Source organism: Vulpes lagopus, chromosome 2 (assembly GCF_018345385.1).
Source record: "Vulpes lagopus strain Blue_001 chromosome 2, ASM1834538v1, whole genome shotgun sequence".
Lineage (NCBI taxonomy): Eukaryota > Metazoa > Chordata > Mammalia > Carnivora > Canidae > Vulpes > Vulpes lagopus.
Genome location: NC_054825.1, coordinates 3953125 through 4241482, shown reverse-complemented (window position 1 = coordinate 4241482; position 288358 = coordinate 3953125). Strand labels below are relative to the sequence as shown.

General features: G+C 49.5%; 1 long non-coding RNA gene across 1 annotated transcript; it reads left to right on the top strand.

Annotated features, from left to right (window-relative positions):
- Positions 1-173399: 173399 nt before the first annotated feature.
- LOC121480989 lies at positions 173400-175019 on the top strand. The gene is made up of 3 exons (XR_005985176.1): positions 173400-173533; positions 174333-174395; positions 174611-175019. It is a non-coding gene; the product is annotated as an uncharacterized LOC121480989 (long non-coding RNA).
- Positions 175020-288358: the final 113339 nt, after the last annotated feature.

Here is a 288358-nt window from a genome sequence, read left to right as displayed (position 1 = left end):
AAGCCAGTGTCTGTGATATCTGTGTCCTGGCTGGGCCCCAGGCCTGACCCTCAGGACTGCCCCCACCTCTGCAGGTGTCAGGAGCAGAGAAGAGCTTCCTTCTGCGGCCAGAGATGGAGGACTCACTACATCATACCTGAAGGGCTGATTTATGGAAGCGAAGCAGCCCACATTTGAACACATTTTTGATCAGAGCTGGAGGAATGTGGGCAGAGGAGGCATCAGAGGGACAGAGGACTCAGTGCCTGCTTTTGCCCTGCCTGCGGCATGATTTTCAAAGACCTGTAGAGGGTCATTCACTAGGAAGGGCTCTCTGAAGCCATCTGCACCTGCGCCACCTCCTTCCTCAGAGTCTTGAGGCAGCAGGAACCTGTCCTCCCCAAAGGGGCCTTTGCACGGACCAGTCTGCATGGCCAGTCAGGCCACCAGGGGCCGGTGACTCAGAGGCTGCCTCTAACTGCTCAGGGCTCCATCCATACTTTTGCACCCGTGTGCAAAGACAGGGTATAGCCTGGAGAAATGTTTAGCCACCCTCTAAGACCAAAAAAAAAAAAAAAAAAAAAAAAAAAATCAGGAAAGCAATGAAGTTTGATTTGCAAAATAATCTTATGAGTGGCTGAAATTATTTTATAATTCAGAGAAATGTAATGCTCAAACGCGACATGGAAGTTTGGATTCTTGGTGACTTGGGTCAGGGTTGATCTTCCCAGCAGTTTGTTCTCAGTGACGAAGGTCAAATCATTGTTTTCAAGCCCTGTCACATCATGTGGTCTCGTTTTTATGGAAGTGGGGCTGAGCATATGTTATTGGGTGTGGGTTTTTTTTTTTTCCACATTGTGATTGTTTTGAGCAGGAAAATACCAGGGCGGCTGGGGAAATGGATGCTACCCTGTGGGTTTGCTAATGAGCACGATTGACCAAATGCAGCTGGTAAAAGCAAGATAGAGCTGGCATTGACCTTCACGATTAGGGGACACGTTCCCATGCACCTAGTGGGTGGGTGAAAACACAAGCAGAGAGCGTGAGGTGGCTGGAAACCACGCCTATGATTAAAATGGACTTTGTGGATGGATCCTTTGCTGGTATCCATCTTATTTTATAGAAAATGAAAAACTATAGGAAGGGCAAATTGGGGACTAGGAAGATTGCAGTAATATAGCTTTTCAGCTAATTGATTAGCAATTATGGCTGGTAATATTGTTCATTTTAATTGTGTTTAATCTCTACTTTGGTAATAAAGATTATTGTTTTGGATTATGACTTTATCCTACCATACTAATTACTAACTTGTGAAATTAAAGTGTATATTTTCACATCCTGAAAAAATTCACACCATGCCCTTACATAATAGTTTTCATCTCTGAGCAGCCTCGTTGTTTGGGGTTGTTTCATCCTTAACATCTGAGAAGGACTCAATTTTGGCAAACAAAAGAAATGATAGTTCTTCTATTTACGAAGATGGATAAGCTTTTTTTTTTTTTTTTAAATAATGTTTTTAAAGAGGATGAAAGGAACAGCAGATATTGCCAGAGGTAAATCTGGAATATGAGAGCACACAAGTAGAATTATGTGGAAAACCACTTTTTAATTTTGGAAAGGACTTCACCCTTTGCGATGGTTCCTGTAGTTTCCGGGCTGGTGTGCATAGCATGACCCTCCCCAGGGCTCTTCGACCTCACCCTTTCGCTGTTCTGCTTTCAAACGCTGCCTGGGTTACTGTCTCCCGAGACAAACATCCACCTGGCACATCAAGATTTTCTGATTCAAGTTTTTATTTTCCACCAACTTTCTGTAGCCCGTGGCCCATATCTACGGCTCCCATTTTGCTCCCTGCCTTCCCATCCTGATGGTCGTAGATCAACGGTGCTCACGGAAGTCTCCAATGACCAGCTCCCAGCAGAGACCTCATCCCAGACACTGTGCAGGAGATGTACACGCCCCCTGACATCCTCCGTCTACCTCTCCTTTCCCCAGCCTTTAAGAATTCACGGTCCCTGATACCCCCTTCTACCCCTTCCATGTACCAGCCAACTCCCACACCATGTAAAAAAATGTGTATTATAAGGATACCACACACTCAAACCATTGTCAACCACTGGGAGTGTTTTCCAAGCTTCTTCTTCTTTTTTTCTTTTTCCCTTGTATTTATATAGAGACGGGATCTGCATACATTTTCTTCTGGTCGCCAGGTAGTGTATTCTTTGGGTTTTGCAGGTGTTTGTGATAACTGCTCAGCTGGGCTGTTGCAGCAGACACTCCCGAAGTGAACGCGCCCGGCTGGGTTCCGGGAGAACTTTGCAGCCCCCAGGATGCATTTGCCCCGCAGCCTGTGGTTTGCAGACCCTTCATCTAGAGATTTACATATAGAAGATACTACGTAGGTTTGATTGATCTAACCCTGTAATGGGAAAATTTCCCTTTGTCGATCGAATTTATTTTTGAGTGTGGTGTTGATGGTTGTGTACTATCCTCGTCCAAATGTCTGTTGTCATTTTATTTCCAGAAAAATTATAGCAGTTTTAATTTCATGAGTAGTTTGTGAGAGCGCTGTCCAATCACAGGCCTGCATCGAATCGCTTAAAAAAAAAAATAAAGGTTTTGCCAATTAGCTAGGAAGATGAGAGCCTACAGAATTCTAGCTGGTGTTTGTGCTGGTCTGGCTCCGTTGCATTAATGGTATTGATTACCTCACCTTAGAGTGAATCAATATTCTCCCTCAGAGATATGATCCTTCCTAAATGTCCCCAACGCCACAGATCTCTTCTTGTGACTTGTTACCTCTGAATCCAGCCTCGGGCTCCGGCGCCCCGCCTCTCTCCCTTCCCCTGTGTTTCTTAGAAATGCCTGCAAAACGGGGATCACACAACCCCTGGAACAGAGAAGAGGTGGCTAGGCTGACACCCTTGAAAACAGGCTAAGTGGTTTAAAAAGCTTTCTTTCTTCCTTTTTTTTTTTTAAACAAAAGCAATGGAATATTTGCACAGTTACCTCCACCCTGGAGCGTCTTAGATCACTTCCTCTCTGCGACAAGCCACTTGAATGAAAGGCTTTAAAATGCTGCCCAGAGGTTAAGCTGGCATTGATACCAATTGTCGGAGCTGCAGGCAGGGAAGCAGCCTGTTCTGCCCCGAGCCTCCGTCTGACCGCGGAATTAAAAATGAATCACATTCCTAATAAATGTAATCCCGCAAATTCTCTGAATGAATAGCGCTGAGAGCAGGAGCTGGCAGGAGCCAGTGCTTCCGAGAGAGCTCTGCCCACGGCGTCCGCAGCCAAGCCTCCCCTGCCTCCCCTGGAACAGGCGTCAGTGGCAAGTATTTGTGCAGATGATGCCCTTGGAAAGCCCCGGACCTCCTTTGGGGTGGGGTCATTTGCATTTTTGAGATGGCATCTCGATGCACCGGATGCAGATCCTGCACCCGTTTTGGAGACATCCTTCGAGGGCACGGCGTTACCCCGGGGCTTTCGTGCGAACGGCCCCTGGGCTAAGGGCAGTGGTTACTCGTGGCCTCTCCAAATAGCGTGGTCAGGGACTCACTCCTATTTGAGACAATCCTTTGATTTATTTTTCTCAGCACTTGTGCCAGAACCAACTGTATTACAGGCTGTCTAATTGAGACTTGGCAGCAGACGGCCCGGATCAAAGGCAGCCCAAGCGCAGATCTCGGATCCCAGGCCAGTGGGCACTTAGCACGTCTCGGAAGCAAAGCGCGCCGCGCGGTTCCAGCAGCGCATGCCAACGCCGCTGCCTCAGCATCCCACTGGCTGATCCATGGGCTGCTCTGCCATCGGTTCCAGAAGGAGCCACTTGTGAGCTATTAAAGACAGCAATGAAGTGCCGTGGTGACAGTGGTGATTCAGGGAAAGATGGAGGAAGCACCCGGGAAGGCAGGCCCCTCTCTGCTGCGGGCTGAGTCGGGAGCAGGGGCGCCCAGCCCGCCAGGGCCTTCCCCGCGCGAGCAGCCGTGCTGGGGGCCGGGAGCTCCTTCAGGGAAAAGGCCATGAAAGAACCTTTCAGAAGTTCCCCGACAATAGACTTCAACCCTGTTCTCAGATGTTTACTAATCCAATAATCCTATTTTCCAGGAATGACAAAAAGGAGGCCCAGTGACCAGTTTAGGAATAAGAACGCAGCTTTTGGATATGAGCGCAAATACCCGCAAAAGATCGACGTGTGGATTTAACACAAAATGTGCCAAAATCAGCTGCTTTAAAAAGAAAAGAAATGGACTAAACCGTTCCTCGGATTGACTTGCTTATGTGAAGAGTCGAGAAAGCCAAAACAATCTTGACAAAGAGGAGGTTGAGGACTCACCCTTCGGATTTCCCTGCGAACTACGAGTTACAGTAACTGACACTTACCAATAGTATTTTCCAGCCTGTGAATGTGGACTTTCTCTCAATGTATTTAGATCTTTAAGAAATGCCTTTGAAAAAATATCTTATCTTCTATGTTTTTATTTATTTTTTATTTTTTAAATTTTTATTTATTTATGATAGTCACAGAGAGAGAGAGAGAGAGGCAGAGACACAGGCAGAGGGAGAAGCAGGCTCCATGCACCGGGAGCCTGACGTGGGATTCGATCCCGGGTCTCCAGGATCGCGCCCTGGGCCAAAGGCAGGCGCCAAACCGCTGCGCCACCCAGGGATCCCTTATCTTCTATGTTTTTAAATCAATAGACCTATTTTTCTTTAAGAGCAGTGTTAGGTTCCCAGAGCGATCGTTGTAGAACGTTCAGTCGCCATGTGACACCCCACCCCCACCACACAGTTTCCCCCGTTTTTAACACCTTGCATTTGTGTGATACACGTGTTACAGGTGATGAGCCAAAATCAAGATGTTGTTATTAACCAAAGTCTACAGTTTACATTAGGATTCACAATTTGTGTTGTTCATTCTGTGGGTTTGGACAAACACAGTAGCACCGTGTGTCCACCGGTACAGTACCGTACAGAGTGATCTCACCACCCTAAAATTTGCCTGTGCGCCCCCTGTTCATTCACCCCTCAGCCCCTGGCAGCCACTGATCTTTTCACTGTCTCTATACTTTTGCCTTTTCTAGAATGGCAAGTAGTTGGAATCCTAGAGTCTGCAGCGTTTTCAGATTGGCTTTTTTTTTCACTTAGCATCATGCTGTTAAGCGTCCTTTGCGCCTTTTCATGGCTTGATAGCTCATTCTTTCTTATCACTGAATAAAATCCATTGTCTGGATGGACCACTGTTGACCCATTAACCCCCGGAAGGGCATGTTGGTTGCTTCTAATCTTTGGCAATTACGATTAAAGCTGCATAAACATTCCTGCCCAGGTTTTGGTGCAGACGTAGATTTTCACTTGGGTAAATACCAACAAGCACAATTGCTGGGCTGTACCGTAGGCCTGTGGTTAGCTTTGTAATAACTTGCCAAACCTTCTATCAAAGCAGCTGCAGTGTTTTGTGTTCTCATCAGCCATGAATGAGAGCTCCCGTTGTTTCATCCCTTCGCCAACACTTGGTGGTGTCAGCATTTTGGGTTTTATTTAATAGGTATGCACTGGTACCTCGTCGTTGGCTTGACTTGCAATTCCACAATGACGTATGATGTTGAGCGTATTTTTATATACTTATTTGACACCTGTATATCATCTCTGGTGAGGTGTATGGCCAGATCGCTTGCTTATCTATCTATCTATCTATCTATCTATCTATCTATCTATCTATCATCTATCTATTTATTTATTTATCTATTTATGAGAGACACAGAGAGAGAGGCAGAGACACAGGCAGAGGGAGAAGCAGGCTCCCAACGGGGACTCAATCCCAGGACTCCAGGATCACGCCCTGAGCCAAAGGCCGATGCTCAACCACTGAGCCACCCAGGTGCCCTCTCTTGCTCCTTTTTAAATTAGGTTGTTTGTTTTCTTAATTGTTGACTTTTGAGAATTCTCTGTATGGTATAGATGTGAATCCTTTCTCACATATATGTCCTGCCAATATTTTCTCCAACTCCGTGGCTTGACTTTTCATTCTCTTAATAGTCTTTTTAGTGAAGACTAACTTAACCATTTTTTCTAACAAAGGTTGTGCTTTCTATGTCGTCTCTAAAAGTCATCATGGACCCAAGGTCACCTAGATTTTCTCCGATGTTATCTCTAGAAGTCTGAGAGCTTTGTGTTTTACATTTAGAGCTATGATCCCTTTTGAATTAATTTTTTGTACAAAGTATCAGGTCTAGATCGGTATTTTGTTGTATGTGGTGTCCAACAGTTCTAGCACCATTTGTTGAAAAGACAGTCTTTTCTCCATTGAATTTCTTTTGCTCCTGTGTGAAAGGTCAATTGATCATATTTGTATGGATCTGTTTCTGGGCTCTGTATTCTGTTCCATTGATCTATTTGTCTGTTCTTTCTCCAATACCACATGGGTTTTGTAATTTTAATTTTATTTTTACAGTTTTTATTTTAACTCAAGTTAGTTAACATACAGTGTTATATTGGTTTCTGTGTACAAGATGATAATAATTCAACACTTCCATACATCACTCAGTGCTCATCATGGGAGTGCACTCCTTAATCCCCATCACCTGTTTCACCCATCTCCCCATCTGGTAACCATCAGTTTGTTCTCCAGAGTTAAGAGTCTGTTTCTAGCTTTGACTCTCTCTCTCTCATTTTTTTTTTCATTTTCTTGTTTGTCTCTCAAATTCTACAGATGAGTGAAATCATATGGTATTTGCCTTTCTCTGACTTATTTTGCTTAGCATAATACTCTAGCTCCATCCGTGTCCTTGCAAATGGCAAGATTTCATCCTTTTTTTATGGCTGAATAGTATTTCACTTGCATATATGCCACATTTTCTCTATTCATTCATCAAATTGATGTACACTTGGGCTGTTTCCATATCTTAGCTATTGTAAATAAAATGCTGCTGTAAACATAGGGGTGTATGTATCCCTTTGAATTAGTGCTTTTATAGTCTTCGGGCAAATACTCAGTAGTATAGTTGCTGGGTTGCAAGATAGCTCTATTTTTAACTTTTTGAGGAACCTCCACACTATTTTCCACAGTAACTGTACTAGTTTCCATTCCCACCAACAGAACACGAGGGTTCCTTTTTCTCTACATCCTTGCCGACACCTGTTGTTTCTTGTGTTTTTGATTTTAGCCATTCTGACAGGTGTGAGGTGATATCTCATTGTAGTTTCTTCCCCTTTCTTTTTTTAAATTTAAATTCAATTTGCCGACATATAGTACATCATTAGTTTCAGATGTAGTTTTCAATAATTCATCAGTTGTGTATAACACCCAATGCTCATCTCATTTGTGATTTTGTTTTACATTTCCTTGATAATAAGTGATGATGAGCATCTTTTCAGGGTTGGTCATCTGTATATCTTCTTTGGAATGTACACACATTTTTAAAATTGGGTTATTTGTTTTTTGGGTGTTGAGTTTTGTAAGCTCTTTATATATTTTGCTTACTAGCCGTTTATCAGGCTAGTAATTCTATAGGTGGCTTTTAGTTTTGTTGGTTGTTTCCTTTGCTGTGCAGAAGCTTTTTACTTTGATGTAGTCCCAATAGCTTATTTTTGTTTTTCTTTCCCTTGCTTCGGGAGGCATATCTAGAAAAAAGATATGTCTTTGTTAGGGCTAATATCAAAGACATTACTGCCTGTGTCCTCTTCTAGGATTTTTATGGTTTCAGGTCTCACATTTAGGTCTTTAATCCATTTCGAATTTATTTTTATGTATGGTGTAAGTAAGCGATACAGTTTCATTCTTTTGCATGTTGCTGTTCCAGTTTTCCCAGCAACATTTGTGGAAGAGACTGTGTTTATCCCATTGGATATTCTTTCATTCTTTGTTGGTGATTAATTGACCATATAATTAAATACCACACTATTTTGATTACTGTTGCTTTATACTATGTCTTGAACTGGGTCATATCAGTCCTCTGATTACTCTTTTTTTTACAATTGTGTTGGCTACTCTAGGTCTTCTGTTTTATCATATAAGCTCTAGAATTACTTTGTTGATATCCACAGAATAACTTGCTGGAGTTTTGATAGGAATTGTACTGAATCTATATGTCAAATTGGGAAGAACTGACATTTTAAGAATATCGATGCTTCTTATCTGGGACACAGACTGTTTTTCTGTGTATTAAGATCATCTTTGATTTCTCTCATTACACTATTATGGTTTTCATCTTATAGAGCCTGTGCATTTTTATTAGATTTATATCTAAGTATTTAATTCTGTTTGCTGCTTATGTAAATGGTACTATACTTTTAATTTCTTTTTTCTAAAAATTGATTTAAGAGGGAAAGAATGAAAGGGAGAATGGGGGGATGGGGGGAGGGAGGGAGAGAATCTTGAAGCACTCTCCACTGAGTGCAGAGCCTGACATGGGGCTCGATCTCCAGGACCATGATCTGAACCAAAATCAAGAGTTGGCTGCTTAGCCGCTTGAACCATCCAGGTGCCCCTTTAATTTCAAATTCTAATTACTCATTGCTGGTATATAGGAAAGTGATTTACTTTCATATATTAACCTTATATCCTACAACCATACTAGAATCAGAATTATCTTAATTCTAGGAGGGTTTTTTTTGGGTCAGTTCCTTGGGATTTTCTACACAATCATGTCATCTTTGAACAAACACAGTTCAATTTCTTCCTTCCCAATCTATACATCTTTTATTTATTTTTTTTATCTTACTTCATCAGTTAAAATTTCTAGTACAGTGTTGAAAAAGAATGTTGAGAGAGGAAATCCTTGCCTTGTTCCCTAATCCTGGGGGAAAACATCTAGTTTCTTGCCATTGTATGGCTTGCATTAAATCTACAGATTTATTTGGGGAGTATTGCCATCATAATAATGCTGAGACTTTCAATCAAAGAGCAGTGACATTTCTCTCCATTTATTTAGGTATTCTTTCATTTCTTTCATCAATGTTTTGTAGTTTTTAGCATATAAGTCTTTCACTATTTTGGTTAAATTTATGACTAAGTTTTGTATTCTTTTTGATACTTTTGTGAATAGAGACACTTTCTTAATTTTATTTTTGGGTTTTTTATTGTTGGTATGAAGAAGTACCATTGATATCTCTATTTGCTCACTAGTTTTGTAGTTTTTCCCATGGATTCTTTAGGATTTTCTATTTACAGATTAAGCTATCTATGAAGGAAGACAGTTTTACTTCTTCCTTTTCAGTCTGGACACTTTCTATTTCTTTTTCTTGCTTGATTGCACTGGCTGAGAGTCTAGGACAGTATTGAGTAGAAGAGGTGAGAGGACATCCTTGTCTTTTTTACACATTTAAGGGGAAAGCATCCCGTCTTTCATCATTAAGGGTGATGTTTGCTGTAGGCTTTTCTTAGATGTTCTTTGCTGTTTGAGGAAGTTCCTGTCTATTCTTAGTTGAAGAGCTTCCATCAGGAATGGATGTACTTTCTTTAGCACATGGAGGATCTTTTAGCACATGGAGGTCAGCCACTCTACCACCAAAACATAAGGAGGGTAGAAGCTAGAACTGGAGGGAAGATGTTGGAGGTCCTGGATCAGGTCAACCCGAGGGCCCATCATACCCTTTAGGATACAGTTGTGTGATGTCTTTATCGTTGAGAGTCTGTTGACTGGGTTTTCTGTTATATTTAATAAGGCACCTTCTTACTGACACTCTGCCTCCTCCAAGCAGTGTTCTTGATCCATTAGCCAAGTGTGCTATGTCCTCTCTGACTTTCCATAGCTCTTTGTAGCTCTTTGTTATTGCACATTTTTTGGACACTATGTCTGACCTTTTGTGTCGTCCTTTGACAGCTCCTTTGGGCAGAGGTTTCGCCACCTTCATGCCTGTCTTTCTCATAATGCTTGGCATTGTGTTTGCAAAGAGTAGATACTCAGTTCTTTAATGAATTAACAGAAAGATACTTGAGTGATTACTACTGAAATGTATTGAATACTTCAATTCTTCTTCTAGAAGTCTTATATCTAAGTGTATAATCCCTTTTAATTTTTGTAAAAGGTATAAAATCTGTGTCTATATTAGTAAGAGCAAAGATTGTGAGACATGGCCAGTTTTTTTTTTTCCTCTCCCAAGCCTTGAAAGAATTTGCACAGTGAAGCCATACAGATTCCACTGGTTGGAGTGAGATGGGAGCCCACAAACTTCCTTCCATGGGAAAGACCCTTCCTTCTCTTCCTTCCCATTCTCCAGCTCTGTGCTCTGTGGAACTGCTTTGAGAACTGTGGGCCCTGTTTTACTGACTAGGCTATGACACTGCCAGACTTGTCTTATTTCATGCAGCAAGTTGGAACAGGGCCAGGACTAGAACCCATGTATCCCAAATCCCAGCCTAATGCTCATTTGTGCCCAGAAACGAACCCCTGGTTGTTGTAACTCCATCATAAACCCATGCCACTGCTAGTGTGAATGTCTCTTATTTATAGCACCCAGAGGTAAGAATCGTGGAAGCCTCAGAGATGACCTTGTATGACTCTTTGGTTTAGTAGTTAAGCATGTGGATGCCTTGAAGGATGAAGTGGTTTTGAAGGTTGTGCTCATGGGGTGGGAGAGTCTTAGTCTTGGTCAGGGTAGTTACATTTGCTGGCTTAGGGAAATCAGATTCTCCCTGGAAGTAGAGAACAGCTTGGGAAAGAACCTATCCTTTTTTGCAGACATAAGGGATTCAGTTAGCTGTGTCCTGTAGACACTGAAGGGATTTCTGGAAAACATGAACTTACACTTCGTGCTGCATCCTGCTGGCAAACTCCATCACTGCTTGGCCTCTCGGGTGGGATCATCTTTCTGGACTCCACATCTCAAAAACCTGAAAGAGTTGATGTATCCCTGAATATCCAGCAGAAATGCCTTCCCTCTCTGACCCAGAAACTTGCAGGAGCGCCGTCGCTACCACCAGCAGCAGTAGGTCTACTGCTAACAGAGTCATTTCCCCTAAGCCAGTTGATGTTCCCTAAGCTCCTACCATCATTCCTGAGTTTTCAGCTCTGGGCCTTCTGGGAGAGCTTGGGAGCATTCTTGCTGAGAGGAGCAGCTGACTTCAGCCCCGGAGGTAAAGTGTGAATGGAAAACAACTGGGGAAGATTTCATACATACTAGGTGCTCAAAATAATGTTTGCAGGGAGGACATATGAGCCAGAGTATCCAGCTAAGCTACAGTCTCATCAAAGAAATGACCTATACTGTTTTTTGCTTAATCTTTTTTTTTTTTTAAATCATACAAGGAAGCACAGAATACACATACCAGGATTTCAAGTGTTCCTTGAGTTGTGAACCGACTTGAGTGATAATGGGCTATTTTGGTTATCTGTTGTTACACAACACACCATTTCAGAAGTTAGTGGCTTACAGCTGTTTCATTACCTCTTATGGTCTCTTGCTTTGGATGGTTCTCCTGCTGGTCTCACTTTGGATGTCTCCTGCAGATCCCAAGTGGGACACTGGCATTACTGGACTTTCCTTGCTCTTCCTGGAGGTTTTGAACACCCTCTTTCTTTGTGGTCTCAACAGTAGCTAGCTGAACATCTTTACATGGCAGTTCAGGGCTCCAAGGGGGATGCAGGAAGACCCCGTTGTGCAAGTGCTCATCAAGCCTCTGCTTGGGTTGCTCTTGCTAATGTCCCATTGGCCACAGCTACTTGCATGGCCAAGCCCAGAGTCCATGTGAGAGGAGACTACAAATGGCAGCAATGCAGCAGGCATGGTTCATTGGGGACCACCGATGGAAGAGTCCACCAGAGGCAGGGGAGGTAGGGCTTTCCAGGCAATGAAGGGAGACGGCATCACACAGCTGCCCTGTGCGGCTCTAGTTAAGGGTGAATGGGTATGGGTGGAGGCTATCGATGGGGCTACAAGGTGGTTGCAACCCGACTGAGAATGTCTTTTAATATCCTGCAGAGGAGGGGATCCCTGGGTGGCGCAGCGGTTTGGCGCCTGCCTTTGGCCCAGGGCGCGATCCTGGAGACCCGGGATCGAATCCCACGTCAGGCTCCCGGTGCATGGAGCCTGCTTCTCCCTCTGCCTGTGTCTCTGCCTCTCTCTCTCTCTCACTGTGTGCCTATCATAAATAAATAAAATAAAAAAAAAAAATATCCTGCAGAGGAGTTTGGATGTTATCCTACAGACTGAGGTCCGAGAAGCAGCAGAAGTCTCCAGGTAGAGGCATGTAGCCCAGGCACGTGGTTTAGGTTAGCTCAGGTGGCCATGTGTGGAGGGAGATTTCTGGGGACCAGTGAGATGATTTGGCAAACAAGATCAAGGAGAGAAATGACAAGTGTCCTGTGTGGGGAAGTTGTGGGAATAAGAGGGATCGGTGGGCTCAGGGGAAATTTTGGATAAAGAACCTTTGGGCCACACAACTGACAGGCTGGAGGGATACAGAGAGGAGAGGACCTGCCTGCAGCATGTGTGTCCATGGCACTGGGCTGGGGACACACGGAGTCTGCTCAGTGGGTGGGCCCTGCTCCTTGGTAAGTTTGGGTTTTTATTTTTATTTTTTTAAAGATTTTATTTATTTATTTGAGAGAGAGAAAGAGAGAGAAAGTGAGCAGTAGGGGTAGGAGCAGAAAGAGGGGGACAAGCAGACTCTGCACCGGGCAGGGAGTCTGACACAGGACTCGATCCCAGGGCCCTGAGATGGTGACTTGAGTCGAAATCAAGAGTTGGATGCTTAACTGACTGAGCCACCCAGGCGCCTTGAATTTTTTTTTTCTTTTTCCTTATTAGACACAAATATTTTAGGGAGAAGCCGTGGGTGTGATGTAACAGAGATCCTGAAAGTGAGAAAACTATTTGTAAATAATAAAAATTTGAGAGCTTCGTGAGAAGATTTACCAAGAACTCTGAAACTGGTCTGGAAGTAGAAAGAGACCACATGGAAAATTTTAAAAACCGCACGCCCAGCGTAATAAACGGCAGGTCCCTGGGGACCGTCAGGCATCACTGGGGTGATGGAGACCAGCGTCGCCCCTGCTTCTCCCCGGTCGAGGAGCCCCAAGGACAAGCAATGCAGTTCTTAAAGTTGCTGTGCACACGGTGTGCCCGGGATGGGTGCCTGGGGCCAGGGGGTGGCGGGGGATGTGGGGCACAGCTTCCACAGCTGCTGGGAGGACAGGGCTGGAGACGGGGCTGGAGACGTAGGGCTAAAGGAAGATTTGGAGCTTTCCTTGTGGCTGATCATCACGCTCATTGATGAGGCTGTAGGGAGCCTCTGATTTCAGCCCCGTGCCCTAGGGAGCCTCTGGTTTCACCCTTTGTTCTCCTGCCTGCCAAGACGGCAGGGCTGCCTGGATCAGCAGAGGTCAGGGGGCTGGGGCTCGAATTACTTTCATTCCTGGAGCTCCTTGGGTGGGTGGGGGGCTTGGGAAAGTGACAGGAGGCCTGCCTGTCGCCCCTGGCGGCCAAGTGAGCTCTCAAGTCAGCTGTAAAGTCGGTTATCATTCATGGAGCCATTGCTTATTTTCAGCAGCAGCGCAGAGGCCCGGGAGAGGTTTATGGGTGCGATGTGACCCAGGCCTTCTTGTACCCGATGAAGGTTGGTTTACAGGCTTGGAAAATGAACATCGGGTAAAGACATTTCTGGCACCCTTAGATAGATGTGAGGTTAAACTGGACAAAAGAAAGACTGTCAGGAAGAGGAGAGCCCCCCAGGGAGGGCAGTGATGTGATGGGCCTGCCCCCGAGGGTCGCGCTGGGGCTGGCTGGAATGAGTGGCCCCTTCTTGCCCAGAAACCAAGGCCTGGGCCCCATCCTGATGCATCGATTTGCTAGAAACACCAACTTGTCATTGATCACCTGTGTTTCTAGAACTAAGTTGCTATAATTTGACCGACACTTTCTATGCTTTGGAAACTCTCATTTATCATTCTAAAACTTACAGTTAAGCCTGTTAACCCCAACATGGAGCAACATGAAATAATTAGAGCTTGGGTGGCTGACAGCTATCGAGTGTTTCCAGGCCAGGGATTGTTCTGAGGGCCTCACCTGCATCAGCTCATTGATCTGTCACATACCCTGACCACGTAGGTGACATAAGTGACCCGGGTTTGCAGGTGAGGAAATGAGGCACAGAGCATTTAGGTAAATTGCCCACATTGACGTAGTGAGGAGGAAGCTCGTAGGGAACCAGGAAATCAGAATAAAGCTCCAGGTTCTCTTCAAAAAGATTCTCTTCCCCATCCCTCTGCTTTCCTCTCATCCCACCTAGAATCCTTGATGGTTTGGTGTGGTTTGTGGCATCTGGTAGACAAAGGGGTTCCCACATGCTTAGCTCTGCTCCAGGACCCAAACTTGACTGCAAGCAAATACCCATGATAGAAGACATTCTGGAATCATAGCCTCCGGTCCCTTCCAGGCATTTCTAGACGTAACCGGGTCTCTTTCCTTGCTGATTTGGGTTCACCGGGATTTCCAGCTTCAGGAATGGGCTTCGTGGCCTCTGTCTGTACCGTGGCCTGCTGTCCCTCTCTGCTGTGTGCAGCCAGTCCCTCTCATGCTCACTATACCCCTCCGCAGCTGGTACCTTCCCAACAGCTGCCCCTGATCCCAGACTGGTCCCTGGGCATCCCCAGACCTGGCTTCTGAAGCTGAGGGAAGCACTTTCTGGCTCCAGGGAGGCTGGGCAGGCTCAGGACCCCCTGGGAGGCTTCTTCTTGGACGGAGGGGAGGGTCCTGGTCTTGTCCTACAATCTGCTCTATGCACCAGAGTCTTCTTGACTGGAAGGGAGGGTGGAGTGTACAGAGCACTGTGCACCTTTGCAGCTGGTCTCTGGGTGAGGAGCCACCTTTCCAGGTCTGTGCAGAAGGAAGAGGGGCTTGGAGCAAGTTCTGTCCCTGTGGACCCTCCATTTCCCATCTGAGGATTCCAACACAGGGCTCAGGCCCTTCCAGCTGCAATGTCCTTGGATTCTAGGAAATACACCTGGCTATATAAATTCTCCATACTTTTTTTTTTTTAATGATAGAAGAAATATATGTTCTTTGTAGAAATTGAAAAATACAGATTATGCAAAAAATGACAACTATTTAAAACCAACTCTAATCCTGCTGTAACCCTTATGATTGTTTTGTCATATGTTATACTAGACGTGTGTGTGTGTGTGTGTGTGTGTGTGTGTGTGTGTGTGTACACAGAATATATGGGATTATGTTACCATATAGTATCTTGTAACCTGGTTTTTGTTTTTGTTTTTTTGTTTTTTTTTGCTTAACAGTATAACTCAAATCTCTTTCAGTGTTGTTTTGTTTTGTCTTTTTTCTTAAATGAACACAGGTCCTTCAGGAAGACTAGAGATTAAGGGGGGAAATTGTCAGATACACACTCAATCAGTTGAACACAATTTGACTTAGATCCTGAGGTATCAGGAGTGACCAGATGTATTTCCCACCCTAGGGAGTTAGGGGAGATGAGAGAGAGACACACACAAAATTACATGGTCCAGCACCACGCCATCAGCTACAAACCTATTGTTTGGAAATACATGGAGGCCTTCATGGAAGAGGCGTCATTTTTGCCTCACTTGGTAAACATTTGCATTTTCTATTGTGGGAGCCAGCCAGGCAGAGAAGCAAAGAGCCCTGACCTTGAAGCAGGTATAGCTGGATGCCAGGTGATACTTTGTCACATTCCGGCTGTGTGACGTTGGGAAAATTAACAAGCTCTCTGAGCCCTAAGTTCTTCTCTGCCGAATGTGGATAACTGTACCTACTTCACCAGGTTGTTGTGAGATGTAGGTAAAATAACCAATACCACAATACATCACGTTTTGTGGTACCCCAACAGCACCCATCATGTCCTTAATGCTCAATAAATGACATTATTATTTGCATTTGTTAAAGTAATTATGTAGAAATCTGTTGTAAAATGGGCAGAAATTCTGTGAGCTTTTAAGAAATTAGGAATGAGAAAAGTTTAAGTGATTTCTCTGGCTTCCAGAATATGTTTCCAGTAAGTCCAAGTAACTCTTAGGAATTTTTTCTGGGATGTAGAGAAGACATATATCTGGTGTCCCCTAGTTAGTCTGACTGTAAATTTTGGGAAATATCGAGTCTGTGGTTGACTCTTACAAGTAATGGGTTCGTGCCTAATAATATCAAGAAGATTCTCAGATTACTCTGAAATCGTACAGTACAGATACTACTCTGAAATAATTGTGCATTCTGCTATTTCTCTGAAATAAGATCGCACTTAATTACTAGAACGTGCCCATTGAAAATCTTAGGCAATTTACGCGATCATCGTGCTACATTCCAGACTCAACAGATAATCTTTTTTCTTAGTACTTTTGTGGAAGGAACAACACTCAGCTTTGACCTATTTTGGAAAAAGAGACCCTTTATTGAGAGCTATGTTAAAAAGAAACTCATCTGGCTTTGGAATTAGGCCAATTTCCAATGAATATTAAAGAACTTTACAACATAGCATGTGTATAAATATGGGATAGATAAAGCCTTCTGGCTTTTAGTGGCTGGTATGATGACTTTTATTAATGTCTGTCCAAGTGAAATGCTCTTTTAAAACACCTACACACCAGGCACAAGCACGCACGCACACACACACACACACACACACACTCACGGATGACGAGATTCTAATTTCTCTTGCCACCCGAAAGTTATGGCCAGATTAAATTAATACATAAGAGACTTGTTTTGTTCAGCTCCTGCAGTAACTACCTCTGTTTCTTGAAAGGCCTTTCTTTTTACTGACTTCCTTACCTGAAAAGGTTTACCACGTCTCCGTGCAAGTGGTTGTCATGCTTTAGAAAAATCACAAGCAGCAAAAAGTCAGAATTGTCAGTTCAGAAGACACTGCTTGTTCCACTGGGTACAACCGAGCAAGCGATGCTGGCAAACGATCTTTAGAAAAAAACAGAGGATGGGAACGGCAGCAGAATGAAGATAAAAAGGATTGCCGGCTTTATTCTCACTGAAGGCTGGCAGCAGGAGCGTGCAGGAGGGGGACGCCTATCAGATAGGTCATCTGTTGGGTAATGAAGAATGGAAGACAGGAGACAGGCAGGAGGAGCAGGTGATGCGCCGCCTCGCAGGGGCCGCGGAGCCGGGGGAGCGCGGGCCCAGGACGGCCCTCGGGAGCCGACCCCCTTCCCTTTAGTCTTGACGTGGCTCTTAAGGCCGAGACGTGGAGGTGAGCACGCCCGTTTACAGGGTGGTGGCTGACCCTGCGAGCCCGCTCCTCGTTCCTCCACGGCCTCTTGTATCACGATGCCTTCCTATCTGCACAGGGCGCCTTGTTGAAAATTACTGACGTGTCAAAAATTCCCTAATCCCGTGCTATTTATGCTACTTTCTCCCCATCTTCCTCTGCGTGGGTCCAGCACGGTGTGTGGTTTTGCAAAGAAGCAGCGAAATCATGGCCATAGGTAGTAACAGTTTTCTTTTTCTTTTTTTTTTTTTTTTTAGTAACAGTTTTCAACGCGTGTCTTTGGCAAGGAATTTCTGCCTCACGTTGTTCTGCTCATAAAATGCGCTATTTTACTCTAAAAAAAAATACTCGAAAGCTGATGCATGAGTGTCCGGTTTGAAATCATGAGGGCGTCATTGGGCCAGGACAGCTTCGGGTTTCTAGAAGAAGGTTCAGTTTGGCATCTTTATTTTGTGAGATGCCACGTGCTGCCTTGAGGACTGTTGGCCGGGCTGGTGGCAGGGACACTCTCGGGCAGGGTGGTGCCTGGGGCGGCCCAGGCGATCAAGGATGTAAGATGAGCTTGTCCCTGCCTTCCAGGGAACGAAGATCTTGCTCTTCTATGTAGACTGGAGGATGCAGGAACCACCAAAGAAGTGTATTTGGCCAAATACACTTTGGCACCGCCACCCTGCTCCCCGCCCCCAGCCCGCCTCCCAGCGAGGCATCGTTAAATCAGATTTTTCAAGAAAGCCACTACGATTGACTGCGCCGGGCCGTGACTCCCAGGGGGCTCCCCCTCCAGTGGCCGGCCTGCTGGAATCGATAATGACCATTTACGCTCAGCGAGAGAAAGTTGGAGTCATCCTTCCCGGGTGGACCGGCTGGGGTGTGCGTGTGCCACCCGGCCACATGCGGCCAGCGCTCCGTGGCCCCCACACCGGTCGGCCGGAGCCCCGTGGACACCGCCGCTGGACGCTGGGCCTGCCGTCCGTCAGCAGCCTCAGCCTGGCCGGGGCCTGGCGCACGCATGCATCATTCATCAAGCCCGCCCTCCTTCACAAACAATCTGAAGGCGTATGACTCTTTGCTTGCTGCCTCCTGACATGCGGGCCTAGCCACAGGACCCAGCAGTAAATATCTATCTTAAACAAATTGCTGTCAGTGCCAAGTCACCAGGGGCGTTTAAGAGGGAATTAGGAATTAAGAATTTGCGGTGATGGGTAATAAAAGATGGATGGGCTTATTTGTGTGGCTCTGCAAATGCGTGCGTTCAAAGAGGTAGAGGAGGCTGAAAGAAGACAACAATTATGCTTCTGAAGAGGTCATACCCAATTACCTGGCAATTAGCTTGCCCCTTTGTTAAAGCAGAGTGTGTGTGTGTGTGTGTGTGTGTGTGTCTTTGTGCATCTCTAACTACAGCATCTCTCTGGTTTATGTGTCGTGTGCCTACGGATGTTACAGATTACTGGGGCTGGTGTATCTATAGATATATGAATATACGGGTGTTAGATATTACGTGATATCTAATATTACACACGTGTAGCGTGTGTATCGGGTTGGAGAGTTAAAACTGTCCTTTTCGACGGCAATAGTTTGGCTGCCTCATTACTATGCAATGCGAAAGTGGCACATTAAAGGTCTGCTTTTTATGTACAGGGTGGTGGCTTTTGCATGAATAATTTAAATTCAAATTGGACAAGTCCGTATGCCCACATTTTAGGGTTTAATCTCTTTGGCAATCTAAAAGGAAAAAAAAAGAAAGTTAACCCAGGCTAAATAGCTTGGTTATCCGGTTGTATATATTTCATATGCCGTCAATACCCCGCGATAAGAAGATTATGGTGTTTAAAATCAGGCTTACAGATGTATTTTCCACTTTTTAAGCCAGGAAACCCTCCAAATTGGTAGGCCTAAATTCTTTAATCGCCCTGCTTAGGCCAAAAGGTGAGCTCGGGCAAAGGAAAAAAAGAAAAAAAGAAACAGAGAGAGAAAGAAAGAGCCACCGTTTCCGCCGTAAAGAGGGGCTGAGAGTATGATGCAGGGCTGCCGAGCGCTGGTCCAGGAGCACCTGTCCTGAGCGTCCTGTGGCCACAGTGGAATGTCTGGATCCAGTCGGGGCAGGTGCACTGCACCCCCTTCTCTACCGTGAGAGAGATGCCCGGGGTTAGAAGCTGCCCTGGGTCCTTCCCAGCGAGGGGTCCTCCCCACACTGTTGGCTTCAGGCCCACCCTGGGCCTCTTCCTTTTTTTTTTTTTTTTTTTTAAATCATTTATTTATTCATGAGAGACACAGAGAGAGGCAGAGACATAGGCAGAGGGAGAAGCAGGGAGCCCGATGCGGGACTTGATCCCAGGACCCCGTGATCACAAAGGCAGATGCTCAACCACTGAGCCCCCCGGGCATCCCTACCCGGGCCTCTTCCTGGCCCTGGCGCGGCCTTCCATCTCTGCTTGGCACCCAGTGCTGATAAACTTACTCAAAACTATTTGTGACAACAACTTCCCCTGTGACTCTACTTGCAGTGTAGTGCCTGGTGGCCCCGGGGAGCATCAGCATCTGCAGGTGCCTGGCCCTGGGGCGTCTCAGGGTTTCTGGAGCAGCATTTTCAGAGTTGTTGTCTGTCCATCGGGTCAACAGCGGGCAATGTGGCCTCAGATGCCCTCCCACCTAAGTGGCCTGCACGCCCGCAGAGAGAAGGGCAGCCGCCCCACCCTCCTTGGGGGTCTCTTGGGGACGTCACACAGATCCTGATACAGGGAGAGTTCTTCCTTCCAGAAGAACGAGGTTGGATCTGGGGAGTTTCAACCCCAGTACGGTCTGTTTCTCTTCCGTGGGCCTTTATCGCGCCTCGTGCAAATGTGCTCCCAGGGATGAGCTGCGTCTGCATTTCTGAGAAACAGCAGCTCAGAAGTCACGGGGGTAACCGTGGGGTGAAGGTTGGGTTGGGGCCCCTGTGCGGCGGACGCTGCAGCCTTCACCAGAAACACAGGCACCTCCAACCCTCACTTTCGGGGTCTCCCACAATTTAAGGGCTGCTTTGGAAAGGACTTGGGGAGAGTCCTTCCCTTCTGTTGCGGGAAGAGCTGATGCTCCGGCCGTGCCCGGCGAGCATGGGGTTCTGGCTCCCGATCCTGCGCCAGGGGACCCTCATCCTCTGCCCCGGACCCTCTGTAGCTCAGACTCCCTCAGTACCAGCCGCTCTGCACTGGCGCTTCCACACCTGCTGCTCCCTCCCTGGACACACACACACACACACACACACACACACACACGTGTGCATGTGCATACGCTCCTCCGCGCAGACACACACTCAGGGTCCCGGATCTCTGCCGTACCCCACTGGCCACACTTCGTCCATCCGCTCCAGTTCGGCTTCCCCTCCCACCGCCACCCCCGCCGCACTGTCCCAGGTCCCAGGGGGCTCCCAGCTGCTCCAGCTGACAGCGCCCAGGTGCTGGAGGCCACTCCCTCTTCCTTGGAACCCACCCTGCCCTCCTGCTCTCTCTCTGCTGCCCCTTCTCAGGTCCTGGGCCACCTCCCTCCCTCCTCTCGTTCTCTCGGGGTCGGGCTCCTGGGGTCAGTCCCAGGTCCCCTCTCCTCTCACAGGTCATAGTGGCAAAGTCATTCCTCCCGGGTCTCGTGACCTCCCTTCCGAGCCGCAGCCTGCATAGTCGGGTACCCTTGGACCTTCCTGGCCCCTGAGGGTCAGACACCCCATCTCGGCACGTCCAGTGTTCATCGCCTCTCTCTGTGTCAGCTTGGGCTGCTCCAACTCTCACGGGGCTGGAAGCCCGAGATCCACGCACTGGCAGGTCTGGTGCGTGGGGGGGCCTGCCTCCTGGTTCGCAGACCAAGTCCTCTTGCTGTGTGCTCACGTGCGGGGCAGGGGGCAGCGAGCAGACTCTCTGGGTCTCCCTCGTGCAAGCACTAATCCTATCCACAAGGGCTCCACCCTTCTGATCGAATCACCTCCCGGAGGACCCACCTCTTAATCCCATGACATCGAGGCTTAGGATTTCAGCACACGACTTCTGGGGTGACATAAGCATTTGATCCATCACACCCAGGCCCAGCGAAGCCTGGAGTGGTGTCCGTGATGTCGGCAAGGGCAACATGGGGACACCTGCCCACGCCGGTCTTGGCTCTCCCAGGAATTGCCGTCAGAAGCTTGGGGTCCTGGACTCCCTATTACCTTCTCTCCAATCAAGAGACCTCTTGGTTCCTCCTCCTCTGTCCCCACCCCAGGATGCAGCGCCGGCACCTCCTCTCCAGATTCTGAAGCACCTGCCTCTGCACCCCAGAGCTCGCTTTGCACCCTAGGCCTGTCCCCACAGCGTCTCGGCAGTGGTGCCGTGTCCTCAGATAATGCTGGATGGCATCAAGTGGCCCAGTGCCCCGGCCAGCCCTTTCCTCCTTGCCCCTCCAGCCTTGTCTCTCCTCCCACAGACACTAATTAGACTCTGTCCTGGTGCCTTTGGGCCTCTTCCTCACTGCTGCCCGGTGTGGGCACCCTAAAGGTCTCAGAGCAGCTTCGTGCCCCCAGATCGGCTTTCTGGGGTCCTCCCAGACTGGGCTGGGTGTGATCCCACCAACGCCCCCCCCAGGGGCCCTGTCCATCCCCAGACCCACCCTGACCACGCTCCGCTGTTTGTCTTTCGTCCTTGCGGTCACCACCACCCACCCTCCCAGCCTCTCTGGCCCTCTTTGGAGCTCTGGTGCTGACAGAGCTGGCTCACCGCGGGCCGTTGAACAAACAAGCCCAGTTCCTCCCAGAATCCACTCCAACCTGAATGCCTCTGAAGTGACCGGGCCAGATGTCATCACTGCCGCGTCTTTCTGGGAAATCTTGACAAAAAATGTCGATGATAGAGTCAAAGCTCTTTGAAAGCAACTTTAAAGACTGACATTCTTCACTGGAGGAAAAAAAAAAGTGAAATCAGGCAATTTAGCAGATCCCCCTTGTGCCTTCGGGTCCATTTTCTTTCATTCATGATCAGAAATCCGGTCCCTGACCCCACGAACGATGGTCTTTCCAAGGCCCGGGCAGCGCCCTATACATTTGCAAGCCTCATATTGTAAACGAAGGTACCTGTGTCCTGAGAGAAGTGTTTGCCCATCATCACCCTGTTCTCCTCCTCCTCCCAGTGAGTGTGGCCGAGCCCCGCCCACGGCAGCCACAGCGCCCAGAGATCTGTTCCAAGGAATCTTCATGACAACCCAGAAGTTGGCTTTTTCTCCTATGACAGACAGGGAAACTGAGGCTCTGGTGCTTTTACTCCTATATGACAGATGGGGAAGCTGAGGCTCAGGTGTCCCGGTTTGCACAGGGAGCCAGGGGTGAGGCTGAAGTTCACATCCAGGTGTGACCGCTCCCATGCCGTGGTCCTCACCAGAAGTCTCTGTCACCTCCTGTGTTCCTTGGGGGGCTCACACTCAAGGCTTCTTTCCCAAAGGATAAGTTCCATTTGTCCATTTGTCCAGTCTTGATACTTGTGGAAGGAGCGTCACCCCGCTAGACACATAAAGGGGTTCTCAAGGCACTTGCAGGGCCGGTGGAAGCAGGTGTGCAGCTTCTACATCTCGTGGCAAGGGGCAGTCGGCTGGGGAGGGGGCTTCGTGGAGGGAGAGGCCTTAGGGATGAGGACATGTTGCTGAGGTGGGGAGGTGGGAGTGCCGGGCCCCAGAGGGAGGTGGTGATGGGACCGTAGGCCTGGGCATAGTTATGAGCTCCAGGCCCCCGGCCCAGGCGTGATTCACCGGCAGTGAGTAGCTTCTGAGCCTCTGAGCCCCTTGGTTCTATAGCCCCTGAGCCCCTGGTCCTGTGGCCCCTGGGCCTCTGGTCCTATGGCCTCTGAGCCCCTGATCCTGTAGCCCCTGAGCCCCTGATATTGTAGCCCCTGAGCCCACTGGTCCTGTAACCCCTGGGCCCCCTGGTCCTGTAGCCCCTGAGCCGCTGACCCTGTAGCCCCTGAGCCCCTGGTCCTGTGGCCCCTGAGCACCTGATCCTGTAGCCCCTGAGCCCCTGATCCTGTAGCCCCTGAGCCCCTGATACTGTAGCACCTAAGCCCCCTGGTCCTATAGCCCCTGAGCCCCTGGTCCTGTAGCTCCTGAGCTCCTAGTCCTGTGGCCCCTGAGCCCCTGGTCCTATAGCCCCTGAGCCCCTGATCCTGTAGCCCCTGAACCCCTGATACTGTAGCACCTGAGCCCCCAGTCCTGTAACCCCTGGGCCCCCTGGTCCTGTAGCCCCTGAGCCCCTGGTCCTGTAGCCCCTGAGCCCCTGGTCCTATAGCTCCTGAGCCCCCTGGTCCTATAGCCCCTGAGCCCCCTGGTCCTATAGCCCCTGAGCCCCCTGGTCCTGTAACCCCTGAGCCCCCTGGTCCTATAGCCCCTGGGCCCCCTGGTCCTGTAGCCCGTGAGCCCCCCAGTCCTGCCCGTGGATGAGGGCCTGGAGGGTCTGTGTATTTCAGGCTCCCGTGGGAGCTTGCTCAAAACGCAGAGTCCTTCCCCTCCTCCCCACAAAATGCACCCCTCCACTCCTGGTCTAGGAGGCCTTGGGGGTGCCGGAAGCCTGTCCTTGAACCAGCTTCCCAGGAGGCGGTGACACAGGTGGTCCCCAGGTCTCAGGCTGAGGGTGGCCGTCTATGCGGCACGATGGAGGTTCCCAGGGTGGGGACGCTGAGCCACCCGCCTGCGGCTTCTTGGGGCCCTTGGGCTGCACCTGCTCTGTTAGAAACAAATCCAATTTTAGCAGCGTCAGTGCCTGTTTGCTTCTTTGAAGTGCGTCTTCCCCCGTTCTGCTGCCTGGGAAGGGTACTACTATTTATTTTAATCTATGTTACATAATGATAAGATTAAATAATACTAATAAATGTATATGTATAAATACTTTAATGAATCTTGTAAGTAATATAAATAATAGTATAGACGATAATAAGGTTTTATGTCTGGGGTGAAGAGGGAGCCTGGGGAGCCAGAAAAAGCTGACTTTGCAGTCACTTGCTGTGGGAACGGGAGAGAAAAGTGTGTGTTTGGGCTCTGGGGTGGGAGGAGGCCCCCAGGGTGGGAGAAGAAGCGGGCTGGGCTCCTGGAAGCCCCTTCTCGCTGGCTGTCCCCGCTGCCCACTCTGAGCTGGGCTGTGACCGCCCCATAGCGCGGTGCATTCCCTGAGCAGATGTCCCCACCTCTGTCCCCTCCCCCTCCACTGGGTGGGCCAGCTGCTGCCCTGGGGGGGGCCCCCTGGCTTCTGAAGCTGGTCTCTGTGGTTTGGGCCCTCCTGGCCCCCACCTGCCAAGGCCACCCGCCTGGCTCTTCCTCCAGCGCCCAGGGTCCAGAGCGGAGGCCCCATCGCCGCAGCCCCGGGGGGGCGCTCACACCTTCGATTCAGCTCCTGAGCAAGCCATTAGGCCCGGTGACAGGCACATCTGCACTCAGCATGCCTTTCTGCAGCCCACTGAGTCATTAGCAGAGCCGAGATGAGTCCCAGATGTTAAGGAACATGGCAGCGCTCCGGGGACCGCCTCTGGGACAAATAAACGCGGAGCCGTGTGCAGGCCGACTGGATACCAGAAGTTTGGCAGGTTGGCTCCCTCGTGGAGCGAGAGGCTGGTGGCACTGGAGGGGGGGGGCACGTGGCAGTGAGGGGCCGGGACTGTGCTTCTGCCAAGCATCTCGAGGGCGATCGCTGACTTCTCGGAGGAAAGGAGGTGTGACGACCTCAGTGTCGTGGGAGGCGGGTGGCCCACTGTCACCTGGAGCCCCGGGCCCTGGTCCTGGACGTGCCGGGCTGGCCTTGCTCCCGGCCTTCCCGTGCGCAGGGGGGTCCCGGGCGGGCTCCGAGGCCGGGGACGTGACACCCTTCCTGTCTCGAGGAGGGAGAAAGATGCACCTGTCTCAGCGGCCCGGGAGGACGGGGACAGGACGGCGTCGGCGGTGTCGGGCGCGGGCGGTGCCCCTTCAGTCCCCCTGGCTCGGCCACCCACGGCTCTCCGAGCTGGGCCTGGGAGCAGGATCTGGGCTCGCACATGGCCATTTCCAAGAAAAGATGGAAATACAGATGCTAGCTTGTTTTTTTTTTTTTTCCCTAAGGCCCTTGATTTAAACAGAGCCTCATAGAAAATGTAACTGCCCTGGGGCTTCTGGGTGGCTCGGTCCCTGGAGCGTCTCCCCTGACTCAGGTCCTGATCTCGGGGTCCTGAGACGGAGCCTGACTCTGGCTCCCTGCTCAGCGGGGAACCTGCTTCTCCTCCCCCCTACCCCCACACTCATGCTCTGTCTCTCGCTTTCTCTCTCTCTCTCTCTCAAATAAATAAAATAAATCTTTAAAAAAAAAAAAAAGGAAGAAAGAAAGAAAAATGAACTGCCCTTAGTGTCATATCAGGTAATAAACGGCTTTGAGGAAAGTGATGGGAAAATAGTGATAAATGATATACACTTAGGGTTCTGAGAAAAGAAGAAATGTTTTTTGCAAAATTTAGTTAAACATTTGCGTTAGAAATTTATCCAGGAAAACCACCTTAGCAGCGGCACCGTCCGTCCGTACCATGATGCGTTGCACGTCGAAATGCTTCACAATCTGGTCACATGAGGAATGACCTGCTCCAGCCATTTCCAAAACGAAGACGAGAGTTAAAAGGAGGCCGTGGTTTTTCTCTCGTGGATATGTTAAGGATTTAATTAAGGTAAAGTGGACCAGGCCGGTGATTGTGACATTGAGGGAACCAAGATGCCCAGAGAGGCTGCTATCTACACTTTGGGCACATTTTGGATTTTCTGAATGAAGGTGAACCCTGCACTGTGAGTTCTCTCTCCCCTCCTGGGCAGGGCGTCCAAGGTGCACGGCCACGCAGGCCTGAAGACGTGGTCTGTGTCCACACACCTATGTTAGATTACCGTTTTCTTAACGGGAAATCTCTCAAGATTGCAATCTGTAGAAATAATAAATAATAATAAAAATCAGCTTCTCTTAGAGATCTGCTCTCTGTGACTCTAGTAAAAAAAAAAAATTCTTAGAGGACGTTCCATTCGATGCTGACTGGAGGTTGATGATGTTGCATGGAGGAAGGACACGGGTATGAACTTGAAAATCTTTTTCTTTACTCAGTTACAAGTCTCCCGCATTGGTTTGTTCAACATTTGTGAACTTAAACATTCCAGAAGGACCAGAAGCAGCCCAGATTTGCAGCTCAGAAAAGAGAATATTCATGGATTTTCTTTTTTCATGTACCCGTTCGTGTCCTCAACAACTTGCCTTCAATGAGTGAGACGGGCTCCCCGTCCTCTGGGTGCTCACGGCCTTGGTGACACACACCTAAGGAAGCCCTTGCCACAGTGTGTGAGAGAGCCAAGGGCCCTAAGGGGGGCCAAGGGGACAGGGCTGGGAGGGAGGGGTCCTGCAGAGCCGAGACAGGGGTGATGGAAAGGTGCAGACAGCTCGGGAGCCACGAGGGGGATGACTATGTGTGAGATCATCCTTGAGCCTGGCAGTTGAGAAATAAAAAGAAGCTGTTTAAAACCTGGGTGATCACCATTGCCATACTCTTTGGTTCTGAAAAGATGGAAATGTTTAAGGAGATTCTCTCTCTTTGGAGGATAAGATTTTTCTCTGTAGGGAAATGTTGTGGCTGGTCTAAGGGATCCCTTCGGCGAGTCCCACCTGATGGTATTTAAGCAACTAGAAGAGCGGAAACACGTCGGTAAGATCCTGGGGCAGTGTCCCCAGAGAGTCTGGTCTGAGCCGCATCTTCACGGGTAGACTTGAGAGCTCCAATAAGCACTCGCACGGCACACACAGTCACTTTTGATCTTCCAACTCCCTGCCTGTATATATTTTTCCTTTCGTTTACTGTGTTCTCCCATTTAAAAGCATGTGCTCACGACTGAAAAATGTAGAACTATAAGAAAATAGAAGGAAGGAAGACGTCGCTCACAGCCTTCCCCATGTAGCAATGACGACTATTAATATTTTGGCGTTTGTTTTTCCAATCTTTTCCCAAATTATTTTCCTCTTACACACCTGTGATCATATGCTATGTATACAGAATCTACAGAATCTTGCATCCTGCTATTTTATAAAATCGTAAATATTTTATCCCATTGAACACAAATATCTTGTGATGTGCAGTAGTCATAATGTACCTAGCCCCCCCCCACCCCGCCCCAACACACTCTTTTGGTTACAAAGTGTTTTCAATGTTCTCCTAATATCAGTAACACGATGCTGGATGCTGGATGTCCTCTTGTGGAAAACTCTCTCCGAAGAATTCAGGGATAGATATTCTTTGGGAGTGGAGAACTGAAATGGGATTGCTGAGTCAGAAAACATAAATATTATTAATATTTCTCTGTATTCCATCTGTATGATGGCCACACGCATCCCCACGTCTCCATCAGGAGTGAGGATGCCTGGTTCACAGACACCAGAGGCCACAGTGAAAATCCGCCCAGCTTACCGACCGACAAAAAAACAAACACCAACTTTTACAGATTTGAGAGATGCACTTTTTATGTTTAAACTCCATGAAGACAGATGTCTGTTTTGTTTCAGTTTTTTTGGGGGGGTAGGGGGGCTTGTTTTTTTCATGGATGCATCCCAAGCCCCTGGAACTGGTGCAGTCAGGCCCTAGGAATTTGCTAAGAATGGGGTATATTTTCCAAAGTGTCCCTTAATCTGGGTGAGTTGTTTTTTTTTTGGGGGGGGGCTTCACTGAGAAATTCAAGTGCAGGCTATTTGTGGGCTCTCGGGGCTAGTACTTCTGGAGCAAAGCCTCACTTTCTGTTTTCTGGGTGCATCTCACTAAGGTTCATCTGAGATGCTTTCACGGTGGATGCATGAGGCCAGGAGATGTTCTTCGAGTCTTGTTGCTGCAGAGGAAGGAACAGAGCTCTGAGAATGGTGGGGTTTTTCAGTGCCTTTGGGCTCAGAGGGAAGAGGCAGCTCCAACCCTTGTGGGCTGCCCAGCGATCCAGAGCAGGGATCCCAGTGAGGTAGGTCCGTGGGGTGAGGCCAGGCCCGTCCAGTCCATCCAGGCTTCCAGTCACCAACTCACACGCTCTTTATGGGGAGGCAGCTCTCTCTGGGGGCTTGTCCTGCACGCCCTGGTTCCTCTGACCAGCTCCCACTGGTCCTTCAGCCTCACTGGAAATGTTCCCACCTTGGCCAAAAGGCCTCCCTTCTGGTCTCATGCGTTGCCCGAGCACATGGACGCCTCCACCACGGCCCATATCCTGTTGTGTTGGAAACGTCCAGTTGCAAGTCTGGTGTCCCCTTGCATGTGAGACCTGAGAGAATGAGTGTGTCATGCTGGCCATGGTTTACCTTGCTCCCCCCCAAACCATGATCACCCATAAGGAAAGGCTAATCCAAGGCAGAACTTTTTTTTTTTTCCTTTTTGCTACTTACATAAACTGTAAAAGTTTTATATATATATATATATACAACAAAATGAAAATAAAGGGTAAGTTATAAATGCCACCTCTTAATAGGACAGCAGTTAAATTGGAGCTGTACATCATTGACCACTATGAAAAACTACTTTCATAATTGCTTTAATTTTCTCTCTTGGTGTTATGAAGACCTTTATTACACACAGTTCTATATTAGCACCTTTATTTGTAATGAAATAAGGGCTGGGAGAAAATTGAGGTTAAAACATGGCCTCGCTTCCAATGGCAACAAGTAGAGGTAAGCGCTCCCCCAAAGGGAGTCAACACGGGCTGGACCCTCGGCAAAGCAGGGCTTGCTTCCTTGTCCGTGCCCTTCGTCCTCTTATCGTGCTTCAGGACGCTTCATTTATGCCCGCTGTAATCATAAACAGACAGATGCAACCAAAAGTGTGATCTCTTGATGTTTCCTTTTTTTTTTTGCAGGGGAGATATTTGCTGCTCCTGGATTTCTTTTTTCCTGGTCATGACAAAAAGGCTTGCTTTTTGCTAAAAGTCAAAGAAGATTTTTGTCCTTCAGAAACGCAGATCTTCAAAGCTTTTAATTTATTTTTTATTTTAGCAAATGAGCAGATTTGCTCGTTGGATTTCATGGATTTAAAAAAAAAATCTATTTCCTTCATTTTCAGTAGAAATGTTTTACATTCCATTGCATGGGGGTGGGGGGTGCGCGGATTTCCAGCAGTTGGGAAATAGCAGCACATACTGTGTGTGTGTGAGAGAGTTGGGTGGTGGGGGTGGCTGTGGGTGGGTCCGGGGGTTCATTTTCAAAGTGACCTCCCTTTTGGAATAAAAATCAAGGGAGCCACTGCTAAGGACAGGTCTGCCTACAGAGTGGGTGTCAGGTGGTGCTAATCATGCCCAGGCTGTTTCGTGGCCTACATTAGAGAACACACTTTCGTGTGACGTCCAGTCTTCCGTGGGTCCCGTACCTGGAGCCAGGGCAGCACGAAGCCAGGCCCTGCTCTGGCGTGTGGCGAAGATTTCTAACAGAGAGACCATTCCGTGTCCCCCAAATGGAGCGGATGAATACCGGACCCGCAGAGAAACTAAGACACTCGAGATCATTATTTGAGGTCAGGAGGTTTCCTGCTAAAAGTCTCCCATTTAAACCCAAGGGGACTGAACTCAAAGCGGTTTTATCAGAAGGCTCTGGAGTCGGGGATATGCTTTGACTGCTGGTGTAAGGCTTTTGACCTGTAAAATTCCAGAGCCAGCGTTTGAACTGCAGCTTTAAGGCTGCATGTGCTGGTGTGGGTGAATTTAAAAAAGTCGCTTGTGTGTTTTCAAGCGCATTGTGGAAGGGGCCGCTTATAAATCACGTTACCTTTTCAAAGTGTTGGCATCATCACCCTCCTTCTAACAAACTCCGGGCCAGAGAGGCGCTGATGTTTCCTTAAACAGCCAAATAGCCGCCGACCTAAAGTCGGGTGCCGACTTGAATTATATTGTTTATGAATTAAAAAACGAGGTGTGATCCAAATGTCTTGGGACTCGTAAATGGATTCTAACCCAAGCCCGGAGGAAGAGTCTGAAGCCGGCTTCGAGCAGAGGGGCCCCTTTGGAGCAAAGGCTGGAGAGGGGCAGCTTTCAAAAGGGAAAACACTTATTTAGATGTGTAAGCTTTAGTAAATATTTAAAAAAAAAAAAGAACAAAAAACGACAAAACCTCACAATTTTGGAGTCATGCCTCAGACAGTCCTGGTCTCCCTGTTGGTGGCTGTATTCATAACATAAATAATTACCAAATGGGTCTCTAATTTTTTTCTGGTTGTGAATTGATGGGATTGCAGCTCTGCTATGAATGGAAGAAACTACGATTGATTAGACTCCTGATCAAAATGCGATCAATAACTTGCTCCTTTGCTACAGATCTGGCTGGTCACAGAGGTTGGGTGTGGGTTCCTTCTAGTCAGCACCGCTGTGACTCCTCTAGAGGCTTCTCTCTTGTCAGGCCTTCAGCTCTGCCTCTACTGTCCCTTCATTCACACTTAACTTCGTAAGGACGATGCCTTTGGTGGAGAAAAACTATTTCCGTATCAAGAGCGCAGACTTCTAGCTCATATAGGATGAAGCCAGAATGTATTCAACTTTCAGGAAATCTCTTCCCCACGTGGTCTCAGAAAGGGTGCAGCTGTGCTGAGCATCCTTTCAAGACTCCATGTTAGGGGCACCTGGGTGGCTTACAGGTTGAGCGTCTGCCTGTGGCTCAGGGCACGATCCTGGGGTCCTGGAATCGAGTCCCACATCGGGCTCCCTGCAGGGAGCCTGCTTCTCCCTCTGCCTGTGTCTCTGCCCCTCCCTGTGTCTCTCATGAATAAATAAATAAAATTTTAAAAACAAAACAAAACAAAACAAAACAAACAACTCCACTTTGGGAATGAGGCTGGATTCGGGGGATCCAGGAATGCAGGTGAATGGGTCATCGTATAGGCTGTGTCATCCGGCTCCATTCTGGGCTGCCCATACCTATTTTAAATTATTAAATGATACTTATCTTTGTATATTTTACTTTTAATCCACTTTTTTAAAAAAGATTTTATTATTTTATTTATCCTGCAAGTGAAAGAAAAGGCATAGCTGACGTCGTGTGGACGTGGCCCAGCTGACCCGCTCGATTCGGTTTGAATTAAACACCAGGCAGGGCAGGAAGATCGGGAACCGTCTGGAATAGATTTCGTGACATCCAGCCAGGCCTTTGTTGGCGTCTCTTAACTGTGATTGGATTGGGAGGAATTTACCATTTTGGAAAAAGTTCTGAGATGTCCTGTGGGACAGGCGGTTTGGCTTCTAGAATCTTCTCTCCGGCCCAGCTTTTGCCCCGATGACGATGGTGTCCCTGGCTCGCAAGCTTTTACCTTTTGGTCCTCAACCGTTTGAGCCACAAAATTACCCATTGTGTGGGTCTGTTTGCTGTAATGAAGACAACCGGATTTGTAATCGTCTAGTGAATGGTCTGTTACAAAGTGTCATAGCTTAGAGGGACCTCGGCAAAAATAATCTGGCTTCACGGACTCCTCGTCCCGTTGGCAGCACTTTTTGGCAATGCCGCTTAAAGCATTCCTTATTATGATTATTTTTATAAAGTCTCCTAACCTGAAGCTATTCTGGGGATTCTCGTTCCCCCCAGGATTCAACTCCCCGTTTCCCCAGGGCGTGGAGGCAGATCCCTCCTGCCTCCCCGCGTGCCGGCTCCCCAGACACAGGGTTCCTCTCTCCCATCCGTGAACAGGTGGCTTTCTCCTCCCGGCTGCTGGAGCACCTCTGCTTCCATCCTGTTGTCGTGTCCGTGTCGGGGGCTCCTGCTTGAGCCCTGCCCCTCTCTCCTGTTAGCCACCTTTCCCCCCATTCTCCTTATTTGGATGGACGTCTTTCGTGGGCTCACCACCTTCCCATGATCTCAGAAAATGGACTTAGAGCCTTATTTTACACTCATCCAGGCGCCCAATCTGGGTGTCAGAAGGCTGCTCTCCAGGCGTGGCACATGTTCCACTGGTGCCTGAAATAGGCCTTCGGATGCCTCGCAGATGTCCATTTCAAAAATTAATATTTAGAAATTTGTGTTATATTGTAAGTAAAACTAGCTCATCGCATCCAGGACTTCACAGCTGAGGCTAAAATAGATTTTTCTTTTTTTTTTTTTTAAGGATTTTATTTATTTATTTGTTTATTTATTTATTTATTTATTTGAGACACACAGAGAGGCAGAGACACAGGCAGAGGGAGAAGCAGGCTCTACGCAGGGAGCCCGATGTGGGACTTGATCCCAGAACCCCGGGATCACACCCTGACCGAAGGCAGACGCTCAGCCACAAGGCCCCCAACGTGTCCCTAAAATAGATTTTTCATGAAAAAAGCCAACTTGGGAAAAAAAAAGTCTAGTAAGTAATGGTAGGAGAGTAGACTCACCTGGTCTGTGAGGGTGGCAGAGGGCTGGTGACAGGTGCACAGAGCGCTGGTTCACTCCGGCCAGCACCCTCAACGACCAGCAAAGGGAAGCGGGGTCTGAGAGGGAATGGGTTTGCTTATAATGAACTATACTCTGAGGAACATCTCTGGTGCCTCCAAAAGGTGAAGGTGGCTGTTTTGTGCAGCTGAGGGGCCATCCTTTGGCTTTCTGAGCGAGAGGAGCTGCCTGGAGCCCCGTGAGGCAAACCCATTAGAAGACACATGCTGGCGTCCTGGTGGGCCTAAGTGGCTGCTGGGTGCACACCCTGACACCCTTCCTGGAGAGTCTGCTCGGAGAGTGAATGCCAGGGATAAGGGGTCGCTCTGGATTTCCTACCCTTTGCCCACGGTTCTCTCACCCTAATAACAGCCTGAGCTTCTCCCACTCTCTTGTTTCTCCTGCCATTGAGCAGCACTCATCCTGCCCATGATGGAAGGATGGCTTAGGGAGACATTCATTTGTGCTTGGCTTATATTTTTCCCCTCAACCTCCTGCCCATTCAATAAGCCAGGGTGTTCCAGACCCTGTTCGGGACCTAACAGACTTCTTTCTTCAGAACAGAAGCCTGAATTTTTTTGGGCCCCAGTTCCAGAGGGTGAACACAATCTATGTAAACCATTCCTGACAATTTTGTTCACCTTTGCTAGTGGTTGGTGTTTAGACTACCGCGTGGTCTAGTTCTGGCCAATAACACCGATGGTAAGTCTTCAACAAGCTTCTGGGAAAGCTTGCATTTGTAAATAAGAGAAAGAGGAATAAGGAGAAATTCTTCCTTCTTGGGACACTGTGGTATAAGGTGTGATATTTGGCACCATGGCCACCATTTTGCCACCATGAGGGGGTACACGGACAGCTCCTTGAAGATGCATGAGAAAGTATTAAAGGAGCCTAAGTCTTCATAGACTATTGAGTCACCACAGGAGCTTTCAGAGTTCCTTGAGATCTTGTTAGATGAGATAATTAATGCTTTTATTACTTGTGTCTGTCTATCTATCTATATCATCTATCTATCTTTTTTCCCCCCAAAGTTCTCCTAAATGACTCACAGGAACTTATATCCTCACATGCCCTAGAAGTTATTTTGTTCTGACCAAGGGAAAAGTTGGCTGCAGATTCTACTTATCCTGGCTTTTGTTTTCCAAAACCCGAGCTCCTCAAGAGTTTATATCCGGGAGGAGGAGACAGGGAGCACTTGCTAGGAATTCCTGACAAGGATACCAGTTCCTCAGAGGTGGAGCTCTTCGTGGTGCGCTCAGGAGCGCTAGTCCCGGGGACTGCGTCTGCCAGCCACACCAGGTTTCCTGCTCCATGCCTGACACCAAGGGAACCCCTGGGTCCAAATGATGAGGATATCTGCGAAGCCTGTGATAGGCTGGGGATGGGCTGGGAGATGCAAGGCCTTTGCCTGTTTTCTGGATTCCCCAGAAGCCCCCATACCCCTAAGTGAACTGAAGGAAGGACGGGAGCTCCCAGGTAATGGCTGAGATGGAATTCCTGCCTGTCTAGTAGGAGGGAGGCTGGGAATTGGATTTAATTTGATTTTAAGGAAATTTGGAGTCTTTGGAGCGAGATCTATTTCTGTCTTACCATAGTAGGCATCTTGCTATACTCTGCCCCAAATCTGTCTGGACTGGAAGCTGAATTTTTCAGAACATGCTTAAGTGGGGAAGATGCCAAGAGCCCTGGCCAAAGACAAGCTAGGGTCTGAGTGGCTGCACTGTATTTTGTGATGGTCAGCCAGCCATTGCCCTTCTTCTGATAGCGCTGCCATTGGGGATTGCCCAAGTCATGGGGCACTGGGACTTCCATCTATTTAGAGCACCAAGGACAATGCCTTTGCTGGTCTTTCTTTTTGTATGATGATACCATTCATTATGAGTCCTATTTTGAGCGTGCTAATTTAGCATTTTAAGATGTTATTCTCTGGTATCCCCTGATGGGTGAGAATAGAATATCAATTGGTGTATTCCTTTACTCTTTAAAGCCTTTCTCATAATACATTTATTATAGTTCATGGCATAATTTTTTCCCCAAATGACTGGATTTTTTTTTCTTGATGAAAATTTTTAGCACCGCAACTGGGTTTCTTTCCCTGAATCACATTTTTTTAAACAAACTTTTTATTGTGGAATAATTTTAGATTTACAGAGGAATCGCAAAGAGAGTACAGACAGCTCCTGTCTGCCCTTCCCTCAGTTCCTCGTCATGTTAACATCTTACATGACTCAGGGCACGTTTGTGACCACTAAGAAGGTAACATCACTGTTAACTGAACTACAGACTTTATTCAGGTTTTCCCACTTTTTTTTTCCCTCTACAAATGTCCTTTTTTCTGTTCTAGGCTCCCGCCCAGGATCCCATGTTGCATTGACACTAAATCATAGTTAATTCTATTTTTGAGATAGTTGTTTCTCCTTTCCCACCTGTAACACAGGGCTCTCAGTAACCCACCATGCTCCTCTCATGGCCACCCGATGTCATTCCTGTCATTTAATACAGACCTCATATCGGAGAATATCTATTTAATAAAGTTCCCAACTTCTACACAGTATCTGCGGAGCTCCTAAAACTTTGATGACATTTAAAGACAGACTGGATCATGAGCCAGATCATCAATGTAACCTCAAAATAGGATTTGGTGAAAAATATTCCCCAGACAGCACTGAGGAAGGGAGTACATATAAACCCTCACGAGTTAAAATATTTTTTTCTTTGCATGCAAATTTGGAGATTTCCATATTCCTCCTTGTTTATGGGCAGAAAACTTATGGGGCAAATGGATTCGTATTTTTATCCTTTCTGTGAAAAGATTAGCATTTGCTGCCTTTAAAATGTTCTTAATAGTTTTTAATATCCATAGACTTTCATATATGATTGTCTAAGTAATCCAATTGGGAAATTAATTGCTTGATCTTGTAAGTTTCTAAGTACAAGACGTGGAAGGGATATCAGAATGTAATTCTGTTTGATGGTATCTTGAGATAGACTCACTCTTGGAATTGATTTTTGGGTCCATAGGCACCAGCTGTGATATCGTGTACAATTGGGGAAGGCCGACCTTGCCTTTTGATACTATATACCCGCATTTACGCCGTGTCTACATTTGGCTTCGTAAAATTGCGGAACAAAATTACAAAGTGAACAAGGGGTCCATAATCAATTATTTTTGTCTTTGTGACACCATGTCTGACCTGTGGGATCCTTTTCTCACTGAATTGCCTATGCTTTCCTACAGCCACGCATGTGCTATTAGTACTTCAGCATCGTAATGGAAACCTCCCTGGGTACCACTAGGCATGGGGATCTGGGTCAGTCTCATCCTGATAGCTATGAATAACACGCATCAGCCCCCATATTTGAGCTTTCCTGTGTTATTTTCCCTGGTTTTCAATTCTTCCTTCAATGTACATTCTCTTTAAGACGTAGATAAAGTCTTCACACACTGGGCATGGACTCTAGGCTAGATTAGCTTCCTTTCATGCCTTTGGAGACCCCAATCTCTTAAAACCCACCTACTTCTGTGAGCTCTCTCAACTACGATCTTTGGATAAAACCTTTCCATCTTCAAATCCCCGTAGACCTAAGATTGGGCTTGCTCATTTGAATCAAAAAGTTCTTTGGTGGGTTTTCCGTTTTCCTCCAGAGGTAGATCTTCTGCTTCCATCCCCCGACCTACGCCTCTGGCCTCAGCTTGCAAGATCGGTAGAAGCTGATGGGTGTTCCATGCGTGGCCCGTAGCTAATGATGGGCACCATTTCTGGGGCATCTTGTGGGCATCAGACATCACCCAAACCCACATGGATCTCATGAATCCTTCCACAACTCTGTAAGACAGCTTCTACTATTCCCTCCACTTTGCCTGAAAGCAAACCAAGAACTGAAATGGTTGCCCTGGGCTACGTGGCTGGTCAGGAAGCCAGAACTGGACACGCTTGTGTTAAGACTCTGGAGTCGGAAGTACACTTGTCTCTTCGGAGCAGACCTGTGCCCAGCGCCCGTTGAGCATATGATACATACTTTTAGCTTTATCAATCTCATGCCCTTTCTTAACCAAGGGAGAATTCACTCTTCTAAAGCACATTATGGCTGCATAATACAGTCTCCAGTATATTGTTTAACTGCCCCCTGATCTTTGAGTGACTTTATTGTATTACTTACTGTCATTCTTACATTCTGAAATTGATTTTGGAGCCATTAAGTCTTTCCTTGGAACAGAATAATATGATGTTCCAATGTTGCCAAGATCTCTCCATGCTGTACAGGCAAAGAGGAAACTCCCTAAGCTCTTGGAAGTCTCCTGATTATTTTCCCTAGTGATGTTAGGGAGCTTGGACCCCACCCTTTATGCTCCCTCTCCTTGGGTTGTGGTCTCTTCCAAGAGCAGAGTCCTTGCAGCTGCCTTTAAATATTTGGGTTTCCCTAGAGGTGTATGGCTGCCTCTCTCTGACTGTGGGGTGCAGAGGCAGGATTTTCCCGGGGTCCATGTGGACATTTCTGGAGGCATGGGGGTGCAGGAGGAAGAGCTATTGGTTTGGCTGAGGATCAAAGTATTCCCCGGGCCTCTGGTTCTCATGGGGGAGCTCTCAGGTGGGTCAGCCTGAGCCTCTGTCTTAGACTTGACCGTTCCCGGGTCCTTCATTTGGACCAAGCTACATCTCAGTGTTGTAGGTGGCTGCAGGACCCTCAGTGGAACTTGGGTTCCTTGCACCTGGCGGCAATGCATCCGATGCCTTTGGAAGCATGAACTGGGTCCTGGCTTCATCTCCAGGAAGTACAGGTAGTAGTTAGCGAAGGTCATTTTTACCTTCTCCCGCATCCTGATCTAGAACCTGAACTATCTTGGTAGTAGAATTAACTGGCTCTTTGTGGGCACTGCCATGTCCCCCATTGGCATAGATATGCCTGGTGGGTCAAGAAGGTCATTCTGGAGCGAGGCTGGCAGCTTGTCTGACTGTGAGCATCAGGCAGGCACGGACCTCTGGGTTTGCCCCATGTGAGTGATTTCTCCTGTGTCTTATTTTCTGTGGGATAGAAGAAATGTATTCCCTCCTCCCTCTGCCTCCCACCCTTCAATCTACTGATGCTCTGCTAGCCAAGCTTGGTACTGACCGGAAGTAGGGTCATGTCCCACAGACTGTACCAAATAGGGCACAAGAGGGGACATTCCAGGGGCTCATCCCCTTTGCAAAGAAGCCACTGTGTATGCCAAGATATACTTTTTAATCGTCCATCTGATATTTTACCTTAGCAAACTCTGCATTGCTGTTCAGGAATGTACCCCCAGAAGGAGCTGCCTGGCGGGGGCCTCATTGCTCACAGTGGAGGCTGGTCACAATATTCCTGGGTTTGCTCTGGTGACATGGCCAAAGTGAACACAGGAGGAAAAACCATTCCTTATGCCCGTCAAGCACTTTGAACTGTTTCAAAGGCTTTTTAGGCCTATTATTTTATTTGATCTTTGTAACATCCCCCAGACATCAAGTCCCGGAGAGGTTAATTGACCTTCCTGGGGTCATAAGTGGCAGTGGAACGAGAATGGGATCTCTCCACCGCCTGCCCCTGCGCTCACTTCTGGGAGGACTGGGTCACTGCCTGCAGGCTAGGGACTCACTTAGACACTCTCTAGTGGCGAGCAGCAGTGAAGGCTGGGAAGTCAGCCCAGTGTTCCTGAGGAGCTCCACAGCCAGGGCCCAGAACAGGCCCCTCATTTCTGGAGGGTCACCCCTCAGGTCACAGCCCTGGTTGCCTGGGGAGGTTTCCACAGAGTGAGCATCAGGGACTTCACAAGTGGGACCTGGACACTCGGGCTGTGGGTGGAAGAAGCCCGTGTCCCCTCCTCTGCCTGCTTCCTTCCTGCCTCTCATCTCACCTGCTCCACTCTTGGGAGCCCCTGTTGCTTCCCTCCGGGACAGGGCACACGGCTCCTTTCCTGGGGTGTTTCTGCTCTGGCAGGGGAGGAACTGTGGTCCAGGTCCTGGAGCTGCTGAACTAGCAGGGGTGGAGGGAACAACACTGGGCTGGGCGGCAGGTATTCCAGTGGGAAGAGTTGAGAGCATGAAGCAAAAATGAAATATGCATGCAAAATGTGAACGAGGAGGGATCCTGGGGCCCGCATTTGCCTAGTGTCACGCTAATAAGGTGAGACGTCAGGATGATGGGTGCCGAGCATCAGAAATGAGTCTGGGCATCCGGGGGAGGTGAGACCCAGCAGGCTACCCCAGTGGAGGGAGGAGCACTGCCCAGAGCCACTGCCCCCCCTCCCTGGGCCCAACGGGGGCGCCTGCAAGCAGCCACTTCTCTGGGAGCCCGCTGAGTGCGCCAGGACTTGGCAGGAGAGCCCGCTCCCAGGGCCTGCCACGTGGCGGCAGCAGCTTTGAGTGTTTCTGACTACCAGCCACTCTGTAGCCCAGAGACACTGGCAGGGAAAAAAAAAAAAAGACTTGCCTATTAACAGCCGACATCTCAAATTTGCAATAGTTTAGGAGAGAAATTCTGTTTTAACATTAGTCCAAAGTTTCCATTTATACTCATATTCAAATTTATCTCTAGAAAATAATCCATACAGTTAAGACTCTGGGCGAAAGTAATTGATAAAGAATAGAAATCTCAGCCAGGGTGGAATAACCCTCAGAAAATCACAGTATGTGGCCGATTTTCTGAGCGGATGAAACCGGGCTTATAGTTGATGCTGGGAGTATCTGAGCTAAATTAAGTCATGAAAGAAGATAATACAATGTACCATCATTTTAAAGTAATTTAATCATGAAAACTAAAAATTTGGAAGAAAACAGATATTTTACTTAATAGAAACCATCTGTACCGTACAGTAGGCAAATTGTATAAAAATGAATAAAACTGTCTCTAGAGGAGAATGGCTCAGGCACCAGCTTATATAATGAAGATGTATATGTGCCTTTTAGCATTTGCATTGTCTATTAGACGAGGTAAATCGCACCAGAGTATAAGGGAAACAGTTACAAATTTTATTACCATCATATGACTGATGACAAATGCAGCAATAGAAATAATGCATAGGAGACGGGGGTCTGTTCCCAACTCCAAATGGCTCTCCGCTCCAGACCAGTCCTGACGGCTAAATCTTTATTGAGCTTTGGGTCACTAGGATCTTTTTGTCTAGTTACTATTGCTTTAGTGGCTGGTACCCACAAGGACCATCTTTTAACTTGTTTAGGCTCCAAGTGTGTTACTTGATTTGATTTGGCTCCACCAGGGAAGGAGCTAATTTAAACACGTCTGGAGTGGCTTTCACGCTGGACTTTTGGCTGCAAGGATCCAGGCGGATGATCTGAAAAGCGTCCCTTTTCTCCTGTTGACCTGCATCAAAATGCATTTATTTGACAGGATACTTTTGTTCTCTGTAAGAGGGTCTGGCTCAGTCCTCTCTGCAGCTGAAGGTCGAGTGGCCACATTTTTCAAAACAGGCACTTGTTCCTAATCTGCAAATTAACTAAATAATCACAACTGCTAATTATACAGTATCAGGCCTGGAATACATAGGGCTTGAGTAATAATCAGCTTTTTAAATTAAGTTGGTGACAACCACTATTAGCTGCTGTGATTTAATAATCCCAATAAATGTGCACATTTTAAAAAGGGGCTCTTTGTAATTTTTTTCCCCAGCATTTGCAACTGAATCTGTTAATGAAAAGAGAACACAACAGTTTTATGTTACAAATGATGCCATAATAGGTAAATAAAAGGGCTCCTCCAGAAGCTATTAATGATCGAGATGCCGCGAATATGAATTGGAGAGGCGAGGAAGAGCGAGCCTCGAAATCAAGTTTCTATTTCTGTTTGTTATGATGAATTAAGGCCAGAAGGAGAATCTGATTCCTTTTGTATATTAAGCATTTTGGGGCAATAAGAAACAGACCCCATTAACAAATATGTAAAGTCAAAATATCTCCCAGAAGATTTAGACTTTGGCAAATTTAGAACAAATGAGATGCAATTTTCTACCTCATATGCTCTCCCGGTTTTACCTAATATTATTATAATGTATTGGCTCAAACGGGGGACCCGCGCCGCCCGGGAAGCGGGGTGCGTGCCTGGGTGGCAGGTGGGGGCGCCTGGCAGGCCGACCCTTCCTCCTCCCGCCCCCCGCCCCTCCCCCTTCCCCCATCCCCGTCCCTCCCCCTGCCTGCACCGGCTCCTGCATCAGGGTGGCGCACGCAGCTGAGGCTGGGGAGGCTGGGGAGGGGGCGGCCGGGGACCCTCACCCGCCCACTGGCGCCCTCCTCTTGCCTCTCTCCCCACTGCTGACGGCTCGGTTTTTTTCTAGTGGTCAATTGAAATTTTATGGCTAAGTTATTTAAAAGAGACTCTAGAAGAACGAAATGAGGGAAGGATGATGGAAATGCTGCCTGTCTTTTACAATAATTACTCTTGATAGCAATTTGAACTAATTTGCATTAAAAACACCCATTTAACCAATCTGCCGAAAAGGGCGACTTCACATAGTCTGTTTTCTAAGACCTCAGGACTCTTTTTTTTGTTCCCAACTCCGAATAGAAATTTAGTTTAAATCAGGGACGTAGCCGAGGGCATCGACAGGCACGTCCCCGCACGACCTGCGTCGGGTGACGGAGACGGTATTTCACGCGAAATGGGCTCCTGGCTCCTGATTCCTCATTTCTCTCGGCAGCAACTTTCAGAGACGAGGGCAAAGGTCAGAGGCAGGATTCCAGGCTCTTCTCTTCTTCCTGCGACCTTGCATAAAATCCCTCCTGGTCTTCCTGTCCCTGGGGGGTCTGACACCAGAGCAGGGGAGGCAGTAACAAAATGCCTCAGTCCCTCCACTCTGCGAGGCCTTCAGGGTCTGTGTGCCTGGGGAACAGGAGCGCCTGTTATTAGAGATCCGACCTCCAGGGCCTGGGGGGGGGACTGTCCCCATCCACTAGGACAAGGGCCGCTGGTGCTCTGTTCCACCCCCGGGGTGGCTGGGTGGCTGTGTGGCCGGCCTGGGCCCTGCACGCATCTGCCAGTCAAGTGACAGCACAAGCCAGTGTGGACAGGCCTGCTCCATCTCCCCCGTTTTGCGTCCCGCGCTCCCGAGCGCCCTCCCAGCATAAGCCTATTTCTCAACAAGCCATGTCGGTCCCACCCAGTCCGGTTGTCCGGGTGGTGACCGTGTGGACGGACCCTCACTGCTTCTCTGTAGTTTCTTCCTTTTTGCCATTTTGCTCTGTTTTGTCACTTGAAAGCGTTTAAATCTAAAACTCAGAATGGGAAAGAGAGGAAATTCAAAGCCAGAATTTCTGCGGGGCTGTGGGCTAAGTCCCAGGCTTGGTGTGCAGGAGGGTGACAGCAGGGTCAGGAGGTCACCGAGCTGGCTGCCCAAGGGCCTCCGAGTCTGTGGCCTTGCAGATGGAGAAACTGAGGCCCTGAGGCCGAGTGCGCGCCCAGGGCAAGCCGGGGAAGGGGGTGCTGGGCATTCGTGAGCGTGCTCCTGATTTCTGCCCACCCTTCCCGGGACCTCTCTGTCGGTGCCCATAATTCTCACACTCTGACTATGGAACAGAATTTTTGGGATCAGAAGTTCTGGCGGAAATCAGCTGAAAGCCAGGGCAGACGTCTTGCCCTTCCCTGGCTTTGTTCTTGCCCGGCCCTCCCCTCCCGCCTCCCCCCCTCCCCTTTCCTTTCTGGGCTGTTCCCCGCGGCGTTCCCCTCCTGCAGGTCGACCTTCTGATTCGTGGTTCCCGGCCACCGAGACTTCACAGCCCCGGGGTCTGCGGGTGGCCCGACTGGAAGCCAAGCCCCACGGGAGGGTGCCCGGGGTGCCCGGGGATGCTGGCAGGTGCGGGGTCTCGGGGGGTGGTGGTGCGCGGGGTGCAGGTGCAGCAGGGGCGTCGCTGTGCCTCCCGCCGCCGGCCAGAGAGCCCCGTGGCCGTGGCGGGTCCTGCCGAGGCCCTGGAGGTGGCTGGGCCAGAGGAGAGAAGAAAGGAAGGGACGAGGGCCGCTCCTCGGGCGCGGTTGCTCCGCGCGGTCACACGATGGCACTCTTCAGCTGCGCAAGGCGCGGGCGCTGGCAGCATAAATGTGACATTCCAGCCGTCCCCAGCCGCCTGCTCCGGAGAGGCTCGCAGGGAGGCAGGAAGAGGGGCGGAGAGCTGGAAGCCTCCTGGACGTTTCCTGGCGCCCACAGCGTGGGGCCCCGCGGTCCCCCCGGGCGGCCAGGGTTCCCCGAGACCCCGAGCCGCTCCTCGCAAAGCCAGCCAAGGCCGGTGTGGGTCTCGGCGAGGCCCCCGCAGCGGGATCTGGGGCTTTGTCTCCGGAACCAGCAGAAGCGGCGAGAGGAGCCGGCTCTGCCCACCAAACTCCGCCAGGCCGGCCGGGACAAGGGGGTCGCGTCCTGTCCCCCAGCATCCATCTGATGCGAGGCCTGGACTTCGCTCAGCAGGAGCTGGTCCAGAGCTGTGCTGGCCAAGGGTCCCTCCCAGGATGGCCTCGGGGTGTCCGCAAAGCCCCGGGTTCCTGGCGGGCTGTGGGCAGTGGGGACCCTGAGCACCCCCAGACGGCTTCTCTCAGAGGCATTGCCATGGCCCCGTGCGTCTCCCAGGGCCGGACAGGGTGGCCTGAAGCTTCAGCATCCCCCTGGCCACCACTAGTTAGGGAGGGCCAGCCACAGGCCAGAGCGGGGTGCCCAGGAGAGACAACGGAGTCACGTCGGCCCCTTCTGGTCACCCTGTGACTCGAGGACCAAAGTGAAAGGATTTCGGATGTGCAGGGGGGGCAAGGGGGGCTGAGAGAAGCAGGGTCCAGGCCCCCGGGGCACAGTGCTGGGGTTGGGGCGGGAAGCCGCTGCCGAGGAAGGCAGGGTGACAGGTGTGGATGCTTCACAGCATCAGCGTGGGCGAGTGGGGGGTCCAGGTGAGCTCTCTGCACCCCAGGGCGGCCACCTGGACAAGGAGCATGAGGATCAGACCAGGTTTCAAATTGTGGGTCGCACAAGAAACGTAAACTGGAACAGATGAGGAAATGCCCGAACTCCGTGTGTGTGTGGGGGAGGTACTGCTGCCCGGAGCTTCGGTCTGAGCCAATGTGTCCACGTACACGTAGGCTGGTGCATGTGCGCGCACACACGGACGCCCATATACGCGTGTGCGTGCAGCCGTGAGGCCCCGAAGTGAAGCCTGCTCCCTGGCACAGCAGGTGCGGGGCCAGCAGGTGCGGGGCCTGAGCTCTCCCAGCCCATTTCTCCGAGTCCTCTGCGGCTCGGCCACTCCCACTTGTGAGCCAGGGGACCCTGCCTGCTTCTTTTTCTGTCCAGGCCTTGCCGGGAGGTGGGCTCACCACGGCCACTTCAGGGTGCACCTGAGGGCTGCAGAGGGAACCGACCGGAGAGCTTTGCCTTCTTCCTCCTCTGACATTTACTCCAGCTTGACAGGCGGCGCCTCCCTACCCAGGCTGCTGTCCAGTCGCACCGCTCCTGGAGGGACCCCTGGCATCCAGGTCTCTGTCCCGTGGCACAGTAGCTGTCTCCTAGGGACCCGGGAAGGGTGAATCAGGGGACACTGAGACCTCTGTAGACCGGCCAGTGAGGCTCTCGCTGTGTGGGCTGTGCCCCGCCCAACACTTTGGTCAAGAGCATCACCGCCCTGTCCCCTGCAGCTGTGAGAGCCCTCATTTTCGTGACGTTCTTCAAGTCATGTCCACCTGCACACAGCTTCCTAGTGCTGGAGGATTTTACCTTGGCCGAAGACATGCTGCCGGGGTCCTGGGGGTGGTCTATGGAGAGGCCTTCATCAGATGGAAGGGTCCAGAAGGACGGGATGTGCAGTGAGGGCTCCTGAGGTGTGACTAGCCCAACAAGTTGGCAGAAGGGGAGCAGCAGCGGATGGACGCCAGGGCAGGTCAGGTCAGCTCTCCCCTCTGCTCTGAGGGTCGGTCGCACCTGCTCTGAGAGGTGCAACAACTGTCATCGCTCATCGATCGGCTTCTGCTAACGGTCTGTATTACTGGCTGGGACAGAAGTGGAGATGTTGTCTTTGTTTCTCACAGTCCCGGGTCTCAGGACCAGACTGGGAAGAAGGCAGTCCCAGGTGAGGCAGAGGCATGGGGTTGGGGTGGCCCTTCCTTCCTGGTGACGGGCCTCCCGGGCTTGGGCACCACGGGGCTGCCCAGCCTCTCTCCCCATGCACCCGTCTGGCCACGCCGAGCCCTGGCCTCCAGCATCCCTGAGCTCCAGCCAGCTTTCTGGGGTCACCAGCACGTGCCCCTGCCATGGTTCCGGGAAGAGAGGAACACCGAGCACGGGCGGTCCATGCTCCAGCTCTGCTCTGGCTCCCTGGGCCACCTTGGACGAGTCAGCGCCCTGCGTCTCAGCGTCCTCCGCTGAAAAACCGAGGGGCTGCGTGGAATCATCTATAGGCCCTTCGTGGCTCCGGAAGTCACCGACTGAGTCTGGCTGGCACAGGGGTTGTGTATCTGCTTCTCACTACGTGGGCTTGGGTCTTAATGTCCCCCTCCCATCCCAGTTTTGGGGTTCACAGCTTTACCCTGAATCAGACCCAAGCTCCTGACAGGGTCACTCACAAAAGCTTTGGTCTGACGATGGGAATCCCGGCGTGGACTCCCTTAGCCCTGTTTCTGATCCAAGGAGAACTTTCTAACCTTCAAGGATGACATGCAGTCGTGTCCCTGCAGTTCCCCTATTGGCTTTATAATCAACCTCACTTGACCAACTAAGAATTGATATTCAGTCCGAACGCATTCCCGTCAAACTGCATAATTTTACCTGCTGGTTCTCCTACTTTGTTCTGTTATTATAGATAACATTTAAGTAGCATTGCCTTAATTGTGTTTGCAGAACATTATTTCTACAAGATATTAGAGGGCGTTCTGCAGGGAAGTGGAGGAGTGTTCCATAATGCAATCTATTTGGGAGGCACAAGTCAAATACATTTGGAATGATTCCATTAGCGCGGACCCTTGCCAGGGCTCTATCTATGCAAAGAGCACGGGGTGGGGAGGTGATTCAGAGCCCGGGCCTCCTCCAGCTGCCCCGCTGCCCTGCTGCGACTTTGGGAGTCCGCACTCAGGGTCCGAGGCACATCGTCTTTGAGGTCCTTGTCAGGCTCTTCTGCTCCATCGCGTTCTCTTCTATAACGTTGGTTCATTATCGCTTCTTCCCAATCAATTAAGAGGATTTTTTTTTTGACATTTACAACTTATGAGATATTAATGCAGACACGGTGAGAGGACCGGGTGATCAGACACGGCCTCTGCCCTCCAAGAGGTTACACTGTCCTTGGGAAGGCAGGACGTGCCCAGAGATTCCTGGTGGCGCAGGTCACCCACGGGGCGCTACGGGCTTGGCAGGCAGTACAGAGAGGGAAGGGCAGTGGTCTGGGCCCGTGACGGGGGCTTCATGGATGAAGTTGGACCTTCGATGGCTATCAGAAGGGGGTGGTATTGGAGATTGAGGACATGGGGAAAGTCCTCGGGCAGAGGGCACCAGGGATGGAGGCAGAAGGATGGGGATGGGGTGGTGCCTCTGACGTCATTTCTGGGGGAGGGGTGGTGACATTTCACCCAGGTGCCGCAAGAGGGAACTCAGGTTTAACTCTGCTTAGTCCTGGGTTCTTCCTGTCTGTCCATCCTCATTGCTCAGGCTACTCCATCCCACCTGAGTTCATTCATTTGTACCTTCCCCGAATAGAGGTCACCCCTATCCTAGTCGTATGCATAGTGTGATCACTGGCATGTCCCCTTCTTGCTCGCTCCTGAGGGCTTGGAAGGATGTGAGGCCGCCTCAGGATACCTCCTGGTGAGACTGCCCTGTCCTCTCCCTTAGCCCTGGGGTTAAGTTTATTGCATATATATTTTTTCTTTTTTTGTCCTGAGGTACAGTCGTGGGGATGATGTCGATGCTGGCGTGTGGCTTTGGGGACTGATGTCGAGAGTGATACGATCCTGTCCTGCCTGTGAGACCCGAGCTGCCGCAGCAGTCCCTGCAACAGGGCGGCAGTCTCTGCTGCAATTCTAGTCTCCGAGACGGGTGTAGTCACATTAAGCAATATTGAAAAATCATGAGCTCCCTACCCTACTTGTTACACAAAAGCATTTACGTGAGCACCTTGCATGGGCCGTGCACTTGTGAAACAGAGGGAAAGGCCGAGACGGAGCCTTTGTTCAGGATGCTCACGGTCAGCCAAGAAAGACAACCACGACGCACAAATAAAGCCCCACATGACCAATGACACATCGCATGTAGCCCCCATTTATTGCACCTGTGGTCCAAGCACTACGCCGGATACTTTACACTCCTTATTTTCTGTTTTCATTAGGTTGCTCATAACAATCCCTTCCAAGCTAGTGTAGTTAGCCTGAGGTTCATCTTCTTACGTATTTCACAGCTGCAGAAATGAAATGACAAAGCAGGTGGAGACTTACGCCGTGTCCATCCACGGTATTTGTTTTCATTCGGGCACCAGGGTCATGATCGCTATGGGAGTGAAGGTTCTGGACACAGAGGAGAAGATAACTCTGCCTGGAGAGCCAGGGAGGGCTTCACGGACAAGGAGGCATCTGAGTTGGGTCTTGAAGGATGAGCAAGAGTTTTTACGGTATGAATGTGGGGCGCAGAAGGAAAAGCATTGGGAACAGGGACCATGTGTGGAAAGGTTACAGGTCAGAGAAAAGGGGATTGGGGATCTGTGAGGGGTTAATTTTATTGCATATATATTTTTTCTTTTTTTTTTTTTTAAAGTAGGCTCCATGCTCAGCATGGAGCCCAACAAAGGGCTCAAACTCATGACCCTGAGATCCAGACCTGAGCTGAGCTCAAGAGTCAGACACTTAGCCAACTGAGCCACCCAGGCGCCCCAATAACATGTATTTCAAGCCACAGGAGTTACATGAATTTCTCTCCTCTTCTCCCCGGATTTACTAAAACAAATTCACGTTGGGCTATGCGGTTGGAGGTGACACGTTTATCTGGGGGTAGGAGCGTGGAGCAAATCACGGTTCATTCCTTGGGAGAATCACCTGTAAACCTTTCAATGGCACATGAGCAGCGTGAGCACTGTCCCCTCTTCCTGCCCATGGCCAGCTCCGCCTGTCCACAGTGGCGCTGTTTCACGGAGCAGAGCTTTCCCCAAACTCCCGCCAACATCCCAAGAAGTTCAACAAAGAATGGCTGTGGATGATTCCACTCCTAGGTGTATGCCCCAAGGAGATGAAGACAGGGACAGATGTTTTTACACAGATGCTTACAGGGGCATTATTTGCAAGAGCCAAAAGGTGGGAACAACACCAATGACCAGCGGTAGAAGGACGGATAAATACAATGTGGCATAACGGCACCGTGGAATATTATTTGGCCCTAAACAGGAATGAGGCATTGACACCTGCAACGACGTGGGGGAAACATCATGCTGAGTGAAAGAAGCCAATCAACAGAGGCCACAGATCCTATGATCCCACTTCTAATGGAAGGTCTAGGTGAGGCAAATCTGTGGAGACAGAGCGGATCGGTGGTTGCTAGGGGCTGGGACTGACTGCTAATGGGTACTGGGTTTTATTTTGGGGTGAAGAAAATGTTCTGAAACAAGACAGGTGATGGTTGCCCAACATTGTAAATCGAATCCATGCCACTGAATTGCGAATACTTAATTCTATCTTACACGCATTTTACAGCAATGAGAAAAAGCCCCCACGGACACCGCGCTTTGGTGAGCGCTGCCTGTGGACTCCGATGAGAAGCAGCGTGGCCGAGAGCTTCCAGGAGGCAGTGGGTGTCCAGGCATCCGCGAGGCCCCGTCCCCCCACTTCTGGCCTCAGAGGCCACCCCGCAGGCCTCCCGGGAAGAAAGCCTTCTTGGCCGTGTAGGGTGGTTACTTCCGACTTGACCCGTTTGACTCTGTAAATCACCTTCTTGAACGCAAGATAGTAAAGGGCAAAAATTATTCCTTTTCTATTCTTTTAATTGCCAGAATCAATAGGCGTAATTGATTTGAATTGAGAAATGGTCTCCAGGTAACATTTAGGAAGAATCATTGAGATCGGCAGGCTCAGAGTGACTCCCTGCTGCCCTCCGAGGGCGTCGCCTTTGGGCTTCCTGGCCCTGGAGCTGGCGCCGTGGTCAGAGGAGGAGAGGCCAGTGGTGAGGCCTCTGTGTGGTCACTGGGCAGGCTCTGGCTGCCTCTGCTAGTGGGAGATCTGTGAGAGGATTGTGCGGGGGTGGGGGGGGGAATGGGGTTTCTGCCCTCAGTCCCTAATGGTCCAACACTGGACAGGAGCCCCCGAGTGGTGGCCAGCCTCCCGGGAGCACCCAGGCTGGGCAGGAGACCCCAAGCGGTTGCCAGCCCCCCGGGAGCACCCAGCACCAGGCAGGAGCCCCCGAGTGGTGGCTGGTCTCGGGGGAGCACCCAGGCCGGGCAGGAGACCCCGAGCCGTGACCAGCCTCCCGGGGGCACCCAGGCCGGGCAGGAGCTCCTGCTCAGCTTCCTCTGAGAAAGTGGGGCTGAGGCCTGGCAGAGTTACCTGCGGAGGCCACTTTCAGAGCAACTTCCCCGCCACCGCGCCTGGCATGTACGCCTCCCGGGGTGGGAGGGCGACCCTTCCCTTGGGGGTTTCTCTCGGGTTCTTGTGGCGTGAGGCGGGGACGGCAGGCCACGCTCAGTGCAGTTCACCTCCGTGACTCCCTGGTCCACCCGAGCCTTGCCGTGACGTGGCCAGTTTCCAGCCCGATACGTGGGAGTCATATTTAAAAAAAAAAAAATTCTGTTGACTCGTCATATCCTATGTTGGGCAGACAGCTCATCAATAGGATTGGGGGACAGGATTGATCTTTTACTTATAATGCAGAACATTGAATGGATGGCAAAAGTGCTTTAAACAGGGCCCATGGAACACTTTGAAAATATTAATTAGTGTGTTGAAGCATTCTGCATAGCATATCACAGTGAAACTGCTCCAGGGGGTTGCTTGGGATGAATTATTAATAAGAATCCCTCTCCACCCTGTACTTCCTACCCTGATTTTCTGGGAGTGGGTATAGGTTGGGTGTCTGTGAGGTACATTTACTGCTCAGTTCATGCAATTGGGGGGATAGATTGGGGGTGATCCGAGCTTGGGAGCCCACCCTTGTGTCCAGGAAAGAAGATAACCCCCAAACACCGAGAACAACCACGCGAGGAGAAAGTGCGGAAGTGGCTGCACTGGCTTTGGTGCTTTATATTCCAACTGGAGACCAAAGGGTTATGGCTTCTGGGTGTGAGTCTGGGTTTCTGGAGGATCCAAGCCAGAAGGAGGATGGCAAGCCTCAGCAAACAGCGGCTTTTCAGAATGATCAGAAAAGATTTGGAGCCTTCTGTCTGCAGAGACCCCCCCCCACCCCGCCCACCCTTTGCTTGTGATCACCAGTGGGAGAAACCACTGTTGGCCTCCACGGTGATCATGACTGTGCACTGCACGGCGGCAAGAGCTCGCCACAGCCTGCTGAAGCACGGCATCCCTGAAACACGTGAGTGCTCCCATCCCATTCCATCCCCGACAACGTGAGTGCTCTCATCCCATTCCATCCCTGATACACGTGAGTGCTCCCATTCCAAGCTGAGAGGCAGGCCTGCTTCTTCCTGTTTTAAAGCACAGATTTGTAGAAATATAAACCTATCAGTGCAGGAATTTTGCCTTAAACTTTCAAACCACTTCAATCGAGGATGATGGAAGCACTTAGAATTCTGCAAAATGGAACAAGGAGGAGCAGAGGGTTAATCTAGTTACGCGGAGCCTTCCTCATCTTGGAAATGAGCCAAAGCCCACGTTCCCAGGAAGGCCCAAGCCGTGGCCCTGGTCTGTCTTCTTGTGGCCCCTCCCCACCCCTCCCATCTCACACTTTGCACTAAGAGACTCCCTATCTTTGTTCTTTGAAAAAATACGTGGGGTCGTCTTCGCCTGGTTGGAAACAGTAAAAAAAAAACGAGGTCGATCGTGATGGGAGATTTTCGACATCTTGGAACTGTAGACAACCGGATGAGATGGCAAATTTTCCGTTTTAATTGTATTGGTGTTCGCCGCTTTCGGGTATACAAGAAACGGTCGTTCCAGTTTAAGAATCAACGAGTCAACCGGACTTCTCTGTTCAGTGGGTTTTACGAGGACGACCCTGGTCTACCGGGCCGTACACATGTGTGTGTCCCCCCCCCCGCCCAAAGTTGGAGATGTCACATTGGATGCCTTTGTTTCGATCTCCAGGGACAACCTCAAACCATAAGCTTAACTGGAATTTTCATGTTGACAACTTCCTGCAATTATGATAGGAGCAGATCATTAGCAGTCGCCTGTGTTCTGGCAGGAGGGGAAGAGACGAGCCGTGCGAGTCTATTGAAGCAGCGACAAGGATGCCTCCGCTTTGTATGAAGTTAAGAGCGTGGCTCATTTTCTGAGGGACCCATCCTCCCGCGCAGTGGACGTTACTGGCACCACATCTCTCCTGAGCGGGCTCTGTAGCCAACTGATTAATATTTTAAGCATGTAGATGACCTCCGGACCTTCCGAGACACATTTCTCTCTCTCCATCTTTCTCTCTCCATGCCTTTCCCTCTTGGAAAAAAAAAAAAAAAGAGAAAGAGAGAGAGAGAGAGAGAGAGTTCTCAGCTAAAGGTCTCTATAAAATTTCACATCCCTGGTGCAAGATTATTATTTTATTCACTTCATTTCATCAGAATTAAGCCCAGATTTAAAGGAGAAAAATTAACTCTGCAAACAGTGAAAGCAATCAGTGGCCTCCCCCCACTGGTGCTTGATGAGGGTCCTGGTTTCTGGAGAGCGTGACAGGGCCAGCGCGTGGGCAGAGCCTGCTGTCGGTCTCCGGTGCAACCTGAGCGAGCAGCCGCCAAGTGCCAGGAAGTGGGCCCTGCCATTCGGCGGCCACGTCACCATCTCCTACACGGACAAAGGAATCTGCAGCGAGCAGTTGTGCATGTGTCAGAGGGGCCTGCTGGAAATTGCAAAGTTTTATTTTTATTTATTGTTTGGTGATGATTTAAATACCCCTCGATGCCAAATCATAAACAGAAAGAAGCCTGCGTTTGGCTTTTGTTATCAGCGAAGAGAATTAAGGTTATTTTTTTCCTTGACTTTTTTTTTTTTAACAGCCCAGTACCTTGGCTGGATTCCAGTTCAGGTAATTACATTCTGTCTTCCTAAATTCCCTTGTAACTCCAATTGGGCAAGCTGCTCTTCACTTCCCTCCTAAAAGCTGATGTGCGGGGTGCCTGGCATCAAATGGGGTGGCATTCCAATAGTGAGTCCCAAGGTGTTCCTCTGGAAATGCATTTCGAGCGGCTTCTGCATGCAGGGCTTGTGTGCAAATGGAAGTAGTATTATTTATTGCTCTTCTCCATCAGCAGCTGCCAACTCGAAACTATCTCTGAATGACATTTTAAATATGAAGGCCAGGGTCATTAGGATGATTAGATACAAGGGTCCATTTTGTTCACCTCTAGAATTATGGGGTGACGGGAAACAGAACGGGGAGAGAAAAAGGAAGAGAACTGATCCCATCCCAGGGAATATTTCCTTTTCTGTGTTTCATTTTTCCACAAAAATGGTTCTTTCTGTGGGTGTGGATGTGCCTTTTTTTTTTTTCCCTCTCTTTCCTGGTAAAAATTCAGAAGAATTATTGAGCTTTTTGTTTTTGTTTTTAGGGATGAGTGGAAATGGAAGCGATTTCCATTTGTAAGGATAAAAATGACATCCCCTTTTAGACAATGTCTGAGAGTAAATTCATCGAAAGTTAATTCTTCAAACGTTTATTGAGTACCTGCCATGTACCGGGTCTTGTGAAGGAGTTCTTTTGGCCACATAAGCGCTTATTGTTTTCTATCCTTTTCATTAATATTTACTCTAATTACGGGTATCACTGTGTTGTTCAGAAGCAATGATGTTAATTCCTATAAAATAGCATCTGTCTTGATAACCAAAGTAGCAAATAGTGTGCTGTGTACCTGCAGTATATAATGATGCAAATTGGTTCCTGGCAGGCATACAACGATGCCCTTCGTGGACAGCTGATGTTAGTGAAAAATACATTTTCCAAGAATGACACCAACATCTACCACGAAATGGAATTTGGGATGCTTACTGAAAGGCAAAAAAGAACATCTGTGTATGAAAACCACTTTCCTTTTTAAAGATAAACACAACAGTAAAGTGATTTCCTTTCTCTGGCTGCCCCAAGAGCTCCAGGAAACTGCTGCCAGGGGCCCACGGTCAAATCTGCTTGTTTCATAATTCCTACAAAACAAGAGCATGGGGATCCCTGGGTGGCGCAGCGGTTTGGCGCCTGCCTTTGGCCCAGGGCGCGATCCTGGAGACCTGGGATCGAATCCCACGTCGGGCTCCCGGTGCATGGAGCCTGCTTCTCCCTCTGCCTGTGTCTCTGCCTCTCTCTCTCTCTCTCTCTCTGTGACTATCATAAAAACAAAAAAAAAACACACACAAAAAAAACAAAACAAAACAACAACAACAACAACAAAAAAAAAAACAAAAAATAAAACAAGAGCATGAGGTTTAAGAGACGGCCTTCCTGCTAGAGGCCGGGTTTGGTGCCTGTGCTGCTCCTGCCACAGCCGGCCGGCCTACTCTGGGCTCCTCCCGTGCAGATTTTCCAGCGCTTCTAAGTTTTATTTTCAGTTGGCTGTAATTTCTCAGCTCTGCATCCTTCCACCATTAGCTGCCATAAATCGATGGCGCTATCCACTTATGCGGTGTGGGCAAAGCCACTCCGAGGGAAGCGGCCACCACGTCTGGCATTAGGTCTTATCCTGCGTTTCCGTAATAATTTATTTTTGCCCCTTTCCCCCCCAGTAGGATCGTTCTTTACAAAGCACGGAGCCCAGGCTGATATTAAACAACTCAGCTCAATCCGGTGATCTCCTCTGGGCTTGTAACTCTAGCGAATTGCATTTTTTCCCCTAATTACAGGAAAAATAGCAAATTGGCAAACATCAGGAAGTGGGTACAGCCCCTCTGATTTACAAGGAAGAGTGCAGGGTGACTTTATAGCTCAGGAATTCAGTGAAATAAATTTATGGTTAGAAAAATTCATGTTCTTAATGTGATGAAGGTCCTTTAACTTTTAACACGCTTCTCCAGTTAAGCTTCGCGGGACTCACACGGAAACGGCTGTCTCCAGCTGCTGCAAATTGATTTATCCCCAGATAATAGTCAGAGCTGCAGACCAAATTGTTGGAAAGAAACAGTTCTTTAATTTCGGTGTTTGGGGCTGTCTGTATATTGTTTATGCATATACCCGTTGTGTCTACGAGCAGAGATTTGTGGTGGCCTCAGTCTTCTGGGCAATCGGGGTAACCTCCCTCGGGCCCAGAGCGCCCGCCCTGCTGATAATCCCTGCACACAGTCTCCCCCCGGGGACGTGAGGCCCACATCAACTCTTCCTTGGCATTCGTGAAATTCTTCGAAGAGTCAAGTGATCTACGTGAGAAATTATGGAATCAACGTCTAGGGTGATACTAATTTGTGTTTTGGAAATTGTGTTTTGAGGATGCACCGAAACCGTTTGCACCGTGAGAGTAATGCACTTGCTCCGCTTCGGCTGCTTTCTGGGAATGATAGGAGTCACCCCAACCCTGAGCCTGTCTGGGCTTCTCGGGGGCTTCCCCGTCCATCGCTCCAGAGGGAGCAGAGCTAGACACCAGTTCCCAGTGGACCATTCCTTCGGCCAATAAATAATTTCCTGAGCACCTACTATGCGCCACACAGTGTGTAAAGGCCCTGGAGATGGGGTCGGATGAGACCGACACTGCCTCTGCCCCCTTGGGATTTACAGTCGATTGAGAGAGAGCAAATAAGGCAGGCAAAGAAGCGATTACAGAAATAATTACCAGCTGTAGTAGGCACACTGAGATTAAAAATACAAGGAGTTAGGGGTGCCTGGGGGCTCAGTGGGTGAAGTGTCTGCCTTCGGTTCAGGTCATGATCCCGGAGTCCTGGGATCGAGGCCCACATCTGGCTCCCTGCTCAGTGGGGAGTCTGCTTCTCCCTCTCCTTCTGCTTCTTCCCCCTGCTCCCTCTCTTGCTCTCTCTGACTCTCAAATAAATAAATAAAATCTTTTAAAAAAATGCAAGGAGTTATAAGAAAGAACACGGGCTCACCTGCTACGGCGTGGGGGCCGTCAGAGGGGGTGGCAGGGAGGGGGAGGCATTTGGCCCCCAGCTCTCTGTGCTCATTCTCAGGGGCCTCTCCGGCCTCTCTCAAGCAGAAGGAACCTCAGGGAGGTGCTCCTGATGGATCTGAATCAAAGGCCGGTCGGGGCACCAGGCTCAGCGGGGTGAGCACCCCCGTCCCCCCTGAACTGTGGGTTACTGGGTGTCAGTGTGGGCAGGGTGGGCTCTCTCCTGTCATCTCAGCTGCACGCCGACATCACGCTGAGCTGTCCCTGCCCCCGGGGGTCCCCCCAGCACCATCCGGTGTTCATCTTCCCTGAGCCACGCTTGGGCTCAGGACGCTCCTCTTCCTCAGTCTGTGTCCACCTGCTCGAGCTCAGACCGGCCACCCTGCTCCCGGTCTAGGTGAGTGACCACGCAGGACTCCAGCCCCCTGAATGCAGGATCTGGTTTTTCCCTTCTGTGCACCTACCTCTATGCCTCGATGTCCGGTTCTGACCTTTTTAGTGGGGAGTTGAGAATAGGGGCCTGAAAGTCTAAAACATTTTCATTTTTTAATAGAGTTTTCTCCTGGAGAAAATGCTCACTGAGTATTTATTTATTTCAGAAGATAACTACATAAAAATAAATAAATGCCAAAAATTGTACCTGTGTGTGGTAATGAATGTTAGTGGCACTTATTAGTGTGATCCTCCTGCAAAATACACAAATACTGGATCATTACACATACGCCAGAAATGAACATCATGTTATAGGTTAATTATAGCTCAAGTATAAAACCCCAAAACTTCCCAATTCCATGACGTTTTTTGGTTGCTTCTAATGAAATTAAATAAAACTATATGATAGAAACTTACAGACAAATATAGACATGTAAGAATTACAAGTACCTAAGGAACAAGTAGAATTTAATTATGAGTGGCTGATTTATTTTTTTCTTTTACTCCAGAAATGTTTATCGAGCATATACCATGAGACAGGCCTCTTTTTCATCCTTCGGTCCCTGCCCTGGCCGACTGCCTCTCTGCTCCCAGCCACATGCTGCCGGGTGCCGGTGACGCCGTGATGAAGGTGACCTGGTCCCACGACCTTCGTGAAGCGCAACAACCTGCTCACGAGACCACTCTGCATGCCCCAGCCTCTGGGAGGAGCCCTGTCGGCACACACCTTGCACAGGTGAGCCGCGGGTACAACTGTCGGGGGGACTGCAGGAGGAAGAGGGACTGGAGCCCCGGGAAGCCTTCCCAGCGTTGCTGGTCTATGGGTTAGGCCTTGAAGACGGAGTGAGATTTTACCAGAAGGCTCCCTGGCCCAAGGTGATGCGGTGAGTGAGTGCGACGGAGGGGAGGTGCTGGGAGTAGGGGGCTGGTTAACCATCAGCCCTGGTCTCCCAGGGTGACTTACGGGGTGTCTCTTACTGTTGCACCTCTCTGGAACCTTCCCACAATCTTGAACACTTTGCAAGCCCTGGTACCATCCCAGGGGGGCTGTGAGTGATACCTGACACCTCTGTGAATCCAGGCCAGTGCACCTGGGGGTCCCCGGGGTCCTGACCGCAGTGCCCATGACCCTAGATGAAGGGCGGGATGTCACGGAGCCAGCAACCCCGGTGGGACCTGTCCACCCACCATGTCCCGGTGGGACCTGTCCACCCACCATGTCAGGCCCCTCGACCGGGTAGGCCTGTGCCAGGGCAGGGCCTCGCTGCGGAGACTCATCATTCACTCAACAAAGGTCTTGGGACCACCTGTCGTTCTGAGCAAATTTGTGCCCAGAAGAGAAAACATTGAACCCTTCGCTAACGTTTGCTCTGCTTTTTATTATTTAGTGTATTTATATTGGGCTTTCCCCGGATATCTGCGGGAGAACTTGCTTGACGTCCAAGAAAAATGGTTTTCGTCTTTTAGTTCACCTTTATATCCGTACTCATGGGAATTACTCTTTCTGGGATAAATTGAGATGCTTTTCATTCTTCTCCCTTAGCTAATGTGTGTAGAGACTCGTCCCTCAATGCAAACCTAAGACGCAATGGGTACCTTTTGTTGGTGCCCCCACCATCCTTTTGTTGGATGCATTTGTCTCTCATCCCTTCTTCCCTGAGGTCTAGGGTGTGCTGGGTAAACAGGGGACCTGACCTTGCCTTCAGGGAGCTGCCAGTCTAGTGGGGGAGTGGGAAAAAAATCCCCCAGATAACCCCCATCAGAGGTAAGAGACGACACGGGTCGTAAGAGCCACCCTGTAGCTGATGAGAAGGGTTGAGTGCGGGGAGATGACTCCTGCTGGGGGGGCTGGGAGGCCTTCCAAGAGTGATGCTGGAAGGATATATGGGACCGCAGGAGGCAGAGCGAGGAGGGAAAAGGCATTGTGGGCAGAGGAGCTCTGGGTGAGGCAAGGATGGGGGCAGAACTGGAGGGAACCTGGCTTGGCCAAGTCCGGGCCGGGAGGTCCATCCTCAGGTAGGCTTCGGCCACTCTGGGAGGGCCCCAGTGCCATGCGGGCCGATGGGGCCTTAATTACATGATCCTGCATTTACTCATCCCCAGGATCTGAGGAAAAAGTAGGAGCCAGGTAACAGAGCCCTCAGGGCTTCAGGAAGAGGGTTCCAGAGGAGATCCTTGATTTGGGGACACAGTGAACATAAAAAAAGAGAAGCGACAAAACGGGCCAAGGAGTCTGTGTGTGCATCCGTGCATTCAGAGAAGGGAGAGGTCCGTGAGCTGGGCTTCCCAGTCGGGACCCGCACTGTTCACAGCTCTGCCCTTTGCTTTCTGGTGTCTACACTGCAGGCAGGCAGCTTCCAGCCATCCAACCACCCCATAGTTGGATGGTCACAGCCTACCCACTGTGTGCAGATAGTGCACAGAGATGCCAGGTCCCCTGGCTCCCCAAGGAGCACACTCCGGCTGTTGCCTCTGGGCGATGGCAGATCTGTGTTTAGATTTGCACGTACCCAGCTTCTAATCTGTTTTTCACAGCTGCACTGCCTCTTTCTCCTAAGTACCTCCTCCAGTGGTACCTGGAAGCCTAGGGGCTGATATTTGGGGGTTGCTGGATTGTACCCAGTTCATGAGAGAGACTAAGTTAATCCTGACCCTTCCATTTACCCATTTATTCTTCAATTGATGATTTGGACAACTGCAGAGAGGTAGTCTAGACCCTCCCCCTGCAACACAGCGGTGCCAGCCGCATTAACACCAAGAGCAAGGGGACATGTTTTCAGGAACCAGGTTCTGCGCCCTGGGTTCCCCCCAGGTGTGCAGACAGTGACTGGCTCTCTTTGACCTTCTCTCACAGCCAGGGTGGGTGACCACAGACCACAGTGAACATCTCCCCTGCTACCCTAAGTCAAGCTAAAGTCCGAGTAATTTCCAGCCTCTAATTGGGCTCAATCAGTTCATCAACAGAGCCATTCCAGTCCATGCTTTATTCAGTGCTCTCCAGTCCTAGATGCATGGCCATTCCAGAGAATTCCTAGGGTTAGGCCTCCTCTCGTCTGGCTGATAAACAAGGAGGACAGAGGGAAGGAGCCGCTGGTAAATGTTCACTGAGCATCTGCTATGTACGGTGCTCAGTGGAGGAAGGTAGTGGGCAGGGGCTCTGTGGCTTGGAGTAGGTTATACAACAGGTGAATGCGAGGTACCATGTGCCAGGGGCTGAGACTAGAAGGTGTGTGGATGGTGAGGCTTTGAACCTGGCTCTCGGGAATGAGCCGATTATCAATGTTGAGAGGGAGGGGAAGAGGGTATCAGGTATAGGCAGTTCAGAGAGAAGGCCTCCGCTGGGGACCTAGGGACTCTGGGCGGGGCACATGGGCAGAGCCAGCCATGGTGAGTGGGACAGATGCACAAGGCTGCCTGGCCCCAGGCTGAGGATCTCTGCTTTGTCCTGAGGATTGGGGCTGGGCCACAGGGCTACCCTCTCGTGGGTTTGCTAAAGAAGCCACTGTCACCTGGAAAAGAGTTGGCAGGCACCAACAGCCCTGAGATAAAGTGAGTAGGTTTTCAAAACATTTCTGATGGTCTCCTTAAAAGAAGCTCAGGGTGGATGACCCCCTGAGGAGCCCACACATCAGCCCATGTAGCCTGGGTAGGTCTCCAAATGCCTCTGTGCCAGGAAGAGAGTCCCACAGAGGAGCCCACCTATGGGAGCCGGCGTAGGGTGTCAGTGACGGAAGCGTGCATTTTCTTCCCTGCATCCTCTGTAGTACTCAGAGGACCTGTCACGGGGCAAGGAACAAAGGGTGGCCAAGCTGGGGAAGCCCGACAGCACCCTGGCCCCTGGCCACCCTCTAGGGTTGCTGGGCTCTCTTTTCCTCTGGGGCCTAGGTTGACCACTGAAGAAGGAGGAGAGAATAGAGAGAGAGAGAGAGAGAGAAAAAAAAAAAAGTGAAATCGTCTGGTGCATTAGGCTGTCGGAAAGCCTAGAGAAAAATCAAAACCATCCCAGGGAAAGTTGGCCTGAGATAGAGTTGATGTCAGACAGACCTTCGAGTCTGAACAAGATAAATAATTATGTGGGAAAGCTCGCAATACCACCTTGGAAGAAATAAAAACAGGAAGGGACAAGCGGGTTGGTCGGGATCCCTGTCAAGAGCGTGTCCTCTTCAGGCTGAAAGACGTTCACAGTGTATTTTAAGAGCTGCGTGTATCAGGAGGGGTTCAAACCCACACTCTGCCTACTGTGCGGGCCGTGGTCCTTGAGACTGAAGTTTTGGAAAGTATGGAACGCAGTCCCCGTCTATAGGGGCAGGAATGACCCAACAAAGAGATGACTTTGTGCCGTGATCTTCCAAGTGAGCAGTCCCAGGGTTCTGTCTTGTGAGCAGGTTCGTTTTTCAAAGTATTCTGAATTTTCTGAATCCACCCAAGTTTACAGGTAGTACGGTCACCGATGTCTGCCTCCGGAACACTCGGGGGTCATCGGACTTGCTCTGGAGGATTCGAGGACAGAGCCCTGTCCTTTTGAATGCGAACCACTAGGAGAGTATCACCCACCTCTCATTAATCACGATTTGTGAGCTAAGGGGTACAGAACTTTAATCTTGGTGCAAGAATTGGGTTTTGAAGAGTCCAAAAATGAACAGCCCCAGCGTGGGTGTAGAGTGGTGGTGGCCGCAGAGGTGGGGGGAGGTCTGTGTCCGGGGAGCCCAAAAAGCCACTTCTGAATCAGACGTCTTGGACACATCTGGTCCACACGGGTTTATCTGCACAGTCAAAATCTAAGGATGCTCTTTGGTGTGGGGTTTTCTGGGCGTCGGCAAACTTCATGTCTCCTTTCCAAACTGCACCAAGCGTGCCTCCTCCAGGCAGCCGCACGCTGTCCTCCCGCCAGTCTCTGGTGGGAAGCTGGGGATGGAGGGATGCAGAGGGTCCTCGGCCCAGGCCTCTGGGGGGAAATGCAGCTCTGTGAGTTTCTGTGCATCTGGACCCTGGTGTCTCCCCTTGCCAGAGCCTGCGCTCAGGCCTCTCTGGGTCTGGAGAGGGGGTTCCCTCCAGGGCCAGCACGAGGGGGCTCTCCCGATGGGTGGATGCTGAGGGCCTCCCACTCGTCTGTGTGCACACGTGCATCCAGGGTGTTTCCAACAGGCATTATGCAGAGGGATACATTGCACCCCCCCCCCACTGGCCCCCACCCTCCAACAGGCCATATGCAGAGGGATGCATTGCATCCTCCTCCCACCGGCTCCCACCCTCCACCCTCACCTCAGCAAAGGCCTGACTCCTGGTCTCCAGGCTCCCGGGGTCCGTGGAGCCCCCCAGGCCTGCTGGCAGCTCGGGGTGACCGCCGGAGACCCCGGGAGGGTGCAGCCCAGGCCTGCCCGCTCGCCACCACCCTGTGCGCCCCGGGGGCGGGCGGGGAGCACGCGATTCCCCGATTCCCCGATTCCCCGGGTTAATGAGGAGCTGAGCAGCCCACCCCGCCCGCGGCCCCCGCCCGCCGCCCCCGGGCCTTTGATCGCCCGCGGCCCGCGGCCCCGCAGCCCGAGCCTCGGCGGGCAGGTGGCGGCAGCAGGGCGCACCGAGCTCCCCGCCACGCCGCACATCAAGGCCCGGCCGGCCGGCGGGCGCCTTCATTAGCAGCCTGAAATTATAATATTATGTTAAAGAACAAAGCTGCTCCCCGGAAAAATATGTGCTGCATATCTGACAAAGATAAATTGGATTATTCAAAATATTCTTGATGAAATGTTACATTTTGCAACTAATTATCAATCTGTTTTATCTGCAGACCAGCTGGGCATTTTTGTGCATGCAAGACCTGCCTCCGCAATGATCTTAAGATGTCACTGTAGCGTTTACATCTTTTATTTCAAGATTTAAATAACTAGGAAGTAGCTAATGTAATTCACTGCTGAGAAGAAAGGCCGGCTCCTTGATTCCTTTCCAAAGCGATCTCCTCCTAATGAACTTCTTTGGACTGTGAGTAATGAGGCTTTATTCAAATAATGTTTAAGGAAGGCTCTGTCAGAGTAATTTCTAAAAAAAAAAAAAAAAAAGAAAAAAAAAGTGGGGAGGGGGACCAATGTTTAATACATTTAAAACATCTCTATTCATACGATATTAGCTCTGCAAACCCACAATAGCACTTGCCAGTGAGACTTCTGCGTTGCTCTTTCTGCTGAACTTGGCCCCGGCCAAGCCCTCCCGTGTCCCTGCAAAGCGGAGGACTCGGCCCTCTTTTTTATGTGGCGTTTTCTAGAGCTGATATGTTTAAGATACTCTGGGTTGATATAAATCCTGGCCATTAAGAAGATTCGGCTTTCTGTTCTTGTCTCCCCGTCAAAATCTCTCTCCTGTTCTGATCTATCTGGGGGATTGGGTCAATATAGTTTTCTTGTTGTTTTGTGAGCATTTTATGGTTTGAGGCAGCAGAAAAACAGAATCTGACAGTTTCTAGGACCTTCACATGTTCCTGGGGGGCAGGGGGGTAGCTGGAAAGTGCACTCCCCCTATACACATAGCGGTCAGTCCTCTTGTCCTGATGTGGAAAATGCATTCTCCATTTAGATTAAGGAGAAGGATTGTGAGCTGTGAACACACATGGACGTGCTTTCGGATCTGCTCTGCTCTTCACTGTGGGACAGCCACGAGTAAAGCATATCCCCGCTGCTGAGCCATCTTAGGTCTTCAGCCGGAGTGGACACTTCTGGCAACACAGGTGGAGAAGGTTGAGCCGGGCTTTGCTCCCACTGTACAGATGAGAAAACTGAGGCTCCAGGAAGGAGAAGCAGTGACTTGCTGGAAGATACCCTAGGAGCGAGGTTGGGGCAGGGCCGCAAGACTTTGCAATCCCCTCCTTCCCCCCCCCCCCAAAAAAAAACCCGGACACATGTTCTAAGCGCTCCACTTAGACAGATGAAAGATGAATTTATAATTGATGGGAGGAACACGTGGGAACCTGTCAGGAGGTGGATTTCCCTTCTCAGCTGAGAGGGCTTCAAAGTGGTTATGAGGGAGCATGCCAAGGAAAATCAAGCAGCCATTTCCCACTAAAAATGACAGAACATACATCCTTCTTGCTTTCCTCATTGATTTCATTCTGACTGCTTTTCCATAAAATTATCCCCAGACAGGTTCTCAGAGCTGTCACTAAGCCATTTGAAATTTTGCATGAAGCACATTTACGTGTGCCTTCCTATATCTATCTATATGACTCCCCCCCCCCCCCCGCCTTATTTGGCTTGGTTAGAAAATGTCTTTTGTTCAGATTGCAAAAGAAAATTATATCTGATCTAACTCTCTGCCTGATTTGACTCCTGGGTATTCTATTTTGACATTCCTGGATTAATAGTCAAATTGCAGTGCTCAAAACACAGAGACTTCACACTGACTGGACCTCCTCACGTCTGTGCTCTCTGGCGAGCGTTTCCTCCTCTGTTTTTAAAATGCTCATTTCTGCCAAGATGCCTCTTCTGTGGGAATTCACGGTTGTCCTGGATGTGGTGGTCCTGGGGCCCCTCGGGGCTCAGAGGACACCCCATCGGCCATTGGGTTTTCCCAGTCACTCTCTTGGGTCCTTTGCCCAAAGCGACTTTTGGACTTTTGTCAGATGATGAAAACAACACCAACGACAAAGCCTGATTGGAGAGTGTAATTTTTCTATCATGGAGATGACTGTAAAGTAGCAGGTATTGGGTGCTATCTTTTTTTTTTTTTTTCTAAAATCATGTCTAATCTGAAAATTGTTCATTTATATTTTTGGAAGCCATCACAACAGTTTTCATTTTCTGTTGAAGAGTTATTGTGTGTGTGCGTGTGTAAATTATTCAATTATCTTAACAGTATGTGGCACAAGAAGAAGCTAGCATTCTCCTGAAATGTTTGCTGTACCTTTCTCAGTCACCCAGAAAATGTCTCTGTTCTGCGTTTGTGGAGGGTCCTGTGTGAGTCCACAACGGTACTTTGAATAATTCTTTAAAGAGCCTAGATCAGAGGTCAGCAAACCTTTCCTGTAAAGGGCTAGATAATAAGTATTTTGAGTTTTCGAGCCATACTGTCTGGGTCGCAATCACTTCTATGAGCTTGAAAACAGCTGTAGGCAACATGTGCACCAACGACGTGGCTGTGTTCCAATAAAACTTTATTGATGGGCACAGAAATTTGAATCTCCTATAATTTTCATGTGTCATGAAATATTATTCTTCTTTTCTTTTTTTTCCAGCCATTTACAAATGTAATAACCATTCTTAGTTTGTGGGCCATACGAAAACCAACGATGCCCCGCTTTGGCCCTCGGGCTGCAGCTCGCCCCCGCTGCTTTAGGGTTGGGGGCAGGTCCTCCCAGCTGCTCTGACTCCTTTGCTGCTCTTGAAGGAGTGAGTGAACTGAATAATGCCTTTTCTTTTCTTTTTTTTTTTTTTTTTTTTTAAAAAAAACACCTTTGTATCTGCTTTCAAAATATGAAGCTGTCAGTAAAATAATATTGTTTTATTTTTATTGAGATGTAATTGACATAGGACGTCCTCCAAGTTTAAGGCGTACGATGTGGTGATGTGACCTGTGCGTGTGTTGTGCAGTGGTGGCCATAGTAAGTTCTCTCAAATGTTACAAAATGCTTTTCCTTGTGATGGGAATTTTTAAGATCTACACTCTTAGTGACTTTCCGATAGGCATCATGCTGTCTATGATATCCTCAGGACTTATTTTAGTAACTGGAAGTTTGTACCTTTTCACCACTTTTACCCATTTCGCCCATACCCCTACCACTGCCTCTGGCAATCACTGATCTGTTCTCTGCATCTATGGGTTTTGTTGTTTCTACGTTCCACATACGAGAGATCATATGGCATCTGTCCTGCTCTGTCTGGATTATTTCACTTGGCACAATGCCCTCGTGTCTATCCAGGTCATCACAAATGGCAGGATTTTTTTTGTTCGTGCCTGAGTAATATTCCATGATGTATACGGGCTCTCAGCACTCAGCAGCAGGAAGGCTCTCCGGCACCTGGACCTGTACTCACTCAGCAACATAAGCTTGCTCTTCTGGGGTCTCACCTCTCTGCTCCAAGTGACTTACCAGAGTATTTCTTCTGTCCGTGTAGAGTGCTGTCCCGAAGAGGAATTTTGGTAATGAAACTATCTCTAACCCCTTCCCCACCCCCACGGTATTGGAGCAAACATAGGAAGAGTGTCCAGCTTAGGTGTGGAGGCCAGACAAGCTGCCTGGGGGGACATGCAGAGCCTGGGGAGCCTGGGGAGCCAGGGGACGTGAGAAGGAAGAGCGTCTGTGGAGCCGACCTGTGCATGAGGCTGCATGACCCTGCTGCAGGCTCTGAAATGGTCAAGGTGTGCCAGAGCCTGTGGGGCCCTTGGAGGAGCAAGGCTGGGCAGCTTAGAGCTCCCAGCTCATCCTGCATGTGGAGACGCATCAAGGCAAAGGACGAGGCTGTCCTTAAACATGAGGCCCCAGAGTTGAGGGGGCGGATGTCACATCTCTGGCAAGGGACTCCAGCCAACTGCCAGCTGGAGGTGATTCCATTTCCCTGGGCATTTCCAAAATCACCCCTCCCCTGCCGTGTTCTTCACTATATCCTCGACCCTGGATTGCACTAGGTTTGCTGTCCTTTGGAATTCCATTTAACTTGAGCTTTGACTCCCATCTATGCAACCAGTCTCAGAATTTTGGCCCCCATCGTGGCGGGTGGTGAGGAAGTCCCAGCTGGCATGTTGGTTTCCAGGAGTCTCAGCCCAAGGAGGCTTCCAGCAAGGACCTGCTTTTTTTTCCTGTAGCCTCTTGAGAAGCTCCATGAATGCAGGGCCACGTTCCCACCACCGCAGCCCCCAGCCAGCCCAGCACTGAGCAGGTGCAGGCAGGAGGGCAGCCTGTGCTGTCCGATTAGGAGCAACCGAGGTGGTGGGACCAATCTGAGGCACAGACCGGAGCTCAGCCTCTGCTCTTGTCTTTGGCTTTGCTTAAGCAGTGGTGGAGGCTGCATCCCCACGAGATGATGGATAACTGTGGTTTCCGGCGAGGGCCTTGCTAGTTGGTGGGGAAACGGGAAACGAGGCAAGACGGCTGGAGCTGGAAGTTCTCCCTGGACTGGAGTGGCGCTCAGCTTCCCAGCTGGCAGAGCCAGGGTGGAGGACAGCCCCTGCTGTGGCCCCTCCTGCATCCTGGTCCCGGCAGCTGGGACTGAGGCTTCTGCAGTCGTCTTCTCCTGAAGCTGAGAAATAGGCTTAGAGCTGTCCATCCATGTGACAGAAGAACAGAGGCCTGGAGGTCATAGGTGGACGTTCCCAAAGCCACCCCCCTAGACAGGGGAGAGGATGGTGCATAATGGGGCTGGGACTCCTGGCTCAGACAGGCCTGGGGGACCCACACCCACCAGCTCACTGAGAGGGTCCCCACTTCTTCCTTTTTGGAGCAGGGATTTGATTCCTGCGTCTTTGGGCTGTCAGGGGTTTGTACTGCCTTTCCATTGCTCCCCAGACACAGGCGCGGGGTGAAGGGCAGCGGATGTGGTCCCCATCACCGCTGCCGTGACTGCTCTTGCCCTCAGGGAAGTGAACCCAGGTCTCTGGGCTCCACATGCCCGAGACCCTTCTCTCACCTTCTCCTGCCTTCCTCCTAGGGTTGATCTCCTCATTCCCAGACCTCCTCTGAATTGGACCCTGTGAGAGTTTCGTTTGCTGGAAACACAGAGTGGGCAAGCAGGCCCAGGGCCGAAGCTGAGAGCCCCCGAGGGTGGGCTCCGGAGGGCTCAGCCAGGAGCGGCCCCTGACGTTCTCTCCACCACAGCAGCGGCGTAGTGCTGTGTGCAGCGTGCGCCGTCTCCGGAGTCCTGCAGTACTCAGGGCACCGTGGCGAGGTCAACACGACTGCTGTTATGGAATCCGTTTGGGCCCAGTTTTCAGATGAGCAAATTGAGGCTTAGCTAGAATCAGTGCTGGGCTCACTTTGCTGCTGCTCTAGGGGTTTCTTACGTGTGTGTGTGTGTGTGTGTGTACGTGTGTGTATGCATATATGTGTGTGCACCTGTGTGCATGTTTATGTGTGCCTGTGTGTGTGTATTTGTGAATCTGTATATGTGTCTGTGTGTGTGCATGAGTGCAGGTGTGTCTGTGTGGACACCTTTGCTCATGTTTGTGGATGCCTCTGTGCACGTGTGACTGGTGGCCACCAAGTCCAGCAACACACATAACGATGTCATCTGAGAAAGTTCCCTTGCACACGGAGCAGGACTCATGTAGGTCCCCACGGCCTGGGTCAGATGAAGGACGGCTGTTGACTCCTCAGGGACCCCCTGGCTTTGTTCCTGGGCCCTGTCTATACTGCTGGCCACGAGGTGAAGGCAGGCTTTCAAAGCTCAGTGGGGGCTGTTTTGGCAAGGCCAGGCCTCCCAATTTTGTCTGACTTACGGGAGAAGACAGGAGGAACACAGGCCCCCATCTATGTGGCTTTTTGCCTTTGAATATTCCAATCACAGCTTTCACAATTTACGGATGTTAATCATAAGCACAGGAGATAATAAGACCATTCATTGGGTGCTGAATGTGTTGAGGGTTTAAGTTATACCTGCAAGAGGCCATGCCGGTCCCGGCTGGTTCTCACCTGCCGCCAGGGCTGGGGATCGATGCCATCCCCACGCACAGGCTCACCACGGCTCGGGTCCCAGCCTGTGGCCTCGACTCAGGTCGGATTCTGGCTCTGAAGCCCATTTCCCAAGCAGCCCCTCAGCCCCACGTTCCTTCTCTTATTGGAAAGATGTTAACGTTTCGGCCTGTGCCTTAATACATATACCCCTTTCTGCATTTAAGACGACCTAGAGACAGTGTTGTAGGAACTGGGGTGTGCTGACACTTCCCATGACCTCTGCCATTCGTCCTTGCTTTTCTTGACGGGTCTGCAGATTCCCTGAACTTTCAACCTCCGCTTTCCACTTTTTAGGATGTCAGTGTTTGGGAAGTTCCTTAAGACCATCGATCCTCAGATGATCAGACGGGTTCTTTCTCCTCTGAAGAGCTTGACAGGGAACCGTTTGCGCTAAATATTAGAGCATCTTTACTGCAACCCCAGAATTTAGTTGTAAGCATGAAGGTGAGCTTCCAGTGTGGTTTTCCATCGCTGGAACCGTCAATGGCACGTTCTGGCGAGAGGTTCAGTTAAAAACCCTGCTCAGTCAGTGCTTTACTCTCAGGAGGAAATTAAAGGAATCGCTTAGAAATGGCTGAGCGATATAGGAAAAGGAAACAACAACAATAACAAAAACCACAACCAACCAAGCTCTCCTGGCTCTAGGAGGCGTTCTGGAGAGGTGGCCGCGAGGTCAGCGGAGTGCTAAGCGCCGGTCCCCGCTGCCCACCCTCCCCGGGCACATCTCCGACAGCGTCCAGCTGATACGGCGACGTGACTGCCTCAAAGAGGACTCTCGGTGGGCCGCCCCGTCGGTTAAAATCCCGAAGTACACGCAGCACGCGTAGGGGCGGGAGAAGGACTCTCGTTCCGGCTGGTCTCCAGAAAAAGGAAACAAGCTCTGTATCTGCTAAGAGATCAGTTTGCGCCCGATTTGGTTTAAATGCTAAACCCTATGAAATGATCTTAAGCAGAAAAATCAATTTCCCAGAAGTCTCAGATGTACACGGGAACTCTTATATTTGAACTAAATCTAGGTAGAGTTAAATAATTGAGCTCGCTCTCTTTAAGTGATACAAATGTATTTCACGCTGCAAGTGACTCACGTGAGCGGGGCGGCTCCAGAGGGTCCCCCGGCCCCCACGCCCCTGGAAGGCAGGTGGGCACTGCTCGAGATCACGCCGGGCCCCGCGCATAGCGCCGGGTGACGCCGAGTCCCAGGCATCTTGCCATCGAGAAGGAACTCTCCAGAAGAGCCCCGTGCACTGGTACCAAGGGAAGTGAGGGACCTCCCACGGGAGTGTGGCGGCGGAGAGGCCAGGGAGACAGCCTGCGGACACGCTGGTCCTGAAGAGGAGCAGAAACGAAGGGAGGTCACCGTTTCTGGCCCCGCCGCGGTTCGGCCTCGACCTTCATTTCTGCCTGGTTGACCTGGAAGCCACAGCCTCACAAGGCCTCCGTTTTGAGTGTGTGAATGCGACTCGATGCACCCCTTTGGCTGCGCGTCTCATGTCTCGACTGGCGCGGGCACTGGGGTAGCACGTGCCCCTCTGAGCTGGCCCCGGGAGGGGCGGAGTGCGCAGGCGTGCTCAGGGAACGGTTACTCGTGCTTCTCTGGGTTCTAACACGGTGGTTACTTTCCTGTTGCTGCCATCAGCGTGGTCTTCGTCAGGTAGGCAGGGGGAGGAGAGAGAGAAGGACAGTCAGAAATCGGGAGAAAGGGGGGCGCCTGGGGGGCTCAGCGGTTGAGCGTCTGCCTCCGGCTCAGGGCAGGATCCCAGATCCTGGGATCGAGTCCTGCATCGGGATCCCTGCATGGAGCCTGCTTGTCCCTCTGCCTGTGTCTCTGCCTCTCTCTCTGGGTCTCTGATGAATAAAAAAAATAAAATTAAAAAAAAAAGAGAGAGAGAGAGAGAGAGATCGGGAGAATGGGGCGAAAGGGAGTCACAGGGCTGGGGAGGGAGTCCTGCATTTCTACCTACTGTGTGCATCTCCCCATCTCCATCTGCCCTCGACCTGCCACCACCCCACCCGGCTCAGCCGGGGAGGCACCAAGGAAGTCCTCTGGGGTCAGAGATGTGTCTGGGGAGGCACCCCCTCCTGGGCCTTGCCGTGCCCCCATTTCCCTGCTCTATTCTTAAATGGGGGCAGGCCAACCTCTGGCCAGAGCCTGTCCCTGGGAGCAGGGGACCCGCAGGGTGCGGGTGCTGGTGCCATCGGCTCGGGTGAGGAGCGGGAGGCGCCCCTGGTGCATGTTTATCGTTGGATTTAAGAGCTGGCCCTTGGGGTGCATTTGCGCTGAAGCCAGAGTCCCCGTGGCCAAGGCATCTGGACAGCTCTTTGGGTGTCCTTGTTAGCGACCCCTTCTTCTTCGGAGTGTTTTCAGCAGCTGGACGTTTGCCTTGCCAATTTAGAAGCCGCGGGTCCCGTGCCGAAGGCATCGATAACCCGAGGTAAGGATGACGTGACCGGCGGAGATGTGGAAGATAGAAAGCAGATGAAGGTTACTTGGAGGTGAACTGTGGTTTTCGATGCTCACAATGGAGCCTCTGAAACCCAAGCTCCCCCTGAGTTTCAATGGCCTAAATTTGTTTGCTTATTTTGGCTGCTTTCTCGGCTGTTGGAATCTCCTCTCCCTCCCCCTGCACCGGGGCCAAGTGACACGCGTTCAATCTAAAACCGTGAATCCCCGGATCCGGGGCCGCTGCGGTCACCCGCCGGCCGGGCGCCCCGCACAGCCAGCCCAGGCCCCCGGAGCGCTCCGGGCCGTCAGGTCTCCGAGGGAGGGCGCCGGCCCGACCAGAGAATTCCGTGATTCCGGGGGACTCACTTCATTTAGAGAATTCGGTTTCCACAAAATGAGATCCCGGGAGCCCCTCCAGGGCCTGCGAACGGAGGCGGCGGTGGTGGCGTTGGGGGGGGGCGGGGGCGCTAATCTTCTTCTTGCACGTTGTGCATTTGCACACAAGCACCTCCAATTGTACTTCAGTCTGCTTGGCTGTCGGGTGGGCATTTAATTCCCGTTCTCCTCCGGAAAGTGCTGGTCCTACGCTGATAAAACTTCCTTCTTTAAATACAACCTCCGCGTGAAGACGACTCCGCTCCCCAAAGAAGGCGCAACCTTAGTGAGGCGAAGAGTTATCCAACGGCACCCCAATAAGATGGATTAGTTGACACGGCGGTGGCGGGGAGCGTTCTCTCGTCTGCACGGTGCTGCAGGCTGCCGGGGGACATCGTTTTTGGCTTTTCTCCAGCAGGAATGAACAGTAAATAAATGAAGAAGTATATTAGGCTGAACTGCTGACATTTGTATGCAGGGTAGTAAATGTTTGTAGATGAAGAGCAGCAAAAGATTTTTTAATAAATGCTTTTGTGACGGATTTTACACTAAATCATTTCTTGACATTTCGACTAAAACCAACAGCTTAGATAATGAATCTGATGTTCATACCGTGCATATACTCTGGTTTGATAAATCCTCTGCTAAGAGGACCTCCATGAAACCGATTCCCTCCAGGCCGGGGGAAGATTGTATGTGGAATAAATTAGCGAGGGGGCGCCCGGGAGGACCCAGGGGTCTGTGTTCCTGCCCACGCTCTGCATCCGTGCTGGGGCTCAGTGAACGGTCTCCTTGGGTTTTGAATTTGGGTTGGACCGTGTTAAATAAACTCCGTGGTAGAGATGACTTTATGACGGTTCTGTTTTCTGATGGGAATATTTACTTAAGAAAGCCAGAGACGGAGAGCCTGGGAGGAAACGATGGAGTCGGGAAGGCGGCACGTGGACAGGCCATTTTGAACAAAATGTTGTCCCGTCTTCCCCGTTCTACCGTCCGGGTCCTCCCCGGCCGTCCCTCCTCTCTGGCCAGCCGGCAGCAGACGGGGACACGTGGCCGACGGTCCTCAGCTCCTGGGCAGGCCCTGCTCACGGGGAGTCTCCTCCTCCCTGTGGGCCCTGGGAGGCCTGGTGGGTGCCCTGGATGCGGATGCTGGAGCGTCTTCCTGCCTCTCTCTTGGGATTGCCTCCCCTCCTGTCTGTCGGGGGCGCCCTTGGCCTTACATGTCCCTACGGTTGTCCCCGGTTCATCACACTCTTCCTTGTCCTGGGACTGCCCCCCAAGCCAGCACCCCCGGGAGCCCCCCGCCTCCTCCCCTCGTGGAAGGCAGAGAAGGTGCTCTCTCCACGCCTGGGCCCCGTGTCGGAAGACTTCCACCTGCAGGTCGCAAGGGGTTCCCCAGGATAGGGCGTGTGGGTCACCAGATGCCAGCAAGTCTGCCGACACAGGAAGACTCCTGAACCCGAATCCTGGGAGACAAGCGCAGGGCCCTGTCCCACCAGCAGGTGCCTCCTCCTGGTGTCCAGCACCTTCCAGGCACCCAGAGGGTGCCAGAGGCATGAATGGCGGGATGCTCCAGGGCAGGACGCAGGCAGGCCCGAAGCGTTGGGTCTTCGACTCCGGGCGAATGCCTCATCTCACATTTTATAGTTATTTTACACGTGTCATGTAGTTTTCAGAGACATTAAGTGACCTCCATCCTGATCCATTATGGGGTAATAGATAAAGCCATCCTTCAGGAAAAAATTAAGGAGCCTTGACAACGATAATTGCCATTAATATCACTCTGGACATAGGTTTGCTGATGGATGAGTTTAGGAAATTTGCTTCTGGAAACAACACGAAATAAACATGAGGCACAGCCCGCGGTTTGGCCAGCGGCGTGGCGCGTGCGGGGCGAGAAGTGGGATCTGGGGCCGCACTGGCAAGGCCAGTGGGAGGCGCGGTCAGGGCTCCCCGGGCCCCGCGATCGCTGTGGGTGCAGCCCCTGGGTGGGGGTGACATCTCGGGACACCGTGGGGCCCTGTCCCCAGCGCGGGGTGACACGTCCCCGCGGCCTGCAAGGAGCACCAGCGTCTTGCTGCTCTGATTGCCTTTTCCCGTTTTACATACTCACGCTCCCTGGTGAATAGTCCTTGGCAGGTTTCCCGAGATATCAAATTCCAGGAGAGAAAATACACAGGTCATGTGTGAGGACTAAATAGAACCCTTAGTTGGAAACGACTTTTGTCAGGTGTCTGGGAAACTGCTCCGCCTTCAGCTACGAGTTAATCAGACAGCGCGGCGTGTGAGGGGCTCGGGCTCGGGCCCGGGGCGGCCCCCCGACGCCTCCCTGACTCACCTTGGGCAGGTCACGGCGCTTCTCGGGGCTGCAGCTTTGTCATCTCGCTAATGAGGGGCTTGGAGTCGCGTGGCCCGGCTGCTTCCAGGCCCGCGAGGGTGGACTTGTCCCTGCCCGTCCTCACGAGCCCCCGGCGCCCGCGTCCGCTGCTGGGGGGCCGCGCTGGGCCGTGCTCGAGACCCTCGGCTGCCGCTGTGGCCAGAGGATCATCTTTGGTTTGCGTGGACTTGTTTCTAATCATAGAAGCAGGTGGGGTGAGGGGCTCCCGGGGGCTCAGCAGCTGAACAGAGTCTGCCTTGGGCCCAGGGCGTGATCCTGGAGACCCGGGATCGAGTCCCACGTCGGGGTCCCTGCACGGAGCCTGCTTCTCCCTCTGCTTGTGTCTCTGCCTCTCTCTCTGGGTCTCTCATGAATAAATAAATAAAAATCTTAAAAAAAAATAAAAAGAAAGAAACAGGTGAGGTGAGCTCATTAACACTGTTTGCCGGGGAGGAAGGACGAAATGCTCTCTGTGCTGATTGCAGAGGCTCTTGTGGCCCGTTGGCAGGACCCAGAGATGCTGGGGGCAGTTTTGCCCGCGTCCACACTGCAGCCACGTGCCTTGGCCTTGACGCGCAGGGCCACGGGGTCGTGGATGCATCGTGGCAGGTGTGGCAGGCGAGGCCGGCGAGGCTTTGACTCTGAGCCTCCGTATTCTCGTCTGTGAGATGGGGGATAACAGCTCCCTCCAGGCTTGTGAGGAGCGACAACCGCTGCCAGAAACTGTGTACGTACACACAGCACTTCGGAAGGTGCTGTACTCAGTGCTCTCTGAGCATCAGGTGTTATTAGTGCCGTTAGGCCGTGAGATCCGCTGGGTTCCCTCCGCCGCCTCCCTCGGGTACCACTTTCCCCTGGATTGGGAAGAAGATCGAGTGTCTGATTCGAGGCGCTGGTGATCGAGCTGTCCTGGGCAACTCCTGAGGGGACAAATGCTGGCCCCGGGAGGGCAAAGTCTGCATGTGGAAGGCAGCAGGAGGGAGGCAGCTGTGCCTTTGAATCTGGGGACACGCTGGGCTCATCATTTGTTTGGTGTCCAGGTCCCCATGGTTTTAATGTAGGCCGTTTGTGAGCACCCCAAGCAGCTAGAATCAGACCGACTTCTAGGTTGACAGGGTGGCTGAGGCCACCCTGGCCCATCTGCTTCTGGGTGGCAGCGGTGGGCAGGGACTGTGCTGGCACCTGTGGGTTCTCAGGTGCTGTTTATTGAATGAGTGCAGGGCACTCCGCCCCTCTGGGGGGGGGGGCACTTCATCCAGAGCATCTCTTCCTGAAAATGGGGAGCCCATCAGGTCTCACCCGGTGCCCTTCCCACTATCTCTCGAGCCCCCTGGCAGGACAGCAGGCCTGCGCTGCTATGAGCAGTGTCACCCACCCGTCTATACAGCCTTCCTGGGTGACCTACCCTGACCCTTGCCACATGCAGCATTAGTAGCACCTGTGATTTCTTTTTTAAAACAGCCTTATCGAGCTGCAATTTACATGTCGTGAATGGACCCATTTCGACGTACACGTCCATGATTTTTAGTAAACTTACAGAGCTGTGCAACCAACAGCGCAATCCAAGTAGGACTCCTCCATCGACCCGGAGAGATCCCTGTTGCCCGTCTGCAGACACTCTCTACTCCCACCCTCAGCCCCAGGCAAGCGCTTGCCCACTTCCTGTCTCCATAGACTTGCCTTTTCTGGACGTTTCATATCAGTGGAATCATGCAATATGTGGTCCTTCTCAGCAGCGATATCGATTCCTCTCTGTCTTGGTTTCTGGCCAGAGATAATTTGTGTTTGTGGTTGGAAAGTACCTGGGGGTCGGGGAGATCGCTGCCTTTGCTCACTCTGGCTGTAACCACCAGCCCCTGCCCTGGCCCCCCCCCCCCATGGTCTAATCCAGCCCCCTTCCTGTCCTGCACTCTCTGAGCCATCCACTCTCCATTCCTGCTCTCATCCTTGAGAACCAGAGCCCGCCTCTGTTTGCTGATGCTCGGAGCCTGAATTGGAGCTCATCTGCCCTCCCCACCACGCAACATGCTGTTCCTGATCAGTGTGACCTTCTTCTGGTGGACAGACTCTGAGGTGGCCTCAGGATCCCAGGCCCCCCACCCCCACACACACTCGAGGAGCTGGCTTCTGACCCTAGACCACCACAAAGGCAGGTGCTTCTGTGACCTAAAGATACAGCGGCAGTCTTGCTCGGTGCAGTTTCCTTCTCCCTGTTGGGTGCGAGGAAGCAAGTAGTCCTGTTGGGGATCCACAAGTGGCAAGGAGCTACACATGCTTCCAGAAACTGAAGGTCACTCCCAGGCAGCCCCCCAAACCCAAAGCTCCCGGTTTTACAGATGCAAGGAACTAGATTCAGCCAACAACCCTGCGAGCAGGAAAGTGGATCCTTCCCCGGTCAAACCACCAGATGAGAACCCTATTCTGGTTGGCACCTTGCCAGCAGCCTTGGGAGACCCAAGCAGAAGATGCAGTGAGGCTTTAGAACTATTAGATAATAGATCTGTGTATTTTTAAGCTTCTAGTTTTGTGCTGATGTTATGCAGGGATGGGAGACTATTGATCCTGCACATAAGGTGGTCATCTCCCAGCCCACCTGCCCACCCCATGGTCTTCTCCAGCCCCACTTCCCTGCCTCCCTTTATTTTTATTTTTAAAAAGATTTTATTTACTTTAGAGAAAGAGAGAGAGGAGGGTCGGGGGAGAGGGAGAGAGAGAATCTCAAATAGACTCCGTCCTGAGCATAGAAATGCAGGGCTCAATCCCATGACCCTGTGATCATGACACTGATCCAAAATCAAGAGTCAACCTCATAACCGACGGAGACACCCAGGTGCCCCTGCCCTGCCTCACCTTAGGCCTCCCATCTTGCCCAGGATTATTGCTATGGGCTCGCCCCCATCCTCCTGCTCACTCTGCTGCGGACAGGTCTTTGAGGAAACGGGGCCTGGCCTGGCAGGCCCCGTGTGGTACTGCAAGGACCTCGTAATCCAGTTCCAACCCCCTTCCCAAGCTTTGTCTTCTCTCCCTCCTGTTCATACACTTATTTTCTGGCCACACACAATGACTTGGCCATTCTCAGACCTTCTGGGTTTGTCCCACCTCTATGATTTTTCTTGTGCTTCTCTCCTTGCCTAGAATATCCTTCCATCTCTTTCCAGCCTGAAACGCTCTTACTCATTCTTCAAAACCCCAGGTCCAATAGCACCTCTTTTTGAAGCCTTCATGGACTCCCTAGACATCAAAGATTTGGACTGTATGTGCACACTGCTCTTTCACCGACTGTCACACTGCATTTTAGTTCTTGCCCCCAGAACAGCCAGCAGCATGTGGACAGGAATTTGGCTTGCTCTCCCCTAGCCCTAGAGCCTGACTAACGCCTGTGCTGTTTCACGAACACTTTGGAACAGATAGCTGACTGTCTGCTTGGATACATGAGCAGAGCCTCCATCCGTGACCTTGTATCATGGGTATCCTAAGGCCCCTTGATTTCCAGGGAGTTGGGCTTGTGGGTCGGATGAGATGGGCCAAAGGCAGAGGCTGATTCCCAACTGTGGGACTCATTCTGGAATGCACTGCAGATCTGGATGTCCCCGTCTGTGTTTCACTGAAGTTCTGTCCTGAGCGGGGAGCCAGGGAGACCATAGGTCCTGCCGCTCTGTCCTCCTGGTACCCTCCTCCATCCCTGGCTGTTGTCCCCAAGCCTCAAACTATGCAGAAAGGATCAGAGTTACTGCAGACCCTTCCCTGATTCCCCTCTACGACTGGAATTGCACCCCCTCACCCCCAGGTATCCCCTCGCCCCTCTGCTGTTCTTTTACTCCCTGGCACTCCTCCCAGCTGACACTCGGTTTCCTCATGTACCTGCCTGCTATCCTTTCTCCCAGGGACAGCGGGAAGCCCTGTGGGGACTGGCGGCCTTCCGGGAGTTCTCTACATTTCTGGTGCCTGGAAACAGGGGACATTCCGGGCACCCAGTGTCATCAATTGAATGAGGTTCAGGGAGCCTGGTCCCCGGAGCCCCACTCCGCCCGCACCCAGGCTGCCTCCCCTCCCTGAAAATTCAAACCCGTGGAGTCAGCCTTTTGCTTACGCCACTTCATCGACTTAGAATATTCCCCTTAGAATAAAGGAAATAGCCGTCACCTCTAAAGATTTTTTATTCATCTGTTCATCCTAGATTTAAGATTTTGTTTTCAGATTTAAAATTTTTAGAAATCCTGGCTTTCTGTGGATTACACTTACATTTCATCCAAACTGTAACTCTAACCCTAACCCTCAAGTCTAGAAGCTACAATATGAGTTTTCCTTCCTCGAGCACTTTTATTTTAGAAAATAATTTCAGTTAGTCTTCCTGGATGATATAATTATACGTAGTTGGAGTCTTCCGGTAGGCTTTGGTTGATTACAATTTTAGGGGCTTAGAGCTTAAAGTGTGAGGGTAATGATGGTATTAGAACCATATGGCGTGAGGGTCAAAGGGCCTTACCCACTGGGTGGCACCCGGGTGGTGGGTGTCTGACTATAATCCTACACCTGGGTCACGACCCTTCACCATCCTATTCTGACAGGAGGATGGATACTGGCTGGGGGTGATTGACTTCCCAGTTTGGCTTCTATCAGCTTCATGTTCTTTGCAGAGGGAAGAGGAAAACCCCTCCCATCTACTTCTACTGGGGCTTGTTAAGCCGTGGCCTTGGGGGCCAGCTGATCAGCGGTGAGAAGCAGCGAGCAGCCAGCGGTTTCTGCAGTCAGCGGGCAAGGACAGCCCGTGGCTACTCCGCCCCACTGCCTGGCTCACTTCACGGAGGGTGTCACCTTGGTGGAGATGTAAAGGCAAATCGTGCTAGTGTGACGGAGCCCACTTAACTCTGTATGGCCTGTGTTTGGGGAAGAAGTCAGGGACAAATAGGTCCCGGGCCCCATAGCTGGGCAGTGGCCAGGATGCGCTGCCAGGCGTTCGGGTCAGTGTTTCTCAGGGTGATTTTTTTCCCCATCACTGAGTCTGTGCAACAGAATGGAAACGTCCTTCCTAGCTATTTTAGGGAGCACGAGGTGAATGAGACTGGCTTCCCCTAAGCCAGCGCTGCTTGTATAAATAACATGTGGCTCTGAGAAATTAAAATGAGTCTCTTTGTGGCCAAGTGGACACTCCCCATGGACGCCCGTCGTTGGTGCTTTGTTCCCTTGTCAGCAGTGGATCCCCCCCTCTGGCCCCCGGCACTTACAGGAGGTGTTCCTGGTGTGGGTCAAAACCAACTGCCGCCTTCTGTCTATACCAGGAAGGAGCCCGGTAAATGCCAGAGCTTGTCTTCAGCTCCAGGGGCTACAGTGAGTGATGGAAACGGCATCTGGTCCCAGCCGAAACCGTCCTTGAGGACCCGCTGCCAGAGGACACCTGTGGTGTGCCATCCAGGCGGGGCCCCATCCTCGGCCATGCGGGACAGGGACGCTGCGGGACCTCAGGATGTGGGGTCCAGAATGACAACCCCAGTGCGAAGGCTCTCGGGGATGGAGGGGTGCGGCCCCCAGCGAGGGAACCAGAGGCCGGGGCACATGTGGGTGGACAGGGATGGGGTCACTGCTTGCTCGTCCCTTCCAGCCGGGCCCTGGGCTCCTTCTCGCGTCGCCCTGTGCAGGGGGAGCTGCCGGGGAGCACGCCTGGGTTCCGGGGCGCCTAGTTGCACCCCACGGGGCACGTCGGGACGGCCACCGCCGAGGGGCACCCCCCGCACCGCGGTCACCAGGGCAGCCCGGAGCTCCCGAGGCCACGCTGAGCGGCTAATTGCCACCCCTCGGTGGCCCTGCTCTGCGTGCCAAGCCCGCTGGTCAGCCAGCGCTCGGCGGGAAGTCGGGCTTCGCTCTTTACTTCTCCGGCACCAATTAACTTCCTCTGCCTTTTCTTCTGGGTTCGCGGAATTACTGTGCACTCTTCGCGAGGATGTTTAGTAATTCTCATCGACTGTCGAGGAGCCTGCTGGGACACTGCCAAGTGATCTTAACAAGCCCACTTACTGCAGGATTTCCCACTGCTTTCCCGGGCTGGAATTCCTTCACCAAAGGCTCAGCTCCCAGGAGAACTTTGAGAAGGTGCCTCGTTATGAATATTTTGATGTTGAAAATGTTCGGCGTGCGAGTCGGTTGTAAAGCCGGCCAGTGTGTTTGGAAGAACAGGGTGGGCCTTGGGCAAACTTGGAACGGGGTGGGATTCTGATTCCGCCCCTTTGCCTTTTATCCTTCCCTCTTCTTTCTTCTTCTGGCTCACCCTGGGAACCCCAGTTCCAGCTGCTCGCCGCTCCTCCACGCGGCCACACTGGAAGCTCGTGCGCTAATTGGTGATTAGGCGCTAATGCATGGCGATTGTTGGCCTGCTTCCTCTCCTGGATAACTTTTCCTTCCTTTTATATTAGTTAGACCCTTTCATGTCTTAACAAGAGGGGCCAACTTGTGTAAGATTTCAGGAATGGTAGGTGGGAGAGATCTGAACTTCTGGCTCCCCTCCCAAATGCACAGCCTGGGTGACCACGCGTGCCATGAACCCAGCTGTGACTGGCCCCAGGACCAGGGGTAGCAGCTCTGTGTGAGAGGGACCGGGTGGGGTGGCCTCTCCATCCTGCCTGCAGAGTGTACGAGGGGAGGGTCTCTGGAGGTCCTGGGGCTCCATGGGGTGACAGGAGGAGGAGGCTCGTGTGCGTTGCACCCGGGTCCCCAGGCTGACGGGAACACCCACAAGGTCAACTCTGTTTGGGGCTGTAAGTAGGTGGAGGGAGCCTCCTGCCAGAAACACGCACAGTAGGAAATTAGAATTTGCCATCAGGCAAGCTGAGGGGTAATCAGCTTATTACACCAGGAGTCTCCATTATCCAAGGGCTGGTGAGAAATCTCAGGAACAAAATCAATCCAAGAAATGGGGAAGAGAGATGCTTATGAATTCACCCTGGGGTTTGATTCTGAGAACGGATTCATTTTTATCTTCCCAGATTCCCCAGGCTTGGGAGAGAGACCACTTGGAGAAAGACCGTGGTTCTTCAGAGAGACAGCGTTTTCTAGGTTTAGCATGGCACCTTCCAAGAGCACCTGCTGCAGGCATGGGGATGCTTTACACCTGTGCCGTCCAGGATGGTAGCTACTCACACACTCGGTGCCGGAGCATGATCAGTGTGGCCAGTGCACCCGAGGAGCTGCGTATTTCCTTTCATTTAGCCTGAATTATTTTATTATTTATTTATTTAATTATTTTTTTAAACACTTATTTATTCAGGAGAGACAGGCATACACAGAGATGCAGAGACACAGGCAGAGGGAGAAGCAGGCTCCTCGCAGGGAGCCCGGTGTGGAGCTCGATCCCAGAACCCCGGGATCACAACCTGAGCTGAAGGCAGACACTCAATCACTGAGCCACCCAGGCGTCCCTACTGAATTATTTTAAATGCAATCTGAGTACCTGCCTGGGGCTGAGGGCTCGGCTTCCCAGTAGATAGGACCTTTTAGAACAAGGTGTGCAGGTAGGAGTGGGCAGGGCAAGGGGATGGGGCAGGGGAGGGCAGTGCAGAGAAGTGATCTGAAGAGGTGGAGGGTGCCAGATGAAGAGGACGTTGTACAGCCTGTGGGCACATCTGGGCTTGCCCCTGGGGGCGATGAGAAGCCACAGAAGGGCTTTAGTAGCGGAGTAGTGCACTCAGATTTAGAGCTTAAAAGATCCCCCTTCTGGGGCCCATGTATGAGTAAGACTAGGGGCAGGAGAGCAGCCAGAGAAGATTGCAGTGGATTTAAATACACACATACATAGCTGATGGTATATGATTATGAGGGATGCTTAATGCCAGGGCCTGTGCCAGGCACTCCACACTGATAATCATACCACCTGTAGAAAAATATCCCAAAGAGAAGGTTGTCTGGGCTTGGCAATCAAGCCATTGGTGGTTGAGAGAGAAAGACAAACAGGAAATGAAGACACCTCGGTACCTGGGGTTACGTTCTTCTGAGAGAGAGGGAGCCTGGGTCAGGAGCAGGTGGGGACACTTGGGTGGGTCCCTGTTCCAGCTACCTGGGTACCTCCACTGGGGACAGCAGGGCAGAGCTAGGAAGGTGGCTTCTCAGACAGTAAGGGCGGATGACACTGGAGTGGCGTAGTGATAACAGGCAGGCGTGGCCCAGTCCTCCATGGTGCTGGAGGTGATATGGGGGCGTCTGGGAAGCCGAAAGTGGACGGGCCACACCACACGGCGTCGAGAAGAGCTGTCCCCAGGGGACAGCGTGTGGTCCAGGAGCGCACGTGGGCAGGCGCTCTGAAAACCGCTGTGGTGACTTACTAACTCGTGAAGTCACTATTTTATACATCTATTTTTAAAAAGTGTTTTCCTCTCTACGTTAAAAAAAAAAAAAGGCACGTCGTTTGAACTAACCCAGTTCTGTCTGCATTTATCCTTCGTTATTTATCCTTTTTTTTTTTTTCATTATTTATCCTAAAGAAACAGTCCTGTCCGTGGGCGAAGCGTTAGCCCGCAGGATGTTCCTCGCAGCTGGGTTTACCTGAATGCTTGGCAGGGGCACATTGTGGAATTACAGGGCGCTACAGCCTCGAATCCTTTACATGAGTTGGAAGAAAATATTTAGGAACTTGAAAATTTTTCAGATTATGTTGATGAGTGGAAAAGAAAGCAAGTTATAAAATAGCACATAGAGTTTACTCACATTTTTCTCTTAAAAAAAGTCTATATGTTCATGGAAACAATTAGGATAATGTCGCAAAAAACTGTTTACTCTTGGAAGTAGAATTACAGTATTTTAAAAATTCCTCTTTTTTTTTTAAATGAATTTTGTACAAAAACATCATCTGCTGCAAACCGGAAGAAATATCTTTTTGTTTTGTACGGGACGAGCGGAGGGGAAAGGTGCCATGGAGGCAGAGCGGGGCCCTGCGCTGGGACGGGGTTCCATGGCCCCAAAGCTCGAGGTAGTAGGTGGTTGTTAGATGTGAAGACATAGAAAGGCCGTTCCCAGTGAATCCTTTGTCCTCAATCAAAAGGGCATTTTCTTCCTTTGCAGAAAGCAAAGCACAGACTCTATCTGGTCCCGGACATCAAGCCGGCCTGGTGGCGGGGGGCCCAGTGGGATTGTGCCTCCGTGAACACACGGTGACTCTGTGACTCCCGAGCACTCAGCCGCGAAAGGCAACTCGTGCCCAAGCCCGGATCGGTGAGCTGCTGTCCGAGGGTGGCCGTGCAGAGCCCCGGGCCCTCCCGGTGACAGCAACTCACTGAAATGGGATTGCCCACTCAATTAGCTCGCAGGATTCCCACTCCCAGGGGTCCCGACTGTCAGACAGGATCCAAAGGAGTGTGATGAAGGGCGCATGTCATTAGGACCCAGGCTGGGCCAGGGCCCCTCTCTAAATGGCATTCATAAGCCAGGCAAACGCTGGGCCGCAGAGCTGGGATCTCGCAGACAGAACCGTTAAAGGTTTTTTAATTGGATCCCTACTCCCTTTCGGCACAATCATTTGGTGATGGGTTGGCCTTCCGTTGGAGAAAAACAACAAAAAAAGAATTCTTTAGGTGTGGTGCTGTGTTCTAGGAAAGCCCCCCTGTGAGTGCTGTTTTGGTCCTGCACCCACGGCTGATTCTGGGCGTTTGGGGTAATCCCAAATCACACGACTCTGGGATGGTCCCAACGGCTGTCTCTGAACTTGCAGAGACACGAAGCTCAGTCCTAGGGGGATGATGGTTTCCTGGCCTCTCCAGAAAGTTTTGGTGTTAGCTGTGGGCTGTTCCCCCGTTTTGTGCTGAGATCACGTATTTTTCTGGGTTGAGGGATACACATTTTTCTTCCAATAAAACAGTCTGCCATTTAGAACCGTGCCTGTGTGGATGCAACCAGAGCAGAGTTCATTTAGCGCACACTCCCCGAGGGATCTGCTCCCCCTCCAGGGGGCACTGGCTCCCGCGCCCACCCAGAAGTTAGGCTGGTGTTTTGCTGCCTCTTATGAATTATTTGGACTTTATCTTTAATATATATTCAGATGTTGATCTTTTCATGAATTCAGAAACGGCTTTTACCTCCCAGGCTCCACACCTGACGTTTTGATGCACTAAATGCTTCGTGGTTGCGAGTAGGGCCCGGGGTCCTTTATGAAATATTTGTCATGCGGGCTGCAGTAGGTCTTGACTGTTAGTGTTTTTCCCTAGGAGTTTTTAAAATTTCTTTTGGAACGACGAACTTGGAACTTCGGATTCAAGCTTTTGTGGTATTTCTCCCCCCTCCTCCTCTTCCTCGTCTTCCTCCTCATCCTCTTTCCTTGCTCCCACCTCCTCCCTTCTTGTCTCTGTCTCTCTGCCTCTCCTTAGCAAGAACTAACGTGCTTGGACCCGGCACTCACTGTTGCAAAGGCCCTGAGGAAGAACGGGACGGTTGTGACCCATGGCGACGGGCTCCAGAGTGGTCTGGGGCCTGCGGTTGGCATGCCCAGGCGTTACCAAGGTTCCTATAAGGCCACAGGCAAGGAAAGAGTGATGTGAAGCCTTCAGAGGCCAGCCAGTAAGTGCAGGAGAGAGCTCAGGAACCTGGCAGCGACCAGAGCCGGAGAAAGTCTGGGGCAAAAACAACTCAGCAGTGTCCCCACGCTGTCCCCGCAGACGGAAGCCTTCACCTGGGAAACAGAGGGACATGAAGTGAATGTGTAATGCCAGGAAGATGCCATTCCTGTGATTGGAATAATATGGGATTAATACGAACCTGCAACAAATACCATTAAGATTAAGTATTCTTCAGAGAGATGGAGAATCAGGGAAAGAAGGAGCGATGCCAGGCATTGCTCTTGGCCTAGTGAGAAAATAGAAGACCCCTCGCAGATGAATCAGCCAAACTGGGGGTACAGGGAACAGATTATTGCATCCCTGGATGTTCCCTTTGTGTTTACAAGTATTTCCTGATCCCAAGACCCCAGACAGCCGCCTGAATGGAGAGCACATCTTCTGGACCCGTGCAAGTCACGACGAGGCCCCGGCTTGCTGGGCCCCCACAGGTGGGCCTGGTCCTGCCTAGTTCTGCTCATAGGTGACATTGGGCTTCTGCTGACAAGGACTCGCGGTAGCTGGTGTCCATCCAGGCAGCGAGTACCGAGCTATCCCGCTGCCACGCCTCCTCTCCTGAAGCTGGGCCATTCCCGGGGCCCCCCCTCTGCTCCCCCACAGCCCCTCCTCCTCCTCTGCCTCCCGTCTCCCTCCGCTCAGCCTCACAGAAGCCCGTTTCTTCCTCGTTTTAATATTTTTAGAAGCAAAGCAGTGGCATCTTCTTAGACAGGGGTTGTTGACTTATCTACTGATGCCAGGAATCAAACCTGCCTTCAAAAGCTGCCTTCCCTGCATGGTGGGTTTCCTATACTTGGAGCCACAAAGCTGGCATTGTCTTGAGAGGGTTAACTAAGATTAATGAGCAAAGAAACATGAAACCATAAAGGATCAGCGTTTCCAATCAATGCTGAATAAATTTAATGTGTATTCCATCTGCAGTTTCTTTGGCGCAAACATCCAGACGCCGATTCCGAAAGGTTTTGCCTCTTTATGTTCCTAAATAACCTACTAAGGCGGAAACAGTGTGTACTTCCAGTTTAATAGTGCTTTATTTAAGGTTTATGCTACAGTCGATGTATCGATCACGAGGAATTTGTGGAATACAGAGGTGTGTTTAATAAGAGCTGGACAGAGTACCGCGGACCTCGCTATTCCCAAGACCTTAACAATTGTGAGATGCAACTTCAGCGTCGGATTGGGGAGGGGAAAGGAAAGGAAAAGTGATCGTGATAGAAAAAGGGAGCCTGCAAAGCGAGAGCTCTCATACCCACCAATGCCCAAGTTGTGAAACCAAGGAGAGTCTCTGTAGGTGTTCCGAGAGGACTTTGTGCACCGGCCTCGTGGAGAATGTGTAATCACAGGCTCAGGCGGGGGCCCACGCGAAGGGTCCGTGCGCTTTATTTCTGACGTTAGCCCTGTACCGGCGAGAGAACATCTCTCTCTTTTATCACCCCCCAGCCCGTCCCCCACCCCCCCAGATTAGCCTGCAGTTGCCTCCTTCCTTCTGACATTTGAATAACAAGCCTGATGAAGCCACTTAACTCCCTCCAATTACAGGTGCCAAGTGGGGGTACAAAAAAGAGAGGCCTTTTACATGTGTGAATGGTTTCACAGTCCAGTGTCATAATCAGATTCGAGAAATTGAACTTGCAGAAAGTTTGTGCTCGCCTTGTGGATTTTCATTTCAGATGTTGTCAACTCAAGGGCATTTGGACCAATCAATATCTGTCTGTCTTCTCGCACATAGAAAGTTGGCTATTAGAAAAGAGAGGCTTACAGCAGACTCAGCCAATACCATTAGCCCTAGCCTTAGGGCAGTTCTGTCCATGTGCCCGGGTAGGCACCTGCCCCCTCCCCTCCCCCACCATTAGGGAGGCCACTTGGGATGTCATTTGGACAGAGCGGGCAAAGAGCACTTCTTTATTCTTTCTCTTTTTTACACCCAGACTCCCCCAAAATCAATAAATCTGTTCTTTGCTTATTTTCAGAACTTTACTTCAATATAAGCAAGGACTTTCCTTCCAGCAACAAACTTGACGAACACCATGTCAAGCTTATGTGTGTGTGTGTTTTCTTCCTCTGTTCCAATTTGAAAAATAATTGGAAATAATATCTGATTGATGTTCTCTCTCTCTCTCTCTCTCTCTCTCTCCTTTAGCTAAAGATTTCCTCGATGAAAGACCTTGATCCATTGCTGTTCATGATTCAGCACTTGATTTTCTGCTCCAGGTGTCCTGCTCCTCAGAGGCATTGTGGGAAATTAAGGAGACGCAGTATTGTTTTCTTAATCAGAGAGAGCTTTATACAAATTGTGTTCATTGACTGCTGTTTTGTATTTCGTTGTTACTCATGCTTTTCTTGTGATTTTTTTTTCTTTTGCACTGAACTGCTCCCTGACTGAGAGAAACCCTGAAGCGGTTAAGATACCAGGAAAGGGGGAATTGAGAATTGGTTAGTGGAGATTTGGAGTATCTCCTGGCAGGTATCTCCTGGCAAGTTTTGTTCAGTTTATTGTGATTTTCTTTATTTCTCTTTCTCTTTCTTTCTTTCTTTCTTTCTTTCTTTCTTTCTTTCTTTCTTTCTTTCTTTCTTTCTTTCTTTCTTTCTTTCTTCCTTTTCCTCCCTCTCTCCCTCTCTCCCTCCCTCCCTTCCTTCATTCTTTCCTTCCTTTCTCTCTCTCACTGTCTCTCTGCCTCTCATTAGCAAGAACTAACGTGCTTGGACCCATTAGCAAGAACTAACGTGCTTGGACCCAGCGCTCACTGTTGCAAAGGCCCTGAGGAAGAACAGGATGGTTGTGACCCTTGGCGATGGGCACCAGAGTGGTCTGGGGCCTGTGGTCGGCATGCCCAGGCATTACCAAGGTCCTATAAAGCCAGGGCAAGAAAAGAGCCACGTGAAGCCTTCGGGGGCCAGCCGGTAAGTGCAGGAGAGAGCTCAGGAACCCGGGCAACGACCAGAGCCGGAGAAGGTCTGGGGCAAAAGTCACACAGCGGTGTCCCCACGCTGTCCCCACAGACGGAAGCCCTCATCTGGGAAACAGAGGGACGTGAAGTGGGTGTGTAATGCTGTGGTCCAGGATGATGGCCTTTTCTGCGATCGGAACTATATAGAATTAATGTGAATCTGCAACAAATACCATTACGATTAAGTATTCCTCAGAGAGACGGAGAAGCGGGGGATTGGAGCGGGCTGGTTGGCGGGAGGCAGCCCCCTGGCACCTGACCCGTCCGCACACGGAGGGCCGAGCTCCGGGTAAGGACATCCGTTGGCAGCCGCAAGTGAAGGTGGGAATTTCCTTTCGATTTCCCGTACGGGCACGGTACTTGCAGTGCTTTGAGTGTGACTCCGGGTTGTCTTCCCTGACAGTCGCTGCAGACAGCGTGGGCCTGTGCACGGCGCGGAGGCACTCTTTATTTCCGTGTAATTAGCAAGGGTAATTTTCTGGCGTGGCTCCGGAATGGCCCATGAGGGGTTTTCATATTTGAAAGCAGAGGAGAGCTCAAGGTGAGATGCTGAGCTGCAGCAGGAAGGCCAGCTTGAACCTGGAGCCAGAGGCGAGAGGCCGGGGCTTCGGTAGGACCACACACCCCAGGGTCGCTCAGGCCTCGCGGGGTTCCTTCCGATGCTCCTCCCGGGGCGCTGGTCTCGGGATGGGCCCGCGGGACCTGGGGAGCGGGGGGCGCTGTCCTGCTGCACCCGGTCTGTGCTTCTCAGAGGGCTCCCTCCAACTGTCCTCCTTTTTGAATGAGAACATAGATCCTTCCTCCGGGGCTTCGCTTCATTGTCTTGCCGTAAGGCTCAGCAGTGGTTCTGTGCCCTGCCTGGGTCTACGCCTCGCTCTCTTCCTAGATGGGAAAGGAATAGCTCATGTGTCTTTTATTCATTTTTGCATCTTCAGTATCTGCGAGAGGACCGTCCAGAGACATGACTCATGCATGTGAAGACCCGTATGTCCCTGAGCACACTCTTTAATCCAGCCAATTTTTTTTTTCTTTTTTTTTGGTAAGAAGACTTTCTCAATAAAGGAAGCGGTTTGCTGAGTGGTGAGACATGTCTTGGCACACACCTCCCTGCTCTATAGACTAGACTTTGGGTGGCACTGGTCCAACATAGAGCCCCAACTGAGAGCCCTGCTTGCTTGCTGGCCTGGATCTATAGGGTTTACTGCACACCACCCTCCACTTCCGTACATTTCCCCCTGTGATGAAGGATGGGAAAGGCACTGAGATTGCACCATAGTGCCCCCCCCCCGCCCTTTCTGCACACGGGTGGGTCTTCATGTGGTCAAGTGGCAAAATCAAATCTGAGTCTAATCAAAGCTGAGAAGAGTTAAAGGAAATCTTTTCTTCCTAGTTGTGGAACTGGGGTGATATGGGCCTGGAAGCTTCTAGAAGCCCTGGTCTTAGCCTCAAAGAGAAGCTCGGCTGGGAAATAAAAGCAATCCGAATGGAACAGGGTATGGTTCCAGGATCCAGTTGTCCCCACCCAACTCCCTGTAACTCCCAGGAGCTGGCACCGAGCATCCCTCCCTTCTCCCCAGTTTGTTTGGGTTCTGTTTCTGTCATTGCTACCAAAAGAGCCTTAATGAGGAATTTCAAGATTCCTTGGGAGTTTTGAAGTCTGAATGTTTGAGTCCTCACTCCTTAGATTATTATTCCTAAAAGAGGGGAAATTCCAAGGTCCAAAAGACAAGGGATTTCTAGAGATGTCGTGCTGTTTCTCTAAGAAATTTAAGCAGGATAGTTTTTCAAAATAGTTAAACTGCCTTTACTTCTAGTTATTTATTTTCAAATGTATATGGGGTCCTTGGCAAGTAAGAAACTATTTGTAGTAATCAGTGACCTGTAAGTACATTCCCCTGCAATCCTTTATCTCTAGATAAACACGGAGCTTCTTAAACCTTCGAGGGAAATCACACTTGTGTTTAAGTATGGATTCCTCCTTTGTGAGTAAAATGAATGGGTTTGGGAGCAAAAAAATAGTCTCTTCTTCAATGACTGAATTGCAATCCTGAGTCTGCAATACTGAAATCTTCATTTCCAACTGTACTTGGATCCCACGGTACTTTTTAACTGTAACAATGAGGTTGAGAAAAAAAAAAAAAGCCGTCATCATGTTCAGAAGTGTCAATTTGAAGCTCAAAGCTTGGAGTTTTGGGTCTTACCTACTGTTTCTTTGCCTTTAAAACAGTTCTTCAAATTAAACTCTAAGTGTAGTTTTTTTTTTTTTTTCTGTACAATCTGAACCTAAGCTGCAAAATTGGGAGATTTTAAGTTTAAAAGTAGATTCACATCTGCAATAGCTATGTAAGTCCACCTTTTGACCAACCATCAGAGATAATGTTAACGTGCTTAGTAGACCTATATTTTTTTGTCTGTTCAGTATCCTTTTCTGGGAAAAGCAAGCACTTTTGCATTCTAAAATGGTCCTGCTCAAATCCTGAGGGCCAGCTGGCACCCGCCTTCTGCCTTCTAACCTGCAAAGTCCTAGAGAGCACACTTGACTGCCAATGCCCAGAGTAACTCCCCACCAGCATCCGTGACGGTCTTGAGAGAGGGTTCAGGATCCCACGGGGCCCCAGAAAGTCCTTGTGTTGGAGCTCTTGGGAAACGAGCTCACTTTCTCTGGGACTGTGACCTGTAAGGACCAGAGTTCAGAGCTCTGGACAGCATCTGGCTGAGGATACAACTGAGTCCCGTGGGAGGTGCTGGCAGCTCTGAGATCCCTGGCCTGCTGAGCACCCCATGTTTTATGAGCATGGCATCAAACCTAATGAGCAATCCCCAAGTTCAGCAGCTCACATCCAGGATGTTTTGGGAAGCGATAACCCCGGGGGACTCCTGGCACCAGCCACTCACGGAATGACCTGACCAGTCTCATCCAGTCTGGGGAGCAGTTCACCCAGCAGCTCTGACAGATCCAAAGTGGGACCCCCCAGGGCCAGCCACGGTGACCTGCAGGAGTGACTGTCCAGCAGCTCCCAGTACTTCCAGCTCCTTCCACTGACTGGAAGCCTTCTCACATTGTGCCGTCTCCCCACCGTTCCTTGGACTGCCCCAGAGAGAAAAGGAAAAATAAACTGGACCTGCACTTTAAGGTGGATTTAATATGTTGGAAGAGGGAGTTTTTAACCTGGCAGTGATCCTGGGTCCCAGTCATGGAGGAAGTGGATCTTTCCACTGCCCCTGGGCTTTCCAAATTATTTGAGGCAATGGATTACATTGTGCTTAAGCTACTCTGAGCTGCATTTCTGTTACTTATGACCCAAAGAGTCCTGGTGGCTATGGTGTGGTAGCGTAGACATTAGGAACTATTTTAGTTTTTAACCTAACTTCTGTCAAAGTGTCTAGACATGCTATTTATGGGTCTAGGCTAGTCTGGGAGACTGTGTTTCTTTGTTTGAATCATGGGTTTCAGCCACTCATTACTTGTTGAATGTAGGATGCACTGCATACCTTTATTGCTTTGTTTGTTTGTTCGTTCCCATATGTAAGTGGCAGATTCGAAGGATAGGGTCAGCTTTGTTCCAGAAGCATCAGCAGTGGGTGGGGGACCCTTGAAGATTGTAAGATAAACCAATACATTTAAAACTTTCAGGGGGAAATGATAAAATTGGTTGAGAGTCCAAGTCAGGCTAACTAAAGCTGACATTTAGAGGGGGAAAGCCTCAAGTTATACAGAGCTGCCGTACAACTGGAAATCAGTCCTGAGTTGGGCCAGGCTGTTTGCTATTTGGCTTATAAATAGAAAGTTTCCTTGAGTTCTGGCAACGTGGTATCTCATCCTTGCAGAGTTTGTAAAGCTGGGGAGATACGTGACTGCACTAACTGCAAATAACAGAATGGCAGACTCTGGCCAAGTTCCTGAGCATTTGCACACGTAAGTTTGTTCCATTCCAACCCCTAGACTTGGTCTTTTCTGTCACAGGTTGGAGAGGAAAAGTGCTACCCAGGGAAGGACCTTACTAAGGAGGGAAGGACATGGATGGAAGAGAAAGGAAGATGGTGGTCCAAAGACACAACTGAGCTGGTTATATTGCTGAGATCAAAACAAACAGAAACAACCACTTCTGCAACTCCTGTGATTCTTACTTTTTAAAGGTTAAAAATCACAGTATACAGAAGTCTCTTCATTTCCACCATGACTGACTTTGTGTGCACAGGCTGCTCTGATTTGGAGGAAGGCTTGGCCTTGCTCCAAATTTCGGCCTTGGCTTGCTCTCCCAGCCAGCTCCGCGGAGCAGCCAAATCTAATCACTGAGCAGTGTCATAGAAGGAAAGGTCTGGAAAAGTGGGAACAAGAACCAAGGCACAGAGGTCAGCAAAGGAGCTCTTAAGCCATGAGGTTGCGAATGCTATGAATATGAAACTCAGCCAACTGGTCACCTCTCATGGTTGCTTCTGTGATGTCCAGAATCCTAACCTAGAGTGCTGGCTGCTTTTTCAGAAACAATATATTTCATTTTAAGAGAATTGTAGATTCCCATTAGCTGTAATAATTAGCAGTGCAGAGAGATCCTGTACATCCTTCACTTCCGTCTCCCCTCGTGGTAACATCCTGCATAGTAACTGTATCACACCTGAGATACTGACACTGATATAATCCTCCACTCATCCTATTCAGATTTCACTGGTCTCGCATGTACTTATGTTCTCTAGATTTGTGTGATCTCCACCGCAGTCAAGACCTGGAACAGCTCCACCAAGGATTCCCCTACATCTAAACATTTAAATCTTCCAACGTTTTTTTGGTGTGGTCATTAAGTGTGCTTTATCATTGTTTGGAGCCTCAATGTTTTCATGAAAGACAAAGGGCAAAGTAGTATTCCAGGCACCAAAGTTTGCCTTCAGCCCCCTCCTGGGATCCCCATGGGACTCTTGCCTGTGGTTTCCACAATTAGGCTCCTCGAGATGGATGCGGAGAGATGCCATGTCTGGGAGGAATCCTCCTTTCGATTTCTCTGCACTGATCTTCTTACTCACTGGTCATTATTCTGAAATGAAACCACGAGCTCTTCATGTTGAAATGCCAATACCTTTCCCCTCAGCCATGCTCCTCGCCTGTCAGCTCATTTGGTTGCAGCCTTCTCACATTTACTTAACTTGATGTATAGGAATAATGGAATATAATGAAAATTCTTTGCAAACGATTGATTTTCTTCTGCATGCATCCTCCTGGTCCACGGAATGTAGTTATTTTTAGTGTGTGCCATTCTCTGGCCATATTTTCAGTATAATGTATCATGAAAAAAGATCGTGGAGTTAGTCAGGGATTCTAAAAATCAGTGCATCCGTAATAAGGAAGAACTGCGTGATCTGTGACAGCCCTCTCCAGGACTCTGCCCTGAAGTCTCCTTCTCTGCACTCCACAGCCACTTAGCCCATCTGACTCTCAGTGCTTTGTAGGCCAGCTCTGCACACCCTGACAATGTGCCACAGCTTCCTGAGCCCCAGGATTTTCATGTAAAATTACGCAGATCTTGTACTATTATTATAAATATTAAATGAGCTTACGGACATAGACTAGGCCCTTAATAAATGCTAGTTTTATTTTCAGTGATTTGTCATTGATGCAGCAGGTTCTATGGGCCAGGCATTTGCCAGGTGGTAAGAATAGAGAAATGGTAAAAGCTATCCCTACTCTCAAGAGAGGCACAGTCCAGTTAGTTTTGATAGTTGTACTAGTGCATTCAGTGCTTTGATAATTGTTCCCTAACAGGGGATCCATGCTTGCTGGGAGCCAGGAAAAGTCTTCCTTGAGGCAGTCATTCTTGACCTGTTTGGGTCTTGGGATAGATGTTGAAAGATCCAGGCTCTGAAAAGAGGGAGGGGCAACTGAGGCAGAGGGGAATGCATAAGCGAGGTCCGGAAATGGGAGAGACCTTGGCGTGCTCAGACGTCCTGCAAGGATCAGAGGCAGTGCGGGAGCAGGAGAGTGGAAGGGGATGTACGGAGAGGTCTGCAGGGACCAGACTCTGGGGGCTGAGTGGATCTGCTAAACTGCGCTGCTCGGCACAGAGGGCTGAGTTCTGGGCGGCAGAAGGGTTCGCGGGCAGAGCTGAGATCCGGAGTCCAGGGTGATGGGGTTTGGAGCCAAGACCTCATGTATATCTTCCTGAGGCCCTGAGTGGGTCAGAAGCCCTCCTAGTTGTGGGAGGATCACAGCTCCAGACCCCGAAGCCCTGACGCCAGCCCCTCATGGCCACCAATCAGTGAGGGAGCTTTGGGCAAGTAATTCTGTGAGTTGGAGACTTAATCTGAAATTCCTTCCAGAGCTAAGATTCTTTGATTCACAATGGTTCTACGATACCACTAAGTGAAAAAAAAAATCAAGAAAAATATAACAGTGGATGTTTTCTGTTGCTGTGAAAATTTCGTTCCATGCCAGAAACCGTGCACAGTGGGATCCACCAAGGATCTTGAAACCTGTATTCTCAGGCAAGACAAATTCTACTTGATTACAGCTACTTAGATTCATTCAATTTTTAATTAGTTTGTGGGGAATCCCAAGTGAAGTTTGCCATTGCTCACAGCAAGTGGGGTTTGTGTTTGGGAACTTCTGGCCCTTGTACTCCTTGATCCACTTGAGAAGAGACACTTTTCCATCCAGATGTGTGTTCACGCTGTGTGCCGATTGAGGGATTCACTCTCGGGCATTCACCCTTCCCACTGGGGGCCTCTCCCAGGATGACCCTTGGAAGGAGCTTTGGCTGGATGTAGCCCAGGTGTGTTTGGTGGCACCCCTGCAGCCTGTCATGTGCATTGGTATCTGGCATGTCCTGGATGGGCCTCCTTGATCAGGCCTGGGACGTAGGACACAGGAGCTCTACTGTCCCACCGCTTCTGTCACTGTTGCTGTGGCTGACTCATCTTCCTGTTCCTTCACCATGTCTATTTACCCATGTGCCTTTCCTTCAGAAACTACAGCCATAAGACCAGGCTTGTGTTTTGATGGCTGCTGATAGTCAGCTAAGCAATGTCCCGCACCAGCAGAGCATAATCAGGAGCAAGAAGTCAGTATCCCAGCTGAGGCCAGCCAGAGCCTGCAGCCTCCTCCAGTAGCCTTCAGTGTTGAGGTTGGCACGCCACACAGACGTGCAGCTTATGGGCCTGGAGGGGCGCAAGTGGACTGAGCCAGCCTACCTGGTAGCCATCCACAGAACGGTGTTCGGGAGCCATAAGACCCAGAGGAGGTCTCTTCATTATTGCACTGTGGCCGAGTGCCTTCCACTTTGCAGGGGCAGCTTTAGATAGACTGTGTCCTCTAATGAGCTTCATAATGTTTGGCGTGTGCTCTCCAGCTGTGAATCCATGGCAGACCCGGAAGACGTGCCCTCCATGGACCTGGGAGCCTCATCGCACTTTGTTTGAGATGGGGTGTCCTCTGCACATAGGAGTATTCATGACATCTGGGGTCCCCTGGGACCCAGCTACAGGATAGTTAGAGCCTGGGACAACTTTGATCTGTAGCAGATGAGAATCTGATTGCCCACCAGTTTTTTTTTTTTTTTTTGTATGTGTGTGTGTCATAGATTTGGACAAATAAGGGGCTTACCTGGCTCACTGCATCAAAAGGGGCATGATGAATGCAAATTTCCCCAGATGCTTCAAGTCCTGAGAGCTGAAATCTGGCCTTGCACCCTGAACTCCATGCCTATCTCAGAGGTAGGCACAGGGAGATGCATTGCACAGGCCACGAACCGGACCCTAATTGCTGTTTCCCCTAAGTTGATTGGAAACACCTACACGTGTCCACCAGCTTCCTGCTGTCCAACCGTCCTTCGTGTCTCTGCAATCTGCAGCAAGGTGGATGGAACCCCATCACTTGGCATGCAGACATGCAGGGCAGTGGAGAAGCCAGTGCCCTCGGAGCCAGGTGGACCTGCAGCAAGACAAGATAGAGCTTCTCCATGTGGGGCTTCCTTGTGTGACAGTGAGCCTGCCTCTGGAAAGCATTCCCCTGAGGTGAATGCTGACTCTCTGGGCCTCTTCTCTCTGGCATCAACCAGCCTCCTTTTCCCCACACTTGTTCTTCAACTTCTGCCTGGATGTCCATCCACCATGCATACAATTTATTGCTATTAATTTATGTTTCTGATTCAAAGAGTAAGGTATGCTCATTTTAGAATATGCAGAAATAAAGAAAAGCATACATAATAAAGAAGTCACCCTTGTATTTCCTCTCCATATTTAGATATACATTATTATTAATGTATTTGGGAGCATCCCCTAGATGCTGTCCTAATGCCCCCAGAAACATCCCTGCCCTGTATATTTGCTCCTCTGTTCCCCTCCTTGAAGCCCTCCCCATCCCACATGCCTTCTCCAAGGCTTGCTGCGCTCCCACCCTTGTGCTCCTTGCAGACCTTCTCTGACCATCCAGCACTCGGGGCTCCTTCTCTGAGCACCAGAGCCCTGTTTGTGCTTTGTGTTGATTCCTAACTTGCATTGTTCTCTGATTTTTGTCCAACCTCCAGGGTCAGGGGTGCACACTTCTATATCTTTGCACATCCAGTAGCATCTAACATTACCCTACGAAAGAACTCTTTAGCAAGATATAAGAGGATGTTGTTGAAGAAAAAAAATACATTCAGAAGAACACTCATCTTCATTAATAATTGCAATCTCAGCCTCTAGTCTCTCTTATGTTCTACTAGTAGAAGTTAAAGCACTTTATGATTTTTATTCCTGGAAAAAAGTTGATCGTGGACTTGACTATGCTCGGTATTCTTTAGACAGTGTTAAGGGAGACTGGAAACAAGCATTCCCAGCCTACTGCTGGGTGGACTGTTTTTCTTAGTGTACACACATTGGGGTTCATGACCCGAGGGATTTCTGAGCCCATCAGCCCTGGTCCCGACTCTCTGCTTCCTTTCCCTCTGGCTGATGTGAGAATAGAAGCTAGAAGCATGTAGGATGGGTGTGTGTGTGTGTGGGTGTGTGTGTGTGAACTTTTGTGGGGTAACCAGTTTGAAAGACCCTCTCTCGGCTGTAGAAAAAAGCGATAAAGATCATGCAGTTCTGGATTGTTTCAGAGATCAGTGATCTCTCACGGTGGGGGCAGGCCCACACCCATCTCTTTTAATGATCTGACCCAACGGAAATCTCTTGGTTACAAAGACACTGCCTTAGAATTAAAAAAAAAAAAAAAAAAAAAAAAACCCTAATAAATAATTTGTTATAACCGCAGGGCATCATGTTGCCATGTTACTTATTATGGAACTAGGATAATATTTAAATTGCTTATTTACAGCATTAAAATAAATAGTGGTTTGGGCATTTTGGCAAATGAGAGGACACGCGTGATAATCCCCCCCTGCCTCCTCCCACACTTCCAGCATCCGCAGGCTCTCCCTTCCTGCCGGGTCTGGGTTCTTTCCCCAGTTGCAATTACTCCATTATGCTATTAAAGTTCAGAATGTGCAACATGCCCGACCCCTGAAGGCATTTGCCAGTCATTTCTTTTCTTTTCTTTCTTTTTTTTTTTTTTATCTTTCCTAATACCTGTAGCTCCCTTTCTGTGCTAACATTTGACTGCGAGCATTCTGTAGCATCGGCTGGTTAGCTGCCTCTTGAAGGCCACTGGCCTCTGCACCTCTTATGGCCACTAATCGGGCCCCTGTCAGATCTCCGAGGGGGGTGGCAGGCAACACAGTGAATTAAATATCAAGCAAATCAGATCAAATGGCAGCCTGGTCCCCCCGCCACCCCCAGGTAAGGAGCAGGCTCGAGGTGGCTCCCGTTTGAGAAGGCGTCTGTCCTTCCCCCTTCACGCAGGGCACGGACCCTCGTTACATCAAGTGCCCCTCGCTTAAGCCCCACTAATTGGGTAGGATTGCTGCCGTCTGATGAGTCATAATTAGGACGAGACGGCTCCAGTAGGAGCCGTCTTATCGGGCGAAGGGTCAGGGACTAATGACTAGCAGAAGGTAAGGGTTTTGTTGATGCCTGTAGTCTCTGCTGGAAAAAAAAAAAATCCACTGCTGCTGCATTTCTTCTGGCAGCAGGCACTGAATCTTTCCCCTCATTTGATTCAGTGACCTCTCAAGTGCATCATCGCCCCGAGGGCTCCGGGCCGTCCAGCAACTGTTAAGCCCCTTGGGCTGATAATCTTCCCCCCCGTTTGCCCTTAACACCGGTCGCCCCACCATTAGCCGCAGCTGCACTAGTGCTCATTAGAGACGATCGATGCGGCCGAGATAAAGCCGGGCTGCGCGGCCGCCCCGCGAGCTCCTGCAGATTTACAGCCGGCCCACCAACGCCTTCCCGGCAGCCCCGCGGAAAAGAAAAAAAGGGGGGGGGGCTCTTGTTTTAAAAAAGGCAAAAACCATGGAAGAGGATGAGGAGAAAGTACATATTTACCTTCTCGGTCTCAGGATGTTGTTGGCTGTCTAGAGGAAATTTTGTTTTGCCTGTGATGTGCAATTTTCACATCTTTGCCTCGGATGCTCCTTGAGCCGGGCGGGGCCAGAATAAAAATGTTTCCTAGGAAAGAAGGACTGGTCGTGCTTTAAGCGGTGGCGGGTGAGGTGGTGTGGACTGGGGATGCAGGTTGCTGCGCGGCTCCGTCCAGAACAGGGCGCTCCCGGGAAGCCCGCAGTGGTGGTGGGAGTCCTGCTTCTCGCCAGAAGATGTTGCCAGAGAGCCTGGGAACTCCGGCTCTGCGACTTCCCTAGGAGGGAAGGGGTCCCAGGGCACAGGGGAAGCAGGGAAGGTCTCAGGGGGCCAAAGGCTAGAGTCAGCGCTGTTTCTCCGACTTCTGCAGGCCAGCATCCATCCAGAGGGCCTGGGTCAAGTTGCCCACTGGGCCGCTCTTTGTGATGGGCTAGGAGGCATCTGGACCACCTTAGAATGAGGAGCAGCCATGGCCTCTCTCTCTGGGGTTAGCAGTGGGCAGCAAGGCTCTTTTCTCCAGTGGGCTGGCATGGGTGACTTCGGGAGGTGGACAGCCGTGGACCTCTAGTGGTCCCTGCTGCCCGTGGGGAGGCCTGGAGAAGTGTGAAAATAGAAAAAACCCAGGATGGGAGCCGGAGGTCCAGTAGCAGTTCTGCACTGGAAAACTCGAGACATTTGCCTACATTTTCTGCATAGGGACCTGTATGTAATGAAGGGTTGTCCTGAGCTTCATGCTTCCCATTCAAGGAAACTATCTAGGAAAGACCCCAATAGAGCTGCACTACTGTTTGCTAGCCGGGAGGTGCTTGGGCTGGCGACCAAGGAGCTCAGGTAGCAGGAGAGCACATCAAGACCTTGCCAACAAACTGCCAGAAGAGAATGGGAACTCTGCTCCTGGAAGTATGGGGCTCCTAACCAAACTCAGGACAGGCCGCCTTCAGACAGAGGGATGCTTCTGCAGGGGAAAGCCTCCAGCCCCACTGCCCCGAATGAGTGATGTGACAAAGCAAGTTTAGAGCAACTCTCAACTTTTTCTGTATCCTTCAGTCTATGCCTGAAACATTTAGTGAAAGAATCTGTAACATCTGGAAAATGGGCAAAAAGGAACTCTCCTCTGTAGGGATGAGCAAAGAACAGTGCCTTAGGACAAGACAACCACAGGTTCTGAGCCAACGTCTTTCTATGAAAGGAGGTAACAGCAAGGAATAGAGGATTCTAGAAATTTGCTAGTTTCTGTTTTTAACATGATTTAGGGTGACCATGTACCTATGAAATCAGAACAGGACTTTTTCAAGGTGGCAAAGCACAAGACCCTCAGAGGCACAGACAAATAATTGCTGAATTTAAAACTGCAAGTTAAAAAAAAAAAACACCAACCCCCCTAAAACCTGGCAGTTTTGCAACTAGAAAGTTGCACCAATGAGGTAAAAGATGAACTTGAGAGCTTAGGGAAATCCAGAGAGAAGGGATGAATGAATAAAGTGATGAACTAGAAAGTAGGAGACCTGGAAAGACAAGAGATCCAATATATGTATAATGGGAATTCCTGAAGCAGAGAGTAGCCTGAGCAGAGATGCCAAAATGGTCACCAAGGAATCCAAAAGGCTCGCTTGAGTACCAGGCACAATGAATGGAACTTGAATTTCAAGGTAGAAGCAAATATACATCTAGGCTGGAAAACAATTTACCAATAAGGACGTAAGAATCAGGCTGCAGTTAGCCTGTCTGCCTATAGAACTCCAAGTGTGTCTCACTTTTATTAGAACCCCAGCTCTTACACAGTTCTGCTTAAGATTTCCACTTTTTAAAAATTTTGTTAGTTACTTACCTAAACAGTCTACCTGGAAAAAATAATCCAATTCTAATACTCTTCATCTCCCACCATAATTGGGATACTTTGGAAAAAAGCGTACAGCTGATAGACTTCTCTGTAGTAATGAAGACAAGATAATAATACATCAGTGTTCACAGAACTTTTGTAGAAAAATATTTTGATCCAAGTACTCTCTACCTTTTACTCTATTTTCTACTCAAAATGTGTGATTTTTAGGTGGCATCCAGTTAGCGTGCAAGCTCCATTAGATTGCAAAGATGTGTACTGTCTCATTAGCTTCTCTCTCCCCTGGACCCAGCAAGGTGCTCATGACATGTATGTCGACTTAAATTGGCTACAACAAAAGGTGCTCTCAGAGATGCAAAGAACCTGGAAAATATACCATTCACATGTCCTTTTTGAAAAATGTACACATTGCAGCCAACTATGGAAGGATGGGGAAATCATAGCATAACAGAAAAGAGATAAATGACAAATTTGGTAAATGTGAAGAGCTTGAATAGCTCTTGTTTATATGATTATAAACAACCTCAATATAAAAAGAAATATTGAGAGCAAAAATGGATAACTTAGGCAAATAATTTAATATTAATTATCTGATCTGTGGTTTCAGATAATAGCAGAAATAGGCAAATCAGACAGAGAGGGAAAAAGCAAATGTATGCTACACTTCTGTTTACTTAGAAAGAGGTAATAGATAGTATCCCAGGGTTAATAGTGACTAGGGAAAACGATGTGACATAAAAAGAAAAAGAAATGTGAAAAGCACCACACATAGAATAAGAGAACAGGATTAACAGTGTCCAAATTCCTGCAGAAAAAAAATAAAAGAGCCAACAAAAATAATTTTTATCAAAAGATGAATAAAAGGGAGCAAAAATAAGGCATTAAAAAATAAAAGAGCCAACAAAAATAATTTTTATCAAAAGATGAATAAAAGGGAGCAAAAATAAGGCATAATAGAATAAGTCTAGAGATAAATATGAAAAGGCCTAAGTCCCCAATTGACAGGCTTTCAGGTTTGATTGAAAACAGAATCAGATTAGAACCTATTGACAAAAGACACACTTGCAATTTTTAGAAATATGGAAAGATTGAAAAATAATGGCTGAACTAAGACGTATCTGGTAAGTTCAAATGAAAACGGAGAAGTGGTAGCAATGTTAATATCAAATTAGGGTTTAAATAGTTTCAAATGATTTGTTTTTATATTGTTAAAATGTAAAATTCACCGTGAAGATGCATACATATTAGGCACCACATAAATAATGAGCCTTCACATGTAAAATATTGTTATTATTATTATTATTATATATAAAGTAAATTAAGAATATTGGAAGAAACTGACAAAGACGTAAGTGATATAAGACATAAGTGAGTGGCTTTCACATGAACAGTCAGTAGTGGACAAGACATATCAACAAAAATAAGCAAAGAAATGAAGAATTGGATCATATATAATAAATAGAGTTCATTCAATATTTAATAAAGTATAGCAAACTTTATAACACCTAAAGAAAGAGGATGATGCCCATGTTATGTTTGTAAAAGTTGATAAAAAAATTAATCACATGGAAAAAATTGTATTCTTTAAAGGAACGAGTTGTATAAACCACATCCAGAACTACAATGAAATCAACCTAAGTTTAATAACAAAGTGTAAGCACAAATTGCAATATGCTTAAAAAATTAAGGTAATACTCTCCCAGTGGTTGTTATATAAAATAAGAATTCCGGCTACAATTCCAGAATAGTTACAAAATAAGGACATATAAAACATCAAGGATTGAAACTCAAAATTAACTCAAGGTCAAAGTTAACTCATCATATTAAGTATTTTTGTCATGGAGCAAGAATAAACAACAATGCACAAAGTAATAAGCACTTAATATTGTTGGTAAAAATCTAAGATACTAAGTTTAAATACTAAATTTAAGTAAAATGAAAAGGATAAATATCTCAAAAGAGAAATTTATGAATTAGAACACAGAAAAACAGGAAAGTCGAGAAATTCAAGAACTTTAAAGATAAGCAGATACACATTAAAATAAACTACTGGCACATCTGATTTAGGATAAACACAGATATATAAAAGGGGGAATTAGTGACTAAGGCCAAGGAAACAAAAATAAAATACTCGGATAACTCCATGGTAAACAAACAAAAACAAAAACAAAACAAAAACAACAACAAGAAAAAACTATAAAGAAATACTGAGAACTAATGTATATACCACTCAGGGACTGGAAGGGTTTTCTGAAGAAAACAAAAATCTTCACGTCTAACTAAAAAAATGAGAAAACTTCTATGAGCTAATAATATTGGAGAGAAATTTCAAAAGTTGCTTATGGTTTAATTATTATACCTTTGTGAGATTTTAAAATGAATCTCCTTGTCAGTCCCTCTCTATTATTATTCAGTATTGTGCTCATTCTTCCAGAATAATTTTAGAATTCTTTAGAGTTTGGGAGTGAGGGATTTCAATCTTGTAAGAACAAATAGTTCCCCTGCAATGAAGATGGCAAAGCACAGGAAGAAAATGTTTCCTGGTGCATTTTACATAACCAGCTGGGGTTCGAATCTAAAACCTTTAAGGCAGAAAGTTCCAGACCCATCTCCCTGGGAAGGTGAGACTGGAACAGTGGGTGGGGTTGGCACCCGGTGAGATCAGACTGCAGCCGTTGAAACAAAGAACAACAACAAAAAAATCCTAAATAATATATAGCAAAACGAAAACAACAGTTTCATATACTATAAGGATCTATTTCAGAAATGCAATAATGTTTTAATATTCAGAAATCTATTAATAAAATATATCACATTGGTAGATTAAAAGAGGAAAAACTTAAATAAATTCCCAGAGGATTCTTGATAAAATTCAACATCGATTTCTAATAAAAACTTAATAAGCCAGGACTAGAAGAACGTTTCCTTGACATGGGTAGACAATGTGAGATCAGCAGCGACATCACATTTAATGAGGACTCTCCATAGGTCCTTCAAAGTCTGGAGCAGGGTGGGGATGCTGCAATCCCACCATTTGGAACATCATTCTGGAAGCTCCAAAAAGTGCGAGAAGACAGGAAACAAATAATAAGATTAACTTTTAGAATAGACCCAAATCTGCATGTGGTATGATTAGATGTCTAGAAACCCTAAGAGACTATTTTAAAGAAAGTAGTTGATGGAGTTTCTTTTCATGGTTGCATGCACAAATCAAAATACCTTCCTGTATTCCATTAAAGATTAGCTGGAAAGTAAAATAATAAAAGATTTCCAATCGCCACAATCAATGTAACACACTAAATGCTAGGAATAAACCTGGAAAAATGCACAGGCATCCACGTGGAGGAAAGGACAACAGGTTTTGAGCGATGCCAATATATAGAGATACAGAGCTTGGTACCGAATAGTGGAAAGAGGCCAAATTCTCCCCCAATTTAACTTATGCTTTTAGGACAATTCCTATCAAAATTCAAATTTAAGGTTGACTAGCTTGTTCTAGAAGCTATTCAGATGTTGACTACTAATGGAGAGGAAGAGCTTGAGAGATTGGTTGAGAGGTGTTCTTAATGGATTCGTGGTGGGGGTGGGCACAAAAGGAGGCAGGTGGAGGAGTGCCCACTCACCCAACGTAGGGTACGTGTGGATTTCAAATATGTGGGGGACATATGGTTATTCATTCAATGACGGATTGCCAGGTGATTATTTGGGAAAGGGGCCCTCTCTCACCTCTAGATGAGAGTTTACTGCCATGATTAAAGTTGTGAGCACAAGAGAACAAGATGGACTTGAGGAATGAAGGATGCATGTCTATCTGGTTTCCAGGTGGGGGAGAGAGAACAAGAAAGAAACCAAACAGGAACAAAAAAAATAGAGATTTTTTTTTTTTAACATAAAAACTGGAGAATTCCCCACACCAAGTTACACCGTAAACAATCTTGACAAACGGGAGCACATTATAGCATATTGTTAGAGGATTATCACCCATGATACATAAAGAACCCTTAAAATTCAGTAAATTTTTGGGGAAAAAATGCCTAAGAACCTGACAAAGCATCCACGAAACAAGAACTACTCGTGCTCGATAGGCATTGACAGAAATGTTCATCTTATTAAGAATGAAGGAGATGCAACTTTAAGGAGTAATAGATATTTTTGCTTGATCAAATTAGTAAGGATTTTTGAAAGCGGTAACGTCCGGTATTGGCAAGGTGATGGGAAAGCAGCAGTTCTTCTGTATTTGCAAATGAGATTTTCCAGAGGTAAAACTGACAACATGAATGGAAACATCAACAAGGTCCTGAGACCCAGTACCTGGACTCACTTCTAGGCATGTACCCCACGTGAACAATCACGGAACCGCAGACAGGGTTCGGGGTGCAGGGGGCTCTGTGGTGCTCCCTGCAACCACGAGAAACGCTAAACAGCTTACGACCCAGTGAGAGGAAGCAGGTTAAATAAATCGTGATCCGTGAAAAGCCATGGGATGCTAAGTAGCCATTAAACCATGTTCTCAGAAATGAAGTATGTGGAGCAATAATCACAATGTATTAAATAGTAAAAGCAGGCTACCGAATGTTGGGGCTTTATAATCCCGATGTTGTGAGAATGGTAGCTGCGCCTTCCAAGAAGATGGAAGGCAATGGGGTGCTCACCTTCGACTCTCCAGGGAATCCGAGGAATTTCTATTTTCTTCTTGATCCTTTTCTGAACTTTTCAAAATGTATATGCTACGACACGGTGTGACATATATACAAGTCATAATAATAATTATAATAAAAAATTTAAAAGTTCCAGAAGGGAAACAGCCCTGGTCCTGTTACCCAATGTCCACCTGAACAGTCTTTCTATGTCACAGAGCCGCCCAAGGTCCAGAGGGGAAGGCTTGATGGGGGGTCTCTACGGAGTCCCCTCTCCATCTCTCTGTCTCTTCTTCTCTGCCTCGGTCTCTCTCTTCATCTCTTTCTCTCCCTCTCTCTGTCTCTATCTCTCCTTCTATCTTGGTCTCTCTCCCTCTCTCATTCTCTGTCTCTCACTCTCCTTTTCTTTCTGTCTCTCTGTCTCTTTCTCTATGTCTGTCTCTCTCATTCTATTTCTGTCTCTGTCTCTCTGTCTCTGTCTCTCTTATCCTGTCTCTCTTTGTCTCTCATCCTCTCTGTCTCTCTCCCTCCCTCTCTCTCTCTCTTTCTGTTACAAAGTCACTTACTTCCCCTCTGGCCACTCTGAAGAGGACCCGGTTTCCAGTTCCTTGGCTCGTAGTTAACCTCTCCTTATTCAATGTCTGACTCACTCTTTGTGAATCAGATCTATTTTCCTTCTCAGGCTTCTGGCGTCCCGGCTGCATTTCCCTGAGAAAGCTATTTTCAAGTCACGGAGTGTCTTGCCCAGGTCTTTGGAGCCACAGCGAGCCAGGCCAAGGGCGAGGGAGGAATCAGAATTTTTGCTGCTGCCGCTGGAGCTCTGCTCAGCCCTGGGGGCCACACGGGCTCCTGACTCAGTCTGAGTGTTCTGGACGGGAAAGAACGTGGTTGCCTCATTATCAACAGAAACTTCGAGTTAGGCTCGCCAGACTTCACATAGAGAAATACAAAATGCCCAGTTAAATTTGATTTTAAGGGAACAATAAGTAATTTTTAGTATAAATAGATCTTAAACATTTCATGGCATGTACTTATACTAAAAACTACTCACTAGATATGTGGGATTCAGGTTTACCTGGGCAGCCTGCATTTCCTCTGACAACACCACCCTACAGATGCCTTCGATGCGTCAAATGCCAAAATGATCTCATGCCTTACTTTGGCCCAAGTCACCTTATCTACAATGGGCTCTCTATACTCCACCCTCACGGGTTTGGGCAAACGCAGTCATTCCCCGATGGATCTAGTTGGGTCCTGCCAATGGCCAGTCATTAGACTGGCTGTCGGAAGATCAGAGTTGGGCCATTCCTCTCTGTTATCTAAAGTTTAACAGCCACTAATTTTCATAAGCAGAGAGAAAAATCAAGGAGTTAATGAATTAGTCAAAGTGGCAGTTGTTTTGTCAAGGAGAACAGAATGCCGGCCCCAGGGAGGAGCTACTCTTCCACTGCGGGGTTAGGGTAATAAATGCCAATCACTTTGACTCCTCCTGGAGACTCCTTCAGGTCTCCCTTGGGGACACGCCCTGGACGGGGAACCACAGAGTGTGTCCCAGCACGGTGCCCCTCGACAGACTTCTCCCAGGGTGCAGACCTCCACCTCTCACGTCTTCCTTCTGTTGAGTGGAAATGACGACATTGATAGGATGAAGCCGGGACGAAGAGGAAAAGTATGAGCATGGGAAGAACCATGAGTATCAATATCCAACTGACATCTCTTTTTCCACTTATTTTAAAGGTGATTAGAGAATGGACGCTACTTGTTACCAATTGCTTTAGGATCGAAGCTGGCAAATGAAGATTTTATTCGCAGTGGCCACCTCTACAATCACTTGTGCCTCTGACTTTGGTCTGAGCCAGGGCAGTGCAGAAACCCCGTATGCAAGGCTGGCCTTGCCACCCGAGAAGGGCCCGGTGCCCAGCACCCCTCGGGGGACGTCGCTGTGTCCTTCTACGGAGAGCAGCAGAGGCATGTGGTCCTGCCTTTCTCCTGGCAGGAGTCATCTCCTCTCCGGGAAGGAGCCTGGCCCAGAGCTGTCCAGGGAACAGACCATGTTTTATTACCTCTCTGGCTTCTGGTCGCCTGCCAGGAGCTGAACCAGAAGTGCCAAAATGCTCTAAGAAATCAGATCACGGAGAGCGGCTGCTCGCATGGCATTTCCAGCTGTTGGCTCTGCAGCAAAGCTCTTTGTAAATTTTCTAAGAAAACATGTTCTCAAGAGGTTTCCATTTCAAGTTGGCAGCCTTAAGTCAGGAGAGCTGGAGTCAAACTTTTTAAGGAATGTCTGAGCTTGGATCCTGCTCTGCCCTTAGCCTGGTCTCCAACTTTTGGGGCCTGGGCTTTGGAACCGCTGCGGCTGGCTGACAATGGGCTAGATGGAACATGCCCGATGGGGGAGCAGAGTGCGGGGCTCCCATAATACCCTCATTGGCTTCAAAGGGGGCGCCGCACACGCAGGAGATGATTTATGGAGTCTGCTTGGGGAAGAGATTAGGAGCATCATTTAAACACAGCTCTGGTTTTCTTCCTTCTGGGAAAGTGGCCTCTTTTCATTCAGAAAAAGGTAGCAGGAGTCCTGTTTAGCATATCCAATTTAAGTCATCTCTGTGCTCTTCAGCTACCTTCCCCAAATTACTGTGTTGATCTATTTTTTTTTTTTCTTGATCATTTTAATTCTGACTTTTGGGCTGCTTGGCGAACCACATCCATGTAGCGGGGCTACTCCCTAGTTAACATCCTATTATTGTTCCTAATGTTTTTCACAGGCAATTTTTCATCTTTCCTTTCATTTCTCTTACTCTCCTCATTTCCCTGTGTTGTGCCAATGTTGAATCGACGGGGACTGGCCCCGTCCGGGAACAGGTGGCATGTGGCAGAGAAGGAAGCTTGGCCCAAAGAGAAAATGTGGGATCTCCTTGATGTTGAACTGTTGAAACGGCCCCCTGGTGAGAGCGGTGGTGGATACCTACCTACGCTATGTTTATTATTGTGCTAGTGTGAGGTTTGCACAATTTTCAAAGCGATTGGCTTCAGGAAGTCCCATACTTGCTACATTTAACACTTTTGTCCAGGGAGCGTCTCCATCCATAAAAGCAAATATTTTCATATGGATGGAGGCTTGTAATGATGAGATATTTCTGTACAGCAATATAGTATAGTAGATTAGGAACTTCCCAAACACTAAAATCAAGCATTTTAGGAGGGACGCTAACTCTTTCAGGCCACTTAGCCGTTTCCCCAAGTGTCTATCATAAATCCAGGAAACTGCAGTGTCACTGTTCTATTTAGGAATAATTTTGCTCCGATGCATTTTCCGCACCGCACATAATTCTATTTTAGGGAGTAAAGATGTTAACTTATGTCAGGAGAGCCTGCTGATTGGTTCTGTCTCGCATGGCATTATTTTAAATCAATGGCCGCTGCTGCGAAATCAGGTAATTTCTCAGAAGGCTTGCACGGGAGCATATTCTACGGTTGTTTACGTTTGAGGTGAGAGCTTTCAATTCCAATCCTTGTTCCAAAACAGATGAGTGCCACGTGTGATACCAGTTAATGTACATCAGGCGTTTGGGGAAACTGAACCCAAGTTGAAGATCAAGCTGCCAAGAGTGTTGCTTCCAGAGGAGGCGTAATCCCTGGTAGCCACGGGCAGCTGGCATCCGGGGGCAGCTGGAAACCCGGGGGGATGAAGAAGCGCTCCTGACACCGCCTTCCCCCCGCCAGGGGGACCCCAGCAGAGCAGGGAGCCCCGAGGAGCCAGGGCCGGCTCAGGCCGCGACCGCGGGCCCAGGGTGGAGGGAGCCCCAGACAGGCGCACGGACAGAAGGCTGCAGGATCACATGCTCTTCCTCAGCCCTCGGACTTCTCGAGAAATTGGAATTCTGAAACACGTCTTGGGAGTTTGTAGATCAAAAGCCACCGGATTCCGCCTGGAAAGTTGCCCCAGAAAACCAGTTATTAGCGAAGAAGCAAGCACAGATGGCTAAGGAGATGACACTGTCCTTTTCCATCGCCAAAGACAAGTCTCCAGGACGTGCGCCACCGTGGGTGAGACCCGGCTGTGCTCCCGACCGGCGTGTCACATCCTTGGCGTAATGGTGACCCTCGTCGATGCCCCGAAATGACTTCAGTGGTTTCCAGGAGGGAAGAAAGAATCGACATCTGTTGGCAGCGTTTCGACTGCAGAAGGGGAGTCGTTGCAAGTTCCAGGAAGCAGAGGAAGGGCCTGGAGCACTTTGTCAGGTCTGGGTCTGGGGGTTCAGGTGAACGCGGCCCTTGGCCCTCAGCCTCCCCGGGAGCAGACCTCAGGAGACGCGTGAATGGGGTGTGGGTGGGTGGGGTGGCAGGGGGCACATCTTGCAGGGGGTTCGGGACAGAAGGGCAATGAGGTGACACTGAGCCTGGGCAGGTGGCAGCCAGGTGAGGGACAGCGTGGTAGCAAGCTTCCGGAGAACGCGTGGCTCATGAGCAAACCTCCTGTCTTGAGAATTGTCACCATGTTTCAGGTGGACGATGACAGCTTCAGAGGCCACTGGAAGGGAGCAAGCCTCAGAAAATCGGAGCTCCCCTCGCGCTGTCAGGCCTTGTGGCGGAAGGAAGGCCAAGAGCCTGGGAGCAGGCCGCCCGCCCCTCCCGCCCCTTCTGGAAGGGCGCTCAGCTCCAGGCACTGGGGGGAGGCAGACAGCAGCACCCTCCCTCTGACAGGGTGCCACCATCGGACCCCGCTCCCCCGTCTCGTGGAGGGCTTGATTTTCATGAATAGAGATTTTTTCCCCTTGCTACTTTCTTTTCTTCAGGGCATGGGCACCTCCCCCAGCGTTCCTAGCTAATAAGTACAACGTGTTCGGAAAGTGAGACCATGGGATTTGGGGCTAGTGAGAGTGATTATCTCTCCACATTTTTGAGACGTACATAATATAAAAATTAAATACCAGTGCGATTAAATATTTTTTTTCCCGGTATCAGAATTACTGAAAAGCACACACACGTGTACATGGGTTTTGTTATGAATAATTCACAGATTCCTGGGATGTCTCTGAAGTCCTTTCCCAATCTTAAATGAGAACAAAGGACAGGTTGTCCACCGTGGTCTGTTAGAAATTCAGGGTGTTATGAATGGTAAGTGCCAATTAATAGGACAGTGGTGGTGTCTCTTCCTTGCTGAGATGGAGGATGACATCATGCTACCGACATCTCTCATAGGGTTGGATGTTGCTTGCTTTGGAGAAACCATCTCTCAGTCAACGGAGGACAGAACTTTCTGGAAGGGAGAGGTGGGAGGCAGCTGACCCCACCTGCTCCTCAGTGCTCTGGGGCTTGTAGGGCTTCCCAGTAATTCACTTGTTCTTTGAATCAATTTTAGGTCTTTGATGCTTTGTCTTCATGTTGGAAGCTTTCCTCTGCCCTTGGCCACTTTCTGGTGATTTAGTTACTCATTTATCGGAACTTTGGGATTCCCACGCCCTTCATGGCTGGGGGAGGCGATAACTCCACCCTCTCGATATTTCCTAAGGCACACTCCTTCAAGATTGCACTGCCTCCTCAGTTTTCTTATCTAGAAATGGGAAATTGGAGGATCGGGAGGGTACGTTGCACTAGCCAGGCATGTGGCACTGTTGACCTACGCACACGAAATAAGCAGGCACGTTGTTGTGAATACTGCTTTATTGGGGCGCCTGGGTGGCTCTGTCGGTTGAGCATCCAACTCTTGATTTTGGCTCAGGTCATGATCTCGAGGTCCTGGAATTGAGTCCCACATCGGGGTCCACGCTCAGGAGGGAGTCTGCTTGAAGATTTGTCTCCCTCTCCCTCTACCCCTCCCTCCACTTGCTCTCTCTCTCTCCCTCTCTGTCTCTCAAATCAATCAATCAATCAATCAATCAATATTTTAAAAAATACTGCTTTATTACAACTATTACCAGCAACTGGTAATAGTCGCTGGCGTTTATTGAGTGATGGTCTTATCTCAGCTCATTTGATTCTCTCCGCTGAGGTTCATACCACATTAGCCCCTTTCCGCGTTCACAGGGAGTGGACCACGTGACCACTCTGCAGGTGACCCGCTGACCCAGGGCTACGCCCACCGCCCAGCTGGCCCAGCTTCAATAGCAGAATGTTGGAGCAGACAGAGATTCTGGGGCTGGACCTCCTGGGCTTGATTCCGGATTCTTCCACCTGTCACTTCGGGCAAGTTATTCCTTCACTCTTGGCCTCAGTTTCCTCTGTAAGCTGGCGATAGCAGATTACCTAGCTCATAGACGGCTCTGGCGCTTAGCGAGCCATCGCCTGGTGTTGGCCATCCTCCTGGGGGGCCAGGCAGGACGGCATCACCCCCACCCCCCTCTGGCTCCTGTGCTAAAGCCTCCCTCCGTGTGTTACCTCTCTTTTGTCTCTCTTTCCCTCCAACCCCACCATTTTTCTTCCTGACAACATTGTGTGTGTGTGTGTGTGTGTGTGTGTGTGTGTGTGTGTGTCTGGTTACTTAGAATAGGCATATCTTAAGATGGGTTTTTATTAGTTAATTTATTCACCACTTTAAAAACTCATTTCTAGAATAGTAAAATAATATATATGAGCTATGGAAAAGTTTGGAAAACCCGGAAAACAAAAAAAAATGAAAAAATAACATAGAATCTCACTACTTGGAGACAAGTAAATTTGGGTATATTTGCTTCTGTTGATGTTTTTTTAAGAATAGTTTTAACCTAAAAAATTAGGATATTTTTTAACCTAGTTGTGAGTGTCCCAGACGTTCAATGTTGACTTTTTCTATTCAATCAAAATTCTAACCTTAATATTTCATCTTTTTAATTAAAAAAGTACTTATCAACATGATTTGGTGGAACAATAGTATTCCAATATATGAAACAAACTTACCAGAAAATGAAGCTTGAAATACCACATTCATGTACATTTTACTTTTTTATTTTATTAAAAAAATGTTAAATCTAATCTTTGGGGATGAAACTTTTCTGTGTATTCTGGATTCTTTTTTGAGAATTCATTAGTAGCCCTGTTATGACTGGCTCAGAGATTATAAACAGAGTAAAGGCTGTTGATTATTGAGGCCAAATTGCTTTCAAAAAAGGATTTATTTCATTGCCAATTTTGTCACAAGTTTGGAAAGACATTGACAGCATTTAATATCTTATATTTCAACTTATTTTTATTATGGTATAATTTATAACTAATAAAATTTACCCGGTTTCATTGTACGCCTAACGAGTTCTGACAAATGTAGGTAATCTCCACATATTTGTGTGTGTATAGATACACAAAGAATCAAGATATAGAATGTTTTCATGAGCCTAAAAGTTTTTTTTTTGTGTGTGTGTGTGTGTGTGTGTGTGTGCTCCTTTCTGTTAACTCTTTCCTCTATCCAGGCTTGGCTTTAAATAACAACTTTTATGCCTTGATTATCCTTTTGTTCACTGAGTTTTGCTTTTTCTGAAGTTTCCTATAAATGAGATAATCTGTGATGTGTTATTCTGTGTCTGACTTCTTTCACTTAGCATCATGCCATCTGTGTCAGTGTATACATCCCTAGTTGTTCTATCTGCTGAGCAGGATTCCCTGTGTGGATGTACCGCAGTTGGTTTACCTTCTATCTGTTAAGGGATGTTCGAATGTTGCCAGTTTTTGGATGTGATTTATGAATAAGTCAGTTATGGTAACATTTATGTACAAGTCTTTTTGTGTTTTTATTTCTCTTGGATAAATATTAAGGAGAAGGATTGCTTTAATTTAAATTTCTCTAATGATTAATAATGTTGGACATTTTTTTTTACAGGTTTACATGTTTTTTCCATATCTTCTCTTATGGAATGTCTGATAAAACCCTTCTGCCTACTTTAAAAAAAATTACTTATACATTTGAGAGAGAGAGAGACAGAGAGAGATCATGAGCAGGGCACAAAGGGAGAAGGAGAGGGAGAAGCAGATTCCCCAAAGAGTAGGGCTCCTGATGTGGGGCTTGATCCCAGGATCCTGAGATCACAACCTGAGCCGAAGGCAGACACCCAACCAACAGAGCCATCCAGGCATCCCATGCCCTACTTTTTTTTAAATAAACTTTTTATTTTTTATTATTTTTTTTTAAATTTTTATTTATTTATGATAGGAACACAGTGAGAGAGAGAGGCAGAGACACAGGCAGAGGGAGAAGCAGGCTCCATGCACCGGGAGCCTGACGTGGGATTCGATCCCGGATCTCCAGGATCGCGCCCTGGGCCAAAGGCAGGCGCCAAACCGCTGCGCCACCCAGGGATCCCAACTTTTTATTTTTTTTAATAAACTTTTTATTTTTGAGTTCCAAGAATTCTTTACTACAAATTCTGCTACAAGTTATTTATTAGATAATGTGTTTTGAAAACCATTTCTTCCTTTTTTTAAAAAAAAGATTTTATTTATTTATTCATGAGAGACACAGAGAGAGAAAGGCAGAGACATAGACATAGCTATAAGGCAGAGGGAGAAGCAGGCTCCCTGCAGGGAGCCTGACGTGGGACTCGATCCCAGGACCCAGGGATCACAATCTGAGCCTAAGGCAGATGCTCAAACACTGAGCAACCCAGGCCTCCCTCTTCTGTCTTCTATGCCTATGACTAGTATCTTAATTTTCTTACCAATGAACAGAAATTTTTAATTTTTTATAACAACTTGATTGACATATAAAACACATACTATACAATTTACTCTTTTAAAGTATATAATTCAGCAGTTTTTGTATATTCACAAATATAAGCAACTATCAACACTGTCAATTTCGGAAAATTTCCTTCACTTGAAAGGAAACCCCATATACTTCAACTATCATAATCCTATGCCCTCTGAACCCTCCTTCCCAGCCCCGTGCAAGCACTAACGTACTCTCTGTATCAGTACTCCTATCCATATGAATAGAACCCTTGAAGATGTCATCTTCTGTAACTAGCTTCTGTTACTTAGCATAATAATTTCAAGGTTTTTTGTATTGTAACATGTATCAGAACCTCATTCTTTTTATGCTTTGTGGTTGAATAATATTCCATTGTATGGATATACTACATTTTGCTTATTCATTCTTCAGTAGTTGGGAATTTGGGTTGTTTTCACCTTTTGGTTATCGTGAACAATAGCTATATATTTAAAAAATTTTTACATTTATAATTTTATCATTTTACATTCCCAGTAGCAGTGTATAATGGTTATGATTTCTCCAGATCTTTGCCAACATTTAGCATCTGGTTTTTTGATCATAGCTATTCTAGGGGGTGTGAAGTGGTATCTCACTACAGTTTTTATTTGCTTTTGCCTGATGACTAATGATGAACATCTTTTCATGTAACTGTTGTCTGTTTCTATGTCTTCTTTGAAAAAAAAGTCTATTAAAATTCTTTGCCTATTTTTAAATTGGTTGGTCTTTGCATTATTGAGTTGTAATTGAGTTGTAAGAGTTTGTTTCTGTTTTAAAGGTTTTATTTATTTATTCATGAGAGACACAAAGAAAGAGAGGCAGAGACACAACACAGGCAGAGGGACACATGCTGGGAGCCCAATGCAGGATTTGATCCCAGATCCCGGGATCACCACCTGAATCAAAGGCAGGGACCCAAACTCTGAGCCACCTAGGCCTCCCAAGAATTTACTAATGAACTATTAGAACTAATAAATTAATTCAGCAAGGTGTCAGGATACTAGATCAATATACAAAAATCAATTGTATCTCTACCTACTTACAATGAAGAATTCAAAAATGAAATTACGAAAACAATTCCATTTAGAGTAACATAAAAATAATCAGAAAAAAATTTACAGTAACAGACAAATCTTATATCATGAAAACTATAAAACATTGTTGAAAGAGAAGTTTTAATTTTAATGAAATCCAATTAATCACATTTTTCTTATTATTCCTGTTTTTCTTATTTAAGAAATATTAAAAAATATTTGCCTATTGCAAAGTCGCAAACAATTCTTCCCATTTGTCTATAGAAGTTCAATTATTTTATGCATAGATCTATGATCAGTTTTGAGTTAATTTTGGTGTATAGTGTAATATAAAGATTCAGGTTCATTTCTCCCATGTGGATATCCATTGAACTGCTTTGGTGACCTTTGTCAAAAATTCATCGATCACATATGTGTAGGACAGTTTCTGAACTCTGCAATCTGTTTGATTGATCTGTGTCCATCCGCACTCCAAGATCACATTGTCTTGTTTATGGTTGCTTTGTATTAAATCTTGAAATTAGCTGTGTAAGTTCTTTACATTTGATTCTTTTCTAATTTGTGGTAGCTATTCTCCTTTGTTTATATTTCCATTTAATTTTTAGAAACAGCTTGCTTTTTTTCTTGCAAAAATTCCTGCTGAGATTTTGATTGGAATTATGTTATGCCCATAGATCAGTTTGGGGGCGATTGGCTTGCTCACTGTTTTGGTAACAGAGTAATGCTGACCTCATTGAAATTGTTAGTGCTTTTCTATTTCCAGAAGACTACATGTGGAATAGGTTTTATTACTTCCTTTAATATTCGATCAAGTTCACTAGTAAAGACAGCTGGGTTTCTAATTTTTTTTTTTTATGAAAAGAATTTTAGCTAGAAATTCAGGTCATCTATTTCTTCTTGAGTTAACTTTTTAAGTTTGTATCTTTCAATAAGTTTGTCCATTTCATCTTAAGTTGTCAAATTTATTGACACAAATTTTATAATATTATGTTAATATTCTCTTAATAGGATTATAGTATGTCCTGATGTCATCTCTCATTCCTGACACTGATAATTTATTTCCTCTACCTGTCTTTCTTTCTGGTTAGTCTGGGTAGAGGCACATCAATTTTATTGATAAGAGCCAGATTTTGGTTTCATGTATCCCTCACCTTTTCTATATCATTAATTTATCTTCTGACCTTTATTATTTCTTTTCTTCTGCTTATTTTGGTTTTAATTTGTTCTCCTTTTCATGGTTTCTTAAGTAGAAGCTGAAGTCATAGGTTTGGGACATTTTTCCATTTCTAGTACAGGCATTTAATGTAAATTTCTTCCTAAATACTGTATTAGCAGCATTCTGCAAATTTTGATATGTTAGATCTTTATTTTCAGTCAATTCCAAAGAATTTTAATTTCTTTTGATTTTGTGTTTTACTCTTGGAACATCTACAAGTGTGTTATTTTATTTCCAAATATTTTGTGATTTTACAGATATATATCTGCTCTTGATTTCTAATTTAATTCCAAAAAAATTAAACTAAAAGAAAATCCTATGATTATGACTTTATTTTTATTTTTTTATTTTTTAAGATTTTATTTATTTATTCATGAGAGACACACAGAGGGAGAAAGAAGGGGGCAGAGATACAGGCAGAGGTAGAAGCAGGCTCCATGAAGGGTCCTGACATGGGACTCGATCCCGGTCTCCAGGATCACACCCCAGGCCGAAGGCTACGCTAAACCCCTGGGCCACCGGAGCTGCCCTGATCATGACTTTAATATGAGTTTTGGTTGCTGTCACAGAATATGGACTATCTTGTTAAATATTTCTTGTCCACTGGAAAAAAAATATATAAACTCCTGTTAGCGGGTGGAGAGTTCCACACATGTCGATTAGGTCAAGCAGGTTGAATTGTGGCTCAGTCTTCTAGACTTTTATTAATTTTTATTTGTTTATCAATTATTTAGAGAGGGGTATGTAAATCACTCACTATATGTGAGAATTTGTTTATTTCTTCTTAAAGTTCTATCAGTTTTTGCTTTGTGTATTTTAAAGCTCTGTTATCAGATGCATAAATGTTAAGCATGTTATTTCCTCCTGATGAAACTCTTTATCCTCTATGATCACTTTCATCCATGGTAGTATTGTTTGGCCTGAAATCCACTTGGTCTGATTTTAATACAGCCATTCCAGCTTTCGTTATGTTAGTGTTAGCGCTGTAGGTATAGATATAGATATAGATATAGATATAGATATAGATATAGATATAGATATATAAATATAGCTGTATTCCTATCCTTTTACTTTTAACCAATTTGTGTTATATTTAAAGTGGGCAGAATCTGGTTGGGTCTCTTTTGTTTTTCAATGTTATCTGACACTTTTCCTCTTTATTTTATTTTATTTTTTTTTCATATAAACAATTCTGTATCCTGATTTTTTTCATTTAGTGTGAGCATTCTCTCATATCTCAACTTGTTTTATTTTATCTTTTTTTCAATTTTTACCTACCCATGATAGTCACAGAGAGATAGAGAGAGGCAGAGACACAGGCAGAGGGAGAAGCAGGCTCCATGCACCGGGAGCCCGACGCGGGACCCGATCCCGGGTCTCCAGGACCGCGCCCTGGGCCAAAGGCAGGCGCCAAACCGCTGCGCCACCCAGGGATCCCAACACTTTTCCTCTTTAAATGGCATGTTTGGAAGATTTAAATTTAATGTCGCTGTTGATACAGTTAGGTTAAAATAGATCATCTTGCCATATGTTTTCTTTTTGTTCTACCGGTCTCTTTCCCTTTTGTTTCGGAGTTATTACAATTTTTTTAATGATTCTTTGTGGATGTGTCAGTTATAGCTGTTTGTGTTGGTTTTAGTAATTGCATTAATGTATATGGTTAACTTATCACAACCCACCTTCAAGTGATACACCATCTCTCATATAACACAGCAATATTACAATAGTATATGCACATTCATCCTTCCGTAGTCTCTGTGCCGTTGTCACGCTACTCAGTTTTACATGTTACAAACTCCACACTACATTGTCATTATTTTTGTTGATGCAATCAATAGTCTTTTAAAGAATTTTATATAATATGAAAAAAATTGTGTATTCATCCATGTAATTACTATTTCTGATGTTTTTGATGCCTTTTTGTAAATTGTTATTTCTATCTACTATCATTTCCCTTCTGCCTGACTTTGTTTAATGTTTATTTTAGTGCAGCTCTATTGGTAATAAATTTCTTCAGCTTCTGTTTGTTATAAAAGTCTTTATTTTTACCTTTATTAAAAATGTTTTTGCTTAGTATGGAATTATGGATTAACTGTTTTTAAAAGAAGTACTTTAAAGCATTCGATGCACTCTATTTTCACTTGCATTGCTTCTGGTGACATCTGCAGTGCCATCCTTATCTTTGACTATATATATTTAATATGATTTTTAAAAATGTATTCCCGTTGAACTGTTTTTGACATAATTTGATTATGGTGTGACTCATTGTGTTTTATTCACATTTCTTGTCAATGAAGTTCATAGAACTTCTTGGGTCTATAGGTTTATGGTTTTCATCAAATTTGAATATTTCTTCAAATATTTTTCTGTCTTCTATCCTCTATCCTTCCTTTGGAGACACCAATTATCTGTGTTATAGCACTTGAATTTGCCCCTGAGCTCACAGGTGTTATGTTTATTTTTAATATCCTTCCATCTCCCTCCCTATTCTATTTAACTTGGGTAATTTCGATTGCTATGTCAAGTTCATTAAACTTTTCTTCTGCATTATTTAATCTGCTGTTAACCCCATTCAGCTCATCTCACACATTGTAATTTGCATCTGGTTTTGGATATTTTAAAAAATCTTTTAAGTCTCTACTTGACTTTTTGAACATGGGAAATATAGTTACAATATATATTTAATAACTTAGTCTGTTGATTTTAACATCAGTTCTGGGTTAGTTCAGGTTGAATCGTTTTTCCTCCCCATTAGGAGTTGTATTTGCCTTCTTCTTTGCATACATGATAATTTTTTAAGTGTATGCCAGAGACTGTGAATTTTATCTTGCTGGGGCAGAATATTTTTGTGTTCCTTTTTTTTTTTTTTTACGATTTTATTTATTTATACATGAGAGAGAGGCAGAGACACAGGCAGAGGGAGAAGCAGGCTCCATGCAGGAGCCCGATGTGGGACTCGATCTCGGGACCCAGGATCACACCCTGGGCTGAAGGCAGACGCTCAACCACTGAGCCACCCAGGGATCCCCTATTTTTGTATTTCTACAACAATCATTGAGCTTTGTTCTGGGTTGCAGTTAAATTACTTGAAAGCATTTTTATTCTTTCATGTCCTGTTGTTAAGCTTTTTTAGGTAAATCAAAGTAGCATTTAGTGTGGATCTAATTGCCATTACAGAGGCAAGATTTCATGATGCATCTTATGACTGCTCCCCCTGCCTATAATTTATTTTTTCTTTTTTTCCCTTTCTTTCTTGAGCAAAATTTCCTAATTCATGATATTCTATTCCTTTAACCTATTACTGAGTTTTATTCATTAGCATTAAAAAATTATTAGCATTTGTCCTTGCAAGTATCATACTAATTCATATTTTTTTAAATTTTACTTTTAATTTAACTTTCTGATGTCCTAAAAAATAAGATAAAAAAATATAAAACTAGGGGTCATTGTTTGCTTGTGTTTGATTCAACATTCAATACCTGTAGTTTATACTAGGTATTATACATCTTCTCAATCTAAATAATTTTGCTTTCTTTCAAGAATGAAATAGAAAGTTGAAATTTCTCTTTGGTATGCTCATTATTTCAAGTTTCCTCAGTCAAAACTGACTTTGAATTCAACTGGCTTATTGGTTATTTTAACATTTTATGCAAACCAAGAAAAAAATGGAAGAATCATCTCTTTGTTTGCTCTAGTAGGCCATTTCCTTCTGTCTAGGGACTACGAAGTATAATTTTAGAAAAATTTTAAAAAATACACTTGCTCATGTCAGTTCTCTGTGGACATCAAATTTATTTGGAAATGCTGGGTTGAATTTACTTTAATTATCACTTATTTTGAAAGCAAGAGGATAATAACTGCTTACTAGCATGTTTAAGGAAACTCTGCTAGCTATTTCCATATTGGTATTTGACCTAATTAAGACGGCTGTGAGAATGGGTGATAGAAATTGCTCTTATTATATGTGAACTGGCCCCAGAGTGCTGATCAAGATTCTGTTGACTCTTAGGTAATCTGTCACCAGCACATTAAGAAAAATATGTGATGTCATAAATATCACCTAGTGAGAGGTATGGAAATCAGTTCAACTAAGTAAAGTCTAGAGATTTTTATTTTGTTTTCATGATTTGCAAACAATGTCAACAAGCATTTCCCATATTCTTTCTTTACTGCCAGAAGTATTTTTATTAGTGAGCTGTAACAAAAAATTACTATAGATTAAGAAAATAATTCATTTCTCTGAGCTTTTTTTTTTTTTTTTAAAGCAAAACCCTGGAATAGTTGTGGCTCTTTATGCTGTGCCATACTGAATGTAGAATTTCCATAATCTCAAAAAGAAGTGTTTTAAGAAATACTAGAAAAAAAAAAAAGAAATACTAGAAAAGCTTATGAATACTTCAACTGCATTTAGACCTTTGGAAGGGAGGCATGAGTAAGCAGGAGAGGTCCCTGCCCACACTGCTCTTGACTCTCACAAAATAAAAACAGGCTTAGTTCCTTAAACAATAACCCAAGCATGCATACCTTAATTTTGTTTTCTATTTATAAGCTCCAAAATTTACTAGAGAACAAATGCTCAGTGAAAAAAGGAAAAAGCAATTCTTTTCTTTTTCTTCTTTTTATTTATTTTTTTTGGGGGTGGGGAGTAGGGCAGAAGAGAGAGAGAATCTTAAGTGGACTTATACCTGAGCACGGAGCCTGATGTGGGGCTCAACCTCAGCACCCCGAGATCATAACCTGAGCCAAAATCAAGACTTGGATGCTCAACCATCTGAGCCACCCAGGACCCCAGGAAAAGCATTTCTATATACAACCGGAATGTGGAATTGTTTGATTGTTCCCAGTTTCAAGAATTAATAATATTTCTTTAGTTCATGTTTAAGGGCATATTCCTAAACTGGTTTCCACACAGAGACGTGAGTAAAAGTTCACCTGACCAAAGATTTCTTTGAGGAAAACCAGCTTGGAAATGGTGCCTACCTTCCCCTTTAACAATAGGGAATGAAAGACACCAAGAAATCCTTCAGTTTACTCTGCATTTTCCAATCATATTTGACCTCAGAATCTTTTCCCAGAGGAAAAAATGATAGATCCTACTGTTCTGTGGCCTGTAAGACCCCGACCCTTAGTAACTTGGTCTTCTACCTTTTTTCTCTACTTGCTCTGATTTCAGCGAGTAGCCTCCTGGCTGTTTCCCATCCAATACTCTCCATGTGTTCCCACCTCAGGGCCTTTGCAGAGCTCTTTCTTCCGCCTGCAATGCTCTTCCCTCAGATAGTCTCTGGCCTGTTGCCTACTTCCTTCAGGTGTCTCATCAAAGGCCACCTGGTTAGAAACACCTTCTCTGCTCACCTTGCATAAAACAGTAAGCCCTGAATCCTCTTTCCTCTCCCCCTGACTTTCTGTTCACCTATTCAAAGGTCACCACTTTGCCCTGGGACACTTGCCTTAATTTGTTATTTGATGGTCTCCTCCAACCAGAAGGTCAGTCAGCTCTGTGAGGACAGGGGCTTTCGTCTGTACTGTTATCCCATGAATCAGCAGGGCCCGAGTAGCGCCTGGAACACAGCAGGTGCTCAATTATCATTTTGGAGTATGTGAATGAGTGAATGAATGGATTTTGCTCCCGCGCCATGTATGTGAAAGCCATCAGAATTACAGCAATGGCAGTTATAATGACAACAATACCAACCAGATGACATTTGTTAAATGCCACCAGGTGCCAGTCAGGGACTAAGCTGGTGTGAAGGGGAAGCAGGCAGGACTATGCAGCGTGTCGATAACCGTCAGACAGAGTTTCGGCTTCAGTCTCCTGGCAGGAAGGAGTTACCATCTTCAGATGAGGCAGGAGGTGAGCTGCGCTTTGCAAGGATCAATCTGGGTACGAGGATTGAATAAGGGAGAGGCTGGAGGGTCCTTCGAAGTCATCTCAACTGTGGTTAATTATCATCCAAACTAGGGCAGTAGAAGCAGAGCATACCTCCAACTGAGGGGCGTTATAGTCACCAAAGACAGCGCCCATCTGTGATGATGAGGGTGGAGTGGGTGAGGGAGGAGGACGGATCTGGAACTATTTCTGTGGTTTTCTCCACTTGGGGGAAGGTCACAACTTGGCTGAGTGCTGGAGGCCCGTTGGCACCCCTGAGTGGATGGAGGCTAGCAGAGAGACTGCAGCTCAGCACAAGGGGCTGGGTTAGATGGCCAGCCTTGAGAACCCTCCTCACAGATTGGTGGTTGAGGGTGAGGGGCTAGAGGCATTCCACCGCGTCCTGGGGAAGCCCAGGGGAGAGGCAGAGGGGTTAGGTGAGTGCAGCAAGGCCTGTCAGCTAGAGTAGAAGGAGAGGAAAGACGGTACTGGATCTGGTACTGAGAATGTTGGGGACCCAGGTGGGGAGAGTTTCAGAAGAGCTTGAAGGTGTAACCACGACTGTGGTGCTTTTAGGAATGGGGCTTCTCAGATCGGGTATTCTTTTCAATAGGCTTTTAGCACATGGAGATACTTCACGTCCTTCCCCCAGTACCCATGACCTCCTGAAGGCGACGGCTCGTCTTCCAGCAGCACTCCTGTCCACACCAAGCCAAGCGTCACATCTGAGAGATGCTAGGTTCCCTGTGTTTGTAGAACCCATGCACTAATGAATTAGGAAGAGGGTAGGTGCAAGGGAGCCGTGGGTAGGAGACACTGACTTCAAAAGTGATAGACTTCAGCTCTGTGTACCTCTCTTCCGGGAAGGAAGGGGGTCTGGACAGCTGCTGCAGGAGGGGACCTGTGGCCCAGGAGCACTTTTTGATGTGGAAGAGATGTGGTGGGCATATTTATGGGCTGACGTGAAGAAACCAGCGGGGAGGAGAGGCTGACAGCAAAGGAGAGAGACAGCATGATGGGGTGATGTCAGGGAAGAAAGAAGGAGATGTGCCCAGATCACTGCACGATGATGTGCGGCGAGGGTTGGTGTGGGGGGGACCACAGCTGGTTGTTATTTCTATTCCAACTGCTAATAACTCCAAGATATTAGGTTCAAGATATCCTTGGCCCGGCATCTCTCTTATTTCTTGGCTTCTGACACGCAGTGGCCCCTCGCAGGGACTGGGGGCAGGAGGTGGTACCCGGAGCTTTTACCGTCAGGTCTCACAATCCTGGGCCCATCGGTGCACCTGAGCTGACGAGACAACGTCCTTGGCGTCGTGGAGGAGGGTAGAGCGGCTCAGCTCAAGGACGTCTGGCGAGGCCTGGCCGGGCCCCTCCCCTTTGGACTTGCCCTTGTTCCATTTCCTCCTGGATCCCACGGTCGGGAGAACCGTATTGCAGCCCTGCCCTTTGGGGATCCGTCTGCGTCTTCCAAAGCCATTTGTCCTTTGCACATCGCTGCCTCGTGCTAGCTCTGCTCCCCGCAGCCTATGCATGGACGTCTTCGCGTGACACTGAACTTCCGGCGTTAGGAGCCACGTGCTGCATTTATTCCTATCATCTGCTCGTGGCCGTGGTAAGGGGAAACGATTGCTCTGTAAATTCGATCTGCCTGGGGTTCTGAATGGAAAGGACACGGGTATGGGGAGCTCAGGAGGGGGTGTGGGTTGGGAAGGCACTGGATTTCCTTTCCCCCGATACCAAGAGTGAAAGGCCTGGTGTGCATGTTCAGAATAACGGTGGCCTAGGGGTGTCGGCTCACAGGACAACTTTCAAATGGGGGGGATCTTCCATCAGCTGAAAAGTACCACTTATAATACTCTGCTCGCCCACGTAGTGGTTTTCTCCTGGGTTCCTATTCCAGGCCACAGGCAGGTGCGGGGCTTTGGGAGGGTGGCCCAGGGGAGGAGACAGACAGGAAGTAGAAGCGGAACCTCCGCTGTGATGGGGGCGCCAGGGAGGACCCGCTGTCGGGAGGGGGGCTTACGCCTGCATGCCCCATTCAGCAGAGAAGCTCTCTGTGGAGACCCTGATTTGATTCCATTTGGGAGGGTGATTTTTAAGATGTGGTCCCCTGGCTTCTGGTGAATTAGGTCTGACTTTTAGCTCATTTCACCTAACTCACAGTGGTTTTATGGGAATTAATTAGGTAAAGGGCTCCTTAGGGGTACGACCAATCCAAAAACAGATTCTTTGCTTTTTCTTAAATAATTCGAAGAAGAACAGATGCCAGAGTGGTCAGTTTATCACATCAAACTTCGTAAGGCCAACGACTCGATAAAATAATTTCCTCATTAAAAAAAAATAACAAAACACATTTCGGGATCATCGGGATTTTCAGGGCATTTTATTGTGACAGCCCTTTATCACCTTTCCATTGGGGTTGATGAGTAAATGATGAACAGGGTAGTTAAGCACATTTCCCATGCTACAAGCTTCAGAAAACAGTTTACAAGGCAATTAACTATCGAGCCACTGATTTCAACTAGGAAGTCCATATTCCCTGGGAAGGCTCATTGTTCTGGAAAGTCTTTTGAGCCTGAGACTTGCCCATGAACGGGAGGAGAGACAGTTTTTGTTTCCTTTCTTTCAATTCAGTTTACAATCATCGGAGCACCTCTCAGGTCAGGTGCCGTCCAGGCACAGAGGTCCTGGGTGCATGAGGCCACCCCTCGTCCTTATGCACCCTGACACATAGTGAGATGCTCAAAACAGTAAGTAGGTGGGGGAAGGCCTGTGCTGGGAATGAATTCCTGGCGCTTCAGAAGCAAAGTGAAGACATGCCCAAGTGATTCAGACAGATTCCCAGAGGAGGTGACGTGCACACTGGAAACTACAAGATGAGGAAGGGCTAGCCTCCAGAAGACAGGATCTGTGTGGGGAGCTGAGGCAGTGTGCATGCCTTGGGTGTGGAATATGAGGAGGTGAAGCCCGGGGAGAGGCGGGTCTGCAGCAGATGGGGTCTGGGCAGTGCATCTTGGGTTTAGAAAACCCCATGGAGGAGTCTGGTCTTTCATTGGAATCATGGAAGATGGTTCTCAGGGAAGTGACAAGGTCAGATGGGTGTTCAGCAAGAGAGCTGTGTCTATAACGGAGTGGAGAGAGCTGGCTGGGCCAGCAGGAGACCAGGAAAAGTTGGTACAGTGGTTCTGGTGACAGATGGTGGGGCTTTAACCTGAGATGGGGCAGAGGGAGCAGAGAGAGAGAGAGAGAGAGAGAGAGAGAGAGAAATAGGACCTGGCGGCTGCATGCAGGGGCAGGGGTGGGGAGGGTGTGAGAACTGACATCCAGGTCTTGGTGGATGGCAGGTCCCTTGCTGGCACGAGAGGACAGAAACCAGAGCAGGACCCAGAGAGGTAGCGCTGAGTTCACCTCCAGACATGTTGAGTTTAAGGAGCTCACGAGATCACCCAACACAGGTGGATGGTGCTGTGGGTTGAATTGTTTCCCCCCCAGGTGATGGGTTCAAATTCGAACCCCTGGGGTCTGTGAGTGCGACCTTATTTGAAAACCGGGTCTTCGTAGGTGCAGTCAAGTGAGGGTGAAGTTGTCCGGGGCTGGAGGGGCCCTAATCTAGTGACTGGTGGCTTTATAAGGGAAAGGGAAGGGAGACCTGGATACAGACCCAGGGAGAACACCGCGTGATCGCCGAGCCAGACTGGACCCAAGTCAAGGACTGCCGGCCGCGGCCAGGAGCTAAGGGATCGGGAACCAGCCTTACCGACACCTTGCTTTTCTGGTCTCAGATCTGTGAAGCAAATTTCTATTGTTTTCAGCAACCCCGTCTGTGGCCCTTTGTCCAGGCGGCTCCAGGAAACTGATACAGCTGAATAGGTGGAATTTGAGAGGGAAGTGCGAGCTGCAGAGCCTCAGCAAGCAGGGCTGGTGAACCCCTGGGGACGTGGGAGCAGGAGGTGCAGGGGGAGTGGCGTGAGAGCCTGGACGGCACCAGGTGGGGATCACCATTTCCCTCTAGGGAGGGAGACCTCCCGACAGCACAGGTGACTTCTAGGATTAAGAGTGGAGGTGCTGCCCAAGACAGCCCTTCCTAGGGTCTAATGTGTGCTCAGGTCACCTGGGAATCCTGCTGAAATGCAGACTGGGACTCTGCACATCGGGTGGGGCGTGAATTCTGCATCTCCTAGATCTCCCCGCTGGTGCCTGGGCCACACGTGGGGAGGCGAGGCCTCAGAGGGTTAGTCTGGCCATGAGAAGAACCTACAGGCCCCACCAGGAAGGCCCTATCTTGAAGCCAAAGGAGAAGGCACAGCAGGAAGGCTGCCTTTCTGCCAGACCCTACTCCGTGGTGGGGGCGAGAGTGAGAGCCACGCGGTGCGCACTGGCTGGTGCACCAAAGGAGGGGCCTGGGGCGTGGAAGCCAGACTGTGGGGGGCCGGTGGGGGAAGGCAGGCTCGACCCTGCTGCTCCCCAGCAAGCCCAGCCAGGGGTGCAGAGAGACGCACCAGAGAGGTGAGGTGAATGAGCCACCTGGCTGGGGGATGACGAGGCTGCCTCAGACCAGGAGATAACATCTCAGCATTGGAGGCTGAGGGCAGGTGGAGGGTCTTCCTCTACCGACACCCCTGGAAGAGAGACCCCTCAGGCTGGCTGGCTCCATCCGGGCCTGGGGGGAGCAGAGGGGCCTGCAGAATTTGGGGACAGCTGGGCCACCGAGGAGATGGACTTTGGGGGGGACGTGGAGGGAAATGATGGGCTCCCTGGGGGAAGCAGGGAGGTCTAAGGCAGAGATCCAGGGGGAGAAGTTCCCAGGGGAGAGCTGGGGCTGACGCCCACCCTGTGGGGCTCACTTAGCTTCCTGTGTTCACGGAGCGGATGGCTTGGCCCGGGCATCGGGACGCCTGGGGCCAGCCCTGCTGCTGACGCCTGCCGAACAGTCAGGGGCCAGAGGATGCAGCCGGCCTCACCCGCTGCTCCCCACCTCCCTGGCCTCCCTGGCCTCCCAGCCTCCAGCACCTGCCGCGGTGGCCCACCTGCCGCTCCAGTGGTTTGCCGTTTGCGGGCACCCGGGGCGGGTCCCAGGCCGGGCTCAGATCCGGTGCTGGGGGAGGGTCGGAGGGAAGGAGGCCGGTGTAAGCCCGGCTGGGGCGGGGGTGGATCCCGACACAATCGCTGGTGCATGTAAGTGTGGAGGTGGCTCATGTGCCACACAGTCAGGCTGCGTCCTGAAGAGACAGCTCAGGGCCAGGGCTGGGGCCACCCCTGGGCTCCAACGAAGCAACGGGGTGGGGGGGTGTTGGAGACTGTCCTCGCAGGTGGCTTCCCCCGGGGCCACCAGCCTCGCCACACCGAGTGTGCCCCCCGGGAACACTGCCACGAGCGCAGCCACGGATGGAAGGAGAGGTGGCGGGCGGCGTGGGGGGGGTAGCTGCGCCTCGCAGGGCCCACGCGGGGCCCATGCAGGGCTGAGGTGGGCGGCGGGCCCTGGGCCGAGAGCCCCGGCCGCGCTCTCCTCGACAGAGATGGCCCAGCTCCCAAACACATGGTTTATGGCCGAAATGCAAAAGCTCCCAAGCGCCATCAGTGACACTCTCACTGCTTATAAAGACATGTGGGTTCCTTTCCAGAAAAAAATAAGGCTGCTGCCATTCCCCCCCAAGCCATAAATGATTCAAATGTCAGGCTGCCTGGGCCTTGTGCTATGAGGGCATATTAACTTATCAAAGAGGCCGACGCAGTACGGGCTGCTTGCCTTCCCCCACAACTCCATATTTATGTTTGAAATCTCAGGATATGTTACCTGCGCTCGCCACCTCCCCTTCCTCCAAGGGAGATTTATAACGCAGCCAGCCCGCCAGAAGAGGGACAAAGAAGTGAATATAGTAATATGACAGATTTATTTTGATGTGTTTTATGTGCTTGTGATCTTGCATGCTTTATGTGTTTCTCCGTATCTGCTCCTGTCGTTCTTTTCCTGCTTTTCACCTCTTTTTAACGGCAAGTTCGGTAAGTTCTTGGGTGGGAGGGACGGAGGGAGGGAACCACGCAGTTTCCAAGCTTCTCGGGTTAATTGGGGCCCCTTGTGGCGTTTTTAACCTGCAATTTGGTCATTTGTGTCATATGCACACCTGGCTCCTGGCAACATGTTTTGCAGGAGAAATGAGTCATTCCTTTTTCTTTTCCCTCCTATTTTCAATCATTGTCGTCTGTAGGATGACAGGAACCATCACTCCCCGTCTTGATTGGTCTCCATCCTGCGTGTGGCTCTCCTGTCTCTCCTGACTTCCTGCGGGAGGCAGCGCACTGGTCCTTCTCCGTGCCTGGGCCCGAACCAGAGGAAGCCCCCTCGGTGTGCAGGTCCCTGGAACAAAGCCATGGGCTGGGAGGCATCCCAGGCTCACCAGCGATAGCCAGGCCTGGAGGGTGCAGGTGAAGGGTGGGCACAGGTGTGCCGGAGGGACGGGGGGCCTCTGATGCGAAAGGATGCTCCCTGCATGCAGAGGACCACTTCGCCCCGTTGAAATTCCTTGCCAGAGTGGTGATCCGAGGAAGGGACGGGAAGTGCCCAGGCCGAAAATGGCCTTGGTGGCACACAGGCTGCCTGCCGTGTACCCTGAGAGGCAGCATTGCACACAGCACGTGTGGAAAGTTGTGGAGCAGAAGATACGTGGGTGCCGGTTGGTCTCAGGTGATGAATGTCAAAGTGAATTATTTGGGACCCACCTTGGTGCCCCAGACAAATCAGCCGACAGGAGGCTCGGAGAGTCTGCAGCAACATTGCACCATCACTTAGCATCAAAATCCCAGGAAAGCCCCAGCATCTTTTGTTACCTTAAGCAAAATAGGTTTAAGGAGAAAGAAAAAAATATATATATATAACAAGTTCTTTGCAGGGTATCTCTGAAGATGACTAGAAAGAGCTGCCGGAAATCTGTGGATTCTTTCCCCCCAGGATCAGTACCGTGCAGCACTTTCTGCCAGGAGGCCGTACTCTGGAGGACCCCTATTTTATATATATATATGAATATAAATTTATTTTTTATTGGTGTTCAATTTGCCAACATATAAAATAACACCCAGTGCTCATCCCATCAAGTGCCCCCCTCAGGGCCCATCACCCAGTCACCTGCACCCCCCACCCACCTCCCCTTCCACCACCCCTTGTTCGTTTCCCAGAGTTAGGAGTCTTCATGTTCTGTCTCCCTTTCTGATATTTCCCACTCAGTTTTTCTCCTTTCCCCTTTATTCCCTTACACTACTTTTTATATTCCCCCAAATGAATGAGAACAAATAATGTTTGTCCTTCTCTGACTGACTGACTTCACTTAGCATCACACCCCCCAGGTCCATCCACGTCAAAGCACATGGTGGGTATTCGTCGTTTCTAACGGCTGAGGAATATCCCACTGTCCACATAGACCACAGCTTCTTGATCCGTCAGCTGTCAATGGACACCGAGGCTCCTTCCACAGTTTGGCTATTGAGGACATTGCTGCTGTGAACATCGGGGTGCAGGTGTCCTGGCGTTTCACTGCATCTGAATCTTTGGGGTAAATCCCCAGCAGTGCAATTGCTGGGTCGTAGGGCAGGTCTACTTTCAACTCTTTGAGGAACCTCCACACGGTTCCCAGAGTGGCTGCACCAGGTCACATTCCCACCAGCAGTGCAGGAGGCTCCCCTTTTGGAGGACCCCTATTTATAAAACTTTGGGACCCATGAGGCCAGAGGGCTCGTGCTTCATGTGTCGCGGAGAGCCACACACGAGGGGCTCTCAGGACAGCATGGTGCTGCCCCGGCCCCCCCCCCCCCACAGCCTGACCCGTCCCGGGGCCTGAGCCACCACTGGGGCCGGTCTGTGTGTGTGTGGGGGGGGGTGACGACCCGTGAGTGATTTGTCACCTCCCCGCAGCACAGCGAAGGCTCATTCCCGGCTTCACAAAATTGCAGGAGACGCCAGCAATGCTGAGAACACACACGGGTGGACAGGCCGTTCCTGTGGGTGTCATTACACGCCTGTGATGGGAAATGACAAAAAATATTAAGGGGACTTTTATGTTGTAACAAATGATGAGCCACGTGCTGGACAGTCGGGGCGGAGGCAGGAGAGGAGCGCAGAGGCTGCGTGGCGTTGGCCAGGCCAGCAATTGGCCACGACCTTGGCCTCACCATCCATCCTGCCCTCGTCGCGATCGGTATTCCCTCGGCTTGAATATTCGATATTTTCTACTCCTTAGAGGCAGAGAATTTTTGTAAAAAATGGATTGCCCCCCGGATTTTCTACAAACGGCCCCTCGGAAGATTAGCGGGGCCCGCCTGCCGCTCCTGCTCCGCGTCTCTCCTCGGGGATAACGGATGAGCGGAGGGGGTGTTTCAAGGCTCCAACCATCCCCCAGCTTCCCGTGGATCAGCGGTGACAGGAGACCCCAGGTAAGGATGACGGAAGGGAAATGAAAAGACTTAATTTGGAAAAGCTCCCGAACGCCTCGAGCCTCGTCTTCCACATCTCTCAGTGACTCGGTGCTTGGAAGCGTGCGCGCCTCCGGCTCAAACGTGATGATTAAAAAAGAAAATTAAGTATTCCGTTCATACCGCGGGGGATGCCTGCTGAAAACAGCCTGCTTGATGGGGAGCCGCGAGCTAAGGAGCCGCGCTGTGGGCTCCCCGGGGCCGCCGGGGGCCTCCCACCGGTCCACACGGTCCCCCCGGTCGGCGGCAGGTGGTGGCAGGGGCAGCTCTGGCTCAGGGTCCCCGTCCGGGGCTCCAGCAGGCCCCTTCGGAAGTTCCCGCGTCGGCTGCCCCTGCTCTCCTGGACCAGGCGTCCCTCTACGTCTGGGAGTTTGCCCTAAAGGTCAAAATCTGCAGGGGGGGGGGGGCGGGGAAACAAGGTAAAAAATCATCATTGTCATCTCCCTTTGAGGAAGACTTAGTTTGCCTTTTTTCTGAGAACCACAGCTGGTCGTTCTGAAGTCTCGCAGGTGATGAACTATAAATGCTGCGCAGAGGATCCTGATCTTGGCCGCCAGGTACCCCTGGCTCGGAAGCTGGTGAAAACCCGGAGCGAGTGTGAGAACATTCTCCTCCTTTCCGAGTCGCCTGGTCCAGGGTTTGTCCGTCCCCTCCTTCCAGGCTCCCGGGCCTGGGCCCCTCCCCTCCACGGCGGGGAATGTGCTTGGTGATGTTTTCTTCTTGCTCCAAACCCTTCGTTAGGATCCATGGTCAAGATTCGCTCACATCTCTGTTTCAAAGGAAACTTTGCTTCCGTCTCTCTCAGGCTCCATGAAATGCTGAGGCCGCCCCCAGTCAGCCCAAGGAGGCAACACGACACGACACGACACGACACGACACGACACGGATCTTTTCTGAGCAAATGCTCCTGGGAGGTAGAAGGGACGTTGGGTCGCTCTGTTTCCGGGCCTGCTGTGTCCTTCCTCTGGGATCAGCCTCCTCTCCGGGAAGGTTACCCTGAACCCTTTCCGAGAGGAGCCGTTCTTACAGAAGTTTGTGGTTGCTGTTTTTTTGTGTGTTTGCTTTTAATTCTAACAGTTTTGGTGACCTTCTATCCCTAAAGTGATTGGAAAAAATAAATAAATAAATGGACCATCAGTAATGAAATTCCTAGCCTGGAAAAAAAATAAAAAAGGGAAGTATCAGAGTTGACTTCTAATATAGAGAATTTTTTTTTCTAGTATAGTTTTTGACAGCTATCCTCCGAGTGGATTCAGTGTTGATTCCTGCCTTCTCCCTCGTGGGGAGGGAGTTATGCACTCGGGGCCCGAAGAGCGGGGTGTGGAGATGAATCTGGCAACGGGGCTTCATAGGTACCAACGCTGAGCTTTTCCTGCTGGTTTTCTTCTTGAACTTTCTCACTTTTGAGAGAAAAATCTACAGAATTTTTTTTCTTTGTGCCAAGGTTTTTCTCTCTCAAGTGTTCGAATGATTTAAACAGAGGCATAGAGACATACCAATGCGACTTTCATAGAGGAGATCGGAGAATAAGCATTATTTTCGGCCTCTTGAGGATGTGAGAGTCATAATGTGGCCTCTTATTCTTGGATTTATGAGACACACAAACTGGGGTCTTCTGTGTCCTGGTCTGAAGTAGAACCATCTAGAAGAAACATACATGCAGCTGTGGTTAGATGAGCACGTGCAAGCAGAGTGGCTCAGGTACTGGAGCTTTGTTCTCATTTCTGACTTACGTCTGCAGGTGAAACCTGGGTAGTGGAGGCAGGTGGCCTTTCCACGTTGGCCAAGGTGGGCAAGGCTTTGGAGACGGGCTGTGCGGTGCCACAGACGCTTTCAGACCAAGCCTGCCCTGGTGCTCGCAGTGCTGACGGTGAAGATTCACTTGACTGTGCCCACAGGGTGTATGCCCAGGAAGCTCCTGGCCGAGCCTGTTCTCCCTCCCTGGCGGTTGTTTCCTTCTGCTGCTTCCAAGGCCGGCTCAGCATTCCTTCCATTTCCCGTGAGTTTTGCTCAAAAAGTATCTATCGACCTCCTCCCCTTCTACTAGCAGACCCTTCCAGAGCACCTACTATCGTGCCAGGCACCGCTCCAGGACCGTAGAAGTAGAAGCTGTTCGATGGCACTCGCCGCCCCGGTAGGGGGAAGCAGGGTGCGATGGCTTCATCTGTGGGGTGTGGGGGGTGTGAGATCCATGAAACAGTGACCTGCGGGAGAGGTGCCCTGAGGTGCCAGGTGGGGTGTCGGATGGAGAATGACGATGGGGCCCAGCAGGGACAGCAACCTACCCACCAGAGAGGAGTACCTCTCCCCGCACGAAGGAAGGCCAGAATCGATGATCGATGCCAAATCCACTTGGAAGATGCCTGGTAAACACTACCTCAGAGGACAAAGGCTCGACATCAGGACTACACGACCATTTCAGGTTAGATAGTTCGACCGGGATGATCCACGTATTTTTTGGAAGCAAAGTTCATCAGAACCTTTCCAGGTAAAATGTAAGGGATCTTCAGCACAGGACGCAGTCTTCGCCGGTGGTGGGGGTGGGTGCCGTAGGGAGGGAACCAGCTGCAGAGAAGACGCACAGTCCTTGAGGGGCGCCTCTGGCCGGAAGCACTGACCTACAGCCAGGTTCGGAGCAAAGTGACCAAGAAGGGCTAGTGCGAGGAAAGGGGTGGATGCCAGGTAATTTCTGGTGTTGAAGATTTTTGAGGATTGTGGATTCTTCTTCACCGCAAAGCAGGTCATTGAAAAAAATCTAAGCAAGAGAGGCACAGGCTCCGATGCCTCCTGTAAGTAGGGTTGCCAGGTACACACAAGGTGCCCACGAAAATGGGATATGCTGATGAGGAGGAAACACATTTTTAGTGTAAATATAAGACAAATATTTCATGGGACATACTTTCCCTCCGCCCCCAAACAGCTTTACTGAGCTAGAACTCACATAACATACGATTCACTCACGTCAAGTGTGCAATTGAGTGTGTTTGGTATATTCGGACATGTGCAGTCATCACCAATTTGAGAAAATGCTCTTCCCCTAAAAAGTCCCAAATGAACATATACCCTCAGCTGCCGTCTGCTGGGTGGGATGTGTTCCCATCCCCATCAATCCGAATCCAGCCCCTGACAACCACAAATCTGCTTTGTTTCTCTGTGGATTTCTGTAGTCTGGACTTCCAGGAGATAGAAGCACGTGATACGTGGTCTTTTGTAACTCGCTTCTCTCGCTCAGTGTGATGTTTTTAAAAATCAGTCATATTACAGAACATATCATGGTACATGTATGTGTTTTTGCTGAATAATATTCCATCATATGGATGTACCCCAGTATGTTTATTCACTCCTCTGGTGATGAACATTTGGGTTGTTTCCAACTTTTGCCTCTTACGGATAAAGCTGCTACGAACTTCTATACACAAGCGCTTGTACGAGAACCGGTTTCCATTGGTCTTGGGCAAATACCCAGGAGTGAAGTCGGTGGGTCGTATGTGCACGAGACACACGTACGCCAAAAAATATTCATGGCCCACCTGAAATCCTAATTTAACAGAGCATCCTGAGTTTTTATTTGCTAAATCTAGCCACCTGAGTTGTAAGAAGATCATTTTTGCCCCACGGTGGAGCATTAAGTGGAGGCTGTCCCCTGAGTGAAAAGTCTGAGCTCAGCTGGGGGCTGCTTCAAAAGGATGGGTGGGCCATGCTGGTGGTTTGGGCTCCCGCTGGCTCCACGGACATAGAGAGAAGGCGTAGGTCTGGGGGAGGAGGACGGGCCAGGTTGGGTCAGGTGTGAAAGCCCCGGGGAGGGGAGAACCAGGCTGGCGGGATGGCACCGTCGGAGGGCAGTGCCATCAGAGAGGCCGTAACTCCGGTGGGCGCGGGGCTGGGGGACTGTGGCCGAGTGTCCTTGTTTCTGCACCGCTGTGCTCCTCCCGACATCAGGGGGAGGGGTGCGGAGGGAGTAGCACATATTGGGAGGATCTGCAGGATTTAGGATTTGACAAAGAAAGCAAATAGGTGAAAAAGATGTTTAAACCTTTTGGGCAAGCAACTTTCTCAACCGCGCGTCCTTGGAAAGGAGAATGTACAGTGAATCCATGACCTTGGGCTCGTCGCAGGAACAGGAAGATCCTGATCAGAACCCCCGGAACCGGAGGACCTATCAGTTCTGTTTTGCAATTTGGGGAAATAATAACTACGAGGGAATATCAGAAATTACAGCCCGGGGGTGACAGGCCTGTGCTCCATGACTCGGCGGCCTTTCCCATCTGCGAATCACAAGGCCTGAAATCACTCGAGGTCTGTCATCCTGACCCTGGGGCTGGCCAGGGCACTGTACTTTCTCCAAGGGTCAACTGATGGTGTAAACCCAGGAGAGAAAACCAAGCCGCTTGCCTTCCCACTTCACTCTTTTGGGGCTGGGACTGTGTTTTCACCGCTTCTACTCTCAGAGAAAGCAAGCTGGGGTTTAGCTTGTGTCGTTCTGTGTCCCACATTCAGGAACCCAGCAAGGCTGGAATGGGGACGAGAGCCAGCCTAGAAACCTGTTGAACATGGAAGAGGGCTCACACCCAGCTCTCTAAGACTGCTTGGGTTTCCTAGACCCTGGTTTCCTTCTTCCTGGTGGGCCTCTTGAGTCGTTGCCTTCTTAGGTCAGCTCTGTACGATTGGGTGAGTACGTTCTACGTAACAGATACGAACACCCCTCCAGGGCAAGTAAAATCCCACATCCCAAGAGTGGAAACGGACTCCACATGGCCCTTAGTGAATGTGTGTAGCTTGGTTCCCATCTTCCCACGTCATTCTTCTGACCCCATTCAACCCAAAGAATTTAGCAGGGAGAGCCTGGATATATGGAGAAAAAGACCTAAGGGGGGCCAGAAGCTCCGTGCAATGCGTGGGCTCCCAGTCCACTCAGAGGGACCGAGGCCAGGCCCCAAGGTGGGCCATTCCACTCCCAGTTCTGACCTTTAGCCTCAGGCCTTGCGGGCACCTAGGACCACGAAGACTCGTCCTTAAGGTCAGAGAACACTGTGAGTGGAGGAGCCTGTGGCCGCTGCCTCTCCTCCCAACTTCTCAAGGTGGGGAGCATCTGGAATGAGGGGGCCGTGGGCCCACACTGCCACAAAAGGGACACTTGGACTTTCCAAAGGCCAGTTGCATCCTGGCCTCCAGTGAGGGGATGGAGACTGCAGGGGGAAGTGAGCTGGTTTCACTGTGACATAAGACCGAGAGCCCCACAGCTCCTTATTGCAGGGCTACGAGTGACCTTCGGAGGCTCAAGCACATCTTCCTTTGTCCACTCTCCTGACACGACCCCAAGCCCATGGGGGCCCTTAATGAAGGTGTGTATCTTGGTTCCCATCTTCCTGCGTCATTGGGAAGGGGCTGGTCCAGTGGCTGCCGCATTCATTTGCAGGATACCACCCATTGCCTGACCTATTGGACGAGGCAGTCTCCATTTGGGGGCAGCTATTTGAATGGACCCTTCCCCCGGTGCCTCCCAGGTCACCCCCCCCGCCACTGACCACCATTCCCCTGGGGAGGTGGCGAGGGGAGGTCCCCTCTGCCCTCACGTATGGAAGAGAACCAGGACTCCTCCTGTGGGCTTGGCAGTCATCTCCCCCGTATAGCTGGGCTTTTATATTTCTGAGCATAATTATTTCTAATATGAGCCTTGAAACTCTTTTCTGATTTTTCCTTCCCCTGCTAGTGATTTATTAATAGCTGTACCCGCAGTCCCTACCTCAGAGGAGTTTTTTATCTGCCAGTTGTAAATATAAGGTATGCAAATACAGCCAGCCATTCACCCGGTATCTGCAATCCAATTGAAGTGGTCACATAATAAATTAAACACACATTTGTGCTAGCAAGTGTCAGCCTTCACAGGGCCCTGTGCAACCACATCGCGGCCTTCTAGTGCCCCTTACAGGTGTCTGGATAGGAGGGGTGCCCAGCAGCCAATCGGCAGAACCCAGGGCTTGCTGGTCTCCTGCAAGCCTCCCCAGGCAAATGGCTCATCCTGCCGATGACAGGCTGGGGCAGAAATAGCAGCTTGTGGGTCTGACTCGTAGAAATAAACAAGTCCTTCCGGTGGCCTACCTCCCCCACCTTCTGCCCCCCTTCTTCTTGATGTTGGTGACAGAGGAAGGCATAGAATCTTAATAGAGAGCAATAATTTTCACCTTGTTACTGAATGGATTTAACCCGGCCTGGCTGTCTCTTTGAAGTAAGCCCATGGCGCAGCAGGCACGTTGAAAAGTTTATGCTTCAAGAAACTGGTAGACAAGCTGGAAGCGGCAAAAGGGCAAGTTACTAAAATAGATAGTGCTGTTGGCTGCGCCTCAGCCACTGGGCCACACGCAGACACTGGGTGTCCATTACAGCAACTGGGCCACCTGTTTGCAGAGGGAGTGCGGCCAGGTGAGGCAGGCTGAGGGCTCAGAAGTCTGCCCTTTGGATTCATTTTAACATTTTCTGTCACCAGGGGAATGGGGCTGCTATTGAGCCAGACAAAGCACTATTTCTACACTGGGGTCATTTCATGTAATTTCTGGACAACTGGGAGCTGGGTTAGCCTGCACATGCATGCTTCTGATCAAGGCATGCACCCTCTGAAGGCCAGTCCAGATCGGGGTGCGGGGGGGCGGCTAAAACGACCTCCAGATCACACATGCCACTCAGAATGTTTTCCTGTTGAATGGAACTGGAAACCAATTTGTGGAGTGGAGTCGATGCCCCAAATCCTGTTGGTGGAGGCAAAACCCACCAAACTTGGGGCAATAGGCAAGGAGGGTGAGGGTTCTGCGGATAACCTTGCTGGCATCTACTCGCTTAAATGAGAGGAGTGAAAGGAAGAAACAAAATTCTTAATGAGCCAGATGCTTTGCTTTGAAAATTATGTTCTTCAAATGAAGCCTTTTGATACAAGTTGGAAGCAGTAGAGTCTTTTAGGTTTGCATTTATAAGAGAGAAGAAGGTATTTGCAGCTTAGGAAGGAGGTGAATTTGACAATGAGACTGTGTATTAATGCCAAGGCAGTAAAATAAAGTATTTTCAAGGCAATCGTGCAGTAAGCTTTAAAAATATCTGTGTGAAATACTCATATGATTAAAAGGAGCTTAGCAAACCCAAAACTAGCAGAAAGAAAAAAAAATAATAAACATTAGAACAGAGATAAATGAACTAGACAATAGAGACACAACAGAGAGAATTAATAAAACAGAATTTAATGCCTTGTAAAGATTGACAAAACTGACAAATGTTTAGCTAGAAGGGCTGGAAAAAAGAGAAGACTCAAGTTACTAAGGTCAGAAAGGAAAATGGGGCATTACTACCTGTTCTAAAGAAATATGGAGGATTAGAAGAGCATACTATGAACAAGTGTGCACCAACAAATTGGACAAGCTACATGAAACAAATTCCTAGAAACACACAACCTACCAAGACCAAATCACAAAGAAATAGGAAATCTGAATAGACCTGTAACTCAGGGAGATTGAATCAGAAACCAAAAATCTCCCAACAAAGAAAAACCCTGGATCTGATGGTTTCACCAATAAATTTTATCAAGCATTTAAAGAATGAATTGAACTTGTATCAATTCTTCTCAAACTTTCCCAAAATTTGGAGTGGAGGGAATACTTCCTAACTTATCATATGAGGCCAACATTGTCCGATACCAAAGCTAGACCAAGTCACTACAGGAAATAAAACATTGATGTAAAAATTCTTGACAAAATACTCTCAAGTCAAATCCAGCAGCATATTAAAAGGATTACACGCCATGACCAAATGGGATTTACTTCTGGAATGCAAGGATGATTCAACATATGAAAATCAATCAGTGTAATATGCCAGGGTCACAGAATGAAGGAAAAAACCCACGTGGTATTTCAATTGATGCAGAAGAGACATGTGACAAAATTGAACACTTTCACGATGAACACAATTCAAACGAGGAATAAAGGCAAATAATACCAACATGATAAAAGTCACGTAAGAAAAACCCACAGCAAACATCACACTTAACGATGCAAGATCAGGAAAGGAGAGAGGGCATGGAATCATGGGTCAGGAACCCTTTGCCTCTGCTTCCAAACACACCTGAAAATCAGCTAAAGATCAAGAGTAAAAATATAACTCCCCGAAGGTGCTAGAAGAGACTATAGAACAATGTTTTATACGATCTGGGAGTGGGGACAAAATTTCTATGCAAGACACCAAAGGCAGATGTTCCAAAAGGCACCACTGATAGACTTGACTAAATGTCAAACATCCTCCTCCACACACACCCTCAGACACCTTACATTAGCTGCACAGCCCGTATGAACCTGGGGAACGTGAGCTACTTGTACAATCAGTGGAAGCTTCAGGGACCTCACATATATTTTAAAAAATGAACAAATTAATGAGAAAACTATAAAGATGCTCATAGAAAAGCAGGTGGTAAACAGGCCCTAAAGAAAATGAAAACCACAAATGGATGGTACATAAGAAAAAATATTTATACTTCAATAAGTCATATTATGGCAAGATTTGTCATCTTTCGAATGAGTAAGGATTGTGTGTGTGCGTGTGTGTGTGTGTGTGTGTGTGTGTAAGACTTGCAGTCTCAAAGAATTGGTAGAAATGTTAATGAATACAGCATGTGTGGGGGAAGATTTGGACAATATGTCCCAAACACCTTAGAAATGGACATACCCTTGACCTTGTAATTGCATGTGGAATGGTGGGCGAAGGATTCACTCTGGAAGCTTCACCGAGACCGCCATGGAACAGGCTCACAGGTGTTTGCTGCAACGTTTGACAATGAAGCATTGGAAACCACTGACTTGTTCAGAAACACAGGATTACTTACCAAACAACAATGTGTTCATGTCGAAGCAAACCTTGTATTACCAAAGATGAGCGATTCTCAATCTGTGTACCTGGCAACTCTTGGAGGGTTCCCTGGGGACCCCCTTCAGGTCTGGCAGATAAGCCTCTGTGGGAACTATCTTCCCAACTTGTTTTTTTTTTTTTTTTTTTTTTTTACCAACATGAAAGACTTAGTTTGAACAAAACTTTCATCACTTCAGGAAGGTTTAAGTCCATAGTTGTAGAGTGATGTTTAGGTGCTTGGAAAGTTGTCCCAGGAGCCTTTCTGTTGTTTTATTTTTTAAAGATTTTATTTATTTATTCATGAGAGACACAGAGAGAGACAGAGACAGAGACAGAGACACAGGCAGAGGGAGAAACAGGCTCCATGCAGGGATCCCCAAGTGGGACTCGATCCCGGGTCTCCAGGATCACGCCCCAGGCTGAAGGCGGCACTAAACCGCTGAGTCCCCGGGGCTGTCCCCATATTTTTAAATGCATATTTATACTTATATATTTATGATGCTCATTATATACATATTTATATATATATTCCTTTAATCTCATATATAGTATATATAAAATAATACTTATATATAAATATATTTTTTTATATGGCACAAAATATCCATGATTAAATATATGTACTACATACAGGGATCATAGATATTTCTGTGTATATATTAAAGTATATTTATTTGTCTGTATAGATATGTGTGTGTGTGTGTGTGTGTGTGTAATGAGTGACATGTGTTAACGGTGCTTATCTCTCGGTACAAGGATTCTACAATTCTTTAATATACATACATCACCGAATCCGATGCTGCAGTACCTGGCACATCATGAGCACTCCAGGTATGATTAGCTGTTACTATGATGGTCCCTGTAGCACTTTCCTGTCTCCCTTAGAGTAAAAGGCAGCCCCTCACACAGCACTCAGACACCCTGGGGTCTGGCCCTGCTGCCTCTTGGACAAACCTCACCTTCAACCACTTTCCCCTTTGGCTCACCCTGCTCGGGACCTTCTGGCTCCCACCTATCCTCAGACAACCTGGTATATTCCAACCTAAGCCCTTTACATGTGCTGTTTCTTTTATTCTTTTTTATAGCTTTATATATATATATATATATATATATATATATGCTCTACTATTATATATTATATATAATAATATATTATTATATATAATATATAATATATATTAATTGAATCTAAATATATATATTTATATATATATCTTAAAAATATATAATAAAATAATATTTTATTATTCATTATTAAAATAATATTTTAAATATATATTTAGATTCCTATAATAAACTATATGAATTTAATATATAAATAATATATATTATATATTATATAATTTATATATAAATTAAATATATATTTAAATTCATATATATTTAAATTCAATTAATAAACATATATATTATTCAATTGAATAACATATATTATTCAATTAATAAACATATAATTTACATATATATTAAATATATATTTAAATTCATATAATATATATACTTAAATTCAATTAATAAACATATGTTATTGATTTCAGACGTAAAGGTCAGTGATTTATCAGTCTTAAATAACACCCAGTGCTCATTATATCACGTGCCCTCCTTCATGCCCATCACCCATTTACCCCATCCTCCCTGCCCCTTCCCCTCCAGTGACCCTCAGTTTGTTTCCTATGATGACGAGTCTGTCTCACGGTTTGTCTCCCTCTCTGATTTCATCTTGCTTTATTTTTTCCTCTCTTCCCCTGTGCTCCTCTGTTTTGTTCTTCATGTGCTGTTTCTGCTGAACTTTACATGTCAGCTCAACCCCCTGCTCAGCATCACCTTATCAGAGACACCTTCCCCAGACCACCAACTTACGAGTGCCTCCCTCCGTCTCGCTCTCTCTAGGCTATCCTGCAGAGCATTTGGAGCATGTTGCCATACGACCTAGTGTTCATGTACTCTTGAGTTCCTACACTGAAATGCAAGTTCCACAAGCCACGTAGTGACACTTTGGTGTCCAACACATAGTGTGTCCTATATGTAAAAGAAGTGTTGAGCATTTAGAGGAGCCACAGCAGGGATTTATGTAGTGAATGAGATGTGCCAACGGTGCTTGTCTCTGGGTATGATCTGTTTTTTTCACTTACTTGGTTTGTATGCACTTTACTTATTCTTAACAATGAACATAAAGCAATGATAGGTACCTTTAAAAATCAGTTGAAGAATGAGGACGATCTGAGAGCCAGTGGGAGTCATCTGAACATAGAACCTTAAATTTCAGAGCCAGTTATTCTCATGAATCTACCTAATGATAGACGTGAGCTACCAAGTGGGTCTTTCCTTTTCTTTTTCTTTTTTAGAGAGAGAGAGAAAGAGTATGTGCATGAGCAGGGAGAGGACAGAGGGAGAGGGGGAGAGTCTCAAGCAGATTCCCTGCTGAGCGTGGAGCTGGAAGCAGGGCTGGATCCCAGGGCCCCGAGATCATGACCTGAGCCGAAACCAAGAGTTGGACACTCAACCGACTGAGCCCCCCACGTGCCTCATGTGTGTGTTTCTTATTTTGAGGCTATTTCTGCCCTCAAATGGACGTGTCCTTATAGACCATGCTTTTTCACTATGTATTTAAATAACCAGATTCTCTCTTCCTTCCTACATGTAAACTCTCTCTTGAAAGTAGAGACAGTTAACAAAGATGGCCAAGATACTTAATTTATTTTCATGTTTAGTTGCTTGGACCATGAGGCATGGGCGCTGTGCATAGAGTGGGAGTGAGGTTAGGAGAAAAGAAGGAAGACAAGGGGAGGGATCACATTTGAGAGCTAGAGAAATTGCACTTGCTTAGAGCTCGGTTAATTTTGGAGAATGTTAGAAATTCTTTGCAAGAGCTGCTATGTAATTTTCTTGACCCCTGTTAAATAATTATCAACAACTTCAAGACAGTGACAGGAGAGCATACTTTTCTAAGTTGGGGGATCCTGCACAATCCCAGATTGCTGGCAGGTTGAAATGAAGTGGCATCCAACCCTTGGCTGATAGTGAAGATGGGAGACATGGACCTGGCATACTGAGGCTTTCAGAATGTTCTAAGAAAAGGAATTGCCTCTGACATTTGGATGGGATCCATTCATTATCCTGACTTGTGGAAAGAGATGGGGCTGAATGTTGCTTGCTGGAGGCACAGCCCCTCCTGGCTGGTGACTAGAGGGAGGTGATGCTGGTCAAGGCTGGACGGCTTGTCAGGGCCCCGGGCAGGGCTGTGGGGGGCATGGCCTGTGCTCACCGCCACGCCCACTCAGGGATGGAAGGATGCAGAACCAGGTATATCGTGTGTGGCCCTCAAGCCAGATGCCAGGAATGCAAGAAAGGACGGGATAGTGCAGGGAACATCGGGGAAGTGGTGCAAGCCCATCTGCACGGCAGGATTCATGGCTGGTGGGAGAGGAACACATGGATTCCAAGAAACTCATGGAAAAATCATTTGGGGTGGCCCTTGCCTTCAACACTTCCTGCGACCCCAGCACAGTCTCCATCTTTCAGGAGTTTGGCTACACTATTGTTTGAGTCTCCGTCTCCCTCCACCTCCCATTTTCATCTGTTCTCTTTAATTCCTGCATTTGGCTTCTCCTGGTTTAATTGCGTGGTGTCTGTCATGGGTGGCATCTCATTAATAGGACTCATTCTTCGGTTCTTATTTAGCAAAAGATGATCCATGACCCACTCTCAGCGTGCGGCTCTGCAGAGCTGGCTTCTGTTCCAGATGACTTGCTGAGTTAGCGGTCTTGGCTGGGCTAGTGAGCAGTCCTCCCGAGCTCCATATGCACACGGATGCTAATTAATGAGGAGGACCCTCCACAAGCTCACACGGGGCAACATCAAAGTTTCTGTGCTTCTCTCCAAAGCACTGGATCTTTCAAAAGCCCCTTTCATTCCTTCTTTCCCTCTGCCTTCTTGAGAGATCTTTCTCCCCCTCTCACCTGGTTCCCTAATCCACTCTCCTCCTAGCCACATAGTGGCCAAGGCTTCCATCTGTCACCAAGTCATCACCTCACTCCTTAGACACCAAGGCATCTGTATAAAGTGACCACTTCAATGCCAGGCCTGAAGACTCCCCTGTGAGGAGCAATCCCTGCTCTTGAGGTTGCTGTGTGGTTCCCATTATCATTAGGCAGATGGAATTCACCTGTGGAAAACTTATGAATGATCAACTTTTTTTTTTTTTTAATTTGTAAAAGGCAGTCTGACCACAATGAGACCTGGCCTCACCCATGTTAGGATGGTGACTATATAAAAACAAAACAAAATAAAACCAAAACAACAGGTGTTGGTGAGGAGGTGGAGAAGTTGGAACCCTTGTGCACTGTTGATGGGGATGTAAATTGGTACCGTGGCTGTGGAAAATGATACGGAGGCCCCACAAAAAATTAAAAGATACAATTACTATATGATCCAGCAATTCTACTTCTGGGTGTATACCTGAAAGAATTGAAAGCAGGGATTGAACAGATATTTGTACAATTGTATTCACAGCAGCATTATTCATAAGAATCAAAAACTGGAATCAAACCCAGTGTCTGTCGAAGGATGGACAAATAAACGTAGTGAGGTTAGTTAGGTACATACATTGAACATTATTCAGCTTAAAAAGGATGAAAACTCTAAAATTGCTACAATGTGGATTGATACTGAGGATACTATGCTCAGTGAAACCAGCCAGTCACAAAATGACAAATACTGTATAATTCTCCTTACACAAGATTCCTGGAGTTGTCAAATTCACAAGGACAAAGAGAAGAATGGTGGTTGCCAAGGGTTGGAGGGTGGGGAGTGCGGCCAGGGAGTTATGGTTTAATGGGTAAGGGGTTTAGGTTTGCAGAAGGAAGAGTTCTAGGGATGATGGTTGCACATACTCTACTCATGCCGCTGAACCGGGCACTTAAACATGGTTAAGATGGCAAATTGTATGTTTAGCACATTTTACGACAATTGAAAAAAAAAAAAAAAGAAACCTGAATTTCCAGACAAAATCCTCACAAGAAGTATATATGTTATTTTTAAAAGATTTTATTTATTTGAGAGAGAGAGAGAGAGAGAGAGAGAGAGAACAGGAGGAGGAACAGAGGGAGAGGGAGAAGCCGACTCCGTGCTGAGCGCAGAGCCCGATGCAGGGCCCCATCCCAGGTCCCTGAGATCATGACCTGAGCCGAAATCACGAGTCGGTGGCTTAACCAACTGAGCCACCCAGGGCCCCCATAGGAGATCTTCTAAACGAATATAAATTAGAGTGAATTCCAGAGTGGCGGGCTGCCACTGTGTCCTGATCACGCCCCGTCCCTCACGCCAGCGCCTCTCGGTTATTAACCCAATCTCTCAGATGGTCTGTTCGTGACTGAGAGGCAGCCGAGGCTCTCCTGGTGAGGGTCAGGGGCTGTCTAGAGTTGTCAGGACAAAGTGTCCCTGGGCCCTGCCCAGGACGGTGCCCGGAGCTGGCGGCTGGCCTCCCCGCGGCTCGCCGAGGGCTCCTGGCACCGGCCTTGTGCCCCGCCAGGAGTGCAGGCGGTCACGGAGATTCATCTTCATTCTGGCACCTGCTGTGATGCGCCCAGCCAGCCCCACACTTGGTCAGCTCTGGTCGGGAAGCCAACCTGGTTCCGTTTTCAATTTTGGAAGCGTTGTTGCGGATTAAAAACCGGTCAAATGATGGGAAAGAGTCAGAGCAAACAGCTGCTCTGTACCCATCATCCTGCCAAGGCCTAAATGAGCCTTCAGGAAGCTTGAGAGAAATGAGGGTCCAGCTCCCAGCAGGAGCGATGCACGGCCCGGGCCCGGCCGAGTGTCGCCCTGGGGAGGCCCGACCGCACACAGCGGACTCCCTCCTTTCGCCCACGGAGACCCGTGGAAACCGGGTTGGTCTAGTTTCTGATTAAACTTTAAGGACGGTAAAAATAAAGACATGACAAGCTTGACTCTTCCTAATTAGCTGGCTAATCTACTTAGCTCTTTGTAAAGAGCTACCCAAGGACACAGAACACAAAACAATCCGTCATTTTCTCTTGCGTGCGCCGTGGTACATTTTCTTCACTTCGTGTTCATCTCTTCCCCGTGCAAACCGTCTTCACGTGAACAGCTTGAAAAGCCACTGAACTCTCTGGTATGAGTCAAGCGTGGAATTTCAAGATGGTCTTTTCCTGATCCACTTTGGGGCGGGGGAGGGCCAATCGATAGGAAAAAAAAAATGTGGAAAACCAAAAATGCGCTATTCTTGGTTGTCCAACATGGGTCAGTCTCAAAGTGAGAGCTCGTGGGGGTGGGGGGGTCAGTTCTGCTGTGGAGGGAATAGTAAGTGCACCACAATCTCAGCTGGGCCTCTGTGGAGTCTGGTGTGGAACGGAAACCCCCTTCCCAGGCATCCTCAAGGGACGTTCTGTAAACTCGCTCTTTCCAAGACTGTGTAGAGTTCAGTGCGAGTCTCTTTTGATGGGGGGAACCATGTGCTTAAGCGGGCCTTGCAGCCAGAGAAAGAAGCCCAAGTTCCAAGGATAGAGCGTGGAGAGGGGCACTGTGGTGCCCACCTCCCTCCAAGCGGGGCTTCTGTGTGTGGAGCGTCCACTGCGTGCAACGGTGGCAGGCCTGCAAGAGACAACAGGGTGAGGGAAGAAGGAAAGTCACCGAGGGTTTGGGGGAAACAGGTGGAGCTGGGGGCCATTGGCATCTGCAACCAGCAGTGACAAATGCTTTTGGATATGGAGATCCGGATAGAATTTTCGGTGCTATTCAACTTCATGCATTTGTCATTCAAGGATAATTTAAAAGTATTTTTTTTTTTCTGTTCTTTCCCACAAAGATGTTAATGCTGGGTGTTTGTTCCCTTAGAGTCCTTATTCATGGATCTGTGCATGGTGGCATAAATGTTTTGTAGACTGTGCTTGTCATGCTTTCTTACTTAATATGAACAAATGATCAAAAATAATTGTTAGGATCCTAAGATACAGATGTAATTTCAAATAGCTGCAAACATTCCTTCCAGTCAGCATGCTGTATTTAACAGTTCCCTCTTTTGTTGAATATTTTAGGTTATTTTTCATCTATAGTTGTTATGAAAACATGGGAAATGTGTGTATCTTTGTAAAAGCAGTTTTGTTTTTTTGAATTAATTCCCGATACCAAATAATTGTTACCGGCCCACAGGTGTCGTGCTGCTTTCTGCCACTCTCAGCAATGAGTTTATTTCTCTCTTCCTGCAGCCTCATCACCATGGGTTTTAGGATTAACACCTACTTTCTAATTGATTTTTATGCCTATCAATTTAATGAGCACTTCCTTGCGAGGTAGCGGACTGGAGCAGTGACCCAAGTGTTTGCAATCCTTCTTGTATCATTTTTGCTGCGTGACTATCTGTTTCTGCTAGCGTTTGGAGCCCTGTGCTGGACTCAGCTTGGGCTCTTTCCTTATGAGCTCAATCTAAGAGTCAGAAACTAGAGAGGTAAGTACATAAACAATGACACAGTTATAAATCATGATGTGTTCCACAAAGGAAAAGAGTCTGTGTCACATGAGGGAATATCAAGGTGGATCTGGTCCAAATGGGATTTTGGGGAAGGGCCCTCGGAGGGAAGGAGAATTAGGCTGAGGATTGACAGGGAGGAATTGACCACAAAGGGTGAGAGGGGCAGGAAGACCTGAGGGCCTGAGAGGTGGACGAGGGCCAGGCACACTAGGGGCCAAGGGATGAGTGAGGGAGGAGCAGTCTGTGGGACCAGATTATGGCCCTGCAGGTTGGCTTGTGTTGGGGGTCCCCTGGGAAGCACTAGTGTCACCGGAGCACAGGAGTTTGAAGCTTAGACTGAGTGGTTCCCGCCCACTTGGGTGGTGGCTGGATGGTTACCTGAGGAGCTCAGATGCTCCAGGCCTCAAGAATGGTTTTCTACTTGAGATGGTGGCATTGCAGGGCTAGGACGTGGTCAGTTTTAAACCCTTCACACCACGCTGTAGACCTACTTAGACAAGCCTTGCAGGTGACCAGATCGATCTCTTGCTATAGTTGCAGACAGCCACAAGGCAATTTAGAGCGCTGCTGTAGAAGTGGAAGTCCCAGGGACGTTGCTGGGTCCCCTCTTCAATTACCCAGATAGTGTTATTCTGCCAAAGATTCCTGAAGAGATTTTCTCTAGACTTTCAAAATAATTCCTCCCTCTCTCTGGGAAGTTCGCTTAGGGTGACTCTTCTGCTTTTTTACTCCCACCTGTGTATCCACCTTAGGACCAGACTCCCGTTACAGAGGACAGCCACCAGGCCTTTCTGGTAAGTGTGCCAAACCTCTTCTGCCCGTGGGTCTGCAAAATGACTCATTTCTCCATGCTTTGGGCTTATCACCCTGTGTGATTATAGAAGTTATCCTGAAAAAGAGCCTGGGCTGGAAAAACAGCTGTCACATGAATTGCGAGTTATTATAAACCTCTCACTGAGCACTCCTTGGTTATCTGCTACCTGCCTAAGCTTCGTAGGTGAAAAAATACTAGCTGTGTATCAGTATGGGCTTGGAGAGCCACATTGACAAACAACTGTGTTTAGAATCTCGGACGGCTGATTTCAATCAACATTTATATTTCGTATTATATTATTGTCCTCAGGTCTAACTTTGAATTTTAGTTTGTTAATTAGGTATAACACACATGCCACAGAATGCGTACAGGGGACAACTAACCTTCAGTGTACAGTCTGATGATGTTTTGCACGTGTCTACACCAGATCGAGATGTAGGACATTTCCAGCCCCCAAGCATTGTCTTGGTTCTCATTTCTACTCAATACAGTCCTCCCCAAGGGAATCGCGGTCCTGAATTGTCCCTCCATCCATTAGTTTTTCTTGTTCCTGACTTTCATATGAATAGAATCACGCAAGGTATAGTCTTTTGTGTTTGGCTTCTTCTTTTCAACATAAGAACTGAGACTCAGCCTTGTTGTTGTATGTACCAGCAGCTCATTCTTTGTTAAATCCCACAATTTGTTTATCACCCTGTTGATAGACACTTGGACTGTTCCCAGTTCAGAGCTATTATAAGCAGTGCTGCCTTGGATATTCTTGTATGATTCTTTTTTGGACGTATAAACTCATTTCTCTTGGGTGTACCTCGGAGTGGAATTGCTGGGTCATAGGGTAGATATATTTTAGTTTTAGTAGACCCTGCCAAATCCTGTTCTAAAAGTGGCTGCACTAATTTTCACTCCTGTATGCAGTGTATTTATAGCTTCAGTTGCTCTGCATCTTTGCCAACACTTGGCTTTGTCTCACATTTAATTTAATGTTGGTGTGTGTGTGTGTGTGTCTGTGTGTGTGTGTGTGTGTGTGTGTTTTCAGGGCAACTAGGAAGAATAGGACAGTAAGCATTGAGATTAAACTGGGTGCCTTTCTGAAACAATGGTCAGAGTTTATGGGTGGGGTTAATCTGGAAGGTAGAGTTAGCAGAGGGCTCACAACTCATCTAGAGTGTGAGACCAGAAGGTGGGGCAATCCTTGAGGACTGTGAGGCAAGGAGGTTTCACGTGCCATTTTGGAAACTTTCATAAGGAAACCAAATACGTATAGAAGATATTTGAAGAAATTGTGGCTCAAGTAGTCTAATCAGTCAGGGAACTGGTAGAAACTAGACTGGACACTTTAACTGAGTATTTTGAAGAGAATTAAATAAAGGACTATTTGCAGAGATGTGAGGAAATTGAAGGGAAATCATCTGAAGGGAAGTGTTACTTGATTTAGAGAAGACAGTTGTGTGACAAGATCCTCCTAACAATGTGGCCTTCAGTGGAGGCCAGTCAACCCATGAGACCTGACAGGAAGGGCCTCAAGGCAAAACAGGTTCAGATCTTACTTTCTTTGCTCTGTTCCTCTGATCTCCTTCCAATATCTCATGGATGAGCCCCTCCAGAAGCCAAAGGGTGAGAATCCCTACTTATGTAGATATTTAAGCCCATATCCTTGGGCAGAGCTTGCATGGAGAAGGGGGGACAGTGGATAGTACCCAAAGAGGCAAAAGAAAAATACATAGTTCATTGTGTTTGCATAAAGTTCATCATTTCCCAATAGAGTTTGTTGGAAAACACTGTGACCAACCAATACCATAAATCCTGTATCTGTGGAATGATACTGAGCTAAGGAGTATTTCTTTCATTATCTATTTGCCTTTCTAAAACTTGTTATTTGGTTTCTACCCATTTATAGAGAGTCACATAGGACTGGAAAGGACAAATAGATATCCCTTTTGTCTCAGATCATTTAGTAGCTGACGTGAAGCCCTTCACTACAACATGACTTCCTTGAAGGTCGGCACTGGTTCTTACTCAGTTCTGGATGCCCAGAGCTTAGCGCAGTACCTGGCTGCAGCAGGTGTGAGGGGAATATTGGCTGAATAGTGATGGGAGAATGATGATCGGGACAAGTGGGCTTTGGTGAGATACACGATCGGGAAATGTACACAGGACTAATTAGTGTTTGGAGATGACAAAATGTAACAGGAATGTCACGTAGAAACCACAGTGCTCTCTGTTCCACAATGTGGTCCTGAAGCTAACAGGACTTTGTGGGGAAGCTGAGAATCAAGGGAATCCAGGGAAGGGGCACTGAGAAAGGCATCCCGGTGGTATCAGCCAAGCCCAGGGCCAGCCACCTGTATCTCTGGACCCTCTGCTACATGAGATGATTCTTCCTTTGTTTTGGCTCAAGCCAATTTCCATTGTGTAATCTGTGCTTTGTGATCAGAAGAGTTGTACTTAATGTAGATGTGGTTGGAAGTTAGACGGTAGATGATGCCTGTATTGTCTCATTCTCATGTTTCATGATCTTAATTAAACACTGGGTACAAAATGTATGCTCCTCACCTCCTACTGGTGGGCTGGGGTTGCCCTGGTGATGGAAGAGTGCACTTTTCCTCCATAACCACTCATCTAGCATCACAGATCAGTGGGCGACACACTTGTAAGAGCTTGGCTGTGGCCACAGATAAGAATAAAGATGGCTCCAGGGAAGCCAAGGCTCCAGTCACAAGCCATCCTCTACACCCAGCATGACCAACCTCTCCTGTTGAAGACTGGCTTTAAATAGCATAGCTTATACTGCACATGGGGACAGAGAGAGCCAGAGCAGCCCGTGAGAGGGGAGCGTGCAGCCTGCAGAGAGGCAGCCTGGGGTCCAATGAACGCGTCTACACTTTGAGGCCAGAAGTACGAGGCTCAGAGCCTTCCCAGCCTTCTGAGCTCCTGAAACCTCATTCAGTTCTTTCACCAGCAAATGAGCAATGATGCCCTTATTTTTAACAGTTTGAGGATTATGAGAATTCAAGTCAAATGCGATCTATGGGAACCACGGGCACAGAGCAGATTGAAAAGAAGTTTCCAAGGGGACTCTGGTGCCACCTCTGTCTTGTGTGTGCGCACGCGTGCGCCTGGGTGCATGTGTGTGTTTTGTTTGTGTTTTTTGTTGTCGTTTTTTTTTGTTGTTGTTGTTTTGATTTCTCCTTCTCTCCTGTAGTTGACTTTGCTAGAGGGGCTAATACAGTTTCGTTTCCACCCCTCCCTGTCTCAATATTTTGCTGGGGATAAAGAGATCTCCTTGGTGAGGCACAGGCTTTCTGGGAGAGAGAGAAGTCATAACAATATGCGTGAGGGTGGGGCTGGCTGGGACTTTCCCTTTACAGTCTTCATTGCTATTCCATCAGCATTGCTGAGGTGTAGACGGTCTGGCGCCCTGGCTGGAACAGCCCGATCCGTCTTCTTGCTTCAGCGTGGAATGTTTATCCACCTTTCAACTCAGTTGGGCTGCAGATGATGCGCCATTTGCCTATTAATCCTCATTGTGGTGGCGAAATGCAAATGAAGTTGCTTTTGATGTATTAGAAGCCTGATAGCAATTTCCGACTTTTTTTCCTGGAGCCAAAGTCTTCCCAAACCTCAGCGCCAGGGTGATCATCTTAGGAGTGGCGGGATCACGCAGGAGCCTGGCTGGTGAGCAGGCTGCCTTTTCTATGAGGGTGCATTCATTATCAAATTAGACTGTCAGTGAGTATCCTTGAAACTCCAGGAGAGAAGAGAAGGAATTTTTTTTTTTTTTTTTTTAGGCAGAGAGAAAGTTAGAAAGTAATTAGTATGCACTAATTAAGAATAATAGTAATAGCATTTTGAATTGGTGCCTGGAATGAGAGCTGATTCGGGCTCCTTGCCAGACTTGGTATCTATGGCTGCTATCTTTCAAAGTTGTCGCGCATCTATTTTGAGATATGACAGTGATGCTCTGTTTTGAAACATTGAATTGCTGGCATTGTTTGTTGAGAGAATTTCATAGCCCCGCTTAGGCGTCTAATTCCACACGGCACCTGCTATTGATGCCACTGATGTAGGTATCGAGAAAAGAGAGAGGAAAGTAGGTGAAGACAATAAAAACAGTAATTCATTGCTACGGGGTAAGGGTGGAAGTGGGGAGAACAGAGCTTCGGTTGGCCATTCGACACCTTAGAAGCCCTCGTACCAGCAATCCAATGTGTGCCGTACTTTGCCAAGTATCCTGGGCAGGACACATCTGCCGTTGCCACCTGTGATCATTTTCTTCCTCTTTTGCACTAAATAATCAATTACAAGATTCTGGGTTTTTCTCCCCTCACTCATTTATTGCTGGCTCAAGACCTTGCTTCCAGTGGTGCCAGCATGAGAACATAGTGCTTTCTGCTCCCGAGGACAGGGTGGGGATTCGCGTGAGCGTTCTTAGCTGGGCTAAGGCCAAACGTGGCCATTGGCAAAGCATGTGAATATCTCCCTTGAAAATGGCTTTTAAAATGTAAAAACTCATAAAGCTCAGAGCTTCTGAAGGAGTCGGGTTGAGCCGGGCTCTCTCGGGACTATTGCTGGTTGTGTCAAATTGACACCAACGTCCTGGAGGGTGATGCACTATGTGCATCTCCTTACTATTTAGCTTGGAATTTCCTGATCTTGGAAGCCATCCTAAGGAAAAAAAAAAAAAAAAAGGAAAAAAAAAAGAAAAAAGGAAAAAAAAAAAAGGAAAAAAAAAAGATCAGTACCTGACTCAATGGAGAAGCTCAAACTCGGTGAACTGAATAAAATGTAGAGTGATACATCATAAAAAAGAAACTCTACAGCATTAAACCCTGCCAAAGAAAGCAACCTAACTGTTGGGTGAAAAGGTGAATTATTCATTTATAATGGAATGCTATGTGGCCATCAAAACCGAGGTTTACTTAATTTCTAATGGGGCCAAGATACTGATAAAATATTAAGTTAAAAAAGAAGGAAGGCTATAAAACCATGTACACTATGACCTCAAGATTTTTATGCATGACAAGGAGGTGGGTGGTGAAATTAGACATGATTTCTGACTTGTTTTTATCCTTCTGTATTTTTAAAAATTTCCACAGTGAACACACATTATATAGGCTTGTGTTTGTGCATGTGTGATAATATAACATTTTAAATGTGTATGCAGAGTAAAATATTCTTCAAAAAGATCCCATTACGCAGGGCAGTATAAAGAGATATCAAGTCCTCTGTATTATTTTCAGATCTACCCTCATTAGCAGATGCTAGATTTTCTTTAGATCTTTCATAGGCAGGAGGCAGGCACCGTATCTGATGGTCCCTGCGGTATACCCTTGGTCCTAGTTATGTGTGAGGCAAATATGAAATAAGGTTGAAACCCTGTGCGGTCGTGTTGGGTATCTTAGTGGCTCAGCATGGAGTCACACGAATGTTCTCGTCGGGATGGTACAGCAGCGCTGTTCAAAGGAGCGCTTGGCCTAAGATAAACTTGGGATTGAGGTTATCCGTGATTTCGGGGTGAGGGTGTGCTATAGATCTCAGATCTTAGATGATGAAAATGTGGTCCATGGGCTAATAGCACCAGCATCACCAGGGGGCTTGTTAGAATTGCTGACTACGAGGCCCCAGCCAGGGGTACTATATCCGGATCTGCTATCAGTAAGGCACCCGGAGGAGTCTTGGGTGTGCTCCAGGTGGAGAAACGCTGCCAGAGAATGTGTCCTGGGAGAGTGATGGCAGGACTTGGAAGCCTGGGGAGAGGGCGTCTGTTGACCGGCACCCCTTTTTGAGAAGGCGGATTGGTGGCAATGGTGGTTGGTTTTCTGTAGGTGAGAGGAAACGAGCGTCGCCAAACATCGTAACCTGCATCAGGCCTTTGGGGATGATGTCAGAAACAGAACTCACTGATTGGTCATGAAGAAGCGAGGTTGGGCTCTTGTGGGGAGACTCCGGGGGGCTCGTGGGAGGTCCTGACCATCCCTTGCTGGAGAGTGTGACCTCAGGACCCAGGCTGCAAAGACAAGCTGCTCCGAGGGACGCATCCCTGAAGCCCTTGGGGAGTCCTGCTTGCCTCAGAATGATGAAACTGGCTCATCTTTGTTGTTTTTTACCTGAAGAGAGAAATGGACAAAACACATGCCGTGTAAGTTTTATGTGTTTTCGGTTGTGGGGGCCATCCCTCGGTTTTGAGTTTTCTCTCTAGATAGCCCCCATCAGGTGCCCCTGTCCCCCGGACCCGGTGTAGGAAACCCACGTATGACTCCAAGAGTATCCTGGTTGGTAGCAGACACCTGTCCTCAGACCTCCGTCAGTTCTGGGAGGAGAAACCTGGAAAACCAGGAAGGACAATGGTGAACTCAATGGATTCATTCTGCACGGCTGTCGTTTAGCTGAGATGCAGATCTTCTTTTTTTGGGCATTTTTTTTTTTTTTAATTATAATGAACCACCTTTCGATGTTCCCCACCAAAGAAAAAAGTGTGAATTTGGTGCACCAGGACATTGAAGACTTTCCTGGAGATCTGATCCTGGCTCTAAGCACAAAACCCCTCACTTAGCTTGAGTGGACACTTTGCACACTCCGCCTCCCCACCCAGTGTCCCCCACTGTGTCATCAGCCAGAGACTCCTCCATGGCCAGCGGAATCTTGACCCCCTTCTAACAGATTTAAACAATAGAAATAATCCTGTGTCTTCCAACATTACTGGAATCTCACAGCAGCAGGAGACTGCTACTCTGTGGGGTATCAGCAGTTACGTGTCTGAAAGTACCTCTGTTCCATGCCCGTTGGAAGCCCAAAAACTCTTCGAGAAGGATGGCAGCTGCCAGGGCTGGGGTTTGGAGCTCAGCTCACTGGGTCACAACACTGTCGCACCCACAGTTGTCTCTATTCTGAGCCCCTCTGTCTCGTCTTGTCTGCTTTCTGTCCCCAGACAGACTCTTCAGAGCCTCTCATGCCCTGGGAGTCTCTTCTTCCCCTTAGGGGACTCTCCAATGTCTTCTGGTGTCTTGTCAAACTGTCGCCAGCTGTTGAGATAACACAGATTTCACCCTGCCACATGGCCACTAGCAAGAGGTGAGCTGTGGCACCTCACCCCTGATGGTGACGGGCTGGTAGACCAGGACCCTCCTGGGGCCCACGGTCCAGGACTGGTCCTCTGATTACCTGCTGTCACCTGTGCACCACGGGGGCCTGGGCCTAGTACCTGTGATCCCTGCAGGACTGGGGGGACCCGACCCTTCGGAGCCTTGACTTTGCCTTGAACTGAGTAGAGAGTGTGTGTGGCAGCATCAGAGCCCCGAGCCTTCGCAGACTTTCCCGTGTGGACATGGCTGGATCCATCATCCACGTGGGCTGCGTGTGGCTTCCTGCAGATCTGGAAGGAGGCCTGGCTCCCACGCCAACTCGGCCTCAGCGTATAGGCTCCGCTCAGCCGAGGACAGAGCTGCCGTCCTGCTGGCATTTGACCTGCTGCCAACAGCTGCTCGGGACCTTTCTCACTTGCGCAGGCTTCCATTTGGGGACCCTTCCCAGGCCTCAGTGTCCCTGTCATGGAGAGTAACGTCCTCCCCCAGCGATGGCTGGGCACCAGTGCAGGGCACTGGGAGCGACCCGAGGAGCTTGGCACAGCTGAGGCCGGCTCGGGACTATTCCCGAACATTCCACAGCTCGTTCTCGCCATGGGCGCCTCTGGGCTCTGTGGGGCGGGTCCCGTTCCCCGTGTCTCCATTTTCTGCTACGCTTGTGGCACAGACAGACACAGAGGACACCTGCAACTTGACATTTCAAGGTGGAGCATGAACGTCTCTGAGGCTCCTGCCAGGCCTGGAGATGATACAGCTGGATGCGTTCTAACCGGTGGCCCCCACAGCACCCGAGAGGCCATTTCGCTGGGGCCCCGAGAAGGAGACAGTGAGTGTCTGCTGCATCCCGCCCTCCCTGAAGTCCTGGGGTAACAGGACAGGTAAAGGCCAGGGGGATAGACACATAAGTTTGTTTAGTGTGCAGCTTGCACAGAGAGAAGGAAGCGAGGTGAGTCAGGGTGCGTGGATCAGAGTGGGGTAAGTGCTCCCTGCGGAGGAGGGGTCGGTTGGGATGGGCCAGGCTGTACAGCAGTAATAAGCACCCAGATCTTGGAGTCTAAGCACCCCAGTGGCTTGGAGTGTGAAGATTATTTCTTCATCTCCTGGAGGGAAGCAGGCCTGCCTTGCTCTGTTATGTTTGGTCCAGGAGAACAGCTACTTAGGAATGACTCATGTGTCTCTCACTGTCACACCTTTGGCTGAGGGGCGCCGGGGCATGAGATCCTGGGAGCAGACATGCAAGGACATTAAGACAGCCTCCTGCATGAGGTAGAGGGGGCAGCAAAGACGGCACCCTGTTCCCAATGTGCTTTCATCTGGCAGCTTCCCAACCGCCAAGCTGGCCCTTGGGTGTCCCTGTGCCTCCAGCCCAAGGCAGGGACTCAGGGCTTGACACCGTAGCTGACAGGAGCTCAGAGAGCTCTGTGGGTCAGGGCACACTGCTGGGACAGAAGGGCAGACCGTGAAGACTTGGCCCTCCTCAGTGATGCATTTAATTAAATAAAATAATTCGCGTTTCTCCATCTCAGCCTAGAGTGAAAGGCGCTGTCATGGCCCCAGTGAGCTAGTCTGGAGTGGCAAATGGCCAAAACCTGTGTAGCTTATGCCAGTGGAAGTTGATTTCTTGTTCTCATAGTGATCCCGAGAGAATGGCCAGGGAAATCTGGGTGGTGTCTATGTGAGGTCTGTATCTGGGCTACTCCAAGGCTAGGTGTGGAAGCTACCTGAAAGGGGCCAGGCACAGACTAGCACAGGTTTATGTGCCAAGCCCAGATTACTGCCCACACTGGCCTGTGCTCCACAGTGGAGAACATGGTCATACAGGCCGTGTGTCCTGTTAGATGAACAGTCTAACAGGAGCCCAAAGAAGGAGCAATACTTGGTGTCTTTAGGAAGTGGGGAGCACCCAGATTGCAAGGGCTGGGTCAAAGTCACAGGCTATCCTGTAGCTCTTCTTCCTTCTCTGCTCGTCTAGGTGCAGAGTAACTGAGTAACTGAGTCTTTCACCGCTGAGAAATGGTACATAACATCTTCCAGAATGTTGCCTAAATTAGGATAAGCATGGTTCCCCTTGAAACCAGGCCGTGTTCTTGTTCCTGAATGTCATGTTCCAGAGGAAAGAGCTGTCATTTCCCAAGAACAAATCTCTCCACTGAGATTCAAAGCTGCTCTCACCATCCCGGTTGACTCATGTCAGTCTGAGCAAGTAGGGGACCAGGGCTTCCTTGTCCTCGTGGTCACCCCTGCCAATTCCAGGGTGCAAGGCTGGGGCAATGTTCCTGGGATCCGAGGGCAACTCAATGGCACCTTGCCAATGATGGCAATTCTAGCCACCCTCATGGTCCACACCTCTGAGGAGACCCTTGAATGTAAGTCCATCCCATGAAGTACAAATCCCTTGCTATGGTAGCTGAGAATCAGCAGTCGACTTTCTACCCAGCAATTCAGAGAACAGACATCTTTTTAAATTGTTTGTTTTCTTAATTTTAATTCCAGCATAAGCACCATACAGTGTTATATTAGTTTTGGGTGTATAATATAGTGATTGGACAGTTCTACACATTATTCAGTGCTCATCATGGTAAGTGTACTCTTCACCCCCATGACCTATTTCTCCCACCCTCCTACCCACCTCCCCTCTGGCGACCATTAATTGCAGACAACAAGTATTATTACAGAGCAATAGGAACCCCTCTATTTGTTGAATCTACTTGGGTTTGTTAAAAAATATTTGTAGTATGCATGGAAATGCAACTGGTGTTGCTGCTTGTGGCTTGCCACTGGAGTCCTGCCATACTGCCACCTGTATGAGGGAGCTCGGCCACCCGATTACGGGGAAGCTGGGAAGTATGAAAGCACCGCCTGATTTTATATATGTTCTCAATCATCTAACATCATCAGAATTTCATTGAATATAATCACGTTGAGGTAAAATGTGTTTAAACTGCTAATGGACTGGGTCATTGACTTTAACGATGTTCTCAATACTACATTTAATTATTGTACAAGCTCTTCTTTAAGATCATGTTTCCTGGGATCAGTTGGAGTTATGTTAAGTATACTTCAGCAGATAATAATTAATGAAACAACTCTTTCACAAGCCAGGAGATGTAGATGATGCTCTCTGCCATAAAGAGGAGGAGGCAGGTGGTTCTGCATCCACACACAAGCACACAGACATGCCAACAAGTGTCCTGTGCTGCAATGAAACATTTGATGATGCACCAGAGAAGATGCAGGTGCCCTGGCAGCAGGTGGCACTGAGCCAGGCAGCACCAGGCTAGGTGGGTCCTAGAGGAGCACTGCAGGGAGGAAGGACCCCTCCAGAGGGGGTGACTGCTTCTCTTTTTGGGTGGATGCAGAGGGACTGAAGCCATCTTCTAGAGAGGAGAGGTGTCCTGAGCCCAGCCCAGGAGGGCTCTGTATCAGTTTGGACTTGGAGGGAAAGAGAGACCACACTCACCTTGGGAAATCTGAGCAGGATTTAGGAAAGGGTCTGTTTACCCATGTGGGCAGGATTTGGGGAAACTTCAAGGGAATGGGAGGTATCCCTGGGTTTGTGCCCCCAGAGGCATTGTCACTCTTGGGCTGGGTAGCAGGGGAGAGTGGTCCCCAGAATCCAGAGAAAGAATTGCAAACAGACAGCTGCCTGACAAGCTGTGGTTGTAGGTGAAGGGAGGCATCACCCCAAGGTGACCTGATAGGGAGGGAGCTGGGGGCATTAACACCCTAGCCCACACTCCCCAACCCTCAGGGTCTCCTGCAGGTGCCTCTCATTGATTAAACCCATTAAACCCAAGGAGCCATTAAAAGTTGAAGGGTAAAGAAGATACCTCATCTACTCCTGTACATGGAGCAAGGAAGAGAGTGGATGTGAAAGCCAAGGGCAGAAATTCAGCACAGTCCACAACCCCTGAGCAATCAGGCCAGAAGCATTCTTGCTGTCAGGCTTGCCTGCAGAAGTGAAAGCAAGAAGAGAGAACCCGACTATGCCAAGGGAAGGAGAGGTGGAAGGAGAGCACATCTGCTTTCCCAAGGTCCGAGCTATAGTGGCAGTAGCATCACTCACCAGCAGTGGCCCTGGGTCACTCATCTCGTGTCCCTGATTTTCCTCCACTTGAGAAAAAGTGTTGGTGCCGGGGCTGTGCTCTCATCTGAAGGCTCAGCTGGAGAAGCTTCTGCTTCCAAAATCATGTGTTTGTTGGCAGCATCATTCTCTTGTAGCTGAAGGATCTAGAGTCAGTTTCCTGCTGGCTGTGGCTGGAGGCACCCTCAGTGTGTTGGCCCCTCTCCTTGGTGAGCTCACAAGACCAGTCAAAAGGAGAACGTTGTAGCAAGGCAGATGTTATAATCGTATGCAACATAATTACACATAGGTTATCTCACTATGGCTGCCACTTTGCCACATTTGATTGGTTAGAGCAAGTCACAGGTCTGCCCACATGGTGAGGGCAGAGAGGGATGCTGAGGGTGGGGGACGGGGTGAACAGCAGCTGGAGGGGACCATGGGCCACCTGGGCATCTGTCTATCACATACCCCCAGACATGACAAGTTTTGTCATTAAAAAAATTTGAATAACTAAATATCCAATATAAGTTTTTTTGTGTAGGTCTAAATGTTCTCTCTTTTTTCTTAAAAGAAAAAGAGGCAAATAAGGATTTCAGTTTCTTGAGGGGCCTGTCGATTTGAAGTATATTATTTCCTTAAGTTGTGGCATCAGAATCCAATTATATTTCTATAAGAGAAGGAGCCAAGGAAAAATCCCAAAAGTATATTTGAGACACCCTGGGGGATTCCACAGGCTTCAGTAAGAGAAACAGTCACTTCAGAAACTGAAAATTTATTCCAGGGATATGGATTTTGATGGGAAATTATCATGGTAAAAGAGAGGTTTTTATATTACAAAAATAATTTTTTAGACCTTCAGCCAATGACAATAGAAAAAAATTAAAAATTCTCAAGTAACTCATAAAACTCCCTGGAATATGTTTGTGAAACCCTGGCCCTGGACACAATGATGAGAAATATTATTTCAAACCATTAATCTCATTGTACACAATTTTAATGATGTCAGATTTATGGAGATCATAGCATTTATGTTTTAGGATATGTGCAAAGTATCATGAACAAATTGAGTGTTGGCTTCCAACATCTTCCAGGTTGGACATAATATACAAGAAAGACTACAATTATTACCCCAAGAAGACCATGGGAAAGACTTTGGATAGTAGCTAGATATTTTGCTCATGTTTTAAAACTGAATTTAAAGCATTGGCCTATCTGCTTTTATGTAACTAGAGACCAGGGTGATTAATTAATCCTCCAAGTTTCTCAACTTCATCTGAACTTTTAATAAAACATATTCATTATTTTCTCAGCTATTTGTTTCATGTATCCACATGATGCATGAGTTAAACATATTAATTATAATAAATAAAAGATAAGAGAAGCAGCAGGTACTGTCTTCTATGTTCCACAAATAAACTTAATTCTTTAAATCATTTCATGTTTTTTGGGTCCTGCTGAGCAGCCTGTGGGCTCTACACAGGGAATCTTTCTATGAGTCGTCCCTGGACATTCTGCCAAATGGGTGGTAATTTGTCCCAGAAACTTTGGGAAGTGTCCCTTCCATCCTTCTTCTCTGTGAGCAGTTGGAACTGAGCCAAAATCTCAGGCAACTTTGAGGTCTCAGCAGAGGGACATATTTACAGAGAGTTTGTGTGTCCGGCCCCCGGAGGGGAAGGGCAGGAGAGTCAGGTTGGGTCCCCCGGGCCTGCGGCACCCCCTCTGGGCCATCAGGCGCCTCTGATGGGGAGCTCTAGGGTTCCTTCCTCTCATGCTAACAATCCCAGCACCAAGGATTTCAGAATGTCTGAGCCCTTTCCTTCAGAAAACTTTGCATTTAGACTTGAAAGAAACAATCTAAACAAAACTGAGGGAGATGTTCAACCAAAAAGCATCTTAATTACTTGTTTGCATTGAGCTTCTCTCAGGGAGCCCTGGTGGAGGGCCTGCAGCCTGATGGCCTCTGCATGGTGCCTATGAAGACCCTATTAAGACACCGGGACACTTGGTCCGGATAAGTGAATGGCACCGGAGTGGGCAAGGTTGCCCCGTAGAAATTGTTCGCCTGAGGGGGAAGCTCTCCTAGGAGACTGAGTCACCAGATTCAGTCTCTGTGCCACACAGCTTCCAGGGTGCCCTTGGCAGAGAGCATGGTGTTCCTGGCACCCTCTGGAGGTCACCAGTGTCCCGTCCCATAGGGTCTGAGGTAGGAAAGTTGAAGGAGAGATGGGACCCCATCACTGGGCTTGGGCTTGGGCCATGGCCAAGGGGAACCAGGAGAGGTGGGCCGCCCCCCATCAGAGCTGGGGGTTGGAGCTAGTCTGTGTGGGGGTGGCTGGGGGAGACCTGCCCTCTTCTCCCTAGACATGGGAGCTATGCCCTCCCACCTGGATGCCACGTTCCCTTCAGGTTGGAGGCTCCCATTCCCAAACTTCTAGAATTGTTGGCTCATACCAAAGGCCTACAAAGGAGTCCTTTTCTGCAAACTTCCCTTAAAAGCTGCTCCTTGGGACATCCCCCTACCTCCCCGATGGCTGCTTGCTGCAGGGGGATAATGGCCTGGTCCCTTGGCCTGGGTCCCACCATCTCAAGAGGGCCATCCCCTTGAAGGACCCCTTGGATCTTCCGCAGCCCCTCCACAGCCACGCCAGGCTCACCTCCTCCCTCTGGACCTCACCGGGGCTGGTTCCCGGGGCTCTTCCCTGAAGTCACCCCTCGGCCTGCAGAGTCCAGGGTCTCAGAGCAGAACCCCACACAGCAGCTTCTGGCACCAACTCCAGCTCTTTCTCCATTTCAGAGCTTCACAAGGGCATCTTCCCCGACCTTGGGGCTGAGCTTCTTCCCCACCCCTCCCTCTCCTCTCTTGTCCCTTCTGCTGCCAGAAGTCCCTACTGGCTTTGTTGACTGTCCAGTCTATATATCTTTCATTTCGAGAAGTTCTTTGGCCCTTTCCAAATCTGCCAAGTCCCTTTTTCCTATTTTTCATCCTCTGCAGATTTCGAGCTGCTGGCTCATTCCCTCCACAGGGGAGGCATAGTGGAGTCATGATGCCCAACTCAATTCCAAAACTGAGTTTGCAAGGGTTGGTTCACTGTTGGCTTTTTCTGTTCCGTCTTGCTCACCCAGCCTAACTCCTCATGAGGCCCTGTGAGCGTTTATTCTAAAATTTTGTATGACTGCACCCTCCTGGGAGAGGCTCTGTGGTTGTTTCTCAAGGGGCCGTTTGGGGCTCAATTCAACCCACCTTCCTGTCTGGGCTTCGTTGATACACCTGCGCTCCTGAGCCTGCCCACAACTGCCCCAGGGTCACCATCTCTGAGGGACAGGACACCTTTCCAGCTCTTTTTCTTCTTCTTTGGCCAGTTCCAAGGGCCTCTCTTCCATGGTTCCCTCATCCTTAAAAGCAGCCCACGTCCAAGAGTGTAGGCTCCTCAGAGGTCCTCAGAGTTCAGATTCCTCCCTCTTTGAGTAATGCCAGAGTATAACTTGGGGCTCCCTATGACCATGTCAACTCTCTGCTTTTAAGAGGATGTCTAACCTGTGGAGCATTTTTCATTGTTTTCAATCAGTTAATCCCAATCATTGAGCCACCATTATAAGTAATAGAATCTTACCTCTGGATCTTCCCTATTGACTGGTATGCTTTAATTCTGGAAGTGTCTGCATTTTCAAGTTTTAACACTTAAATTAAATTTTTGTATTTAAACATTTTAGATTAACTTGAAAATTAAATTTAATTTTAAAACATATATTTAAAGTATATATATTTTTAATATCAAGCATAAAACATGGTCTTTGGATTTCCAGCTCTAGAGTAGGAAGACATTAATTAGTCTTAGACTCTTTTCCATCCTTCTGGGATTCTAAACCCTCCAAAAGCATAAAGACATTTAATATCACAGAGGAGAAACCTGAGGCCGACCTGACTTGCTTTTTGTAAGCAACCTCTTTTTGCTTTTGCTTTTGTTTGCTGCATGGGTGCTTGCCATATGGTTTTATTAATCCTTAAAACTTCAAACTTTTATCAATATAGACATACCTATAGGTTTCTCTTTTCTTTTTCTTTTTCTTTTTTTTTTTAAGTGCAAATCTGGTTTTTGCTGGCAAGGAGCCCTTTTAGATTTCAGATCTAAGCTTTCCCCCCCCCATTTTGAGGAAGATATATTCTGCAGCTGTTGCTTCTGTTCCATTTATTCTGGGCACTTTTTCATGAAAAGCAATCGTCTGCATATCCAATCTCTGTTCTCTGCCATTCTTAGCTGTCACGTTCTCTCTTACTATTTTAATTGTTTGGCTCTTTCCCCTGCATTCTCGCCCTTTGGAAGGTCATAAATCCTTGACTCGCTGATCTGATGTTTTCTTGTGGGGTCACTTCCCTCACTTAGAGCCTCTGGTCCTGTTTTATTTGGAGTTGACATCTTTTCTTTCCTTTAATTTGTTCTTGATTGACTCCCTTTAATTATTTACTGCCTTTCATCCTGTTGGTTATTCGTTCATCCTTCATCTCTTGCTTCTGAGAGTTCTTCTATTTTGTAAAGACATTTTTGAGAACTCCAATAGATTCTACCCAACTTCCCTGGTCATTTTTGTAACGTTTCAACATATTTTTCAAAAGTGCTCTTTTTTTTTTTTTTTATAGTGTGAGTTCTTGTCCTTTTATATCACAGTATCTTTGGATTTTGTTTTTCTCTTCACTTATTATTGAAAGCAGGTCTCTCCAGATCTGGTAAATGTTCATAAGAGGTGAGGTGGTGAGACCAGCAGGCTGGGGTGAGGGGCGGAGAGGGAGCCCTGGGCAGTCCAACAGGTGTGTTCCTTCCTGGCAGATGGTCTCACTCTACTTATCCATTCGATGATTCCCTCATCTAGTATTGATCTGGCATGTCCTTCGTACAGTTGGTGATGAGCCTGGAAACCAGACAGTTATGGCTCCCGCCTGCATGGAGTGTATATTACCATAGAAGGAACAAATATAACAAATGAATTACATAGTTCAATTATATAGAACTATAGGTCACACAAGCTGCTATACCACAACCTAGCTATGGATACTCAGATCTCTGCTCTTGGCTGGACTCCCTCCCACTCCTTGACCAGGTACGGATTCTTGATGGAAATAGAATTCCTTCAGGGACACCTTGGTGCCACTTATATTCTGCTTGTATGTACAGGTAGGGCTCTTCTCCTCTGTTGAATTTTACTTGGTAAAGCAGTTGAATAAAGCATAGGTCTTTTGAGTAGAGAGCATTTTCAAAATTTTCATATACCAAGGAGTGGTGCTTTCCAAAGGGAATGTTCCTTAACTGTGCCCTGGGTCACACACAGCCTCAGCCTGCCCTCAGCATACCAAATGCAATGGGTATGGATGGGTGACACATACACACATTTTCTTCCCTATTTATAGTTTCCTTTTGTACTCTGGGTGGCGTTTTGGTGAGATGAATAGTTAGACACTTTGTTCTGAGACACAACTTTACTCAAAAAATTTGCTTTTTTTTTATATACTGAGGAGACTGTGGTCACCTTTTCATTATTGCCAAAGACAATGACCCTTCATTTGGAAGAACTCTAGGAGATGTATAGAGGAGCTAACTGAACTGTGGTTTGCCCTGCGTTTTTCTCACCTAGCCTCTTACCTCTTCTCTCTGTGTCTCACTTTGCTCATTCATTAACAGAGGGCAGTTGATCTGGGTATTAAAGTTAGAAGGAATTGTGGATATTTTGTTGTTTACTTAAGAAAGAGCTTCTAGGGATCCCTGGGTGGTGCAGCGGTTTGGCGCCTGCCTTAGGCCCAGGGCGCGATCCTGGAGACCCAGGATTGAGTCCCACGTTGGACTCCCGGTGCATGGAGCCTGCTTCTCCCTCTGCCTGTGTCTCTGCCTCTCTCTCTCTCTCTCTCTCTCTCTGTGTGTGTGTGTGACTATCATCAATAAATAAAAATTTAAAAAAAAAGAAAGAGCTTCTATCAGAATGAAGTTGTCATGTTGAGAGAAGAGCAGAAGAAGAGAATAAAAAGGCAGAAAAGTGAGAGGAGACAGGAGAGGGAGGGAGAGCAGAAGTCCAAGGTGACATCTGGGAGGACAGAGTGGCGAGTGGAGGTCTGGTGGTCAGTGTCATGAGGAAGGACCCTCAGAAGAAATAGCAGTCCTTCAACTGGCACATCTGGGCTAATTCTGCAGGAAACTGTAAAAGCAAAGTCACTGTATTCCATAGTTCTAAAGACAGATTTCCTCATGCCTCTGGTTTTGCTTGCTGGCATGATTTTCAGATACAAGGTTTTAACAATACCAATTTACATAATGTTTTTTTTTTCTTCCTTGCTTGATCTTTTGGGAGTTGCTTTGTGTTGGGACAAGGAGGATCTAATTTTCACTTGGATGCCTTATTCTTGTCAGTTCTGTGGGTTTGTCCTGGCCCTCACAAATGTTGATATTTATTCTGTAGAAATTATGAATTTTCTTTTCAGAAGTTACACATTTTAAACTCACATTCCTTTTAACTCAGTGATCTCCACTTTCAATATGTAAGTATCCATATGCTCCAATAGGAAATCTTTTTGTTTGCTAAGAATGTCTCAAAAAATGTTGTCCTAGGGTCCATCTGTGGGACCACTCTGTTTTTCAGGTACTGTCTGGCCTTTCTTGGGTGACTGTGAGGTGTGTCTCTATAATGATTTTTTAGATAAATTCAGTGGTGTGTCTCAGGGGTGGCATTGGTGGTCTCTAAAGTTAGGTTGTAGCGCTTAGAGGTACTATTGACTGGAAAGGGAAGCAGTGGCTGATGCATATGTTCATGGGCACCTGGAAGAGGTCTGAGACCTTGTGGTAAGTTGGTTTTGCTCTAGTCTATGGGGGCAGCACCCTCTTCTTTGGCTGGCTGCTTCCTGGAAGTGTATGTCATAGTCTGACACCTGATGTGTGTGGATTGGTAGTACTTGCCCTCCTTGGGATTTTCCTCCCGCATAGCTCTTTTAGGAGAAAGGAGAGACAGGGATTTGTCCAGACCCCTACACCCTCCTTGACTGCTTGGCCTTGAGGAGGGCCTTCTGTACTTATCGTGGTCTTAGTTCTCATCTGTGAAAATGAGGTAAGAAGTGGGGTAATTTCCAAAAATCACTCTGATTTACCCTCCCCCTGTGTTTTGGCCCAGAAGAGAGTCATGTGCTGTGTCAAAATTATATCACTGCTTCCTCATGAAAACAGAGGCTAGGACAAATCCTGGCATGCTATGGATTTGGGTGAGGCTGGCTAGAGGGCTGGCCTAGCTCAAGCCCAAGCCCAGATCCCCATGTGGGTAGACTGCTCGAAAAGGCAAGTCTATTCTGCATCTAATGATGGTTCTATAGGATTTGAGCAGTAAAGAAAGCACATGAGAGATGGAAATTAAAAATATGAGAAATAGGAAAAGCTGTTGGGAGAGAAAAATCAATTATAGTCCAACCAGGGTTACACACAACTTACCTGTTCCCCAGATGAGGGACTTTCTCAGTTTTAGGGAAATTTGTATGCAACCAACTCACATCAGAAGCTTTAAAAAGCCATTAATTTTGGCATTATTTTTCTGTTTCAAAACCAAAGTGAGGATTATAAACAGTTTAAAGAGCTTTAAAATGCTAGCACCATCCATCAGAGACCCCAGTGAATACCCAGAAGAATATGAAAATGGACAAGGTTCCGTTTCATTCCTGAAAGCTCCCTGAACCTTCTACTTTCTTCCTGCCTTGATGTTTGGTGCCTATGAAAGGCAATGGTCTCCTGAGGGTTCTCTAAGGGGGTTCACTGGAAGTAAAGCAGATTGGGTGAAGGAACTGACTTGAGTTCTTTCTGTGTTTCTGATGGTAGGAAACTGACTTCTAGATTATCTCACAAATACATAGAAAACATAAAAAGAGGCAAAATTATGCAGAAGCACATAAATTATGTAGATGATGGAAAGCCTATGCAAAACATGATATGTGCACATAATAGCATATTTCCCCAGGGGCTAATTGCATCCTTTGGGTACCTTTTGAAGCATCTGAATATTCAGAAGAAAGCAAATGTATTATAATTTGAAAAATATCATAATAAATAAGGCTGAAAGAATAATGCATATTGTATTGGAAACTAGGAACTCACAATCTGGCCATTTCTTCCAGTTTGACCAAAGCCCAGAGCTACCAAGTAATTCATGCATGGTAGTGTTTCATTTTCTCCAAAATTTTTTTCTCCCAGCTATACAAGTTGTGAAAACCCACTCACTCATTCAAGAAATATTTATTTGTTGTCATGGCAGCACTCATCATTTTCGCCATCTAAAAAGTATTTCCTGAAACCTATAATGTGCTTTCCCTTCATGGAATTTGTGACATACTATGGAAGTTGGACTGTGAAAGAAATGAAGACCACCCAGATGAAAACAAACAGAGGGTATTTACTCAGAGCTTGCCATGACAAGGGACTCAGCCTCCATCACTTACCTTTGGTGGAAACTCAAAGACAGGCAGAGGAACAGGAAAACTTTAGAGTACAAGGAGGGATGGCTTCAGGTGGGCCAGGTTGGAGGTCAGCCGTTGGCCTGGAGAAGCAAGAGGCAGCCCACTAGAAGCAGAGTATCCTATGTGATTCACTTGGCGGCCTATTTGGTTTTCTCTGGTTGGTCCTGAGATGGAAGCAGCAGCAAAGATAAGGAAACTGGCAGTTATTGATCACATCCTGAACTTTATGGGCAACCACCATGGACTCTGTGGTTTGGCTTCCTAGGTTGGACACTACAGAGCTTAGGGTCATTGTTGTTTTTGTAAAAGGTCTGGCCATCATCTATTCATGTATTCAGTCTCCCAAGACTAATCACCCAATAACTGCCCCAAAGAAGTTCAGGGTCCCTGAGGTCACGGGAGGGGGGGCCTGCCCACCCAGAGGATGGAGCAAGCATGAGCTGCCCGAAGTGTAGAGGTAATAAGGGAGTAGACTGATCAAAGGCCTTGTATGTGTCAGCTCAGCCTCCATAACAAATACTACAGACTGGAAGATTCAACAACAGAAACGTACTGTCTCACAGTCTGGAGGCCACAAGTCCCAGATCAAGATGTCTGCAAGGTTGGGTCCTTACGGGGCTGTGAGGAGAATCTGTTCCAGGCCCCTCTCCTGGCCTCTAGTGACCTCTTCCTGTGTTTTTATATCATCTTCCTTCTATGTGTGTCTATCTCTGGCCAAATTTCCCCTTTTTGTAAGGGTGCCAGTCACACTGGATTAAAATGCACCCCAATGACCGTGTTCTCACTTGTTCAGCTGCAAAGACTCGATTCCCAAAAAGGAACACATTCGCAGGTACTGGAGGATGGGACTTCAGCATTTTTTGGGGAAATGAAGTTCAACCCATAGCACACCTGAAGGAAGTTTGGTCTAGTCAGAGCCTGGCATTTTTTAAAATGTCAGTTCTAGTGCCTAATTACTACTATAAAATAGATTTTGTGGGCACCTGGGTGTCTCAGTTGGTTAGGTGTCTGACTCTTGACTTTGGCTCAGGTCATGATCTCAGGGTCCTGAGATCAAGCCTGGAGTGGAGACTGCTTAAGATTCGCTCTCTCCCTCTGCCCCTCTGCCCACCCTCTCTCTAAAAAACAAAATAAAATAAATTTTGTAGCTACAAAAGATACTTAGTTCTAGAACAACAGACTTTGGTCAGAACTATTTGAAGCTTTTTATCGATAAGACCTAAGTGGAGATTATCTGTCTCGGCATTTAGAACAATTTGTGCATAATTGTGAAATGGTCAAATGATAATTGTGAATCCCTGAGGACAGTGGAGGTAGGGGGTTTCAGAGACACGGGCCTTGGGGGTCTTTGAGATATTTATGAAAAGCAGCACACACAGGATGGATATTCTCAGCTTCATTTTCATTTCAGGAAATTGGTCTTTGTACCTATGTAAGACATGACCCTGAATTTAAAACCATCCCATGAATTCCATCGAAGAAATGGGAAAATCTGTCTTGCCAGTTGGATTTTTAGAGGATATTTAAAAGAAAAAAGAAAAAAAAAAAGCAGAGACTGGAGGAAGGAGCTGCCTTCCCTCAGAATTCTCCATCAGGGATCCTGGGAAGGAAGGTATGGATCCTCTTGGGCAATAGGAGTCCAGGTAAAGATCCCAGGCCAGTTAAAAATGTCCTCGACTGTGTCCTTCCTGCTGGGGTATATGCGTGCAGGAACCCATACGTGCCCCCCCCCACACACACACACATAATGTCTTTGCTTCTTAAGTGAAACACAAAAATTTCTAGGCAAGCCACAGTGTACCCCTCTTCCAGGGCCACAGGCCTCTGTTGACAATGTTTTGTCAGCACAGGTGAGTGATGGCTCCTTGTCCCACCTTGGGGGTCTTGTCATTAGAGTCAGTCTGGCAGGGCCGTGTTCCTAATTCTTCTCACTGGGCACGGAGACGATCTCTTCTGTGACCTCTGATGGCCTCACAAATGGGCAGTGGCTTTCTCTGGCTGATGCGACTTGCAGATGGTGAGATTTGTTTTGGCTGTGATAATAGACCCTCACCGCTGAGAGACCTTTTTCTTCTATGCAGTGAGCCATCCGCTAATGAAGTTTGGTTCTCCTCAGAAATTGTCTGCGGGCCGAAGCCAACGAGTTACCTTCTGGCATCTGGAGGTTAATGCCCTTGGTCACTGGCTGGCATTGGCCCCTTCACTGTGGAGCAGGGTCCAGTGTGTACGGTGCTGGCGGCTACGGGAGCGCAGGCACCTGCATCTCACTTTCCTCTGCTGGGAACCAGGGCATAGCCTCGGCCCAGAATTATTGATGACATGCTTTAAAAAAAAAAATAGGCTGAAGGCATCTCTTTCTTCCCTCTGAGGAGCTCAGGTGTCCCCAAAGTAAAAAGCTTGACTACTTCTTCCTTCCCAGTTGTGATGAAAATAGGGATTAGTGGGATGTTAGAGGCAAAACCTCATCTATGAAGTTATAAATGAATAATTCTAATTTCTTTCCGAGTTGTAAGAAATCAGTTTGTTTTACATAGAAATGCAATACGTTCTTGATCTCTATGTATGCGATTAGAATTTCTCCCTCTACTTGGTATTTGTTTCATTATGGAATGACATTTTGAGCTTATATTTTCAGATGCACTTCGCCTCATGCATTTCAATGTCTGTTTCCCCCAAATCTCTGCTTCTGTAGAACACAGGATGCCTATCTTTTTTTTCATATTAGCTTTAGGATGTGGGAAAGTAGGTGGAGATGCTTTCTTTAAGATTCTGACTCTCATTGGAGTGGACACCCAACCTTCTCATGAATGTATTTGGAGGAATGTGCCAATTTTTAAGATAAATGATGATTGCTTAGCGCTGCTAAGAAAAATGGAATTGCCACACCGGCCTCGGCATCACTACGTAGATGAAGCTCATAGAGTGGCAACGCACTGATGTTGAAAATACCCACTCTATTGAAGGGCGATCAAGGTTACGAGTTCAAAATGAATGCGGATTTCAGAAGGGAGCAGAAGTCCTGGCTTAGGGAGAGGGATCAGGCCACTATGGGGTTGGAGAACAGCAGTCCGAGGGGACAATGTGAGCAGCTGGTTCGTGTGGGCTCTGCTAGCCCTTCAGGATGTCAGGACACCCCACGGGGTGTGAAGTTTGGGGACTCACAGGCAGACTGGCCCCAGCTCAGGGCATTGAGAGGCAGCAACAAATGGACTCCAGCCCTGACCAAAGTATCCATCATTCCATGGGCCGGATGTCTGGGAACAAAGTGATTCTAATCACAGCATCCGTGTGTTTTACTTTTTCTTTTTTAAATGTATGAGGACGTTGGGGGGTTGCTGGAGCACCATCTTGTTTTTATGCCTGGAGCCTTCAAGAAGAATGTCTGTGGGTGGTACGCATGTGGGGTGAGGACGCGCAAGGCCCTGGAGACACTGAGACGCCCGGATATGCCGTGCTGCGGGGGGTGGTCAGGGAGGCCCAGTAAGGTGGATGGATTTTGCATAGAAAGCATCATAATCCACTTCACCATTGTCCAGAGGTAGATTATCCAATTTGTGGCTTCCCCAAATCTATTTCTTCTCCCATTGCACTCTTTGGCCACTGCCCTGTTCATTAACACCTCTGCTAGTGGAATGGGGAATTGGGAGAAGGCAGTTGATTTATATTTCAGCAGCCTCCTTGGCTCAGGGGGCAAAAGCACTGTGCTAATGAAGCCGAGGTCAAAGGTAGGAGCCCCAGGTGGGCCAGTTAGCCAGGCCGCTGTGGCGGGCCTCAGAATAGAGCCCCAGCCTGGCCCACTGGTCTGCATGTGTATTTCTGCTGGTGGAGAATGGTGGGGAGGCTCCGGCATAAATCTGTTCAGGCCATTGGAAAAATAACCCCATCCTGGGGGCAGGTGCTTCGGTGGAGCAGGTTGGGGTGGTTGGGTGTGATTTGTAGAAATCATGTATTTTCAATCACCACAGATGATTTGGGCTCTGTGGTCAGTAGATCTTTCTAAAGAGTTTCAATATTTAATAAGCTGTGTGTGCAGCGTGTATCAACCAGGAAGGCCTGATTGCTTTCTCTCTCTGCCATTAACTTATTTCAAAATGACCCTGCCCTTTGCACTGGGCTGGATGCGATTTCATTCAGGGAGACAGAGTCCACGTTTTTATATTTATGCATCTTTTTATTAAGAAGAATGTATTTATTAAGCAGATCCCATGCAGCCTGCATTCTACACAAATTAAGGCCTCACAATGGAGAATTAGCGAATTCTGCAGAACAGCTACATTGGCAACCTTTCCAGCATTTTAAATAGGGTGAGTCTTATCAGCAAAATATAGATTCAGTCGATAAGCTTGGGATTGCAACGACCCCAATATGGAAGACCCAATATTTCTGAGTTTGGGCAATAGAGAAATGCTTGGCAGTTTGAGGCCAGGTTTACACAAGTTGTATCAAAGCCCAGTGGCCAAGTCTCTGATGGCCAGGTGGTGTTTGCACACACGGAAAGATTTGGCAGGAAAACAGCACGAGACAGGTTGAATGCAGTCAAGTACCTGGGTGTTTAAAAAATGATCAGTAGCTCTTTGCCCCAACGTATTTTGTGTGGAGAGACACTTATAAGATGAGCTGTTCCCTGAAAATGTCTCCCCGCCTCCCCCCCCAGCAGTTGAATGATACTACGATTAGGTCTTGCTTGTTCCAACTACAAATAAAGCAGCTGTGTTTCTTCATCCACTGGCCACAAATACGACTGTTGTAGAGTCCATAGGGATAATGGGTGTTCCCAAGACATCCAAGGGTCAGGTGGGCCTGGCTCAATGATGTGCAAAGGTCTCAAGACTCTATCTGTTCTTAAAGATCCTAGAAAGGGTGATTTGAACATTTCATATTCAGGTGGAGAACCCGAGCTGAGCCGAGAGACATAGAGTCATCACTCAGTTTTACCAAATCGTGGCTCAGTGTTGAGCCGTAGGGGGTGGGAGTGGGGTCCACCGTTTGGACCTGTTGGATGAGGTAGGGAAGGAAGAGTCAGGGGGTTGACAGACCAGGGGCAGCAATCTCGGAGACTGAGGATGAGCTGTGTGAGGAAGTGATGTGCGTGGACCACGCGTGCCATAGAAGTACCGAGTGCAGTTGGTGTTCAACTGGGGCCTGTGCCGTGCTGAGGCCTACACTACTGCATGCTCCGAAGCTTATGGGGTTAGCTGGGTGGCAGCTTCCCCACCCTCCTGATACAGGCAGTCTCCTTTGTGTCTGTGCCGAGCACAGCTCTGAGCTGCCTGAACGACCTCCAGCCTTGGAAAGGGGGGCTGGTCACCTCTAAAGCCGACCGAGGAGAGGCGTCCAGGGGTCCAGGATTTAGCAAGTGCACCTCTTCAGACCAAATGATGCTCCATTTTCCTTCCAGAAAACCCAGGAAGTAACTGGGTACCAGCCAACAGACACACACACACACACACACACACACACACACGTACACGCACTCGGCTCTACTCCTTCCCCCTCTGTGAATTTTGGATCACAGATCAAGCCTGCAGCAATCCGAGGGTCGGACGAGGGACAGGGACATGTCTTTCTTCGGGAATGTTTATAGTTCAAAGGCTCACAAAGGAACATGTAACACAGACTCCGTTGTGAGAGGCAAGGGGGACGGGTCATTTTTTTCCTCCTGAAGGGGGAAAATGCAACCAAACCTCCGACAGGATTTTCATTTTTCTTTTCATAGACATTTTGTTTTTTCATTAATTTTTTCCTCCAGGGAGGCAGCAAGAGTGGGCAAAGGGAGATGTGTGGGGAAATAGCCTTGCTGAGATTAAACAAATCTCTGTCGCCGTGTGTCCATCTGCCCGTCCATCTGTGAATAACCTGTAATTATTAATAATATGAGTGATGTCATGAACATTCTGGCAGGAATGCGGAGCCCCAGAGACCACTCTGGAACCAGTGAGCGCAGGACAAAGCCGGGGAATGATCAGCCGTGTTTGCACTGGAGCCGCGGATAAATCTGGCGAGCTGGCTCGCGCCCTCTCGGCAGTAGGACGGGAGCATATTGGATTTTCTCATAAACTTCCAATGAGATCAGATTGGCGGCATCTCAAAGGAACACCTCTTATATAAAAAAAGGTTGAGTACATAATCCAGCAAAAAATGTCATTAAAAGGACACATGGTGCTGAGTGGGGCAACCTTAAATTCACTGAGAACTGAGCGTTTTGAGACAGCACAGGAGAGAGGCACCCGGGAAGATGACAAAGGCCGGGAGGGGATATTAGAGACACCCCCCGTTTCCCATTGAAATGCCCATGAAATCATCTAGGGGGTCGAAAAGGAAAGAAAGAAAAAACTGTTCTCAATAAGAGCACCCCCTAACGAAGCTAGAATTCCAGAATATTCCAGAAAGACTTGTAAGATATTCCACACCAGGGGCCGAGCGGAAGACTCGGCACAGGGCCGGGCAACACCCGGGGCCGTGGCTTGGGAAGTCTCTGACCGGGGCAGCTGTGGCCCCGGCGAGGGCAAAGGGCCGGCCACCCGCTGCGGGGGGCCTTTGGTCACGGGTAGGGCCCCAGCAACCAGCCCCCAGTGTGGCTTCCGCGTGGGCCCCCCCCCCGCCCCTTAAATGAGGCTAAGCAAAACGGGGTTCTGTTGGTGCTTTTCCCTGACGGCTGCCTGGCTCCCAGAACGGGAGCATGAGGGCAGGTGCTCCAGAAAAGCTTACTGCGTGAATCACCCCGAGAGTAAGGGGGCCCCAGGGGGCTTGGGTACGCATCTGCACCTGGCCCAAGTGTCCAGCCCAGCTCTGGGGGCTGCTGGCCAGGGCCTGGCTGTGGGTGTGCTGGGGTTAGGGAAGGAGACGCACTGCTCCTGGGCCATACGAACATCACACGGGGTCCTTTTGTCAGGCCACAGAACCGCCTGGAACCGTTCCTTCGACAGTGTCACCCCCTTCCTGCACCATGAAGGCTGTCCTTGGCAGTTCCCCATGTTGTTAACTGAGCAACCGGAGACTTCGCAGCTGCCTCCCAGACGGCCCACTCTCTTACGTATTGGAAAGAACAGTTGATCCCGTTTCAAAACTTCCTTTGTTTCAAAGAAAGAGGGAAAAAAACCCAAACAAACAGACAACCCAGAAAAACCACAAAGGCTAATCTCACTCTGGATTGACCTCCCACGAGCCACGGAAGAGGATTTCGGCAAAGGGCTTTGAGCCACTCGCGGGAAGGTAGGAGAGGGTGTCGTGGCTCTGACGCAAAACCAGAGGACGCTGAATTTTGCCAGTGAAGTCCGAACTTTCCTGGGAACACGGGGGTTTGGAGGGATGCTGGAAAACCGCAGACATCCCCAAAATAGACTCGTGACCGTGATGACAATGAGACTGTCACTGACTAGATACGGGAGCGGCCAGCTTTCGTGGGGCGGCTCCTGTTTGCCAGGCACCTCATGTGATGCTTACCGCAACCCCGCCAGGCAAATGTCATCATTGCCGTGACCTTATAGACGAGAACACCGGGGTTTAGAGAGATGATGTAAACCGCCAGTGTCACAAAGCTGGGGCGCGGCGGCGCGGGGTCGGAACCCGGGTCATTCTAAAAACTTGAAGCTGGGGCGCTGCCCCTGGAGTGGGCGCCGCATTAACAGAGGCTGACACGTGAGCGACGAGACCCAGGCGTGGAGCTCTCGGGCCCTTGGCGAGCCCACGGAGGAGAACCCGTCATCAGGAGGACCCGTTAGGGTTTAGGGAAATAAACTCAGCGAGAGAAAATCAACACCGGGGAGCTCCGAATAAAAGAAATGAAATCCAGGATTGGAACAGGGAGAGTGATGATCCAGGGAGGTCGAGCAGAAAGTACCACCAGGGCTCGGGGTTCCTGCTGGGATCCCCGATTCGGGGTCTGGCGGTCTGGGCCCTTCTGTTCCACGCAGGACGCTCCCTCCCCCGCCGGAGCCGCCCCACCTCCTGCCCGGCGCTTCCGAGCCCCCCGCCTTCCTACTCCTGACAGCGCCGTCCCGCAGGGGTGTCTGCCCTCCTCCGGGTCCTCGGCTGCCCCAGAACGGGCCACCTGGTGGCCCCAGGCCGTCTGCAGGCTCCACTTGCCAGCCGAGGTCATGCTCAGGAGTGGGCGCCGGCCAAGGAGTCCCCCCGTGCACCCCAGGCTCCTGCCCAGGAGGCTCGAGGAGCATTTTCTCTCGAGTGGCCCATTGTGCCCGGATGCCAGGCCCAAGCTTGTAGCCTAAGCACGAAGCCCACCGCCAAGGGAAGGGTGGGTGCCCAGGGGGTGGCCGGGGTGGGGGTGGAGGAGAGGAGTCTGGGAACAGCTGCCCGCTCCTGACCTGTCGCTACTGGGATGAACACACTTCTTGGCTTGTTTAAGCCGCCTGAGTTTGGCGGCAGGTCTGCCAAAAAAACGTCCTCACTGCCTCATTTCTGACTCCGCAGTTGTTGGATTGTCCCATGGGCTGGTCGCTGTGGCGCAAATGCAAATTTGATCACCATCCGACCCCACGTCCAATGTGACCCCGCCTCCTAGCCAGGCCCGCGCCCCGGTGCTCGGGGATCCGGGCTACACCAAATCTTGTTTGCTTCGGTTTTGAACCCCTGAGCTTTTGCAAAGGTCCCCACTCTTGGAAGCCCTCTCCAGGCTCACGGCAGCCTCTCACATACTCCAGGTGACCCCCACTTGTATGTCCAAAGATCAAGAGCCCTTCTCGGCGAGTCTCCCTACAGTCTTGCTTCCGTAAGTTGGGTCCCCAGCCAGCTCCCTCCCTGCACCACCCGCGTGCCTGGCCCTTCCTCCTCTACGGCGGTGGTCAAGCCTCACGATGTTTCCCTGGCTGACCCCTGGCAGGCCCCCAGCTTCTTGAAAGAGGAGCCGTGTTTGATTCCCCGGACTTCAGTGACACTTTGCAGAGAGCCCTGCGTGGGGGGACAAGGACTTGCGAGCCACAGGTCGGATTATAGTCCGTTATGGTAACATTCTTAAATTGCCAGGAACAAAAAAAGGATTTCTCTAAGCTCTTCAAAAGAAAAATGGAACTCCGTTCAGAGGAAGTGAAAATCAAGGTAGCTTCAAGCTCTCCAGCTGCAACAAAGCAGGAGGAGAGTGGAACAAAGGTTTGGTCGTCCTTGAGGAAGGATGTTAGCTGGAGAGGTTGGCTAGGCCGTGGCAGTAGACCTCGACCTAGGGCGGCATAACGATGGAAGCTTGCTCTGTGGCAGTCCCGGGGGCTGGGAGGCCACGATCAAGGCGTCCCCGGGCTTGGTTTCTCCCGTGGCCCCTCTCCTTGGCTTGCCGAGGGTCTTTCCTCTGTGCACTCGCTTTCTTGTCATCTGAGTGTCCACACTTCCTCTCCTCAAGAGGCCACCGGATCAGGGCCCACTGTGTCCAAATACAGAACCATATTGAGGTGCTCGGAGTTAGGGCTTCAACACAGGAGCTCTGGGGACACAGTGCGGTCCGTGACGTAAACCCCACTCTCATTCTCTCGCGGGAACAACAGAAAAACCCTATAGGACCCTGCCTTTTTCCAGAGCTTGCCTTTCCAGAACGTGCCTTTTTCTTGGGAGATCACAGGAAGGCTTTTATTATGCACCTGAAATAAAGAAATCTTGAATAAAAATATAATTGCAGGGACACACCTTTGCCGACCGCTGAAACTACCGATTTAAGAGACGCATAAACCTATTGGCGGGAGCCAGGCAGCTGTGGGTAGAGCCGGAGCAGGTGGGGCCACGGGGGCTGGTGGGGTTACCCAGGTGCGTGACCTACGGGCAATACCCAGAACAGTGGAAGAGCCCTCAGTGACGTCTGCTTCCTTTCTTCTCTCCCCGCTCATCCAATGCATCAACCGATCGCTGGCAGGGCTCTGACCACACTTCACCGTCTGCTGCTGCCACCAGGACTGCGGTCACAGACTTCTGCCTGGTAAGAAGACTTCCCTCTTCTATTCCAGCTCTTCTCTGGAAGAGAGCGAGCTCACTGGCTTGGCCAGCTGCCTTCTCTCAGCTCCAGCCCTACTCATTTCCTTGTTGATCCTTAACAAGCCGCACATGCCCCAGGGCCTTTGCCCTGGCTGCCCCTTCCGCCTGACAGTCTCCACACCAGCTATCTGTGTGGCTTATTCCCTTTCTTTATTCCAGTCTTGGTTCAAATGAGGGCTTGACCCACCAGCTTCCCCAGCTACAGCCGAACACAGCCCTCGCTCCTGCTCTGCTTTTCTCCATGGTGCTCACTGCCATCCGTCCAGCTCCTCTGCACCTGTCTTCCTCTGCTAGAATTTCACGGCTCAGACGAGGACTTTTGTTGTCTTGCAAGAAGAGTGGATGCAGGTGACGAAGGTGGAGAACACCACCTGTCCGTCGTCCTCCATCAGAGAAGACAAAAGGACAGGGTGATGTGATGCTAATAAATCCTGTAGCTTTTAAGTGGTTTGAATATGTATGTAGGAGATCTTAAGATCACAGTAGTGTTAAGGATGGAATGTTGTCTTCCAAATAAGTTCTAAGTGTTAGATCCAGGCAGATCATAGTCCGAGTGCGTCAAAACCCATCAGGGATGAAGCTTCTCTAAACGATAATGGCAACAGACTATGTTCACGGGGTTTTAAGTTCACCTACCAAAGAATTCAAGTCTCTGGTTGATGAAAAACTAAAACTGTACAACATGTTGCTTACTAGACATCCATCGACACAAAAAGGAAGGATTAAAAACAGAAGGAAAACAGATAAGGCATACCTAATTTACAAAATTAGATAAAAGGTCAATTGATTTTGATAAAAATATTAAGACTAATGAATACATGACATTAATTAAACTTTTTGTATAGGGTCAAATAATATAGCATCAAGGCATCTTAAAATCTACTGAAAAGAACAGTGAAGATGGTTGGATAATAATTTTAAAAACCCCATAATAATTATAAGGAGAGACATTAATTCAAGAAACACAAATAAAATGAGGGCAGGGGGAAAGTTGTTAGTATAAATTAAAAAAAAAAAAGCAAACAGGCATATGTAGGACTCTTGCCAAGCAGGAATTACTCATCTCTGTGAAAAATTTTCTGTAACAAGGGAAGATATAAATAAAAATGATAAAATCTTCCAATTAAAAGATTACCCTTTGATCCAAATACAAAAGCAAATGGACACTAAACAAAGCCCCGAAGAAAATCTAAATGAACTTCAAAGAGCGGAAGCTTTCAGAGGCTTCATTCCTTAGTAGGCAGAGGAAAAAAAAAAATGCACAGAAATTATAGAAATGAGAAATACAACCAAGCACTAGTGCTTTCAAAATAAGGGCACGACCAATAACATGCACGCATCGGTGCAAATCTAAAGTCAGAGCAGAAAGTCCGTATAAAGTGAGTTAGAAGTGAAAAGGGGATAAATGATAATAATGGCTTTTGGGGGCTTCTCTGCTCAGTTGTCTCTTTCCAGGTTTGCAGTGGGGGTCCCCGCCTGTGGGGAGCAAAGATGCGTGTGCCCATGAGTGTGAGTGTGTGTGCGTGTGTGAGAGTGCGTGTGAGCCTGTGCGTGTGTGAGTATGTAAATGTGTGTGCACGCACGACTGTGTGAATGTGTATGTGTGAGTGTGCAGCTGTGTGCGTATGCGACTGTGAATGTGAGAGTGTGCGTGTGTATGTATGATTGTGTACATGATTGTGAGTGTTGTGTGTGTAAATGTGTGCGCATATGTGAGTGTGCAAGTGTACACATGCGACTGTGTGAATGTATATATGTGCGAATGCATGACAGTGTACATGCATGTGTCTGTGTGTGTACATGAATGTGAGTGTAAATGTGTGAGTGTGTATGTGTGAATGTGTGTCAGAGCATTATGTGTGTGATTGAGTGTGTGCATGTATGTGAGTATGTGTGCAGGTGTGAATGCGAATGCCTGTGTGAGTGTTGTGTGTGACTGTGTGCACGTGGGTGAGAGTGTGTGTGCCACAGGGGCCTGCTTGTCTTCAGTGCGGGGAGTGGTGGGGATGGCTGGCAGGGGACACGGGGGCCGGGGGAGCCCAGCTCGCGCCTCAGCAGAGCATCCCCGGCCTTGGTTTCCCTCTGGGCGCCACACTTGCCCGGGAAGGTGGCTCCTGGTCACCCAGGCTCCCGTCGCTGGGAGACCGTCCCCTTTCAGCTCTTGGAAGGACACGATTCACCGTGTGGCAATAGGGAAATAACGTTGAAAACCATGTACGGAATGAAGAGGTGCTGAATGGCTCCCCGGACGGCAGGGGCTCCCCCCAGGCGAAAGCACCGGGCGCACCCTGGACGTGGACTCCGGCTGCACTCTGTGGTGCCCGGGCCTGGTCCCCGCTGCTCGTGGCGTGGTGGCTGGGGTGGGCTTGATGGCTCTGGTGACTGGGGTGGCCAGGGTGGCTGTGGCAGCCAGGGTGGCCGGGGTGGCCGGCCGGGGGCCCGTGTTCGGTGCCTGCCTGCGCCCTCCGTCTTTGCTGACACGGGTGGGGAGGGTGCGGATGCCAAGGGCGACTCTAAGCGCTGAGCCACCGACGCTTCCCTCCCCCGAGTGAGACTGAGAAATAATGGACAGACTCTGAGGCGCCGCTAGGCCCCGGCCCCCCACCGCCTGCACCGGGCGCCCCCCTGCCCCCGATCGGCCACCCGGTGGGGCAGGCGGCCTGGGGCCCCGCGCCGGCTGGGCGGGGAGACGGCGGGGACGTTCGCCCTGCCAGGAAGGAGCCTTCCCACCGGTGCCTGGCCACCGCCTCCCCCGCTGCAATCCGGGCTGCCCACACCTCCGGCCCCATTCATTTATGTCGGGGCTCCGGGTCCCAGGTGCCCCGGCCCTCGGCTCAGGCTGCTGCGTGACTTTGAACTCCCCACCTCGGGGCCCTCGTTGCCAGTTGACAGCTCACTTGACTGACCTCCTTTTAAGCCTCCCCAGTTTATCACGCTCCACGTGTGAGCTTGATCATTTTTCTCCCGCCTCCCTTGTCTGCTGCTGTTGCTTCCAGGGCATTTGCAGCAAGGCGCGCGCAGCCCCTCTGTAAGCTGCAAGGGAGCGAGGCCAGGAGAGGGCTGAGCAGACATTTAAGTGCTCTTTGGCTGACAAGGATCCCCAAAGGGGAGATACGAGCGAGAGCACACACGGGGGGCGCCCGGGCTCCGCTGGCAAAGCCGCATCTCGTCTCGGCACCACGTAGGCCCAAACCTGCCCGCCAGCCTCCCGCAGCAGGTGGAGGTGTGAGTGTCGAGGGCCACTGAACACGGGGAAGTGTCCTAATGCATCACAATTACAGAAACACCTGTGCTAAATACCTTTGTGTGGGTCGGTTGTGTGAATTCACGGGGTGTTCAATTGCCTCCGAATTTCTCATTTCCACACCGTCAACAAGCCGCAGGTGTGCACGGCGTGAGCCGGCGAGGCTGTGATTTGGAGGTCTGTGCTGACAGATCCGCAGCCAGCCTGCATTTGTCCTCCCCGGTGCCACGCACCCCGGATCTATTCCAGTACTGACGGAGGGCTTGGAGGCGATTTGTCACATCAGAGCCGCCTCTCGGCTCCCGGCATCCGGAGAACGGAGGTGAGAGCGAGAAGGGAAACGCGTGGAGAGGACGGAGCTCGTGGGGCTGCTGCCAGCTGAGCTCGTGGGGCTGCTCCCTCATCTGAAGGGAGCTGGGGAGCCAGGGCCTGCCCCACAAGAAGCTTCCAGTCAAGGGAATTGCCGGCCCAGAGGACACGGGCCTGTGGCCACGTCTGGCCTATGGACTGGACCTCACTGTTTAAAAGCACGTTGCAGGGATCCCTGGGTGGCACAGAGGTTTAGCGCCTGCCTTTGGCCCAGGGCGCCATCCTGGAGACCCGGGATCGAATCCCACGTCGGGCTCCCCGTGCATGGAGCCTGCTTCTCCCTTTGCCTATGTCTCTGCCTCTCTCTCTCTCTCTCTCTCTCTCTCTGTGTGTGTGTGACTATCATAAATAAATAAAAATAAAATAATAAAAGCACGTTGCAGTCTTTACAAACATTAGATGCCAAGCTTGTTCACCACTTAACCAGAGATCTCTGGCTTCTTTCTGCCAATCAAATCTGTCCCAGGGGATCCGCATCATTCCATTTTTTTTTTTCGCATCATCCCATTTAAAGCGTCAGCGTTAACCCCCACTTGGCAGGTGCCCACTCCCTTAGATGTCCTTGCTTCACCCCTCATGGGGCCCCGCAGGTGGCTGGGTTGGTGGCGGGCAGCTAGGAACACTGTTCCTTCCACACGGGCACGCGGGCAGCCTGGTCCGTGAATGGCACCCTCCCCGGGCAGCCCCTGAGAGAGGGCTCAACGCCTCCCAGGGCCGACCCTGGCGCCGACTGTAACACGCAGATCCGTGCGGATAATTGTTCTTGAGGCTGTCCTGATTCAGAAATACGATCTTGGCAATCCCAGCTGGCGGCATCCTGGATCGGTACCTACATTCTTTCTAGTTGGTTCCTATCTGACACCAGCGGTGCTTCTGTGGCCGCCCTGGATGCTGCCCGCGTGGCTGTGGGATGACTCCAGCAGCCACGAGACCTTTTGTGCCCAGGGCCAGTGCTCCTCGCGGGCTGGGGACCTGGGGCCGGCCTGAGTGACCTCCGACCTCACGGGACCCCTGTGGCGGGACGAGGGCATGGTACGGATGAGGGTGGAGCAGTCTGTGGTGCCGTCACCAGGTGAAACATGGGATGCTGAGGTACTTTTGGACTTGAGATAAATGAGTAGTTTTTAGTATAAACATGTCCCAGACATTGCATGGGGGACGTATAGACCCAGATTAAAAATCGCCCGTAGTTTAGCTAAAAGACGCAAATTGAACTGGCTAGCCTATATTTTTGTTGTGTCTGCTCTTTTAAATCTGCAAACCTTATTTCGATTCCGAAGGATGATGCCCGAGGTCTGGAGGCTTCTTCTTGTGCCCTCATTTCTTGGGCTGCGGTCCAACTTTGCACATCTGGATCGGGCACCAGGCATCCAGAAGAGGCTGTCATGGGTGTCTGGGGGCCACCCTCCTCCTCTAATTGGCTGTCAGCGTTTCTTCCTGGGTGCCCGTCAGCTCCGTGCAGCTGCTCTACGAGGGCACAGCTTCCTGAATAAATAAACACAGCCCTTAACGAGGTTGGGTTTGGCTACTTGGATGCAAGAGGAGGTTGCATGGGCCTCCAGAAGGTATGACGCCGTCAGAGCGCCCTTGGCTCGTCTTGGGCCTTCAAACATTTAACAATCTTGTGTTTACATCATCCTAAGGGCGTCAGGCTCTACGAAGACGGAGTATGTTTTCAATCCGATAGGCATTTATCGAGCACCTCCTGTGCGTCGGGGACCATGCTAAACCTGAAAGCCCAGCAGTGAGCAAGACCTGAGGCGTGGATGCTACTCTTGGGGTGCTTCAAGCTCACCAGGGATGTGCATGAAGGTTACAGAATGGGGGTTGGGGGCAGGGCCGCAGCACATCCCACCAGGGGCTCCTCAAAAAGGATGCTTGACTTAGGCTTTCAGAAAATGCTTCCCGGCAATGGTGGCATGTGAGGCCTGGCAGGAAGGGAGGCCAACTGCTCCAGGCAGAGGGATGATGGCAGTGTGGGTGGGTGCCCAAGGCCAGAGCCTTGTCTGAGAGGAGGTCGGCCTGGCGTGGGGCTGGGAGAGGTAAACCCCCCAACCCTGAAGGAAGAATGGCTGAAATCCCCCGTATGTGTGTACCTCCTTCCTTTTCTCTCTGCTCTCCTGGAGGCATGGTCTCAAGTGGATCATTTGATGACAACTCAAGTGACTCATGTCCATGGCCAATATCCTCGCCTCCTTTCTCTCCATCCCCCTGCCGGGGAAGCTCCAGGCCTGGTTCAACCCTGCTGGCCTCTCACCCTCTGCTGCAGCTGCCAAGATGGATGTCACCCACCGGCCAAAACCTACAATCACGCAATCATGGCGACTGGTCTCCACTGAAAGTCCAAATGACATCAGCCAGGCGGTCAACCCACCTGCCCCCTCCCCTGTCATCTTTCACACTCATCAGTGGGATCACTTCACACCCTCTTCTCTCCCACGGAGCACCCCCCCCCTGCTACCAATCTCCCAGGTCTAGATTTGGGTGGCTTGTTTTTTGACGTTCAAGGGTCAGCTGAAGTTTTGTGGATTTGCTCAGGAGTTCATGGCTCCTCTGCAGGAGAGCTTGGACCCCAGACCCCTGATAGGCTTTGCACTGACCGTGTGCCACCACCCTTTTGGTCTATACCCCCAGCCTACTGGCTGTACCATACTGAAGCTACCTGGGCACATTGCCTAGAGCATAGAGAAGGATGCACTGGGCCTTTGGGGGCCTCTGGTTCCTCATCACATTCAAGAATTGTCAGTGTGTTTGCCAATGGAGAAAGGGAGGAGGGGAAGTTGATTAAGAGGGTTGCCACATGAGGACAGGCAGAGGTTGGGGTGTTGCTGCCACAGCCAAGAGGTTGCTTGAGGTTGCCAGCCATCCCTAGAAGCTAGGAGAGAGGTGTGGGACGTTTTGTCCCTTTGAACCCCCCAAAGGAACTAACATTGCTGACACATGGCTTTTGGACTTCTGGGCTAGAACTCTGAGAGAATAAACTTACTGTTTCAGGCCACCCACATTGTGATCAATTGTTACTGCAGCCCCAGAAAACATGATACGATGATAAGCCAACATGGTGGTGGAGGTGGGCGGGTGGGGGTGGGGGGCAGTGATATCATGGAGCTCATTGGCTTAAAGTAAACAGGCAGAAAATGTAATGCTTTAAAATTTTACTGCATTTGGGGTCCCTGGGTGGCTCAGCGGTTTAGCGCCTGTCTTCAGCCCAGGGCACGATCCTGGAGTCTCCAGATCGAGTCCCACGCCGGGCTCCCTGCATGAAGCCTGCTTCTCCCTCTGCCTGTGTCTCTGCCCCTCTCTCTCTCTCTCTCTGTCTCTCTGTCTCATGAATAAATAAATAAATAAAATTTTTACTGCATTGGGACACATTGGCTGATCAATTCTGTTGTTGACCCATTGAATAAATATGTGAAGATTGTATAACACAAGGGGGAAGGCGCCTGGAGTGCTGGCACAGGGCAGGCAGGCGAGGTCACCCACAGCTGGGGCCCGGCTGTACATTCTAAGTGTTCCGACTTCCGTGGTGATGAAGCTGGAGCGCTAATGTTTTGCAAATTTTGTTCTTGAATCCTTTTTGCAAACTCTGTTTTGGGTAAGAGACAGAAATCTATCAAACGCCGCACAGATTAACTTATCACGGAGCTAAATGGGCTGTCAGTGTGGGGAGACCGTGCTTGGCCCAGTGAATTCAAATGCATGTAAATTTCCCTGGTGGCGAAGTTGAGGATGGTGGAGCTGTCAGATGGTGACATGTGGAAATACATTAACAGTGTTTAAAATATATTTGAAGGGGCCGCCTCATATTTTGATAACACGCTCACCGACAAATGATTTGTGGGGATGGGAGATTCTGACCTCCTCATCCATTCCAGAGGAATCTTTGTAATGAGCCCCCAGTATGTCGGGTGTTTTAGTTCTAAAACAATTACCGATGCCAGCCTGCACTGGCGAAGGTCCCCCGTGTCACCGATGTGTGGAGCTGGGTTCTGATAGCCTGCTTGTCAGCATCACTCTCGATTACAAGGAAAGTGATTAAAAACTTCAAAAGAACCAATTATATTGTGTTATACGCCAGTGCTGTGGCTCCTCAACAAGAAAGACACTAGCTCCTCCACCTAACGGGGCCTCTTGTTTTTAGTCTTGCGTATTTGTTTGGAAAGGAGATGTCCTTGACTTATTGTAATGATTCTCAGTGTTTAAGGGAAAGGCGTTCCTAAGAGCTGTACTGTGTCTGTTTAAAGGGACGGGGACATGTCTGTTTATGACGGGAGTTGGTTTTAGTTATTAGAGGCATGCTGACCTCCTGAGTTTTCAAGGGAGGCCGCAAAGATATGTGATACTGCACTGGTGTATCTAGGTGCCCTATAACCTCCAGCTTCCTGATCAGGTCTCCTCCACTTCCTCCCTACCCATGACAGGCGATCTTTAAAATTGGCACTCACGGACCAGCCTTACCTGCCAGAAAAGAGCTGTTATGTAGCCGCTTGCCCCACCATGACCTAGAAATTAATCCACAAATATCCACCAGCAAAATAAACAGAACGTGTAGTTTCTTTCTTGATATGTTCTTTTAAAATCATACATATTCATGTCTCCATTGATTTGACAGGACAATGAGATAAGTCTTGGTCTGTATCTTACTTGATGCACAAATACACAAGCCTAACACTACATGATGAGGACTATGATCGTGGAATGCACAGAATGCTTTGGAAGCATGGAAGATTGGCCCCTAATAACCTGCAATAGGGCTAGGAGTGGGATTGGGGCAGGCTCCTGTAGAAAGGCAAGGAGTTGGCCGGATATAGATGGGCAGAGAAGGGTGATTGTGGCTGAGATCCACACATGTGTAAATGTATGAGGGACTAACAATCCTTAGGCACATACTGTGGGCTAGGTCCTGGAACTGAGTTTGGGTATTTGGTGAAAAGTTCAATCTCCTTCAAGGACGCCACTAGAAATAATGATGTTGACTAATGAATGAGGGGCTCATGATGAAAGCAGAAATAGAACACCACTCTTTCTAGAAGTAAGTGTGAGACAACAGTGGGCACTGTTGACATCTGGGGCTGGGTAGTTCTTCATTGTCATGTGTATTGTAGTTTAGTCACAACGCTGGCCCCTACACGTTATGCCAATGGAAACCTCCAACTCCCAAATTATGACAACCAAACGTGTGTAGCCATTGCCAAATGACCCTGCTTGGGAACTACTACTCTGTAGCTGGAAGAAGGGACAGTGACACACTCTCACCTTCCTTTGTCCCCCATTCAATGCTCAAGTAGGATATTAGGCTGTAATAAGGGGTTTGACTGGTTCAGATAAGCGGCACAGTATTCCTTTCTCACAGAACAGTACAAATGGTCAGAGGCCTCAATGTAGGCTGCCTGTACTGCTCCATGAGTTGTGCAGAGACCCAGGTGTTTCTGCCTTTTTACTTCAGTCTAAAGTGTGGCCCCAGCTGAAGGCTTAACCCAGATCACCACCACCATATCCACTACCAGGTCTTGGAAAGGAATAGAAGAGCACTTGGGGAGCAAGCAATTTGCTTATAAAATTGTCATCAGGGAGCTGCACATCACATCTGTTTGCTTCTCAACAGCCAACGCATAGCCATGTCACCATATCTAGATGCCAGTCTAGCAGGGGAATGCAGTTAGCAGCTGGGTTGCCATATCCCCGGTCAAAATGCAGGAGGTTAGCAATTCTAAAAGAAAGAGGGCAGTGTGGATGCCAGGGAAAGTAAAGAGCCTCTGTGACACTCTACTGGTACTTGGATGGAGACTAGCGTGCAAGGGCATTGACATAGATAATGGGGACTGGCAATGGGTAAGAGAAGGTGGTCCCCATCCTAATGTGACTGGTGCTGTAGGGGGAAGGGGGATAATGATAGGTAAGCAAAGAAACAAATACAACTCATGATACATGTCTTGAAAGAAATAAATAGAATAACTGGTTGAGAAGATCGACTTAGAGTAGGTAGTGAGGGCTTTGCTGTGGAGGTGACATGTGAGATGAATCCTATAAGATCAGAGTGACCAGCCATATGCGAGAGGAGTATGTGTGTGTGTAAAGAGATTTATTGTTAGAGGTCAACTCACACAATTAGAGAAGCTGAGAAAAGTCCCAGGATCCGCAGTGAACAGGCTGGGGTCCCAGGAGACTCAATGTGCAGCCTCTATTTCTCTCTGATAGGAGAAAACACCAAGGGTTGGCAAAGTAAGCAATACACTTCCATTTTGTTCATTTATTTTTTAAAAAAGATTTATTTATTTATTTATTTATTTATTTATGAAAGATACAGAGACAGAGACAGCGATAGAGGAGGAGGGAGAAGCAGGCTCCATGTGGGGACCCCGATGTGAGACTCGATCCTGGGACTCTGGGATCATGCCCTGAGCCAAAGACAGATGCTTAACCACTGAGCCATCCAGGAGTCCCAACAATAGACTTTTAAATTGCCAATGTGCCAAAGGAAAAACTGACGATGGGAATTGGGAATTACTTTGGACAAAGCAAGAATGAAAAAAATCTACATATTAAAGCCTGTGGGATGCATGTAAGGCTACAATTAGAAGGAAATTCATGACCGTAACTCTGTTTTCATTATTGATTGTGGTGATAATTCCACAGGTGTATGCATATGTCAACATTTATCAAAAAGTAAATTCTAAAAATGTACAGTTTTATATGTGTCAGTCATATTTCAATAAAGCTGTTTATAAAAGTAAAAGAATAACCAAAGAAACCCAAAGAAAATATAAGAAACAATAAAGTAAGGAAATGAAACTATGAAAACAGAAAAAAAATAGAGATGCTCAGTAAAAACCAAGAGACTAACAGAGAAAATTCTGATGATTGAAAGAAAGATGAATAACAAATTAACAATGTCAGGGAGATGAAAGGGAGATGTTATTAAGAAACTCCATGACAATACATTTGAAAACCTACATAAAAGAATCAATCCCCTAGATACATGATGGCAACACTGAATTAAACAAGATATGTTAATAGACCCAAGGATATTAAATAATTTGAAATGTTTGTTTAAAAGAAATATACAACATATCTGCTTGGATGATTTTATGGGCAAATTATACCAAATATTCAAAATCAACACACCAAGTCCAACAAGAAAAAAATCATGACGACTTGACTTTGTCCTAGGAATTTAAACAAATTTTGTTCCCTTTACTTTTCATTTAAATCCTTAATTTGAAATAGAGACTTTGTTTTCAGAGTTACTCATTTATTAATCAATGCTCACATCTAGTTGTGTTACAGTGGATTTTAGTGCTGGTCTTTGCAGAAGTGAGAAAAACTTTGATATTTACCCACATATTTCCACCTTTGATGTGTAGATTCATATTTCCACCTGGTATAGTGATCTTTCCACCTAAAGAACTTCCTTCTTCATTATTTTAGTGCAGGACTATTGGTTCCCCTCGCAGATTTAGTTTGCTGGGGAAATCTTGATTTCATCTTTACTTCTGAAAATTCCCTTTACCATTTGTGTATTTCTCGATTTCCTGTTGTAATGATGTTATTCCATTGTCTTCTGGGTTACATATGGACCCTGGAGGTCATGATTTCTTTTTTTTTTTTTTTTGAGGTCATGATTTCTTTGTTCCTTTGTATGTAATATGCTTTATATCTCTAACAGTACTTATGGACATCATTATATCACTAGTGTTCATATGATGTCCTCTGGTGTTTTTATGTTTACTCTGCTTTGTGTTTCTTGACCTCCTTGGGCCCCTGGATTTATATTTTTTACATCAGATTTGGTATTTTTTTTCAGCTACTATTTTGTCTACTGTTTTCTATCTCCCTTTGTCTTCACCTTTTGGATCTCCAATTGTAAGTGTGTTAGACCAGTTGGTATTAAATCACATATGATTGTAGCTGTTTTTTTCCCCCAGTCATTTGTTATCTCCTTGCCTAGATTGGGTAGTATCTTTATTGTTGTCTTCAATGTTTCTGATCTTTGCTTTTGATCTCATCTGCTCGTAATCCAGTCAGTGAATATTTCAATTCAGATAGTGCATTTTTATCTCTAAAAGTTTTGTTGGTATTCTTTTCTTTCTCATTATCTGTAGGTTGCATATTTTTACCGTAGTTTTTGTGAAAGTGTCTGTATGCAATTGTCTGTACTCCCATTTTCTGAATTATTTCCTGCATATGGGTAATATTTTTCTGCTTCTTCCCATTTTCAATATTTTTAAAAAATGTTAAGTTAGACACTAAATTTTGTGTTGTTGCATACTGGGTTTTGTTGTCTTCCTTCAAATAATGTTGGGATTTTATTTTCCTTGCAGAAAATTAAGTTACTTAAGGATCAACATGATTATTACAAAGCTTGTTTTTAAACTTTAGTGGACTTGTGTTAGAGTCTGATCTAGTTTCTCTCTGTTACCAGAGTGTAACTCATCTGGACCCTTCTCTACTCTGAGTGTTCAATGGGGACCCTATAATCTGGATCTCTGGAGCACTTGTGAGTTCTCCCAGGCATGTATGAGTTCTCAGCATAGTTATGCTTATAGTTTCTTAGTCAGTCTCTGAATTTATCTATCTATCTTATTGAGCAAAATCTAAGAGTTCTGTACAGAGTTCTAGAATCTTTCTCTGTGTAGCTCCTTTGTCTTTGACTCTATATCCCACACATTTCAGTTCCCTTTGGACTTTGATCTGTTTCCTCAATGCAGCAAGACCACTGTGCTCTATTTAGCATTTGCCCTTCTTATATCAAACTAAAAGGGCCTTGAGATAGAATCTCAAGGTGATTGTGGGGATTATCTATTTCTTTTTTCTGAGGCTTCTTAGATCTGGGATGCCCATTGTCTGATGTCTGAAAGGAGCTGGTTTGTCTATTTTGTCAAATTTTCTAGTTTAGATGTATTGAAAGGATGTATATCATGCAGGTTATTCTATCATGTACTTATACAAATATTTTGACATAAGAGAATAATTTTCATATTAACAGCTTAAAAAGAAAGAAAACCACAATTTTAATAAATGTAAAATAAAATTTTGATAAAAACTAATGATAAAGATATCTTATGAAATGGATAGTGTTAGTGCCATGAATGATAGAAGAAAAATGGTAAGGCGATGTTGTAGTTCAAAATGGGTTAATTACTATGTTGCTCAGTAATATTCTATTGGACACAAGGAGAAGGAAAATAAAACATATTTTGGACAATAGAGAAATTTAAATGTGAATTACATATCAGGTAATATTTAATCAGGTTCAATGTCTTGGTAAAGAGAATTGTGCTGTGGTTATATGGAAGAAAGCTCTCTGACAAGAAAGAGACACAAATATGTGGGTGATTTTCATGATTCTACAACTTACTTTGATTGTTCATTAAAAGTGAATATGTGGTAACTATTGATAATTCATGAGTTTGGGTGGAGATTATGTGAATATACATTATGCTACATTTTTTTTCATGTAGTTTTAGAATAAATCAAAATAAAAAGCTTTGAGAAAAAGGGATAAACTGGTAGAAAAAGTAAAAATAATCTTGATGAAGAAAACAATAAAATTTATTGAAAGACATAAAAATAGAAGTATTTCATGCTTATAGATGGGAAAACTAAATTTCTTAAAAGGACCAAGTCTACCCATAAGAATTTTGACAAAGCTTTTAAAATGATACTCTGTGGAATTTGACAAGGTGATCCAAATATTTATAAAGAGGGCAGCCCAGGTGGCTCAGTGGTTTAGTGCTGCCTTTGCCCTGGGGTGTGATCCTGGTGATCCAGGATCGAGTCCCACGTCGGGCTCCCTGCATGGACCCTGCTTTTCCCTCTGCCTGTATCTCTGTGCCTCTCTCTCTCTGTCTCTCATGAATAAATAAATAAATAAATATTTTTAAAAAATAATAAATATTTATAAAGAGAAATGGCAAGATAATTTTGAAGAAGAACAATGTAGGATAATTCCCTCTGCCTGCTTTTGGGACTATTTATAGACCTTGATAACTGAAATGGGGAGGATGGTCCAGTGGGTCATTGCAGAGAACACAGGAAGAGACCCTATGGCATGTCCCTGGGGACTTTATATACGACAGTAGGACACTACAAATTAATGGGAGACACTAGATAATTATATAGACAGAGCTGTACCAACTGGTTATTCCCATGGAAAACTAAAATAAAATTAGATCCTCACCTTAGATATGTACAAAAGTAAATCCAGCAGAATTAAATACTCATCTATAAAGAACAAAGCTTCATATCTTTTAAAAGAAACTCTTGGAAGATATCATCACAACTTTGAGGTAGGGAAGGATTTCTTAAAGAAGATGTGAAAACTCTAAGCTATAAAGAAAACAGTTGATGCATTTGATCATATTTTTTAAAGGGGATGTAGTCTCCCAAAATAAAGAAATTTAAAGCTTAAGCCAAATACTGGGAAGAATCATTTACAATATATATTACTCACTTTTTAAAGGATGCTTTAAGATCAAATATAAAACTAGGAACAACCCAATAGTAAAATGGGCAATCTCAAGAGAAAATTGTTAGTCAAGGATGTAGAAATCATGAATATATCTGTGAAAAATGTTAACTAAAAATAGGGCCAACGCAAAGAAAAACAAACTGTCAACACCTGAAATTGTAATATTGAGAGGTGGGGAGGGATGGATCAGAGGAAGCTTTCAAACTTTGCACGAGGTGATGCAAAACTATCACTGAAGAGAAATTTTGTAGATACACACAGGTGGTGACCAGGGAGACCCTTTTCTGTGTGGGAACGTAGAGAAGCCCTTCGCATGCCCTGTACAGTATTATGGGAATAGCACACATTTGGAGACCATATTCCAACAAATGGAAAAAAAAGTACATTTCATACAATTTTTATATTATGTCTATCAACACCGAATTATAAGGAATTGGCTCATGTGGTTATAGAAGCTCAGGATCTGCAGTAAGGAAGCTGCAGAGCCAATGGTGTAGTTCCTCTTTGCGTCTGAAGTCCTGAGAGCCAGGTGAGCTGATGTAACGTCTAGTCCTGCTCCCAGTCCTAAGGCAGATGGAGACCAATGTTTCAGCCTGAAGACAGTCAGGCACTGAGCAAATGGTCTTTTCCTCAGCCTTTTTCTTCTACTCAGGCCATCATAGATCGAAGGAGTTCCACCCCCGGAGGGTGCGGTGTGCTTCAATCAATCTACCTACTTGGATGCTAATCTCATCACATATACCCAAAATAGTTTTTAACCAAATAGCTGGGCACTCCATGGCCCAGGCAAGTTGACATATAAATCTAACCATCACTCTGTGTCTATCTATCTATCTGTCTATCTATCTATCACCAACTCTGATGAGCACTATACTTCCAGATACTGTCTGGATTTGCAAGTGTAAGGATCTTGGCCTGGTCCAGCTGTCAGTAAAGGTCCCCCTGGGAAAGGGACATCTCTGGGGGAGCTAGGAGACCAATAAGCATTCCAGACAGGACAACAAGCACAAAAGATCAAAATCCTGGCACCTTGAGTAGCCTGATGCCCATGGTGGTTCTTGACTTCATTCTTGAGTATTTAAAGTGAGCTTCTGGCAACATTCATGGGTTGAACAGTGGAATAATCCTGGGTGGTGGGAGCAAGGCGGCAAGTGGATTTCCAAGCACAGAGCTGCTCTGGGGCTCTGCATGACTCCAGGGCACCATGGCAAGGTTGGAAGCGTCCTTTTATCTGTGGCATGGAGTGGGGCCACCTCCTTGCCTGGGGAGCACCCGTATCTTGGTGGTAGGCTTACTGTGTACTGTGTATATAAGCTGTGCTCTCTCCTTGCCCACAGCAGGAGAAGCTGGATCTTCTTAGGAAGCCGTCTGTTCCTGTATCCTGCCAGGAACCAAGAAGGTTGTTTCTGGGCCCTTTTGTAGTGTCTGTTTTGACAGGGGATGAAGACCCCTCAACACAGGAATCTCTAGAAGCAGCGCCGCATTATACTCCCCACTGTCTCTAAGACAGCACTGGGCAGCCCTGATGTGCTCACATTTCACATCAGACTTTAAAAAGTGGCCTGCAAGGAATTCTGCAGAACTAACTGGAGTTCATTGCCATGATGTGGGTTTCCTTTTTATTGTTATTCTGCAAATGCCCCCCTCCTTGTCCAGCTGTAAACAGGTGAGCCCTGTGCTGGCCTAGGGTGATGCTCTTTCTGTGGTTGGTATGCGTGCAAGAACCCGAAGTGCAGGGAAGCCAAAACATGGCTTGTGCATCACCACAACAGAGCATCAAGCCCACCTCCCACTCGCCAGGGAGCCCAGGGCTCTAATAGTGGTACCCAGAGCAGGGACGAGTCCCTGCTTAGAAAAGAATGTGGTGAGGCAGCAGTAGATGGATAGACAGGTGAGGTCCCCACCGAACTTAACCAGACACCAGTGGCTGAAAACCTTGATGAATGAGCTCATAGACTTGAGAGTTGGGAGTAGCACACCTATTTTCCCAATGTCAGCCCATGCATGGCATCATCGTACCTTCAAAACATCTTCCAGGTAGGGGCTTCCTAGACCCTTGTCAGAGGCTTTGGTTGCACCCAGATATGGTCGCTTATTGATGTGGTTGTTGGATAAGTTGCTCTGTCTCTGTGAGCCACGGTATTGCCAACTACAGAGATAGAATACGAACACCCACGTCTCTGGTTGCTGGGAAGGTAAGAAGCTGCAGCACATGCTTTGCCTGGTACCCTGAGGATGCTAGTCAAATCGTCATCAGTATCAACCATGCGACTATGTCAATATATGTTTTTCTCCTTCGCTTATCCAAATAATGGTTTTGTTTTGTTTTGTTTTTTTTTTTCCAAAGCAGCTCCTAGATTGCCAACAGATGGATTGTTTGCCGGGATATTATCAGGTGAGATCTTAGGAAACTTGATTTCCTCTAGTGGTCGGGCATTGGAAAGCCCTAACTTGCACAATTTTCCTCCTCGAATACCCCCAAAGAAATCATAATGCCCTCAAGGACTCACACTGTTTTTCTGGGTAACATAGGCGTATTCCGCAGTGGCATCCACGATTCCACTCACCAGGGTCCTTTTTTCCTACTAGAAGATTGGTTTGCACTGGCTACTGTGAGTCATCTCTGTCGCCTTGTCTTAATCCCAAGTGGAGGAAATGGGAAATCCTTGTAAAAAGCTGGTGCTAAAATCTCTGACAGTCCCCACTCCCTCCGGTCTGGCTTGGGCTCCCATGAGTCTCTTCCTTTCCTTCCCTGGTCCCCCGAAGGCTTTGAAATCAACAACTAAACCACAGGCTGCAGTGGAAATAAAATATAGTTCTAATTTTCATATTTATTTGTAAAGATTTAAACATGTTTTCCTGCAGCCCTGCAGCAAGCTCGACTCTGTTCTCTAAAAACTATCGGGAAATGACATTTTAATTCTTCTTTTGAAAAACTGGATTGTAGATAACAAAACATGCGGCGACAGAAGTCATTAAAATGCATATTGTAAAATTGAAACTTAAGTGTCAAGTTTTTATAGCAGTCTGTCAAACGCTTGACAATTAAAATAGCTATTTTTAAAATTTTAATGAGACACAATAAGGATAAAATGTGCATGGAGATTGCATTTCCAAGACTGTACATTTTTAGCATAACAAGTCCATTCAGTATCATTACGATAATGCCCCATTTGTAAAATTCACCATCTATTTTTAATTAAATTAGTATATGTCATTTATTATGGGTATTATATTTATTAATCTTTAATATTTAATTTAAGATGACTTTTCTGAGTAAAAGACAACTTAGCACAAAGCAAGTTGACACTCCAGGTTGTCATGGCTTTGCTGTTCGGACGGCAATAAATACGTTTCATCCCTCATTTCTTATAGTTAAATTTTGAATCAGTTTAAAAATGTCTTTCCTCTCCTGCAAGATATAGACTAATGTTCTGCTGTTCTTGTTTGTTTGAAATAATCATCATTCCTCATTCTCTCATCATGTAATAATTTCCTGAGTTCTCCTATGACCAACATTTCTGCTGATGTCTGTTAATGTGCCTTTTTTGGTCCTTTTTTTATATCAAAATGACACTTTAGGAAGTAGACTGTTGAAGGTGTCACATGATTCCATCATACCTGTTAGACGAGCCCCCATGATCATCCTGGGCTTCCTGGACACTTGTCAGTGCAGCCCAGGAAAGGAGACCACAGGGAAGAAGCGGGGTGCCCTTCAAAACCAGTGACATTTCTCCTCTACAGATGACTTAGAACCTGTCTAGTTATTTAGAAATATATTTAGAATCCTAAGCTGGTTTCATTTAGGTGATAAGGATGAGAAAAAGCCACTGGTGAGTAGCATGAGGGAGGAAGTCTGATTAAAACTGCCTCTCCTTTATCCCTTCATCTATTAAAGACTGGAGTATGGGGATCCCTGGGTGGCTCAGCAGTTTAGTGCCTGCCTTTGGCCCAGGGCACCATCCTGGAGTCCCGGGATCAAATCCCACGTCGGGCTCCTGGCATGGAGCCTGCATCTCCCTCCTCCTGTGTCTCTGCCTCTCTCTCTCTCTACGTCTATCATAGATAAGTAAATAAATAAATCTTAAAAAGAAAAAGACTGGAGTATGTTCACATCCACATGTCTGTGCATATGCCTGCATGAGCTAAAAAGAACCCAGATGTTGGGGATTCCATATCTGGGTCACTTGGACTGTGCCCCAGGCCTTGGGGGTGTGCTATGGAGCTTTTGGGGCCACCCTGGAGCCATATCCCCTTCTCCTCTGCCTGCAGCCACAGCAGTACTAGTGACCAACTTTGGATTAAAGACAGGACCTCGGTACCTTCTCCTTATCATCCTCAGGTGGGCACCTCAGCACATCCCAGAAGTGATACTTCACAACACAGACCTCTCAGTGAAGGAACGAACCCCCAGACCAGGGAGTCCAAAGGACCAAAGATCTCATTGTCATGCAAATACTGGCAAAGTATCAAAAAGAAATGAAAGGGCGAATCGGGAGCACACATGGATCAGTATCAATTTCCCATCATCTGTTTCTTACGGCGGATCAAATTTGAATGGCAAACCTTCTTGATTTCACTTGGAGAGCTAAAAGCACATGGTAATTATTTCCAAATAAAGGTAACTTATTTTGTAAATATGATCATTAGAGTGATTTGCATTTGCTGTATTTAACTCGGCACATTGATGGATCGTTACCTATTCATTTGCTTCAAGGGAAAAGCAAGCGCTTGCAAATTACTACTGTTTTATGAATATGTGAATAGCTTAGAATTTGAAGAAGCTTAGATTCCAGGTTTATCTTCAATTTTACTTCCTCATAGATAACAAGAATCCATATTAAGGAGGAAGGATGGGAACTGGTTATGCTTTTCAAAGCTCTCCTTGGCATGAGTTGGAAAGCCAACTACAGATGATAGTGTAACTGGGGCATTCAAGGCATCTTCGTGGGAACAAAGAGCTGACCATAGCAAGTGACCGTGTGGCTGATGTCCTTGCCCCATCTCTTCATTTCTGGCTCAGGTTCCTTTTGGATCACATCCATTGAGAAACAGTCAACGGCAGCCACAACAGATCCAAGTGGGGCCTCCAAGGTCAGTGGGCTCCTTGTAGCACAGCCTTGAATCCTGGACCAGTCTCAGAAATCCAGAACATGACTTTGGCCAAGGGAATAGACAGAGTGGGCCTCTGCATGGGGCTCTGCATGAATCCAGGAATTTGGGGCCAACCTGGAGCCATATCCCTGACCTCTAATGATCCCCTGAAAATCCTGCATGAATCCCAGGATTTTCCCCCAGAGGAGAGAGAACTGAAGTCCCAGGGCCTAGCAACAGCAAGAAAGCAACTTGACAAACCAAGAGCTATCAGGGACTCAGTGATGGCATCAAGAGGTCTTAGCCATTTACGGAGGTGGGAGGCACCAGACAAATTAATAATAAAAAAAATAGCCAGAGGAATTACAAAAACAAAACAAATGGGGCCATGTTGTGTGGGGACAAATGGCCCTACACACGTCAGCAACTCCTGAGGGCGCCCGTAAAGCAGAGCTCAGTACTATAATTGATGTTCCTAATTATGGCCTTGTCATTAAGAGGAAGTTAAATGATGTTCATACTCTGCTTAATTATATTGTTCTTTGTAGGGGCTCATATGCTACATTTTATAAAGTTTTCCATATAAATGGCTGTATTTTTTTAAGTTGCTGTAGTTATCCAGAAACCTCAGTTATCCAGAAAGTTAATTTCTCCAGCCTCATTCATGAAAGAAGACACACAAAGGACACATCTTCTCTGAGGCTCAGTGCAAATTCACTGGCTCATTGTAATGCATCAGGTACATTAGAAGAATCCACCAGAGCATACTAGCCCCGTTCAAAGGAAGCGCTCACTCAGGAGGGTGGTGGGCAGCAGAAGACACTGCCCATATCTCTCCGTGGCTTCCAGAAAGTCAGACCACAAAGACTCACTTGAGTGTTCTGGGCCCATGGGAAACCTTCTTCCTGTGGAGAAAAATCAGAGGTGGTGGCTTTCTGGAAAGCAGGAAGAGATCAGGCTTCAGGAACCGCAGAACAAGGTGGATCCCAGGGTGTGAAGTCTACTTACCTTCTTAATCTCAGGTTTTCTCATGTGCCAGTGAGGGTGGTGACACTGCCCTCTCTGGGTTGCAGGTTTTTGGAGGGGTTTTGTACCAACCGGAGGAAAGTGCCCAAGAAAGTGCCCAAGACTGGTGGGAAGGTGGTCTTGAGACACGTTGAGGTGCTTTCTTTCTTCCCTCTTGGCATTGCAGGAGTCACAGGCTGCAGGGAGGGAGTGGGGTGCTGGACAGGTGCACGGCTGTGGTGTGGGCTCTACAAACAGATCTGAGTCAGCTCCTTCCATGGGACATGGCGGTGGGGTGACCTAGGGCATGTCATATAGAAGAACCAACTTGAGCTTCGAGTCAGATGCACTCTGGTTGACTGTAGTATTATATATCTACTTATTAGGTGTGACCTTGCAGAGGTTGCTAAATGCCACCAAACGTCCACGTGCACCTTCTTTCTTAGCAGGAGAACCCAGATTTTTATTGGGGGTAACAATGTGCCCAAGAAAAAGGCTCTTCTCCCAACTCCCTTGTAACCAGGGGCTGCCTGGTTTCAGCTAATGAGAAGGCAGTTAGAGATTGTTAACCTAGTTGGGAGCTGAGCCTGTGTTCCCCTTTGTCTTTTCCTTCTTCCTGACGGTTGGAATGTAAACCTAAAGGCAGGTACTCTGGCAGCCATTTCGGGCCATCAGGTAAATTTGAACTTGAAAGCAGGGAGCTGAGGATGACGGCAGAGGGATAGGAGGAACTCGGGTCCTGGAGGGTTTTATGAAACTGTTGAACCAGCCTTGAACTGCTTCTCTCTGAACTTAAGTGTGTTACAGCCGCCAATACTACTGATTTCCTTTTCAGCCTCGTTGAACCCAGTCTTAACACGGGCACTAAGTCACGGGATTTGTGGCCTGTCTTACTTCCTTCATGCCTCTGGGAGCTGGTAGACAGGGGAGGCACAGGCCATGGGGCTGGATGCTGGTGGTCTTAGCAGCTGTGCCCAGCAGTGACAAGGATGAGAGCCTGACCGTTGTGCAAGAGAGCTCAGGAGCAGACAAGGAGGCCGGAGGAAGGACACCGGGGCAGAAGATGCTGGACAGTAGAACCAGAAAACAAGCCAAAGGAGGTAGGGGAGATCCTGCATCAGCTTCATCTCTGGGTGGGTTAGGGGCTCCGTGGGGACACTTGTCTAGGGGAGGATCCACCCAGGGTAGGAGTAGACCCAAGCTAGAAGGCTGCCCAGTATTTGCATTCACGTCAGATAGAGGGACGCCCTTTCTTCCCCTTGCCATTTATTCAAAGCAGTGACATGTACCTGAGTTTGCTTAAGCTCATCTCCACCCTGTCAGAGTAAAGGGGGACTCAGAGAGGTCAAGCATATGGTCCCCAGGTTGCAGAGCTTGTAAGTAAAGACACAGGCTCCTGCTCTAGACCCAGAGCCCCCTCCTCTCTGTCACAGCTGTCTCATTAATTCATAAGGGCTCCACTCCGCCAGGACTTTCCACTGGGGAGAGCCAGCAAGAGCTCAGGAAAAAATGACTTCATAATGATGAAAACAGGGGCAGGCATGACTCACCCGACTTTAGACCCCTCCAAAAAAGCACAGGCTTTCTAGGGTCTGCAGAAACTTCTACCTGGAGGCAGAAAAGGCCCTGCTAGCATGGGGCCCACAAGCATGGGTAGGGGGTTCCTCTGCTTGTTCCCCTTTATGTCCCTGGGCCATCGGCAGACAGGAGCTGACATCCCGAGTGACCTGCAGGGGTCAGGGGCGAGGTGACAGAGAGGAGTATTGGCAGTGATGCCACACCAGCTGGGGGACCTGGTGGCAGGTGTGGGCTTCTTCCTCTGCTCCTAAGCAACTCCTTGAGGAGAGAGTCTTACTTGGAAATAAGGGGTCTTCTTGGCGACTCAGGGTTGACCAAGATGACCCTTGTGGGGTGGTGTTGCAGAGCGCGGGGTTGAAATTCAGTGTGAGGCCGGGATCCCTCTGGGGGGGGGGGGGGAGAACGTGGTGGAAGAAGCATCTGGTAATGGATCTGAATGTGCTGATGTGTTCATCCGTCCCCCACGGGCTGAGCGCGTACCATAGGCCAGCTATGCTGCGAGACGTCGGGGGCACAGGAAAGAGAATCCTGGCCTGTCACCTACTCACCAGGCAGGTGTCACCTTCTGTGGGCTTCAGCCTGTGCATCTGGAAATAGGGAGAGTATATGGGGCTTCTTAGGAACAAGGTAGATGGTAGATGAGGCCCTGGCATGAAGCATGGGTGCGGCCCCTGGCAGGTGGCTCGCCAGCTAGGTCTGGGTCAGCCTTGCCAGCAGCACCGTCTTTGCCTGTAAGCCTGGCACCCACGTGCCTTGCACGGAGGGGGCTCTTGGTACAAGTGTGACTCGAGCCTGCTCGGAGGAACCATTACCCCTCCTCCAGCCCTGGTCTTCCTCCCACTCTCAGAACCAGGAGCACAAGCCAGCCCCTTAAGGAACGACAGGCATCAGCTGGGCTTCCCAATGACTCCCTACGGCCATCCATTGCTCACAAGCCTCCGGGCAAAAGTGTGTGGTGTGTGCCCTGAGCCCCCAAGACCCTGGTCTTGACCCTGGGCGGAGGGCCAGGCCCCTGGCCTGCAGGCAGCTGGCTTTCCTGGGCTCTGTGGACTCTTCTGGCCCATGGTGGGGGAGGGTCTGTGCATGGGAGTAGGGGTGCTGGAGACTTGACAGGTATGCAGGATCTCAGGGTGGGAGGCGTTGCAGGCTCACCTGGGCCCACCTTCCTCGATGACAGAGGAGGTGACTGCCCTGGGCGCTGTCCCTCTAGTGGCTTCCTCATCCATAATGCAGCCAGCCCCATTGGACCACACTCTGGGGCGCTGATGGGATGCTCCCCCCAGCAGCAGAGGGGTGTGGTCTGTGTGGGGCATCTCAGAACACCGGTCCCCCGGGGGGTGCCCGACACCCCTCCCAGAGGCATCTCTCAGACTGCACCAGGGTGCATTTGAATGTCTCAGCAGCAGCGGAGTCCCAGCACGAGTGGTGGCCATTGCCAGCTCCTCTCTTGGTCTCGTCCTGTCCGGGGTGAGTGAGTGCTCCATTCCAAGGGAACCTTGAGCTTTCTGCAAACCTCATGGTACAGCCTCTCTCCTTCCAAGAAAAAGTGAGTGCTTTGGTCACCTTGTCGTCTAAGTTTTTGACCACAGGGACACTGGGTCTCGGCTTGGCTTCCTGGAGACCTTGCTGCCCTCCTAGCACCCTGAGAAGGGAGCAGAGCTGGTGAAGGCACCTCCCGCCATCTGTCTCTCCCTAACCAGCACCCAGGGAGGCAGCGGGGACACGTGTGACAGAGCAGGTGTTGCAGGCTGGTGCGGGCCCATGTGAAGCAGCCCTCTGTGCGACCACCATCAGGGTGGCGCCTGTAGCACTGGTTTGCTCTGGGAGCTCTGCCATTGACACCCATTAATGGATTAAGAAGTGAAAAACAAAGCTTTTAAAAAAATTGTTAGATGGGACAGAAAGGTTCTTTGAGAGAAACAGAAGAGGGGCAGATGGGGCCGGATCCCAGCTACTCCCCTTCTCTGGGCCTACATGTCCACATGCAATGATATAACAACAGCAATGCCAGCAGCATGGTTTGTTGAGAAGATTAAAAGCATAATCGATGTAAAATGTCTAGGAGAGGGTCCCAGCACAGCATATCAGTGCCTGCTGGTTATGGCCATCCTCCTCCTCCTCCTCCTCATCTTCATCGTCATGGTCATCACGGTCATCCTTGTTGTCATCATACTCTTTGACACAAAGTTCAAGATAAGTGGGTCCTTGGATTCTGAAGACCAAGTTCAAGCCTTGACTTGGTGACTTGAGTGTAGACTCAGACCCTTGCCTGTTGTCCCAGAAACCCGACTGGGGTTCTGGCACCAGGGTCTGCGGCCACAGGCTGTCATCCCCACCGACTAGTTTCCTCTCTGAGGTCTCCTGCTTTCCATTCCTCTTTCCAGGAACACGGTCTTCTCCTCCTCTACTCCTATGCCTTTCTTCTGGGGGGTCCTCTCTCCCGCTACTTGCCTCCCCTCATCCAGCCCGCACACCAACTTCAAGCCATGGTGCATGGGTTCCACCTGGGAGCAAGGATTGTCACACACAAGCAGGTGAAACTGAGTGTCCAGGTGACTCCCTCCCAGGTGCCAAGGCTGCCCAGGCCAGGCATGAGCTGCATGCTCCCTACCTTCACCGAGAAGCTTCTGCTCAATGTCTACTCCACACCCCAGCAAGCAAGGCAGACGGGGCAGCCAAGATGAATAATTAGCCTCTGTTCGACTGTGTTCAAGCTAATATTCGTAATCTGTTCATTTTGGGGGGGCGGGTAGGAAATATTCTGAAGGAGATGGAGTTTCTGCCGAAGCCCTGGTCAGAAGCAAACGGGAGAAAGGCTTTAACTCTCCCAGAGATGTGCGTGTCCTAGATGTTGTTTTTCTTAGCTATGGGCTAGAAATTGCTTCCTTTTGAGGCCGCCATCTCAAAACCCATCCCTGGGGACTCTGGGGCCTAGCTGGGGCCTAAAGACTTGTTGTTTTTCTTTTATACAAAGTCTGAGATTTCAGGGCCTATTTGTGTCTATTATGCAGAAAGACATCTCTGCCACCCGCAAAAGCCTGGGATTGTGAGCTTAGAAATGGAAATTCCCCTTCTCATCCTGTAGCCACCAGCCACCGTGATCCCTGAAGGGGGTGTCAGAGCATGAGGCCCACGACTGAAAGTCTTGCAAAGCACAAAAATCATGTTCTCTGCGTCTAGATTACGTCGCGACGCCAGAAATGCTGCCGGCACGGTTCTGGGCATGTGTGGCTGGAAGGGGAAGCGCTGCGGCCCCTCCGGCCAGAGCGTGTAGAGGGAAGGGAAAGATGCCTGGTCCTCAGTCTGTCCTCAAACCCTGGAACCCCTCCCTCACAGTGTGACCCCCAGCAGCCCCACCCCTGCCGGTGACCAGCCTTTGTCCCGTCCTGTACACACCCCTTGCTCCGTCTTACCAAGCTTTTATGTGATTTATGCTCCAAGGCTTGCATGCGTGTGTGTGAGACCAACCAAAATTAAAATCATAAAACCAAACCTGATGGTGAGTCTTGCTGTTCAGAATGTGGCTCAGATTATGCGTTCGGTGGCTGGTCCATTGTCAGCTTCTTGCTCAACTGGGACGCCGTTCTCATGAGTCTGCGTCAGATTTTCCTGGCAATTTGGTGGAGCTAAGGATGCACTGATTGAGATAAACACCCTGTCGTGCTGACACATTTAGGAGCCTTATTAAGGACTGGAAAGAGTGTGCGGCTACGAGAGTCTCCCCAAAGTGAACTGCACACTTCTTCCTTATGGAGAGGACTGCGGAAACTTGATTAAATTATCCAAAACCCTCATCAAAGAACCAGAAGCTTTCCGTCAGAAGCGGGATGCTGGGCAGGCAGGTGCTTAAAAGCCACACGGAACAGGAGGATATCCGCTGATTCAAAGTGGTAGAGACTTTGGCAGCTTTTAATGACTGGAATGGACCGGAACCCCCATTGCTCAGCTGGACAAAGTGACCAATTAACTCTGTAGAGCCTGGTGGTGGGGCCACCGCGCTCAGCTGCCGCTGCTGTCATCTCAGGACTCAGCCCCGAGTTAACGTGTCCAAATATTGTAATATATATATACATTTGAGATTAGTTGTGGGATAAAACAATATTTGATGCTTTTGGAGGCTGGGAAAATATTAACAGCAGGAGCTCTGTGATTTAAAAATTTCATTATAGAGGTTTCAGCTTTCTCTTCTCTTCCCCTAATCTTCTCTCCTTCCGCTGTGAAAGGCCGCACAAAATAATAATTAGGGAGAATGTTCCAGTAGCTGCTGGGGAGCGCGGGGGACCTTGGGACCAGCACGCGTGGCGGGTCGGAGAGGCGGCTGCCCGGGTGGGGAGGGTGACCAGACGGGAGGGAGATGAGCTTCATCGCGTTTTGCACAAGTCGGGGCTGCACGTCGCCGGGTTCAGTGACCAAAGAGGCCTGTCCTGTCCCTGGTGGCCACGTAGACCTCCGTCGGCAGGGGGGCGGCCGGGCGGGCAGGGCCAGCCTCACGTGGCATAGCCAGTCCCGGAGGGGCAGGCTCGGGAGCGGGAGCGGAGGGACCTCGGGGCTGATGCTGAGGTCCCCACCTGTGACTCGGGACCCGCGCGTTGGGGTCTCCAGATGTTGGCCGCTGACGCCAGGCTGGCACAGGCATGGTTGGTCACCTCCTCTGCCGCTCCCCTTGCAGCGGGGGACACTGATGCCCACCCGTGCTTCCTGGCTCAGGGGCTTGTGGGGGCTCCATCGGGGAGGCGTCCGACTCTGGGTTTCAGCTCAGGTCATGATCTCAGGGTCGTGAGTCGGAGCCGGCTCCGCACCTGCTGAGGTCTGCATGGGTCTCTCTCTCTCTCTCAAAATAAACAAAATCTTAAAAAAAGTGTTTCTGGGATCCCTGGGCGGCGCAGCGGTTTGGCGCCTGCCTTTGGCCCAGGGCGCGATCCTGGAGACCCGGGATCGAATCCCACGTCGGGCTCCCGGTGCATGGAGCCTGCTTCTCCCTCTGCCTGTGTCTCTGCCTCTCTCTCTCTCTCTCTGTATGACTATCAAAAATAAATAATTAAAAAAAAAAAAAAAAAAAAAAAAAAGTGTTTCTAGTTCACCCCCCCAGGCCGTGACGGAAGCCGCAGTCCCAGGGAACCTCGGGCCCCTTGGAGCTGGCCGACCGCGGGAGGGTCAGCGGGAGCGGGTGGGAGGTGATCTTAACCCCAGACTGGACGTCCCCCCTCCGCCGTGTGGGGCTCGCACCCGCTCTGTGCTTCCCCCTTTCCATCCTCCTGCGGCTCCTTCCTCCTGTCTCCTCTTGCTTCCTCCCCGTTAGAACCCGCCTGCCCTCACTTAGCGTCGCCTCGCTGGTAGGTGACAGTCGATGCCAGTCACAGCTCGGTGAAATGACACCTTCCGCAGCGATAGGCTTGTGGCTTTGAAAAGGTGAAGACTTTGAAAAGGGCTGCTCTGCTGTGGCGGGTGGGGAAGAGGGGCTGGTGGGTGCAGACATCCGGGGTGACGGCGGTGGTCTCTGCGGCCACAGAGGGCTCCGGCCGGCCTGTGCTCCGAGTCGCATTCACACGGGGTTGGGGGGGTCCCCTTGTCCTCCGGGGCGCTGACCTGCTAAGTGGCCCGCGCTCCTCGTCACCGTCCTCGCTCCTGTGTTGGTTCGCAGGCCTCCTGACCCGATCCCGGGGCGCTGCGGAAGCTCACCGGGAGCGAGCACGGCGACCGACGTCCCCGCCGCCCTGGGCTCAGAAGTGGGTTTGCGCCCCCTCCACCTCTTGGTGTGTCTTGGGAGCAGGTTCTTCGTGATTCCTTACAAAGAAAACCCACTTTGTCGACGCAGAGAGCGGGGCCGAGGAACAGCACGTGGGGAGATGGGCAGACGGTGAGAGACGTGATGCTACATCATCCCAGGCCTCCTCCTCCCAGACCGTGGGGACACAAGGACCGGGCGTCACACGCACTCAGGGCTGATGGGAATTCTCTCTCTGAGCAGCTTGGCCTGGTCACAACACATGTCACAGGGTGACGCCTTTGCAGGAACTTCCCCAAGCGCGTCAGCACCTGTGGATGGGCACGGTCCGGGACTGTAGATGGGCACAGGGACGGGCATGGGGACAGGCACAGGGACGGACACGGGGACGGGCACGGTCTTTCTTCCCCACGTGCATGCCCAGTGCCGAGAACGGTGCGTACACGCAGCAGCAAACAATGACCGAGGCCAGCCAACGGGCACACTGCTGGGGAATCTTCGAGTCGACTTCTCAAGGTCACTCCTGCAGGAGACGCCGTGTACTGGCGGGACGGGAAAGTCCACGTCGAGAGTTTGGATGAAAATTGCGCAGACGGTCCTTTAGTCAGGTTGGAGAATGCTACCTACGGCGCTGCTACGGACACTTCGACGGTCGTCACGCACGATCACGAAGGTGATGCTAGTCATAGGGCACGTTTCTCTGGCACACTCACGTCTACGGCCTTCTCCGCCATCCTGCGAGGCTGTCCCCGGTTATCAGACCTACTTTGCCGATGAGGACAGTTGTGTTCAAGACATCGAGCGACCTGCCCAAGGCTGCAGAGCCAGGACGTGGTGGCGCCGGTCCTCCACACAACCTGCATCCGCTTGAGCTCCAGTCCCTCAGGAGACACTGTGCGCAGCGCCCAGACTGATCTGAGCATAGGGATGGTGGTCATCAGCTCGTAGGCTCCCACCTCCTTGAGTCTCCAGGAATGGACAGGTGCCTTGCTGACCTGGTGGGTCACCTGCACGAGGGTGGATTTCTTTATGGCCCCCCTGACTCCTGGGGCACCCCTCTGGGACCTGGCAGGGGGGCCTCTGCCGAGGTTGTGGGTGCCTGCTGTTTCCTCATTGGGACAGGCCTCTTGCTCTTCCATGGGGCTGGCGGGAGCCCAGGTCCGGGTCCAGCTGTGGCTTCTGGGCATCAGCCAAGCCAGGAACGTCCAGGCCCCCTAGGTCCGGGCTGCCCCGGGCACCGCCGTTCCTCCTGCTCGTCCGGTGCAACCTCTCCCCAGACATTTCTCGCACAGCCCTGCCTCGGGCTTTGATCCTAAAGAGGACACGTCGCCTCCCCCACTGGGTGGATCCCTGCCTGCAGAACGGCGCTGCCGGCTTACCTGTGCTGCAAACCTCCTTCTTCTACCCGCGCCGTGAACTCTACTTCATGAGAAATCCCTTTGTTCCTCACAGTATGTATTATTTAGTCATCCTTGTGGATGATTGGAGCTTTCCGCCCTAATTTACCTCTCTGCCTGACTTCTTTCGAAAGAACAAGTCAACTAGAGAAATGCCTTCTTGTCGAGGGAGCTCACAAAACCGTCGGTTTTAGCTGACAGTTTTTTGTTCTGTATGTTCTTGTGTTAAACCTTAGGTTTCTCAAGGCGAGGGGCCAGGTCCGGTCACACCTGTCATCTTTGTCACATGAGCTCCGGGGGCGAAGGTGGTGTCCACTGGGGCAAATCCAGCAGCCAGGGCTGCGTGGCTTGCCTGGCAGGTGGAGGGCTGCCACTGGCTGTGTCCGTGCCGAGGCCCTTCCTGAAGCAGGTCAGAGCTGTGGAGCTGGAGTCGGTGGTTCGGACAGTGCTGGTCACCGCTGGGGTTTGGCGGTGATAGCGTGGCTCGGCCCCAGTGTAGCTGCTGGAGGCATAGTCCCTGGGACTGGAGGAGCCAGAGGTCAAGTCCCCATGTGGCCTCGGGGAGCACAGGCAGCCTGTGGGCTCTGCGACCTCATCCAGATAATGAGGTGACTGAGTGGACACCAGGAGGTGATGGAGAAGATGCACGGGCAGTGCTCAGAGTCCCCACAGTCGGGGCGAGAGTCACTGCCACGCACAGAGCAGGGCGTAGGGGAGGAGGCTGTAGGAAGCGGGTGGCCTTTCCAGCAGGGCAGAGGTTGGGTCGGGCGTGGACCACGGACACCTTGCCCTCTGCGTGTGCGCTGACATTACTTCTGTTCCTTCCACAGAACGTGAGGGCGGATGTGCCTTGGCTGAGAATGGGGAGCTGGCTGACTGCCCCAGGGACGACCCTATTTCTGGGGCTTAGGATCCTGGGGCTGAGCCATCTGCAGGCTCAGATTGGCCCCACTCTCTGTGGGGCCTCTGCTGTCCCCTTGGGCTTGGGCTGGAGGACCCCAACAGACCGAGAGAGGATGGCCCAGGCAGGGTGGGCCGGGACTCCCTATGCATCAGACAACTGGCTCCGGAACATTCTGGCCCAGAGAGGTGCTGCTGGATGAGCCTCTGCACGGTCATATGTGATTATACTCTTGCTCCGAGTCACCGTAATGCTCTATTCCATGAACAAGGCCACGAAACAGTTACAGTGACGATAACCCTGCTTGTCTGGCACATGGAGGAGGACAGATAAATTTCTCCATTTGGAATTTTGTAGCTTAAATACCACCGTCTTTATTTCTCTGGCCGCCTAACTTTTGTAGCAATAACACTGTTCCCTTAGAGATGGTCCATAAACCACCCTCCTGCTTCCCGTGCCAGGGCACAATTCCCAGTACAGAATGCTGAGACCCCAGATCGGTGGAGGAGGGGGTATTTTATGACCAGTTGGAAAATGCTGCTGCTTTTATAAATTAAGTGAGCTCGCCCCCATATTGGGTATTGATACACTCTGCATGGCAGACACATTCCTCTGAGGCTCATTGTGCACGGCAGGTGGACAGGTGCCATGTCTGTGGACCACTGTGGAAGGACTGGCGGAGGGGGGAGCCAGGGCTGAGGGCAGCGTTGGGCTTGGAGCCCAAAGAAGGCCGGAATGGGGCAGAAGTGGGACCTCTGGCTGGGTAGGAGTGCCGCCTTTGCAAAGGCTGGTGTTGCTGGGCACCTGGCTTAGAGAGGGGGCCGTGTTCCTCGGCTGGGGTGCCCTGTGCACCCAGATCACTATGCCAGCCTCACCCCACAGCCCATCCTGGGCCAGGGTGGCTCTGAGACCCTGAGACTGTTTGCAGTCTACTTCTGAGCTGCTTGGTTGCTTTTCTGATTGACTTTCAACGTGCTTGAAATTTCACTTTTCCTGGACGTCTGACATCCTAACCAGCCTATCCCTGAGGTAGAAGCACACGCTTGTCGGAAGCAGGGAGCTGCCTTCCTAAGGAATCTAGGCGGTGGTGAATCCTTTTGGGAAAATGGAGGAAAATGGATATTTCCAAGGGCACGTGACTGGCCAGTGGCCACGTAGGGCGTCAACCCAGGAGAGCGGCTTCCAGATGGTGGTGAATCCCCCACGGCCAGCCTGGGGCCTGTTGTCCACATAATTCACCCAATTCTGAGTAAAGCAGCCTCCTGGGCTGCAGAGAGGCTGGGCTGTGCCTTCTCTCCCTCCCTCCCGAGGCAACTTCAGGTGAAAGACTGACAGATTGAGGAGCGTTTTGAAAGTGGTGAAGACTTTACCCACATAACGTGTTGCTTCTGGAAAATTCTTAAAGCAGGTACATTTGTCCAGCAGGTACAAATGTCCATTTGTGCATTTGTCGGTTCTTCCGGGCAAAATCAAACTCGGTAAACTGTGCCAAAATTACGCTACTGGACAAACGAATGGACGGGGTTGGATTCTTGACGTAAGCTGGTGGCAAGCGCATATGAGTAACCTGAACCACCGTGGACATGAGCTTCTTCAGAGCCCTCCCCTGCGCCATCCCTGAAAGGTCTGGTCGTGTGCCCCATTGGTTAGAGTCGCAGGCACATAAGAGGTGATTTACCATCTCTTGGTAATTGGTGATGCCACTTGCTTTCCCAATGACTGATCACCAGTTTTAGCTTAGAAGGGGCTGTTCTGGGCAGCCCGGTGGCTCAGTGGTTTAGCTCAGCCTTCGGCCCAGGACCTGATCCTGGAGACCCAGGATCGAGTCCCACATCGGGCTTCCTGCATGGAGCCTGCTTCTCCCTCTGCCTGTGTCTCTGCCTCTCTCTCTCTCTCTGTGTGTGTGTGTGTGTCATGAATAAATAAATAAATAATGAATAAATAAATAAAATTATTTTTAAAAGAAGGGGCTGTTCTACTCCATGGTGGAGGAAGCTGAGCTCCCAGGGGCCCAGGCCACACAGTGGATGGTCCAGGATGTCCCTAAAGGGATCAACCCCCACCCCCCACTTCCCCCGGCTCAGCCTCCTGGGCTGGGGAGCCTCTTGGCACTGGGATGGGGACCCGGCTTGCTTTGTCATTATTGTTGGCCACAGTGAGAGGCCCCTCCCCTGCCTGGCTCACCTGTTTGGACGCCCTACCTCTGCCCTCCATTTGGTCCATGTGGGCTGAGCTCTCCAGGCTTGGCAGACGTCTCCACAAAAGCTGCGTCCTTGCCCGGAGCACCAGCTCCTCACTTCCTCTTGGAGTCAGAGCCGGCTGGTCCCTGGATGCTTTTCCAATGACCCTCCCTTTTGAGGCCTTCCTGGACTCTCGAGGCTCTGCCCTCTCCTCCTGCCCCCATGCGCCTCTCTGGGCGCCCTGAGCACCTGATCGGCGAGGTGACCGTCCCCATCCTGGGAGAGGGGTTTCTGGGAGAGCAGGGCTGCGTCCCCTGGGCCTGATCTCCAGCAGCCTGACAGTAATTGCAACACTGGCTTGCGTTATTAGCACACTCAAACCGACACCTCTCAATCGTAGGAGGGCCAGGCACCGGGCTGAGGATTTTACCTGCCATACCTCATTTATCCCCACCTGCGCAGGGACTTCAGGGCCGTGGGCCTTTCCCAGGGGCTCAGGGGCTGCACCAACGAGGCTCAGCCAGTAAGCGAAGGAGCTGGAATTGGAACCAAGGCAGGCTGACTCTTGGCCGGGCTGTGTCCTAAATCAAGGACAGCGGCCGGTGGGTGCGGAGGACCCGTGAGCCTGGAAACCGAAGCGCGCCACCAGGCAAGGAAAGAACATTCCAGCAGCCCGACCGGCAGGGGAGGGGGGGGCTTCCCGAGGACAAGAGTGGGCTGCGAGCCACATGTCCTTTTGTTTATGAAACAGGGACTGATGTCACTTGCAGACACTGCCGAGTTCAGAAGAGACTCGGAGCCTGGCTCGTCTTTGCCGTCTGCGAGAGCGCCCACCTACCCCAGCCCCGGGGGGGCGGGCGCCGGTGACAGCGCGGAGCCCCCAGGGACCCCAGTGTCCCCGCTTCCCCCGCCGAGGACCGCCTGTGCCCGGCCCGAGCAGGCCACCGAGCGCCTTTCCAAATGGGCTGGCTAATCGGCCCACATCCATTCTCATTAGTGCCTCTGCGCACGCAGGTACGCCAGGGGCTGCCAGGCGCCGGCTGCGGCCCGCCGAGCCCGGGGCCACGCTCCGCTGCAGCCGGCGATGAGCAGCACCTGCTCCGGGGCTCGGCGGCGCCGCGCTCATCCTTCACATCTCACGCAACACTTGCTCTGGCAGCGCGGCTGGCGCGGGTGGGGCCGCCTTCTGGCAGCGGCCTGGGCCCCCTTCCCGCCCGGTCCCCGCTCCGGCCAGGCTCCGGGGCTTTGCCAGGAGCCTCCTAAAAACGCATCCGCACGTATCAGCCTTCCCGTCCTTAAGGTAAGGGCTGCAAAAGGAAGATTAAACAACGGACGTCACCTCGACAGCGAACTTTTTTGGACAATTAAGGTGGAGTCGTGACCTAGTCATCGTCCCCTCCCCCGACGCGCTGCTGGTGCGCATTTTCTCAGGATTTTTTGGAAAGGGCCAGAGTGCGCGCCGCCTGGGCGACCGGGGAGGTCTTCTCTTCCTGGGCACACGGGCCGTCCCTGTGTCTCGGGGGAGGCTCACCCTCTGCTGGGCGAAGGCCAGTGTCCTGAGACACGCACCGGCCCCGGCCCGGCTCCCGGGAGAGGGGACGCCTCTGCGGCCGGGGACCCAGGGACTTCACAGACCGTAAATGCCATTGATGGGGGGCCCTCGGGGCTTCCGTGGCCTGTTTCTGTCCATCCGCGTGGCGACCTCAAAACCACATACCCACGGGTACATCTATTTTTTCCTTCTACTTGAAGGATTTTTGTGCCTCAGGCCAATCCGTGAGCCAGGAAATGCCCAGCTCGGGGGAAGTTTATTGCTGCTTATCTGGCTTGCTGCTTGCGGCCCGGCCTGCCTTGGGCCTGGCCAGGATCCAGGGGCTGGGGCCCTTTCTGACGGCTCTGGAAGCAGTCCCTCGGTTTCCCCCAAAAGCCCAGGGAGAGAAGCAGCCCAGCTCTCCTCTGGGAAGGTGAGGCTTTGGGGACCCAGAAGGAAGGAATATTCTGGTCATTCAAGGAGAACCAAGCTTCCTCTTGGGGAAGCCACCGCTGTCAGTGGACGCCCCAGGGGAAGGCAGCTCCCCACTTTCTCCGGCAGGCCCTGCAGTGACCACGTTTCTTGTCTTGGCTTTACTCCGACAGCACTGTGGTCTGCCCAGTCCGTAGCCCTCCGTCTTGGGCACTTCTGTATTAGTCTCCCAGCACTCCGCACCCTCTCAGAGGTCAGGGCTGTGTCAAAAGGGCATAATAGGTGCTCAATGACTAGGCACCCCTCTCCCCCTTCCTTTCGAGGCAAGCTGTCTCTGTTTATTAGGCCTGTTCTCAGGAAAGAATCCAGTATCAACCCTTTACACTTTAGCATGAATTTAAAAGGGATCGTTACATCCTCAATGGGACCCTGAGTTTCTGAGGGCTTTAGCTGAGGAAAACAGGATTGTTCTGCGTGTGACCTTGAAGGATTAACCTTCTGGGGTGGAGGGGAGTAGGTTACTGGGCAGAGGACTTTCTGGAGCTCACACTCCATCCCTCACGCTGATGTTTGGATGCATTTTGAGTTTAATGGGGAAGCTTAAAGGGAAACTCGAGGTCTGGGGATGATGACGGGGACTTGCAAGAAGAGGGTCTCAGCGTGAATGACCTTTAAGGAAGCAGTTTCCAGCGTCCCTCCTGACCGTCCAGTGGCTCTGGACGTCCTTCCGAGCTCTGCAGGCACACTTCCCAGGTCATCGCCTCCCGTCTGTCCCCAGCGTTGCCTGTTCCAACCAGCTCCATAATTTATTTCTCATTTCCTGTTCTGACATGGAAAACACCAGAACCATTTGAAGAATGAGACTCTGTGACCTTTTGAATCTCAGCAGGTGCATATTTGGATGGCTGCCGTGCCCTGCAAGCGTGCGTGCCCCGGCGGGGGGAGGGTGTGTGGGTGCCCGTGGGTGTGACAGAGAAGTGTGAAGCCCCACAAGCTGTTTTTCCACTGATGACGACAGCCTCTCCGACTTTCCGGGAGTCTTGTCAAGTAAAGGAAGAGCGTCCTCCTGTCCCTGCTCTTCTTGCTTAGCCGTCGTGCTCTGTGACCAAGGCGTTTCCCCTCTCTCTGTCCGGGTCACAGGACACTGGGCTCAGGGAGGCAGCCTGTGGGGAGCTGGGTGGTGGGTGATGGCTTGGCCGGAGACGGAGAGAACGCACAGGACAATCTTGGCCTCAGGTGAAGCAGTGACGTCCATAGATTCTCCACGAGAGGCATGCCTGCCTTGAGCACCGAGAGGGGAAGGTAAGACAAACAGAACTTTGCTGCCGCCATCCACCACCGGCTATTTAGATGCGAGGACATGTGACTTGTCCTTGGAAGCCTTGACCCGGCAACACAAGTCAACCCAATGTGCTGGAATGAAAGCTATATCCCCACCGGGGGTTGGTGGTTGCACCTCCTCCTGCATCTTCGTGCACACCTCACCTCCCTCCATGCACACGGGGGAGCCGTTCCTCGCACTGAGCTCAGCACTTGCTCGCAAGGTACAGCCTGTGAGTGAAGAGAACCTTCTGGGCTTTAGCTTTTTAAGAACAAACTTCAACATATCTGATGTGAGTGATGCTTTTCCTTGCACTCTGTGCAGCACCCACCCGGATGTAGGGATTTTATTGGCTTTTCTGGGCTTTGTTCCCAGGAAACGTCCACTCGCTCAGGTGGTGGGTCCCACTCACGGGCGTGTGACGCACCTCCACTCTGCCACTCTGGTTTTCTCATGATGATCATCATGTCGGTTCATTTTTTTTTTTTTTTTTTGGAGAAAAGATCTTATCTTTTAGGCTGTGCTCTCCCATTAGCTGTTTTCCTGCCTTGCCATCTTGGGGTATGTGTGTGTGTGTGTGTGTGTGTGTGTGTGTGTGTGTGTGTGTAGATTCTTAAGGTGGCAACAGGAAAAGCCCAGCTCTCTATAAAGCTGATGTAGGGAAACCAAACCCCCTTCAGCTCCCACTGGGCCTCCCTGCCCTTCCCCCTTCTGCACATCCAGCCAGTGCTCCTGTTCTCTGCGAGCTCACACATGATCCCATGTCAACGACGGCATCCAGGTGGAGGAGGACTAATGGCAAATTCCACCTTGCAGTGATGAACTGGAGCCTCAGAGGCCGGGTCAAGACCAGACTCAGGTCTTCTCACCTTCTGTTGAGGTTCCTACAGGATTCCATGGACAATCTCATGGCCTTTTGCCACCCAAGAAACAATGGACTGAACTAGCCTGGTGATGAGCCAGTGACCTGCCTGACCTAGTGGGCCAGCCCTACCCCTCCTGTCCAGCCAGGTCTCAGCCCAGGTGGGGGACTCTGTGGGACAATTGCAACAGCGATGACAGCTATTTATCTCCCAGGTACAGAGCAGGTCGGTCCACCGCCTCGGTGCATCCCCACTACCAGTATGTAAGGTGGTTCCATATTCACTCCCATTTGACAGATCAATAAACTAACATATCTGATGTGAAGGAAGTCCTTGCCTGAGGTGGCACAGCCATGTGTCACAGGGCTGGGCTTGGAACCCTGGCAGTCTGCTCCCAAGCTCACCTTTCCCATCCTGCTGGGCTGTCTCAGAAGGAGAGACTCCTGGTCTTAGATACTACATTCATTTCTTTCAGGTGTATTTGCATTTAATGTGGGGTCTCTTCCCTCCTTTAAAAATATAGGTTTCAAAAGCCAGGGTTTGGGAACAGTGACAAGTCCTCCACTGTTTGGAAGCCAAAATCCCTCAGCTGAGCAGATCAGTAGGTCAGTAGTCCAGACCTCCTCCGTCCCAAAGGAGGGCCGTGGGGCAGGTGCCCGGAGCTGGGGCCATGCCAGGGCACCATTGTTCCAGGGTCCCCGCCCCATAGCGGCAGCCCGAGAGCTCGAGGACCTCTTGGAACCCTGTCTCCCTGTCCACACACCCGAGATCCCCACTCTCCAAAATGATGTCTTACAAGGTAGAGATAGAAGATTAGAAAGGAGGCCGGAGAGGAGTGAGAAACAGGGATGCTGAGCATTTCCGTGGATGGCCTGGGCAGGCCACAGGCCAGAACAGCCCACGGAAGGGACTGGGCTTTCTCGGAACTCAGTAGGAAAAAAGGAAAGAGTAGGGATGATGGGTACCAACCGCAGCTTGTCCTGACCAGTCCGTAAAGAAGGAAGGGAGGGCGAGGAGGGTCTCTGGGCAGGGGATGCGGCCTCCTGCCCGGGCGCTGGGCACCCCGGGGACTTCCCGAGAGCTGCTCCCCCCATCAGCAAGGAGGAGGAGGAGCCCCCGGGCAGCCAGATCTATGCCCCAGAGTCCTGCACCCTGCCTGGGTCTCCCCCCGAAGCCCAGGCGGGGGCCGGCGTCTCTGCTGCCGCGTGTGTGGGGATTACCGTCCCTGGTGTGGCGGGTCAGCGCGGGGGGCAAAGGGCAGCCTTAATCGACAAATTAAAGCCACGGACACCTGGGCAGGTGGGAGGAAGTCTCCGAGCTTGATCAAAAACATATTTCTGTTTCGGGTCTAAATAATGGGCTACGGGAGGCACATCTGTAAATTATACAGGAAGCCTCCCTCAACAACTGATTCTCCCTGACAGTTTTACTGGAGTATATGAAAATGAGTATTAAAGATGTGATCTGTAGGCTTCCTTCCAGGAATTCCAATCTGGTTTCAATAAAATGGGAACACTGATTGGAAGTGAAGTTGCCTTCCGGTTTTGCCTTTGGCTATTACGTGCTCATTCGTGAAATGACTGAATTCCACAACTACTTTTAATACTCACCTTTTGAGTTCATCTCCAGCACTGGACACATTGAAATGATTAAAATAGCACCGGCTCCCCATGCTGGGTGCTCTCTAATTTAAAACAGCCCAGGTGCTGAAGACAAATGAGTCCTCCTGGTAAGTCCATTCTTTCTTTCAGGAAGTTGCTTTGCAGGAACATTGAGAGCAGAATATTAATAGTAAAAAAAAAAAAAAATTAAATAAAATAATGCTCCTTGAGTAGACGCCTGGGGGAAAAGATTAAAGTTTGGTGCAAAGCAGAGCATGTACTTTGTGTGGGATTGTTCTGGTCACATTGGTTTCTGGGCTTCTCTGCTTGGATCCTGTGTTTGCAGCTGTAGTAACGGTGGGGTGCTGGGCTCCCCTTCTTCCTCCCCAGGGATGCCCTCCTTTTGGTCGGCCCTGTGTGCTCTGAGCTGACCTTAAGTTGGTCTTTGCCCACGGGGAGTGGGATCACGCTGGGTCAGCTGCAGCTCTTCGCCTCTCCCCCTGCTCCCCAGCCCCAGGCCGCGTTCTTACGAGGGTGCCCCAGGATTAAGGAGCTCACAGTGCCACCAACAAGAGGGAAGTTAATTGGATGATCTTTCCAACACAGCTCCCTATGAAGCCCCCTCACGGCCCCTGCTCTGACCACTGGGCTAATAGGCTACAGATGTTTTTTCTCTCTGACTTCTCTGGGGTTTACTAGACAAGGTGGATTCATTCTTTCGCTTCCACTTCTATGCCAGAGTTTCCCCAACCTTTGATGACAGGGAGAGAAAAGTTGCTAGTTCTCACACGGCGTCCCCCGACGTTTATTCATCCAAAGCTATTACGGGATTTTCAATGGGAGAAAATGGACCTAGGCCCTTGGGAAATTGGGCACTGCTGGGAGCCACGAATTCATTTGGACATGTTTTTGTGGGATTGCAAATGTTGCCTTTTTTATATGCAAAATTCATATTTAATTTCCTCTGATCTTCTTCAAAATCATGAAAATAGTTTTCGCGCATTTAATTTGGGATGAAATTTTGTTGTATTCGTTGCTTTTCATCTGAGGATAACTCGGTGGCCTGTGTTTCAGTTTTAAAGGTCTAAGGATGCGGAACACATGCGTACCGGTATCTGTTGAGTACGTCTCTGGTAAATCCCATTTCTTGACAGGATGGACAAGGTATGCTCATGAGTTGGATTTAAAGGTGTTTTTTCTGGTCATCAGCAGTCCTTTCTGGAGCCAACCAAAACGCTGTGTGTGACGTGGACCATCGAGTGTCTGCCCTTGTGCTAGGCACCTACCTGTGATGGTGACCACCCAGTTGGTTGGACGCCTGTCCTCCTGAACTCTGCTTTAAAATCTAGGACTCCGGCCGCCATTCCTAATGCAGATTACGGTGACATTTATGCAATTCTGCAGCCGCTAACCACATGTGGCTCTTCACATTTAAATTAAGAAAAATTAAACAAAATTTAAAATCCTGTTTCTCCATCACAACTCTCCACATTCCAAGTGTTCAGTTGACCACCATACCAGGTAGCTCACATCAGAGCGTTTCTATCACGGCAGAAGCTCGTATTAGGGTTTGAGCTTTATCATGATCCCAAGAAAATCATGAAGAAGATGGACTCTCATCCCAGGCCACCTTTAATTGAAACTCTGCCGTGGGAGAGTGAATCTGTGAGCCGTTGACAAACTTTGATGAAAGTAGAAATTTCCCATGTGGGACCGAAGACGAAATCTGACCCAGAATATTTTGAAGATGAGCTTGGCTAATGATGGTTCTGCCAAAATATTTGTGACAGATAGGAACGGAGCGGAGTTCTGAGCAGTTTCGATATCCTAAGTACTCCAGTCACTGACGTTAATGACACGGGAGAAATGTTTTTCATTTTCTGCAACATTATCTTTTATTTAGTAACTCTTAGATGCCTAGCATCTAGGGGAGCGTCCCTCTGCAGGTTCTGAGCACCCTCACGCTGAGGCTGGGTGATGGGCCTCCCCGAGCTCACCTCTGCTCAGCATCCTCGCCTTGTGCTCAGCCAGGAGGATGCTTTATTTCCAGGGGTCAACACTTTCAAGACATGGGGTCTGTCTGTGCTGAGACGTTGTTCTGTGTTCACTGCAACCAACACAAAGCAGCAATGCCCACTCCCCACATATCCTTCAGAGGCCCACAAACTCGATGGAGGGCCTATTACAAGCCAGATCCAGTGTCTAAACTTTCCTTGCCATGATGATGGCTTTCCCAGTGGCTGAAGCCTCAAGCAGGTTACACTGAGGTCAGGCTAGGTACCTCCCTGCTGTCGGCACAAGCCCAGCCCAGCTGAGCCAAGGGACAACCAAACAATGGTGCTGTGGGTGCCACTGGGTGGGATGTGCCCTGTGCATGGTCCACGGTACTGGCCAGGATAGCAAGTTCTGAGGAGGCTAAGTCATGAAAGTAGAGTAGAAACAATCAGGGGAAACTCTCGAGAATAGCTGGATCTTGATGATCACTCTTTTGTTAAGTAATAGTGAGCACCTGCTGTATTCCTGAAAGCACGCTAGGCACCTCATTGTGTTCGGAACTCACAATGATCACAAGTGATCACAGTGATCACAAGTGATCACAAGTCGTAGCCTTGGCATTAGTGCTGTCATCTCTAACATGCTGATGAGGGCATGGAAGCTGGTGGGTGAAATAACTAGTCTGAGGTCACATCACGCAAAACCTGCAAGAGCTCAGGTCTAAAGCAAAGTCTTCTTAATGCCAATGCCAAGTCCCATGCAGCAGTGGGATGCCATCTCCAAGGATGTGTTCGGTTGTCTAGGGAATCCTGAGGCCTGGGCTTTCCCAAGACCTGGGGGAGTGATGGAGACGACCCAATGGGATTTCATAGTTGTGTTATCAGAAAATGGAGCAAGCAATCCTGGGCTCATCTCAGTGCATAAAGAGGGGCTGCTTCCTTCTGGGATGGAGAGCCAGTCTTTATACCGAAGATCGGGGGGCCTGAGATGGCCTCTGTAGCCTCCCATCCAATCTCCTTGGCAGATGAGTTACCTGAGGCCAGCAAAGGCAAGTCTGGCTAAAGTCACTTGGAGCCAGAAGTAAAATCCAGGTGCTTCCCATTACCCTACCTACGGCCCACGTGCGGTCCAGCCCCAGGGCCAGGACACCACACTTCTTCCAGTCTGGAGTGAGCACCTCAGAGCCTGCCGGGGTCTCTCTGGGAACCAGGATCTGCCAGCACGGACATCCCAGCCTCCTCCAGTGGACTTTGTCCCAGAGAGCGGGAGGCCTGAGTGCTCGCGGGAGAGTGAATGGCAGGGACTGGTTGGGTTTTACCTGCAAGAGTAACAGGTAAGCGTGGAGGATGAGGGTGGCCTTTGTCACGTAATCCCTCAGAATCCCATGAGATTCAAGAGTGCTCAGATGCCCTGGGTCATCCAGCGGCAGGCCCTGCGCAGGCTCAGGGCTTCCCTTTTATCACCGGGAAACCCTCGACGCGGAGCTGCTCTCGTAGCGCGGGGCTGCTCACGTCCTGGGCTTTACCCTCCGGCTTCATTTCGAATTACGTGTGGAGAGAAGGATCATCACGTTCCGAGTATGCCTGTAGGGCTCTCCACCAGCCCTAGTAATGGGCAAATTATTTAGATGGAACCACTGCTGGTGACCCACGGAACCTGCAGCTACAACAGGCGAATACTTGTCCATGCTTCGCTGCGATGCGTGGGCTGGGGGTTCTCTTTGCCGTCCCCCCCCCCAAATCAGATTCATAAACCTGTGTCCGTGGGACCCACATCTCGTGCTTCTAGTGTCACAGCCTGATGACACTTTTCTGGCCGCTCTTGGCTTCCTCGGCTGGACCGTCAGCGTCGCCAGGGCAGGGGCTGCGGCTGGCTTGCTCTGCCTTCTACTTTCAGGGCCCGGGACAAGCCTGCACGCGGGGGGCTCGCTCCCCGTCTCTGACGAACCAAGGGCAGACCGGGCCTTGCCGTCATGTGCTTGGCCCCGTGGACAGGGCTCCGCGCAGGACCTGTGCCCCGCGGCCCCTGGAGCCTCTGCTCTCATCCTTTCTGTTCCTCGGATGCGGCTCTCGGGAGAACCACGCGCTCCCCACCACGTGATGGCCCCGGGTCCCCGGGTCCCCAGCAGGCTCTTCCTCCTTCTGCTTAAATCTTACACCTTCGAAGGAGGTTGTGGGCTGACCCGCCTGGTGCCCCAACGTCCCCGATGCTCGGAAAGGCGTCCAAGCCCCCAACACGCAGTCAGTCCTGCGGCCTCGGGCGGAGGATGTGTTCAGTAAAGGCTTCCCTGTTCCTTCGAAAGAGCCTCCTCTTTCTTCTCCAAATGACTCTGGCTCCTTTGCAATGCCGGCGCAGGGAGGAGATGAGGAATGATGGACGGGCTGCTGCCTGCTTCCGTGCAGAGGACCCTCCACCTTCCAGCTGCTCGGGGATCTCGGTGCTGGGGAGGGAGGGGGGGCGTCTGGGGTGCGGGGTGGGGGGTGGGGGCGGGCGGCGGACAGCATCTTCTCCAAAATCTTCCTCCACAGTAAACACTGCTAACTACCAACTCATAAAACATATCAGCTGGGTTTATTACTTTTAACCATCTTTCCAATTGTACTATAAAATAAAGGCAGATGCCATTTTAAGATCTTATTATTGTCAAGGGCCGGCTTCCCCGGCAGCACCTGCTTAGCAGCAGTCTGCTTGTTTATGGCCCCTTTTTTTATAGGTGACAGTTTAAGGTGGCTCCTCTCCGGTTACAAAGAGTTCTTCCTAATGGAGCAGAAGCGGCACGCACAGTAGGTGGGCTCCGGCTCCTGCCCGCGACGTTGAGGCAGGGTCGCAGGTTCACCTGGCTTTTTAGTTGACAGCCTCGCCACACACATCAGGCTCTGCCAAATGCTCTGCCATTAATTTATGATTTAAAGTAATTAACTTTTGCTGATTAAAGTAATTATTTCAAGTGCATTGCACTCGGGCCCAAATGATGCACACAGCCCCCTCTCTAGTTGGAGCTAGCAGCATGCCAAGTGCTTAAAAGCTGCACCGGGGAGATCGCCGAGTGCTTGTGCCCGTCTCGCGGATCTGCCATGTTTACGACCGACTTGTACTAACTGCTCATTTGAATGCCGGGTGCTGGCAGCGCGGTGACACAGTGTGAAACCTTCATCCGGTAAACAAGACAAGCTTCAGTCTGGTGACACTGATGACAGTGGAAGCTGTTTAAATGAATCTTGCCTCCAGCCTTCCAGAGGTAGCATGTTTTTACACTCCCCTGCTTGCCCAGATTGGCCCTTCCGCGGCCTACAGCTTCATCTGGCCTCAGCCAAGGGCGCGGGACACGTGCACCTGGGGAACCCAGCCCCGCACCCCTGGAATCAGCTGCCGGCCGGCACAGACGCCCCTTCCATGGGCCCTCCGGGACTGGACGGGGCGGGGCTGGAGGCTCCCTGCACGCAGGAGCCTGACCCTGTCTGGGGAAGCCTCTTGGGGGTAACAGACAGAGACAGAAGACAAGGACTGGGGGCCTGGGTGTCCCCCCACCCCTGGTTCTTCACATAGAGCACTTTTTCCCGGCCTCCCCTCCCCTGCCTCCTCCCTGCCGGTGCGCCTTCACCTGTGAGGCGAGGAATCCATCCCTCGGGGGGCTGCCCAGTGGGGAGGCTGCTGCAGGTGGAAGCCAGGACCGAGAGGGAGTCTGAGTCTGCAGGCTGGAAAACGCTTCCAAATCTCAACCTCCCTCCCATTACATGGAAGGGGGCTTGAGCCAAAGCCCAGCTCCCTGGAGTAGAACAAGCAAGGAATCCGGGCACAGCACTCTCCACCGGATACGAGTGTTTGGGACCTGAAGGAAGGCACAGGATCCTTCACTCCCAGAAAGCCCTGCAAAACCATTCTTCATCACTGTTCCTGCTGCTTGTGCACCTGCCGTGTGCCGGGCGCTGGGTCTCGCCCTGAGAGATGGGCTCGGGGACGCTCTGCAGCAATCCTAGCTGACGAGCACGTTACCCATCTCCCCGCAGAGGCACCCAGGACTCAGAGAGACTTGCCCAAGGTCACTTAGCCAGCGCAAGGACTCGGATCCAGGTCTTTTTTGCTTCCGAATTCCAGAAATATGGTCTCTGCTTAACCTCTTTTTACCCATTAAAAAGAATTAGAGAGCCACAGTGGCCTCCTTTAGAAACTCCCAGGAGGGAGGGCCCACACTGGGCTTCCAGGGGGGCAAAGCTCCTCGTGGCACAAAGGCTCCCCCCTTCCCGGGACGGCCCGAGGGAGGGACCGACCACTAGACGTCTTGACTACAGAAAAGACAGACTTTAGGTTGTGTCAGTCTTATGCTTCTGCTCATTGCTATTTCAGGGGGACAGTCTGGGGGGTAAACTTGCATTTTTCCCTTTTCTCTTAGTAATTATCCTAACACCCTGGGCTTTCAGTGAACCCACAAGGAAATCTAATTTTGTATGTAATTAAGTGCCTGATGGGCAGTGATCCCCTGCAAACGATATTTCAGCTTAATGCTGTTGAGCAAACATCACCGGGAAACAACGGTGCCAGAACCATCATCTGCGTGTTGGCACCCTTGCCACCACGCGATGGCTGCGGTCGTAAATAACCCACTTCACTTTCGGGGTGAATTAAGTGCTCTTAAAGGGTGTGAGTGAAAGAACGTCAAAGGGAAACATTCAGCTTCCATCCAGAAGTCTGGGCCGCGCCAGGGCGGTTGGGCACATGCCCTGTCCTGCTTGGCACAGGCCTGCAAGGGCGACACTCCACTGCTGCGCTCGAGAGCTTCGTCGCAGATGCCAAATGGCAGAGTCTGGGACGGGCCCAGCCAGGAGGGGCCGGGCTGACGGCCGCTGCCGTCGGAAGCCGTGGAAGCCTGGGAAGGATGCGCCCGCCACCTGCCCTGTGCAGCAAGCAGACCCTGTGCCTTGCCCTGACCAAGACCTCTTTGGAGCCCAGAGAGTCGCTAAAACTGAAGAACTGGCATCAGATTAAATGAAGAAGCAGGGAAGTAAATCTAGAAGCTGTCACAGGGTGACTGAGAGGATGGGCAGCCCTGCCGTGTGGTGGGCGCCGCAGGTGTGGCTGGAACGTTCTCAGCTTAGCATCTGGAGAAACCAATTCCCAGCTGTGCCGAGAAGAGTCCAGCCGGCAAGGCTAGCGCCCTTTGGAACAGATTCTTTCTTTCTTTCTTTCACTTGTTGGATTGTTTTATTTTTTTATTTTTTATTTTTTTATTGTTGGATTGTTTTAGATAAAAATAATGAAAACAAAGCTGCAAGAAAATGTGATTCACGAACCGATGTGTCTGCCTTGGTTTTCTTTTTTTTTTTTTTAAACAATATATATATATTTTTTATTATTTATGATAGTCACATAGAGAGAGAGAGAGAGAGAGGCAGAGACACAGGCAGAGGGAGAAGCAGGCTCCATGCACCGGGAGCCCGACGTGGGATTCGATCCCGGGTCTCCAGGATCGCGCCCTGGGCCAAAGGCAGGCGCCAAACTGCTCCGCCACCCAGGGATCCCTGCCTTGGTTTTCTGATGAACTCCAGGCTCGAAAGCCACACAGCCCCGGGTTCAAATCCCGGCCTGGCCGCTTACCAGCTTAGTGACCTTGGGCGAGCCACCCAATTCTCCCCGTCTCCTTTTCCCAGCTGCAAAAGGGGAATGAAACAGCCCCCATCCTGGCCACGCAAGCCTTAGGGCCCTGGTGACTCGAGCCAGTGTGGCTGCCCTGTGGTTGTCATCCTGACTGCAAATCTCGGGAGCCTCCAGGGAGCCCAGGGCGCCGGGGCTGAGCTCCGGACCTGCGTTGAAGGCAGCTCTGCAGGACCTGCCCAAAGGAGACAAGGCGGGGTAGAAAGGGCACCGAAGGAAGAAGCAACAGTCCCTAAATCTGTAGGTGTTGCCGAAGGGGCCCGGCAGCAAGGTCAGTGTGCGGCCGGGAGACTCTGGGGCCAGACGGGGAACCGCACATGGGCCCCTGTCGCTGTTCACCGTAGTTCATTCTTCCCTGATCATAAAAGTCCATTCATGCCGCATACACAGGGGGCACCTGCTCCCGGCCGGGGCCAGTGTGGGCACCAGGATACCAGGCGACCAGACCACAACACACAGGAAAACCTAACGCCCTCTTCAAGTGAAACTTTGGAAAATATCAAAAAGAATAAACAGGAGGAGCAGCACATCTGTTACCCTAGGCCCAGAGGCATCCCTGGTTCGGGTGTCAGTACGTTTACCTGGACGTAGACTGGAGCTGCCCTCGTCGGCCCCGACCTCCCTGGTCCATAGGGACTGGGAAACACACACACACACACACACACACGACATAATCTTCCAAAGCACCAGCCCTGCGAGGGGCATCTCACCCCGTTTCCTCTGTGCCACCATCCATCGACCCTACACTCCAGGGTTGACTAGACCAAATAGGGCCCCAGGGACATCAGGCCCTAATTCCCAGAACCTGTGCGTTACCTTGCACGGCAACGACTTTACGGCAGGGATTAAGTGAAGGGTCTCGAGTTGGGGCGATTACCCTGGATTATCTGGGGTGGCCCCAAACGCCAGCACCAAGGTTCCTACAGGAGGGAGTCCCAACAGTAACAGAAGGAGGGAGCCGTGTGACCAGGGGGCAGACAAGCCAGGGAGTGCTGGCGGCCACCAGAGCCGGGGTGAGGCAAGGAGCAGGTCCGCCCACGGGCACCTTGACCTCAGCCCAGGGAGACGGCGTCCGCACACCGTGGCCTCCTCACTGTGGGAGAAGCCATCCTGGGTGTGCCAAGCCACCGCCCTGGCGGTGATCTGTTCCAGCAGCCCCAGGGGACGGATACAGCAGGCCGATGTATTTATTAATCCACCGTGAGCACAGGCCCGGGCTGGGGTAGTCCCGGGTAGACGTCACGGCAGGCAAACAAGTGAGGGGATGCACTATGGGCAAACCACAGGGAAGGAGGGGCCGCGTCGTTATTATCATTCACACGGTGCACAAACAGCCACCCACGGCCATTGCACCGCGGAGTGTGAGCGCAGCGTTTATTTTCAGGCAGGGCCGCGTGACGGGCCAGGTACACGTCTCCTGCCGGGTCCTGAGCCCCCATCCTGTCTTGTCTGAGCCGGAGCTGGGGAGGTCGCGGATGGTTCTGGCTCCGGCATGTCACACCTCGGGTCCCCCTGTCCCCTCCAGACGTAGTGAAGTGGGGGAGACAGAGGAGGCCTCCGAGTCATATGGTGTCTCAACAAGGGCCCTTCTGCATCCAGCGCCTGCTGGGATGGGGGGCGGGGGCGTAGAGCCACGGGGTACCGGTCCTCCGGCCCCCTGCCTCCCCGCAGCTGCCCACAAATAAATGCCCTCCTGCACGCAGTGGGGACAACTCCACCCGCCGCGTGTTCATCAGACGATCACAACTGCTGACCTGAACTTCCAACTGAGAGGTTCGGGCATCTATTACGTCCCGGATTTTCTTTTCTGGCACGAGGACAGCCGTCCAGGCAGGCGTGGCTGGGAGCACACCCGCAAGGAGCGCCTGGCTGCACTCTTCCCACTGGCCAGAGGATCAGAGTGGCCTTCGGAGAGTGGCCTCGGCCGCTGTCAGGCGTGTTTGGCTTTGCTTCACCGTTTTCCTTGAAAAGGGCTTCGGGTGGCATCTCGTGGAGACACCTTGCCCGCGGCCCATGGCTCAGTCTCCGCGCTGGGCCGGCAAAACAGGCCCCGGACCCTCCCGGCACACGGGCCAGGGCTGCCCAGTGACAGAGGCACCGGGTCTGGAGCTGGACCCCTGGATCCGGATCTGGGCTCTGTCGCTTTCTCCCTTGATGTGGACCTCCCTGCATTCACGCTCCTGCGTGGGCACACTGGGGTTCTTAAAAACCTGCCCCTGCCCGCCCGACGTGTGCAGGGCTTACGGCCCCAGCCCCGTGCCCAGGCAAGCCCAGCTCTGGAACGTGACACCTGGCAGCTCTGCTTCTAAGCACGATTGCCCGCCCAGGGCTGGGCCCCCCAGGATCCGTTCTCCCCACGTGAAGGCCCCGAGGGAGGGGGCAGGTGGTGCCTCCGCTCAGGGGGACGCTGCCTCCCCTGGACCAGGCTGACAGCTTCTTCTCCCTGACTGGGGCCTGTTGGCGGCAGAAGCCATTAGGAGCAATTTGTTGTCACCAGGCAGGCCTGTTCCCCCTAAACTGTTATCAATGAGCCTGTCAAGCCAAGGCCTAACCTCCTTTGTTCTTTCCCTCCACTCTCGCCTCGGAGGCCTCTCCCGGGCCCGCGGGCCTCTCCCCGGGCCGCAACAGGCTGCCGTACACCTGTTTGGCTGCAGGCTGGGCCCGGGGGTCCGGGCGTGGCGGGGGGGGGGGCGAGCAGCGAGCTGCCCGGGGCCCCGGCTCCCGGGGCTCGTCCACGTCAGGATGTCGGATGACAGTCGCTGCAGCTGCAGCTGGTGCAGGAGCCCGTGCCAGGGGCACAGCACGCCCGCCGCCCGCTAATGCGCTCTGGCCCCCCGAGGAGCCCGCGCCTCACCTCCGCGGGGCTGCTGCCGGAGGGCCAGGGGGCAGGGCTGGCGGCGCCGGGGACCCAGCAGGCGGGAGGCAGGCGTGCTGGGGGCCCCACAGGCGGGTGCCTCCTGCGAACACGGGAGGCGTCGGGGGGATGCTCTGTGCACCGTCCGAGGCCTGACCCACAGGAGCTGCCCAGGCCAGAGAGCTCCGGATCGGACCGGGTCCCATCTGCTTTCAGAACCGGGTTGACAATCTAACAGACAGGGAAGGGGGTACAGTGGGTTGAGTCACTTGGGGGGCCAGCAGCCAAGAGAGGGCTCCGTCCAGGTTTACCTGGTGCCTTAACACGGTGTCGCAGACTGGGAGGGGTCGAAGGGCGCGGGGCAGCACACCTTCATTTCTTACAGTTCTGGAGGCCGAGAGTCCAAAAGTCAAGAGGCCAGCGAGGTAGGTTTATTCTGAGGCCTCTTTTGGGCTGTAGGTGGTCACCATGTCTCTGTGTTTTGCCCTCAGTGTGTGTGTGCGTGTGTGTGTGTGTGTGTGTGTGTGTGTACGAATGCAAGGTGGGGCCAGGGGCAGGGAATAGTAGAGAGAGAAAGGGAGTGAACAAGAGAGACTTTGCACTGGAGTCTATTCCTTCAAGGGCACCACTCCCACCGGGGAGCCCCACCTCGTGACCCCAAACAGCCACGATCACCTCGCTCCGAGGGAGGCCTCTCCTCCAAGTAGTATGACACTGGGGGTTAGGCTCCAGCATATGAATTGAGGGGGACACAGACAGGGCCCCAAGTGACTCAATGGTCCCAATGGGAAGTGAAGGCCTCGCCAGCTGCCCCTGGCGGGGGAAGAGCACACGCAGGACTTGACCCTGCTCTAGCCCTGCAGGGAGAAGCCAGGAGAACGGCCAGCTGGAAGACCACTCTCTACTGCTTTCATCAAATCTCTGGTTATAGAGATGCCGGTCTTGGGGACCAGATGAAGGACATGGGGTTTGCTGGATGCAAAATTCTAGTCCTTCCTCAGCAGCCCCAGCAGCACGTCTGGGAGCTAAGTGCAGGTGCAGGCCAGGAGGAAGCCAGCGCCGGCTCCCATTCGCCCGTAGCAGGCGACTCTCAAGTGGCAGGCAGGGCAGGAGAGAACGGTGGGGAGGTTTCCAGCACATTTTTCTGTGGACAGTGCTGGCTTTTGCAGACAGACAGCCCATGTCCCGGCGGGGACACAGAGGCTCCGCGGAGTGAAGCGGCTGGTCCTGCTCTCGCAGCAAGGAGGGCTCAGACTGGAGCTGTCTTGGCGGTGCCCCTCATTGCAGCGTTGCTGACTCTCCTGATGCCAGATCTTGTGCTCCCCTTGCTCCCCGAGCAGGGCCGCTGCTGGAGTCCACATGGCTTGGGGCTTCCATGACAGATACTTATTCTCACGGTTCTGGAGGCTGAACGTCCCAGATTAGGGGACTGGTCCAGCTGGTATGTAGCCAGGAGCCTTCCTGGACATCGATGGCCGTCTTCTTGCTGCGTCACCCGTGGTGGGAAGCTAAGAGAGGACGCACTCTCTCGTGTGCCTTCTTAGGGACACTAATCCACCCTCAGGACCTGCTCACCTCCTCATGGTCTTGCCTCCACAGAGCATCAGACGGGGGACTTAATCTCAATATATGAATATTGGAGGGGACACAGACCTTCTGTCCATAACAGCAGCCTTTTAGAGAACATCGCTTGTTGACGACGTGCACACTGTGCCAGGCGCTCAGAGGCCAGGGCCTGCAGACTCTCTCCGTGCACCGCCAGAGGGTCCCTGGGTGAGATGATGCTCAGAGGCCCAGGGCCAGGGTTGGGGGCTGTGTGGCCCTGCCCTCCCAGAGAACCCAGGGCCCAGAGACAGGTGGGCATGGCCAGGTACTGCGGTCAGTCCTTTGGGGACTTGGCCATGACTCATGTGACAACAAGGTTGGAAAGAGGGTGGAGGGCAGGGAGACCTTCCAGGATGCACCTGCTCCACCCACACGCCGGAGCTTCCCAAGAATGGTGGTGGCAGCACATTCAGTGAAGACCTGTCTTGCCCCAAGCTCTGTCTCCGCCCCTACGTTCTTGCTGCTTCTGACTTCAGCCCAACACGTCCCCCAGGTGGGGTGGATTCTGCAGAGCCAGCTCGGGCACTTCCTAGGGATGGGGACACGTCCGGCCCCCTCAGGAGGCGGGATGAGTGTGTGCACTCCCTCCCCCCACCCCCCCGCTGGGGCCTCAGGCTCCACTGGCTAAGCCCGAGCCCCTCAGAGGCAGACGGACTCCTGCCCCTGAAGCCCCTGGCTTGGGGTCTAGCTGGACTAATGCGCCCTCTTCATCCCGCAAGGCAGCCTCGTGCTCACTGTCTAAGCAGCTTCCTCAGAAGGCTGTGGGCCCTTCTGAGCTCTTCCAGCTGAGCCAGCACCTGGTGGGGCTTCACATCCTGCAGCTTGCACAACGGAGCCTGATGACTCGCAAGCCCAGAGGCGGCGGCTGCCCAGAGGGCTCTCTGCAAGAACTGGGCTCCCTGAGGCTAGGGTCTCTCTCCTGCTTTCTGGAGCACCTTGCCCCCTTTGAACAGTGGCCAGCCCCTTGTGGCCGATGGCACCAGCCCTTCCTAGCCTGGGCCTGGCCGGGCCAGCAGTAGAAGGGAGGCCGGCCTCAACAATAGGGCAGCTGCTTTGTTTCTGCCTTCTCTTCCCTCCTTCTGGAAGACCATTACTATGCTAATTAAGGCAGCAGGTCTGGGGCAGCCCGTGGCTGCTTTGCAAAGTGACCTTGAGTGACATTCAGCCCCAGAACCCCCAGCTGTGGCTCTCCTGCAATCCCACTGCTGTGCCAGCTGCAGCCAGCTGCAGAGATCTGAGCTCCGTGGGTCCATCTGGAGAGCAGCTCACAAGCTGGGCTGCCTGAACACGATACGAGCACATGGGTAGAGCCTCTCTTCAGATGACAGTGTCTATCTCTGTGACCATGCCCTGCTCAGCCCCTGGGTGTAGGATAGGACAGGGGTTGACACTTGACATGGACAAAAATGTGCATCAGGCCACCCGACCTTTGTGATCCTCTGGGTGAACCTGTGGCCTGAATGTGCACAAATGCACCCCTTAGTTCCCCTACATGTGATCCTCCACCATGCATTCCTGTACAAAATCCCTTTTTTGGTCCTAAATGGGGGTGAAGTGCCAAGGAGCCTGTATTAGTTTCCTGCAGCTGCTATAACAAAAGATCACAAGCTGCTTGGCTAAAAATAACAGGCATTTTATTCTCTCATAGTTCTGAGGTCAGATGTCTAAAATTAAGGTGTCAATAGGAGTGCACTGCCTCTGATGGCTCTAGGGGAGGGACCTTCCTGGTCTTTTCCAGCTTTTGGTGATTCCGGGGGGCCCACTCCTCACTTATACATACATCCCTGTAATGTCTGTCTCTGCCCGCAATTGCATCCTCCTCTCTAGATGTCTCTGTGTCCAGTTTTCTTTAGTCTTATAAGGACACCTGTCACCATATTGAGGACCCACACCAATCCAGTATGACTTCACCTTAACTTGATTCTATCTGTAAAGACCTTATAAATAAAAGGGTCCAAATAAAGTCATCTACACAGGCTCCAGGTGTACAGGAATCTGGGGAGACACTAGTCTACCTAGGGTAGACTGATGATGCTCAGTCTCCTGGAGCTTCTCAATTCATCTTGGTGACTCATGGAGTGATCTTCACCACCTCCAGTGGCCTAGGAAGGTGGAGTGATGCCCACCCTCACGGTGGCCCTGAATCCTGGCTGTACCCTCTCCAGGTTTCCTGGCTGGGACCTGGAAAATTAAGGCCAGGTTCTGGCAGGAGACAGAGAGAGGGGAAGCAGGGAGATGCCAAAGAGCAGAGGATGGCAGGGAGGAGAGACTCCTATTCTGGTTTTCAAAAACTTTGGAGAGGGTGAACCCATTGCCCTCAACTCAACCCAACACATAAGCATGATCTTAAGAGCACAGAAACCCCATGGCTATTGTTCTCACTTGATATTGTTGCTACTCAGGGGACTAATCCTGAGTCTATAAAAATACCTTTTCTCTTCTTCAGCAGAGAAAGTGTCCAGAGTGAAGTCACCCTTAGCTTCAGGATGATGGTTCCAAAATCAAAGGTCTTTGTCTTGAAAGACATGTCACTGTGTCAAACCTCACTCAGTGTATCCATCTTCCCATAGCTGCGCCTGGAGGGAATAGTTCTATACCCAGCCAGGCAGGGGCCCAGAGAGGTGCCCAGGGCTGGCGAGGTGCACATTCAAGCCCAGACCCTGATGGCTCCATATGCCGGCATCTCTCAGCCAGAAGCTTGGTCTTTGAGAAATGATGCTCTACCGAGATCTTAATTCAAAGGCATGAGGGTCTCAAGAGTGGCCTAAGTAGAGCAGTGAAGTGGGGTCTTCATTGAAAGAGGGGACCCACACCCGTGCAGGTGCAGCTGGAGTGGTGCAAGCTATCTTCAGGGGAGCCTCTGGCCTAGGAGCCCTGGCCAGTCTATGTCTCAGTGTCTCCATCAATACATGGGACCCCTCCGCTTTCAGGCTCCCCCACAGGGGTCACAATGAGGCAGTGCATACCGAAGAGCTTTGGAATGACAGAAAGGCCAGTGGGGGCTGCAGGGAGTTATGCACACTCACCCAGAGGGGGCTGCAGCGTGACAAAGTAGCTTTCTAGGGAAAAACATCCAAGATGTGTAGGGGACACATCTAATGTGACCCCACCATCACCACTGAATACAAGACCGACAGTTGCGTGAGCATCCCTTTTAGCAGGTATAATTCACATAAGTGCAATTTGGGGTTGTGTGCCCAGTTGGCTTTGTTGGGATTGAGGCATTGCAAGAGCCAGGATGCCTGCTTCCTGCCCGCCTGGCCCGTGTCCTCTGTGGACACGGAGACAGAATCTTGGAGAAAGGCCCATCAAGGGCATGGGAGTGAGTGACTTCGAAAGCCCTGACATTTACACAATTTAGGCCTGTTGTGTTTATTTAAGGAGTTTTCCTGTAAAGGGTGCAGGGCCCTTGGTGGCTGGATCTGTTAATGCCTCGTGCTTTTTGTGTTTAAATGTGCCACTTTCAATGACTGTCAATGTTGACCTAAGTGAGAAACATCCAAACATGTTTATAGAGGAGACCCTGGGACCTCATTCCACACGACTTTTGTTCTGTGGAGAAAAACGAAAAAAGATAACACCAGAATTGGTTGTTTTTGTAAGTTGTGGTCTCCTTAACAAGCCTTGTCATGCGTGTGGCTGTTGTCTCCCCGAGAGCCTCAGGGCTCTTTATGATTCCCTCTTGGAAAATACCGAAGGAAAAGCTTTCAGATAGATTATTAAGTGGGGGCTCTTGGCATCCTCACACTGAATTAATGGCTTTAATTTGAACATTTATTCGTTGGCTAAGGAAATATTTACTAGTGCTTTCTGTGTGGTGATACCATGATGCACCCTGGTTACACGGGGTCCCCGCCCTGATGCAGCCCCTCATCTGTTGAGAAAGCCAGTGAGTAAAATGCCCCCCACATTCTAAGTGGTATGAAGTGGGACAGGTCGGGGGTGATAAAAGCCCCAAAAACTTGGTCTGGGAATCTGGGAGACAGGAGGCCCAATGAGGAAGAAGCCATTAAGCTGGTCCATCAGGGAGAATGGAAGTCAGCCACCCAACTGGTAAAGCCAAAGGAAGGTTCCAAGGGGAAAGGTGTGGAGGTTCCAAAGAACCAAAAGATGAAGGGCTCCCATTATTCCACAGACTCAAGGCATCACACTCCACCCCAGGTATGGCCTGAAGTGATAGATGGGGAAAAGTGATGCCACCAAATTAGATGGGAAGTGCCACAGGCCGTGAGGACCTCAAACATGGAAATTAACTACTGGGACGAGTGAAAATCAACTACTCTCCAACAAACTAGGTCTTCAGGTTATCCCCAGACAGCGCCTGTGCGGGAGATGTCACGAGAATTTACATAGTTTCCACCTCGTCTGTGGTCTCGGTGTGTCTCTCAGGGACATGAAGTAGTCTGGTGAGTTGGAGGTCCAGAGATGCCTCTTCGGGAGCCTGCACACTCCACCTCTCTGTAGCTCATCAGACTAACAGACACACATCAGGAAGCTTTCATCTGCTGCCATTGTGTTCAAGATGGTTCACCCAACCACCAGTCGAAAATGGATGGCATTGGGTGTCATTGGGCGTATATCATCTCTTTCACAGTTGTCTGGGTCAAGTGGCAGACAAACAAATATGAATAGGCAGGCAGGGGGGGTTGAAATAGAGTCCAACTTTACTGAACAACTGACAGCACAGTAAAGGGGTAAACGGGTCAGTAGACCTTGGGCTCTGCCCTGTGCCAAGCGCTCCTAGTTACTGGGGGAGAGTCTCAGAACAATCAGGCAAACACTTGGCCCTGGGATTGAAGGATGGACATTTCCACTTTGCCCCTCCAACAAGAAGAACAGCAGAAGCACAGGCCTAGTGTCGGGGAGTCGGGAGCCAAGAGTTTGACTAAGCAGAGAGCGGCGCTGAGGTCAGAACGGAGGATCATAAAGGTACAGCAGGAACGGAGGGCGGAATTGGAAAATTGGGGAGGCCAGAGGCCAGCTGTCACCTTGGAATTCGTGCAGGAGAGTCCCGGGACATCTCTGCTGTGGTCTGAATGCTCGTGTTCCTTCAAAAGTCAGAAGTTGTGATCCTAGCTCCCAAGGTGATGGTTTTAGTAGACGGGCCTTAGGGAGGTGCTTGGGTCATGAGGGTGGAGCCCCATGCACGGGATTGGTGCCTTTCTAGGGAAGACTCCACGGACCCTTCAGGCCCTCTGATCTCCAACTTCCAGCCCACAGAACGCTGAAAAATAAACTTCTGTTGTCTGTCTATCAGCCTCATGGCCAGAAAGAGGATGGAGGACGGAGGAGATTTTGGAGCTGAGAAAACCACGGAGAAGGGTGACACGGCACCCGGAATCGAGAGGGGCAGCTTAGCACAGCGGCAGGGCCCTGCGTATGAGAATCCATACCAACCAGGGCTTGAACCCCACCTTGCTCTTTCCTAGAACAAATCTGCCAACTTCCTGAGCCTCTCGCTCCCTCATGCATAAACCAGGTCCACTTCTTACGAGGCAGTAGCAAGTTCATGTTAGTGAAGACATTTGCCCAGCAAGTCCCTACGGTGCGTGCCCTGGGTGCGGTTCTCAGAGACCCAGGCCTGTAGGGTCCTTCCCTGAGGGGGGTCCCTGCTGCCACCCAACCGGTGACAGAAAAAGCTCTCTGTGGATCATGAGCAGGGGTTTTAGAGTATTAGAGCACTGGAATGGCTCCCTCTTCCAATACGTAATTAAAAATATGAGCAATGTTAGGCCTCTGATACAAAAATTACTGATATGTTGGAATTATAATGTTTTAGATTTTTTTTTTTAATTGGGAATTTCAGGATTAGGTCATCAAAGTTAACCAGACCAGGTTTCTCTGGCTTCCTAAATATGGACTTGGTCTTTAGGGGGCAGCCCTGGGGTGTGGCTTGCTAGACCATCTTTTACCCTGCACTGTGTTTTCTTAAGGGTGCTAATCCCACATCCTTCTGTGCCCAATCACTTGGTGATTGCACCTCAGCTCTGCTCACCCAGAATGACATCTCATCATTTTGGGGCAAGGATTGCCACTGGGCCACCTTCCACCTACCCATCCATGCATTGCCAAGTACCAGGGTATGTCAAGTAGTTCCTTCTAGCAGCAGTGGGGCAGACCCAAAGAGAAGTCATGCCGCCCTTGGTCCCAGCCTGCTCAGAGCTTGCAGTCTCTGGGGGGATGCACTCGAGAGCATTCCCACATTAGCCCGGGTAGGGTAGGCTATAAAGCAGGAAAGGATGACTGTAAACTCTATGAAAAAAACTAGAATTAACAGTCCGACAGCCAAAGCTGAATATTCCTATTTTGGGAAAGGGATTTCATTGGGGCAACAGGCCAGTGCGTGCAGAACCTAGGTCACCTCTTTGATTAGAAGCTTTGTAGGTTCTGCTGAAAAAATGACCAGAACACATCAGGCCCAAGAAAAACTCTTTCCATTGGTGGCTAGAAACGGCGATGTCCTCAGCACAAGGAGGAGGCCCTCAGCCTTGTACTCAGCATGGAGCTCTTTACCGGGTCAGCCTTCTGGGGACAGCAGATTTTGCCTTTTCCATAAACCTGGGGCACCTGGGCTCACCTGGGCTCCAGCTCTTCTTCCAGATGCAAGAGGAACCAGCCTCTGTGCACGAGTAGGCCTTGGGCTAGAAGCTTGGGTAGCTGCTCATCCAGGTTGGTGGTGTCCCTCTCCTTTGCTGTGAGAAGAAGCCGTAGCATGAGGACTGAGGCCAGTAGAACAAGCCAGGACTGGATGTGCGCATCGGAGCGGTGAGGATTCATGGCTTCACTGTGGGAGGGGCCCAGAGAGTCCCAGGCTCTGCCTCAGTGTGGGTTTGGGTCCAGCAATTCCACATCTCTGATTCTGTACCTCCAACCTGTCATCGGAGGAGGTTGGAAGAGTTTCTCTTGTGCTCTGTTATCATTGCTGTGACCTGTTGGCCACCACGGCTCCCCGTCTGCCTCCTGTGCATCGAAGCTACATGCATCCTTCTGCATTGACAAACACAACCCTTCCTACTTCTCTTACGAAACGAGGCCGCTGAAAGACTGCCTCGCACTAAATAGGTGAGTAAATCTCCCCCATTAATCTGCATTTATCCTAGCTGCCTTCATAAATTGACAGTGACTGGCAATGTCTAAACGAACTCGTCCACTTTTAACTAGAAGACAAAATTCAGATAAATTCACCCTTAATGACTGACGACAGGAGAGAATCATCATAGAATTGTCATCTGGGGCAGAATTGGTGCTCCAAGAGGTGAGGTCCTGGCCAGCTCCGTCTAGATGCTCAAATGCGAGCTGCTTTTTGGAGTCGCTAGAGGGGGCTGGGCTTCCTATCGTCTCTGCTGTAATTTTTGTGTAGCATTTATGCTCCCTGACATACTATGGGCTTGTTTATTTAATTATTGTCTGACACCCACCGCCTTGCCCCGACTTAGCCTGCTCAGGCTGCCTTAGCAACATACCCCAGAATAGGTGGTTTGAATAACAGAGAGTAATTTTCTGACAGTTCTGGGAGCTGGAAAGTCCCGGAGAGAAGTTCAGGTAAGACTCACTTTCTGATGAGAGCCTGCAGATGACCGCCTTCCGGCTGCGGCCTCGCGTGGCCAAGAGACACACGCAGCATCTCTGGTTGTGTTTCCTTATTTAGGAGGACAGCAGGCCTGTGGAACCAGGGCTCCACCCTGATGACTACCTTTAACCTTCATCACCTTAAAGGCTCCACCTCAAATCCCGTCACCTTCAGGATTCGGGTTCTTGCATATGAACTGGGAGGATGCACTTCAGCCCACAGTAAACCGTCTCAAACACAAACTCCCGGGTGGTAGGGATGTTTCTCTTCTATCCACCATCATATTCCCATTGCTGGGGATACGATCTGGTGGGTTCCGGGCACCCCGTAAGTATATGTTAAATGAATAAAAAGTAAATTTGGGTTGGAAGCCGAGCCTCTGCCCTGGTGAAAGCAACGTTGGACAGTGGCGTGGAGGGAGTTGAAGGGCTTCTTGTCCCCGGCCCCTCCCCCAGGGTGTGGGTGAAGCTGATGCCAGGCCAGTCCTGCCCACCTGCAGCCGGGCACAAGCTCTGTGCCCCCCTCCCCGCCCCAGGGAGTGGTGGCAGGCGCCCAGAACAGCACCCTCTACCTGCTGGACCTTTGAGTTTTGTCTCTCGGGTTCCCTCTCATGTGCTTGATCCTATTTAATCTTTACAAGAGCCCAGGAGGTCAACATTGTTATCCTCCCTGTGTAATAGGCAGGGAGGCGGGGAGGTGGAGGGAAGGATGTCTTAGGTAATCCCGGGGAGGGGCAGAGCCACGGTTCAAACTCAATCACTCACAAGTCGCCCTGGGGACTCGCAGAGGTTGCAGAGCCTGCCCTGGGTTGGGAGACAGGCGGCTAGGCTGTGCGTGGACTTCTGTCCCCAACATGCTCTCTGTCTGTCCCAGTCCCTTTTGGCTCATGTCACTGGAGTGGGGGGGGGGGGGGAATGCACACAAGCCCTGCATGGGCTGGTGTGGGTCGGCCAGGCCGCCAAGCCCACTCCCCTCCTGGCCTTTCCTGGGCTCCATCCAGGGAGGGAAGGATGCCCTCTGCCCTGGCAGTGGCCAGGTCACCTCGTGGGTCCCCTGGCATCCGTATCCGGGGGCAGGACATGCAGAGGCAAAACGAGAAGTGGAGACAGTGACGGGGTTAACCAGACAGCGGCCGTGGCTGTGAAGAGGATGCTCTGCAGTTAGGGCCCTCCCCAGGGCACCTCAAATGCACCGTAGAGGGAACTGCCAGAAGGAGCCGAGGGGAGGGCCCGGCAGAGCTCCTGAGCCTGTGCCCCGGGACCCAGCCCGAGGGACCCGCAGGCCCTGCACTGATGTCAGTGTGGCCGTGGGGCTGGGCTGAGGTTGGGGCCTGTCCTCGTCCTGCCCCACTCGGTGGGGGGAGATGTCCCCCTGTGAGTGCACAGGAGTCCTTGCTTCATTATTCAGGAAGTCTGCTCAGCCTACTTAGCCACATTTACATATTTAAATCACAATTAATTGCAAAATTACAGTAAGGTGTGAAGTGGGAATCATTTCTCTCAAATGAGCATCTATGCTTGTTGATGAAACCGAGTCATGTGTTGCTTTCCAGGAAGTCTTCAGACCCCCAGCTGGGCCCGTGTGGACCTGGCACGTGTGAGCTGCATCTCGGCACCCCCACTTTGCCAGAGGCGAGAGGCACTGGCCCGGCAGCGAGGATGGGTGGGTGAAGGAGCCGAGGGCAGGTAGGGGCTGGAGCTTTCCCTGGACGGCACCAGACTCCAGGGGGACTTCCCAGGGGTCTGTTGAATGGTCCATGCATGTCCCTGCTTCGTCCCTGGAGAGCCTGGGCCCAAAGGTTCTCATCACCATGATGGGGTGACGTGCTGGAAGACACTGCACCCAGGCCTCCCCAGGGTGGGGCCCCACTGTCCTGTGAGCACGGGGCTCCGGGTCAGAGCACAGGAACATAGCAGCAGTAAGAGCAACAACAGAGACCACCTGTTGACGGCCTCTCATCCCCTGTGCCGGGTGGAGAGCTTGGAACCCCATGTCTTCTCCCTTCCAGTGACCTCCACCAGTCATGGGAGCTGAGGCTTACAGAGGTCACCCCGTCAGGAAGATCAGGGAGCTGGGGTTTGAACACGGGCAGCCTGGCTCCCAAATGCAGGCAACTGGCCCGTTTGTTCCTCTGCTTCCCGCAGAAGCTGCTCTCTCCCTGCTGACCAGGCGAGGGGAGCCAGCAGGTGAGGTCCTAGGTGAGTGATTGGGCCCCAACCCTTTCCACCTGGCCCTGGGAAACATGAGGAGAGGTCACTCTGTGCTCATGTGGACGAGCCCTGGGGGAACCATCCCAGGGACAACCAGCGTGATGGCAGCTGGGCTCCAGTCCCACGGCCCACGGGACACGCGGAGTACCACGCGCCTTGTGCAGCCAGAGAGCATGGGGCCTCCTCCAGCGCGGGGGAGGCGTGAAGACGTGCAAAGATGCTTGTCCTCATGCAGGGGGCCGCCTGAGCCCACAGCCAGCCCACGGCCACTGCGGCTCTGGGAAATGGGAGCCAGGGCGCCCGAGTGGCTGAGAGGCAGCAAGCTTCGGCAAGCTTCGGCCAGATGTTTTGTGAACCGGCCTCCCACACAGCAGGTGCTTAATAAGTGCTGTGAGATGCCCGGAGATCCTGAGAGCAAAGGAGGAAGAAGCGTGTGGCCTGCTGTGGCAGCGGTGGGCAAGGTCGGAGTGAGGGAGACCACGTCTCGGCCCGAAGCAGCACCCAGCTCTTCACTGGGGCTCCCCGGCCCGAGCCCCCGACCTCCGCACCTGCAGCAGCCCCGCGGGGTTGCGGGGGAAGCCCCCAGACCTTCCCTGCAACTGAGGACCCTGGATTCCCGCGGCCTCTGTCTCTCTGGTGAGGCGGGTACTAGGTAAGCAGTAATCGGAGGGGGGTCCCCGGAGGACTCCTCCATATGGGAGCGTGGGGATCCATTCCCCTTCCCACAACAGGACTGATAAGTGGCCGCCGTTTGTTTCTCTAGATTCTCTGAGTCGCCTTGCGAGTTTGCTCCCGTCTGAGGCAGCCATGCCTCACTGCATAGCCGAAGGTCCGCTGGCGTTTCTAGATATTTAACGCCTGCACAATTAACCAATCGTGTTACGTAATGTGTTCTTTAATGCCCCATTTATTTCGTAATTGAACATTTGTGCTTTCTGTTAGGGCGCATTGATTTTCACTTTTAAAAAATTCCATTTGGAAGTGCAAGCCACTCAGATTTGAAGCGGGGTGCCCAGGGGCCGGTGGTGGTTCAGAGTGCGGGGCCCGCTCTTGGGGACCCCCCCACCGCCTGCCGCTGCTCCCCTCGCTGCTGGGTGCCGGGCACACGTGACTCCCACTAATTTTCCCGCAACCCTAGAGCTCCCCGCTTTTTGAAGGTGGGGAGGGAGGTGCGGGACAACCGTTCTGCATGGGGGTGTGGATCCGGATTCAACCCAGGCTGCAGGAGGCTGCGTCCCAGGCCGGGTGCACATCCGGAGGCCTCGTGTCCCCGGCTGCGCCCCTCTCCCCGGCGGCCCCACGTCCAGGCCGGGCAGGGTTCTGGCTGGAGGGACTTCTGTTCCTCTTCGCGACCTCCTGTCTTGAGCAGCCCCCGCTGTCTCCCCAGGCCGTGGGCTCCGGGCTCCCTGTGGTCAGGACCGCCGACAGGCCGCGCGGCTCGCCCTCTGATGAGCCCGTCCTGATGCTGAGCGAGAGGCAGAAATCAATAGTGAACTCGGGCTTCCCGCGCCCACGAGGCCCAGAAGCCGCCTCCGCAGCCCCATATCTTCCAGGCAGAGCCACCTGTGGGGAGAGGGAAAGACACACGAACTAATGAAACCTCCCGCAGCTTCAACCTGTCCGTGTGCGCCTGCGTGCGTGTGTGTGCATCCTCGCTAGTGCCCGGACCTGTTAGCGTGTGCATTCATGCAGAGGCCGCTTCATACAGGACAGATGTGTCTGTGCTGCTGCGTGTGTGCCTTTATGTCTCCGGCAAGGGTTGGTACGTGCATGTCTGCAGGTCTGAGTGCCTGGGTGTGAGCCCAGGGCCTATGGCATCAAATAGGTGTGTGGGAGTGTATGTGTAGGAGTGCATGTGTGTACCGTGTTGACTTAAGTATCCTTGAGTATAGCTGGGGTTCTGTTCCAAGGACTTGTGTAGACTTGTGTGCTGTGCATCCCTGCACGCACAGGTGTGTGTGCATAGGCACCTGCAGCCCCAGGGAAATGATTTACCGTGTGAGCCACAGGCTGAGGCGCAGGCTTACGCTCATCTCACACCTGCACTAACCATACACCTGTGGGAGGCCTGCCTGCCCACGCGACCCTCGGGGACAGACCCTACCTGGGGCCCTTACTCGCCCCAGGCAGCCACGACCGTGCCATGGAGCCCCGTCGCTCAGCGCATCACTGATTTTCTTGGGATGGACACTGAACTCAACGATATCTAGGTTTTCTACTGACCGGTGACCTCAGGTTCCATAAGATGAATTGAGATAATGGGGTTGTTCCCTTAGGAATCCTAACTTTGATGTTCTCCATGTGGATAGCACTTTCTGTCCTGTGGCCACTGGCTTCTTTTTCCATGTTCTGTGCATCCGGCCGTCGGTGCCCTGGATTTTTGGAGAAAAGCAAAGCGGTGGAGACGCAAAGCAGGAGCTGGAACTCCTGCTGTGTCATGTTAAAGATCACTTGAAATCCCAAAACCCTGGCAGCCGTCAAGCCCCTGCTAGTCTCGTGTTTCTGGATTTCCGTGAAATTCCTTTCCTGCTTTTTCCAGGTATACCCGCTAAGTTTGGGCTAGCTTGAGCGAGCTGGGTCTTTCCCCGGGGTGCCAGCCCTAGGATTAGAGGGGCTCATAGGATTAGGGGCCTCCGAGGAAGTACCCACTGCCCACCATGCACCATCTGACCTTTTCCATCTGGTCCTGAGAATATTGCCGTCTTCGAGCAATGTCTGTTAAGTGCACGTCGCGGTGGGGGAGCAGCAGCCTGGGACATTTACGTCCAGGTCTGCTCTAACTGTTATCTTCACCTTGAGCCCCTCTTGTTTACTCGTTTCTTTCATATGCCTCTTTTCTCCAAAAATCCAGGGCAGTGCATGGCCTGTGTGGTCATGGACATGTGCACACACACATACAGTAAACACGATACCAGGCCCAAGACGGACAGCCGACGAGATCATTGTCTCGGGAGGTGTCCCTTTACATAAAATGTAGGTGGGTTGAGAAAAGCACTGCGGCCTCCCCACGCTTGGCCACTCTGAGTAGAGCAGGGCCCACGTACCCAAAGGCACACAGAAAGGCATTATGGGCTTCCCGTGCTGGCTGTCCTGACTCAGAGAAAACGGGCAGCTCTGCTTCTTGTGTGGGAGTGCTGACTTTGCAATCCTTGGGACCCTGTCCTCCAAAATCTAGAATTTGTCTGTGGATTGTCTTAGTTTCTTCGGGCCGCCACAACAAGCTACCACAAACTGTTGATACTAACTGGCTTGAAACAACAGGACTTATTCTCTCACAATTCTGGGGACCCGGGCAGCCTGGATGGCTCAGTGGTTTAGCACTGCCTTCGGCCCAGGGCGTGATCCTGGAGACCCGGAATCGAGTCCCATGTCGTGCTCCCTGTATGGAGCCTGCTTCTCCCTCGGCCTGTGTCTCTGCCTCTCTCCCTCCCTCTGTGTGTCTCTCATGAATAAATGAATAAAATCTTTTTAAAAAAATTCTGGAGACCCAATATCTGCAAATAAAGATGGGCCATGCTCTCTCTAAAGGCTCTAGGGAAGGTCTTCTCCTTGCCTTGTCCTAGCTTCTGGTGACCCCTAATGACTCCTGGCATATCTTTATCCCTTGGCTGGCACTGCATGCTCCACTTGGCCTTCAGATGACCTAGACCCTGTGTATATGTCTCCAGATATAAATCTCTCTCTTCTCAGAAGGACACCAGTCATATTGGATTCAGGGCCCACCCTGTGTTAGTAGGACCTCGTCGTACCGTGATTACATCTGTAAATACCCTATTTCCAACACTCACAGGTTTCTGGTGGATGCATTTTGGGGGGACCCTATTTAACCTGGTTCATGGGCAAAAAAGTAAGGTTTAAAAAGGAGATCCAATGGTAAAATGTCTGAAGCCAGAGGGGATTCCATGGAGATTCAAGAGACTCCTCATGACTGTCAATTAGTATAAAAAGCAAAGGCTGAGAAATGTCTCAAGTGGGAGCCTTCAAGATGTGAGGTGGCTGGTGAGTCTCCAAGCAGCTGCTCCCAGGCCACTGCCTTCTTTCTTCAGGTTGGGTAGAAAGGCTCTTTCTCCTCTGGGCCAGCAGGACACTGCTTTTCCAGGCTCTCTCTTGCTCTTTGGCTGAAATGCTGTAGCATCTAAGGTTGGCCTCCAGAAAAAGGCAGCAGAGTCTTCTCCTGCCAGGAGGACAGATACGGTTCAGACACCAAGGTGTCCACCCCTGTGAGCTTGCTCTCTTGGGATGGTCAGCTAAGGAGATCCTGAACATGGCCGATGTTGGCCAGATGAAAGCCAGGGAGTATGGCAGAAAGTTCCAGAGGTCAGAAAAGCATATGGTGACATCACATCCAAGAGCTAATGAAAAGAAGTGTTCTTGGGTCCGTTCTGAGCTTGCTAACTTCCCTCCTGCAGCCTTCTCAAGTGCGGTGTTTAGGCCCACTGTTCAAGCGTAAGTGTCATTGCACCATTGCAAGGGGTTGCCTAGTGTTTGCTGAAGAAATGCCAAATATTTTAAACCCTGCCTTCTTGCCCGTATGGCACTAAATTTTCTTGTTCCTCTCGATTACATCTGACAGAGATGGTAATTCATTCCAGATGTCCAGATCAGAACAGGTGACCATAATTTCAAGGAAATCCACTGTTGTGTTATATATTTTCCCTCAACTTATTCAAACCTTGCACAGATTTTGGAAATGATGTTTAATGATGAATAAGCACAATGTGTCCGTATGAAGTTAAAAGGGTAAATTGTATGAGAGGAATGTCCACAAAAAAAAAAAATCATGCTTCTTTCTAGAAATGTGTTTATCAAATATTTTAGGAGCTGTCCCAAGAGAAAGAAATACAGTTTACATCATGTTCCTGCACTCCTGTCTGCATAGTTGAAATGAAAATTTGAGAATACAAGGCCTGTGTGAAATGCATTTGATTCTTACCTATTCTGTCCCCGCTTGTTGTTGCTGTTGTTTTTAATACTGGTCATGAGCCTTTAAACTGATTTCATAGCCTGCCGATAGTTTGTACACTTGGAAAGCATTTGTTCTAGAGATATCAAAGCATTCGCCATTTTGGCAAGTTTCTCCCTTTCAGATACTTCTTAGGGTTCAAAACTGAGACCAAGGGGGTACAGCAGGAAGGCAATTCTGTATGCTATTTTAGAATGAAATTTATAATTGAACAGATCTTGACATAGTGTTGTCCTTCACTGGTGTTTCCAAGGACACTCTCAGAAAGAAGCTTCACCCAAAGGAAGCTTAACTGCTTAGTGCCTTGCTGAGCTCTCCAGCATTGCTTTCCGGGAAGGACGTTCTCACTACCACTATGGCTGACCATGTGAGCCTGGGTAGTGGGGTCTTTGGTGTATGACCTGATACCATGATTTGGTAAACATGAGCAATAATCACTGATGGACAGGGTGTGCAGACGAAATGTTGGATATAACCCAACCCCCTTCCATCCATCCATCCATCCGTCTATCCATCCATCCATCTATCCATCCATCCATCCATCCATCCATCCATCCAACCATTTCAACAGCATGATTTTTTATTAATAAAAATGTCAAATATACTCACAGATGGAAAAATTATGTGATGGATCCCCTAATACCCATCAGCAAGATTAAATAGTTATTAGGAATTTGCCTCTTTTGATTTGCCTGTATGTGTGTGTGTGTGTGTGTGTGTGTGTGTGCACGCTCAAGTACTTAAAAGCACAGTCCAGATGTGATTTCATTTTACTTCTACGTATCTCATTGCAAAACTCTAAAGGATACAGACATTCTCTCACATGAGCACAACGCCGTTATGACATAAGCAAAAGAAATATATATTTGGAGTCATCATTAAGTGCCCCACCCCCACTCAAAGGTCCTTAGTTGTCTCTGGTCTCATCAAAGTTGGTTTGTATGAATCCAAACTAAGACGAGATCCACACCTCACATGTGGTCATTAAGTCTCCTTAGGTCTCTTTAAATTTACATCACAGTCTCCTTTTGTTCGATTTTGTGACTTTGATTTGTTGAAGAAGCCAGCTCAGCTGTCCTTCAGGATGAATTTGTCTGTAGTTTCCTCATTGTGACATTTAACACCTTATACTAGCCCCATATTTCCTATAAACTGGAAGCTAATTCCAAAGACTTGATTGGATTTAGGTTCTTTACTTTCGTTCTTTCTTTTTTTTTCCCCAGCAAAGATCCTTCAAGTACTGCCTGTTGTATTACATCACAAGGTCCCTTATTGTCTGGGTGTTCATTTTTAATGAAACTGAAATTGATCTAGGGGTTCAGATGGCAGCGTGATGCCCACATCGCAAAGTTCCTCAACAACTTTTCTCCCAATGGTTTCATATACAATGATTGTTTCCTAAATCAGCTATTTTCTTGGAGTTCACAAACTGGCAAGCATTCTTTTTTTATCATCCTTCGCATTTCATCAGCCTGAATTTTTCTGGAAGGACTTTACCTCATCAAGTAGGTTTATTTGGTTTCTCTCAAAATATAGTTCATATAAAAGCATTACACACTATGTAATTTCAATGGTTTGAATTTTCTGCTCAGTGAATGGATTTGAATACTGATATATAGTTGACTCTTAAATACCGTGCGGTTTAGGGGTGCTGACCCACACACAATTGAAAATCTAAGGATAACCTCTGACTCCCTCAAAACTTAACCGTTGACAGTCTGTTGTTGACCAAAAACTTTATTGATAACAAAGAGTCAATGAACACATATTTTTTAATGTTATATGTACTGTATACTGTATTCTTATAATAGATCAAGCTAGAGAAAATAAAATGTTATTAAGAAAATCCTAAGAAAAAAATGTTTATAGTACCATACTGTATTTATTGAAAAAAATCTGTATATGAGTGAAACCACATAGTTCAAGTCCCTTTTGTTCATGGGCCAACTGTATTTATTATATAGATACTCATGATGTAAACCTGGAATGATTCATCCTAAAGAACATGCCATCTCCATGTCTGGTTGTTTCTTTAAGAAGGAAGAATTAGTGAAGATTCACTGACTTAGGCAAAGAGAGTTGCTCCCTCTCCCATGAAGCTGGCATACCAGAGGCCCTGCTAATTCTTGTGACCTTCTCCAGACAGGTCCAAGAATGTGTGACATGTCTAAACCCAGTGTTGGTAACTGTCCAGGGCTATCCCCATGGAAATCCCATTGGAGGATTTGATATCTCTAGTAGGGAGAATCTATAATGTTATGTTTGGAGGGTGGTGGGGAAGAGAGGAGAAGTAGTGGTAAGACATGGATGGGGAAAGAAGAGATACAGGTGTGAAGATTCTCACTATGAGCTCTTCAACGATTCTAGGAAGCAGTCTTGAATCCAGTTAATGGGACAGGTCTTCCCTGCTGCCATTTTTCATTCATTACATAATTTCATTCATAAGGGATTCTTTTCACCTGAGTCAATATACTCACACAGAAAGCCATGACTTAGCTGGCATGTCAATCTTCCCATAATTTCCTTATGAAACATAACATCTGAAAGCTGACCATTTAGACAAGGAAAATGAGGTGCTGGTCACAAAAGGGGAAAATGTCTTGACTATCAATTGATCCCAACTTTTGATACCGTATTAGTATGGAATCAGGCTGAGATAAGGAGGGAGCAGTCCAGCAGTTTACAGTATAAGTCACTCTCCAATGTGCCCTTCTGCTTCAAAAAGGTGGTAACATGCTCATCCACATGGACACCGATGTCTGGGCCCAACCAGATAGTTCTTCTAACCCAGAGATAAAAGCAAATGATCTGGCTTCCCCCATGAGTGTTCAACTGGTTAAACTGGAATAAAGGGTACAGGTTACAGATTCAACTCTACTCTCAACTCGCTGTGGGCTGCTGTGTGGGAAATGGTCTGAGCAGACAATCAATAACTCATGTATTTACCAGTCACTCGTTTGACGAATCCAACTAGCTGTTTGCAACATCATAGGTAGCTTGACTGAGTGCAACCTTCTTCTCCCAGACTCTTTTGTGTATATACACAGAGCCCAAGGATGATCTGTGACTATATCCCCAAATATTTTTCTTTTGGCTTTGGCAGACTCCAGACATTCCATCAAGTACACAGGCCAAGGCGGATATCCCGGTACACATAATGGTTGTGGAGAAGCCTGTTGTGCCTGGTTATTACAGATCACACGTAACAGTGTGTAAAATCTCCCGCTGTTCAGAGATTCTTGTACTAAGCAGGTTAATTAAACCTTAATTTGAATCTCCCAGCTTATATGGGTCTGGCCTTAAAATTATCCCACCTAATTCTCTGCCTATGTATGCATTAGTGAAGGAGGGAGAGGTAAGGTAAGGCATTTTATATGCCTGAGTCATTAAATTGGCTTAATCTAATTAGTTGGTTGTGAAACAGTTGAAGGGATTTGATGGACATGCCACCTCAGGAAAGCCAATATATTTTAAAATATTATTTTTCTTTGCAAAACACCAGCTGTAATGTTTTTGATATGATAACAATTCATGGTAAAATTAAATTAGCCAGCAATAGCTAGAAATCCCATGCAGACACGCTCGTCTCAGGCACCTATAGCTCGGACTGGGGCTGCAGGACCCCCAACTTCTGGAGACAATGGCCAACTTCAGTGTGGCTGTGGGGCATTGAGCTAACTTTATGACTCAAAACATCTGGATATTTGTAAACTCCCAAATGCTTGACAAAATACAACCACGGCCTTCATCCCCCAGCACCATTATTGCCTGTGACCCACGCCCCCAAGTCCTCCACATCACCCCCAAATGCTCCTGGTGCTGAACCCAGTCGTTAAGGTTTACCCTCCTTTTTACCTTTACAATTGCAAATATAAATCAATCTGTTGTCACTGATGAGCCCTCTGGGAAATTCTCTGTCTCAGCTCTGGACATTAAAAGATGTTTGTGAGAATTTTCCAAACCCAACCACACATTTGTCCTATGTCTATTGCCAGCCATCAGGGCCGCTAGACTGCTTTCATGCTAGGGAAAAGCAAGTATGATTGCTCCAGTTCTGGATCACTATGTCATAATAGGTCAAGTCTATCCTGGATGTTAGGAGGCGCTAAATTTCCACTGTAGCCTGTGCACCGCGGCGCGCTGTAGAAAAGCATAAGCAAACTGAGCAGTGCTTATGCTTCTGTTCCGACGAGCAGGAGGAAATAAAATAAAGGTAAGAACATCCTATAGGTCTTGTAACACAGAAGTGTTTTGGTGGTTGAACTTGAGAAAAGGGTGCACTTTACTAGTGGAAGTCCATTCTCAACTCACAACAGGAGGCTGTGTGAGAAAACGGTCTAAAAACAGAGAATCAATAAATATATCGCAAACACAGTATGCTGTTAAATGGTCCAGTCTTCAGATGTCTTTGAAGAGAGGGGGAAGTAGTAGGAATAACTAACCAAAAATAACCGGTGGAAATACTTACCTATAGGATCAAGGGTTCATGAAGAAAGGTACAAAACCTTTGCTGCCAGGCTGACATCCCACGGAGATAAATGAAAGGGAATCTCTTGTTTAAAAGATGTGCCCCTCTCAGCCAGTGGTCCTCCTGCCCCAAGCAAGCAAGCATTTTGGGTAGAACCAGTCTCAGCACCACAGTCCCGGATCTCACATTCCAGGTGTGGATGGGGAGGTGGAGGCATGTGACACGGTGCTCTCACGCTTCCGTGAGGAATCAGGGACAGGTTGGGTACAATGGACGGGTTGGCGTCACCTTGGAAGGAGAGTCATAGAGCCCAGTGGGTTCCACTGCATTTGTGGACCCTAGAGCACTCCTAGGTGCCATGGGGTGCCTCAGAGCCATTCTGCCAATGACAAAACAAGGCCTCGGACAGTGAGGTGCTCAGTTGCCTCTTGCCAGACTCAGACCTTCTGCGCAGGTGTCTTAGCTAACGGCAGGGACTCTGAAGTCAGGCTCCCTGAGGCGGAATCCAGACTGCCACGTACTAGCCATGTGGCCTTTAAGAAGTCACCTACCCTTTCCGTCTCTGTGTTCTCAGGAGAAAATCAGGGAAGATCATAGTTTCTACTGCACAGAGGTAAAGCAAAGAGTGTCTGCGAAATGCCGAGCAAGTGCCCCAGTGGGACGGACAATGTGAGCCTTAGCGATCATTTTGTTTGGTTGTTGCAGCCGGACGGAGCAGCAGAGCCCTGACGGGTGTCCTCACGATGGGGCCACCAGCTGCGCTGGGGATTTATCTTGGATCCCGTCCCCGGGGTCATGCTGCCGGAGGTACTGGAACCATCTCTGTGGAGGTCCTGGGGGACTGGCGGCCGGCCACGACAGCGAGGGGCAGCCAGGCACTTGTGATGGGAGCCACGACGTGCCTGCACCGACTCCACAGCGACCCGGGCCTCCTCCTGCTTGACGTGTGCCGGCCTGTCCTCCGTGACGTGCCAGCCACCGAGGGTGGGTGTCCTCCGAGCACCACTGCCCGCCGCTGCCTTCCCCCTCTGAGCCTCTGGGTCTTGCATGACTTTTGCGGAGCTTGAGCTCTACGGTGCAGGTGGCCTCCACGTTTCCGTGCTGGTCCCCTGTGGGCTGAAGAGCTGGGGTGGCAATAAGGTGTCTGTCCCTAATGGGTATTCTGGAGGACAGGCAGGGAGTTTTACTGGACTTCCCTTGATGTTTGGGACACGGAGGGAGAGTTATCACCTTTCTTTTTGTTGACTTCCTTTTGTTTTGTGGACCAATCCAGTAAAATAGTCCATTTTTTTTTAAACACCTTGCAAAACTAGCATCTCTTCCACCTTAAGCAACTACAAGGCCTTTTCAGGAGGATGTGATGGGTGCTTGGCTGAGAAAGTAAAGACTTGGCATTAGGTAGGGGGACTTCCTTCTCCCCTTTAACCAGGGCTCCTCAGCCTTAGTACCACGGTAGTTGGAGCCGGGTGGTACTCAGTTGTGGGGCCATCATGTAGGCCATGCCCATGGCCACCACCCGTGAGATGCCAGTGGGGCCCCTCCAAGTTGTGCCATCAAACAATCGTGCACGCTCTGCTGACTGCAGGTGCTGAATGTCCTTCTTGCAGGTGTCGAGGGGGAGAAATAGCTTTACTGCATGGCCCTTGCAAATCCCCACCTGTGCAGTGGATGCCTGACCTGGCTCCTGGAGCCCTGCCTCTCAGGGGTGCTTTGCTTCACCCCAATGGAAGGGGTCATGAGAAGGCACGGGTGTCAGTGGCGGGTCACGGACAGGAGGCTAGCACAGCACTGTCTGTCCCAGAGGGAGAATGAAAAGCTCCCGTGTTGGTGTAAACTTGGAAGCAGGGCATATCGGACTCGAGGCCAACACCTCCCCTGCGTGGCTGATGCAGCAGGAGATTCGGTAATTCCCAGAGTGAATGAAGCACAGGCCTCCTCCCAGGAAAGAGAGAGGAAGGGATCTTCTCCTTCTTTGAGTGAAACCGGTTCAGTGTTGTCATCTCAGGGCCTCTCTGTTTCCTTGGGAATTGCCTGACCATCCGGTTCATCCTTGGGTGCAAAGACCTTCCCCAGCTCCACCCGGTGATGCACCTCCAGCCGAGCTCTGCTCTGTCCCTCAGATGCCCCTTTGCACCCAAGCGACCTGCCTGAAAGCCAATGACAATAGCCATTGGCGCGAGTGACCCAGAGGCAACGCTCAGCGTGGCCGTTTGATTGACTCTCATAACATTTGCTTTTGTGTAAATTGGGAGATTTAGTGGTCACATTAAATTCAACCACAGTCTGGCTCCCTCAGTCCTGCTGGCACTGGGATGGTTCTGTGTGTTCCTTTCCCACAGAGTGACGGGCTGGTATGGCCTCCGAGAGGCTCTGGATGGTTGGAAGCCGCCAGTGAGTGAGCGGCCTCCAGTCGGTGGGGGCGCCGGGCACCCCAGTGGAGCACACACGCCACACTTGGCTGCAGTGGACACAGGCCTCCCGAGGTCCTGCTGAGTCTTCTGCTCTGCTTCTCTACCCCTGGGCCCGGGGCTGGTGGGGCCACAACGAGGGTGCCCACCTGCTTTTCCTACAGGCCACGCCCAACGTCGAGGCTGGGGTGCCAAGAGGTGGTGAGGCAGCACCTGGGTCCAGGTCGCCGCGTGGGCTCCAGCTCGGCTGCACAGCCCCAGCTGGGCCTGGCATCCTCCTGCTCCGTGGCCGTCCTCCCTTTCGGACTGCCTGTCCTGTGTGCTTCGGGTGCCAGGCCCAGACACAGAGGTGTCAGCCAACTAGCCTGAGCGTTGAGCCCCATGGCCGCTCATGGGCAAATGCCTCTAATGCATTCTTGGTGACTGACACCTTATATCAGACCCTGACTCATAGGGGCAAGAGTACCTGTCAGCAGGTGGCTTCGTTGGACCAGGAAAGGCTCCTCCTACTCAGGCTTTTGAGAATAAGACCCCTCTTCCCCCTTTGCGTGAACCTCAGGTGGAGGGGAGGTGGACCGGCCTTCTCAAGAAAATGGTGCCATTTCTGCACCAGTGCTGGTCCTTTGTCTAGAATCCCGTGGAGTGAAGGTTCATGTTGTTTGGACATCCCGGGGCACTTGTCCCGGGACTCTGATTACGTGGTGTCAGTGGTTTCCTTACTCCCTATTGAGTTCCTAGGCTGTCCCAGAAGCCGTGCTAATGGCATCATATGGAACCACGTCCTTGAGCTTCATAAAACTGTTGGGCTAGGTCCTGCTTGGCACTGTCCCCTCTTCGGAGCTGGGGCAGTGGAGACTTGGGGTGGGGGGGATCCCCAGCCTGCCCAATACCATCTGGTCAGGGGCACCTACTGCCCTCCCTTGTAAGCAAACCAGACTGACTTTTTTGCCTTTTCCTTTTTTTTTTTTTCTTCTTCTTCTTCCTGACCTTTATGGTCTTTTAGTCTAGATGCCAATGACCTAAGTGAGAACACAGAAAGAATCAAAATAAATGTTGTGTTTTATTAAAAACATCAGAAGGGGGGGGGGTGGATTTTCCGGTGCTCAGAAATGGATTTCAGGTGTCGAGAGATGGCGTGAAAGTCTTGCAGGCTTGCCACCTCATGGTTTGAACTTTTCCGGGGCATGGAAAGTGCAGTTATTTGCAAATATTAGTCAAGTGGCAGATTGTCATGTTTTGCGAGCCACTGTCCCAGTTAATTGAGGCATCTAAAGACTACACAGGGGGAAGCCAAGGGTGTCACCCAAGAAATCTGACTCCCCAGGCTGACATATCACAAGCAGCCTGGGCTTGATTTGGGAGGGAGAAGCCAAATGTGTCCCGTGTTCCCAGTGCTGGCTGATTAACAGAGCAGCATCAATGTGGGTCTCCGAGGATGGGCCTGCGGGGCCTACCCTCCCGGCTAGCGGGCGGTCTGCTCCCCTGGCCGGTGGCGGAGGCGGGGCCCGGAGAGGCAGCAGATGACACGCGGCCGTCCCCGCACAGGAAGGCGCAGCCTGCCAGCTCTTGGGTGAAGAGCTCCAGAGGAGCTTGCCAGAAAACCAGCATCGGTTTTAAAGGAAATGTTTTCAAACTAGTTAATGAATTCCATCTAAATTAAATGTTTGCTTCTCCTGATGAAAAACCTGACGGACGTGTGACCACAATTAGGTTTTCCTTGCCCCTTCTAAACTAGAGTTACCAGCTCCAAAGCGTCTGTACTTGGAGGGTTTACTCACGGCCTTCGTGTGTAAAACATATCCCATTTTTCGTTATCAAAACCCACGTAACTGAAGTCACTCGCGTGTCTGCCCCCCACGCCCCGGCCGCATTTAGTCCCGGTGTGAGAAAATGAATCTAAACTCTTGCTAAGAAAACCGGCTATTCGAGCCGAGGATTGGGTGCCTCCAAAGTTGACTTCAAGTCTGACTTCAAAATCCCGGGAACACGGAAGGACAAAAAGTGTATTTAAAATGGAACTATGGGTTTGTTGTCGGAGACCAGTTGAAAAGCTCGAACAGGGCTAATTCACTTTGGGGAGTGTGGAGGGGGGGCTCCAAGGGCTGGGGGGGGGGATGGCCAGACTCACTCTGCCTGGCTTTATTAACTCATCTGTAATTAGCCCATAGCTTCAATACAATTTAGCTTGTGCCATATGGGCTAATATAGTGCTGAACGGTACCCCCCGTGCAGGTGACAGTCTGTCACATTGAAGGCAGATTAGCATAAAACAAACAACAACACACCCTTAACGACAATGGTGCCATTTGCAACGCCAGAGTTATGGTTGTGTAAGCACTTCCATTAGAAACTCTTATTTTCGAAGATTTTATAAATTAGTCATTTAAAAAATCACTCTGGGCTGAAATAAAACCCAACCAATCAGCTCTTCGCCAGGAAGGTTTATGTTCAATGACACTCGAAAAAAACATGTGGCGATTGCCCCAAGTTTTGGCTGCAAACTCTCTTTCCTCGGATCCACTGAATCAAATATCAAGTGTGATTTTATGTTGAGTGACAGAGAGGACTATCCCCCCAGGGGAGACGACAGCGTGCTGGGTCAGGACTAGAGTCACCTGGCGGTGCAGGTGGCGCCCCTCACTGCTTAGCGTGCACGTGTGTCCATTGGAGGAGGGCATCACCGGGGAGCTGGACCCGGGGCCCCATTCGGGGTTGGGGTGGGGTTAGCTACGGAGCCAGGAGAACCTTGCTCAAGTACGTACGACTTTCTCTTCGTCGCGGGCTCTGCGGGCGAACAGCAGGGAGGCACCTGGCAGGATTTGCATCTTCCCATCATCCAAGCCTTATACGTGTCATGGAGGGTCCTGGCCCAGCTGACCGGGCCTTGCTGGGCCCACCTCGTGCGCTGGTCCCAAGGGCTATGAAGTCTGATCCTCGCTGACAATTGTGATGGCCACACCCCGTCGTCCGCAAGACCACGTTAGGCCAGGGCCCATCAACAGGTGTGATCAATTCAAAAGCGCTCTAGTCTCCAAGGAGCCTTTTTCTGTGACTTTTCGCAGGATCGTTCACTTCTTTTTCCTGAAGCTAAAATTCCTTCCTTCAGGATTTTGATCCTGGTTTCTTTCATATTCTGCTCAAAGCATCCTGAGCTCCCCAGGAGAACCCAAAGCCTTGGAGGCCCCCAAAGCCTGGAAACTCTGCTGCTGATTGGTTCCACACGGCCCCCTTCCAGACGCAAGAAGAAGGGAAAGAGCAAGCGCAGGAGGCCCCAGGGCTTGCCCGAAATGCGCCGGAGCAGTTCAGAGGGCCTGTGAGTCTTGTTCTAATCTGTTGTCTCCAACATATAAGCAGCTGGAGTTCAAGCAATTTTGAGCTTGGATAACCTAAATAATCACATCTCCTCTCCATTTTTCCTTGAGAAATGGAGAGCATCTATCTTAGCTTTGGCGGTGTGCTCTGCGCCACACGACTGAGCGAGGGGCGCTCAGCTGGCTGGCAGGTCACACCGGGAGCTGGGGCTGTCATCTGGAAGAGGACAGTGAGGGAGAGGACCGGGTTTGTGGGGCTGGGACGTGTCCCTCAGGTTCATGTGTCATAAGTCCCACGGGCAAGAAGGCACGGGGCATTGGAGGAGGTTTAGACATCTCTAAGCAGTGACCTTGAAGAGACGTCCCAGGTCTTAACAAAGGGAAGCCACTGGGGTCAGCCCCTGGGTGAGGTTTGTCCCTTCCTATGGGTGATGGGCGATTCCTTGGGCTGTGGGGACAGTAGACTCGCCTGCCTGGTGGCTTCTGACACAAACGCCACCGTGCCTCCCGGGTCCCCTGCTTCTCCCGCCGCTCTGACCAGCTCCCCCGTCAAAGGTCTGCTGGGGAGAAGGCATTTCCTCCGGGGCCGGTCCCAGCCTTGCTCTGCTTCGGGACGTAGATCTACTCCCTTCTAATAATGCTCAAGTCCTGATACAACACTGGATGGCAAAATAGCATTTCTTTATTAAAACCACTTTATTAAGTCTGTTTTTCACCGACGTTTGGGGGTGCTGGCTGTGCGTGTGTTTCCCCTACTGCTAAACACAGTAGAGTCTGGCAAGTTTTACAGACTTTTCTTTTGAAAGGCAGCTTTGCTGTTTTGCATCACTGGAATGAAATGACTCGTACTGTGCAGACAGGAGCTACATTTTCCTACCTCTCATTGGCCATTTATGTGACTCTACGGTTTTCAAATGGTGTGATGTGAGAGGATGCCAAATGTCCTGCCATTTCATAACCAGCAGCAGACAGAGCTCCTTTCAAAATGCCGCCGCTCAGAGCATCTGTTGTTATTAAGCAAGGTGATCAAATGTTGTATATAGGACTTCAATTTTGTTTTTCCCGTCACTTATCGAGCTAGAATAATATGCAGTTTGTGGACCAAACGAACGTGCGAGGGCCATTGTGCCAATGGCTGCATTTTTGTGTCCCCGTTTATTACGGATTGTAAAATAAACTTTGGCCTTTTTTAATAAATGTTATAAAAATGCTCTGTGAATCGGGAGAGAGTCACCCATTAAGTTCATTTAACATCATCATAATTAAAAATGCAACACTGTCACGCATTCAGGACCGATGGCCGTAAAAAGCCAAACCGCCCAAACCGAGAAATTTCCCTGCTACCTGCCGAGCCTCCAGCACGGAGGGGGTGTGCGGGTGGGGGTGGCCCTTGCAGGGGTGCGTCCGTCCGTCCACTCCAGGGGCCCCGCAAGTCCCTGGCTGATTAGATAGCATCTCCAAAGGAATGCTTTTAGCTGCCTCACACTTCGCTCTCAAGGAGACCATGAACAATAACAAAACGCAGGCAGAGGCAGCCCCAGACAAGATGATTTCGTTCTGGTAAAAAAGTCACAAGAGAGAGAGAACTGTGGTGGCTGGAGCCATCTGGGGAGTGTCAACAAGGCGGAATGCTCTCTCCCCGGGGCTCCACGTGAGCTCGTGGCTGCTTTTGATATTTGAAAATGATGCAAACCAGAGGGCACGGGGCGGGGGAGCTGGGGATTCATCTTGGGTGACGGTGGTCGCCTTGCTTCTGTGCAAACCTTCCGGCGCCTGTCTTCGGAGCCTCCTTCTCAGCCTCTTACCCTGAGCTCTCAGTGCCCCCTACTCCTTGCAGGCGCGCCCCGCTGCCCCTGCCTCGGAGGTGCCCCCAGATTAAGTGGGTGCCCGCACACCTCTCTACATGGGCCGCGTGGCCCTGAGAAAGTTTAAGACGCGGATGTGGTTCAGGAAGGATCAGCACGTAGGAGTGTCAGGAGCTGCTCCCGTGATGCTAAGCTGCAGGAGCGGCCGTCCGTCAGGCATTTAGGATCAGCGTGGGCATAATCCCCAATCCTGGCCTCTACCTAAAATGGAAGAAACAAGTAGAGTCTATGCCATCAAATTCCAGTCTAGATTTTCAAGGAGCTTCTCTGCACACCTGCTTTCACTGAGGCTTTATATGACTGTTGAGTGAAACTCTGTTATTTCTTTCATGGTCATTTGGCCAAGGAAACCTTTCTAAGAGGCGGGCAGGAGTGGTGGCTAGGGTGGGTCTTGTCCCTGCCACGGAGATGGGAGTGAAGGATGGACACCTGCCCTCCGGGGCTGGATTCCCTCTAGGGCACAAAGGACATCCTTTGATACACGTGGGGATGACCCCACAGACCAACGGCACACGGACCAGTGTTCTAGCGCCTGAGTCTCTGCTCTCCAGATTACGGGAGCAACTTGTTTTTCTCCAAATTTCTCAGCCTGAGCACAAAATCTCTCCTCTCTCCTCTGTCTTCTTTCATTTCATTTTGTTTATCAGCCAACCAACCAGGGGACCGACCAGGAGGGCACCCTAATCCTGCCTCCGGGCCCCTCTTCCCCTCCAGCCCCCAGGTCATCCCCAGGCACGTGGCCTCCACCCAGCTCAACAATGTGGATTCAGGGGACCCACGGCGTCTACACTGCCTGACTACTCCAGGGAACTTGAGCCGCATCACAGGAAACGCGAAGGACACCCTTCACCCAGAGATGCATTTAAGTCGCATTTGAAAGACAACCCAGATGGGCAGCACCGGTGTCCCCATCACCAAAGAGCCAGCCACCTAAAGTCAGCTGAGCTGTCCCTCAGCATTGGCCAGTGAATTCATCGTCTGGCTGCTCTACCGTATACACCAGCCTTCCCGGGGAGTCACTGTCCATAACCAATTCCTGTGCCCCAAACCCCCACTATCCTTACCATCACCCTCCGGGAGGCACTGGTGTAGCCGCTGCAGTGTGCTCCAGGCCACCTCCTCGCCAGGGCTCGGCTGCAGTGATTAGCGGTGCCCCCCCAGACCCTGCAGCCCTGGCCGCCCTCAGCACTGTGCCTGCCCCTGCGGGAACGGCCCTCCTCACACTATCCTCGAACCCCACACAGTGGCCACAGCCTCCACTTTCTCTTGTGAGTGCAGCTTGATCTGCTTCTTGCAGAGAAATAACCCCCATCACAGCCTATGGAGGATGAGACGGACCTTCCAGAACAACCTGTTCCTTTCAGTTTGAAGGTGAAGAATCGGAGTCTTGGAGGAGGGGATTTTCCCCAAAGTGAGCCAGGAGTGGCCGAGCTTAGGGAGAGCCCAGGCCGAGGTCTGGAGCATCGGGCCTGATTTCTGTTGCTGATGCATCTCATGGGATGGCTTCCCTCCCGGGCATCTTGATCGTTATATCAGCCGGGGCGGGGGTGGGGGCAATTCTTCTTCCAAAGGCCCTGGTACAAGAACCTGGTCTTCCTGCCTTCGTTCCATCTTTGGGGTTTCCAGGTCTGACTATGTGACGCACCTGCTCAGACATTTTCAGTGGCTTCCTGGTGTCTAAGAATTAAGCGAGAATTCCCAGCTTTGTGCGCTCTAGCCCTGGCCTACCTGCCATTTCTTGCATCCGGAGGCTAGCGTCCTTGCTCCATTCCCCGACGCTGAGGGTTGATTTCGTTCCACGCAGTTTTACACGTGTGGGTTTTCAGCTCCCCAAGCTCTCCTCCCACAGCCCGAGCTTTGGTTCCTCACGTATGTGTTCTTCATCCTGAAGGCTTTCCTGGCCTCTGTCGTTCTGGCCGAGGTGATCCTCCACACGCCCCACACTCTGCTCACAGCCCCTAAAACCCTGCGGTGCGACCTTCTATTTACTGGTCAGCCAGCCCTGAAAACGTGAGCATGGGTTTCGTCCTAGGCACCAGCACCTAGCAGGCTCCTGGCGCTCCACAAATGAGCCTTTGATGAAGAAGCAATGGATGGAGACCTTCCCCAAGGAGGCTTTCCCATGACCCGGGACAGTCATGCTCACCCGGTCCTCCAAGAACCCACTGTGCTTCATCGGTACCCTTGCGTAGCTCTTCCTAACAGCACCTCATGCCATGATATTCGCAGTAATGCCTGTGCCATCGTCACAAAAATGGATCCATCGCCCAAGGCTCGCAACGTGTTCTTCCTCTTACTCTTCCACGAGCATCTCCAAGTGGCAGATGCTGAGTGAGGGGCAGAGACCCAGCAGGGTGGGCACCTGCTTCTTGAGGGGCTGCATGCAGGGGTCTGTGGGGATGGGGGGTGAGCACAACTGGGGGTGTTCCAAGAGGAGAGTTTGAGAAAGGGAATTTGAATGAGCACGTCAGTGAACGCACAGAGGAATGGATGAAGTAACGAGAGGAGGAAGTGAGGGTGAGGCTGATGACCACCACCCTGCCCGGTCTGCCCTGACCTCTCTGCCATCTGAGGGCACCTCCTGGGAGTACACGAGCTGCTTCCCTGCTTCCTCCTCTGTGCCACTGTTTGAGAAGAATGACTTGTTTCTGGAGAGAACCCCTAATTGTCCAGAGGAAGAGCACTCTGGCTCATTTTCCAACTCAGTTTCCTTTTTCATTTCTGCAGAATAGAAATGACCCTTCCATTTTAAAATAATTTTTAAATACTTATTTTAAAGGGTCTTCCCCAGCAGAATATAGCTTGTATTTGTTTGTTTTTCATGCAGAGGCCGTCTCCCAGACAGACGCGGCGAGTTGTCTCCCCCACCACCTCCCCCACCCCCACAGATCCAAGTTCTCAGATAGGCCTTGTCTGTCTCACTGGGTCTGGAGACCCTCCTGCAGGTCACCCGCAAATGCAGGTCACAAGTCCCGACGCCAGCGTGATGCAGCCCGGAGTGGGGTTTGTCAAGAGACCTACAGCACAGCCAAGCATTTTCTCTTTTTTATCTGAAGTCAAAAATACAGCTCCTTGCAATTTTGGTCTCCTGTTTGAGTTTTATGTTTGGCTTTGTTATTTAGCAGACACCAGTTTATAAAAAAAAGCCTGGCTTGGAGCAGCCTGGGGGTGACTGCCTGGGGGCCCCTTGCCTGGATGTGAGCGTAGCCTGGGCCATTAGCTGTTTTGTGCCTGCTGACTGTTAAGCCTGGCGCATTTTCTGTACCCTCGTAAAGACACTCCCCTCACTGCCTGTTACTCTATGAGCCTTGTCTTCCTTTGGGGACAAGTGGGGGTCTGTCTCAGCAAGGGTCACTTCCTGGGGGCGGACGAACCAGAAGCAAGAGGGGGTATCAGTATGTGAAATAAAATAACCACCTCTGCGCATCCCTGACGCCCTTAGATTCTGGGCACTGAGTATGAGGAGATCGATCGTCTGGGTTCTGACGCAGTCGGCCCCTGTTCTTGGGAGCTCGGTTGTCCTCATTCTCTGGAGCCTTCCAGCACAGGGTCCTCTCGGGGGTTCACAGTGTGACTGAGGTGTCCCCTCCTTCCTAGCTGCGGTGAAGCCCAGCCCAGGGAAACATGCCTTTCCAGGGATCGACGAAACCACAGAGGGCATCGGTGGGGAATGGGAGTTCCCAGAACATGCATTTATCACGCAAAATCTACAAAATCTGGAATGTGCAGGTGTCGCCGAAGTGCAAGTCTCAGGATTCCAGAAGTTTCCTGTGTCACTGAAAGATGCCTTATGATCAGTAAGATGAGAGGTTTTTTTAAAATGGAAGGAGAGGGATCCCTGGGTGGCGCAGCGGTTTGGCGCCTGCCTTTGGCCCGGGGCGCGATCCTGGAGGCCGGGATCGGGTCCCACGTCGGGCTCCCGATGCATGGGGCCTGCTTCTCCCTCTGCCTGTGTCTCTGCCTCTCTCTCTCTCTCTCTCTGTATGACTACATAAATAGATAATTAAAAAAAATTAAAAATAATAAAAAAAATAAAATGGAAGGAGAGATAAATCGAGGCAGATGGAGCTCAGGAAGGGGCTGTGAGAAGACAATCACCAAGAAAGCATGCGTAGTTTGAAAGCATTTTGAGGAGAGTCTAAGGTGTTGAAAAACTACTCTGCTTCCCAACCATCCTGTTTCCATCTGCCTCAACCACCCAACCTGGAAGCCACTGGGCTCTTCCCTGCTTTTATCGCCTCTTGGCAAAGAGGGTTCTAGTCACCAAGTCCTCCCACTGCGTCCCTCGCCTCTGCCCAGATCCATCCTATCCCTTCACTCTGGCACTGCTGTGTCCTGACTGCCGCGGAGCACGGGGTCCAAGTTTAACCACTCAAAATACTTACAGAGGTCTACTGTGTGCCCGGTACCGCATTAGCATCGGGCATCGGGCCAGTTGCCAACCTCCCTTGTTCCTTTGTTTTCTTCCTTTTAAAAAAAAAAATTTATTCACGAGAGACACACAGAGAGAGGCAGAGACACAGACAGAGGGAGAAGCAGGCTCCCTGCCCAGAGCCCAATGTGGGACTCGATCCCAGGACCCAGGATCATGCCCTGAGCCAAAGGCAGATGCTCAACCGCTGAGCCACCCAGGCCTCCCCGTCTGTTTTCTCATAAGCAAAGTAAAAGCTAAAAGCGAAAGCCCGTAGACGAAGTGAGAGGATAACATGTGGTAATGGCATAAAGGCCAGGGCGGGGTGCTCGGCACAAAGGGACTGATGAAAACAAGAAAGCAGAGGATGTTTTGAGCTCAGTTTTGAAGGTCAGATAGACTTGGGAGCCGAACTGGGGCTGGATGGTGTGGGGGAGACTAGCACCTGATGGGGCTCCAACCACCCATGGGCAACCAACCATGCCCAGGTGTTGCCCAACTCCGTCACCAAACTGCAAGCCACGTGAAGACGTGTCGCAGTTCACGAGCCCCTGGGAGGTCCTCCGGCGCCCCAGCACACTGAGCACTGCTTTGAAATCCTCGCCCCCGTATCTGATGGGACCAGGGGTCAGGGTGGAGCACTGGCTCCACTTCCTTTGATGGGAAGGCTGCAAAAAGCCCCACAGGAAGCCTACACCGCTGAGAAGAGGGGCATGAGGAAGGCTCAGAACGCAGCGAAAACGCTCTCATTACTATGATGGTTAGCTCTATTATTACTATAAATAATATTACTATTATGGCTGTTTGAATCCTCTCCCCTGCTCAACCCTACCACGCTCATGAAATACCTTGTTCCGTAGGTAGAGAGAGAGATGTTGAAGCGGGTGGGGTGTGCATTCAGGCCGGATAGGCAGGGGCCCTCCAAGATCCCAAACCACCGCTCCAGATTCTTTTCGCTGCGCCAAACTGTCTCCGGGTCCCGCTGGTCAACCAGGATTGTGACCCACAAGGAACAGCGTGGTGTGGCCTGTGCGTCTTCAGGCAATACGTCCTCTCTCATCTATGTGTCTACCTCTCCCCACCATCTATCTACCTGTGCTCCGTCAAGCACCTCTCGGCATCGTCCATCCATCCATCAGAGCAGCGCACTACGACGAAACCTGCGATAAAATGTCCTCTCAGAGATCACCTTTGGGTAAGTGGACTGTTTTGTTTTCTTTTTTCTTTTCTCAGAAAGCTGTATAACAGTGGAAACGAAATAACAGGTTACCTCTGTGCCTTTGGCAACTGGAAACTTTCCAAGGCGGGCTAAAAATAAGTGATGGATGAGAACTTGCTCTTCTGATATCCAGTGAGGGAAGCCAGAGGGTCAGAGAGGTCCTGTTCTCTTTGGGGGAAGAGGCCGGCCGAGGGGAGCGTGGACGCTCGGCGAAACAAGTTTGGGTTCTGTCCCCATCAGTCATGAGCCAGGGCATGCACGGTACTCCTCTCTCTCTCGAGGACTTTATTCTCACATGTAAGTGGGGGGAGTTGGGCCACCCCTGAATGCTGAGCTCTCCTCTCTCTGAAGCACCACACTTCCCCGTGGAGATCTGTGAGAGCTCTCGCTGGTCCTGCCTGCCTGGGCACGGTGGTCCCAGGGATGCCCGGTGGTCCGAGGGACACCCGGGGGCAGAACCCAAAGATGCAATCCTTAGCAACTTAGGGCCACCCCATGCCAAGGTCCAGGACAAGTGAAGACAGTCAGGAGCGGAGGCGGAAAGGATCTTGAGGTGCAGCCGGACGGGGCCGGTGGTGCCTGTGCTCGCTCCCGCCGCAGACCGAAGGGACGAGACAGCCCGACAAGCAGGGTGGGAAATTCTCCTGGCAACTCACTTATAACAAACTACTTCCAAAGCTGCTCTAAATCATTTACCTACTTCAATATCCCAACTGCCTATGTATTTTTCATCTGTTCCCATCCCTACAGGCTATCTCCCCAAATCAGTAAATCCAATTTGTCATCGCTCAGATATGTTTTCGGGCTCTGAACAACCATTTTTTATACAAACCAAATGGGATTAACTTCCATCAATTGTTTAACTGCAATCAAGACATGTTCATAAACAATGTAAATATATTTACTATATTCCTTTACAAGACGAGTGCCTATAACCCGCCAAGAAGCCAGGATAAGAGTGAGCCATTCCTGATGCTTTATGGGACCATTAATGAGTATGGATTGCTGTGTCTCTTTAATTTTACCTTGGCTTGAGGGAGCCTTATTTTCCTAGGGATTTGGGTTAGCTCCCAGATGGTAAAAATCAGGATCAATCTTCTTTTCGAGTTAAAAAATCACTCTCACATCCACTCTTGCCATTTCTCCTTTAGGCTCTCATTTCCCACTACCTCGCTAAAAATAACTGCCAGTGGTTTGTGGAATTTGTTTGCTAATTCCCTCAGTCCCAAAAGGTACTTGCTGGTGACACGCGATAAACCGGACCGGCTCAAATTTCCCAAGTTCTCGTGAGTTGCTACTTGATGTTTCTGGGTGGATGGAACCATTTCTGACCTCTCTTGGGTTTACGGGCTCCGTTTTTCTCGTGGAACAAAAGCAGCGCAGGATCTTAAAAGGCTAAGAGGGCCACGTGTTTCACTTCCTTTAGTACTTGGGCAAATCACTGCTAGGTTTATGGGGCATCCCCCACGTATCAGGTGCTGTGCTAGGCAGTGGGGATCCATCAGTGAACACAGCAGACTGAGTCCTGCCTTCGCGGTGCTTACCGCCTAGTGGAGTCAGCCGGACACAACAAAATAGCTATGATAAGTCAGGGAAGCCCATGGCCTATTAGAAGGCGGTAAGTGTGAACAGAAGCAAGGATAGAAGGAGCAGGCTGGTGGCCTCTGGACCGGTCCCTTGGTCCCTTGCTGGTTTCCTGATCCCTCCTGGGCACGTCACTTAACTTTGCCAAAGAGCATCAATCCCCAGATAGCACGTGTGCCCTAACCTGCTTATCTCCTGCACCTCTTCCCCCCGTGCTCCGGCTCTCTGGTCCCTGGACGCCCACCGTGGTCCCGTCTGTGACCAGCCTTTGCTTCTTGGCCTCTTGGATTTCAGGCTCTCTCTCATCCGCCGAGCCTAGGCAGTATGGAACGAGCCCAACAGCACCGTACTGCTTATTTTCATCGAAACGGGGAGGTGAAAATTGGAACAAAACAGTGAAAAAAAAAATCAGAAATAATCAGCTTTAGAAATACATATATTCTATAGTCTAGAAATAAATAAATATAGACATCTATATTATATTCTGTGCAAGTCAGAATTGTGAGCAGTCTTTGTTAAAACACATTACATATAATTCCCTTAAGTATCTGCCTTTCTCGGTCTCGCCTTAAATCTGCAGATTTGCATCAACCGAGGGCGAAAATTTCAGAGACGCTCGCCTTTGTGCGAGGAAAGGTGCGTTTTCCTCAGGACCCAATCAGCATTTTTGCGATTTTTATCGTTTAAGACGCGCTGCTACATCTTGGTTGAGAGTTCCGACCCAGATGGGAGAGCATCCTCGCCCGCCGATCCATTCCACCTGACCCGTCTTTCCGGGCCGCGGTCTGTGACGCATCCCAGTTTCTGTGTCCCCGCGTCCCCACAATCCTCCGCTGCCCCTGCCGCCCCCCGTCTTCATGGCCCATGAATCCCGGGCACCCTGCCATCCCATTACAGCCTCCTTCCGCACCCCCGCCCCCCGCCTCCCCCTCCTCTGACCTCTCAGGCAGATCCTGGCACCCCTCCAGGACCCCCTACCTTCGGCTGTTAGAGGCTGCGGAGCACAGCAGCTGTGACCGCGTCTCTACTGGGCCCCGCCACCGGGCCCCACGGAGAGCTCATATGCTCCCGCTCCCCCTGCACCGGGGAAGGCCGCGGGCGCCGGGCTGGGGGGCTCGGGGCCCAGCTGCACCCCCAGTCCGCCGCAGGAAGGTGTCCTTAGGCCACGGGCGCCCGCCACGTGTCCACTCCCCAAAGTCACCCCCGCCTCCAGCGACCAAGGCCAAGGTCCCGCGCAAGTTAAGCTGAAGGTTAAGCGTATCTGCGGTGGCGGCCTCCCCTCTGGTTAACTTTGGCCACGTTGTGACTTTCAAGTGACATCCTAGACACTGGCCCCGGATGGCTGCCCCGATCCTAGAGGGTCCTTGGACGCCACCGGGGTGGGGGTGTGTTGGGGGGGTGGATGGAGGAGGATGCGGAAACATGCGCAGGGCTCCGTTGCTGCAGCTTCACTTTTCAGATAGAAGAACCGAGAACAAACAACTGTTGGCCGGCTGTAGCGAGCCAGTTATCAAGGTAGTGCCGTAAGGAAAATTAGGTGAGCTCAAACATTTTTTATAGGGACACTGAGCAGGAATGGCCCCAAACCCAGAGTCCCGTGAGTTCTGCGGAGGCTGATGGGTTTGGGGTCAACTGCATCACCCCCCGAAATTAAATCCTCCACCCCTCACGCCTGCTCCCGTCCCTGCCGCCCATGAGTGTCGTCAGGGGGCTTTAAACTTCTTTCCTGGTTTCAACTCTGTAATTCTTCTCCTGCCTCTTTTTCTTTTTCTTTTTTTTTTTTTCTTTTAATAGAAAGGGGGATGAGGACTGAGCAATTTGATCTTCCCCCAGATAGGAAGCAGGGATACAAGGGCTCTTTGTTTCCATCCCTGAAGCCCTAGGACGGAGTCCGTGCCAGAAGGCTACGCTGAAAAGGATGCAGTCATTATTCTGCATCATTTGCATTTCAGCCCGGCTGCATTCTGACCTGTGTGGAGGAATGCACCGCGCTGTACAAAATGCGTGTGCAGAGGAACAGACGTCCCAGACCTCGTCGGGGAGCAGGCACGTCCCCTCCTCCAACATTTGAGATTTCAAGCTCCGTCCCAGTACGTCCCAGTCTCTGCTCGTTGTCTCCTGCAATTCGAGTCACTGCCTGGGTTGTTTCTTCCTCCTCCCCATTTAGTAGGTCAACCCACACTTGGAAAAAAAAAAATACTGACTTCCACCGGGTGCGGGAAAGGGGGAAGTTTCCCCAAGTGCATGGTCCCCCCGGAGGGGCCGGTGAGCCATCCAGCTGCATCGGGGTGGTTTCTGAGCCCAGGATCCAGTTAGATCAGTGCCAGGTTACTCTTCTCCGTCTACAGTAAAAGTATGCTAAGGCTGGAAGTCCTCTCCCTGATAAAAAAGGTTTTACAAATGAAGAAGCTGACTTTTCTGGTGCTTTCTAGCAGGTTAATTGCTGACCTAGCAGGAGCACTGAGGATTCTGACTTTCAAGCTACTTGCTTCTGAACTTTAATTTATCTCTTTACGAAAGACTGCTTGGCCGGAGATATTCTACATAAAAAGTTGACGAGACGCGTTTTCTCTTATTTTGACTATTTTTTATGGTAAAATGATCCCGTTAGCTTAGACACCATCTTTAACTGTGTTTTATGTAACTAACTTATTCTGTGGCATTTTGTAGTTGTGTGTATGTGTGTTTTTTTTTTTTTAATTTTCCCCCTTGAGAACATAATATCCGATTTTGTAATTCAAAGCTATTGGGGAAAAAGACCAGCCTTCATGGAAACACAAGTTGCACAAGACCTCAGAAATGAATGAGTGGCTTGCCACCCTGGTACCTGCCCCCAGAATCACTCTTGGTTAGAGAAGGGTTTTTAAAATTCTTTTAGAGAGTTTTCTAAGGTCCTGTTAGAGACCTCGGTTTCCATATGTGTAGCTGCTACCTGCCAGGAACTGGTGAGTCAGTCCCTCCTGCCCGGTGAGCCCAGCCTGGGGCACCACCCTCTCGGGGGCAGGGCCCATGTCCCCAGAACTGATGGCAGCCAACGCTTCCCAAATAGGGGATGTGATGAACATCTGACCATCGCCATGGTGGGAGACAGAGCACGCCATGGCTGGGTGCCACCTTCTTTAAGTGTGACCCAGCAGACACCCAGGGCCTCTGCACAGGTTAAAACACCAAATCGAATGAAACACTGAACAACAAAATGACTGGGGTGGCCATGTGACGGTCAAGGCAGTGCAGTGAGCGCACAGACTCTTCCCTGAGTCTCTTTTCACAGAAATTCTCCTCCTTCACTTCATCCCCCGTGGGAAGAGTTGGGTCTTGAACTCTTTGTGAAATCTTCAAACACATAATAAGAATTAATCACCATTAGTTCTCGATTTTAACAGCTGCCTGCTACCTCGATCGCCGGCTGCAGCTGCGGACTTCTCTCCCTCTGCTGACATCATAATCCCATTACAGCTGGAAACTTGCACACATAAAATGCAGATTTAAGCTTATTTTGAAACAACTTATACTTGTTAATTGCTCCAATCTATATCACAAGCATAAAATCGCAGCTTTCATGTGGCAGTGCGGCTCCTCCTTGCCAGAGGCAGGAGCGTTCTCTTTCTTTCTGGGGGTTAAGAGTGGACCCCAATGCACAGTCATATCTGGCAGCCTTCGTTTCGTTGACACACTTGTGGACTAAATTTGTCCAGAAGTGGCATCTGTCCATCTGCTCCTTGCTCATCTCTTTCCCCAAAAGGACTCGGCTGGCAGCTAAGAAAATGTCTTGGAACCAGGTGAGCCTCGGAAAGCTCTGCCCGGGCCGCTGCCACTGCTCAGGACCAGCTCTGTCTCTCCTCCCCGGGGAGGAGGGGACATCCCAGGGCTGGTTTCCCGGACCTGCTGAGTCAAGTGGGACACGTTGCCACCCTGGTTTGGTTTGTGCCTTTTTGCAACAAGATGCTTCCTCACCCCATTCTGCTCTGTCCCTCATCTTTGTGCCTTGTTTTCACACACGTTGGGGCATGGCCTGCAGCCTGGTACATGACTGTCTTCAGCCTGGGGTGGTGCAGGCTATTAAATCTGGTGAAAATAATGATCGCAAGACCTTGTGTGCACGAGCACGTGGAGCGTGCAGGGTGTGCATGGACACAGCAGAAGGGCTATACGTGTCCTGTCCCTGTCCTGTGGGGGGGGGCTGTTGTGGTTCAGTGAATTGTAGACAGTTATTTTGTCCTCTGGTAAATCGTATTGTAGGAGGAGGAGGAGTTATTAAAACAACAACAACAACAACAACTACCCTGTTAAAATAGGAAGCTACAAAGAGAATACGGGGGCTTCTCTGCACAGGTTCCAGCACGAAACAGACTCGCTGACATTTTAAACCACAAAGAACGGTCGTGTTTATATTTTGAAATGGTTCTGAGTGAATTGGTTTTTAGGTTAAAAGGTTCTTTTTCTCCAAGTCTTCACGCTGGTGATTTTTGTAGTGCCATCTGCTGTTCACTGGTGGAAGTGGTAAGGATTATGAAAAGCCAGCTTTTTTGTTGTTGTTGTTTTCTGGGATTTTTTTTTTTTTTTTTCCTGCTTTCCAATAGCATTTGGGATTTATTTCAAGAAGATCCACACCTCGAGAATCAGCGACCGTGACTGTGGGTGACTGGACTACAGGCAGCTATGACGGCAGGCCTGCCTTTAAGAAGGGGAAACTCCAATGTCACTCAAGCCTTTGAAATACTGGGTACCACGCAGAAAGTGAGCTCTTCTTGGTCTCAGGCTCCGGATCCCGTGGCTGACACTTCTTTCACTTGGCAGCCATGACATCACAATGAATTCCTGAGCCCACAAAGACGACCTTTATTCTAGATTAATCTTAGAGGTCATTTGGGTAGGAAACAATGTTTGTCTTCCCCAGGCAAAGACCAGCTTTGGCAAGCTTGGGACCCTCACGAGAAGGAATGAGCTCTCAGTTCAGAATTGGGGCGTATCTCAGGGTGGGGAGCTCCCGATGGTGAACCCCAGAGAGCTCCCCACCCCCACCTGTTGGCACTCTCCATCACCACCCGCTATTGTCACGCAGCAGTTCCTCCAAAAGTGTGATGAATCCTCAGGTCCCTCACGCCCGATGATCAAAGAATCCGGTGCCCCAGTTTGGCCAACAACTGAGTCAGGATTATTCAGCCTGAATCACCAAGTGTGTCTTCCTCTGGCAGTATTTAAATGGACCTTGTTTTAGATTGACATCCCTTGGACAGCCTCCCGGTCCTCGTGCTCCCAGCCCACCTCATGCTGTCCTCACCCGAGCAGGTGACTTTCCCTTCACACGCCAGAACCTGGTTATTTCATGTTCCTACAGCAGAGCCGTGATCCAGCTTTTTAACATCAGCTGGCAGCCCGAGAGCATTTCTTGAGCTGGAAGACCAGTGAACTGTCCTGCAATATATGCATAAATGTTGGCACGAAGTTTGCTGTTTTGCTCTCCGATATGGGCCATTATTGCAAGGACCTATGGCTGCTCGGAGCAGACCTTAGCTGAAAGGCTGCCTGCCCTGAGTCTCGGGGCTTAGGAGAGGCCTTATAAGCCCTACTCTTCGTGCTTGAAAAGCAGGTCTACTTCGGGCACAGTGGAGGGGTGGCTGGGAGTAGGAACGCTCACGGCCAGACCCAGCTCTGGGAGAAGCACTTCATCATGCCTGTGTCAACGGATGGCTAAGGAATGGCAAACTTCGTCTTCACACACACAAAACCTGTTTACCAAGGCTTCCTAGATATGCCCTAGATGAACCAACTGCTCATTACTGCACTGTTTAGACAGTTATGAAAACTAATAATGAGTTTGTTTTCTTTTCTCGATTAAATGTCATCTTGCGTTCTACTGACATTCCACTTGAAATTCGGGTTTGTTTCCAAATCTGGGACCAAGGAGAGCTCTCCCTTGTTTTGCATAGGGTGAAAACTTCGCAGGGGTGGGCCCTGGGGTCACAGGGCACCCCCTCTGGCTAGAGCCAAGAGCAACTCTGGAGGCAAGACCCAAGGTGGCTGGGGTGCATCTTTATCCCGTGTCTCTGCAGTTTTCTTGAGATTGCAGAGAAACTTCAGGGTAATTGGATCCTTGGAATTCATGTACCTGGGCCATTTGCAGTGGTTTGTATTTTACTCGTGTCCACTGGATTCCCCAGGTCTCTTTTGGTTCTGTGTTCCTAACCCTGCAGCATGTTCTTCCAGCCACTCGGTAAACAAGTAGTCCCTCTGGCTCCTGCACAAATGCCAGTGCATGGATTGGCCATTAAGAAAACCTGTTATGGGAGCTGTTGCCATCCTTCTGGGAAGGAAGCACATCCCCAGTATGATGTCCCTTGCTCCCCCATCCCAGGGTTAGGACTCTTGTGTCCCTTAGAAGCAGGTCTTTTGATTTTAGTGATGTGTGTTATAGCTCCATCCGTTTGCGCTCAGTGATTTGTCTTTAAGTCTGCACTAATGCCTCTGATTTCATTTCACACTTACACAAACTGGAATCCTTTGTGGATCTACAAAAGGAAGTGGGTGTACTCTGGGACCCTCACGCCTTGGTAACTGGAGCAGCCCCGGAGGCCAGGCTGGTGGCAGTAGGTCCTATCTGCCTGGAGCTACTGTCTCCTGGGTCTGGGAGCAGGGGACTCACGGCCATTGGGCCTGTCATGGGGGGGAGATGGATGAATCAACAGCCCTCTGAGACACCTGGACCATCTGCCCTGTCAAGTTGACCATCCTGATGCTAAAGTTTCCAGAAAATACTTATCAGGCCCCCAAGGATTGTCCAGACAGTGTGAGAGGCTCTAGTTTCTCTTCCCATAGGCTGAAATTCTCAGAGTAGTTCCCTTCATTCAAGAAAGCAATTAAATTCCTCTGAAGGGAATGGTCTAAGTCACATTTTCCAAGAATGAAGTCAGATAAAAGGAGGATAGATCAATCTCACTGCTGGATCTAAAAGCCGGAAAAGAAGAAAAAGGGAAGAGAGAAGATGGAAAGGAAGGGGACAAGGAAGGAAGGGAAGAGGGAGAGAGGGAAAGTAAGGAAATTCACTGTAGATAAATTAATATTTTATGTTGTGTTATTTTTGAGCATGCCATTTTTAAGTAATGGTCACTGCTTCTTGGATTTGTAATCCTGCCTTAATGAAATTTGCAATTAAGTCAATGAGATGAACTCAATGTAATTCCCATTGTCTAACTTCCAGATTGTCATTTAAAAAAAATATTTTTTTTTTAAAGTAAACTCTTCACCCAGCATGGAGCCCAACATGGGCTAGAACTCAGTGACCCTGAGATCAAGACCTGAGCTGAAATCAAGAGTCCGATGCTTAACCGACTGAGCCACTCAGGTGCCCCCAACCTCCAGGTTACTGAATCATCTTTAATGATTTACTCTGTGTAATTCAAAAACATAGAGATAAATGAATAAACTCATTTTGACATAATCGTTCATATAACAATAGATGTAATTAAAACGACCCCTGGTCAAATACTAGTTAATATTTTGGTGTTTCTCCAACCAAATGGCAGTGAATCACCCTCAAGGACAAACTTCTCTAACCTGGTCAGAGAAAAGAACACATCTGTTTTACAGTAAGAGAAATCTACGGTATTAGCTATAATTCATGATTTTAGGTAAATTTATCACCAGTCCTCAGAAACATCTTGATGATGGAACTCCCAGCAGACAGCCTCAGAAGTGAAGACTCAGTGTCCACTGGCTGATTTAAGAACAGATGATGTCTGAGTGATTGAGGGCCATAAAGACCAGCTCTGGTTCCACGACGCCTCTAACCCTTGGATGCTGTAGCTTGTTTCTATTGGCAGGTGATTGACATATAACTTTATGTAAGTTTTATGTAAGTTTAAGGTGTAAATTTGATTCATTTATATATTGCACTATGGTTACCAAGGCTAGTACCTCTATCATGTCTCATAATTATCGTTTCTCTTTTTCTGGTGAGAACATTTAAGATCTAGCCCCTTAGCAACGTTGAGGCTTATAATGCAGTGTTGTTAGCCAGAATCGCTACGCTGTGCATTAGATCCCGAGAACTTATTCATCTAAGAACTCTGCCATTTTATTTTGGCAGTGACTTTTTAGGTACTTAGCACGGCAGACTGGAAAGCTGAATAATGCATCTCTAGTTTTTGCCAGAAAAATACCAAGAAAATAATATCTACCAAGGTTTTGACTGAATCAGAGGTGACACAGAGAAATCTTATGATTTGACATTTTTATTCACTCAACCACCATCCATCCTACACACACATGCTTTGTTCTCAATGCCAGGAGCTGGGAGTTCTGCAGTGAGCAAGAAAAGTCCCTTCCTCTTGAAGCTTCTAGTTGGAATCTGCTCACCTGCATTTTAAGGAAGTATGAAAATGAGTGCATTTTATATAATCTCCCCCACTGCTGCACCTGAAAGTACATTAGAGAAAGGATCGATGATAATAAAGTTGTGTAAAGTACAGAAAACCCATGGAGTTGTCAAGGATTCAAACATCTCCGTACCACAGCCACTAGATCTTCTCTTTAAGGGTTTCCAATAAATATGAACCCTGAAGTCAGCGTATGGAGAGGAATAGATCACCGAGGAGGATGCCAAAAAATTCAGAGTAACGAGGCTGTGTATGCCTCGTTAGCAAAAGGGGACAGGTTTTCCGACCATTGAGTGCAATTCCGTAGAAGTGGCCAACTGCCTGGCCCCACCTTCAGAATCTAGTTTGCTTCTTGAACAAATGAAAATATGGGCACCGTCAGTGCTCGACAAAGGCTGCTTGCATGCTGGGTAAATAATGGCTCTATTTCTTCTTTTGTTCTTGAGGCTAATTGAGAACGAAACTCCCGAGGCTTTGTCAAGTCCATGGCCAAGAGGGACTGTGGACCATGAGTGCTGGTTCTGTGGTCCGGTCTGCTGGCCTTCAGCTGCTGTGTCTAGGCCGCGGCCACCCAGGGATGTCCATCAGACCCTGGCACACCAGCTCCCAGTGTCCAGTAGGCTTCTGGGTCCTCCCAGAATAGAAGCCTGGTCTGCAAGCCGACCCTCTTGGGTTATGGGGTAGACTCAAGATGTTTTGGATTTTGTCATATATTTTACATGTCATGTCAGTGTTCTCCTGTCGACCGAGTTGAAAGGGACCATCATTTGGGACTCAGAAACTCGGAGATCTGAGGGGAACACCTTGAGTAAACAACATTGACAATCCGCATGCTAATGTGTCAAGGAATCTATTTCTCGTTTATTCTCGGTGACTTAAAATAGTAGACCCATTCAAAGTTGTGGCTGCCTTTTGGAGGCTGTACATCAGAGGATAATCAGGTGACAACGGGACTGGAGTCTCTTATTCAGCCGTCACTTTTAATTTTTATGTGTAGATCAAATACACTTTTTTTTGGGTCTTCTTTTGCTTTTTCCCCAAACTGAAGTGCTTAAGAATTCCTGACATCAGCTCTGTTCAAAAGACAAGTAACCACAATTTCTTCCCAATGGTCTTCATCACCACGAGCGAAACACTTCCCTGATAGACCCACGAAGGCACAGCACACGCCTCCACCTACCTATCTCCGTACACACCTCTCTTATGTAAATATGTACATATAGACACACACATATATGTACACATACGTATACGCACATATAAATAAATACACACACACACGTCACTCTTGAAGAGCCTGTCTAAAGGGATTTACTTTCTTTTTAATATTTTTGAAGATTGCTTTATGATCCTGTTGACCTGCTTTTAGTGGAAGCTTAGCTTTCAGCAAAGGTAATTAAATTATAAAATCACTGCTGCAATCATCAAACTACTCATAAAATAAGAAATGAAAAAAAAAAAAACCTGAAATAAAAATCTTGCAGGCTTCTCTTCTTGGAATATTGCTCCCTGATGTTAATTACATTTAAATGGGTGAGTACTATTTTGGTATCATTCATACGCCTCCAAAACTACTTTCCAGTTTATCATACCTGTCAACCTCCGTGCATCACAGGCTAATACTTTATTAAGAAAAAAATCATTAGGGAGCCGCTGATCCCATTTAAGTACATTGGGCAGAATGTAAGACTAATTAAAAAGCATATTTTTACATTATTAATTTCTGAGTTTCACACTTAATGAATGTGAAATGACAGGGCTACTATTTTTACATTCAGGCACTCTGGGCTTTCCAGTCGGGGGAATTAAATTCTGGGGATTTTTGCAAAGATGTTGCTTGAGAGATATGTTTTCAAGGAAAGCTGAGCTTTTTAGCTATGCCTTTTCCTGGGAAATTATACTAAAGCACATAACAGCCACTTAAAAAGAGTAGTTAAATAGATGTTATTTTTTTCATCATACTGCTATAAAAGTATTTTAGATGAGGTATAAAATATGGTTTTTAAATGATATTATGATTTGCAAACACTAAAAAATAATTGCAGTGCAGTTGAGAGAGAGAAAACATCTAATCTTTATTGTGTAAGACAATGTGATAAAATATTTTACAGCCAAAAGCTCATTTTGCATCTGGAAAATTGTGTAAACTGATGGGGAAAATCTCATTAAAACTAAAGGTTATTTTTTTTAATATTCTCAGAACAAAGCAACACATTACAACTGCATTTTTCTTTTTTCCTATTTATTAAATCAGACAGTCCTACGCGCGCCCAACATTCAGTATAAATAAAGGCAGAGAATGACAAGACCATGTAGATGGACAAAGATGAATTATGTCAGGATGCAAAAGATCCACGTTAAGAGCGACGGTGGGTGTTCTCCGGGCTCGTTAGCCGTATTCGGTTGCAGGGTTACATTATTAAGTATTAGGTGTTACATTACTTAAAACTCCGCTGGCTGAACGCTGGCTTCCCTTTCTGAGCGTCTGCACACACAGCCTATTTTTATAGGGCCGTACAAGGAGGAGGAGAGAAAAAATCCTTTCTTGTTTCCTTTCTTTTTCAAATGTGCTTACAATTACCTCTCTGTATTTTTATTGTCTTTTTACAAACCACAAAACTCACACTGGAGGCAAAGCTTAACTGCTGAGGCTTTCCCCATGTAAATATTAGGAAATTACATTTGTACAAACTGCAGGGCTTGTAAATGGGGGCTGGAGAGCCTCCAACACAAATTAATCAGGATAAAGTTGCTCTGTGTTGAACATGACCATAGTTTATTTTCTTAAAGTATTAATTTGTCAACAGCTTTCCTGCTTCGGCTTGGCTCATTTGGAGGGCAGAGAAGGAAGACACATTTGTAGCGCTCACTGCCTTCTCACCTTGTGGTTTTAGGAACGGGTTGCAGTTAATCAAAACAAAAGTGTGCTTAGTTTTTCAGTATTAATTTTCGTATAAACGTTTGATATCACACAACAGTGATGCGAATGTACATGCAGGGGCTTCAAAAAGCCTTGTTTTCAGGGAGAAAAATGAAACCAATAGAGTTTGATGCTGAATAATTGATGCTAGGCTGGGTTTTTAAAACATTTCCAAAAGAAATGCTTTCGGAGTCTTCACCTCCGAGGTTCTGTGCCTTGTAAAACCCACTCTGCACCCCCCGCGCCCCCCCCCCACCCCGGCCTTGGCAGCAGGAGAGTCACACTCACCAGCTCAAGCCTCCTCCGTTCCAAAGACACTGTGGTATTTTTAATTATATCTCGATTTTCTTAAAATACTCGTTCCTTGTTATGTTTCTGGAATGGAGAAGTGTGTGTAATGACCTCTATTTTTCTGAGTTGCCAAAACAAATTAAGGAAAACGTTCGGCTCTCCCCTTGCCAAGTGTTTTAATGCTTTTCCATGAAAGCAAATCTTATTTGTAATGTATATTATACCTGAAGTAAAGAATGCATCCTGTCAGAGGCAAATGGTATCATGCATCCACGGACGAACGCTTACCAGTTCTGCTTTTGATAAAAATAGATCATATGAAGGATTGCGTCACTTAGAGGGCACCTAGATCTGCGTGGTGATAAACAGTCTGCGTGAATCCAACCCACCTATCACGGCGTAACGCCCAAGTGCAGTGAATTCATGCCTTTTTCAATCACCTACTTATCAGCTATTTCTTGGAAAACAAAACAAAACAACAAAACCTCAAGGATTACACTGGCCAGGTCTCAAAGCTAATGCAAATGAACTTTCAAAAATCCCACTTTAATTTTTCCCACCTAGGCTTTAAGGGATCAGGATGGACTGTTGTCTCCGTGAGGCCCCCTATTCTTGCCCCACTCTCTGCTTCGGCACAAGGGTAGAAGCAACAGGCCCGCCTCTGGCGCTGGCCTGGCTGGGGTGAGGGGCAGGGGTGTCCTCCCCCCAACTGAGGGAAGGACCTGGCCGGACAAACAGCTTCCTTTCCCCGGGCCACGACACCTATTTGGGGTAAAGATCGTCTTCAAGACGGTCAGTAAGAGACAATTGTGCACATCCAGCTTAACTGGCCTCCACCACCTCTTAGGTCTTCCTGGCTCGTTGATGTTAACACACATCTTCAAATATTATTGACATTCTCCTTGTATTATTAGTTTGCATTTACCTCGTGCACCATTTTATTATTCAAGATTTCCGTCGTTGCCAAGTATTAATCAATGTATTATGCTGCTCAGTTGGGCAGGCTGAACAGAACAGGGTGCCCCTAGGGTTAACACAGTCAAGAACGAGAAAAGTGTTTTAGACATGTACACAACATGTGGTTTACCATTATCATGAAATGAGGTGAACTGGGACTCTATACATATGGATTTTGAATTGCATAAATTTTGATTGATATCATTTGAAGACCGAGGCTCTGAAAGGCTAGATTTTGTGAAAGACGATACGCAGACCAGCTATTACCACATATAATCATACCAGGAAAAGTATCTGAAATGAGCAAGGCAGCTGGCTTTTAAATAGCTAAAACATCACATCAATACTTATTTTGAATAATGGAAAAAAGAGGTAAAAGATGTTGACCCCTGCCTGACGGGAACATGTTCCAAAAGTAGAACCGGCCCCCTGGGGGCGGCCCCTGCCCCACAGTAGCTGCCAAGCCTCCTCTTCCTCCCTCTCTCTGCCACTTTGTCAGCCCTCTCCCCCACCCCACCCCAACCAACCCCCACCCCTGGCTTTCTCTTTCTCTCTCTCTCTCTCAAAAGAAAAAAAAAAAAAGTAAATATTTTTTTGAGCATTAAGCCACTACGGACAAGCGGCTAGAAAAAGAATTTTCACAAATTCAGGAAACACTTGAGAGGTAAAACCAACATCCTGAGACAGAAGACAGGCCAGCTTTTGACACCAGGTTGGACCTGTGAGAGGCCTAAAACCTCCAGCCAGGAAGTGCTGGCCACCGGGTCAGGGCTCCAGGGGCCCCGCTCTCAGGCAGAGCGAGCACAACTTTCCATGCACCACCGAAACCAACAGGCCTCTTCATGGGAAATTGGCTGAAAATGTGCTGACCGGCATAAAACTTTTATTGGAGCCGAGGACAGGAGGCTGAACTTCCCGGGGAAGGCGGTTTGGGGAGGGCGCAGCCTGGATGGGGCGCTCCAGCCCGCGGCCTCATCTTTGGGGTTCGGCTACCCCGGGGGGGTGGATGGGGGGGCTCGGTTCCCCCGCCCACCCCGGAGCCCGCCGTGCACCCCAGACCCCCCTGCCTCCCCACAGCCAGCCTGCAGCCCAGGATGGAGGGGGGGCGGCCGGACTCCCAGATTGGGGCCCTGGGGGCAGGTGGGGGGGCGCCAACCCTCCCTCCCGCGCAGCTTGTAGCAGCCCGACTTTCTGGAGGGGGAAAGGGACATAAATCAGGAAATTAAAAAAAAAAGTTTCTGCACATTTTCAAAACCCACGTTGCGCTCTCTGAGGTCCTTTTCATTTTAACCAAATCAGGGGGAACTTGTCCTCACAGCGGCGAGGCAGATGGAACAATAAATCACAGGCGCCGTTGACTGCCTGCAGTGCGCTCTCCACAGCTGTCACTTTTTTGTCTCTTTGGTTTTAGCTGACATGGTTTGAGGTCCACTGTGAACCAATCTGGACTTTTTTCCCCCGTCATATCCATCAAAACGAGCAGTGGCCATCAGCCTGCCGCGGCCCTCGATCCCGTGGCCGCTGCCCCCGCGCGGCCAGGCCACCGCCAGGGCTCCTGTGCCACGCGGGGCAGAGGCACCTCGTTTTAGCGGATTTTTTTTCCCTCTCTCTCTCTCTCTTTTTTTTTCCCCTTCGCCTCCAGCTACAGCTGTGATTTCCCGAGCAGTCTTGGCTAACGTTATTAAAGTTGCATCACGATAGATGCAGAGCAAAGCAGATAACGGGCTGCGCGCGTGGAGCGGCCGAGCCGAGCCGGCCCGGTTGGTCGGTGCCTGTGGTTCTTTTTCAAGTGCGCGGAGGAGGAGGAGGAGGAGGAGGAGGAGGAGGAGGAGGAGGAGGGCAGAGAAGCTCTCGGAGTTTCCAACTCGTTGCTTATTTTGCAAAGTAAACAAGCAAATGTTATGTGCATAACCTTCGCTGTCTCGCTAAAGGTCAGCGCGCCCCTGCTCATTTCCCGGGCTGCCTTTTGGGGGCACTCTGATGCCGGGGATCTCCTCGGGTGTTGGGGAAACAAGACGCGCTCGCCTAACAAAGACTCAATCTACAAAGGCTGCAAAACAAAAACATTGATTACATTTGAACCGGAGTGAGCACCGAAGTTTACTTCGGGGTGTATGAAATAGCAGCCCCGGGAGCGCAGAGCAGCGAGCAGGCCTGTCCTGTGCCCCAGCGTGACCCGAGGGCCCTTCTGGGAGGAAGGGCACCCCCCGCCCCCACTCTCCCCACCCCCACCCCCACCCCCTTGGAGGGTCTCCCACAACACCCACCCCAGCACCCCACCACGGTGCCACCCAACATCCAGGCGATGGAAGGCGAGGGTCACAACACTCCATTTCAAGTTTCTCTTAGAAATGCATTTTTCTCCAAAGTGGCATCTCTTTAAAAAAAAAAAAAATCTGACAGCCCTTTCGCCTCAGCAGAGAGAATGTCACAAATGTACACAAGTTTGAACTCAAGAAAGAACCAGGCAAGGAAAAAAAAAATTATATGTGGGCATAGGGAGCTCACAGATACACAATTAAAAAAAATGGCTGCTTAAAAATCCCCAGTTAGGTCAGGTTAAATTTATTATATTCTTTTATAGCTGAACTCGATGGTTTTGACTTGAGGTGACAGCTGAAATGCACCAGAAACCTTTGGAATTTCAGTACTATATATATTACTATGAGGAAGAAAATAAAGTTCTACCATTAGAAGGTAGGTGCTTGCCTTAAAATGTTCAAGGGGGAAAAAAAAGATGTTAATTTTTTCCTGCAATTCTTTTTTTTTTTTTCAAGTATGAATGAATTACGTGAGTTAGCAGCCGGTGAGGCATAATGTAAACATAGCTATGAAACACTGCCCTTGCTCTGGGTTGGAAATGTTCAGCTTGCTATAATGCCCATAGGGAAGGGTTACTCCCTCTTTTTAGGTGAAAGCACCTAATTTGGTTAGTGTGTGCTTTTATCCTTAGGAAGAGTGTCTTCTGGGCAGCACTCTGAGCCAGGTGTGTCTGTGTGCTGTGAGCACCACCGACCAGGGAGAAGGTCCGCCAGGACACAACGTGACCCTTCCTGCACACATCTGCCTATGGCTGTCCGCAGATCAAGTCCAAGAGAAATGCCAGGGGACAGATTTTTTTTTTTTTCCCTAGGAAAGCCCTTCCATTTTGAGAGCACTCCCTTCATACGCTTCCTTTTGTTGCTTTCCTCTGATAATCAACTTCTGACTTTAGGAAATAGATTAAACCTGGAATCCATCCTTGAAACGGTATCTGGGTCCAGTGGCAAATTCCTTGCTCTGTGTTAAGTGTCTGTTGTGGATTTTGTAACCCTCCGTACCTTCCAGGCAGGCACAATAAAGGGCGCCCCTTCCCGGGCGGCGAAGGCCACCGCAGACGCCCCAGAGGGATCGCCCCGGCCTGCTTTCTTTGGAGTAGAACTAAGAAGTTGCAAACCGCATTGTCCTATCCGCACTGGGGTGCGCACGGCTGCTCCTGGTGCGGCTGCCTGAGCCACTCCCGGAGTTTCGCCTTTTCAGGATGCAGCCAGCATCTGGCCAAAGCGACCGAGTGGCTGCCGGGTAAAGCAGTGTTACTTGGGCAGCCACGGAGTGGCTAAAATAACGCAAAACTAAAATAAGGCCAGTGGCCACTGAAGGCGAGTCCTGATGCACTAAGGCCACATCTCCTAACGCGGAGTCACTGAAAATTGGGCAGAGGTGGCTGGTTATCACAATCCGGAGGCAGAGTCTTGAAGGGCAGGTGTCCAGAGCTGCAACCTGCATGCATGCAAATGCAAGAAATTAATTTCGCATCCCTGGGAAAGGCGTGATAACAGGTTCTGCCTTTCTTGCTCTCAGAGAGCCTTTGGCACCGAGTGGTGAGGAGAAGGGGAGAGGGCCTCCCGTCCTGCCCTAGCCACAGAGCTTTCCCGTTGCATTCCCAGCTGACAGGGCTGCGTGCGCTTGGTGGCAATTAAGGAATCCTCTTGGTTTGCACAACGCATTTTGCAGATGCCACAAACCTTTAAAAAGAAAATAAACAAAACACCTTTGCCACCAGCGTCGTCTACTTTCCGGCTTTTGCTTCCATGGTTAAATCTGCATCCTAAGAGCTAAATGACTGGCGTTGTCTGCCGCAGAGGAGATTGTATTTTTCACTGTGGCCTGAAACACTCCCAGATGATATCGTTGAGGGATAAAGCCTCCCTGTGGTTGTGCTATTGTTTTATTTCTATTTTTCACTTGACTCCAACCCCTAGTGCTGAAGGACCGGGAAGCCAGCGCGTCACTGGAGCTTGATTTTTCTTGCGTTTGTCATCCCAAGAATAGGATCCTACTTGCTCCTTTCACCAAACAGTTCAGCGCCTCTTAGGGCTGGAGAGAAACTCCTCCAAGGGAATTGTGTTTATCGACAATGCCACTTCTAGATAGTCCATTGCATCTTGCAGGATCCCTTCTTTAGATTGCGTTCCTTTTATGTGCTAAATTCACAACAGAAAAAATAAAAAGCATTATTTAAATGTCTGCACTTCTGTCTGTAGAGACAGGAGACTTAAAAAGGGACAGATTTCTCCTGGTTTAGGTCTTCAAAGGAGCAAAAAAGGAAAAAAAATAACATGGATACTATATTTCCTCAAGCTTTTTTCTCATGTCACCTAAATCACTCACCATTATTTATTAAGTATAAATCCTGCTGTGTGCTTCTAAGGGTAGTATCCAGGAATGGAAAAAAGAAAAGGAATTTACAAATAAGTGTTATCCAGGAGGGGGGGCGCAGGCTGACCTCGGTACAATAGCCGGATGACATTGACACGTTGTGGGTGACGAGGCGCAGAGGTGAGGGGCTAACCTGGGCAGCCTTCCCCTCGCAGGAACCGCAGCCTGGCGCGGCCGACCCTGCAGGTTGGCTGCCAGTGGCCTTGTTAAATCACTCACATTTCCTCCATTTCTTTTAAAAGGGTACAACTAACCGCGGTCAGTGGCTGCATGTCTTTGTTCTAGAGGTTTTCTAAAGAGGACATCAACTGGATAAGCCCGTGTTTGCAGAGCGCTTTCCATGCAGCCTAGACGGGGGAGCGGAGCCTGGGTGAGCCCTCCTGGTCTGCAGGCGGCAGCTCGCTCTGCAAGGGGGGGGGGGAGCCTGTAATTGCAGGGAGGACTGACCAGAGCCCAGAGCCGGCCTCTGTCCCCCTGCTCCATTTGAATATCTTAAGTACAGCGTTGCTCTGAGCAAAACAAAAACATGTCATGTGCCCAGGTGACATTTTGTAGCAAACAAGCAAATCACAATCCAGGAAGTGTTGTATTTTATGCCAACAACACCCTGACAGTTTTCTCTGTAAAGAAAACATGACACTTTTCCAAATATCAGAGGAGGCGTCCACTGCTCAAGGGATTCCTGTCCTGTCACTGAGCTGGAAGGTCGCAGGCTGGCTCCGTGATGTCCGGGGCTTCGCGATGTGCTGGTGGAGGGTTTGCACGCTAAGTGCTGTAGGCTAAGGGAAATCTTTCCCTTCATCTCTGAAAGAAGTGACAGGGGGAAGAAGGTCCTACACTGACAGCAGTAACCTCTAGGTTCAGAGCCGCGGCCCTAAGCGACGGGAAGCACAGTGGCCCATGTTAATGTGCTGCCAGCCTGGTCCCTGCCGGGCAAGGCGTCCCCTGCCCCGTGCCCGGCGCCGTGTGGCCTCGGGCGGGAGGAATTCCTATTACGTGCAAAGAATCGTGCTTCCCTAATAAACAGCGTCGGACCCCACGTATCTATCTGCACCTGCGCTCGGTGCTGGAGATGCTGAGCCGCGCGGGCCGCGGGAGGCCCGGCTCCACGGGCTACGGCAGCGCGGACGTTCAGGGAACCTGGCTTGTTGGCAGCCTCCTCTGTGGAAGCACTTTGAGGGGTCTTACAAGTGTTTACGGTCGTTCTGTCCTTTCCAGAGGGTGCAGCCCGGGGACAGAGCCGCCGCTGGCAGGGGCGCGGTGCTCGCCGCGGGTCGGGGGCAGGTGTGCGTGCGGTGGGTGGCGGGGGCCCGGAGGACCGGACAACACGGGAGGCGGCGGTGACAGGGACACAAGACCCACAATGAGGACACAGTTTGCTCCCTTTCACCGTGAGGAGACTTGACTTTGAACCCTGATAAACGTTGAGGCCCTGTTTTTATCTGGTCTCAGCTGTGCTGCTGAAATATATATATATAAAAAATCTTTCAACCAATTTCTTTGAAGAGTGGGGTTCCGTTTTAATTAGTGGAAAGGCAAAATGTCGCTTGCCATGTCAATATATGATTCTTTGAGCTAAAGTAAAACAGGCGGCTGCCCACAAGGTACGAAGGGAAAAAAATAAAATAAAATAAAACCCCAGGCTTGAGAGCAGGGAGCAACACTGAAACCGATTTGCTCTCTGCGAGCCCCCGACACGCCCCCGCCTGGTCCCCCCCAGCCCTCCCCGCCCTCCCCACACCTTCAGCTGCAGGTTATATACTTCCTGTTGCCCCTTTTATAAGCAATAAGAGTTTAATAACTGAGGGCAACTCTATAGCAATATTTATATGGGTCAAGTGGCTTAAAAGTATGCAATAAATGTAAAGTTATGAACCACATTGCCCCTTTTTAAATAATGCAATGAGCACGGAGATATTATGTTTCATATTCTGGAAAAAGGTGTTTCGGGCTAAGCTCTTGGCATACTGCAGACATGAAAAGTTATACCGAGCCCATAACAAAGTCACTGACTGCTTAATATGGTGTGTTATGTGGAGCTCCCCGTCCTAATCTCAGCCCACAGCAAGAGGGTCCCAGATGGTATCAACAAAACCTTAGCTTTCTCATTAGCAATCAGCAAATTCTCCTGGTGTCTGCGAGTTTCAAATCAAGGCAAGTGCCTCTACTCCTCGTGTGAAGCCCAGTAGGATAATAGAAATAATGTTGCCTAATCAGTGGCGAACACTTGAGATCCCGCATCCAGAACCGGCTGGAGAGAATTCGCCGCTCAGCAGCTTCCCGGGTTCGGGGCCCTCGGAACCGGCGGGCCAGATGGTGGCGGGAGCCGAAGCTGAGGACACACAGCCCCTGCCGGGGGGCCCGGACGGGTCCGGCTCGCCCCAAAGCCCTCGAGGGGGAATCAGTCGTGTGCCGGTGGCTTTGCCAGTGCCGCCGAAGCTCAAGGGTGCTCAGGTTTCCCGGGCCCCCCTCTGCAGGGCTGAGTGCCGCGGGTCGCCTCGGGTCGCCTCGGTTAGCCTCAGGTCGGGTCCCTGGCAGGCGGCGATGACCACTTTGGGTGGCGTCGCAGAGTCCAGAGTCGGAAGCGCGCCCCGATGCAGGCCCCAAGGGAGAGGCCCTGCGGGAGGAGCCCGAGGGCGCTCAGACGAGCAGGTGCCAGGCACCCGGGGCTCCTCCCTGCAGGTCGAGGGTGAGGCCCGGGGCTCATGCCACCCTCAGCCTCTCCGCGCACTGCCCGCCCCTGGAGAATAACGAGTCCCCCTTGGTCTTCACACCCCCTCACCCCAGCCACATGTGGGGTCCGGAGCCCACAGACATGGGCCCGCTCTCCAGGTGCACGGGTGTCCTTGGTGGATGCTGAGGGCTCCTGTCTCCCGAATGCACCCACTTACTGAGAAGACGGCTTTAATCACAGTGTCCCAACCCCCTTCTTCACCAGCAACTCATCCCCTATATGCACCCGTGCTTTGTCGAGCCTCACCCTTTACCCCTGGGTTTTATCCCGTGGGCCTATGTCCATGCACTTGGGCCTCAACAGCAGCTCATGCTCATGGAGGGCAATGCTTCCAATGTTGAGGCCTTTTCGTTTCAGGATTAACAGACTTTCCTAGAGCTGGATAGGCAGCCACCACCCCGCAACTGGCAGCCTGCACCCAGAGGAGGCCTCTTCCAGCACCATCCAGGCCGAACCTTAGACACCGGTTCAGGAAGCAAACCAGAGACGCAGCTGAGGGGATGGACAAGGCTCTCGGAGGGAGGGGCCCTTCCCTCCCCTCCCCTGCCCCCTGGGGCCAGCAGGCAGGTCAAGGTCCAGCAAGTGCGAGGCCCAGCTATACCTCAGTGAGCGGGGCTGGAGCTCTGCTTGTTTGCCAGCCTCACAATCCTTGCTGGCAGGGTGACAGCCCAGGGTTTCAGGCTGCAGTTTTGTGTATGGGCATCGATGGGGGCGGGGGGCCTATGCGTCTGCACCATTGAGCATCTTCTGCATGGTCAGCATGAGGATGGTGTGCATAGGGATTCGACACTTGGTAGATTATTAATGAAAGCGTCATTTATTCCCTGTTTCCCCCTGCCCCCTAATATTTAGCCCTCAGTTAGCTACCCCAACCTCCATGTTAAGGGAAAGAGAGCTAATTTGAAAAACAGTCTGAGCCTGGAATAATTAGGAAGGTGGCAATGCTGACAAGAAAGTCACGGGCTCCATGTCCAGGCCTACTGTACATGCCATTTCATTATTCATTGTTCCTGGATTACCAGGGGGCCAATGCTTCTCTCATGCAAATAGACTGCTCTGTTCTTTATGCGTATCATGCACACTTTATTACTCCTAACTTCATACCATGAAGAAAGAAAGGAAGTGGACAGGCAGAAAGAAGGGAAGGGGGGAAGAGCACACAAGCTAAAATATATCAGGTGCTTAACAGCATGACTTCTTACCAACGCTTCCTTTTCTCAAGTGGTTTGAGATGGTTGCTGTTTGTTCTGCGGCCACAGCTCCGTCCCAGCAACTCTTTTTCAAACAATGAGTTTGCAAAACAGAAGAAAAATCAAGTGCTTAATTAAAAATAAAATGTTACGCGTTTCCTTTTAGCAGACAAATGTAGGGGATGCCTTATTTGAACTCAACATATTTTTTTAGGCGGAAATACCGTATGAGCTGCACATAGATTTGAGGGATCAGAGAACCATGGAACTAGAAGACTGTCCTCAGCACATCTGCTCTCTGTTGTCTTCTTAGCTAATAAGATCACTGAGCTTTTGAGAGCATCAGCAACGGTGCGAAGACTACGCTTCTTAGAAATACCCCTATCGTTCAAAAAGAAAGACTTATCTGGAACCCAATTCATGACTCACCATCTTTACCTTTCTAGAGCTTCTGTTGCATATATCAGTGGGAGCTCGAAATATTCTTAAACTATAGGCATAGATTTTTCAGGGCATCGGGAATGATACTTGCTGCCTTGCTTTGGTCTCGTGGAAACTCTGAGAATGTATTTCTCCGTGAAATTATTTGAATGCAATGCCTGGGAATTGAATCTAATTCTGAAAAGCAGTTTGCTGGAGGTTAGCTGGAAATAGCTAAAGAGTTTTCCCCCACTCCTGATGGGGATGAGATGAGGGAGCTCCTCCAAGAGGCAGTGGTGCTTGGGCTCATCGCTCGCACTAAACTGTGCTGAGGGGTCACGCAGGGTGTGGGGCCTCTCAGCCTGGGTGCAGCCCCCCTGGGTTCTTCTGCCCACGCTCCACCGAGACCTGAGCTGGCCATGTCTTTCTGCCAAACCTGAACCTCAACTTTCTCACGTGGAAGATGGGGACAACACTAACTCCTGCAAAAGGAGTTGTTACCACCTAGTGGAGCATGCAAAGTGTTCAGTGCAGTTCCTGCACATAGGAAGCCCTCTATAAATGCTAGTTCTTAGTTTATTCACTCAGTACCAAGGTCTATGATTTTCTTCTGTAGAGGGCCAGATAGTAAATGTTTCCTCCTTTGTGGGCCACATGATCTCTGTTCCAAGTATTCAAACTCTACCCTTGTGGCCCGAGAGCAGCCATCAACAATGGGTAAGTGAATGGCCTTGACTGTGTTCCAATAAAACTTTATTTACAAAACCAAGAGGAGGGCCAGATCTGGCTTGCAGGGTGTAGTTCACTCACTCTTGACTAGTATATTCTTATTTCTACCTCTACCACCTGCCCTATAGAGAGACTTGTACATGGTTTTGCCATTGGTCCTGGGCTGGTCTAGTTGGCTTCAATCCTTCTGCTAGGGTGATTTTCATTGTTCCCAGAGACGTGTGTCTCATTGATCTTAAATGTTTCCATTTTGTATCTTACCCTATTGAGCTTTAGAAGCTCTGTTGTGAAAGATAAGAGTTTTGTTAGTACTGGAGATTTTTTTTTTTTTTTTTTTTTAGTACTGGAGATATTGCTAGAGATACAATAATATCACTACCATTTAAAGTGCTAGGCCAAACTCTTTGGTGGCGTGATCTCATTTAAGCCCATATTGAACCCTGGGTTGTCCTACACACAATGAAGGAAAAAGCCACATTTCAGGTTAAGAGGAAGAATTGATATAGCTGATAATTTTCAGGTCATTCCAAGAACATAATCTGCCTCAAAGAGTTATCACATAATTTGCATGTTTGTCTACATTACTCTTAATAGAGTAATCTGTGTGTCTTCACAAATCGAACTGATAGTGCCTATTGATTCTTCAACTGAATTGAAGTGTTGATTGCACAGATATTTCCCATGGAGTTTCCCAATGAATGAATTTATGGTTGTTTCATTGAGGCACACACAACATGTCTCAGCCTCAATGCTGGATGGTGAATGGACTTGAGAAGGTCCATGTTTTGGCCAACAGTTGTCACTGGGGCTGCCACTCTGCAGTACAAAGTTTTAAAAAATGACAAAAATGTGGTTGGGTCCTCAAGGGGAGGACTACTACTGCCTAGATGGACCTGGGATGGGGCAGGTAGTTCCAGTGTCCTGGAAAGGGATCTCAGAGGTAGGATTCCAATTTGAAGAAGAGTGAAGGGACTCCTTTGACTGAAGGTGTGTTTGCAAGGCAAGCCCTTGGCTTTCCTGGACAGTTTGGGGGTGGTTGTGATGAGGCAGGGGTTGATGGCGATCATGGGGAGCACTGAGGCCATCCCAATCCTGCCTCCGCAGTGTACCTACGTATCCCCAAGCCTGTGGGATGGAGAGGCCCGTGTGGGCAGACTCAAGAGGGCAGCCTGGAAAACCAGCATTTCTTCATGATGGCGCCCAATGCCTACAAATTGCTTTCTTGTCTCCACAGCTGCCTTCATTCATTCCTTTAATAATCCCTTTATTAAGTCAATTATTACAAGCTGAACCTGTGTCAGTTTTTGTGGACGCAGAATTGAAATACAGGCCCCGAGCTCCAAGCATTCAAGTCTGGTGGGAAAGAAAGATATGTGGCAATTTGTCGAGTCAACAAATTCATGTTGAGCACCTACTACATGCCAGGTGCTGGTAGGCGTTGGGAATCCAGCCATGAGAACACCAGCGCCATAGCTGCTCTCACAACATTGGGAGGGGCCAATCTTAAATAGCGATTTTACCATAGGAAACCACGTTTCATGGTTCTCCCTGACGCCTGCAGCCTTTGGGCCCCGTTCTTTCATTAAAGATGGTGCAAGCCCTCATCACCCACAGACCTGGGAGACCCCCACCCACCGTGCAGGAGGGCCTGGGGGCTCATGGCCTGTGGTGCTGGTGGATCGTGCTGTTGCTGCTCCTGCCCATCAGCACGCTGGGCCCCAGGAACTCCCGTGGAGGGTGCCCACACTTTATGGACATGCGTGCTGACCAACTTTGCTGCCTAACTCTCCAGGCCCCTGGGGAGTTCTTCGCTTTCTCCAAGCACCCCTCATAGGAAGCCACTGTATATGTGCGCCTCTGCTGAAGGTTTGGTGATGGTGGTAGGGTTCCCAAAAGACACCGAGCTTGTTCACCGTCCACTTCTTTCTGGCCAATTCTCAGACATATGTCCACACAGCCACTCTCTGTAAGGCACTGGTGGAACTTGGGTGGCATTGGTTTGGTCTCTCCCGGATGCCCTGGTAGAGCAGCCAATCAGAAGTTTCCGAATTATCCACACTGAGGGCACCGAGGCCCTTGATTCTGGCCAGTCGCTGCCGCCTTCTTGTCCTCCTCAGCCAAGGGTTTGCATCTTTAAGCAGCATTTGTTCAGCAAGGTAGAACCGACTATCACCCCTGCTCAGGCAGTTCCAGTCCTTCTCTTCTTGGAGAAGAGAATGAAAAGGATGGAGAAAAGGATGAAGACCTGCCACCTGGTGATGCTGGAAAGTCCTTGTGGTGGCTCAGATGAGGAAATCTGGTGTTGAGGAGGATGAGTGGCCACCTTATGTTGTGTGGCATGAGGATTGATTCATTTGGGGGGGTCTATGAACCTGAGGACATCCTTGTGGCCTCCCATGTGCTGCAGGGTTGCCAGCCGGGGCTGGATTGTGAGAAATATGTGGGCAGGCATAGCTCCATCGTTGAACCTGCTATGGCTGGCAGCGTACTTGCAAGAAGGTTACGCTCTCTGTGTCCATTTCTGCAATTGCATTGCTCATCCATCCATACCAGGCAAAGGGCGCCCGGCGACCCAGCACACAGGTGCTGTCCCTGGGAAGCCACTTTACAAAACTTCTGCATTGGAGGGATTGTCTTGTTGCCAAGAGGCTCTGGACATAGGTGATTGTGTGGGGGACTGTCCAACCCTGGATCTGGGCCTAATTCCATGCAGCAGGGGCCAGCGTGTTCCTCCCATCTTTAGACATGGAAACTAGGGCGGAGGAAGACCACCTGTGGCTGACCTCGGGTTCAAATCCAGCATCTTGACTTCAGAACTCACTCCCAAAACTACACATTGAGCATGTTGCCTGAATTCATGGGAACATTTCTGCTTTCACACACAGTACCCTCTGCTTTTTATGGGAAGACCTGAGTTCTCTTGAGAGCTTTCCTCGCATAGGCTGGGTGTGGAGTATCCTGGAGCTGTGGTCAGATTTCCCACTCAGGTGTGTGTGGGATGGGTCTGGAGAGCCCCTGACCTCTCTGACTGTGCCTCCAGGCAGGAAACGGTGCAGAATAGGTGGGCTCAGGCTCTCCCTTCGTGACTGGCCGTGACTGTGCAGGTGACGGGGATGCAGTAACTGGTCAAGCTTCAGATGCTGCTCTCAGAGAAAGCCCAGCGGCACTGCACTCGTACCCTCCTCTTCTTCCTCAGTTAGTTAACAACGTTGGATGACACCTGTGCATTTCTTTGTCCATGAACAGACGACGACACTTGCAGACCTGCCAGTGGAGCCAGGGCTATTCCAGGGTGTAGGAGTCATTCTTTTTTCTAGAAGATGTCCCCATTTCATCAAGAGCAAGGAGACCAGGCTATGGCCAGTAACAAAACCCACTCTGCGGGCCAGACACGTGTGCTTTGAAATGGTTATCACCCTAATACCACAGGAAAGAGTATACATTTTTAAGTATCTCTGCTGCTCTCCTGTTTACCACTTAGATGATCCTCCCTACAAATCTGCCGTTACTCGATTTTGTGGGTGGCAAGTGATGGGCAGTAAAATTGGTTTATCTCCCTAAAAAGTGCTGGCCCCAGGCTGTGCATAGGACCTGGGCTGGGCGGGCTCAGACCTTTCCCTTCAAGGGGCAGAGGGAAAGATGCCTAAAGCTCACAAGCACAACCGGTTTCAATGCATGCTCGGCCGCTACTAGTCAAGCTGACGCGGGTACATCCCTGCACGGAATTACTCATCGCATTTCATCTGTCTGGGGCTTGGTCATATTTCTTGAAATATGGGAAATTTTACCTGTTGAAGAAAGAAGAACCTCAGACACTTTTCCTAACATGTTGATTCTATGTAGAGATGCATGTACAATATCTTCGAGGACCCTCCCCTAATTAAATCTAGCAAACTCTTTCAACTTTCTCCTTTTAAAATTACAGCTACACTGTGACACAAAACAGACGTGGAAGAAAAATGGTGTATTCAGGTCCCTTGTACAGAACTCCACTGAGGCCAGAGAAAGTTGAGAGCGGATCCCGAGGAGGAGAGTTTGTGGTCTGTTGCGGGTTTGTGTCCCGGGGGGAGGTGGGGAGAGATTAATGACCAGGAGTCACTTTGCTTCTTTTGACACAAGACGGGAGCTTCTGGCATCGTGGCCGGTGGAGCTGAGGGCTGGTTCCATGGCCAGAGCATCGCTGGAGGGAGGCTCCTAACTGACCATCAGGTGCATGGCCGAGTGCTGCGTTAACCACTGAGAGGAGACCGTTCGGGACCGTGGGTGACCCTCGGCCACAGGAGATGGCAAGGTGTCCCCCAAGAAAGACAAGCAGTTGAGAGGGAAGAACACTCATCGCTGAAGGAGGGGCGACGAATGGCTTTGCCGTTCTGGATCCTAAGAGAAGTTTGGGAAAATAATAACAGTTTCACAGGTAGAGAAAGATCCAGCTCAGAACCTGGAGATGGTTTCAATTTGCCAGTTTCTCAGCTTCTTAATTGTTTAAGGACAACTTATCAAAATAGTACATGCAACTCGGAGCTTTCAAGATATCAAAGTCACATTCTTAAAGAGTAGGATACTGTCTTTAAAAAGGCACTTCTAACAGCCCGGCCAGCCCGGGAGCGCTTGGCGTATTCCACACAAAGACACAGCCTTTGAGGCTGGAAACCTTCTGAGCTGCTCCTTTATTTTATTATTTTTTTCATCAAGCCTTAAATGTGATCATTAGCAACACACTGATGTGCTCCTAAATGTGTTCTACTTCACAAGCTTCCTCCCCAACTAATTTAGAACAAAACTTGTCCAACATTCGCTCTTTACTTGATTTCACAAAATGTCTTTTTTTTTTTTTTTTTTGGTCCACAGGAGCCTGCAACACAGTGGAAGGAGACAGGGAAGCAGGCTCCATTAACATAAATGTCTTTCCACTTCACCCCCAGCCACCTCATAGGGCAGAGCAGGGGGCAGAGCTGAGCTGAGCCCAAGACTCAGGCAGAGCCACCGGGACCCTGGCTGGGTGGGGGGCTATTTGGGGGTGGGGGGCACAGCTCTGCGTGCTGCGGGGCCGCTGGGCAGGGGCTCGCCACTGGACGAGACTATGGGGACGTCGGGAATCTCCAGCAAAAGCCACAGCAGGCCATCGGGTCAGGGCTCTGTCTCCACTGAGATGGGGTAGCTGCACCTGAGGAAGGAAAAGTCTCACATCAGACAGTTTCAATGATGCTAACTAGTTGGTTCTGCTAGGTCATTGTCACAAGCCTGTGCTGAAGGTAAGACGGAGGCCCCGCATGATCCGCATGTCCAGTACTTTGGACGGTGACACCACACCGGTGGCCTTGGAAGCCCCGGGGGACCTCTAGCATGTGAATCCTCAGCGGGCCCTTGAGGACTGGGACCAGCGGCTCTAAGGCCATCTCCTGCAGAGACCAAAGGACCCAAGGTGGCCGTGCAAGGGTGCCTCCTGTCCTGCGTGCTGTGCCACCGGACGGTCCGAGGGCAAAGCCCACAGATGCCTGTGCTCCGCCAGCAGCAGGGCTCGCAATCAGACGGCGTCCCGGAGGAGGAAGCCTCTTCAGGCCGGGGTCCATAATGGGGGGCGGCTCCCCTTCTGCTCAGCCCCTTTTCCCCTTGGGTTCGAAGCCAGCAATTGGACCCATTAATGACGTCTGGGCAATGTGTGTTTTGAGAGAGACAAAACGAAATCTTCGGTGTAATGATATGATTACGAGGGTCCCCAAACAAAAGTGCGCGGGCCCTTCATTACGTGGGCCCGTAAGTGCCAGCTGTCACTCTCCGCGTGGCCTGCCTTCTGAAAACTAACCTTTCTGTCACCTCCGCTTGTCTCCCTCACTTGTCCTATTATGCAGAACCGAGCTGAGTCATTGTTTCAAGCAGGGGGTGACATGGTAATAGCTTAATAATAGTATAATCTCACAAATAATAATATGCTGTCAGCCTGTCTGAAACACAATGTTTACAGGGGACGTGGTAATGTATGATGACAGTAATTTGAATAAAAATGAATTTACTGCTCTTGTCTCATTTGCAGTAAATTTTCACATCTTTCATGCACAACTGGCGCTCTCTGACCTCCTCGTCATTGTGTTGGCGGCGGCGGCTGCCTTTAAAGTGAGCGGCGGGCGAAGGAAACACAAGCCTGCAGCTAATAACTGATTTCCAGAAAGAGGTTCACACGGTGGCTTCTGGAAACATCTTTCTTCACTTGTTTTCCAAGACGAGGTGGTGTCGGCCAGGCTGCTCCGCAACTATGAGCTGGAGACACCGACTGGGAGCAGACGCAGACTGACAGGATTCCGGGTGGACGATCTACAGGAAGAATTATTGGAGGGAGGTGCTGGGGACGAGGAGGGACCCTCGGCCGATTATAGGGTACAGACCCTGTCAATCGGGTCCCCCTGTGCCTCCTGGGGATCCCTAGCTCTCTGACTGCCACAACCGCATGCACGCACCCCTCCGCCTGCTCCCCCGAGACCCACAAAAACTGGGGAAGGCAGCCTGGACTGTCCCGTCTGCAAAGGCATGTGTCCCCTGTGGTCATCTCGCCCGTGTGCTCCTGGACGCGGGGACAACGACTTGCCACGGGAGGTCCCCGAGTGCCCCGGGACTGCGACGTTCTTAGTGGGGAAAGATTAATATGTGAATAATTGGTCTCCAATGAAGCTGTTGAGTAAATTATGTTGAGTGTAGAGACGAGAAAGTTATGACATTTTGATAGAATTCGATGGAACTGGGACTTGAAGGGAGACAAGGAAGCGTTTCCCAAGATGCTCCAAGCTTCCAGCACCCGCAGTGGAAGGGCTGGCGAAGCTGAAGAGGCTGCCGGCTGGAGGTGAAGACCGGTGGGCTGGGGTGCACCTCGGGGTGCCAGGGCAGTGCCGTCCCTGTAATGGGGACGTGGGGACGCTGCACCCCACCTTAGGCGCTGCTCGGGCAGGTGGACGTGCTTCCGTAACAGTGGGAATTCACGGATGCGCTCAGAAAGGACCTCAAAGGTTGGCTCTGCGAGGGAGCAGGGTCTGGAGTGAGAAGTTGGTTTGTGGGTCCTGGGGTTCCGTTTTCACCTGAGCACCAGCCATGGAGACCTTTAGAACGTGCTAGCAGATGACAGGAAAGGTCATTTGGAAGCTTCTTAAAAATTGCCTTGACGAGGAGCTTGGCCACAGCCTACAAGCCCCCCTTCCTCCGCCCCCGGGTGTTGCTGCAGAGCCAGGTAACCCAGCCAGCGGAGGTTTCCCCCAGAGTCATCTCCTCAAACGGTCTCTCCGGCACCCCTCCACCCTCACCCCCAGGCCATGCTATGTCTCCAAGAACGAGTGATGTGATTGACAATTGGAGCTATAGAAGTGCAATTTCTAGTATAAATAGTGCAATTCATGCTGGTATTCCATCCTATGTAATAATGGTTGCTCCATTTACACGGACGGGGAATCGGCAACAAACCATCCCAGTGAGGGTTGCTGCACATACAGTATTAAAATCACTCAGTCACAGACACATGCAATTATTAGTAGCTTCCAGTTCTTTATTTTCTGTTACCTGTTTCTACTAGGACGTTTCATAGATGCCACTGATATTTTATTCACTGCGATAAGTCAGTTGATCCTCATTTTAGTACCCGCTTACAAAAATGAGGAAACAAGGTCAAAATATTTGATTAGGAGTGATGTGTGTCCCCTTTGGCAGTGGGCAAAGCTTCGGTTCTCCCGTAGGGTTCCCAGCCCCAATTCCAGTGCGGGGAGTGGCTCCCCCCACGACATAGCACCAAG